Source organism: Pituophis catenifer, unplaced genomic scaffold, assembly GCF_029215685.1.
Source record: "Pituophis catenifer annectens isolate HBS135680 unplaced genomic scaffold, rPitCat1.0.hap2 SCAF_16, whole genome shotgun sequence".
NCBI lineage: Eukaryota > Metazoa > Chordata > Lepidosauria > Squamata > Colubridae > Pituophis > Pituophis catenifer.
The window spans coordinates 4,021,120-4,275,000 of record NW_027256896.1 but is presented as its reverse complement, the minus strand read 5'-3'; the positions used below and the strand labels follow the sequence as shown (position 1 = coordinate 4,275,000).

Sequence of the window (253,881 nt, the reverse complement as noted above, 5' to 3'; positions counted from 1 at the left end):
GCGCTGGGCCAACTCAGCTGTGTAATTGGCCAGGTTCTGGGACTCATGGCGACAGCGCTCAGAGTGGTCACGGTCGGCAAAGGCCTCGTGGTATCGGATGTAGTTGTTTTGGTGCCATTCTTCAGGCAGGAACTTGGCGGTGCGGAAGCCAGCTGTGGCCAAACCGCTCGATGAATCGGGACCGGTGTTCAGAGCCGGCTCGTAAACCTTCATGGGCAGCTCAGAAACAGGGATGCTCTGCGGAGCAGGCTCCTGGGTGAGAAGCACGGCAGGCTGAGACATGGCTCCGGTGGCAGCTTTGCCAGGCCAGGAAATTCCCCGGCTCGCTCAGAGGCCTCGAGGATGCTCGCCTGCCACAAAAGCAGCTCTGATCAGCGTCTTCCCGTTGCTATAGGCAACGCTCCTAGCCAATGAGGGAGCTGATCTCTGCTGTAAGGAAACAGATCAGCCTCTTCGGTTTGGTCTCGTTGCCCGGGAGATGCCTGAAAGCCAATGAACTGCAGAGGGAAGTCACAACACGAGGTGACGTAATCCCTCATCACCCAGAGAGATGGAAGGGACAAAGAGCTGGGAGCAGACACACAAACACACAAACACACACACAAGGCCCTAGGGGGTGTGGCAAGAAACTGGGGCACTAGGGCAACCGAGCTGTGCTTTGTCATGATGATAAAAATAATTGCACAGTGATAAAGTAAATGTAGACACTGACCTGATTGTACTGAAAACTGAAGGATAACAAGGGCATCCTTCAACCACACTGCCATTTAAAGGGAATGTAATGTTATTGAAGTAATAATGCGCGCTCAAGGCCAGAACTGGGGAAAAAAATCATCAGATGATTCAAAGTTCGGATTGTGCAAAAAAAAAAAAAAAGCAGAAGAAACAGTAGATCGTGCAAGGTGATAGTACAGTGGGTTAGTGCACCCTGTTATTAACACAGCTGCCTGCAATTTCTGCTGGTTCGAATCTCTCCAAGGCTCAAGGTTGACTCAGCCTTCCATCCTTTCTAAGGTAGGTGAAATGAGGACCCAGTTTGTGGGGGCAATAAGTTGACTTTGTATAAAATACACAAAAAGTATGAAGGCTATTGCTTAACGCATTGTAAGCCGCCCTGAGTCTCTGGAGAAGGGCGGCATATAAATCAAATTAAAAAAAAAAAAACTGACGATAAACAAAAGGCATCCCACGCCCGTCCACACTGGAACATCTGCAAAAAATCATTGTGTGAAAACTGGGTGGGAACATATACTTGGGGCAGTGGTGGGTTTCAAAATTTTTTACTACCGGTTCTGTGGGTGTGGCTCGGTGGGCGTGGCATGGTATGGCATGGCTTGGTGGTCATGGCAGGGGAAGGATACTGTAAAATCTCCATTCCCACCCCACTCTGGGGGAAGGATACTGCAAAATCTCCATTCCCTCCCCAATCCAGGGGAAGGTTACTGCAAAATCCCCATTTCCTCCCAATCAGCTGGGACTTGGGAGGCAGAGAATAGATGGGGGCAGGGCCAGTCAGAATTTTTGCTACTGGTTCTCCAAACTACTCAAAATTTCCGCTACCGGTTCTCCAGAACTGGTCAGAACCTGCTGAAACCCACCTCTGACTTGGGGGGAAAAAAATAGAAAATGACCAAGTTAAAATACTGTAGGATTTCCAAATTCAAACTGATTAAAAAACGTCTTGGTTCATAATACCTGGAATTTTATTGTGGTTGAAAAGAAGAAAGTGTGGATAATTGAAAGAGCAGTACCAGGGCATAGCAGAATAAAAGACACAGAACTGGAGAGGATCAGAATGTGTCAAGATCTGAAAATGAAAGTTGAAAGATGATGGCCTAAATCATAATTTTAGGGTGATCCCGGTGGTTGCTGGTACACTGACTTAAACATTAAAAACTCTTGGACATAAAGACATTTCCATCTGTCAACTGCGACCATGAGATATGGAGGGAATAACCCAAAGAATTGCAAAAGGCATGGACCCACATATACTATGCCAATAATTATGAACTCCTAGGTCAGGGGTCTGCAACCTTAAAGAGCCATTTGGACCGTTTCCCACAAAAAAGAAAACACCAGGAGCCACAAAACCTGGGTGGGCGTGGCCAACTTGATGTCACTCACTTCCACCAGTCACATGACACCCCCCTAGCCAGGCCTACCCAGCCGGTCATTAGGGTAGAGAACCAGTTGTCAAAAAACACCGGGAACCACAAAATCCTTTTGACATCTCTCTCTCTCCCCTCCCTCCCTCTCTCTCTGTATCTCTCTATGCCTCTCTCTCCCCCTCTCTCTGTATCTCTCTGTCTCTGCCCTGGCCACTTCTCCATCCCCTGCCCACGCCCTTACCTTCTCAGGCCAGGCAAGGAGTGACTGGGAGGGGAGGGCAACGGGCGGGGCCAGCCAGTGGTGGGATCACCTGACAGGGAGCCACAGCAGAGGGTCCAAACAGCCGCATGCAGCTCTGGAGCTGCAGGTGCTGACCCCTGTCCTAGGTTCTTAGGAAGAACTCGGTGCTTATGGAGATCAAGAGCAGCTGAAGAACCGGCAGCTGTGATTTTACATTGTTCTCAACAGATAATATCTTTACTTTTACAGTTTGCCTATTAAGTTTCTAGACAAGCCAGTGTCGTCCAAACAACACCTTCAAACAGCTTTGTCCAAGATGCTCATTGGAAAGCCCTGTGGCAGTTGCAAACATTTAGACATTTCATTTGCTGGCAATTCCCTTAACATCTCCGGTACCTGTAAAATCAAAACAATTATAGGGGAAAAAAATTTCCTTAGCTTCAGCCTAGAAATTTGAATACCTGAGAATAATCTTACTAATAAGCAGATGGTAAAATAAGAAATAGCATTAAATATTATTGAAAGTGGGTCCCAAAGCAGTGGTGAAATCTTCCGCCAATTGCCACTGGTTTGCTGCCCACGCATGCAGTGCATGCCAGACACATGCGCAGTGCACACCAATGTGCGCTTCATGCAGAAAAAGGAGCCGTTTGAACAAAAGTAGAACATTGAGGGGGGGAACAGCTGTCCTGCGCTATTTAGATAGATAAATAGAATATAAATCGCGCCACACAGCTGATCATCAGAAATACTGGTTCGGAACAAGCGGTAGCTTTTTACTACCGGTTCACCTGAAGCGGTAGTTTTTATCACTAACGATTCGCCCGAACCGGAGAGAACCAGTAGCATTTCACACCTGTCCCAAAGGTGCTTTTTTCAAGAGGCAACTGGACTTTTTTGTTTTTATTTGAAGATGTTTCGCTTCTCATCCGAGAAGCTTCTTCAGCTCTGACTGGACGGCGGGGAATAAATCCTTCCATCCTCCATCATTCAGTCAGAGCTGAAGAAGCTTCTTGGATGAGAAGCGAAATGTCTTCAAAAGAAAAAAGTCCAGTTGCCTCTTGAAAAAAAGCACCTTTGGGACAACCATGACCCGGATGACTGAGAATCTCTACAGACTATTATTGAAAGTACGGTAGGTGTTTATTAATTAAATATATATATAAGCCATCTTTAAAAGCTATCTCCCTAAAGTAAGTCACCATAATCAAACTACATACTACAGGTAGTCCTTGACTCACAAGTTTGTTTAGTGACTGTTCAAATTTGCAGCGGCACTGAAAAAAGTGACTTATGACCGTTTTTCACACTTATGACCTTTGCAGTATCCCATTGGTCATGTGATCAAAATTCAGGTGTTTGGCAACTGACTCATATTGTTCTGCCCCAGCTACGTTCTGCCCCAAAGAACACAGCACACACAAAGTTTGTACAAAACTTAATTTACTAAAATAACTCAGTCTTTTTCAAAACAAAGGCTGTTAATAAACTTCCTTAACAGCCTACAAGAAAACAAAGATAATCACAATCTTACTAAGGTTGGCAGAAAGCCCAGAAGCAATTTGCAGAGAATCCAGACGCGGCGGAGAATGAACTAAAGTTGTTCCCTAGAAATTGCTTCAGTTGGCATTCCTCCTTAAATAGGCTAAGGGAGTGGCCAATTAGCCCCAAGTCTTACTCTCAAGGAGACCTCCTCCTGAGGAGCCACTCCTGCCTTTTGGCCACTCTGCGCACCCGTGCATCGAGAAGAGGCTCCTCTTCGTCCTCCTCACTTAAAGGAGCTTCTGGAGGTTCTGAAGGCCCTGGCTGAATCCCTGCCTCTGGCACATCTTCTCCAGAGCCGACTTGGATGCTAGCTGCACAGGCTGCTGGCACACCACACCAGCCTCCTCGCTGTCCGAATCAGCTACAATCCGCAGACCGTTGACAGGCCACAACACATATTTAGGACGGTCACAGTGTCCCGGGGTCATGTGATCCCCTTTTGCAACCTTCCAACAAGCAAAGTCAAAGGGTAAGCCAAATTCACTTAATGACGGTGTTCCTAACTTAACATCTGCAGCGGTTCACTTAACAACTGTGGCAAGAAAGGTCATTAACAGGAGGCAAAAATCACTTAACGTATGTCTCGCTTAGCAATAGAAATTTGGGGCTCCGTTGTGGTTGTAAGTGGAGGACTACCTATATTTCTCTTTGCACTAGAGAAAACCCAAAAGGGAGGAAATGTTGAGAAGCCACACACACACACACACTTTGTAGTAGTATTAATATCCACATAATTTGCAGCTACCTGTAAAATCTCTCCAGAACTCAGGAATGAGAACTTTTTCTAGTTTTGCCAAAAACTTGAAGAGATTGTTTCCATCTACTATTTACTTCAGCTACCAGGGATAGTTTTATGCCTGGTTCTAAAGACTTGTGAATATTTAGGCTGCTGGTTTGAGCTCCGAGCTTGGCAATTTGGTTGCAAACATTTCGTCACCTTTCGAGGAGACATCGTCCGCGTGCTTTGAATTGTGCTCGTCCATTTCAGACTAATTTGCATCTCATAAAAAGGGATTTAAAGGCCCATGTCCTTAAAAATATTTTTAAGTTAAAAAGGTAAAATATATATAGTTACGAATATTGTTACAATATATAGAATAGATAAATGTATTTAAAGGGTAAGGAAGAACAATGTAAATAATTTATGTACTTATGAGTGATACTGGTATTGAAGCGCTGTAAAGATTGAAAATGTGATATAAAATGAAGAAAAACGTCTAATAAAAACATGAAGAAAAAAAATAAAAGGCCTGTGTTCTGACAGACGAGCACAACTCAAAACGCACGGACGAAGTCTCCTCGAATGGTGACGAAACGTTTGCAACCAAATGGACAAGCTCGGAGCTCAAACCAACAGCCTAACTACCTACTACTAGCTTGTGAATATGGCTGTTGTCTGTATTTGTGTATGTGTGTGTATAAAATATACACCATATGCAGGATCTCTCTCCGGAGCAGTGTTTGTCAACCATGGCAACTTTTAAGATATGCGGACTTCAACTCCCCAGAGTTCCCCAGTCAATGTGCCATTCAGGCACCTACCAGTTCCCCCCTTGCTTAGCTTCTAGAGGTCTGTAAGGATGTTACTATCACAATAGCAATAGCACTTAAAAGACTTATATACCGCTTCAGTGCTTCACAGCCCCCTCTAAGCAGTTTACAGAGTCAGCCGATGGCCCCCAACAATCTGGGGTCCTTATTTTACCCACCTCGGAAGGATGGAAGGCTGAGCCAATCTTGAGCCAGTGGGAACTGAACTGCTGGCAGTCAGCAGAATTAGCCCGCAATACTGCATTCTAACCACTGCGCCACCATGGCTCTATCCTAGCAATTGTCATAACAAGCCCATTTGATATGGCTCACATTCCCACTTTCAAGAGCAACCTTTACGTTGCCCAAATTTAGGGTCACTGTGAAACATGTCTGCTCTTTTAAAAAAGCCGAGTTCACATCCGTGCAAGTCCTGGGAACTGCCCAAATGCACTGAAGGTGGACATTTGAGCTCCCATTCCAGAAAGTTAGGTTTCTAGTCCATATTGCCACCTAGCTTATAATGCGATTTACCCAATATGTGAAAACCAGAGCGGTAATATTCAACCTATTTTAAAAATCTTGATCCAGGATGGTTGCTGGATTCTTGGGCTATGCCAACATAGTTCCTAGAAACACCAAGGCTGCCTCCCACAGCAGCTCCTTTTGCTCCATGAACAGTAAAATATATAGGACCCCAAGCCCCAATTCCTCCTTTGGCCCTGCTTGGGTTGGCCAAGGCTTCCGTCGTACAGGTAATCCTCAATTTACGATCACAACTGAGCCAAAAACGTCTGTTGCCGAGACGTTTTGTTAAATGAATTTTGCCCCCTTTTGCAACTTGTGGCTTTTCCATCGACTTTGCTTGTCAGGTTGCAAAAAGGGATCACGTGACACACACACACACACACACCCCGGGACACTGCAACCCATCATGCGTCACATGCCAAGTATCCGAATTTTAATCACATGACCATGGGGGTGGTGGTTTAATAGATGTGTGAAAAACGGTCACTTCTCTCAGTGCCATTGTAACTTTGAACTGTTGTAAATTGAGGATTACCTGTACTCCAGACAAATTTGCAGGCTGCCAAGGTTGAAAAAAACTTAAGATCCATTCCAACTGGATTTTCCCCCCAGGATCAAATTGGCACCACTGAGAATATATCTGCTGAACAAAACTCCGCACTGGCGACAGGAAAGGCATCTGGCCATTAAAACACTCTGCTAGCTCCATTCAGTTGCCCAGACTCCACCCTGCTAGGGATTATGGGGTCGTTAAATGAAGATGGTGATCAGGTTGGCAAGTGATTTGCCATCCAAACGAAGGCTATAATCTCACCAACCCAGGAAAAAAACATAAAATGCCAGCATATAATGTGATCCTCCACCCATTGCAGCTCCCAACCCCTCCCCCCAAATATTACCCCCAGATCTCAAATGACCGTCCCCTCTGACTGGCTCAAACAATAAAGAACGTAAACAAGCAGGCGGTGTCGATTTATTTTATTTAATTTTATTACGGTTTTAAAAAGGTATCTATTTCTCCAGCAGAGCAAAGTCACATTTGAAGATTTGCAGGAATTCCATTTCAAACAAAGGAGGGGAAGGGGGGGGAAAAGAATCAGCTTTGCATTACTTCACTATAGCTCAAGTGTTTTAATATTTAAAATTGAATTTTAGTAATATGCAAGCCAAGCTCAGCTTCAATGCAGGATACACTATATGTAAAATCTGCCCCACATTCATGTTAAGTTTGGTTTACAAGGAAAAACAGAATGAGACGAGTATCACCAGAAGGGCATCCAATCATGTCAGATAATAATAATTAAAAAAGAGCTGAACGGCGACAGACTATTTCTCTACTCCACCTTAAGCACTAGACAGGTCTGTGTTCAAAGAGTAATAGTCTTCCAAAAGTCACCTATCAAGGAGCAACCTCTGGGGCTATTCCATGGCCGAGCTTTAAAGAAATCTGCTTGTGACACAAGCCACTTCTCTAATGAGGGCCCTCATGCAATCGAGATTATGATTATTTTGGCAGGAGAATGAACGTTTTTGACAGCAAATAAGAGTTTGTTTGTTTTTTTATTAAAAAAAAAGCAGTAAAGTAAAAAGTTGAAGCTTTACAAGCACACAGACTATAAAGGGCAGCTGGCTTATCCAAGCCTGGTTTTTTTTTTTTTCCCAAAACAAAAAGATGGCACCCCAAAAAAAGTTTGTTTTTTTAAAATGCTCAAATGATTTTGTTCAGAGGAGCTAGACTGAAAGCAAAGCTTCGAAGCACAGAAGAGTTACTCTAGTCTAATTGGTATAAGAGGAAGGGAGGGGAGGGAATAAATTCCACAGACGGGAGAGCTACAGGCTCCATCGTTCGGTCTCTAACTGGGAAGCAATCTTGATCTCCTCTGTCTAGCATTTTGGGCTGGGCTCGTAACGACTTTGGAGAAACCCCCAGACCAAAGACCCTCAAGCAAAGCTCCACACTCATTCAGGGCACCGATGATTTAAATCAAGGAGTCTGTGCGTTCATCAGTGGCCCAAGTCCTCATTTCCTATTTCTCCATTCCAGGCCAATTTTTTTTCTTTCTGAGAGTATTTATTAGATGGCTCTGCTCACTAGAGTCAAGATTTTCAGTTACAATTTCATTCGAAGTTATGTTTTTTGGCAGAATTTTTTTTTTTAAACATTTTGCAACCAGTCTTTCTTAATCCTGCACCCGCAAAACATTTAAGTGCTTTTAATTCTCCAGAGAGAAATGCTTGTTTAAACCAGCTAAGAACCACGTCACACTGACACCCTGCAGTCTGGATTCTCTCATTAAGTCAAAAAGTCATCCATGAGCTGCACTTCCAACACTGGCAATCTTTCAAAAGAACATCTAAAAGATAACGCAACCTGAGACTTGAGGCTGGAAATTAATTTTAAATTCTCATAGTTTCATGACAGGTCATTTTTAAACTGTTTTAAAGATGCAATTAGCAGTGTGTTTTTTTTTAAACTCCACGAAGTAAATGAGAATACTTCTGCTTCTCCCAGAGAACCTCCATGGCCTTTTAAATTGGGGTACCCTGTACTTCACACTGCTTTTTTTTCCCAAAGGCAAAAACAAGGGTGTGCAATTCAGCAGGTCCCCTTAATGCTGCCTGAATCCCTCCTGAATCAGCCCCCCACACACACACACACCCAATTGCAAGGACTTTTGCTGCTTAGACAGGTCTCCGTGGATCTGACACCACCATTCCCAAATTAAGAGAAATAGGAAGCCTCGGGAAGAGACGAGAGATCCAGGGAAAAACATCTGACTGAAGGGGCATGGAGAGGCTTCTAATCTAAGAACCCTACGGTGTATTTAGCTTCCCAGTCAAGCAACGTTCAAGGGGAATATGGTTCCAAGGCTGTTTTTGAAACACTGCAAACTGCCCTTCTGCAGTCAAGGCAGACTAGAGCTCCCATCATCCTCAGCCAGAAGGCAAGGGACGAAGGGGCTGTAGCCAAACACAGCTGGGGGGGCACCAGAACAGAGAAGACTAACCTACCATTTTCAAACTCCCAGTGTTGTCGGGCGAGAGTTATTACAATCCTTTCCTTTGATAAAAATGCAACAGATCTCTGGAGGACACAGAAAGGAGGGTCTGTGTGCCAAGATGGGAGGGGAGGGGAATTTCGACCCAGGTGGAGCAGTTCAGCCCTTATGTCCTGGCCCTCTCCCTTTTACCTTTCTCAAGGTAGCTCATGGGGTGGGTGTCTCACATACCTGACTCAAAAATGGTGGTTCCCTTTTGCTATACCAACATTACCCTCTGCTGGCGTCAGAAGGCTTGGCCAGCTCAACCCCAACGCTGGGGGCTGGCTTAGCTCTGCAGTCCTGGGCACTAAAGCCACCCAAAACGGGGTCAAGAGGTTCTTCTATCTCGCCCAAATGTCAAAGAAAACGATTGTGCCCGAGACACGGGTGTTCCTGCTTTTTAAAAGCAGCTCAAACCTCACCCCCGCAGCATGATGGGAAGACACAAAGGCCAAACCCCCTTTAAAAGAAATAAATACATTTCCTACCCACCCAGTTTCTCCCCACACACTGAGGAAAGGCTATGATACGTACCTGTATTACCCAAAACCACATGTCCTCCCAGTGACAAAACACATCCCTCTGACGCTCAAAGTACTCTGCTGGCGGACTTAAGCAATCCATTCAAAACCTTCCAGGTGGACATTCCTGGGGCAGATGGAAGAGGAGGGCCTGGGGGCAACTGCTTTAGAGCTCACACACACTACCTCAACAAACAGCCTTCTTGTAATGACTTAAGTCTCTGCCGCATCACCACCAGGGAACCTGTTTACATCACCTCCCGGTTCTCAATTGCTCTGTAAATTTTTTTTTAAAAAATGGACACAAGCCAAAGCTTATAATGTGCGCACTTATTTAAATAGAAAATTATGTGTCTAGTAGGCTTTAAAAGGAAAATATTAATATATTTAAGAATGAACGAATATATATATATATATATATATATATATATATATATATATATATATATATATATATATATATATTCTCTCTCTAAAGGAAGCATGTGGGTCTTACTTGCCAAGTCATGGTGTTGACACTGTTGTCTAAAAGTGGCAATACTGTTGAAGCAAATATTGAAACACGGCAAGAAATAAAGGACAGAAAGCAATCTATAACCAAATAAAATGTCTGATATTTCCTTTCTTCCCTTTTAAGAGTACACGTAAGGTCACTTTTAGCCTTGGAATGGATGTGTGATCTAACCTGCGATGAGCTTGCTAGCTACTACACAACGTTGGAAATCCTCTTGCTAAAGAATCTACTCTGAGGAAAGCCATAGAGGAGGTTTGAGGGGAGTCTAGCCTCCGGATGTATTCTTTTCATTTATGGCAAATATTTTGTGTGACTCGCGAAGAGAGAGCCTCAAGTTTGTTTTCCCAGTGGGCGGATGAGCACCAGTGGGCTTTTTTGAGCAAAGGGGAGGGGGGCGGGGGGGGGAAGGGGAGGGTGAAAACAATTGTTGCCATTTAGATCATACGGTTGCGTTTATGGGTCGGGGAGTCCGTAATGCCATCACCGCACTGGGCTGAGGTACGCTTTCTAGTTCCACCATTGTCCAAGTGGAGTGCCATTTCTTCAGATATGAAAGTGTTCAAGTCAACATCATGGAGTCCGTTTCTCCTTCGACTCCCGTTGGAGCCACTGCTCACGTGGGTGGGGGAGCCCGGGGTGCTCGAGCGGACGCTGATGCTGGCCATTGCGCCACTGAGACCTGCAGGGAGGGAAAAAAGGAAAGAAGGAATTAGGACACTCTGGGAGCCATGGTTATCCAGGAAGCCAGACCGGCACACTAAAGCCGGGGGGGGGGGGAGGGGGGAAGAGGCTGAAAAACGGAAGACGCCCGTTTTCCCTCGACATCTACATTAATGTGAATCCACAAACTGGATTCAAACTGGACAACTTAACCAGTGAATCATTTACAGTTTGGGAGCCTTATAAAAGTTGCAGCTCTTCCTGTTGCAGGGGTCAGCAACCCTTGGCTCCCGAGCCGCCTGTGGCTCTTTCATCCCTCTGCTGCAGCTCCCTGTCAAAATATGTGTCACAACCGCCAATGTGCAACATCCTTCAGCACGTGATTTATTGAGCTTTTCAACCCATCTTTTTTTTTTTCCTGGAGTTCAAAATATTTTTGTTGCGTGCAGAAATAAAAATGTGTTTTCTCTGTAACAGGTCATTGATTTCATAAATGCAACACACGATAGTTTTTTTTATACATAGCATAAAGGTAAAAAACGATATATGCAGTGTTATCTTCATTTTAGGTGACAAAAGGGTTTTGTGGCTCCCGGTGTTTTCTTTTCTGTGGGAAACGGGTCCAAATGACTCTTTCAGTGTTTTAAGGTTGCCGACCCCTGGCCTATTGGGAGGCAACTTGAACACAAATGGCAGGCCTGCATTCCTCAGGAGAGGACACCGGACTTACTCGGAGCTTTTGGGTCCTGCTGAGCAAAAGGTCAATTATAGCAGGGGTCTCGCAAACAAGTGAAACCCCATTTGTGGGATGTAGGCAGCATGCAAAACCATGTGTCCCATCCCCCCTCCAGGCCGCAGAAAAACCTCTCTCCAAGGAACCCGTCCCTGGTGCCCAAAAGGTTGGGGGCCACTGAATTATTAGAATTTAGGCACACAGCTGGAGAGGGTTATGGAAGTGCCCCATAGATTCCCGGGGGATCTGTTCAGAAAGGCCTTCCTCTCGCCCTCAAGCTAACATTCTCTACCTTATTTTTTTTTTTTTTTTGAACCCTGAAATAAATGCTTGGCCTTATTGCCATGCGCTCAAAAATCCCGATTGGGCTTATTATCAGTGGGGGTATCTTATTTTGGGGAAAACAGGGTAGCATAAAGGTACAGGTAGTCCTCAACATACGACCACAACTGAGCACAATATATCTGTTGCTAAGCAACAGTTCTTGAGTGAATTTTGGCCCATTTTAATCACCTTTCTTGGCACAGTTGCTAAGTGGATCACTGCAGTCGTTAAGTTAGTAACACGGACATTCAATGAATCTGGCTTCCCCAGGAGGTTGCAAAAGGGGACCACGAGACTTTGAGACACTGCAACGGTCATAAATATGAACTAGCTGCCAAGCATCTGGAATTTTGGTCACGTGATCATAGGGATGCTGCAAAGGTCATGACTCTGAAAAATGGCCATAAATCACATTTTTCAGTGCCACTGTAACTTTGAACGGTCACTAAATGAACTTTCGTAAGTCGAGGACTACCTGTACTCCAAACTGACAACCACAAAAAGATTAAATCAGGGAAGTCATCCTTGTAAATGCCTTTTTTTTTTCCTTTTTCTGTCTTTCCCATTCAGTAAACAAGTTCTGGGAAAACGGGGAGAGGGGGGGGAGCCAATTTCTCTACCGTGTTTCCCCAAAAATAAGACCCTGTCTTATATTTTTTTTGAACCCTGAAATAAGCGCTTGGCCTTATTTTCGGGGAGATATTATTTTGGGGCGCATGGAACAAGACGGGGCTCTTCTTGCCGTCTGATTTCCAGTTCTGCATTTAAATATTTTCGGGGAGGGCTTATTTTCGGGGGGGGGAGGCATATTTTAGCACATGCACTCAAAAGCCTGATTGGGCTTATTATCAGGAGATGTCATATTTTCGGGAAAACAGAGTACCTTTGGCTACGTAAGATATTGAGAATGGAAGTGTATTTCACTAGCTCTTCAGCTGGGACATTTGCTCAAACGAACAGATCGTAAATGTACATGTGGAAAAGGGGAAGGAGGCAAGTTTTGTCACCCTTCTTAGCAAACTGTCATCCGGTTAACGGTCATCCGGTTAACTATACAATCTGCGATACATTAACAACAGAATTTAACCAGACTTAGGTTCTCTACAGATCAACATCAGCTGTTTTCTACTCCCCCAGAAGTGAAAGGGTTGGCTTCACTGTGGAAATCCCCTTCCCCCAGCCTCCCCCCGCCCCAAATCCCAAAGTTTAGCAAGCTGCATGAATAAAATGCTTCAGAATTCAGAATATCCCTCCACCTCCAACTAAGCTCAACCTCTCCAAGAAATTTGCCAGGTAGCCAGCAGAAGCTCTTTAGACGTCTGATCGCTTGCAAGTAAGTCCCAAAGATGCTTTTTTCCAAAAAGGCAACTGGGCTTAAAAAAAAAAAAAAAAAAGTTTTGCTTCTCATCCAAGAAGCTTCTTCAGTTTTTGAATGAGAAGCAAAACATTTACAAAGAAAAATCCAAGAAAGTCCAGTTGCCTTTTGGGGAGAAAAAAGCACCTTTGGGACAACCATGGCCTGGATGATTGACGATCTCCAGAGACATTTAGATCAGTGGTCACCAACCAGTGGCCCTTGGACCACCAGTGGTCCACGAGAAAGTGTTGGTGGTCCACAGAAAAATTATTTGCATTTTTTATATTGCACTAAATGCTATTTATCTTTTTTAAAAAATTCGTATTAGTGGTCCGTGGGATTTAAAATTATGAATTTAGTGGTCCCTGAGGTCCAAAAGGTTGATGACTCCTGATTTACATCACTTACAACGGCAAACAAAACTAACGCAACCAATCCTCCCAGAGTCCTTTCCAGAAGTCCCAATTCTGCAATGGGAGGCTCCTGGCAGACTCAGGTTCCCTACATCATTTGGAAACCAACTAATAAGAGGGGCAAGTAGCTAGAGAATTCCAGCAAATAGCCCAAATCTGCAATGACAGAGTCAGGAAAATGAAGAAATGCAAGAAATGCCAAAAATAACCAAAAAAAAAAAAAAGGTGGGGGGGGTTTCCCCAATATGTAACGAACAAGAAAAAGTCAAAAGATATGATAGAGTCCACTAATGGGAGAAGATGGCAAGGTGGTGACAGGCAGCAGGGAGAAAGCAGAGCTGCTTAATTTCTTTTTTGCATTTGTCTTCACGCCAATGGGTGGGGGAAAAATAGCTCAATGTATTGAAAGCAGCACAGTGAGAGACAGAGCAGGAATGCAGGTCAAAAAAGCCAAGAAATAGGTAACAAAACACCTTCTCCACTCTAGGAGAGTTTAAATACCACAACCACAAGGATTACATCCCACAGTTCTGAAGGAGATAGCAGATGTGATCTCGGAACCACTGAACAGAATTGTTCAAAGCTCCTGGAACAAAGCTAGAACTGCCAGAAGGCTGAAGAAGTAGTGATGGGGTTCCAATCTACTAAAGAGGGGGGGAAAGTGGATCCAAGAAATACAGACCAATCAGCTTCACATCAATACCTGGGAAAACCCTAGAAATGAACAGGCCAATTGCAAGAAGCTAGCATGGGTTTGTTGAAAAGAGATCACTACAGACAAATCTTAATTGCCTTCTTTGATAAAAGTGACTAAATTAGTGGATCAGGGAAATACTGTAGACGTAATATACTTTGGACTTCAGTAAGGGATTTGAAAATAGACCACAGTCTACTTCTTGGTAAGACAGAACAATGTGAGACAGTGTCGTCACCAGATGGATTTGCAATTGGCTGAGAAATTGCTTAACAGAACTGCATCTACATGGGGGGAAGCATGCAGTGGGGTACCTCAAGGTTCTGTTTTGGGGCAGGTGCTCTTTAATTAAATTATAAATTATATCTACATTTAAATTATATCTAGATCTAGATGAGGGACAGAAGGAGAGCTCATCAATTTTGTAGATGACACCAATTTAGGGGGAACTGCTAACACTTCGGAGAATAGACTCAAGATTTAGAAGGCTCTTCATAGACTTGAGCACTGGGCCCTCTCCAACAAGATGAAGGTCAATGGTGAGTTAAGGTCCTGCACCTAGACGGGAAGAATCAAGTGCACAGGTATAGAATAGGTGGTATCTGGCTCAATAGTAGCTACTGTATTTTTCGGAGTATAAGATGCACCTTCCCCCCCCCCCAAAAAAAGAGGGTGAAAATCTGGGTGCATCTTACACTCCGAACGTAGCCCTGCCCAGCTTCTCAAATGGAGGTTTCAGAGGCTGAAAAAAGCATCAGAAACGAAGCTTCAGAAAAGAAGCCCCCAAACAGCGCTTCAGAGGCTTTTTTTCTGAAGCTCTCTTTCAGAGGCAGGAAAAAAAACTTTTTTCTGAAACAGAGTTTCAGATGTTTCAGAGGCCAAAAAAAAAAAATAAAGGCAAGGCACAGAGCTCACAACTAAGGAACCTGTTGCTAAAATTCCCCTCTGGGAACAGCTGATTGGGGGTATTCCAGGAGGCCAATCCACCCGCCAATCAGCTTTTTTCTTATTTTCCTCCCCAAAAACTAAGGTGTGTCATATACTCCAAAAAATACGGTAACCGTGAGAGGGAGTTTGGTGTCCTAGCGCAGGGGTCCACAACCCCCGAACCACAGCCCTTTGAGAACCAGACCACGCAAGCAGCAAGCAAGCATGTAAAGCTCCATTTGCACAAGCAGAGGGCACGTGTGAGAAACCATCCCCTCTACCCTCCTCCTCAGCCCCCCCCCCGCCAGTTCAGAGCAGGAAAGGCTGGGGACAGCTGTCCTAGTGGACCACCAAGTAAGTATGTGCCAGCAGTGTACTTCAGCTCCCCCACCCCCAAAAAAACCCAATACAATCCTAGGCTGCATGAACAGAGCGATAGCATCAAGATCATGAGACGTGATGGTACCACTTTATACCATACTAGTGAGGCCATATTTGCAACACTGCATCCAGTTCTCGACCCCTTGGTACCCCAAAAAAATGCAGAGGCCCTCAAAAGAGTACAAAGAGCAACTAAGATGATAAGGGGTCTGCAGGATGAATAATACAAGGGCTTGGTTAAAGGAACTTGGTATGTCTCTACTAGAGAAGGCAGAAAAGAATCCGGGATAACGTGACGGCTGTCTTCCAGCATTTGAGGGGCTGCCACAGAGAGGGTTGACTTACTCTTCAAAGCACCTAAGGCAGTGATGGCTAATCTTTTCCGGACCGAGTGCCCAAAGCGTGCGCATACGCGAATGCGCACACATGTGCCCAAACCCCCCAAATGCAATGCACATGCAGCCCCCCATGCATGTGTACATGGCCCCCCTGCACGCGCCATGCCCCCCCCATGGCCCCGCCCCCCGCACATGTGCAGCAGAGACCTGACAACCAGCTGGCTGGTGGGAGGCGCGCTTGCCAGAGGTGCGATTCACTTACCTTTCCTACCGGTTTGCAAATGTGAGCGTGTGCATGCGTGCTCACTGCGCTTGCCCGCACCCCCTCTATGCATGCACAGGGCCTTCTGCGCATGCGCAGTAGTCATGCATTACATCAGGGTGGGTGGACGGAGCCTCCCACAGTCGATACCGGTTCACACGATCCAGAGAGAACTGCCTGAATGCCACCACTGGCGCGCGCATGCGCAGCAAAGCTGAACTAGGGCAACGGCTTGCGTGCCCACAGAGAGGGCACTGTGTGCCACCTGTGGCACGTGTGCCATAGGTTCGCCATCACGGACCTAAGAGTAGGACAAGCAGCAATGGGTGGGACCTCTAAGTAGGAACTAAGGAGAAATCTCCTGCTGCTCTTTTCCCAGAGTTCTGGGTGCTTCATCACTGGAGGTTTTTCAGGAAAGATTACAAGGGCTGGCAAGCCAAAGGGGCTCTTTCAGGCAGCCGATTTTGCTGCCTAAAAGCATCCCATCGCTTCCAAACTCTTTGTGGGCCGAGTCTGGAAGCCTCCGAGTGTCGTGATCTTGCGCAGCAGAGAGGCTGGAAAGGGGAAGCTTGCTAGATCTTCGCAAGGTAAGTGACAGGATGGAGGGGGAAAAGCAATTGTGGGGAGCATGAGGTATTTCAGTGGGTCGGAAAGGCCTGTTCCATCACTAGCCGCCCCCCCTCCCTACTCTGAGATACCTCACGTGCAGTTTAACAACCCACGCATTCGATTAGCAAATGCACGGGCAAAAGCAGGAAGCGATGGTGCTCCGAGTTACACGATTCACTTCTACGAATCCTTGGGTTACAAATGAAATCGGCAGGCTCCATTACATCCCGTAAGACAAGGACTATCTGTAAACGTGTCCTAATCCAGTGTTGGGAATTCTGGGAGTTGAAGTCCACAGGTGTGACAATTGCCAAGGTTCAAAAACAGTGGTCCAGGCAGACCCCACTCGTCTTTTGGACTTGTAAAAATAAGTGAATCCGGGTGTGGTGACTGAATCAGGATGCTTCAGGATTTGACATGTGAAGTCTACATAGCTGCTGTTGGAGAGCTACAGGGAATAAACAAGAGTTTGTGGGCTCTTGACTGGTTAATGCATGTAAGAAGCAAGCACATCAGGTACATTTCTTTGGTCAAAAGTTGTTGGAGACGAAGGCAACCAGCCTTCTGGATTTCCATCCGTGTTTCATGATCAATCAATAGCAGCAGAAGGCCATTCTTGATTCAATATGCTCAGCCATCAAGAGTTCAACTGCACAGTGAAGTTCACACCTTCCTGTGGTTATGAAGGTCATCTCCTTCAGCACTGCTTCCTATTAAAGTTGCAATGGCCTCTGCTACTATAAAGATCCAAGAGTTTAAAAAAAAAAAAAAACGAATTCAGATTCAGAAAATGTGGCTGATTAGAAAGTATTTTGTGTGGATGTCTGTAGTCTACATTTTTCTCCCCTTTTTCCGAAAGTCAGTGCTTTCCCGTATCTATTTGACTCATTGGAGGATACTTTTATTACATTCTGAGGGTTGCTTCTGTTTCACAATTTTACTTTTTGCCTGCTTACTATTCCTAACCGAAACAAAAACACAGTATGCTCCTTAAGGCTCAGGAACACATACTCCATTTTGAGCAACTGAATTATTTTAAATTAAAATCAATGTATAATTAAAATGTCTCCCAAAGGACCTCTTCCCTGTTTCTTCAAAAGATTGAAAACATTGTGCTTTTACACAAATTAAATGCCTTTGCTTTTAACGCTTACTAAGTAATAAATTGCACTTACAAAACAATAAATCTTATTTGTAAAAAATTAGGACATACTTATCAGCAAATATGCATGGAAATGTATTGTTAATTTAAAAAACTTATTTTTTTTCCCAATTGCAAGACGTGCAAGGCAGTTCACTTCCCCACAAATGATTCTCACATTCTTGACACAAGTAAGCCTGCCAAAAACTTCAACCTCCAGAGCCTCCCGTAACACCTCTGGCTACAGAAACGATTTCTAAAGAAAAAAAGATATTCCACTTGCCTGACACAAATTATGTTCATTTGGAGCATCTCACCATCGTTCTATCATTTAAATTTAGCTATTTAATTAACACTTTTTTTTTTCTTCCGATAACCTGGAAGGTCTAAGTTTGAAGCAACCTTGTCAGGTGCCTGGGACTTGGAGCAGCCAGTTCTGCTTTTCCAAAACTCTTCCTATTTTTTTTAGTTTGGCGAACTTAAAAAGAGAGAAATATAACTGAGTGCAATCAGGGATAGGCCACCTCATACCCCAGGATGTTAGAAGTTCAGAAAACAATCACTTTGACGCAGGGTGGATAAAAATCAATGATTTTTTTAAAAAAATCAAAAAAATCAGATTTTTTTAAATTTAAATCGGTTTTTTTTTATTTTTATCGAATTTATTTGAATAAAAAACTTTTGGGGTAAAAATCTATCGTAAGATAGTTTTCTATTTAAGATACATAAATAATTTAGTTTATTCAGCATGAAATGGAGCTTAGTTATGTAGCAGGAGGCTGTATATTCTGCAACACTGGGACTATCAGTGAGTCAACAGTGGGTCAAAGGAGTAGCAGAGATGACAGTTGCTCTTTAAAAATTATGATTTAAATCGAGTTGATTTAAATCAAGCCTTTTTACTAGTGATTTAAATCATGATTTAAATTGTGATTTAAATCAACTCGATTTAAATCAAATCCACTCTGCTTTGAAGAGAACAACACAAGATGAAATCCTAAAATAGACTAGTTTTTAAAACAAAATTATTCTCCATTCACCTTTAAAATTAGGAAATTGTTGCCCTGTCTACTGCGGCTCTTATCCATCCGAAAATATGAAAAGGCCCATTTCTGCCCACCAGAAAGTTGCCAGGCTCTATATTTGCTACCTGAAACCAAGGCATGCTCTCCTCTTCCAAGCCAGGAAGTTCAGGCCCACAAAAACACTAGGCTAAGTCCAAAGAAGTTGCTTTAAGATGGGCGACCACTGAGACTTGGCATCTCTTGCCGACTAAAAACTGTAACACGAGCCATCGAGTTTTTCTACCAGGTCCTTTGGAAAGCCACAAGCAGGCTTCGCTACAGCCCTGGACAGCTCTCGAATCTGGTACTGCGAGGCAAACCAACTCTGCACAAGGAGACCCTGTCGAGCAAGCAGTAATATTCTGCTCCATGGTTCTGTCTCAATCCTTACGAAAGGAAACTTCTGGGCTGCCAAGAGTTGTGGTTGCAAATTCTGTTAATAATGGTTAAGCACTTTGGGAATTTTTCCTTTGATTGGCCATGAATACTATTCAACTTTAGCAATGAGGCACAACATGTATCTACCAGTAAGTACCTTCACTTTCATGAAAAATTTTCCATGTGATGATTCTATTCTATTCTATTCTATTCTATTCTATTCTATTCTATTCCCTATTTCTATTCTATTCCTATTTCTATTCTATGCTACGCTACTTTACAGTTTAGTATAAAAACATGTTGGCATTAAGAACTGGACTTTTTTATTGTGAGAATTCAAAAGCCTTCACTGGCTGAACACTTTAATTGTTGCTATGTTCAGGATGGAGAAAAAGTCTTGATTTATGAAGATACTGGTGAATTTCATTACATTCTCATGAACAGGCTGAAATTCGCACCTAATCTATAAATGTCAAAAGTCATTTGAAAAAACTTCTTACACTGAACTTATACAAACTTCTGACATCTCTCTAGCTGAAGATTTCACAGAGGCTAAAGGGCACCCTAAGCCAGAGGTCTTCAAACTTGGCCGCTTTAAGACTTGTGGACTTCAACTCCCAGAATTCTCCAGCCAGCCAAGTCTTAAAGCGGCCAAGTTTGAAGACCTCTGCCCTAAGCCATTTCAAATTCCAGCTGTGTGCATTTGCCAGGAAAGCATAAAGAGGGTAACATTCCCATCCAAAAATCAAAGCTTAAGAGGTCATGGCTGTACTGAGACTCTCTTGGCAGCACTTGAATCGAAGTGAACTAGTTGCTTCAACCCATGTTAAGATGTTGGCCGTTGAGATGTAACGACCCTCCTTTATTCATTCACTGAAAATCCTGACGCACAAGAGTAACATATTGTTACTTTTAACTCCCTCGCCCCATGACAGGCAAGCAAACTTGTAAAACCTGAAAACGAAGCAATACCAGCCTGCCGTGGGTCACCCCAGCCAGTCACCTACCTAGCAACAGCACTGCCTATCCTGCCTAGCAAGCCAGTCTCGAGCACCGGAGCCAAGCTTCAGCACTTTGACAACTAAGGATGTGGAAACTCAAGCATAGAAGCTGAAGCATAAATCACACCTCTCTTCTCTGTCAGTTTCCCTGGCAAGGAGGGAGCAGAAACCTGAAGAGAACCAGGGTATCGTCAGCCATTTTGATTTACTTCCAAAAGCAAAGCAATATTCAAGCCATTGGGGGCAAAATTGCCATCTTAGCACTCGGAATAGGTTTGCCCACCGAGCTAACGAGAGGAAAACCATCAGGGTTTTTTTTTCCCCCCACATGAGATAGTTTTCTAATCCCAATGAGTTACATGCTTACCCACAGATCTAAACCAATTAAAAAGGTGTCCAATTGCGATTTGAATTACTCCTGCTGCAGCAACATCGGCGCACCGAGCAGGATATGAAACCGGCAGCTGATCGAGCTGCAAACGAAATCTCTACTACAGGCTTGCATGCAGCATGGCACAAGCAGACGCTTAAAAAGCTTCTATTTCATTTCCAGAGATCAGAGACAGAAGATTCTCCCTGACATGCTTCCTCAAGAGTCTTCATCATAATCGCCATAGCCGAGAATTCTGAAATTTACAGTCCCCTAGTATTAGGAGTGCAGGAAAAATTGCACTATACGAAGATTTTTTTCCCCTAAACTTTTATATTTTTTTCCTAACTGCTTATACTTCTATAACCATCAATTCTGCATAATTTTCAAGCAAGGTATTTAAATTCTATATAGAGGTAGCCTTATGACCAGAACTGAGACCAGAATTCCCACTAAGCAAGGCAATGAGTCACGCCCAATTTTACGTTTTTTGCCATGCCCCCCGTTGTTAAGCAGGTCACGTCAGAAGTTAAGTAAATCACTCGGTTGTTAAGCAAATCTGGCTTCCCCCATTGATTAAACAATAAAAGCATCCACAAATGATGCATCCACTCTTTCAAACTGCATCAGGCAGATATCCTCCATCTGGATATCTCTGCCCAACTGGTGCGCTTTGAAAGGCAAATATCCAATCGAATATTTTGGAACAAGTATTTTCAAAGGAAGTACCGTATAAGACGCACCTTCTCCCCCTCCTAAAAGGGGGTGAAAATTTGGGTGTGTCATACACCAAAAGTAGCTCCGCCCACCCACTGGCCCCCACCCTTTGGCCTCTGCCTCCCAGCAGTTTACCTCCTTGCAAGCAAACAGTAAGAAGAAACAGCTCCTTTCAGCTTCAGCACAGCCTAATTAGCACAAGTTGATTGGATCGCCTCCTCCCGACTCTCAGCTGTTTTGCTCTCAGCTGTTTTGCACAGGGTTCTGCTGCTTGCTGCAAAGAGGTAAATTGCTGGGAGCAGATTCTTTGTTTTCCTTGTGCTAATCAAGCTATGCTGAAAATGAAAATGAAATTAAAGCAGGCTGTTTGCTGTTTGCTCCAAGGAGGCAAAATTGCTCAGAGGCGGAGGGAGATTTCTTTTTCTTCTTCTCCTCACCAAAAAAGGTAGGTGCATCTTATACTCCAAAAAATATGGTATCTTGTTTTAGGACAGAGGTGGGGTGCTACAGCCCCTTTATAGGACCTGTGGACTTCAACTCCCAGAATTCCTCTGCCAGCGTGGCTGGTTCATGAAGTCATAAAAGGGCCATAGTTCCTCACCCCTTCCTCTTTGGCAAAAAACCTTCCTCTTTGGCAAAAACCCAAAGAAAAGGGGATTGATACTGAACCTAAAACAGGGGTCTCCAACCTTGGCAACTTTGACTTGTGGACTTCAACTCCCAGAATTCCTCAGCCAGCGAAGCTGGAGTTGAAGTCCACAAGTCTTAAAAGTTGCCAAGATTGGAGACCCCTGACCTAAAGAACCCCAGAAGCTAAACTGTTCCGCCAAACTTTAATAAGCTTTTCAAGGCACTGAAGGATCAGCCCTACAAGGTAGACCAGCTCAAGAAAGCCGCTCCCCCAAATAGTCTCTAGCTGTATTTTAGGCTCTATTAACAAAGCACTGCATTTTACTTCTTCCTCTCTCTCTCCCTCTGAATCTGGGAGAAGCCAGACTGAGCTCCCTTAATGCGATGGCCTTTCCCGGGTCTTAAGCAATGTGTTGGGCCCTCGTTTCCATAGCAGCATCTGAAAACTCCCTTCAAGGCCATCTCCAAGCTTTCTCCTCCTCCAAAACACTCAGGATAATCAATTGCTTCTCATTCTGATTTAACCATGTTCCGTTCTCGCCCTAACCTATTAACGTTGGTAAGAAACATCTGGGTTTTTTCAGAGCATTCGAGGTCACCAGAGGAAGGAACAACCCTGAGTCATCCCTGCAAAGAGGCCCACATCTGCAAGGAGTTGCCAGGCCTGGAAAAGAGAACCATCAGCCCCATCAGTGGTGAAATGTAAAGTTTGTTACTACCGGTTCTGTGGGCGTGGCTTGGTGGGGTTGTGTAAGGTGACAGGGTGGGCGTGGCCAACTTCCCCCCCCTCTTTTAAAATTCTGCTGAAGAGGTTGCAGAAAAAAATGCTTTTAAAAGCCTCTGATGATCAGGCAACTCAGCTGGGATTGTCAGAGGCTTTTAAAAGCATTTTTTTCTACAGCCTCTTCGGCTGAAAAGGTTGCAGAAAAAAATGCTTTTAAAAGCCTCTGATGATCCCAGCTGAGCCCCGCAATCATCAGAGGCTTTTTTTTTTTTTTTTTACTTTTAAAAGCATTTTTTTGGTCGAAGAGGTTGTAGAAAAAAGGCTTTTAAAAGAAAAAAAAAGCCTCTGATGATTGCATGGCTCAGCTGGGCATGGGGGGGGGGGTGTTTGCAGGGATTTTTGCTACCAGTTCTCCAAACCACTGGCCATCGCTACCAGATTGGGCGATCCAGTCCAAACCGGGAGCATTTCACCCTGCATCAGCCCCACCTTGATCACTACCATACCGAGAACCCATTTGATGTTTTACTGTTTGTATCACTGGCCATTAAAAAAAAAAAAAAACATGAGCTATGAAACAAGAGGAAGGTGCTTCTTTCCAATTAAAAAAAAAAAAAAAGATTGGGAAGGGGGAGGGGGGAGGGAGAGGCAGAAACCATGATTACCATGAAGAGCTATGGCTTCCCGGAAGGGCTGCAAGTCCGTCTCGACAGAAGAACTAGTTTCCGTGGATGTCGCTCGGTTAGGGGATACTACAGTCAGTCTTGGGGGAGCTCTAGAGTTTCGTGGAGGAGGAGCTTTTCCACACAGGAAGCTGATTAAGTCTTCTCTGCGAATAGTTCTTCTGCGCTTTTTAACCCAAGCCAAGACATCCTTATTACGACGCTGGTAGCCAATATGGATTCCTACGTCAAAACTCCGCTGATGGGCATCCACACTTTCTGGAAGAAAAGAAATATGCGTTAGGTGTTTGACCAACTATGGGCGGCAGCAGGTTCAGATATAAGTGGCCTTCTAGAACAAGGGTCTCCAACCTTGGCAACTTTTAAGACTGGTGGACTTCAACTCCCAGAATTCTCAGCCAGCAAGCTTTGCTGGCTGAGGAATTCTGGGAGTTGAAGTCCACCAGTCTTAAAAGTTGCCAAGGTTGGAGACCCCTGTTCTATAAGCAAAGCCAAAGAGAACTGGCACCCCTGAAATGCTTTTTGAGCTTCCCCCTGTAGATAGGGTGGATGAATGGAAGATCAATCCAATATTAAAAACTGATTAACAAATTGCAATTATTTCCACACCGTTTTCCCTGCTGGAGGGAAAAATTACACAAATCTGACCCAGCCAGCTGGTTAGTAAGTTCGACAATCATAAATAGAAACGCGATAAATACATTGGGTTAGCCCTACCTAAACTTTAGACTCGACTTGGAGCCAATCTGCTAATATCGGATACCAGCTGGTATTGGTCCGGGTGGTCCTCGACTTACGGCCGCAATTGAGCCCAACATTTCTGTTGTTAAGCGAGATGTTTGTTGAGTGAGTTTTGCCCCATTTTGCGATCTTTCTTGCATCAGTTGTTAAGTGAATCACTGCAGTTGTTAAGTTAGTCACACGGTTAAGTGAACCTGACTTCCCCATGACTTTCCTTGTCAGGTCGCAAAAGGTGATCACGCAATCCCAGGACAGTGCAACCGTCATAAGTATGAACCAGTTGCCAAACGTCTGAAATTTGATCACATGTTCATGGGGATACTGCAAAGGTCGTAACTGTGAAAAATAGCAATAGCAGTAGCACTTAGACTTATATACTGCTTCATAGTGCTTTAACAGCCCTCTCTAAGGTACAGAGTCAGCCTCTTGCCCCCAACAATCTGGGTCCTCATTTTACCCACCTTGGAAAGGATGGAAGGCTGAGTCAACCTTGAGCCTAAGGAAAAATTGTCCTAAGTGACTCTTTACAGTGCCATTGTAACTTTGCATTACTGTACTTGCATTTGAACTCGGGGCTCACTCACTCCTTTCAAAATGACTCCTCCTCTGGATGAAATGGCTTTACCACCTAATCTTTGAAACGAAGGAATTTGGGGCTTAACCTGGTTTCTTCCCACTTGGTACAACAGCTCTCCAACAAAAGCAGGGAAAAGACATATAAAAACAGAAAACTGTTCATGCAATCAAGCAAAACTATTTTTAAAAAAATAGTGCTGCTTAGAGTCAAGCATCTGTTTTTATCCCACTTTTACGCCATGTTTGTAAGTCTTGTTGTAAGGGAAATGACAGGACATCCAGCACGGATTGAGAGTTCCTCGTCTCCACCTAGGTCAAATTCCTCCTCTTAGGCTGTAAAACTCATTTAACAACCGTCTTGCTTACAATGAAAATTTTGGGCTCAATTATGGTCATAGATCAAGGACTACCTAATGCAAGGCTAAAAGAGGTATGTTCTCTATAGTAACCCCTTAATGGACTTTTGCTGATAAGCACTCCAGTGATAAGATTTCAGGATTTGTTTATAAATAAGAGATTGTGTGTGTGTGTGTGTGTGTGTGTGTGTGTGTGTGTGTGTGTGTGTGTGTGTGTAGATCATTTGCTGTATTTTAGGAGGAGGGGATCAGTTACTAAAATGTGTCATATGTGATGAAAAGTTATTTTTATGTATTTTTCTTTTCTGTATTTTTTCTTTTCTATTTTTTTCTACTTTTTTTTCTTTTCTATAGCTTATTTTTTCTTTTCCTTTTTTTTAGTTTGTATCCGTTTATCATTATAGGTTGTAATTTTTACTAATGTTACTATTAAACAAGAAATCATTAATAATTTGGTATCCTAATACTTTCTATTCTCAGAGATAACTTCCATTAACACTCAACCTGTAGTAACAGCTGTTGGGAGAAAGACCAACGCATGTAGAGAAGAGCCTTTTATGTATGTATGTATGTATGTATTTAATTAATTAATTTGCTTTTCAGTCACTTTCAAGAAGCCACTGCTAGAATTATGCAAGACAAAAGGATGCCTGCAAAAAGTTGATGCCTCTCCTGATGCCATCAGCATTTACTGCAGGAAAAACCCAGTAGCTGTAGGGCCGTAATGGCGAACCATCACCCCAGTTCAGCTGCGCCGCCTATGCGCGTGTGCCTCCCGCAGGCCAGCTGGTTGCCGGATCTCTGTCACCCATGAGCAGGGAGCGCACGGGGAGTCGCACGCACATGCGTGGGGGTGTGTGCATGCGAGGGGGCTGTGCGTGCATGAGGGGGGTGGGGCACAGGGCACATGCAGGGGGCGGGGCGCATGTACCCCGCCCACCTCATGCACGCACATGCCCCATATGGGCAGAGGGCATGGCGCATGCGTGGCAACCACACACGCATTGCATTTTGGGGTTTTGGAGGCACTTTGGGCACTCTGTCCGGAAAAGGTTAGCCATGTAGGGTGTCCTTGTGACAGACAAGTAAGAAACTCAGGTACTGTCATAATTTGCCCCCAAATATATACAGCCAAGACATTTCAATGCATGGCAGTAATTGCATCTTATCTGATATTTGCTCGCAACGGCTGGCTTGAAGAGGGACAAAACGTTCAGGCCACAAAGGGCTGGTTTTGTGTGGATCATGTCCAAACTGAAACACACAAGTTCCAAGCATCAGTGGTTTGAGGGTGGGAGAGGAGATCAGTTGATGAGCAGATCTAGGGAAACAAAGTACAGGTAATCCTCGACTTACAACACTTCATTTAGTGACCGTTCAACGTTACAACAGCACTGGAAAAAAGTGACTTATGACTGTTTTTCACACGGCCTTTGTAGCATCCCTATAATGTGATCAAAATTCAGATGCTGGGCAACCGACTTATACTTAGGACCACTGCAGTGTCCCGGGTCATGTGACCCCCTTTTGTGACCTTCTGACAAGCAGTCAATGGGGAAGCCAGATTCACTTAACAACCATCTTACTAATTTATACTAACTGTGGTGATTCCCTTAACAAGGGAGACAAAAAAGGTCATAAAATGGGGTAAATGCCTCATTTAACAACAGACATTTTGGGCTCAATTGTGGTTGTAAGTCGAGGACTACCTGTACTGGAGGGCTCTGGCACACAGACTATGTGGGTAAACCCTGCCCAATGCCCTGCCACACCATTGTAGATTTTATTTGGGCAAAAACTCAGAATATCCACTTTCAATTCTGCTACTAATTTGAACTTACTCACCCAAATAGTTTGAACTTACAGTATATTTCCCACTTTAGCCCCACATCTATTTGCTTTTGTGCAAATGACACACCTTCTGCATTTATTTTTATTTTATGCCATGTAACAAAAATTAATGGTGACCACTTTGAAAATTTTGGGAAAGCAGAACATAACCTTCTCTCCCTCTCTCAGCCCAAGTCACCTCATAAAAATAAGAGGAGAAAGGACTGTTGTGTGCAAAGGAACATTGTGTGTATTTGCCACACAATGGTTATTTATTAAAAAATAATCAAGGTGGGATATAAATAAATAAATGGGCGGCATGGTGGCCCAGTGGTTAAAGATGCTGGGCTTTTCGGCTGGAAAGCTGGCAGCCCAGGTTCGAGACCCAGGTGCCACACGACATCCTCGCCCCAGCTACTGCCAACCTAGCACTTGGAAAGCATGCACATTCGAGTAGATCAGGGGTCAGCAACCCGAGGCTCCGGAGCCGCATGTGGCTTTTTCATCCCTCTACTGCGGCTCCCTGTTGCTGGTCAGCTCCACAATTGATAGGGCTTTCGGTTAGGACAAATATAGAAAAAATGTTCCCGCCCTAGGAGGAGACTCTATGGTGGGGGAACCGGACTTCCGGTCAGCAGAGGAAAAAGGATGCCATGCTAGGTGGAGACTATGATGGGGGAACCAGACTTCCGGTCAGCTCCATAATTGAACAGGGGCTTCCGGTTAGGACCTTTGTGGCTCTCTGAGTGTTTAAGGTTGCCTACCCCTGAAGTAGATAAATAGGTACCACTTTGGTGGGAAGGTAACAGATAACGTCATGCTGGCCATACAACTGGGAAATGTTTTCTGACAGCACCGGCTCAATGGCCTCGAAACGGAGATGAGCACTGCTTGCTAGAGTCAAAAATGGGCCTGGTGGCTCAGCAGACTAAAAGCATTGTGATTAACACCAGCTGTCTGCAATTATTGTAAGTTCGAATCTCACCAGGCTCAAGGTTGACTCAGCCTTCCATCCTTTCTAAGGTAGATAAAATGAGGACCCAGTTTGTGGGGGCAATAAGCTGACTTTGTATAAATATACACAAGTATGAAGGCTATTGCTTAACGCATTGTAAGCCGCCCTGAGTCTCCGGAGAAGGGCGGCATATAAATCAAATTAAAAAAAAAATGACTAGCGAAGTAAAATCCACAGGGAGACTCCTACAAATAAACAAAGAAAGAAAGCAACCTTCAACCTGCCTAGATTTCTCTACTTCCATCCACCAATGGGGCGGCCAAGGACCCAAATCACCTCTTGAGCAGATCTGCTCAAGCTGCCAAAGGACAACAGCAGCATCAGATTTAAAAGAAGGAGTCAAGTAACTCTTCAGTTCTTTGATTTGCAAGAGATTTGGGTTTAGGCAATACGAGTCCTGACATAAAATAAAGAGGGCAATAAAGAGGTAGGTGGAACAGCAGAGGAAAAAATACTTGCCCAACAAATGCAGCCTCACACATTTGCCATACAGTTTGTAAAGATACTTTCTTTTAAAAGCAATCAATCCATGTTTACATCAGCCAGAGTGACAACCTCACAAGGGACCAAATCTCACTCTGGTGCTATTTATCAATTCCACATCTGCAGATAACTGGTAAAACTGGCATCTACTCTGAAAAATTTACAATAGCAGACATTGAGAATGAAAAAGGGGAGAAGCGGGAGACAAAAGCAGAGCACCATTATTACTTTAGTTGCACATACCAGGGTGGATAAAAATCAATGGGTTTTTTTAAAAAAAAAATCAAAAAAACCATATTTTTTTGATGTAAATCGGATTTTTTTTATTTAAATCGGATTTTTTTGATTTTTATCGAATTTATTTGAATAAAAAACTTTTGGGGTAAAAATCTATCGTAAGATAGTTTTCTATGTAAGATACATAAATAATTTAGTTTATTCAGCGTGAAATGGAGCTTAGTTATGTAGCATGAGGCTGTATATTCTGCAACACTGGGACGATCGGTGAGTCAACAGTGGGTCAAAGGAGTAGCAGAGATGACAGTTGCTCTTTAAAAATTATGATTTAAATCGAGCTGATTTAAATCAAGCCTTTTTACTAGTGATTTAAATCATGATTTAAATTGTGATTTAAATCAACTCGATTTAAATCAAATCCACTCTGGCACATACATAGCTAGAGTACTCTCTACTATAAGGACCAAGTGGGTTTTCTAACATGGACTGAGTCTTGAGGGAACAGGTAGGCAGGCGGCCTAGAGGCATTTCCATGCAAGGGACGGAACACCTATGCTGGCGAAGCAACGTGAGAAGCCAAGCCAAGGAGAGAGTGCTGAGAACAAGGCCAAGCTTGCTCAGAATCCAGATGTGGAGCCTATGCCATGAAGAGGCTGAGGGAGTGGCATCACAGCTGCAAAAGTTCTGGATGAGCATAAAGAAATGGCAACAAAGTGAGAGGCGAGCAGGGAATGGATAAGAAGATCCGCTTTATTCTCTTCATTAGATATTTTTCTTTTGTCCAACCTTATTTTTTTACAAATAACTCAAACATGCCAATAAAAGAGAATGTTTGTAGTCCAGGGCTGAAATGAGGGGTCCTTGGTGCTCTCTGAGGTTGCTTGTTTTCTTGCAGATGTTTCATTACTACCCATACTTATGTTACCTAGTAACATAATGGGCTAGCAACAGGGTGGATTTGATTTAAATCGAGTTGATTTAAATCACAATTTAAATCATGATTTAAATCACTAGTAAAAAGGCTTGATTTAAATCAACTCGATTTAAATCATAATTTTTAAAGAGCAACTGTCATCTCTGCTACTCCTTTGACCCATTGTTGACTCACCAATAGTCCCAGTGTTGCAGAATATACAGCCTCCTGCTACATAACTAAGCTCCATTTCATGCTGAATAAACTAAATTATTTATGTATCTTAAATAGAAAACTATCTTACGATAGATTTTTACCCCAAAAGTTTTGTATTAAAATAAATTCGATAAAAATAAAAAAAAATCCGATTTAAATCAAAAAATCTGATTTTTTTGATTTTTTAAAAAAATCATTGATTTTTATCCACCCTGGCTAGCACGCTCAGAGAGCACCAAGGACACCCCTCATGCCAACTACTCCTTCCCCCTCTTTTCCCCACAACAACCTCCCTGTGAGGTGGGTTGAGGTGAGAGGGAGGGACTGGCCCAGAGTTATCCAACCATGTTTCTCATGCCTAAGGAAGGACTAAAATTGATTCTCCTGGTTTCTAGCTGGTGCCTCAACCATTAGACCAAAATTAGTGTTATACAGAGAAGTCCTACTCTGACAACTGAAAGAGGAAGAGAACATAAAAAGCAGCATTTGATTGACAGGCAGAAGTTACTGATGGTCAAGAAATACAAACTAAGAGACTGGACCCTTGGAAAGAGAGAGGATAAGCTCAACCTCAAGAGGTATTAAGCCTGAGATAATATTGAGGCTCCAAAACAGAACTACTAGAAAAAATGAATAAAACGGGCTTAGACAAAATCAAGAGTATATTTAGATGGTAGGCAATGCTGATGGGCATAGTAGTAATTGATGAAACTGTTAAATTGGGACGTCACCCAGAATGGCGAATGGAGCATCAGCTGCAGAGAGCCCTGCTAAGGCGGGGGAGGGAAGGGAGAGAAGAGAGGGGCAAGAAATTACGGAAGGGAAAACAAGTCAGCAGAGGCTGAAGAGTTATGGCATTTGGGGATTTAAATAGGACAGTGCAATCATATGGATTTAAGATGGTAGAAAGGAAAACTGAATAAAGACTTTAGATCGAGCAGTTAACTCAAGGGCAGTTTCAGTGAAGTGAAGGTGATCGAAAATAGAGTCAGAAATTAGACTGCAATGAATTTAGAAGACAGTAGAATTAATTGTTCTTTGTGCTTCGGGAGGAAAAGTGAGATAAATTAATCCCCCTTTAGGTGAGGCAGCTGTTTCTCAAAGAGTATGGGAACTTTAATTCCCGGGTATTTGGCCACATCAAGCTGGCGAGGATAACCATTTATTTCTATTCCTGAATTTGACTATCAAATCCAACCAAGACCCAAGTAATATTTCTATCCAGCTTTATTCATCGGAAACAATCTATTCCACTGCCAAGGGACAACTGCTATTACACATCACATATTTGTGCTGGGCATCAGTATTTTTTTTTTTCCAACGGAAGAGGTGGCTTCTATAGATTGCACGAAGCAATGTTCTGCAGAACCTTGAAAATGTAATCATCAGGTTCAAACTACTCACCAACACTTTGTGCTTAAGAATGCCATCCACACTGCAGCCTCAGCTGATGGGAGACTAAGCTACCTTCCAAAATAGACTCTTGAGAATATGATACCGCATTCCACAACGTTAAGCACAAGTAAAACTTACACTATTACGACAGTCGAATTGTCACATGTTGTTCTGAACTGAAAACAAATCTTTGTTTTCAACAGACATTACTGGGACATTTTGTAAATGAAGACTTCAGGCCAAGACATCCTCCTTTGACTCACCTATGCACAAACTACGTGACAACTCCTGCAGCCAATGCTATGCTTATAAATAGAGCGTTTCTAATAAATGGTCAACTTGCGTAATTTTGCAAGCAATAGAAATTGGTGGGCACAATTAAAAAATGTGTTACCGATCACATTACACTGTTTTGGCTTTGGGGTCCTTAGTGTGCCAAGCCCTACATGTATTCCAAGTTCAAAAATTATGATCTGATACATTATTATGTAATACAGTTGGTCGTACATGTTCCTATTGTGATGAGTGTTATAGTGATATGTCGTTTGTATGGTCCATTGTGGAACTTTTCTCCATGGGTGTTACTCAACTAATTGTAGATCTTAGTGAATCATTCTGGTCCTCGTGGGAGCTAAGCCAGGCTAAGAAAGCAATCTGTTTAATTTAAAAAGCTCCAGGCCAAAACTTCAGTTCCTGAATACTTTTATCCAAGGACAGCATTATTAAGAATTCATAAAGGTTGACAGTTCTCATATGACTCTCATTATGTTACTATATAATGTGTATTGTATATTCACAGTGAGCAGAAACATCTGGCATAAAACACAACCCTGCCATGAAAAAAACACTGGCAGTTAAATTTGACATTGTTCTTACTCTTAATTCATCTTTACAATGATATTTTTCTTTACTCAAGAACATCAGTTCTGATAGCTTTAAAGCAGACTTTTTGCCACAGATGCTGTTGAAGTTCCACTGAAACATAAACTGTCTAAATGAGTCCACAGTAAACCCAGAGATCCAACAAAACCTGTGACAAAACCACTAAGGCCAGATCCCTTGCAAGTAGATCCACCTCATAGCTCATCCAACAAAAACTAAGGTGATTTATAGGTTATAGGAAGGATTCCCCATAGACTGGGGAAACCCAAGTTCTGCTATCCAAGCTTTTGGAGAGAATTTGGAACAGACATCCTTTCAGCTAAACCAGCCCCAAAAAATTATCAGGGGATAAAACTGGAGGGGAAGCACTACATCTGTCTTTCTCAGATACAAGGTGGGATTAAATTTAAGAAGGAGGGTGCCACATGTAACATAGCAATTTCAGCACTGCAAACACAATCAATATTTGATAATCCATATCAGTTCACAGAAACATGGGATCTATCAGTATCAGGACATTCACATGGTGGTAGATGGATTTTCAAAATTAAGTTAAAATTATATATACATATTTAAGTATACAGAAAACAAAAACAGTATAAATCTATAGAAAACGATGTTTGTTCTTGGAGAGGGAGTCAATCTCATCCATGTAAGCTCTTTGGAATATTTATTCTTCCCAAAATATATGTAAAGGTTAGCTCTTTGCAGTTAAAGATGGGAGAGCTTGGGAGTGGAAGCTTTTAAACCTTCTACTGAGTTAATTGCTATTACAGAGTTCTGAGTTTATTGTCTGTACTTCCATACAAGCTGTTTTTTACAACTAAAAAGTCAAAGTGACAGAACTTTTAGCAAAGATGCCTTTTCCTTCTTTGCTAAAAATAGTGCTGCCATATAAACACCTGAACAACATGGTCAGGTAAAACCAAAAGCCCACTGCAAGGGCAACATTCCGGTCCCACAAGGGCCAGCTGGATGCCAACAGGAAGTCAACAGGGAACATGTGCAATTTCTCATACCCACTGATTGCAGCAGCTAGGCTGACATGTCATATTAAGTCATAGACTACATAACTAGTTCTTAAATTGGACAAAAAAATATGATTCATTTCATATAATATGTCAATCTTCAAACAAGCAATTACCACTTAGTTTGACCTATCAATCCATCCAGTAAGCCCTGAATATAAATACACACACACACACTCACACACACACCCTGTTTCCCTGAAAATAAGACATCCCCTGATAATAAACCTAATCCGGCTTTCAAGCGCATGTGCTAAAATAAGCCTCCCCCCGAAAATAAGTGCTCCCCGAAAATATTTAAATGCAGAGCTGGAAATCAGGTAAGACAGCAAGAGGAGCCCCATCTTGTTCCACGTGCCCCAAAATAATAAGACCTCCCGGAAAATAAGGCCAAGTGCTTATTTTGGGGTTCAAAAAAAATATAAAACAGGGTCTTATTTTCGGGGAAACAGCATCTATTTATCTCGCTCTCTCTGACAGACAGATGGACGGAGTAGGGAGAGAAAGAACCCTCCTATCATTAGACTAGATCAGTGTTTCTCAACCTTGGAAGCTTGAAGTCCACCCATCTTCAAGCTTCCAAGGTTGAGAAACACTGGACTAGATTCTTAAGACCAAGAGAAGGAAAAACTAATCTGTACATTTTGGTATCAGGACTGTGTTAGCTATGGAGCAATTTATGTCCCAATGTCTTGCAGAGTGGAATTTTCTAATTTTGGACATGTCATTCCTGCAGTTCTCAGATGTATTATAAATATAGGTAAGGTTGGGATACGCAGAAGACTCTGATTCTCCCCTTTACTTTTCACAAGATTATAAAAGTGCAGAGTCAGGAGACAGTGTCCCTTGTCCTTCTGCAAGACTAGATTACCAGGACATTCTTTCCCAGCTAGTTCCATGCACTGCTTGGATTTCTAGCAAGAGGCACAGGCTGCAGACAACCCATCTGGCTTTGACCCAGCAACTGCCAAGCGATAAACCAACAAAATGGCAGCTGTTGCCAATTAGAGAAAGAGAGCTGACTAATACAATTGGCTGAACTGGCAAATACCTCCCTCGATGACTAAATGGTGGCTGTTTTCAGCACTACATTCCATTTGGCCACTTCAGACGGCATCATCTAATTACATTCATTGCTTCTAAAGTAAGTTATTCGCATGATATAGGAATGGCTAAGTCCAACAAAAATATTGTTACCTTTATTTATTTATTGGGTCACCAAACTTGTTATCAAGGCAACTCAGGCTTTAGCTGAGCCAGCATTTGCCAGTTAGTGTTCGAGTACTTATGAATAACTGGAAGCACTTTAGGATATTTAAGGTCAAGCCAGTAACATATTCTGGAGTCTTCTCTTTTCCTCCATGAGCTGAAAGAAATCTCTGAGCACTCATGGAGTTTTTAGAAGTATGAACCACCCAAGACTATTTAATAGTCCTTTTCCAGATGTTTATAAATTAGTATAGAACTAGAATATTTATAGAGTTGACCGACCGACTGAGTCTTTTCCTAGGCTATCAAAAACATTGTAATAGTTAAAGAGTGGAAAAAAATAATTGAAAGTTAACATAACATCTAAATCCAACATTTCTTTCTCTGCCTCTCTACTCCAGAGTTAGAAATAATTAAGATTTCTACCACTCTCTCTCTCTCCAAGATGAGAAATAACTAGACATGAAGATCTAAACTTATTTAAAAGTCAGTATAAATAGTACAGGGTTATAAAAGTATCGCTAATATCAAACCATGCACAACCAAACAATGAAGACAACCATTTTATTCCCTGGAAAACTACATAATTTTTCCCATGAGAAGCTACATTATGTCAAGCTTACCTAGAAATTGAAGATTCCAAAAATTCACTGAGTTAAGGGACTGATCAACTTTTTTGTAGTACATAATGATACAGAAGACGTATGGCAATGAACCACAGATAATGTGTTTAATACTAGGAGTTTAATAGTAGAATCTGTTCAATTTAAATGTCACTTGAATATCAGTATTCGAGACAAATCATTTAAACAAAAATCACATTAGAAGTCCCAGCTTGAACCTGGCTTATAAACACAGTTCATTCTAAGCTACTTTGTTATTCCTGAAATTAGGATCCTATACTGTTCCTATATCCTGTGCAAACCTCTTGCAAATCCAGGGATCTTAAGGGCAAACAGCAGATAAAGGAACACCCCTTACTCTTTTTTTTGTCCTCGGGATGCATTCCACAAGAAAGCCCCCCCCACACACACACACACACATCCACAAACCACAAACCCCTCCCAAATACATAACCACTTGCCTCCACATACCCTACAATGAACACTCAGCACAGAATTAAAAAAACAGTACCATGGAATAAATGGAGAAAACTATGCAAGTCTGCTATACCATAGGATCTACAGGGTCTCCTATACCATTGGCAACCAGATAATGTCCCTTCCAACTCCATTATCCTATAATACTCTCCTGATGGGATTAGAAGATTGCTCACTCAGAAATGATGCTCTTGTTCCACCACAAAAGTTCTATAGTTTCTCCCAACTCTCAATTTCTATTAACATATTTTATTTATAAAATATTATAAAATATACAAAATACAAAGTAAATAGAATAGCAGTGGGGGGGGGAAGAGAAGTGAGGAAAGAAAAAGAAAAAGCATTGACTTCCGACTCTGTTATAGTAAAGGAAGGCATTCACATCAAATCACAATTTTTTGCTTTTTCATAATAATATGAACAAGCCATTTCTATAAAGATCTATCAGTCTAATCGGTAAAACCCAAAATCAGAGTTTCATTCTTTTCCACATCAAGCACGAAGTTCAGAAGAGGTCTCCAACAACTCTCTGTTTCTAAAGAAGCCTCATAAAAGATTCCTGAGGAACATTTTTTGTGACCATATTCTTTTAGTGTCAGTAGCCCCAGCAGCAGCCTAGCCTTGGGCGAGTGAAGTCACATACAGAACACAGCCTGAAGTTGGCTGGCACCAACTTCAGTGTTGAGCCTTGAGATGAATGAGGAAGGTCCTAAGCATCAAAACAATTCTAACCACTTCCTCCTCTCAGGCCCTGGAGAAGAGCTGGCTTTGCCCCTGACATTCACCCCCCAGAGGCTGTCAAGGAGACACCGAAGGGTCACCTTGCAAGAGCCACTTGACCCCTTCAAGGCAGAGACAAAGAGGAGCCGGATTGCAGTTCCTGTAAAAGCTTATTTCAGGCATTTCCTGAGGCTCCCAAAATCCCCACTGAGCACAGAGAGCTGGGCTTCCCTAGAAAACCAGTGGAACAGTTTGCCTTCTGAAGTTGTGGGGATCCATCACCGCAGGCTTTTGAGAAGAGACTGGACAGCCATTTGTCTGAAATGGTGTAGGGTCTCCTGCTTGAGCATAGGGCTGGACTAGAAGACCTCCAAGGCCCATTATTCTATGTTCTATCTTGTATATTAAAGTCCAAACTCAGTGGAGGAAATACCATCCAGACAATGAACACCTGGGTAGAGGTCTCCTGCTTGAGCAGGGGGCTGGACCAGAAGACCTCCAGGGTCCCTTCTACCTCTGCTACTGTTATTACTTCACATGATCTTGATACTTATTACTTAGTGATCTTGATACTAACCCTGTTATTCTGGAACAGACGAGGGTCCCCTGCTTGAGCATGGGGTTGGACTAGAAGACCTCCAGGGTCCCTTCCAACTGTTACTCTGTTACTACTTCACATGATCTTGATACTGATTACTTATGATCACTTCAAGTGATCTTGATACCAACCCTGTTATTCCGGAATGGTCGAGGGTCCCCTGCTTGAGCAGGGGGCTGGACCAGAAGACCTCCAGGGTCCCTTCTACCTCTGCTACTGTTATTACTTCACATGATCTTGATACTTATTACTTAGTGATCTTGATACTAACCCTGTTATTCTGGAACAGACGAGGGTCCCCTGCTTGAGCAGGGGGTTGGACTAGAAGACCTCCAGGGTCCCTTCTAACTCTTGCTATTCTGGAATGGTGGAGGGGTTGAAGACCTGCAAGGCCCCTTCCAGCTCTATCCTGATCAACTGAAAAAACCCCCAAATGCTTCTCTCTCTGCCCTGCTCCACCAGGCTACCCTACACCAAGGCCCCAGGGTCTCTCGCCTCGGACCTACCCCAAAGCCTATGGAGCTGGGAAAAGCAAAAATGGGTTGCTCTCCAGGCGCTCCTCGCCCTTCTTCCAACCCTGCAAGACCCCAGGGCTTGGCTGAAAGACAGCCCCCTCCCCCGGCGCGGAGGGGCCCCTCCCAGGAGTTCTCAGCCCCCCCTCCTCCTCCTCCCATCCCCCACCCAGAGTCCTCCCCCCCCCGTCCCCGCTCACCTTTGTAGAGGTTGGTGACGGCGGTGGCCGCGTTCTGGAAGGGCACCCAGAGGGAGAGGCCGGGCTGCTGGCACACGCGGTCTGCAAGGGGGGGAAGAGAGCAAAGGGGAGAAAGTGAGCCTCGCCGTGACCGCCTAACCCCCCCCCCTCCTCTTCAAGGCCCGGCCATGTTGCGCTTCGCCATTTTGTTCACCCGCCGCCGCCGCCGGGACGGAAGCGCAGGAAATGGGAGGAGGGCGGGGGGGGGGAAGAAGAGGCCCAAGGAGGACGGAAGCCGCCTGGAAGCATCCAAGTCCGCCCCGGGGGGGGGGATAGGAGGAAAAAAGAGAGCGGTGCGGAATGCTCCATTTTTCCCCCATGGGTGTGGGGTGGGTAGAAGAAAGCGGGGCGCCCCTTCTTTAAAAAAAAGGGGGTGGAAACGACATCTGGGTCTATTGCAGGCGGCGGCGGCCACCCCCCCCCCGTTTAGGGCCCTTCCCACCCCGAGTATTCGACCCCCCAACGGCCATTTTGTTGGTGGGAGGGGCCAAGGGCCCGGGCGAGCCCACCTCCCTCAAGACGGGGGGAGGACGGGACGGGCGAATCCATTTGTGCCACCACCCCCAACGGGGAGCCGCTTTCTTCACCGACTGAGAGGGAAGAAAGAGAAGCGGCGGCGGCGGCGGAGGCGATGATGAGGCCTCCCCGCCATCTTGAGGGCGCCCGGCGGGGGGAACCGGGCCGGGCCTCGACGACCACTCCCAAAGGTTCCCACCCGGGTGAGGGGAAAGACAGACCCCCCCCCTGTGAGGGGGGTCTCCCTCCCGGCGTCGACACGTGTCAGGGCGTCCACACGTGCGGCGGGGCCTCCGCTCACCCTTGTAGAGCTGCGCCACGGCGGTGGCCGAGTTCTGGAAGAGGTGCCAGAGTTTCTGCTGCTTGGGCTCCGGCTGCGGGGTGGCGGCGGCGGCCGCCTCGTCGTCGTCCTGTAGTTCGGGCGGCAGAGGGCCGCCCCCGCCGCCGCCTAGGCCGCCGACGTCGTCCTGCTCGGCCTCGGCCAGGCACTGCCGCTCCCACTGGCTGAACCAGTGCTCGGGCCCGTGCAGCTCCTGGATCTCGGCCTCGCCTTCCTCCTGCGCCGCCTGATCCTCCATCGCTGGCTCGCTCGCCCGACCGACCGGCCGGGCCGCCTTGGCGCGGCTCCGGCTACCTCCGTCCGGCCGCGCCCGGCAGCTGCGGCGACGCCATCAAGAAGAGCCGCTGCCGCCGCCGCATCCCCGGCCGCTGCCGCCGCCCACACTGAGCCCGAGACGCCGCCCCGAGCGCCCCAAAAGGCCTCACCCGAACATGCTAGGGGGAGGGGACAGAAAACGACAACCCCCCCCACCCGCGGTAGAGCCCGCCTCCTTCCCTTCGCCGTCGCCGCTGCCCCAGCGACTCTCCGGCGCCTGCCGCGCGCCCATTGGGCGGCTGACGCGCCCATCAATGTCATAAAGGAGGAGGCGGCGAAGACGAGGTCATCAAGTTTGGTTACGCCGGCAAAATGGAAAGGAGGAAGACAGGGAGGGGGAGGAGGACCCGTCCGCGCAGGCGCGGCCGAGGAGAGGAAGGTATGTGCGCGCGCACGTCAGCCTTGCTGCGCCTCCACGCACGCGCAGTTTCTCCTGCGTGGTTTCTCGGTGCCTAAATTGGCCGCCGGGCGTGGCTCGGCTTCACCCTTGTGGCTTTAAATCAAACGCCGTTTGCAACAGCGGGATAGCGCCAATGCAAAGGTTTGGTGCTTTGTAGCACCGTGCATTGGGCGGCGTACATTCCTCTAGGAAACCATAGTTCAACCATGATGCCTAGATGGAACCATGCAATGTGGAGGGGCAAGCTGAGCTGCAGAAGCGAAAAATCTGAATTTTGGTTCAGTAGTCTGTAAATCCCCCCCACTCCCCCAGCGTGCTTTTTCAACCCAGCCTTGGCATTGCAAACAGTCTGCAGAGATTCTCAATCATCCAGGTCCTGGTTGTCCCGAAGGTGGTTTTTTTTTTTTTTCAGGAGGCAACCGGACTTCCTTTTTTTTTTTCTTTTGAAGACGTTTCGCTTCTCATCCAAGAAGCTTCTTCGGCTCTGACAGGGAGGGATAGTGGGGAAGGGATTTTTATTCTGCAAGGAATAAAAATCCTTCCATTCCCCACTATCCTGTCCAGAGGTGACTTTTAGCTATGCAATTTGGGACGAACACCCTTGGAATGGGGTGGGAGTAGGAATGGATTTCCAGAGGGGGGAAAAAATGCAGACTACAGGAACCATTTGCACCACTCAGGTGACCTTAAGGACACAAGTAAGCCTCCAAATGCTTCAAAGCCCCTCTAAAACAGTGTTTCTCAACCTTGGTAGCTTGAAGATGGGTGGACTTCAACTCCCAGAATCCCCCAGCCAGCAGCGCTGGCTGGGGGTTTCTGGGAGTTGAAGTCCACCCATCTTCAAGCTTCCAAGGTTGAGAAACACTCCTCTAAAAGGATGCAAATGACCAGCTCTCTGCAAGGAGTATAAATCCTTCCATTCCCCACCATCCAGTCAGAACTGAAGAAGCTTGAATGAGAAGTGAAATGTTTTCAAAAGAAAAAACAAAGTCCAGTTGCCTCCTGAAAAAAGCACCATTGGGACAACCAGGACCTGGATGACGGAGAATCTCTGCAGACTTTTAGATTTAGTCTTCTGAGCTTTCAGATTCGTGCTGGAGCCCATCCTCAAGAAACTTCTGTGTGTCTGTCCCAAAGGGGCTTTTTTTCAGGAGGCAACTGGACTTTTCTTGTTTTTTCTTCTGAAGACGTTTCGCTTCTCATCCGAGAAGCTTCTTCAGCTCTGACAGGATACTGAGGAATGGAAGGATTTATATTCCTTGCAGACAGGTGGTCATTTGGGACAACCATTTGGGACAATCCAGGTCACGGGACAACCATGACCTGAGAATCTCTACAGACTTTTAGCTATGCAATTTGGGATGAACACCCTTTGAATGGTGTGGAATGGATTTCCAGAGGGGAAAAAATTGCAAACTACAGGAACCATTTGCACCACTCAGGTGACCCTGAGGACATAAATAAACCTCCAAGTGCTTCAACCACCCTCCAAAAGGATGCAAATGACCAGCTTCTCTGCAAGGAACATAAATCCTTCCATTCCCCACCATCCAGTCAGAGCTGAAGAAGCTTCTCGGATGAGAAGCGAAACGTCTTCAAAAGAAAAAACCAAGGAAGTCCAGTTCTGAAGTCCTGAAATAAACCACATTTGGAAATGTTATTGCAGTTATTGCATTCCTGTTGTGGTGCACCTTGACAAGAGGGAAGGTAAAAGCAAGGATTGCCTGTACAGGTAGTCCTCGACTTACGACCACAACTGAGCCCAAAATTTCTGTTGCTAAGTCAAACATTGGTGAAGCGAGTTTGCCCCATTTTGTGACCTTCCTTGCCACAGTTGTTCAGTGAATCACTGCGGTTGTTAAATTAGTCACAGAAACTAATTTACAACCATTTTTCACACTTATGACCGTTGCAGCATCCCCATGGTCACGTGATTTACATTCGGATGCTTGAGAACTGACTCACGTTTGTGACGGTCGCCGTGTCCCCAGGGTCACGTGACCCCCCTTTTGCGACCTTCTGACAAGCAAAGTCAATGGGGAAGCCAGATTCACTTAACAAATGTGGCAAGGAAAGTCACAAAACGGGGCAAAACTCACTTAAACATATCACTTAGCAACAGAAAGGTGTAGTCGAGGACTACACATATTTTGTTTTATCAGCAAAAATAAAATGCAAAACAATAAACAGAAAAATGTCCATCCAAGACTAACAACAAAGAAGAAAAAAAATATGTACAAAAAGAAGGGAGGGGGAATGACCCAAATGTCAATTAAAAATACAGTATCCACCCTGGCTGGATGCTGAAAATAAAAAAAAAAATAATCATAGATTTTGCTCTGCTTACTTAACAGATCCACAAATAGTTATAAGCTGCCCCATCCTTATTTAATAAAAACTACTATATTGCAGATGGGAAAGTATCTACTAATCTACTAATCAAATCAAATCAACATGTAATCATAATATATATGTGAAAAATAGGGATGGGGGGAAGCAATTACAGTAATCTTCAAATCCCTCTGTTAACCATCTGTTATTGCATTTAACACATAAAAAGTCCATAAATTGTATTTTTCCCTTTAAGATTAAAGAATCTGAAAGAATACAGTGAATTTTGTTAATATAAATGGTGATAGTTCATCAAGTTAATTAAGTGCAAACAGAAATATATATTATTTCCACAGAAAGGAAGATAAAGCAGAAATGATTAAATTGATTGCTTTATTCAAAGAGGAATATATATTTAGTTATGTTTTGGATTTGGATATTACTTCTGGATTTTGTTCTTGTGATGAAAAAAACCCCGAAACTTTAACTTTGGTTTTGCCGATTAGATAGATTTGTTGTTATAGAAATGACTAGTTATATACTAATGTGTAAAAAAGTAAAAAGTTGAGGCTGTAATGTTATCTTCAGTCAATGCTTTCCCCCCACCTTGTACCTGATATTTTCTTTCCCCCTCTCTTTTCCTTTCCTTAATTTCCTATTTTTATTTTTCTCTGTATTTTATACATTGATAAAACAATAAAATCATGAATAAAAACAAACCAAATGGCTTCCAGTCTTTTATAAAGTTGTCCGGTCCATGTTATTCCTGAAACAGAGTGAAACTGGGTACAAACAGTCCTCGACTTACGACCTTAATTGAACCCAACCTTTCTGTTGTTAAGGGAGACATTTGTTAAGCGAGTTGTGTTTTACTATCTTTCTGGCCTCAGTTAAGTGAATCACTGCAGTTGATAAATTAGTAACACGGTTGTGTGAATCTGGCTTCCCCATTGATTTTGCTTGCCAGAAGGTCACAAAATAGCAAGAGTTTTGCTTAGTCTATGCTTTTAGCATTTATACTTTACCACTTAGACTTACATACTGCTTCACAGTGCTTCACAGCCCTCTCTAAGCGGTTTACACAGTCAGCCTCTTGCCCCCAACAATCTGGGTCCTCATTTTACCCACCAAGGATGGAAGGCTGAGTAAACCTTGACCCAGTCAGGATCGAACTCCTGGCAGTGGGCAGCGTTTGCTTGCAAAACTGTATTCTAACCACTGCACCACCAAGAGAGGGAGGGAGGGAGGGAGGATGCCACGATGTAAAAAAAATATATAATGCAAAGAAGAGCAATAAAGAGGATTAGGGGACTGGAGGCTAAAGCATATGAAGAACAGTTGCTGGAACTGGATATGTCTAGTCTGATGAAAAGAAGGACTAGGGGAGACATGATAGAGGTGTTCCAATATCTCAGGGGCTGGCACAAAGAAGAAGGAGCCAAGCTATTCTCCAAAACACCTGAAGGCAGAACAAGAAGCAATGGGTGGAAACTCAACAAGGAGAGAAGCAACTTAGAACTAAGGAGAAATTTCCTGACAGTTAGAACAATTAATCAGTGGAACAACTTGCCTCCAGAAGTTGTGAATGCTCCAACAGTGGAAGTTTTTAAGAAGATGGTGGATAACCATTTGTCTGAAGTGGTGTAGGGTTCCTGCCTAGGCAGGAGGTTGGACTAGAAGACCTCCAAGGTCCCTTCCAACTCTGTTTTCTATTCTAGGAAGGAAGGGCAATAGCAGTCAGTAGACGTAGCCTGCAGTACTGCACTCTTAACTACTGCCCCACCGTGGCTCATAGGGGATTACATGACCTTGGGACACTGCAACGGTCATAAATGTGAATCAGTTGCCAAGCATCTGAATTTTGATCACATGATCCATCTGCTGCAAAAGTTGTAACTCTGAGAAACTTAAGTCACTTTTCAGTGCCATTTTATCTTTGAACGGTCACTAAATGGATTCTTATTAAGTCGGGGACTACCTGTGATTTGAACAGCAGATGCTGGGGAAACGGGGGGGGGGGGGAGCAGTAGAGGGGGAGATGTGAGGAATACTTCCCCATTCCTGGCAGCATTCTCAAGATAATCCTGGCTTAGCTTTTGCCCATCTAACTTAACTGACAGTAGCCTTCTAACACATCATAGGCAATGCCTGTTGGGAAGGGAATGGGACAACTTGCCAGAGTCAGCTGACTGTGGGACAATTTAATAATTCTGTTTAATTACCATATTTTTTGGACTATAAGACACTCCAAACTATAAGATGCACCTAGCTTTTGGGGAGGAAAACAATTACCCATCATTGTTGCTGCCTAATTGCTGCCTCTGTACGCCCCATTTTCAGCCTCTGCACATCCCGTTTTTGACCCATTCCAGGCGGTGGGGATCACTGCCACCACCGCCTATCCCCACCACCTGGAATGAGCCAAAAACTGGACATGCCGAGGCCAAAAATGGGGTGCACGGAGGCGGTGATGGGCGGCGACGGGCGACAGTGATCCCTGCAACCTGGAACAGCTGATAGGCGGTATTCCGGGAGGCCGATCCATCTGCCAATCAGCTGCTTATGCTAAATCAGGCTGTGCTGAAGCTGACCAGGCTGTTTGCTAAAAGGAGGTAAATTGCTGGGAGGCAGAGGCCGAAGGATGGGGGCTGGCGGGTTGGCAGGGCTTCGGCAACATTTGCTATATAAGACGCACACATATTTCCACCCACTTTGGGGGGGGGGAGAGAAGTGCTTCTTATACACCAAAAAAATACTGTCTTTAAAATGAATAAAAATTATTTTCATTTTTGCCATTTACATTTCATTCCGTCCCTCCTTTTGCATTTTCTTTAATGATTATATTCCACTATTTCTTTGATATTGGTGCAACTTTTGTCCCCAGCGAGTTGTCCTCTGGCGAGATGGCCGTGGTGAGCTGGCCGTGGCAAATTGTCATAGACCCGTTGGGAATGGCCGTGGCTAAGCCACCAGGCAGAGAAAAAGGATAGAGTGAACTTGGTTTGATTTGTACTGAAGTGTGAATTTACTTATTTTCATGTTTTTCAAACCACAGTGCAAACTGAAACACATTTACCCTTCAAAATCTGGACCTTTCTCCATTTTTCAAGGCAGCTCTCCAATGGGAAACGGTTACATTCCTGAAGCTTCTACAGTTAAAACATGATACAATGGGAACTAACAAAACCAAATTAGGAAACGTATACATTTAATAAATTATTATAATATTAGCAAAAGTGCTTGCAAAAACAAAACAAACTGCCTGCAATTTTTGCGGTTAATTAGAAGAAATACATATGTAAATTTTAGAACTTTTTTAAAAAAATACAAAGGAGTAGGAAAGTGGGACAAACTAAATTAAAATGGATCAGGAATGAAGTTGAAGTCAACAGAGGTAGTTGTCCTTACCGGGGAGTACAGATAATCCTCAATTTATGAAGTTTGAAGTTACAATGATGGCTCTACTTGGAGGCTGCAGTCCAGGGGCGAAATCTACTTACCTTCCCTACCAGTTCGGAAGTGCATGCGCCTCTTGCATCACATGCACACACAGACCCTCTGCACATGCGGAAACCCTTCTGTGCATGCGCAGAGGGTAGAAAACAAATTAGTTCCTGGTTAAAACCAGGAAGTAACAGCGACCAGGCGGGTGGGCAGAGCCTCGCGCTGCCGTCACTACTGGTTCTCCGAACCAACCGCCGCCATCATTACCAACCGGTAGCATTTCACTCCTGCTGCAGTCCCTTCTTGAACTTCAGGCTCTTGCCGACCGGGCTGCATTTACGACCGTTTTCAGTTCCGTAGTCATGTGACCACGTTTTCCAATCCTTTTGGCTGAACACCAGCATTTACTACCATTTTGTAATGACTTCAGCGTTCACTTTAATGACCATAATGGACACTTGACAATCTCGGTGTCCCCTTAACAACGGCCACAAAAAAAGCCATAAAATCGAGCTGATCACATTACACCATTTTACAACTGTGATGGGCACAGTTCCATTAAGGGCATGTTAAGGACTATTCACAGTCAGCTATATTTTAGTAGCCATCATATAGGCTGTGAAATTGTGGGTTTCACTTACCTTCGCTACCGGTTCAGAACTGTGAGCGCGTGCGCACTTGCTTTGCTTGCACATGGCGCTTCTGCGCATGCGCAGAGTGTCCGTGATGACGGGCGGGCAGGTGGACAGAGCCACCACTGCCGCTACCAGTTTTCGCGAACCGGGGCGAAGTGGTAGAAACCCACCACTGATGTTGTGTCAGAAGCAGATGCTAACCAACGATTAGGAGTGCAAAACAGTCATCCTGGATTCCTAAATCCCCTCTTTATTCACAGGTGCATCAGTTTACCTTGGCCTCACCTGAAAAATGCAGGTCAGGTGATGCCTCAGACTCTCAGCTTTCATTCAGGACCTAACCCGGAATCAATCGGCAGATGACACTAAGCTAGCAGGAATAGCCAACATTCCAGGATCCAAAAAGATCTTGACAGACTTGAACAATGGGTCCTATCCAATAAAATGAAGTTTAATGTGGGAAAAAAGCAAGGTTTTACACTTAGGCAAGAGAAACCAAAGATACAAATACGGATTAGGTGAAACCTGATTCAAAAATAGTAATTGTGAAAAGGACCTTAGAGCTAATACAATACTTGGTTATATCAACAGAGGCATAAAATCAAATTTGCATCAAATATTACTTAATCCCCTTATAAAACCTTAGGAAGACCACACCTGAAATACAGAATCCAATTTTGATTACAAAAAAAGACGTTGAGACTTTGGAAAAAGTGCAAAGAAGAGCAACTAAAATGATCAAAGGCCTGGAGACTAAAGCATACGGAGAACGGCTGCAGGATTTGGGTTTGGCTAGTCTAGAGAAAAGAAGAATCGGGGGTGACATGATAGCAGTATTCCAGTACTTGAGGGGCTGCCATAGAGAGGAGGGGGTCAAGCTCCAAAGCACCAGAGGGCAAGACAAGAAACAATTGTCGGAAACTAACAAAAGAGAGAAACAACCTGGAACTAATGAGAAATTTCCTACCAGTGAGAATTTTAATTTTTTTTTTAATTTAATTTGATTTATATGCCGCCCTTCTCCGGAGACTCAGGGCGGCTTACAGTGCGTTAAACAATAGCCTTCATACTTTTGTATATTTTATACAAAGTCAGCTTATTGCCCCCACAAACTGGATCCTCAATTTACCTACCTTAGAAAGGATGGAAGGCTGAGTCAACCTTGAGCCTGGCAAGATTCGAACTTACTTTAATTGCAGACAGCTGGTGTTAAATTACAGTGCTTTTAGTCTGCAGAGCTATCCAGGCTCTTTTATGATTAACCAGTGAACTTCTTGCCTTCAAATCAGGGGTGAAATCAATGGAGGGATTCAGCCAGTTCGCACCACTTCGGGAGAACCGGTTGTTAACTTTCTGAGCAGTTGGGTGAACTGGTGGTTGGAAGAAATCATTAGGGCAGAGAACCATTTGTTAGATTATTTGAATCCCACCACTGGGTGAAATCCAGTAGGTTCTGGCAGGTTCTGGAGAACCGGTAGCGGAAATTTTGAATACTTTGGAGAACTGGCAAATACCACCTCTGGCTGGCTCCAGAATGGAGATTTTGCAATATTCTTCCCCCAGGAGTAGGGTGGGATTGGAGATTTTGCAATATCCTTCCCCTGCCACACCCACCAAGCCACACCCACAGACACACAACCGGTAGTAAAAAAAATTTAGATTTCACCACTGCTTCAAATGTTGTGGGTGCTTCATCGCCGAAGGCTTTTAAGAAGAGACTGGACAGCCACTTCTATAGGGTCTCCTGCTTGAGGTGGACTACAGGTTGGACTAGATAGAAGACTTCCAAGTTCCCTTCCAGCTCTATTTTGATTGATTGATTGAATCCTCGCTGTTCCAGGAAGTCATAAGAATAACCATCTGGTCTACACAAGCTGTTATGTCCATATAAGGGCATCCGCCCTGATTGGCTGCCAGCCATCGGGCGGGAGATTTGAATCCCTGTCTAGGGGCGGTGCGTCTGCCGGGAGCGAATATAAGGAGAGCTCCGGCAGCGCGCCAGCAGTCTTCTTTTACTTGTTACTATGTAAATAAAGTTTGTTACATGTATCGAGCTGGTCACGTCTTCTGTTCCTGCGCCTGATCTAACACTGGCGACGAAGGACTAGAGAAGAGAACCTGAGAAAGACTCACGGCACGATCGCCCAAAGAGCTGAAGTCACCTCACCACAGCGACTTCCAGAATGGCTACCCCGCAAGCCCCGATGACCGCGCTGAACCCGTTCGACCCATCCCGGGAGAAGTGGAGGTCATACATGGTCCGATTCCGGCAGTTCCTGCGAGGCAATGGATACCAGAACCTCGATGATGAGAGGAAAAGAGCCCTCTTCCTGGCTCATTGCGGATCGGACGTCTTAGAGATGGCGATGGACCTCGTGGCACCTAGGGACATCGAGGAGATGTCCTGGAATGACCTGCAGGACGTCTTACAGGAGCACTATGCACCTACAGGCACCCCCATCGCAAACAGGTTCACCTTCCAGCAAAGAAACCAGCGGGAAGGTGAATCAATCAAAGAATTCGTGGCAGCGCTCCGCCAACTCGCTGCCAACTGTGAGTTCGACAATGTGGACAATGCCATCCGGGACCGCATTGTGTTTGGAATGCGAGATGTGGGGCTGCAGAAGAAATTCCTCAGCAGGAAGAAGATTCCGCTTAAAGACGTCCTCGACGAGGCAACAGCGGCGGAAACGTCCGAACAAGCAGCCGCTGCAATGGTAAAAGCAAGAGGGATCCATAAGATCCACAAGTCGGGCCCAACCTCATCGGACGAGGCAACCACTCAATCCGAGTCTGATGAGGAAATGGCCGTCCACAAGGTGTCCCGCCCTCCCAGGCGGGAAACCCCACCGCATGGCGACCGCGGAGAGCGATGCGGCAGCTGCAGAGGCGACCACCCCAGAGCGACCTGCAGATGGAGGGACGCGACCTGCCGCCGATGCCTGAAGAGGGGCCACATCGCCGAGGCCTGCAGAGCCACAGACCCAGCCCCGGAGCCGCCCAGACCGCGATTCCGGGAAAATCGCAAAGATAACCAGAGGACATCCAAACGGTCCTCAAACCAGTCCCGGCGCGGGGAGGAGGAATATCCCCGAAACAGAACGGTGCACCAGACCACCACCATTGCTCACACAAGCGACGAGGGGACCACCAAGTTCCACGTGACGCTGCTAGCAGAGGGGTCTCCGTGCAAGATGGAGGTAGACTCCGGATCCGCCTTCTCCATCATGGACTGGCAGCACCTACAACAGCTGAAACCGGCATACAAAAGGACCCAGCTGAAAGCCCCGAAAGACAAACTTGTGGACTTTAATGGAAACCCCATCGACATCCTAGGCAGAGCAACCATCCATGTGAAGTACAACGACTTCGATGGAAAGCTGCCCATCACCATCGTGCAGCACAGCCGACCGAACCTGCTGGGCGTGGAGTGGTTCAAGCCTCTAGGACTTTCACTTCAGGGCATCCACGAGATCCGCAGGGACGAACTCGACTCCATCATCGAAGAGTTCAAAGAAGTCTTCGATGGTAAGCTGGGGAAATTTGTGGGGAGGCCAATCTCCTTTAATCTGGACAAGGGAATCACCCCAATCAGGCTCAAGCCCCGCCGAGTTCCATTTGCCCTGCGGCCGAAAGTAGATGAACAGCTGGATAAGCTGATCGCCCAGGGCGTACTGGAACCGATCGATCATGCCTCATGGGAGACCCCCATTGTGACCCCACTGAAGCATGATGGGTCTGTGCGCATCTGTGCTGACTACCGTTGTACCATCAACAAGGCGTTGGCACAGAGCGCATACCCAGTCCCAGTGGTGCAACACCTGCTGCATTCCCTGGGATCTGGATCAATTTTCGCGAAACTGGACCTGGCCCAGGCTTACCAGCAACTGCCAGTGGATGACAAAACGGCGGAGGCTCAGACAATTGTCACGCACAGAGGGGCATTTAAATGTAACCGCCTCCAATTTGGAGTCAGCGCTGCCCCTGGCATATTCCAATCCATGATGGAACGCCTTCTCCAAGGCGTTCCAGGGGTGGTGCCTTACTTCGATGATGTGCTCATCTCCGGTGACTCGAGACCCCAACTCCTTGAAAGGCTCAGGCTTGTCCTGCAGCGATTCAAGGACAAGGGTTTGAGGGTCAGGCGGGACAAGTGCATCATAGGAGTACAGGAAGTCGAGTTCCTGGGCTTCCTCATTGATAGCACAGGCATACACCCCACCAAATCAAAAGTGGAAGCAATCCATGAAGCTCCAAGCCCAAAAAACAAAACGGAGCTTCAGGCTTTCCTTGGGTTGCTCAACTTCTACGCCATTTTCTTAAAACAGAAAGCCACAGTTGCTGAGCCACTCCACCGCCTGCTGGGGAAATCGGCTTCCTGGAAGTGGGGCCAGGAAGAGGAAGCGGCATTCCGGGCCATCAAAGGACTATTGACGTCCAAAAGCGTCCTCATCCAGTACAGCGAGACGCTCCCCATCAGACTGACCTGCGACGCGTCGCCTTACGGGGTGGGGGCAGTCCTCAGCCACGAACTGCCCAATGGCTCGGAAGCCCCAATCGCGTACTTTTCAAAGACTATGTCCGGCGCAGAACGGAACTATAGCCAGCTGGACAAAGAAGCCCTGGCCATCGTGGCTGGAGTGAAGCGCTTCCACGAATACCTCTACGGAAGACGCTTCACCATAGTCACAGACCACAAGCCTCTCCTGGGACTCCTCGCAGGCGACCAACCAACCCCGACCTTCATGTCCCCAAGAATGACGAGATGGGCCATCTTCCTAGCTGGCTACTCCTATAGGCTCGTGCACCAGCCAGGCACAGCCATAGGGAACGCTGACGCCCTCAGCAGATGCCCGTCGAGGAAGCCGGTCGAGGACCCAGCCCCCACGCTCCACCTACTTCACATTGATGACGACGCCAGCTGCCCGGTGTCATCCGCAGATGTGGCCGTCCACACCCAAAAGGACCCCACACTCCGCCAAGTGAAGTCCTGGATCCTCAGAGGGTGGCCAGCGGAAAAGCCAGAGGAAAGGTTCAGCCCGTTCGCAAGGAAACAGGAGGAGCTGTCCACCATCAAAGGCTGCCTGCTATGGGGAGACAGGGTGCTGATTCCAGGCACCCTGCAACGGCGGACGCTAGAAACCTTACACAAGGGGCACCCGGGCATCGTCCGCATGAAGGCCCTGGCACGGAGTTATGTCTGGTGGCCCTCCATGGACAAAGACATTGAACAATGGGTCTCCAGATGTGACCCGTGCCAAGAAGTTCGCCCAGCGCCGCCGCAATCCGAAGTCGCGAAGTGGGAGACCCCCAGCAACCCCTGGTCGAGGATCCACATTGACTTCGCGGGTCCGATGCAAGGGCGACACCTCCTCATCGTGGTAGATGCCTTCTCCAAATGGCTCGAGGTGGTGCCGATGGCATCTACCACAACTGAAGCAACCATCCGAGCCCTGCGCCGCCTGTTTGCCACACACGGCCTACCGGATGTGCTGGTCTCAGACAACGGCCCCCAGCTCACATCCCTGGCCATGGAGTCCTTCCTGGCAGGACTGGGCATCCGCCACGCCCTGTCCGCCCCTTACAGGCCGGCCGGAAACGGACAAGCCGAACGCATGGTCCGGCTGACCAAAGAGGCCCTCACCAAGATGGGCCCGGGGGACTGGCAAGAGCGCATAGACAACTTCCTCCTCACACAGCACATCACGCCACACGCCACCACCCACAAGAGCCCGGCCGAACTGTTGATGGGCAGAAGGTTGAGGTCACCCTTGGACCGGCTGCACCCCCAATACAGCCCGGAAGTGACCGCAACCGCCAGCCGCCCGCTTCGCGCCTTCAGCAAAGGAGATTCAATCTTCGCGCTGAATTTCAGCGGCTCTCCTAAGTGGCTGAAGGGGAAAATTGCCAGCACAACCGGGCCCAAATCCTACATCGTTGAGTTGGAAGATGGACAGTTCACGAGACGCCACATCGACCAACTCCGAAAAAGGTGGGGGGGGGCACATGAAAACCAGCCTGACGAGGGAGGCCTACAACACCCCGACGAGGTAGGCCTCCAACACCCCGGCGAGGTAGGCCTACCACACCCAGACCAGGTAGGCCTACAACACCCCGACGAGGTAGGCCTACAACACCCTGACGAGGTAGGCCTACCACACCCCTGCGAGGCAGAGCAGCACCACCCCGACAAGGTTGGCCCAGCCCACTACCAAATGCTGTCACACCGGCAGCCCAGCGAGGTAGACCGGGGCCAACCGCACGGGGGATGGCACCACCAACCCAGCCAGGTGGGCACCGGGCACGGCAAGGCCAAGGACCACCAACCCAGCCCGCAGGTAGACCGGGACCTGCCCAGAGGAGGAGCAGCGCACCCCACCAGTTACAGCAGCCCATGCCAGCCCAGCAAGGGAGACTGCAGTTCCAGGCGAGTAGACCGGGACCCATCCAAGACGGGCACCCCCAAACCTATGGGCAAGGGTGGCACTCGACTCCCCGGCGAGAGGGACCCCCGCCCATCACAAGAGGCAGCCAGGAAACAACACCCCGACCCGGATGACCCCAGGCACCACCCAACGGTAGACCAGGGACTAGGGGGAAGGGAAAGCCGACAACAACCCGGCCAGGTAGACCTGCACCACCCCGGCAAGGGAGACCTCCGCCGCCCCGCAGAGGTAGTGCCGCAACAACAGCCCGACCAGGTCGACAACCACCGACCAGACAGGGTAGACCAACGCCAGCCCGACCTAGCAGACCAACACCACCCCTGCGAGGTCGGACAACGGTCCAGAGGGCACCAAACAGAACCACCACCCACCCGGCACCAGGCCGAACCGCAACCGAACCGCAGCGCCCGGGAGACCAGGGAGGAGCAAACGATGGACTTACCAAGACTCAGACGCTCTTCCCGGGTCGGAACCGAGCCACCGAGACGAGGAAACAGATCCACAGGCCAGGAAGAAGACCACCAGAACCAGCCACCCAAGGTCTGCGGTCCGGCCGGAGGCGCTGGGGGTGACCCCGCTCACTCGACAGCCGAACCAAGCCCGGTTCCGGAGAGGGAGCCCGGAGACGACAGAGCCCCGTCCATCCAGGTCGGAGACGGAGAACAAGTGAGACTGCGCAGGTCAGCTAGGGTGCCGAGGCGTCCTACGTACCTGCGCGACTACGTGACTTTTGTAAACGAGATTGACAGTTCAGACTAAGGGGGGAGGAGTGTTATGTCCATATAAGGGCATCCGCCCTGATTGGCTGCCAGCCATCGGGCGGGAGATTTGAATCCCTGTCTAGGGGCGGTGCGTCTGCCGGGAGCGAATATAAGGAGAGCTCCGGCAGCGCGCCAGCAGTCTTCTTTTACTTGTTACTATGTAAATAAAGTTTGTTACATGTATCGAGCTGGTCACGTCTTCTGTTCCTGCGCCTGATCTAACACAAGCCATATGCTGGTTCGTTAAATCTCAACACTTGAAGAGGTGCGGAACCTAGGAAGCATCTCGAAAACGCATTTCAACTTACGAGTAGCTCCCTTCTCTTCTGGATCCGTCATAGATTAGGCTTGATAAGCAACTGCTGATTAAGGGTTGGATAGCAATGGCAGCAGTAGAGCAGAGCAGAACAGCAGTTGGAAGGGACCTTGGAGGTCTTTTAGTCCAAACCCTTGCTCAGGCAGGATTTGGACCCTGTACTATTTTAGACAAATGGTTGTCCAATCTCTTCTTTAAAACCTCTAGTGTTGGAGCATTCACAACTTCTGGAGGCAAGCTTTTCCACTGATTAATTGTTCTGACTGTCAGGAAATTCCTCTTCAATTCCAGGTTGCTTCTCTCCTTGATTAGTTTCCATCCGTTGCTTCTTGGCCTGCCCTCAGGTGCTTTGGAGACTATTAAAAACATTAAACATTAATTTATTAATTAATTAATTTATTTATTTATTTATTTATTTATTATTTATTTATTATTTATTTATTATGCAATTTATATGCCGCCCTTCTCCCGAAGGACTCAGGGCGGCTTACAAAGAATAAAATTCAACAATTTAAATTTAAATGTAAATTAAAATCCAGTTAAAATTAATTAAAATTATTACAATGTAAAAGCCCCTAGACAGGTCAGTCCATTTGATGAAAGAGCCACGTCTTCAGTTCGCAGCGGAAGGAGAGGAGGTCGGGGGCTGTCCTAAGCCCGGTGGGCAAACCATTAATAATTAATAAATTAATTAATTAATATTAAAAAATATTTAAAAAGCTAATATAAACACTATTTGTGAGCTGTCTGCAGCCTCTGTTTGTGAGCACAAAAGAATTGTGTGAATTGCAGCTCAATCTCTCTGAGCCCGTCAATTACAAGCCTGCCTCCCTGTTTCCACTTGGACCAATCAGTCTCGCCATGTGACAGATTTTGACATCTGCCTCTTGTGTCTTGCTCTTTTACTGTCCTTCTGTTACATTCACACCACGTTCAATTAAGTCATGAACTATGTCCAGGATGGAAACTTCTTTTAGGCTAGGTCAGCACCCTAAATCTTCAGCCAAGCTTCTTATTACTTCCAGTGCCATCCACAACCAGCATGGAGATAGTGGTGGATGTGTGCTTCTTAGCATTTTCCAATTTTTGAGTTTATTGTGCAAACACCATCAAAATGTCTTGTGTTAGTTTCATCCTAGGAAGAAATTTTTGCCCCAAAAATGGAAACTAGGTCCTAAGGAGGAACATTTTGAGTTGGGGAGCCCAACGCACTCAACGGGAAGGAGTGCCATTAGCAAGGCCTCATATGTCAGTTCTTAAAATTACTATCCTTTGTCCTTGATTTAGTCCTAGAGGAGATCAACCCTGACTGCTCTTTAGAAGGCTGGATCCTGAAGAGGAAACTCAAATACTTTGGCCACCTAATGAGAAAGAAGGACTCCCTGGAGAAGAGCCTAATGCTGGGAACGACTGAGGGTGTTGGGTGAATGAGGACACAGCAAGCTAGGCAGTGAGTGACAACAGCTCTTTATTGTAGGGTGAGAACCCAGCAACTGACCAGGGGAAACAGCTCCCTTTATATACCTTGCAGCTGTGGTGGTCAGCCAATCAGCTGACGGTCAGTTAATTCAAACTGCCCACCCAAAATCTACATACATAACAGAGGGCAAAAGAAGAAGGGGACGGCAGAGAATGAGGTGACTGGATGGAGTCACTGAAGAAGTAGACGTGAGATTAAATGGTCTCCGGGGGATGGTAGAGGACAGGAAGGCCTGGAGGAACGTTGTCCATGGGGGTCGCGATGGGTCGGACATGACTTCGCAACTAACAACAAGAAGTTCTTGATTTTTTCCTATTTTTCTCCCATCCATTGAAAAATATAAGCCCAGCAGAATACATTCCAAAGAATTATACCTGTTTTGCTGTAAAGTTAGAAAATGTAGGAATACAATATAAGGAGTTAGAAGGGACTTTGGAGGTCTTCTAGTCCAACCCCCTGATCTAGCAGGAGACTCCATAGCATTCCAGACAAATAGTGGTCCAGTCTATTTTTGAAAACCTCCATGATAGAGCTCCCACAACTTCTGGAGGCAAGCAGTTTCACTGATTGATTGTTCTGATTGTCAGGAAATTTGTCCTTAACTGTAGGTCTTGTATCTCTCTTTGTTAAGCTTCCATCCATTATGTCTTGTTCTCCTTCATGGGTACATTATCATATAAGGCAATATGATAGTGCCCAAAGCGTACATGTGTGTGCGTGAATGCATGCATGTGAGCGCGAACCCCCAAAATGCAATGCACGCATGGCCTCCACACACGTGCCCTGCCCCCCCATGCATGCATGCACGGCCCCCACGCACGCCCCACGCCCCCCATGCACGCGCAGCAGAGACCCGAAGACCAGCTGGCCGGTGGGAGGCGTGTGCGCATGCGCAGCAGAGCTGAACTAGGGCAACGGCTCGCGTGCCCACAGAGAGGGCGCTCCATGCCATCTGTGGCACGCGTGCCATAGGTTCGCCATCACAGATATAAGGGCTGCAAACCAATAGACAGCACCTTCTGCAAAGAGATACAGAAAAGCCTAAGCTTTTGCTACCATCTCATGGTCATCTGGAGCATTGAATGTGTGACACCAAAATGTTCCTGAACTAGAGTTTTCAACAGCTCCAGCTTGTGTGGACTTCCTCACCTTTGCAATCCCATAGCTGCTCAGGGTCCCATTCCGTGACCTTCCAAGCAAAGGTACATAAACCCTGGTGGCCCAGTTTTCAAAGTTCAGCATTGCAGCCAAACTCTGCCCACGGCCTGGATTTCAATGCTGAGGGCTCAAGGTTGACTCCGCCTCCCATCCTTCTGAGGTTAGTAAAATGAGGACCCAGATTGTTGGGGGCAATAGGCTGACTCTAAACCGCTTAAAGAGGGCTGTAAAGCACTGTGAAGCGGTATATAAGTCCAAGTGCTTTTGCTATTGACTCAATCTTCTATCCTTCTGAGCAGTGGTGAAATCCAAATTTTTTTACTACCGGTTCTGTGGGCATGGTTTGGTGGGCATGGTGTGGCTTGGTGGGCATGGCAGGGGAAAGATACTGCAAAATCTCCATTCCCACCCCACTCTGGGGACAGCCAGAGGTGGTATTTGCCGGTTCTCTGAACTACTCGAAATTTCTGCTACCGGTTCTCCAGAACCTGTCAGAACCTGCTGGATTTCACCCCTGCTTCTGAGGTTGGTAAAATGAGGACCCAAATTGTTGGAGACAATGTGCACCACACTACATCTTTTTTGTAGTGTGATGACCAAAATTGGTTGCAGTATTCCAGGTGTGGCCTTACTAGGGCTTTATAAAGCAGTACTAATACTTCACATGATTTTGATTCTATGCCTCTGTTTATACAACCCAGAATTTTATTAGCTTCTTTGGCTGCTGCCAGACACTGCTGGCTCATATTCAAATGATCATCCACTCCAAGGTCCCTCTCACAGTTACTGTTTTTGAGCCAGGACTCACCAAATCTGTATTTATACTTTTGATTTTTTTTCCTGCCTAAATGTAAAATTTTGCTTTTCACCACATTAAAATTCAAGATTTTTTTGCATCCTGAGCTTGTCTTCTGGGGTGTTGGCTATTCTTGCCAGTTTAGTGTCATCTGCAAATTTGATGTGCTCCCCTTCTATTCCCTCATCTAAGTCATTTATGAAGATATTGAAGAATACTGGGCCTAAGATGGAACCTTGTGGTACCCTACTGCTTACTTCCCTCCATGTTGAGTATGGTTTGTCAGCCAGCTACAATGCAGCTGGTGGTGATGCTATCTATTCCACATTTTTCTAGCTTACCAAGAAGTAAGTTGTGGTCTACTTTGTCACATGCCTTACTGAAATCTAAGTATACTATGTCCACAGCATTTCGCTGATCTACTAATTTAGTCACTTTATCAAAAAATGAAAATATTCTTTGTCAAGATCATGGATACTAGCTGCCATTTAAGAGAAGTAGAATATAGATTTGATGTAATGGGTTTTAGGAATGAGGAATTTATATGAAGTATTGGTTGTTAAAATGACAAAGATTTGGAATGGTGTTTGTTTGGAAATAATTGTTTAGAGTTTTGGGTGATATAGTAGAATGATAAATGTTTAGAATAAATTTGGAACAAAATTGGTTGAGGGAATGTAAGTAATTGTATCTATTTTATACCGGATCAAATCCTTGCTCTAAAAAGACGCATTTTATGTTGTATGTTTAAAAAAAAAATTCAAAAAAAAATGAAATAAGATCAGTTTGGCATGATCTGTTTTTACCAAATCCATGCTGGCTACTAGTTATAATTTTATTTGTTTCTAGTTGTTCGCAGAAATGTTTTTGTATTATCTTTTCCAGGATCCTCCCAGGTATTGATGTTAGACTGATTGGTCTGTAGTTTCCTGGGTCTGTTTTTTTCCCTGTTTCTTGGACATGGGAACCACATCAGCCCTTTTCCAATCCCCAGGTACTTCCCTGGTGCTGCAGGATTTTTGAAAGATGTGGTACAATGGTTCTAAAATAACATCCGCCAGCTTCTTCAGAACTCTGGGGTGTAATCTGATTTATATTCGTCAAGGTCAGATAGGTGTTCTCTTACCATTTTCTTGCTTATTTCAATTTTTAATTCTAGTCTGTCTTTTACAGTAGTTATTTTGGTAAACTGGACTATAGTTTCTTTTTGCATGAAGACTGATGCAAAAAAGAGTTAACCAGCTCTGCTGTCTCCCTGATGCCTGTTACTTCCTTGCCATCTTCTCTCTTTAGTGGACCAACTGTTTCCTTGACTTTTTTCTTGTTATTAATATGTTGAAAGAAACTTTTTTAAAATTATCTTTGACTTTTGTTGCAAGTCTTTCTTGCAATCATTCTGAGCCTTTGCTTTCCTGACTTCATCTTTGCAGGTTCTGGTTATCTGCTGATATTCTGCCTTAGTTATGTACCCCTCTTTCCATTTTTTTGTACTTGTCCTTTTTGTCTTTCAATTTATCAGAGAGATCATTGTGCAGCCATGCTGGTTTCTTCTTGAATTTCTGATTTTTCTTTTTCAGTGGTATTGTGCTGGACTGGGCTTTTATGATTGCATTTTTCAGAGTTTCCCACACTTCTTGAGTTGTTTTCCCCTTTAAGATTTTCCTCCATGGAATCTTTCCTAGGCTCTCTCTGAGTTTGTTAAAATCAGCTCTTTTAAAGTTTAAGACATTGGTTGGATTATTTTCTATTGCTTATGTTTGAGTTATATTGAATTCGAGTATGTTGTGGTCACTTTTGCCCAAGGTTCCAGCAACATCAACTCCCTCTACCACTTTTTCTCTATTAGTAAGAATTAGGTCCAATATAGCTTTACTTTTAGTTCCCTACTCTACCTTTTGGCTGACAAAGTCATCAGCTAGGTTGGTTAGGAATCTGTTTGATCTCCTACTCATTGCAGGGTTGGTCTCCCAGTTGATATCTGATTATGTCACCCACTGAAGCGTATAGAAACCAAAAAGGTGAATACAACACTCTGGGCTAAAATGTATTCAGTACATGATGCAAACTGCACAATTGATCTGGTTCAGTAAACAGTTGTCCAGGAACAAAGGGGGGTGCGGACCTGGCAGATATTACAGAGACCTGGCTGGGCCAAGAGGGGGGGGGTCCCCCTCGTAGAGATGTGCCCACCAGGTTTCCGCGCATTCCATCAGCCAAGGGCCCAGGGCAGGGGTGGGGGGGGTGGCGGTCGTTATAAAGGAAGGTCTTGATCCGAGGGAGGCCACTGTACCTCAGATAGCTGGATGTGAGTCTCTCCTGGTGAAGTGGGGCCATGGGATGCAGGTGGGCCTGCTGATCGCGTACCTGGCTCCCTGCCACGTGACAGCGGCCCTGCCCGAGCGTCTCAACGTTATTGCCGGGGTGGCGGTTGATACCCCCAGACTTTTGGTCATGGGGGATTTCAACCTGCCGTCTACCAGTGAGGCGTCTGGGATGGCTTGGTAGTACAAGGGTTTAAGGCACCCTGTTATTAAGCTGCTTAAGACCAGCTGCCTGCAATTACTGCAGGGTTCGAATCTCGCCAAGGCTCAAGGTTGACTCAGCCTTCCATCCTTTCTAAGGTAGGTGAAATGAGGACCCAGTTTGTGGGGGCAATAAGCTGACTTTGTATAAATATACAAAAGGATGAAGGCTATTGCTGAGCACATTGTAAGCCGCCCTGAGTCTTCGGAGAAGGGCGGCATATAAATCAAATTAAAAAAAATAAAATAAAAAAAATAAAAAAAATAAAAAATGGCTCGGGAGTTTATGGCTTCCATGACAGCCATGGACCTGACACAATTAATTCATGGCCCCACTCACGTGGGAGGACACACTCTGGACCTGGTTTTTATCTCTGGTCAGTGGCTGAGTGGTCTGGATATAGGGGATATAGTTACTGAACCCCTGTCATGGTCGGACCATTCTCTCCTGAGACTGGACCTTTTGACCGCTGCACCCCACTGTAGGGAGGCGGAACCGACCAGGTGGTTCCGCCCCAGGCGCCTGATGGATCCTGATAGGTTCCAGAGGGAGCTTGGGCCAGTTCCTGAAACTCTGGCTCACAACTCGGCTGAAGATCTGGTGGCTGCCTGGGATAGGACGGCCGCCAGTGCTCTGGACCGAGTCGTGCCTTTGCGGCCTCTGACCCGATGCCGAACCTGCCCGGCCCCTTGGTTTTCCGAGGAGCTGAGGGAGATGAAGCACCGGAAAAGACGCCTAGAGAGTGGTTGGAGGGCTAGTCGCTCCGAATCCGACCGAACACTAGTTAGGTCTCATATTAAGACCTATCTAGTGGCGATAAAAGCGGCAAAGCGTAACCACTTTTCTGCTCTTATTGCATCGGCAGATAACCGCCCAGCCGCCTTGTTTAGGGTGACTCACTCCCTCCTACATCAGGGAGCGCGGGAAGACCCCTTGCAAGGGCAGGCTGAGGATTTTGCACAGTATCTGCACGATAAAATCGCTCAGATTCGGGAAGGCTTGGACTCTGACTGGGTAGATCCTGGCGGGGTGACTGAGGCTGGTCTTGAGAATGTTACCTGGGATGAGTTCGACCCTGTGACTCCTGAGGACGTGGACAGGATCCTTGGGAGGTTAAACGCAACCACATGTTTATTGGACCCGTGCCCCTCCTGGCTGGTACTGGCCACCTGGGAGGTAACACGAGGCTGGCTCCAGAGGATTATAAATGCTTCTCTGAGAGAGGGTTTCTTGCCTCCCGCCTTGAAAGAGGCGGTGGTGAGGCCCCTCCTCAAGAAGCCCTCTCTGGACCCGGCCGTTTTGGCAAACTACCGTCCGGTCTCCAACCTTCGCTTTGTTGCGAATGTTGTGGAGAGTATGGTTGCGCGACAGCTCCCACAGTTCCTGGATGAAACCATCTATCTAGATCTGTGCCAGTCCGGCTTCAGGCCTGGGTACAGCACGGAGACGGCATTGGTCGCATTGGTGGATGATCTCTGGAGGGCTCGGGACAGGGGTTGTTCCTCTGTTCTGGTCCTGTTAGACCTCTCAGCGGCTTTTGATACCATCGACCATGGTATCATGCTGCGCCGGCTGGAGGGATTGGGGGTGGGAGGCACCGTGCTGCGGTGGTTCTCCTCCTATCTCTCTGACCGGTCGCAGTCTGTGTTGGCAGGGGGGCAGAGGTCGACCTCGAGGCGCCTTGCTTGCGGGGTGCCGCAAGGGTCGGTCCTCTCGCTGCTCCTGTTCAACATTTATATGAAGCCGCTGGGTGAGATCATCCGTAGTTTTGGGGTGCGATGCCATCTGTACGCTGATGACACTCAGCTGTACATTTCCACCCCAGACCATCCCAATGATGCCCTCGAAGTGATGTCCCAGTGTCTGGAGGCCGTGCGGGTCTGGATGGGGAGGAACAGGCTCAAGCTCAACCCTTCCAAGACTGAGTGGCTGTGGATGCCAGCGTCCCGGTATAGCCAGCTGGTGCCATCACTGGCTATTGGGGGCGAGTCACTGACCCTCACAGAGGGGGCTCGCAACTTGGGCGTCCTCCTGGACACACGGCTGACTTTAGAAGAGCATATGACGGCCGTGGCCAGGGGGGCTTTTTACCAGGTTCGCCTGATACGCCAGTTGCGCCCCTTTCTGGATCAGGACTCCTTGTGCACAGTCACTCATGCCTTGGTTACGTCACGCCTGGACTACTGTAACGCTCTCTACATGGGGCTCCCCCTGAGGAGCACCCGGAGGCTCCAGCTGGTGCAGAATGCGGCCGCGCGGGTGATTATGGGAGCGACGTGGCGCTCCCACGTAACACCTCTCCTGCGCGAGCTGCATTGGCTCCCGGTGGTCTTCCGGGTGCGCTTTAAGGTGTTGGTTCTCATCTTTAAAGCGCTCCATGGCTTAGGGCCAGGGTATTTGCGAGACCGCCTGCTGCTACTGATAACCTCCCACCGGCCAATACGCTCTCACAGAGAGGGCCTCCTCAGGGTCAGGCAATGTCGGCTGGCGGCCCCCAGGGGGCGAGCCTTCTCTGTGGGGGCACCCGCCCTGTGGAATGAGCTGCCTCCTGGAATACGATTGATCCCGGACCTCCGGACTTTCCGTAAAGCCCTGAAGACGTTTTTATTTCATCAAGCCGGCCTAGCCTAAATGGTTTTTAATTGGGATTTTAAATTTTATGGATTTGGGATTTTAAATTGGGTAGCCAGTGATTTAATTCTTTTAATTATCTTAACTTTTGCATTTGTATGTTTTTTTAATTTTGGCTGTTCACCGCCCTGAGTCCCTTCTGGGAGAAGGGCGGTATACAAATTAAATAAATAAATAAATAAATAAATAAATAAATAAATAAATAAATAAATAAATAAATAAATAAATAAATAAATAAAGAGTTTGCATTTGTTCACACCAACCTGAGAATTTCTTTAATCCAAAGAGGAGGGAAAGCAGAATTTTTTTTTTCATATGCAGTACTTGCCACAAGAGGGCACCATTACAAGCTAAAACCAGACAAGATTGCCAATTATCTGTTATACAGGTAGTCCTCGAGTTATGACCACAATTGAGCCCAAAATTTATGTTGCTAAGTGAGACATTTGTTAATTTGCTCCATTTTATGACTTTGCTTACCACATTTGTTAAGTGAATCACTGCAGTTCTTAACTAAGTCACACAGTTGTTAAGTGAATCTGGCTTCTCCATTGACTTTTGCTTGTCAGAAGGTCGCAAAAGGGGATCACGTGACGCTGCAAACGGTCATAAATGTGAGTCAGTAGCCAAGCGTCTGAATTTTGATCACATGTCCATGGGGATGCTGCAACAGTCAAAAGTGTGAAAAACGGTCATAAGTCACTTTTTTCAGTGGCATTGTAACTTTGAATGGTCACTAAACAAACTGTCTAGGATTACCTTAATTTATGTTCAGAGAGCTTGAAAACAATCCTATTTATTGACATTTTATTTGGAGGCGAAATCCCCTTCAGCCTTTCTCATGTTTTATGCAGTGCTTATAAAATTTGTAAGCATAGAACACTGCATTGTCATCCTGAAGCCTCCCAAATTTTTAATCGGCTGCAGTATTTCTGAATCTTAGCAAGTTTAAGATGCGTGGACTTCAACTCCCAGAATTCCACAGCCGGCATGCTCGGTAACTATAATATTTATTTTAAACAGTTTCTTATTTGAAGTCTTTCCTTTTCTATATTCCTATGTTCTAAATCTAAAATTTAAATTGTATTTTTAATGTTCCTGCTGGTGATGATCCTATGATGGTCAAAGACTAATAAAATGTGATTCTTATTAAAGCATTGCTTCTTATTATTTCCTGCAAAATTGAAAGAAAGGAATTAAAGACATGAAGATTTTCAGCACAGCACAGACACCCAAGCCTTTAATCAGGAATCCAGTTAGAACTGGAGAAATTTGTATTTGAATCTTCCATTTAACGCTTGTTAGAATTTGGAATTTGGAAACAGTAAATTTCTCAGCCTATTTTCCCTTGCAGAGATATTACTATATAGTAACATAGGAGAGAGAACATTTATATCTTAGAATAGGCATCTTTTCTTAAAAAAAGAGAGAGAGAGACAATTCCACAATTTATTTATTTAGAATACTTGTACTCCATGGATTCTACATGGAGTCTCAGCAGTTTTCAAGGAGATACCAAAAAACCCCTATGACTCCTCCCAGCCCCCAAAATATCATATTTAAATTTTTCTTCTTCCACTTCAGAAGGGCTATTTTGAAGAGGAAAAGGTCCAGGGAAATATTGTTAAGGGTATTTCCCCACCATTATCCTTCCCACTCTGACAAATTAGCCTTCAATAGACCCCCTAGATATAAGCAATATCTCTGCAGACTAGGCAAAAGAGACAATCAACAAGACAAAAAGGGAACAAGCAGACAAAAACACCTCCCTGCCAGCAATCAGCACTCAGATAAGCAGAGATTAATTCCAAGATTAACATCAGACCAACAATCAAGTCAACAATACCCCAAAAAAGGAACTGCCAGACAAGCCAGCAGTAAACAGCCCAACCAAAGAACCTCATTGAGCCGTGGTGGTGCTGTGCATATGGAGCATATAAAGTGCAATATTGCAGGCTAATTCAGCTGACTGCCAGCAGTTCAATCCTGACCAGTTCAAGGTGGACTCAGCCTTCCATCCTTCCGAAGCCAATAAAACGAGGACCCAGATTGTTGGGAGCAAGAGGCTGACTCTGTAAACCACTTAGAGAGGGCTGTGAAGCGCTATGAAGCAGTATATAAGTCTTAAGTACTACTGCTAATGCCCTTCCTTCCTTCCTTCCTTCCTTCCTTCCTTCCTTCCTTCCTCCCTTCCCTTCCCTTCCCTTCCCTTCCCTTCCTTTCTCTTCCCTTCCCTTCCCTTCCCTTCCCTTCCCTCCCTCCCAGTGATTAGAATGCAGTATTGCAGGCTAATTTTGCCCACTGCCAGCAGTTCAATCCTGACCAGTTCAAGGTGGACTCAGCCTTCCATCCTTCCGAAGCCAATAAAATGAGGATCCAGATCGTTGGGGGTAATAGGCTGACTCTGCAAACCACCTAGAGAAGTCTGTGAAGCGGTATATGAGTCTAAGTGCTATTGCTATTCCATGGAATGGATGGCCACTGCAGAAAAGGCTGTCCTACACCCTACCCAGCATGGCAACTGGGTTGGTAAAACTCTTTGACCAACGTGGTCCACAGCTTGCCCCTTTTGCCAGATTGAGTGAGACAGGCCAGGGAAATGCAGGAGAATTATAAAGGGACAACTGATTTTTGCAAGCAGCATAAAGTTATGTGTATGCGGTATTTATTTTACAACAAGGGCCTCCTATCTGTCAAATATCAAACATAAAGGAAAATTCAGCGCTGGAGAATGATAAAACATTCAGTATATCCAAGTAACACCTGAAAGGTCCAACTCATGTGCCAGACTAAGCAATGATTTGTGAATCAATCACAGTTGGCAGGGCTTAAACCAGGGCATGATTTACACACCTGAATGAATTCACACCTAGAGGCAAGTGTAGGCAGGACATAAAAAGTCACAATGACAGCCAGAAGTGTGCAGTTCAAGCCCTGTCCTTTTGGTACAATAACGCACAGAAAAATAAGTGGAATTTTGATGGCTAAATTGCCTCTGCCCTCTTGCCTTTTTCTCCTTTTGGACACCTCCCACAGGTGTAGAGGTGGGATGGCCTGGAAAAAAAACTGGAAAAATTGGGGACAAAACAAGTTTTTTCCTTTTTTCCCCAAAGCTGTTTTTTTCCCCAGAAAAATTGTGAAAAATAGGAGTGTGGAATATGTTCTTTTCCCATGATAAATAATATATATATGACATGGTGTTGAAACTGTGTAACACGAAGACCTTAATGAGAGATTTCTGAGACTTTTTGTAAAGTCTTAAATTATTGCAAGTTCTCTCAGCTGAAGACGAGCAAATCCTGAAATTCAATTCAAGTTAACACTGTACTTCTCAAGGCAGTTCTTAAACCAGAGAAATATGCATTTCTGCCACTAGGGGGCACTGCAGGGAAAAGGCTCCAATTTAGTTTGCTTATGTACAGTACCTCGGACCTCCGACGGTTGAATAATTGTTGTTATACGAGGAAGAATAAATGGAAAATGATAGTAGTTCAGAAAATGAGATCGAATAAAGTGCATGCATATGTTGTGTCTTCTGTTTCTTTTTCTTTTTTAAAGCACCACTCCATACAAGGTAAACCTTGTATGGAGCTTACATATTGACGTGGAGCTTAACTTTATTTGTTATTGGTGCTAAGGGGCAAATCTGATGATTATTTTTTATGTTGATGGTTTCTTGATATTTTTTTGTTGTTGCTTTTGTGGGAAAGGGGGGTGGTTACCTGTTTTATTGCAAGCAGAATACTTTTACATGCACTGCATTTCACACAATTTGTAAAACTACTCCATGCTGAACTTTTTTTTCCCAATTTTTCCAAAATTTCTATTTTTTCTGGAAAAAATGGGGGGGGGGGGATTTTTTTCACATGGCTTCAAAATTTCCGGAAATTTGACATCTCTACATAGGTGTCCCTCTTCACACAACACACTAGGACAAAAGCATCCGAATCAGTGAAATGTAAAATTTGTTACTACCGGTTCTGTGGGCGTGGCTTGGTGGTGGGGGTAATGTGACTTGAGTGGGCTTTTTTTTTTTTTACTTTTAAAACTTTTTTTCCTACAACCTCTTCAGCAGAAGAGGTTGTAAAAAAATACTTTTAAAAGCCTCTGATGATCCCAGCTGAGTTGCCTGATCGTCAGAGGCTTTTAAAAGCATTTTTTCGGCCGAAGATATTGTAGAAAAAATGCTTTTAAAAATTAAAAAAAAAAAGCCTCTGATGATCGCGCGGCTTAGCTGGGCATGGGGGGGGGCAGGGATTTTTGCTACTGGTTCTCTGAACCACCTGCTGCCATCGCTACCCGATCGGGCGAACTGGTCTGAACTGGGAGCATTTCAGCCCTGATCCAAATCATAATGTTGGACTAACATCTAGGTCCAACATTAGGACAGGGTTCTCCAACTGTGGCAACGTTAAGACTTGGGGACTTCAACTCCCAGAATTCCCCAGACAGCAGAATTCTGGGAGTTGAAGTCCAGCAGTCTTAACGATGCCAAGGCTGGAGAATCCCTGCTTTGGGGTATTCTGTAGAAGTCTCTTTCTTCTAGTTCTGCACTCGTGCCCTTGCCAAGCAGCCCAGCTCCCTCCGTGTGCCAACCTGGTTGCCATGCTGGGCATTCTGTTGACGGAACTTTCTCTTCCTTAGCTGCGCCTCGGCCAATGGGGTGCCAGGCTCAGATCTGCACATTCCATCCCATTTGTGCAGGTTCTCCTTTTGGAACATTGATGCCTCACACCCCCGGGCACCCATGCCAATGTGCTTGGCCTGGCTCGGAGAGACCAACAGCGAGGAACGGAGGAGTTCGTTTCCTGAGAGCCTCGTGCCAGTTATATCCCAGGTATGCCGCCGTCACCAAGCCTCAACCCAAGAGGGGCATCAAAGTTTTTGCTAGGCAGAGAAAAATGTCTCTACTCGTTCTCATTCTGTTGAATGAAAGAGCGTTTTCTTTAGACATTTCTTCTTAAAGAGAGGTTCAGGGACTTCTGCTGGGTACAGTAGGATGTTCTCCCACTGGCTCAGTGGCTAAGACACTGAGCTTGTTGATCAGCAGTTCGGCGGTTCAAATCGCTAGTACAGGTCTCCTGCGTGAGCAGGGGGTTGGACTAGATGACCTCCAAAGTCCCTTCCAACTCTGTTACTTTTACTACTTAAAGGATGGTGGCCAGGAAGACATTTTGAGTGGCCTTGCCTTTGTTGCATAATGTTCTCTGCACCCTCAGTGGCTTCCCACCTTTCCATGCTGGTCCCATGTGACTCCTTCCAGAGTGTTTCTTCAGGTGTGCCATTCCTGGGTTGTCTACACTCAACACCATCCCAGTCAAATGGTTGTCCAGTCTATTTTTTTTTTTTTTTTGAAAACCTTCAGTGATGGAGCGCCCAAAACTCCAGGAGGCAACCCCGTCCATTGATTGATTCTTCTCACTGTAAGGAAATTTCTCCCTACTTCTGTCGGTAGTTGGATCTCTCTTTGATAATCTCCACCTTCTTGTCTTGCCCCCGGGGGCTTTGGAGAAGAAGTCAATCCTCTCCTCTCCATGACAGCCCTTCAGAGTACTGAAAGACTGCCATCGTGTACCCCCTGATCTTTCTTGTTGATAGGGTAGACATACCTACCCTGTTTCCCTGAAAATAAGACCTCCCCTGATAATAAGTCCAATTGGGATTTTGAGTGCATGCGATAAAATAAACCCCCCTGAAAATAAGCCCTCCCCAAAAATATTTAAACACATGCACAGCCGGTCCCCGCCATTTCCTCTGGTTAGGGTTAGGGAGACAGAGCTGGAAATCAGGTAAGACGGCAAGAGGAGCCCCGTCTTGCTCCACGTACCCCAAAATAATAAGACCTCCCTGAAAATAAGGCCAAGAGCTTATTTTGGGGTTCAAAAAAATATAAGACAAGGTCTTATTTTGGGGAAAACATGGAAGCTCCCTCAACCATTCATCATACAATTTAATCTACAGACATCTTATCCTCTTTGTTGCTGTTTTTGCACACTTTCCAGGAACTCACTTTTTTTGTGGTGACCAGAACTGGACACAGCATTCCAAGTGTGGCCTCATTAGTACTTATAAAGTGGTATTATCACTTCTTATGATCTTGATACGATCTGTTGGTGCACTGGCTTTTTTGGCAGCTGCAGCACATTGCTGGCTCATACTTAAGTATTTGTCTGCTAGGACTCCTAGATCCCTTTCACAGGTACTGCTGTTGAGCCAGGTATCACTTGTTCCACACCTGTGCATTTGGCTTTTCCTGCTCAAGTATAGGGCCTTACTTTTTCACCAATTGAATTGGTGAATCCAATTTCATTTTAAATCGTATTTTATTCCTGTTTCATTTTAAATTGTGTTTTATCCAATTCCATTTTGAATCGATTTTATCAGATGTTAGTAATAATTTGTATCTGGAACTCTGCACTTTGATATGGCCCAAGGGCTAATCAATAAGCTTTAAAGTAAACTAAACTAATCGAAACACCACTGAATTACATATTGTTGGATATGGCTCAATGCTCAAGTCTGTCAAGATGTCAAAATAGTATAGGGTCTCCTGCTTGAGCAAGGTTTAGGATCAGAAGACTTCCAAGGTCTATTCTGATTGATTGATTGATTGATTGAACATTGTTCTGGATCTTAAGCCAATTTGCTAAAGCTATTCCCCCCCAAAAAAAATTTGGTGTCATCTGCAAATTTGATCAGTTCCTCTTCTATCCCCTCATCTAAATTATTGATGATGATGATGATGATGAAAGCACTGGGCCGAAGACCAAACTTTGTGGTATCCCACTGCATGCTTCCTTCCATGTAACTATACTGTAGGTCAGTGATGGCGAATCTTTTAGGCACAGAGTGCCCAAACCGGAAGGTGCACGCGCCAGAGTGCCGTAAACCCAATGACCAGCTGGCCAGCACACATGTGCACCTCGGAAAACTGACAACCAGCTGGCTGAGCTGGGGTGATGGTGCGTGTGCCCAGAGAGAGGGCTCTACGTGCCACCTGTGGCACGCGTGCCATAAGGTTCGCTGTAAGTCCATTGAGGACTTACTCATTGAGTGCAGTTGGTCAGCCAACTGCGAATCCTTCTAAGGGTGCCTGCCCACTCCATATCATTCTATCTTACCAAGTAATAGGTTGTGGTCTACTGTGTCAAATCACTCATCCATCTTCTCCCCTTGAGTATTTGGTGGAAATGTGAGTCCAGCTCTGTTCCAAAAAAATTCTGCATAATCAAGAATTTCTTTGCTAGTTTCTTGGAACTTCCTGAGTGATAGCCGGAAAACTATTTGGTGTTTTCTTACCAGGATTACTTTCCTGGTTAACCCTACTTGTTACTTACTGTATATTCCGGAGTTCCATCTCCATTGTGCATCCATTGTAGGCTGTGGCAGGCAACAGCATCAACCAATTCATTTTAAGGCTATGAAAAATCAAAATACTTGTCTGCTTCATTTTAAACTTTATTCAATTGGGGAGGGGGTTTTTGCAGCATATCTGCTTCACAACATCATTTGGCAAAAGAAAACAAAAAAAAAGCTTTATTACAAAACCATGAAGCTCTTACAGCTTATACAAATTTCTTTTTGAAAAGGATGGAATGGCCTCTGCTGGGATGTTAGCTGCTTCTGTAGGGATGGAGCCTCCCTGATCTCAGATAAAAAGGCTGCCTGCCTTCAGGGATGGTTCAAACATTACGCTAAGCCACAGCTGGGCCTTGCACTTAAAACATTGTGGCTTATGTTTTCATGTGGGAACGAGGACACACATTGTGTTCTGATTCACACATTAAAACATGAATCAGGACATGCACAGAATGCTGATGATAGGGATCACGTGTGTGTGCTTCATCATATAAACAAAAATAATAGTAACAATGCTGCAAAGAAAATCTAAATTTGCATGTAAATATTGGAATCACAGAGCTGGCAGGGACCTTCTGGTTCATCCTCCCACCCATGGCAAGAGACCTAATGTCATCCCAGACAAACAGTTGCCCAATCTTTTCTTAAAAACCTCCAGGGATAGATTAACAGAGTTGGGAGGGACCTTGCAGGTCATCGAGTCCAACCCTCTGCCCAAGCAGGAGACCCTACATCTGCCTCTACCTAGGATCGAACTCACAATCTCCTGATTGTGAGGCAAGAGCTCCACCTCTAGGCCATGAAATCCAGCAGGTTCTAACAGGTTCTGGAAAACTGGTAGCGGAAATTTTGAGTAGTTCGGAGAACCGGCCAATACCACCTCTAGCTGGCCCCAGAGTAGGATGGGAATGGAGATTTTGCAATATCCTTCCCCTGCCATGCCCACCAAGCCACGCCCACCAAGCCACACCACGTCCACCAAGCCATGCCTGCAGAACCGGTAGTAAAAATAATTGGATTTCACCACTGGACTAGACATACCTAGATACCGCAATCATTCATTGTATGTTTTAGCATGCAATCTCCTAGTCATCTTTGTTGCTCTTCTCTACAGTTTTTCTAGTATTGTAGAAAAAGTGGTTTATTGTATTATGGTGGACCAAAACTGGACACAGTATTCAAAGTGTGGTCTCATCAGTGCAGTATAAAGTGACATTAACACTTTTTTTTTTTTTTTTAATTTGATTTATATGCCGCCCTTCTCCGGAGACTCAGGGCGGCTTACAATGCGTTAAGCAATAGCCTTCATTCTTTTGTATATTTTATACAAAGTCAGCTTATTGCCCCCACAAACTGGGTCCTCATTTCACCTACCTTAGAAAGGATGGAAGGCTGAGTCAACCTTGAGCCTTGGAGAGATTCGAACCAGCAGAAATTGCAGGCAGCTGTGTTATTAACAGGGTGCACTAAACCCCTGTACTATCAAGGCTCTGTGAACACTTCACTTGATCTTGATGTTATCCCTCTGTCAATGCAGCCTAGGATCACATTAGATCTTTTGGCAGCTGCAACACACTGCTGGCTCACATTTAAGTGGTTTTCCACTAGGATTTCTAGATCCCTTTCACAGTTGCTGCTCTTGAGCCAGATACCACCTATTGTACACCTGTGCATTCTTTTTTTTCCTTGCCCAAGTATAAAACCTCACTCTTCTCATCACTAAATTGTAGGATAGGGCCCAGTGTTCAAGTTTGTCAAGATCCTTTCGAATCTTGCATCTGTATAAGTCTACCCAGTCTTACGACTGTACTCCAGGGCTCAATTATACGGTAGTTGTAATTCAAGGACTGCTTGTACTGTATTCATCATGATAAAGCCAGAACAAGAGGCTCACATTTATAGCATTCACTACTGAAGTAGAAGCCTTTCCTTGCTCTAAATTTAAACCAAGAGATAAATCTAAATGAGTGGAAATGAAGTTAAGTCAGAAATAACCACTAGGAAAGTTTTCTTTCCTAAGTCCAATCATAACTACAGGAATATCCCTGGGGTGAAGTTCCTAGGACAGTGGTCCCCAAACTCTTCAGTTCATCAACCCCTTCATGAAGTTTCAGATTGTTCACTGACTCCAAATATATGTTCTATGAAAATAATGTAATAAACTTTTTAAGTAATAGTACCGTATTTTCCCCAAAATAAGACCCAGTCTGATTTTCTTTTCGGACCCAAAATAAGCACTAGGTCCATCCAGGAGTGAAATGCTCCCGGTTCGGACCAGATCATCCGATCCAGTAGCGATGGAGGCGGATGGTTCAGAGAATCGGTAGCAAAAATCCCTGCCCCCCCCCCATGTCCAGCTGAGCCACGTGATCATCAGAAGCTTTTTTTTTTTACTTTTAAAAACATTTTTTCTACAACCTCTTCGGCCGAAAAAATGCTATTAAAAGTTTTTTAAAAAAGCCTCTGATGATCGCGCGGCTCAGCTGGGATTGTCAGAGCCTTTTAAAAGCATTTTTTCTACAACCTCTTCGGCCGAAGAAGTTGTTGAAAAAATGCTTTTAAAAGTAAAAAAACAAAAAAGTTGGCCACGCCCACCCAGTCATATTAAACCCCCCCCACACCAAGCCACCCCCACAGAACTGGTAGTAACAAATTTTACATTTCACCAATGACCAGGTCTTATTTTCGGGGGACGTTTTACCCGCTTACCTTAGGACTGCTGCAGCCAGGCCTCCCATGCCCTGACACCTGTCACACCACTGCCCAACTTTTTCTGCAGCCGCTGGTGGCCGGTTGCAGCCAGACACCTCATGGCTCATCTCACTGGTGCTGTCGCTGTAGCAGGAGGCTGCGTGGGGCACTGTACCATTGCGCGCAGGAGCAGCGGCACTGGCAAGATGCATCACATGACATCTGGCCGCAAGTGGCCACCAGCGGCTGCAGAAGAAGTCGGGCAGTGGCATGACAGGTGTCGGGGCATGGGAGGCCTGGCTGTAGAGGTCCTGTAAGCGGTTGTGGGGCGCATGGGGCATCACCACCCCACCACCCCAGCTTGATTTTTATACATGCGTCTTGCTGCACCTTGTACAACCAGCCGGTAGGTGGGACTTAACTGGGGCTTATGGGGGGGGTGGGGGGTGGGCTTATATTAGGCGCAGGCATGAAAATCAGGCTAGGGCTTGTTTTCAGGGTAAGTCGTATTTTCAAGGAAACACAATATTATAAATAATAGTTATTAGTAGTAATATAGTAAATAATTTATTAAAATCTGCACATGGACAAAATTTCCATCAACAGTTATAAAAGGATCCTCACATAGGTTATGGCGATATATTACGACATCCTATGTTCTTGAAAATAACATAATGTGCGTGAAGGTCAACCAACTTCCGGCCTTGAGGTCACATTTTAGTGCATGTAATAAAAAAATTATCATAGGCCAGTAAAGAAAGAAAACTTGGTGGGAATATAGAGTTGAAAAAAATAGGTCAAAAATCAACATATTAAAATATTGCGGGAGTTTCAAATGCAGGCTGATAATCTTGGCTCATAAGATACCAGATACAACATTGGTGGGAAAGAAGAATTTGTGGATAATTGATACCAGGTGAAATACAAGACAAAGAATTGAAGGTCACAAAATATTAAGATCTGAAAATTGAAATTGACATAGGATTATGGCATAAGCCAACTCTGGTGGTCCCAGTGGTGTGACGCATTGGGTGCTGTATCAAAAAATCCCGAACAGCACTTTACAAAAGCTGTGCCTTGACAAAATTCCCGTCAGACAATTACAAAAGGCCAAACTGTTGGATTCACCCATTTACTGTGCTGATAGATTATGACATTCTAGGTACGTGATGGCGAACCTATGGCACGCATGCCAGAGGTGGCACGTAGCGCCCACTCTGTGGGCACGTGAGCCGTTGCCCCAGTTCAGCTCCACCACGCATTTACACGTGCCTCCCACTAGCCAGCTGGTCTTTGGGTCTCTGCCGTGCATGCATAGGGGGCAGCCTGCATGCAGTGGGGCCGCACGCACATGCGCAGGGCAGGGTGCATGTGGGCAGTATGCGCACATGCGTGGGGGCAGGGCACATCCAGGGGGACCGTGCATGCATGCAGGGGTGCATGCATGCGTGGGGAGGTGCGTGCATGCATGGGGGCAGGGTTCATGTGAGGGCCACACATGCATGCACAGGGTACAGGACGCATGCACTGGGGCCGCATGCGCATTGCATTTTGGGGGGGCGCGCTTTGGACCCTCGGTCCTGAAAAGGTTAGCCATCACTGTTCTAGGTTCTTGAGAAGAACTGGATGGGTATGAAGGCCAACAGAAGAACTGGCAGCTGTGACTGCAGATTGTTCTGTATGCAGAAATTCCAAACCAGTCCAAACATCTGGATACAAGAAACCATAATTACAATAATCTCCCAGTGACAGTGGTGAAATCTGAGCCGGTTTGTTACTGGTTCGCTGGCCGCATATGTGCGCTGTGCGCCAAATGCACGCTGCGCATACGCACCAAACGTGTGCTGCGCATTTCAAAAGCTATCGGTTCACTTGAACCGGTAGTTTAAAAAAGCTACGATTCGACGATCACTTGTGCCGCACGGTTTAGCTTTGCTAGAAAGCAGGATTTCCCGCTTTCTAGCAAAGCTAAATCGCGTGGCACAGCTGATCCCTCCCCCTCGCTGTTCTACTTATCTTCCCAAGCGTCCTTTTGGCACATACTGCTCATGCCCGAACCGGAAGCATTTCAACCTTGCCCAGTGAGGCCCTACCTTGATGTGATTGTGGGGTTTGTGTGCTCTGAGGAAGATTAGAGCTATGCCTGAGGTTTAGTGGTGGGTTTCAAATTTTTTTACTACCGGTTCTGTGGGTGTAGCTTGGTGGGCGTGGCAGGGAAGCATATTGTAAAATCTCCATTCCCTCCCCCCTCCAGGGGAAGGTTACTGCAAAATCCTCATTTCTTCCGATCAGCTGGGATTTAGGAGGCAGAGAATAGATGGGGGCGGGGCCAGTCAGAATTTTTACTACCGGTTCTCCGAACTACTCAAAATTTCCACTACCGGTTCTTCAGAACTGATCAGTACCTGCTGAACCCACCTCTGCTGAGGTTCAACCGTAGGAGGCAGCTGTCACCAGAAGAGCCAGGCAAAGAATGTCTCTCCCATAAACAATATGGTGGGAAGTAATTTACAGACCAGATTGGTTATCATCCAGACCATCTTTTCATCCAGTTTCTGGACATCTTGGGGCAAATGGGCTGCAGAATTCAGGACTGTTATTATGAATCAAATCCAACGAGAAGAGGATAACTGAAAAGAATGCTTTTATTTCTGGAAAAGAACAACATTCAGAACCAGAAGTAACAGAACAGAGGCTAGCAGATCAATGTCAGTTTATAACACGAAATAAATAAGTAAAGTAAGTAAGTAAGAAATAAAAGCAGAACTGGGAGAATTGCAAAGGTCTACCCAGGACAAAGAGATCAAAGTCTTGCCAGAAGTTTCTCAGAAGGCAGAGGCAAGCCTGGAAGAATCAGAAATAGAAGAAGTCAGCATAGCAATTGACACATTTTTTCCTCCCAAACCAGGGACCTTCCCCTCTGCCTTTTCCTCAGAAACAACAAACTAATTAGAAAAGGAGAATTGAAAGAAAGACTAACTGAACATCTAAAGCAGGGGTGTCAAACTCAAGGCCTGGGGGCCACCTTGGAAACAGCGAAGGACCGGCCCACAGTGCCTCTGCCAGCGAAAACAGAGTTCAGGAGGGCTACATGTGGCCCTCCCGAGCTCCGTTTTCACTAGCAGACGGTTGCAGGAGGCCGTTGCAGCCGAAAACGGACCTCGGGAGGCCATTTTCGCTGGCAGAGTACTCGGGCCACCACAGGTGCCCTCAACATGAGTGACATGGAGCTGGCCACGCCCACCCTGGCCCCGCCCACTCCGGGCCCCTGAGGTCAAACACAACCGTGATGAAGCGGTCCTCAATGAAATCGAGTTTGACACCCGTGAGCTAAAACAACCACACAAGAACTACAGCATGAGGTTGCCTGACGCGAAGCTTGTTCCAAAGAAACAGCTAGCTGAACTATTAAAAGTATGACAATATTTTAATATCAAATATAAGCACCAGCTCACTGTAAGAAACAAGTCAGCTAACGTAGGGCACCGCTGCAGAAATAACTGAATACCTGGGACGCAAAATCAACAAAGAAGGAAAAAAGGGCATATGCTGCACCGCCGAGATAGAAGGTAAGATCAGCATGCTAAGGTTAGACGCAAGCAAGCTAGAACGGGTGAAACAGAAAAAGCTGAAGAACAAAAAGACCAAAGAACACCTGGTCAAGAAATGTCAAGTGGAAACAAGGAAATCAAGGAAGCACCAGAAATAATAAAGCAGCAAATGACAGGTACAGCCAAGATCAGCAGATGCCAAGCTCAAATTGAACACTATGAGCAGAAATGTCCAATTTCAATCTAATCATAAATATTTCTACAAATCCATCAATGGAGAGACTGCAGAGAACCAGTTAATGCTTGACCAAGAAGACACCAGGTGAAGATGAAGTCCATACAGTTGTGGCCAAAATTGTGAAAACCTTTTGGGAAAAGTGTATTTTTGAGGTTTGATGGCTAATAACACCACTTTTTTTGGAGTTTCAAGATAATCCTATTCCACTGCTGGAATGGCCTGGGAATAGCCCAGACCTTAACCCCATTGAAAATCTATGGAGCTGACTAAAGAAACTTATTAGTCAGAAGCGACCCAGCAATAAAACCCAGTTAATAGAAGCCAGCATTCAATCTTGGTTTCACATTATAACAGCTGCAGAACTAAAAGACTTGGTCACTCCATGGGAAGACGTCGTAAGGCCGTAATTAATGCAAAAGGTTACCCAATGAAGAATTAACTGACATGGTGATAATTTTTCTATATCTCGTTTTTCCTATGGTGATCATTTTTGTATATCTCGTTTTTTCTAGATGTTTCACTTTTCTTCTTTATACTATAAAGGTAAAGTTTCCCCTCGCACATATGTGCTAGTCGTTCCCGACTCTAGGGGGCGGTGCTCATCTCCATTTCAAAACCGAACAGCCAGCGCTGTCCGAAGACATGACTCAACGCCAAAGGCGCACGGAGCACTGTTACCTTAGCAAATCCTTCCTAAAACTTATTGCATTACATTCTTGATTAAATTATCTTTCCATTGATATATAATTTTATGGTACTACTCCAAAAAAAATGTGGTTTTATTAGCTAGTTTTAGAAAATACACTTTTCCCAAAAGGTTTCCACAATTTTGGCCACTACTGTAGTTTTTGGTTGAAACATCTCACTGGTTTACACCCACTCACGGCCAAGCAATGTAACAACACAGAGTTGGTCCTCGACTTATAGATGTTCGTTTCAAGCATATAACATCAAGCACATAGAAGTCAAGAAGAAGGTTAGAAGTATATCATGGGAGTGAAGCAGGGGTGAAATCCAGCAGGTTCTGACACGTTCTGGAGAACCGGTAGCGGAAATTTTGAGCAGTTCGTAGAACCGGCAAATACTACCTCTGGCTGGCCCCAGAGTGGGGTGGGAATGGAGATTTTGCAGTATCCTTTCCCTGCCACGCCCACCAAGCCACACTAGGCTCAAAAAGCCACGCCCACAGAACCGGTAGTAAAAAATTTTGGATTTCACCACTGGAATGAAGAAGATACTTGAAATTTAGAAGATATGAGGAAATTCCTAATGGTGAGAGCAATCAATGGAACAGAAGTTGCCTTCGGAAGTTGTGGGAGCTTCATCATCACTGGAGGCTTTCAAGAAGAGACTGGACTGCCATCTGTCAAAAATGGTATAGGGTCTCCTGCTTGGGCAGGGGGTTGGACTAGAAGTCCCTTCCAACTCTTATAATTCTACGTTCTCTGTTGTATATTAAAGTCCAAACTCAGTGGAAAAAATACCATCCAGACAATGAACGCCTGGGTAATTCCAGACATTTGATACACAGCTGGAATATTGGACTGGACTCAATAGAATTAAATGTCCTGGATAGATAGATCAGAAAAATTAGGATAGTGAATCATCCCAAAGGTGCTTGTTTTTTCAAAGGCAACTGTACTTATTTGATTTTTTTTCCTTTGAAAATGTTTTGCTTGTCACCCAAGAAGCTTCTTCGGTTCTAACTAAAGATTGAGATTCTTTGCAGTCATCCTGTTCAATGACTCTGAAAGTCGCTGAGTTCACTTGAGGGAGGGGGGAGTTATCTGTGTCCTCAGGGTCACCTGAGTGGTGCAAATGGGGGTGGAGCCTTCTTGCAACTGCTGAAAGGACTGTGTTGTAGACTGGAGATAGATGATGTCGTATCCCTCCTCCTCTGTTGAGGGGTGGGGCTGCTCAATTTTAATATAGACGGCAGTAGTGGGTTTCAAAACCCATCGATATCGGTTTGCTCGAGGGCACGTGTGCGCTCGCGTGACGCTTCTGCGCATGCACAGAAGCATCCGGGCAGGTGGGTGGAGCCTCCCACCACCGCTAGGGGCGAATCCACCACTGATAGACAGCCCCTTTGACTCCTCTTTCAAACCAGTGGTCCTCTCTGTCTAGACTGGTCTCCAACCAGTGGTGAAATCCAAATTTTTTTACTACCGGTTCTGTGGTCGTCGCTTGGTGGGTGTGGCAGGAGAAGGATACAGCAAAATCTCCATTCCCACCCCACTCTGGGGCCAGCCAGAGGTTGTATTTGCCGGTTCTCCGAACTACTCAAAATTTCCGCTACCGGTTCTCCAGAACCTGTCAGAACCTGCTGGATTTCACCCCTGACTCCAACTTTGGTAACTTTAAGACTTCAAGTCCACAAGTCTTAAAGTTGCCAAGTTTGGAGACCCCTGGTCTAGAATGTGAACCTTGTGAAGGCCTGCCCTAAAAACCTAAACCCCCAAATGAACACAAGTGAACAATGAAAATACAATGAAAATTTGGGAGATAAGGATTTATTTCAACCTAAAAAGTTCTTCACACCACCCCTGGACTCTGCCTCTATTTCCCCAAGGGAGATACACCTCACAGTTTGGGAAACCCTCTCTATGGGTTTCATCCATTAAATAGAGAGGCCATGGTCACATCCTAACACCGTTTGCCTAGTTTTAATTGAGTGCTTTATAAGCTGTGGTTTAGGAATGAGTGTGAGATTTTAAATCCAGAGAGTTCTAGGTTATTGATCACCAGTACAGGGATACAGCAGATGGAAGGAGGACATAGCAGGTTAGGAAGAGCTGCATGCAAAACCCAGTTTAAGCAACTGCAGGAAAGGCAGAACAATCCTCTTTTCTGGAAGTCTCTGGAGATATTTTATTGATCAAGACCTATTTGGTCCCAACTAGCTATTGTACCTCCAAGGCTGTGGAGTGGGTTAAATCCAGGGATGAAATCCAGCAGGTTCTGACAGGTTCTGGAGAACCAGTAGCGAAAATTTTGAGTAGTTCGGAGAACTGGCAAATACCACCTCTGGCTGCCCCCCGAGTGAGGTGGGAATTTGCACTGCCACGCCCACCAAACCACACCACGCCCACCAAGCCATGCCCTCAGAACCGGTAGTAAAAAAAATCTGGATTTCACCACTGGTTAAATCTATAAATATATATCTTGGTTAACAGCAACATCTTGTGCAAACACCGAGTAGACAGTTCAGAAGGAGCCCTACTCCGAGTTTGCAAAGCACAGCTGCCGATGCTTTAGATGTGCATTCGATGTGCAGCTTAGTGGTACAAAAACATGGGCCGATTTTAGGGGGTGTGATGACAGGGTGGTTAAACCTGAAGGATTCCATCCCCATTAGAACATTGGCTGCTAGAATGAATTCAGCGCTTGGGGCTTTTTAAAGAACACAATGCTGAGGAGACATGGCACGATCATGGCCAAATCCCAGGTTTTCTGGGTTTGGTAAAGGGAAGAGGTGAGTTTCAGAATGGGACAACTTACCGCTGCCAACTCACTGCAGACAATTCACCATGGCCAACCTGCCATGGGACACCTTGACGCAGGACAATTCAATAATTCAATTTAATTATTTAAAACAATTTCATTAAAATAACTTAATTTTTGTCATTTCATTTTGTCCCTCCTTTTTTTAAATGATTCTATTCTACCGTTTCTTCGATGTTAGTGCAACTCTTTTTTTTTTTAATTATTATTTTATTTGTTTTAAAAGTAAAACAATGGACATTGCTCAAAGTCTCTGGTTTCTAACATTTACGTAAAACTCAAGTTAATAAGTAATCTATTCCTTGCTCTATATCCTAATTTACATATTTCCTACTTCATTATATATCTAGTATACAGTATTTTACTTCCTGACCAACTATGCATGTATTTAATAAACCAATATTACATTCACAAGTTCAATATACACTAATATATTAATATACATTGATATATACATTTCCAGACATTCATTATCCCTTGTTATTGGCATTTTTCCTCTTATCTAACTAATTATAAAATTTATTCCAGACTTCATAATATGTTGATTCACTTTTGTTTTTGAGTTCTAAAGTAAGTCTATCCATCTCTGCACAGCTGTAAATTTTGTGTATTACTTCTTCTTCTGGGGGTCCACTTCCATTTTTGAGCAAATGCTAGTGCAATATTAAATAGGAGTGTAACTCTTGTCCCACGGCGAATTGTCCCGTGGTGAGTTGGTAGTTGCAAGTTGGCCATGGAGAGTTGTCGTAGACCTGTGATGGAGAACCTATGGCACGCGTGCCAGAGGTGGTACTCAGAGCCCTCTCTGTGGGCACGCATGCCAGCACCATCACGGCTCTTCCGGGCTCTTCCGAGTTCTGTCGCACACATGCGCGCCGGCCAGCTGTTCCATCGCGCATGTGCACCGGCCAGCTGCTCTCTTCTGGCATCAGCTGGCCAGCGTGCATGCACATGATGGAACCCAAAAGAGAGCAGCTATCCGGTGTGCATGTGCGATGGACCAGCTGCTGGTGTGCATGCGTGCAACGGAAACCGGAAGTGCAGCTGGCTGCCATGCACATGCACACCAGCCAGCTGCTCTCTTCCGGGTTCCGGGGTTCCGGCACTCCAGCATGCACATACACAAGCACACTCCAGTTTTGGCACTCGGTGCCGAAAAGGTTAACCATCACCGTCCTAGACCCAGTGAGTTTAGAGGGATTTGTCTTTTTTTAAAACAATCAGAAGTATGAGCAAGGCTCGTCTTGCATTCAGAATAGGGGCAGGGGGCAAGAGAGCCTGAGTTTTCAGCAATTAGGGAGGCAGAGGATTGAAAACGAAGGGGGGCAAACCACAATCAAATCATGATCACTCAGTTAAAGATTACAGCCATTCCTATTGGAGCTGCGGTGGCACAGTGGATAGAATGCAGTATTGCATGCTGACTCTGCCCACTGCCAGGAGTTCGATCCTGACTGGCTCAAGGTTGATTCAGCCTTCCATCCAGGGGTGAAATGCTCTCAGTTCGGACCAGATCACGCAATCCGGTAGCGATCGTGGCGGGTGGTTCGGCAATCCGATAGCGATGGCGGAGTGAAGCTCCGCCCACCCACCTGGGTGTCGTTACGTCCTGGTTTTAACTAAGAAGTAATGTGTTACCTTCTGCGCATGTGCAGAAGGTTTTGCACATGTGCAGAAGGTCTGCATGCACATGTAATGCGTGCATGCGCGTGCACTTCTGAACCGCTAAGGAAGGTAAGTAGATTTCACCCCTGCTTCCATCCTTTCCAAGATGGGAAAAATGAGGACTCAGATTGTTGGGGAGGTGATATGCTGACACTGTAAACCTGCTTAGAGAGTGCTGTAAAAGCACAGTGAAGCGGTATATACAGTGGGGCAAAAAAGTATTTAGTCAGCAACCAATTGTGCAAGTTTTCCCACTTAAAAAGGTGAGAGAGGCCTGTAATTGTCATCATAGGTAGACCTCAACTATGAGAGACAAAATGAGAAAACAAATCCAGACAATCACATTGTCTCATTTGGAAAGAATTTATTTGCAAATTATGGTGGAAAATAAGTATTTGGTCACCTACAAACAAGCAAGATTTCTGGCTCTCAAAGACCTGTAACTTCTTCTTCAAGAGGCTCCTCTGTCCTCCACTCATTACCTGTATTAATGGCACCTGTTTGAACTTGTTATCAGTATAAAAGACACCTGTCCACAACCTCAAACAGTCACACTCCAAACTCCACTATGGTGAAGACCAAAGAGCTGTCGAAGGACACCAGAAACAAAATTGTAGACCTGCATCAGGCTGGGAAGACTGAATCTGCAGTAGGCAAGCAGCTTGGTGTGAAAAAATCAACTGTGGGAGCAATAATTAGAAAATGGAAGACATACAAGACCACTGATAATCTCCCTCGATCTGGGGCTCCACGCAAGATCTCACCCCATGGGGTCAAAATGATCACAAGAACGGTGAGCAAAAATCCCAGAATCACACGGTGGGACCTAGTGAATGACCTGCAGAGAGCTGGGTCCAATGTAACAAAGGCTACCATCAGTAACACACTACACCGCCAGGGACTCAGATCCTGCAGTGCCAGACGTGTCCCCCTGCTTAAGCCAGTACATGTCCGGGCCCATCTGAAGTTTGCTAGAGAGCATTTGGATGATCCAGAAGAGGATTGGGAGAATGTCATATGGTCAGATGAAACCAAAGTAGAACTGTTTGGTAGAAACACAACTCGTCGTGTTTGGAGGAGAGAGAATGCTGAGTTGCATCCAAAGAACACCATACCTACTGTGAAGCATGGGGGTGGCAACATCATGCTTTGGGGCTGTTTCTCTGCAAAGGGAACAGGACGACTGATCTGTGTACAGGAAAGAATGAATGGGGCCATGTATCGTGAGATTTTGAGTGCAAACCTCCTTCCATCAGCAAGGGCATTGAAGATGAAATATGGCTGGGTCTTTCAGCATGACAATGATCCCAAACACACTGCCTGGGCAACGAAGGAGTGGCTTCATAAGAAGCATTTCAAGGTCCTGGAGTGGCCTAGCCAGTCTCCAGATCTCAACCCCATAGAAAACCTTTGGGGGGAGTTGAAAGTCCGTGTTGCCCAGCGACAGCCCCAAAACATCACTGCTCTAGAGGAGATCTGCATGGGGGAATGGGCCAACATACCAGCAACAGTGTGTGCCAACCTTGTGAAGACTTATAGAAAACGTTTGACCTCTGTCATTGCCAACAAAGGATATATAACAAAGTATTGAGATGAACTTTTGATATTGACCAAATACTTATTTTCCACCATAATTTGCAAATAAATTCTTTTCAGATCAGACAATGTGATTGTCTGGATTTGTTTTCTCATTTTGTCTCTCATAGTTGAGGTCTACCTATGATGACAATTACAGGCCTCTCTTATCTTTTTAAGTGGGAGAACTTGCACAATTGGTGGCTGACTAAATACTTTTTTGCCCCACTGTAAGTGCTATTAGCATTGCTATTGGAAGGAATGTGAAATGGAAGAGAGCAGCTTGGTTTTAGCTCAAAGGCATGACTTAGTTTACATTTCTAACCTTTTGCAGGAGAATCCATTCCTGGAGAATAAAGTGATACTTACTCATGTTTGGGAAGCTGATCCACACGGCTCTTTCTGCAGATGACTGGGACTTTACAAGGATACTCTCAAGTAATTATTTCTTTTTTAAAAAACAAAAAATAGCCTGTGAAAAGTAACATGTAAATTATATTAGAAAAAGAAAACTTATTATCTTTTAAATTTCAAGGATATTTCATCAGAATCCTGAGAACTGTGATTTTGTATATAACTAGACTAAGCCCCAACCTATCGAAGTTCATAATGTGGTTTTTGCTTCATGATTTGTGTGCTCGCTCACACCGTGGTTTATTAATCAGGGTTTATGATAAGACCCAGAACACCAGAGCAATGCAAGAAGTTACAAAGAGAAAAACTGATTCCAGAAAATCTACTGGCTTGTGAAATACCAGATTTTTCAGGTTTTGGGGGCGGGGGATTAACTTTATCTCTGGTTCCACCTACACTTATAACAAGCGTTGCAGAATTGACAACTATCTCACTTCGAATAATTGTTTAAGGAACAGGTGTTTAAGCAACAACTTTCAAGATGTGTGGACTTCAACTCCCAGAATTCCCTAGCCAGCATGGCCTAAACATGGCTGGCTGGGGAATTCTGGGAGTTGAAATCCACACGTCTTAAAGTTGTCCAGGTTGAGAAACACTGCTCTAGATAATATAATGGAGAGATGAAGGTTTTGGATTGTGACTAGGAAGACTGTATTTACAGTATTTATTTTTATTTGCTAGATTTATATCCCACCTTTATTCTGTACAACTTAAGGTGGCACGGACCATGTTCTCAACTCTTCGTTTGCCTCACAATAACCATCTTGAGATAGATTGGGCTGAGAGACAAAGCTGCCTTCGATCTCTGAGGGAAACTTTGACTGCATAACCTTCAATGATGAGGCTTTTGGGGGGATTTTGGGATCAATCATCAGCCCAATCAACTTCACAGGATGATTATTTTGGGATCCTATTGAATTGATACACACCCCTCTATCAACAACCGCTGCCCTCTCAGAGAAAAGAAATAAAAACAAGCACTTTAATCCGCAGATTCCCTCTTATATGTTAAATTAAGGCTAACAATACCCCCTCTTGCAGAAACAGAAAACCTCCCCTCAAATATTTGGAAGCTCATCAAGGGAGGCAATTAGAAACTCATCAATGGGGGTTCATTAGAACATAAATAACAAGAGTTGGAAGGGACCTTGGAGGTCATCTAGTCTGATCCCCTTCTCAAGTAGGAGAGTCTAGAGACCATTTCAGACAAATGGTCTGAATCTCTTCTTGAAAGCCTCCAGTGATGAAGCCCCCCACAACTCCTGAAAGGCAACTTGTTCCACTGGTTTATTGCTCTCAGTCAGAAAATTTCTCCTTATTTCCAGGTTGAATCTCTCCTGGATTAGTGTCCATCCATTGTTTCTCATCTTTCTTTTTGGTGCTTTGGATAATCATTTGCCCCCCTCTTCTTTGTGGCAGCCCCTCAAATATTGGAAGACCGTTGTCATGTCACCCCTACTCCTTCTTTTCATTAGACTAGACATACCCAGTTCCTGTAACCATTCATGTTTTAGCCTCCAGCCCTCTAATCATCTTTGTTGCTCTTCTCTGCACTTTTTTTTTCAGATTCTCAACATCTTATTTATATTGTGGTGACCAAAACTGGATAGTGTATTCCAAATGTAGTCCTACTAAGGTTTTATAAAGTGATCCTAATACTTCACGTGATCTTGATTCTATCCTTCTGTTAATGCAGCCTAGGATTGCATTAGCTCTGCCTTCCGATGAATTAATTTAACACCTGCTTTTTAATGGATTCATTTTAATTGGATTTACCTTTGGCTAAAATTTCAGTATAACCATTACTGTGAGATGATCGAGTTAAATCAGTCAGAGCTAACACACTATATAGATACCTGTGCATGTAAACTTGTGTTATTTTTAAATTGTGTTATAATACAGGTAGTTCTCAACTTACAATCATTCATTTAGTGACTTTTCAAAGTTACAACAGCACGGAAAAAGTGACTTATGACCATTTTTCAGACTTACAACCATGGCAGCATCCCTGTGGCCACATGATCAAAATTCAGACCCGTGGCAATTGGTTCATACTTATGACGGTCACCGTGTCCCGGAGTCACATGATCTCCTTTTGTGACCTTCTGACAAGCAAAGTCAACCCAGAAGCCACTTTCACTTAACAATTGTGGTCACCAACTTAACAACTGTAGTGATTTGCTTAATAATTGTAGCAAGAAAAGTCGCAAAATGGGTCAAAACTCACTTAGCAACAGAAATTTTGGGCTCAGTTGTGGCCATAGGTTGAGGACTCCCTGTAAGGCACCAGCTTGATTTATTGAAATGACCAACCAGCTCATACACCATGCTATCCAGTAAACAAATTATCTTGACTGCTTGGCCTTGTTCAGGCATGAAAACCAGCTTGGTGACTTGGCTTGGTGACTTTGGGCCAATCACTAGGAGACAAGGAGTTCTAGTTCTGCTTTAGGCATGAATGACAGTTGGGGGATTTGGGACCAGTCCCTCTCTCTCAGCCTAACCCACTTCACAGGGTTGTTGTTGTTGTTGGGAAAATATGAGGAAGGAAGAGTATTAGATATGTTCACTGCCAGAGTTGATTGTCTTTCTGCAAGTAAATAAAAAGTGGAATAAAAATCTAATAATTTTAACATAGCACGTTGTATAAATGAACCCGATCTGCTAGAGCTACTTTGCTCCTCCCCTCCCACACAATTTTATCAGCACCTTCAAATTACTTATCTTCTTGAATTTCTCCAATTACATATTTTCTTGATTCTTTCCCCCCAAAAAACTCCTCTCCTGGATCCCTGCCTCATTCCCATGGAAAAGCCCAGCAAAGTGCTGCTTTAATGCATCTCCACAATATAAGTTGTGCCAAACACAGCATCTAAGAAAAAGCATGAAGAAATTCTTGATGATCACTGCTTAAAAAAATAATACAAACTCTCTATCTTTATAAGCAGGTAATCGTTTTCTGCTGAGTAATTATTATACAGGCAAATGAAAAAATGTGCCATACAGTATTCTCAGAATAGGTAACCCCGTAGCAGTGAACAATAAATCCAGATTCCCATCTCCACATTCCCAATATTTACATAAGGGGTGCAAAAAATCCGTACCTGCTATAGATGCTAAAGAGGTGGATAAGTCAATGCTTAAATCTACATGGCTGCAGAGGCTGGAAAGGTTTGTTCTCTTATATTTGGGTTACTCAATTGTTTGCAGAGCTCAGCAATATACTGATGAATCATTTGTCAATGTAGATCAGCGAGGGCTGATTATAGTGAAATTTGGTTATTATTCACTGAAACCCTTATCTAGAACGTTTATATATGTACTGTATCCATATGTCCTGTTTTTAAAAAAATGTAATAGTTTTTCTTTCTTTGTAACTGTGCGCTAGTTTTCTTTCTCGTTGTTTCTTGTATTCAAGTAACGAGTAGCCATTTTCCACTAGAAAAAGGGGTATCAGATTTGAGCTACAAAAATTCCAGGTGATCATTAAACAGCAGTGATTAAGTTTTGGGATGTCTAATGGTAGTGCAGATTTTTGCAGCCCAATTCTGAAGAGCCAATTCTTGCTTTTTGAAAATATACCTAACTTTTTTGCTCCTTTGGCCTAAACATAGCTGGCTGGGGAATTCTGAGAGTTGAAATCCAACATCTTATATGGTGGTTGCCAAGGTTGAGAAACAATGTTCAAGAGATCCGTTTCTCCGACAATCTCGCTGGTTACATTCTCAGAACCAGCCCCTCCAAAATATATGGCACACATCTCCAGATTAAGCCAGCTTTATGGGTGTGTTGCGAACAGTCTGTGTGTACTGTATTTGCGTACACACACATGCGAAGCGGTAACAGATTTTAAACTAGATTTGGGTGGGAAAACAATCGAAGAGTAATTGGTGGGGTGCAAAGGACAGTTTAAACCTGATCCAGGATGACTCGACAGGGAAATTAATTTGCTTTCTCTTTGTAACCCAGCAATTTATTTTATGTTGGCACTGTGTTTTGCATTACATAAATTAGTGGAGGAGTTATCACGCCAATGCCCCCCACAAAAACTGCAAGAGGGAATTGAAAGAGGCCCAGTGAACCAATGATAGTGGTACAGGTAGCCTAAGACTTACAAGAATTCATTTAGTGACGGTTCAAAGTTACAACGGCACTGAAAAAGTAATTTATGACCATTTTTCACACTTACAACCATTGCGGCATCCTCATGATCACATGATCAAAATTCAGATACTTTGGCAACTGGCATGCGCTTATGACAGTTGCACTGTCCTGGGGTTATCCTGTTGCGACCTTCTAACAAGCAAAGTCAATGAGGAAGCCGGATTCACTTAACAACCATGTCACTAATTTAACAAGCGCAGTGATTCACTTAGAGAACTGCGTCAAGAAAGGTCGTGAAATGAGGCAAACTCACTTAAGAAATCACTTAGCAACACAAATTTGGGGTTCCATCTTCAAGTCGAGGACTTCCTAAAAATAGTTCTATCCCGAGGACCGACCGAGAACCTAGGAAGGGGGCAGCAGACAGGGGGAGGAAATGAGAGGAACAGGGTCCCTACTCACCCACCCTCCCTTCTCTTCTCCCCCTTCTCCCCACCAAACCCCACACCATCATGCCTGCCATCCTTCTCTGTCCATCTGCGGGGGTCCCACTTGTGGGGGGGGAGCGGGGAGGAGCAAAGGGGGGTGGGCGATCCTCCCCATCGCTCGCCCTGTACCAGCCAGCCCAGTCATTCTTCCCTTTCGTGACAAACTGGGGGGGGGATGTCAGGGTACTCGGGGGGGGGAGAGACCCCCTCCTCCTTTCGCCTTTGCAGGCCCTCCTGGGGGGGAGGGCATAAATCCCCCCTCCGGACACACAGACACCAGAAGCTGCTGTGGGGAGGGGGGGGAAAAAGACCCTCGCGCAGTGGGGGGAGGCAGGGGCGCGCGCGCGCAGTGGGGGGGGGGTTTGCCAGCCCGCCTCGCCCCTGCCTCCCCTCACGGGGGCGCGCACCGCCCTCCCCCCCTCGGCTCCTCCTCCTCCTCCACGACGGCGGCGGCAGCGGCGGCGGTTGCTGTTCCCGGGGCGGCCGCGGCGCTGCTGCTGCTGCTGCTGGTGCTCCTTTCCTGGCTGCTCCCTCCGCGCCTTCTCCGCTCCCCGCTGCCCAGCGAACCCGGCCGGCCGAGAGGCAGGCAGGCAGGCAGGCAAAGCCCGGCAGGCGAGTCCGAGGCTCGGCGGAGGCCCGGGGCCTGTGAGGGCCGTCGGGCCTCTCCTTCTTTGAGTGTCGTGGCGGCGGCGTTGGCGTTGGCGCGGGCCCGGCCCGGCCCGGCTCGGCCGGGGCGCCCATGCGGATGTGACACTCGGCGTCGGCCATTTTGAGAGCGCGAGGAGGAGGAGGAGGAGGCGGAGGAGCCGCGGCCGAGCCAGGCGGGCGCGCAGAGGGCCGCTCTCCCGCCGGAGCCGGCAGCCCTCGCCGGGTGGGCCTCGGCCTCCCTCGGCCTCGCCCGCCGCCATTGGGCGCATCGCCAGCAAATACGTGCGCGTCTCCCTGCCGCCGCCGCCGCCCCTGCCCGCCGAGGAAGGCCGCGAGGAAGCCCCCGCCCCGCCGCTGCCCCCGCCGCCTGAGGGGCCCCCGGCGCCCGCCATGAACCACCACCATCACCCGCCGCCGCCCCCGCAGCAGCAGCCGCCGCCGCCGCCGCCGCCGCAGAAGCCGGGCGAGCAGCAGCTCAGCGAGCCGGAGGACATGGAGATGGAAGGTAGGCAGGCAACCCCCCCCCCTCAAAATACACCCCCGAATCGGGCTCTCGCTGCCAGCCGGGCCCTGCGCGCACCTCCACCTGCGCAGGTGAAGCGGGGCGCATCCCCCTTTCGCACCCCGCATCCCTGGCGCTGCTCCGACCTCCCTCCCTCCCTCCTTCCTTCCCCCGCTAAGCGCTTGATCGCCCTAATCTGGAGCCGCTCCAGCTCTCCAGCATCGCCCGGCCCGCAGTGCTGGGGGCTGCATCCCCCCCCTTGGTTGCGGGGGGGGGGGCTTCCGATCGCCTGGCAGGAGAAGGAGGGGACCCTCCCTGGACCCCCTTCCCAGCTGTGCTGGGTGGGGTCCGCCATTCTCCCCCCTCTTTTGCCCAGTGGCCCGATCCTCCAGAACCCACCCCCTCCCCTTCTTCGGAAGGGGAAGAGCAGCCCCTCCGCAGCAAGGACCCCCCCCCCCCACCCCCACCCCGGGGCTTGTTCCCGCTGCGCCTCCTTTCCCCCCTTCTGGCCCACGTGCGGCTTAGTTGGCGGAGGTGGGGAAGGGTCTCCGGGCACAAGAACAGCGGCCCCCGTGTGTGTGTGTGCGGCATCTGGGAAGACCTTCCCGAGCGACCCCCTTCCGGGGGGAGGCGCCTGCCGTCTCGCGCGAGGCCGAAGTTTAAAAGTTTGGCAGCGCTGGGGGGCGGAGGCTTCCCCGCTTGGCGGGCGGCGGAGGGCCCGGAGGCGTCTTCCTTGCAGGGGGAGTGGGGGTCCTGGCTGGGTGGGGAGTGGGGGGCATCGCCGCCTGCAAAGGGAAATTGGGAGGGGGGGGGTGGAGGAAGCTGCCCCTGCAGGAATGCGCGGCGCTCGGCCACCGCGGAGGCGCCGGCTAGCCAGCCGGCCGCTCGGCGTTTGCTGGGGGGTGTTTTGTTTTAAAAGCCTCCTCCGGCCCCTTCCCATTGTAGCTTGCTTGCACGCAGCCAACCACGCGAGATGCTCGCCATTTTTAATTGGGGCACGGCGGCTGCTGCCGCTGCTGCTGCACGGAGGGGTTATTTACAGAGAGCGCCCCGGCTTTCGGGGCGGGGAAGCAAGCAAGCGGGCGGAAGGAAGCAAGCAAGGCTGGCGCTGCGCTGCTCGCCCGGAGCCAGCAGGCCCCTGTCCCTGCTCAGTCATGCAGACTGGAAGGAGGGGGGGGAGGAGGGAGAGGAGGAGGAAGACTTTCTCCCCTCCCCCCAAAGAAGATGCTGCTCCTGACCTCCCAGACCAGACCTTCCCCCTTCCCCGAAGTTCTTCTGATTTCTTTCGGTGCCGCTTTCCTCTTTACAAATCGATCAGAATAAGAGACCTTGGAGGTCTTCTAGTCCAGCCCCCTGTTCAAGCAGGAGACCCTATGTGCCAATCGGGACAAATGGCAGTCCAGTCCAGTGATGGAGCACCCACCACTTCTGGAGGCAACCGGTTCTCACTGTTAGGTTCCTCCTAGCGAGTGGGATCTTAAAGCGCCCCCATTTATATAGCCCAGTGACAAGGTTGCATGCTTTAGGGGATCAGAAATCAGAAGCATCTTTTTCTAAAAAAAAAAAAAAAAGTAGGTGGTGAGGAATTTTCCGGCCTTAAAATAATAAAGAGTGTTTGGGCTACTTTGGATGCTGTGTGTAAAACACGCTTAATTTTCTGCGCATAGAAACTTAGCTCCACATGAGAAGAAGTAGGATGGATGAGGAAGTGGTCAGTCATGCAGTCCAAAGTCGCACAGTTCAGACATGCGAGATTAAGACTAAAAAGGCAAAGACTAGAATGTTACTTTGTGACAGCTGAGAAAGAGGCGCAAGTTGTGGAGTAAAACTGTGTCCTGACCTGCATGTCATGGGGCACGAACTTTATTGGTTAATCTTGTTTCCTCATTTAAGGCTTGCTTGAACCTTAGTGGGTCATTCTTATTTCCTTCCCATTTATGTAAAACTTAAGGATCACACTCCTTGACGTCCTAGTTATTATTTCAATATTTAAAGAACTGAGTACTACTTGTAAAATGAAATGAATTTAGGTATAATTCTCTCAGCTTGTTTTCCCCCAGCTTAGTTTATGGGTCTTCTATCCAAACTGTTCTCACTTATTATGTTGTCCAGTTAAACAACAGTAACAAAAATATTGTGAGGTACATTAGAGTTTTCCCTGTGTGTGTATGTTTTACTTCAGATGAATTAAAAGTTGTATTTTAAACTTTCTTAGCTGTTAATTCATATTTTTTTGTGTACTCACCATAAGCAGTTTGCTGAATCCAAAGTAACACTTTCTTAGAAGTATATGTATTTTGAGGAGATAACAAATACTTAGAAAGTCAGTTATTTCACCATCCTTGAACTGAAATAATAATAGAAAAGTAAAGTATTCTGAGATTTTGTCCAGGCTTTTCTGATTCTTTATCCCATTGCCAACTAAAACCATCTTCATCTGTTCCTAGCAGGTGATGCTTCTAGGACGTGAAATGAAAGTGGCAGGGACTCCTTACTCTTTGTTTGCATAATCCAGTATTCAGTGGTATACTGCCACTGTCCATGGAGGTTTCTGTATTGAGCTTTAATGACTCTTAATAGCCATGGATAAACCTATTTGCCAGGAATTTACCTAATCCTTTTTCAAAGCTGCCTGAGCTGGTGGATTTCATGCATGGTGATGAATTATTGCTTGTTAATATGTCCCCTGTCTCTTGAGCCAGGCAACAATAAGTTGTATATTTTGAGAAAACTTTTGGCGTATCCGCTGTCTCCATGCTGTTTATTCCTTCCCTTATTTATCCTCTTATTAGTTGCCTTATAAACCAAGAACAAGTTGGAGTTGTCGGATTTATTAACGGGATGATCACACAAATATAAATGGGATGGTTGAGCCCTAGTTAATGGAACTGGGATATATGAAAGTTGTGTTCGTGTTTTGGGTTTACTTTTTTTTTTTAACCATTTTGGGGCAGCAAATCTTTCATACAAGAAAAGAAATGAACAAATTCTTATAGTCCATATAGTAAATAAAAATTGTTTAAACTTATTTAGTAAATACTTTTCCAGCTCTCATTCTGCATAATTACAACTTCAATGGCATGTAGATGATGATGATGATGATGATAGCAATAACAATAGCACTTAGACTTATATACCGCCCCCATAGTACTGTACAGCCTTCTCTAAGCGGTTTACAGAGTCAGCATATCTGGGTCTTCATTTTACCAACCTCGGAAGGATGGAAGGCTGAGTCGAGGATAATGAAGTGGGATGATAACCATTCAGTTGTGTCTGGCTCTTGATGATTCTTTGGGCCGGGTCTCTCCACATCTTCCAGTCTTTCTCTATGCTCAGCTTTGATAGTGTCTAGCCACCGTGTTCTTTGATAGTCTGGTTTCCTTTTGCCGCTCGTCCATGCATAATTGTTTTCGCCAGTGAATTCCCCTGCATGACATGGCCAAAATAAGAGATATGTATTTTCATATCTTGTTCTTTGAAGGAACCCTAATCTGGATTCCTGGTGTGAAAGTAACAGTTCATTTATCCCACATACCATTTGGGTGCTGTTGCACTCAGCTTACTGTCAATTAAAGCCAACCATATACCCCACATTTTTATAAAGAATGATATTGATAGTCCTCGACTTACAACCACAATTGTGCTCAAAAGTTGTTAAGTGAATCATTGCAGTTTATTATGTGAATAACATGGTTGTTAAGTGAATCTGGCTTCCCATTGACTTTTCTTGTCAGAAGGTTGCAAAAAGTGATCATATGACTCCGGGGTATTGCAACCGTCATAAATGTGAGTCAGTTGCTGAGCATCTGAATCTCGATCACGTGGCCATGTGGAATGCTGCAACGGTGGTGTGAAAAAACGATCACAAGTCACTTTTTTCAGTGCTGTTGTAACTGTGATCAGTAAATGAACTGTTATAAGTCGAGGATTACTATACATGCTGCTTGTCCAAAAGGATTCAGGAATTCAGTGGAAGGAACAGATTTAAGCACAGGCAGAATGAGAAAAGTATTGAGTTACTTCAGTTATGTAAACTTTAGGTTAATTACAGTAAGAGATCAAGGGTTGCGGGGTAATTTTGTTTTGCTTTTGCCAAAGGCTTCACATTAAATTTAGATTTGAGGAGGCATTTTAAAGGTAAGAAGCGGATGAGGCAATTCCAGCAATATAGGACGGCAGGAGAAAGAGGGAGAATTGAGGAAGTAGAAAAAGTTTGCATAATTGCAAGTGGAGAAACTGGATAGGCGATAGGATAAGGCCACTGAGGATTGTGAAAGGAAAGAAGGATAAACAGGAAGGGAGTTGAAACAGATGCCTTGTAGTCTGACTGAAGGCAGGTGATGAATACATTTGGTGGAGAATTTTGGATAGAGTGTGAGATTTTTTCTTTTTAACAGTAAATAAGTTGAAAGTTGACCAGGATGTAGAGCTCTTTTTTTAGACTGAAGGAAAGATAGATTTTGCAATGTCAAAGGAGAAATGATGTGATTTGAAAACAGGAGTAGTTAATTCAGTCAGATTTGGGATTATCAGGGAGATAGGTGGGACACTGGAAGCTGTGAGCTGAGCTAGGAAGAGTGTGTGGAAAAAAGGAATGATAGCAGTTCAACAAAGTCTGGAAGACACACACAAAAATACAACTTTACTCACAATCATGATGGAGGGCAGAATATTTGTGTGTGTTGGTCATTAAGCAATGGACGGTAGTTGTAAAGTGAACACTGCACTCGTAAAGCAAGTCAGTATATTGCTATGGGCATTTGTTTTTGTTTTTTTGGGTTTTTTTTTTGTTTTGTTTTGACAAAGGCTGGAAACCAGCAAAAAACACCATAAATCAGGATCTGGTGACTGTGGAATGCTGCAGTTGGCTGTAAAATTGTAAAATCCCCAGTCTCCAAAATGCGATCATGTGATTGTGGGAAGGGGGGGGTATTTTCATCAGAATTCTGGAACAGGATGGTAAGCACCTTTTGGGGAAGGGTCTGTCACAACCTCAATTGGCTACTAAGTGACCAGTCATTAAGCAAGGGCTACTAGTCATAGATGAAAGTTTTTGCTTCAAATGTTGGGAAAAATGAACAGAGAGGCAGGAAGAGAGCAAACCTGAGAGTAAATTACAAGGATGTGTAGCAAAATGCAACTACAAAGCAGGAAAGCAATCACTGTATAGAGATTAAAGAGAAAAACTGCAGTAGGCTGTGCAAAAACACCAGTATTCTGAACTTGGACTTTGTTACAGGGGTACTAATTGTAATTGTATTAGATATAAATAGACATTCTTGTACTGGCATTCTAACCAGCATAATAAATGAAAATGCTGGCATAATTTTCCAGCAGCTACTGCTTGAAGGCTAAGTGGATATTTTCTTTTTCTTGAGTTCTGAGAATGTGACCAATACATTTTTAAAAATATTGGTCAGATGTCTATTCCAGCATTTCCGGAAGGGTGTTTTTCATTTTGCTGCCGACACTCGTGTTAACTTGTACCTTGATTAACTCATGTTAATCAAGGTACAAGTCAAATCCCTGATTGCTTCAATTTTGCCCTTAATTCCTGCTCTTTGAAGTAAACTTCAGTTTAGAAAATCCACTTATGTGCAGTGTAGCTATTTGGTTTTACCACATACATTTCCATTTCTTATACTTTGATTCTTGAAAGATAAATAACTTTGAACATGTAGCAACGGACTGATTTCTAATAAAACTTCAGATATTTTTTTTGTTTCCTTGAGTTGGTCAGAGGTAGGATTTGTCTTCATAAAAACAAAACCATTTAAATAAAAGAGTAAATTTGTTGCTGATATGAGTGGAGCAAAGCAACCCAAATTGCATAAGGTGAAAAAAAAAAGTAGTATTTTTGCATTGCTTGAACAGATCAGAGAGATGTCAGCGAGAAATAGTCTCAATTTTTTCCAGGGACTAAAATGCATGGCAATTTCTCTTGAGATGAAACTATTCACAAGACTAATTTGACTGAAATTCAGCCTTTTGAACACCTCGTAAGGATATCAGAGATACCCCTCCATCATGTAGATCAGGGGTGTCCAACCTTGGCAAGTTGAAGACTTGTAGACTTCCAAAATTGCTGGCTGGGGAATTCTAGGAGCTGACGTCCACAAGTCTTAAACTTGCCAAGGTTGGACAACCTGACACAGATGTTGATCATAGCCTTTTACTCCTGACTATTTGCACCTTGAAAATGGACCAGACAGCACACCACAAGCATTCCATTTGGTTCTTGACAAGCCATGTTATCAACCCAAGACTGAGTTGATTATTAATGTGAAAATATTTGAAAAGGGTTGGGATTTTGTTCCTATTTCTGTTTTTTATTAATTAGTGAATGAGGTACAGTACTTGGTGCAGAAGGGGAAGCTTGCTTTATTAATTTTTCAGGTGTTTGAATCTGACACCGGTCAATAAATTATCCTGTAGAATTATTTTTGCAGGTTCTGAACACGAAGTAAAACCTCAATAGGTTTTAGTTTGTCTCATAGCTCAGCAGATTTAATTGAGATTGTTGAAAGTGTCAATGTAAGGCAGGGGTGTCAAACTCAATGCCGGAGGGCCAGATCTGGCCCGCGGGGTGCTTAGATCTGGCCCATGGGGCCGCCCTGGAACTTGGGGTGCCACAGGTGCCCCCAACACAAATGATGTTGAGCTGGCCACGCCCACCCTGGCCCCCCAAGGTTAAACACAACCCTGATGTAGCCCTCAATGAAAACAAGTTTGACGCCTCTGATATAAGGGCTTTTTTCCCCCTATTTCTACTAAATCTCATTTCCCCTTCATGTTATTGTCCTCCAAATAATAATAATGGACAGTATAACCATTAAGTCAATTGCAAAAGGCAGTTTTACTTGGAATGGCTTAAATCCGTGACAATATCTTTAGTGCCATCAAACAACATCTGCCTGTCCCAGCTCCTTGGGAAAAACTCTGTAGGTGGGTAAAAATGTGAAATCTAATCAAAACATCTGTCTGACTGACCACCTATAATTGTCAATCAGAAAGACAAAAAAGTCTAGATAACGGATGTGATGGTACCTGGAGACAAAAGAAGAGATAAGGAAGAACTGGGGAAAACACAAAGAGCAGCCTATACAAATAGAATGATTGTGCCAAAAGAAAGCAAAGATAGTCTGAATAGTAATAGATGCAATCCCAAAACATCTGGAAAACCACTTGAACACCATCAACATGGATGAAATCTCTACCACTCAATTGCAAAAGGCAGTTTGACTTGGAACAATTCACATCCTACAAGGGTATCTTTTAACACTATCAAACAATAACATTTGCCTATCCCAAGTCTTGGGAAGGTTTCAATTAGTGGGTAAAAATGCCAAATCCTGTCTTAAACATCTGTGTGACGAACCATGATAAATTATTTGAAAGTTAAGAGCCCATAACTTAAGGATTTAATGTGTCTTTTCTATTTTCAGCTGTTTGCTGCTATTTCTGAACTTTTAACAAACTGGTTGATGTTAAGAGTAACTTATAGCATCATTTCGCAAAACAAAGTGTTTGGTTCAGGCATGAATAGGTTTTTTAATAAAAACATTTTTTTAATGTTTTGTGTGTTTGATCTGTGGTGGTATATTTTTTAATAAATGAACTGACTTCTTTCCTATGTTTCAAGATTGGCTTATTATATCATAGGTAACTAGCCATAGTTTGCGCACATATGAGTAGACTAAAATTCATTGAAATCGGAACTGTTGAGTCCTGAAATTGCTTCAGAAGAGCCTCTGAGCCTGAAGCTCAGGATATTTGGTAACCCTTCAAGGATATGAACCCGACCATATTGTAGCTGCAAGTAAGTTTCGTTGGGTGTCGTCATAATGTCTCATTGCTAAACCTTAGCAAACCTTGTCCTCCTTCTCAGGAGAAACCACTCCGGAGGAGAGAGAGGATGGGTGTCTCTGAATCTCTCACTTAGATAAACAGAAAATGGCTGGGCATTTTCATTAATAAGATGCTCTTGCTTGGGCATACGCAACGTTTATTTAGATTTTGTTTGTTTTGTATTAACATTTGTGCAGGTGTATATTTTGATTATTTTATTTATTTATTTTCAGATTTCTATACCGCCCTTCTCCTTTCGGATTCAGGGCGGTGAATAGCCAAAATAAAACATTTGTACACAAAAGTTAAAATAGATTTAAAATAATTAAATAAAGTTTGGCCCATAATTTAAAACAGTTCAATTAAAATCAATATCAAATTTTAAAAACCCACCATAAAATCAGGACAGCCCGGCTAACTGAAAAAAATAGGTTTTAAGGGTCCAACGGTCTGGGATCACTTGTATCTCTGGGGGTAGATTGTTCCAGAGGGTAGGTGCCACCACAGAGGTCTCTCCCCCTGGGGGTTGCCAGCCGACATTGGCCGACGGCACCCTGAGGACGCCCTCTCTGTGGGAGCGAACTGGCCGGTGGGAGGCAATTGGTGGCAGAAGGCGGTCCTGTAAGTACCCGGCCCTAAGCCATGGAGCGCTTTAAAGGTGATCACCAACACCTTGAAGCGCACCCGGAAGTCCATCGGAAGCCAATGCAGCTCGCGCAGGAGAGGAGTCACATGGGAGCGCTCCGTCGCTCCCATAATCCCCCGCGTGGCCACATTTTGCACCAGTTGGAGCCTCCGGGTGCACCCCAAGGGGAGCCCCATGTAGAGAGCGTTACAATAGTCCAGACGAGAAGTGACGAGTGCTTGAGTGACCGTGCGTAGGGAGTCCCGATCCAGAAAGGGGCGCAACTGGCGTATCAGGTGAACCTGATAGAAAGCTCCCCTGGCCACGGCCGTCATATGCTCTTCTAAAGACAGCCGTGCGTCCAGGAGGATGCCCAAGTTGCGGGCCCTTTCCGTAGGGGCCAATGATTCGCCCCCAATAACCAGCGATGGCGCCAACTGGCTATACCGGGACGCCGGCAGTCACAGCCACTCAGTCTTGGAAGGGTTGAGTCGAAGCCTGTTTCTCCCCATCCAGACCCGCACGGCCACCAGGCACTGGGACATCACTTCCAAGGCATCGTTGGGATGGTCTGGGGTGGAGATGTACAACTGAGTATCATCAGCGTACTGATGGAACTCCACCCCAAAACCACAGATGATCTCACCCAGCAGCTTCACATAAATGTTGAACAGGAGGGGCGAGAGGACCGACCCTTGTGGCACCCCACAAACAAGGCGCCTCGGGGTTGACCACTGCTCCCCTGTCAACACAGATTGCGACCGGTCGGAGAGATAGGAGAACCACCGCAAGACGGTGCCCCCCACTCCCAGTCCTTCCAACTGGCGCAACATGATACCATGTTCGATGGTATCAAAAGCCGCTGAGAGATCTAACAGGACCAGGATAGAGGAGTAACCCCTACCCCGAGCCCTCCAGAGATCATCCACCAACGCAACCAATGCTGTTTCCGTGCTGTACCCAGGTCTGAAGCTGGACTGGAGCAGATCTAAATAGCTTCATCCAGGTACCGGGGAAGCTGTCGCGCCACCACACTCTCAACAACCTTCACAATAAAACGAAGGTTGGAAACTGGACGATAGTTAGCCAAAACAGCCGGATCCAGGGAGGGCTTCTTGAGGAGGGTCCTCACAACCGCCTCTTTCAAGGCGGCCGGCAGGACACCCTCACTCAAAGAAGCGTTAATAATCCTCTGGAGCCAGTACCAACCAGAAGGGACACGGGTCCAATAAACATGTGGTCGCGTTCAGCCGTCCCAAGATCCTGTCCACATCCTCGGGAGCCACAGGATCAAACTCCTCCCAGATAACACTCTCAAGGCCTGCCTCAGTCATCTTGTCTGAACTAACCCAGCTATGACCATTGTTTGGTACAAACCTGGAAAACCTTATCATTATTGTGCCCTTTTTCTGGCTTTATCTTCTCTACATTAACTCCGTGCAGAGGAAACAGAATAGCTATTATTTTTCATAACATGTTGTGGACTTGATTAGCCCAATTACGTACTTGTATCTATGTAACCTGTGGAAGATGGAAAGCCAACAGGGTTTTCAGAGTTGTGTATGGCAACAGGCATCTCCTAAGACCAACTGCCAGTTAGTTATAAGGGCATGAGCATGTTGTGTTAAATTCCTTTCCGTTGGGGAACTATTTGAGGGAGGGGAGAGAAGTTGCCTCCATGCGGTTTCTTGGCCCACTAACTATAATCACTTCCCTGACAGAATGGAGAATGTGGATCTTGTGGGGAAATGTGTGTCTGAGGAAATGCTTCATATGAAAGAGTTTGTCCTGGGAAGAAGTGGGGCATTCCTTCAGGAGATGGAAAGCTCCCGGTAATGGGTTGTTTAATCGTTAGAAATTGTTACTTGCAACAGGTGGAGTCGGCCCGGAAATGGCCTGCATAGTGAATGCTGGGGTGGAGACTAGTTATGACTCTTGTTGCCACCGGTGACATGAGGAAATGTGAGGTCCTGCAGTCCTGTTGGTGGCTTGGAGGTTGTTGAGAGCGAGGATCTCCCGTCTCTGGAATGAAAACATCAGGTAGATGAAACTAAGGCTCTTAATGGTGGCGTAAAGGGAAAGGGTTTAAATTATTTGGGGGTGGGGGATTGGATTCATTTGTGGGCCACACAGGACCTGCGTGAAAGGGCATATAAGGACGAAGCAGGAACCTAATGGAATGGGTTCATGTTGATATTGGAGGGAGTTTCTCTCAACAGAAGAGGCAAAATTGTAAGCTTAAAAGACTGAGAATGTCAATTTTCAGCAATATCACTTTATGCTAGCATAAATGCTAAGCCTAAAAGATAGTTTTGGTACTTAGACACGTTATACTGACCCACCAAAAGATTCAGCGAAATATTTAGAAGGTGAATGAAGTCAGAAGACTGCCATAGTGGAAGGGTAATAATGGTTGTCTTCATTTATTGTTCCATATACTGGATAAATGTGTACTGGATAAATAAATAATATGTTTAGATAACTAGAATAACCCATGAAACTGAACAGGGGAGCATGAAATCTAGCACTGATGGCTTTCAAAAGTAGGTGTTACCAAATGTTAAGTGAAAAACTGCCAAGGGAAGCCCAAAACAAAAATGTTGGAAATCCTTTAACCTAATCTTCAAATGAAGGCATTGGGAACATCTTCCGGAACATCTAAAAATGATTGAAGAACATATTTTTGGAGGGTGTCTGAGTTAGATTATCTGCAGACATCTAGAATAAAGTTCTGAATTAAAAAATAATGTGGAACAATCCAATATGGCTTTTTAATGATCTGGATCTGAACCAGAAGCAAAAGATACATGTTAGATGGGAGGAAAAATAATTGAGCCGGTGTGGAAAAATAGGGATGATGGTCACCTCCTTGCTTGAGTGAGTGCTCTCCATCTATGGACTATATAATTATCCTTTTCAAATGACCTCATGTAAGTAGTACTTTATTTGATATTAAAACAATACTGCAGCGTTGTGATATTTTCAGGATATTGGACAAAGATGTAACAATTATTTTGAAGAGTTCTCGAGATGGCTTAGTTGAAATAACTTTCAGGTTATTATCCCAGGAAAATGATGCTGTGTATATAAAGTGCAGAAGAGAAACCAGTTTGACCTGTACTACTTTGAATGTCAAAGCAATGTTTGGAAGTGGCTGTCAAGGTGTGGAGGCAGGAGTCACTTGGCGATGAGCTCCAACTTGCCCCAAATCCTTGGATTGTTATAAATTCATATAGATAATAGTTAGGAAAATGCGGACGAGGACAACAAGGTTGGGAAGCCTCGTAGCTTGTCTGGCAATGCTCAAGACTTGTAGAATGGAACTAAAGGAATTAAAAGCATTGAAAGAATTTCCCAAGGCACATCTCTTCCCTCGCTGAAATTTTACTGATAGTTATATTGAGCATGCCCTCAACTGTGTTTATATTTTGACAAGAACAACAGTGGCAAGTTGTGCATAATGTTAATTTATTAGTTTTACTCTCGTTATCAAGATAGAAATCAGCGAGGTTGCCACTTCATTTGTTTATTTATTCATGGCCCTTCTGATATTTATTTGTTTAGAGACCCATCAACTCTGGATGGCTTACATGGTAAAAGACCAAAAGAAGGGAGGGAAAATCCTGAACATTTGGAAGCGATAAATAAAACAACCTAAAGAAAATAGACAGGCACTTAACTGCTGACGTTCCCCAAACCTGGAGCAAAGCCAAACTTTCAGTGACTTGTGAAAAACTCTCAGATTGGGAACCATGGGATATCTGAGAACAGGGAAGATATGCTTCATGGGTGACGCTGTGCATTTGAGGGGTCGTGGAACACACCCAGTGTCTCATCTTACTGGGAGGGCAGGCAGTATTGAAGATCAGCTGTCCCTCAACTAGCTAGGCCACGGGTGTCAAACTCACTGCGTCATGTTGCTATCATGTGATGTTTCGTGACGTTTCTCCCCACTCACGGAGCTGGGGTGGGTGTGGCCTGTGGATGATGTATCCGGCCAAGAGGCCGCCAGTTTGACACCCCTGAGCTAGGCCATTTACCATGAAGGGCTTTATAGGTGATTACCTGCACTTTGAGATGCACTCAGAAGGCAACTGGTAACCAGCATAAATCATAAAACAACAATGAAACATGGGCATACTATGATATGTAACTGTAAGCCACCCAGAGTTATCCTGTGGTAAGATGGGCAGCCAATAAACTTAAATAAATAAAATAAAATAATAAAAATAAATAAATACATAAATACATAAATAAATAAAATACATACATTTTGTTGTTGTTAGTTGCAAAGTCGTGTCCGACCCATCGCAACCCCATGGACAATGTTCCTCCAGGCCTTCCTGTCTTCTACCATCCTCTGGAGTCCATTTAAGCTCACGCCTACTGCTTCAGTGACTCCATCCAGCCACCTCGTTCTCTGTCCTCCCCTTCTTCTTTTGCCCTCAGTTGTTCCCAGCATTAGGCTCTTCTCCAGGGAGTCCTTCCTCCTCATTAGGTGGCCAAAGTATTTGAGTTTAATCTTCAGGATCTGGCCTTCTAAAGAGCAGTCAGGGTTGATCTCCTCTAGGACCGACCGGTTGGATCGCCTTGCAGTCCAAGGGGCTTGCAGGAGCCTTCTCCAGCTCCAGAGTTCAAAGGCCTCAATTCTTTGGCGCTCAGCCAACTTTCAGTCATACATTGCAACTGGGAAAACCATAGCCTTGACTATGCACACTTTTGTTGGCAGGGTGATATGTCTGCTTTTTAGTATGCTGTCTAGATTTGCCATGGCTTTCCTCCCCAGGAGCAAGCGTCTTTTAATTTCTTGGCTGCACTCCCCATCTGCGGTGATCTTGGAGCCCAGGAAAATAAAATCTTTCACTACCTCCATTTCTTCCCCATCTATTTGCCAGGAATTGAGAGGGCCGGATGCCATGATTTTAGTTTTCTTAATGTTGAGTTTCAAGCCAACTTTTGCGCTCTGCTTCTTCACCCGCATCAAGAGGCTCTTTAGTTCCTCTTCGCTTTCTGCCATTAGAGTGGTATCATCTGCATATCTGAGGTTGTTGATATTTCTCCCGGCAATCTTAATTCCAACTTTTGATTCATCTAGCCCCGCCTTTCTCATGATGTGCTCTGCAAATAAGTTAAATAGGCAGAGTGACAGTATACAGCCTTGCCGGACTCCTTTCCCAATTTTGAGCCAATCAGTGGTTCCATGTACAGTTCTCACTGTCATACTTGGCATACATGCTCGCTGCCAGATTCTGGACCGGCTGTCACTTCTGACTGATCTTCAATAACAGCCTTATGTATAGCATGTTGCACTAGTCCACTCATCAGGTGAACCAAAAATGCCACCTTTTTATAGTCCGAGGGCAACATTTGCATGGGACAAAAACTAAATTTAATTTGGACTTTATTTATACAATTAAATTAGGAGGGGTTTTCCCCCTCCTGTCGTGTGTGATTCCTGAAGACTATCTGGACAAGACGTTGCAGTTTTCTTTGGCAAGATTTTCCAGGAGTGCTTTGTCATTGCCTCCTTCCCAGGGCTGAGAGAGAGTGGCCAAGATCACCCAGCTGGCTTTGTGCCCAAGGCAAGATCAGAACTCATGGTCTCCCTGTTTCTAGCGGGATGCCTTCACCGGTTGAAGCTTGTGCTTGATGTGATTTAGACCTATTTGGTTTCAATGCCCAATCAAACCAGAATTAGCTATAACAAAATTTTGATTTGGTATAATGTGTGAGCTATGCATATTTTCTCAAACATGCATTTTACTGTGTTTGAATAGTGCAATTAATATGCATTGAAATCCTCAAATTCTAACTCGATATGCTTGCATTTATACAGAGGGCACAATCTGTCTTTTTCTTCTACTTTGATTAAAAATGGTCTGTGGGATATATTCTCAAAGGTTTTTAGATTATGCTGGAAGTGGTATGAAAAGGCTCACTTATAAACATTTATTTGCATTAATAGTCATTTACTGTGTTCAGAAAATGTATACATTTCAGAAATAAATCCGAAATATGTTGTTACTAGGTACCGTGTTTCCCCGAAAATAAGACCCTGTCTTATATTCTTTTGAACTCCAAAATAAGTGCTTGGCGTTATTTTCGGGGAGGTCTTATTTTGGGGTGCATGGAGCAAGACAGGGCTCCTCTTGCCGTCTTACCTGAGTTCCAGCTCTGTCTCCTAACCCTAACCAGAGGAAATGGCAGGGACCGGCTGTGCATGCTGTTAAATATTTTCAGGGAGGGCTTATTTTCGGAGGGGGGGCTTATTTTAGCACATGCGCTCAAAAGCCCAATTGGGTTTATTATCAGGGGATGTCTTATTTTAGGGGAAACAGGGTAGCAGGCCACGAAAGCAGGAAAGCTCTGATTTCAAGTCTTGCCTTAGCCATGAAATCCAGCTGCCCTACTTTGGGCCAGCCACTCTCTCTCAAAGGATTGCTTTTTGTGGGGAAAATAGGAAGAGAAAGATATGTTGGATATGTTCGCTGTCTTGAGTTATTTGTAAAATTAATAAAAGGCAGGAAATAAACAAACAAATAAATTTAAATGGGTTAGATTCAGAATCAATTCCCTCTGTATCCAATCATATCTGTATGTCTAAAAGAGCTTTTTAGATACTGGGATAATTTTGAAGGTTAGGCGTGGAGGGTTGAAAGTTTCAGTTTTTACTATATTACAGAGTATTGGTGACATTATTTAATCTATTTAAAACCCCAGAGGTCATAGGCAAGCTTTTAGCTATAGCTACAGAAATGTTTTAGATTTCCATAACCCACCTGTTAGGCTGCTATTGATATTGTCTACAAGGAAGCAGATAATTGTATGGCTAATAAAAAGAAAATACTTTTATAAATCGAAGTGAGGAAGTGTAGACCACAGCATTGCATTTTTGGCTAGATGGCTGGAATTGTAATTGAACAACACACTCTTGCTCACATCTATCTAAACTGCTCATTAGGTAAATTATTTTTATTCTTAGACAACTTCATTGATGAAAAATAAAAGAAGGAACTGAAACTGAAGGTCTGACCTATTTAACTTTCTTATCAAAGACCACAACATTGATAAAGACTGAGGTTTGAGATAAGACCTCTTCACCAACCATCAAGAAACTCAAACAGTGGGAGGCATTGTGTAGGGCTTGGTTAAGTCTGTGCTTTGGGCATAATATATCCAATTCAGTTTGGCCTTGGATGGTGCCCTGATTTAAATAGATTTATTAAAAAAAATAATAAGTGGAGTAAATGGATCTTCCATTCTTGTTTACCTGGAATACTGAACTCCATTTAGAGCTGCATGGGTTTCTTCCTGGAGTAATTAATACCAGCCCGTGTAGCAGGAACAAGCAAACCCAAAACATTGGAGGTAGTTTCGGTTTGCTCTTCCTGCTACGCTGGTTGATACTACTATAAGGGGAAAAAAAACGCACACAGCTCTAAAGGGAGATAGTATTCCAGGTAAACAAGAATGGAAGATCCAGTCACTCCCCTATTTTAAAAAAATGCTCTGGGTCCTGGGAGACACAAGCTGAAATTCTGAATTTCATATATAATATATGAATATAAGCCATTCTATTCCTCCATCATTACTGAAATCTATAGGAAATTCTATCAATTAAAATAATCCAGAGCTAATCTGAAAAGAGTGTACTTTCCTTTATTTATTTATTTATTTATTTATTTATTTATTTATTTATTTATTTATTTATTTATTATTTTATTTTATTATATTATATTTCTATACTGCCTTTCTCCCGTAGGACTCAAGGCGGTGTACAGTCAAGAAAAATATAGACACACAAACATCATAAAATTGCTAATTAAAATTATTACTTAGTTTGGTCAATTAAATAAAACCCAGAATTAGATCACATTTAAAAAATCATTCATATGTTCATATATTTAGCCCCGCCTGTTGGAACATCAGGGTCTTGAGGGCACGGCAGAAAGCACGGAGATCAGGGATATTCCGTATCTCAGGGGGCAGTTCATTCCAAAGGGTTGGAGCCCCCACAGAGAAGGCCCTCCCCCTGGGAGTCGCCAGCTGACATAATTTGACTGACGGTACCCTGAGTAGTCCCTCCCTGTGAGAACGAACTGGTCGGTGGGAGGCTATTGGTGGCAAAAGACGGTCTCGTAGGTACCCAGGTCCTAAGCCATGGAGCGCTTTAAAGGTGATAAATAACACCTTGAATTGGACCCGGAAGACCACCGGGAGCCAGTGCAGCTCGCATAGGAGAGGTGTTACATGGGCATAACGAGGTGCGCCCATAATCACCCGCGCGGCTACATTCTGGACCAGTTAGAGCCTCCGGGTGCTTTTCAAGGGGAGCCCCATGTAGAGAGCACTACAGTAGTCCATACAGGAGGTAACTAGGGCATGAGTGACCGTGCGCAAGGCGTCCCGATCCAGAAAGGGACGCAACTGGCGGATCAGGCGAACCTGATAAAAGGCACCCCTGGCCACGGCCGTCAAATGATGATCTGAAGATAGCCGTGAATCCAGGAGGACACCCAAGTTGCGGGCCCTCTCTGTGGGGAGCAAGATCTCATCCCCTATTGTCAGTGATGGTACCAGCTGACTATACCGAGACGCCGGAAGCCACAGCCACTCGGTCTTGAAGGGGTTGAGTCTGAGCTTGTTTCTCCCCATCCAGATCCGCACGGCCTCCAGGCAACGGGACATCACAGCAAGGGCATCATTGGGGTGGTCTGGGGTGGAGATATATAGCTGTGTGTCATCAGCATACTGATGAACACTCACCCCGAAACCACGGATGATCTCGCCTAGTGGTTTTACATAAATGTTGAACAGAAGGGGTGAGAGGACTGACCCTTGTGGCACCCCACAAATAAGGTGCCTCGAGGTCGACCTCTGCCCCCCTGCCAACACAAACTGCGAACGGTCAGAGAGGAAGGAGGAGAACCACTGAAGCACGGTGCCCCCTATTCCTAACCCCTCCAGCTGGTGCAATAAGATACCATGGTCGATGGTATCAAAAGCCGCTGAGAGATCTAATAGGACCAGGATAGAGGAGCAACCTCTGTCCCGAGCCTTCCAGAGATCATCCACCAACGCGACCAATGCCGTTTCCGTGCTGTATCGTGACCTGAAGCCCGACTGGAACGGATCCAGATAGACAACTTCATCCAGGTATCGGGGTAGTTGTCGCGCCACCCCACTCTCAACAACCTTCGCAACAAAGCGAAGATTGGAGACTGGACGATAATTTGATAATATAGCTGGGTCCAGGGAAGGCTTCTTGAGGAGGGGCTTCACAACCGTCTCTTTCAAGGTGGCGGGAAAGACACCCTCACTCAGAGAAGCATTTATAATCCCCTGGAGCCAGCCTCGTGTAACCTCCCAGGAGGCCAGTACCAACCAGGAGGGACACGGGTCCAATAAACATGTGGCAGCGTTAAGCTTGCCCAGAATCCTGTCCACGTCCTCAGGAGTCACAGAGTCAAACTCTTCCCAGATAACGCTCTCAAGACCTACCCCCGTCTCCTCCCCTGGATCTATCCAATCGGAGTCCAGGCCTTCCCGAATCTGAGCGACTTTTATCATGCAGGAATTGTACAAAATCCTCAGCTCAACCCTTTAAGGGATCCTCCCGTACCCCCACCTGAAGTAGGGAGCGGGTCATCCTAAACAGCGCGGCTGGGGGGTTCTCTGCAGATGCAATAAGAGCGGAGAAGTAGCTAGACTTCGCCGCTCTTATCGCCACTAGGTAGGTCTAAATATAAGATCTCACCTGTGTTCGGTCAGATTCAGATCGGCTTGTCCTCCAATCGCTCTCCAGGCGTCTTTTCTGACGCTTTATCTCTCTCAGCTCCTCGGAAAACCAAGGAGCTAGACGAGATCGGCATCGGGTCAGAGGCCGCAAAGGCACGACGCGGTCCAAGGCCGCAGTAGCCGCCCTGTCCCAGGTGACCACCAGGTCCTCAGTCGAGTCGTGAGCCAGAGTCTCAGGAAATGGCCCAAGCTCCATCGGAACCTTTCGGGGTCCATCAGGCGCCTGGGACGGAACCATTTGGTTGGTTCCGTCTCCCTGCGGTGGGTGGAAGTGACTTGAAAGTCCATGTGAAGGAGAGAATGATTAGACCATGACAAGGGCTTGATGTCTATATCCCCTATTCTTAGATCATTCAGCCACTGATCAGAGACAAAAATCAAGTCTAGAGTGTGATTCCCCAAGTGGGTGGGGCCTTGAACTACCTGGGTCAGGTCCATGGCCGTCATGGAAGCCATGAACTCCCGAGCTGTCTCCGACATCTCACCAGCGGATGGCAGGTTAAAATCCCCCATAACAATAAGTCTGGGGGTTTCCACCGCCACCCCGGTCGAGCAGCTCAGGCAGGACCGCTGTTACGTGGCAGGGAGCCAGGTACGCAATCAGTAGGCCCATCTGAATCCCCCGACCCCACTTCACAAGGAGGGACTCACATCCGGCTATCTGAGGAATAGTGGCCTCCCTCGGGCAAAGACTTTCTCTAATGATTGCTGCCACTCCCCCACCCCTTCCCTGAGTCCTTGGCTGATGGAATGCACGGAAACCTGGCGGGCACATTTCCACAAGGGGAACTCCTCCTTCCTGGCCTAACCAGGTCTCCGTAATCCCTGCCAGGTCAGCACCCCCCTCTGAAATAAGATCATGAATGAGGGGGGCTTTATTTACCACTGACCTGGCATTACATAACATCAGCCGTAGACCCAGGGTCTGAGACTCTGAACAACCCGGGAAACGAGCAGTGCTTTGGGGGTCGGAGTGGGCAATCGCTCGTAAACAACGAGTGCGCACTCCCGAAACATAATATGGCCCCCTGCAGCCATCATATCTGCCCCTCCCACTTACTATACTAATGCCCATCGCTTCATCCCCCTGCATCCTTGTCAGATTTCTGTCCCCATCCTCCCCACCGTGATCATCCGACCCATTACCCCTTTCAGTGGATTTATGGATCCCCCCAGATCCATTCCCACAATCCCTCCCAGAACCCCTTAAAATAGAACTTAAAGATTTATCTAAAAACCCCCAAAGCTGTCGTTTTTTTTGCAGACCACCTCTCGGGGTTCCAAAACCCGTCCTCAAGGGCGGCCCTTGATAACTGAGAGGGCCAGACATGAGAGAGGGGGGAATCTCGCAGTGCAACGAGCTCCGCAGTTGAATACATCAAAGATAGGAGCGAGTTGAAGGAGATGAAGGATCATTTTCTTCTAAGAGTGTTAGAGATGGTTAAGACAGGTAATTTAAAATAAGGGAGGAAATAGATGTTAAAGGAAGACCAGTATGTTACAAATGTCAATACATCGGAATATCATTGCCCTCTCATGACGATGGGAAGTCTTGTGGTTGTAGTAAGTCCATCCAAAGGAGGTGGGTTTTTTTCAACTCCTGAAAGCAGAACTATCAAAATAACAAGTTTCACAAGATAATCTAAGATGCATTATTGATTTTTCTCTTCATCAGATACTATAAAATTATCAGATTGGATAATGTTACAATCAATTAAATTATTACATTTAGGAAGTCTTATCCAGTGTTCAAAATGCATTAGTGTGTCTTCTTTTTTGCCCTTGTTTCTGCACTAGAGAACATAAATGCATTTTACTATTATTAGATTTTAATGAAGAGGGTTTTGTGGTGCTGGGATACCCTAAAATGATAAATGAATGTATATGATCCCTTTATGAGTAACTTTGATGACTTTATTACAGGCAGCCTTTAGCAAGATAGAAATATAAGTTTAAGTCTCGCAGAAGTTCTGAAACAGTGGCTGCCAAGACCAGAGAGGGGCATTGATCCTGGTTTGCCTGTGAAAAGCCTGATCAAAATGAAGGAAGTTGCTCCCTTCCCCCAAAATTGCTCATGACTCCTTGTTGCTTATCACAACCCTCAACTTAAGAGTCTATGCTTTAGACTAAAGAAATATATTTTACTCAAGAACTAGTCCCATTTAATACAATAGGATCTATTATGGAAAAATGTGTAGGAGTATACTGTAAAGCCAGGGGTGTCAAACTGTCGGCCCATGGGCCGGATGCTCCACGTGCAGGCCACGCCTACCTACCCCAGCTCCGCGAAGGGGAAAAACCTTCATGATACGTCATGTGACAGCAACGTGACGCCACGGGTTTGACACCCGTACTGAAAGGTCCTTGATTTGCCTCTATATTGCTAGGGCAGGATTAAAGAGAAGTCAACAACAATGGCAATATATATTTATAAATTATGAAGTATCCCTTCCTCCAATATGTGTTTGGGTAAAGATAGGTCTCAAGTATGAAAAAATTGAAGAATTTTATCTGTGATATCCTCCATTACTTAACCACTGAGCCACCGAGGCTGGGCTTGTCAATTGGAAAACCAGCGGCTCAGGTTTGAGGCCCGAGCACCACATGATAGGGTGAGCTCCCATCCTCGCCTCAGCTCCTGCCAACCTAGCAGTTCGAAACCATGCAGATGTGAGTAGATAAATAGGTACCACTTTGGTAACAGCGCTCTGTGACATCATGGTGGCCACATGACCGCGGAAGTATCTTGGGACTGCGCTGGCTCAGTGGCCTTGAAACAGAGATGAGCACCACTCCCTATACTCAGAAACATCCACAGGGACTCCTGTACCTTTCCCATCCTCCACTGTAATTGCAAGACAGGTACAATTAGTTATTTTGGATTTCTGGAGTTGCATGAAAATATGAGAAGCAATACGTCTTCAAAAGAAAAAACAAAGTCCAGTTGCCTTCTGAAAAAGCACCTTTGGGATAACCATGACCTGGATGACTGAGAATCTATACAGACTAATCTACTTTGTGCAAGTCACTGTGAAAAGTTTGAGCATAGATCTAATCTCTGTCTCTCTCGTCTGAGGTATACCTCAGAGTCACAGAGATGGGCGGCCATAGGAATAAATACCATTTTCTCCTGAGCAATGACGCAAGGCTTCCTCTTGCAGAAGAAGTTAGATTGCGCCTCTTGAATGGCGTGTCATTTGGTGTCCTCAGCCTATGAAATGTTCAGAAGAGGAGGGAGGCGAAGGAGTGTTGGCTTTTACCTGACTGAAAAACAAGGGATTGGAATAACATTTTCTGAACCGTGGTTTTATTGTAATAGCTTGAGACCATAGTGGAAACCATCTCTTCATTTATGGTACATTATTATCATTGTACTTTGTTTCTTAAACTGTCAAGGGTGTTAATCAGTTTTAAAGGGTATGTGACTTATAACCGGCCATTCAACCATTCAAAACTATGATGGACTCAAAAAAAAAATGGTGTCGTTTTATTTCAGAATAAATGGCATCTTATCTGAAGTTGGAGGATGTTGTACTCACTTTTGCCCTAAGCAGATTGTTTCTTGATCAGCGCAGCTCCGCTACTGAATTCCAGAAGAAGGTAGAACCAAATCAGACATTCCACCTCAATTACCCAGTTGCATGGCAGACCACACCACAACCTTCATCAATCTATACCAATATCACTTAAACTTGTATATCGCTTCATAGTGCTTTCCTGCCCTCTCTCAGCGGTTTACAGAGTCAGCAGGTTGCCCCCGACAATCTGGGTCCTCATTTTACCCACCTCGGAAAGAGGGAAGGCTGAGTCAACCTTGAGCTGATCAGGAATGCAGACCAAGTTAGGGTGTTCAAGTGAGATTCTCCCTAAATAGTGTCTCACTGTTTACAAGCCCCAAGAATCTCAATGGCTTACTAGAAACTCCAAGAAAGGACGCATCGATGCATGGAACGATCATGGCAGGAGGCAAGGAATAGCCACAAGGGCATGAAGATGTGCGCTTACAGATTAACAGAGTTGGAAGGTACCTTGAAGGTCATCTAGTCCAACCCCCCCACCCAAGTAGGAGACCCTACTACACCATTTCTGACAAATGGCAGTTCAGTCTGTACTTGAAAGTCTCAAGTGATGAAGCTCCCACAACTTCTGAAGGCAACTTCTGTTCCATTGGTTGATTGCTCTCACGGTCAGAAAATTCCTCCTTATTTCCAAGTTGAATCTCTCCTAGATCAGTTTCCATCCATTATTCCTTGTCTGCCCTTCGAGTGCTTTGGAAAATAGCTTGACCCCCTTCCTCTCTGTGGCAGCCCCTCAAATATTGGAAGACTGCTCTCATGTCTCCCCTGGTCCTTCTCTTCACTAGACTAGCCATGCCAAGTACTTGCAACCGTTCACTGTATGTTTTAGCCTCCAGTCCCCTAATCATCCTGGTTGCTCTTCTCTGCACTCTTTCTAGAGTCTCAACGTCTTTTTTATAGTGGGGTGACCAAAACTGGATGCAGTACTCTAGGTGTGGTCTTACTAAAGCTTTATAGAGTGATATTAGTACCTCACTTGGAAGAGTCTACACCAGGGGCATCAAACTCAATGTCCGTGGGCCAGATCTGGCCCGTGGGGTACTAAGATCTGGCCAGCAGAGCTGCCCTGGAAACCGCAAAGGACCGGCTCGCAGTGCTTCTGCCAGCAAAAACGGAGCTTATGAGGGCTGCGGGCGGCCCTTCCAAGCTCCCTTTTTCCTGGCAGAGGGTTGCAGGAGGCCGTCACAGCTGAAAACAGAGCTCGGGAGCCTGTTTTCGCTGGCAGAATGCTTGGGCCACCACAGGCACCAACACGAGCCACGCCCCATGCCCCCCCCAAGGTCAAACACAACCCTGATGCGGCCCTCAATAAAATTGAGTTTGACACCCCTAGTCTACACCTTTCTGCTCCTATTGACTCAACAAGATGTTATCCAGCAGCTGTATTCAGGGTCGTTTCAGCTTCTCCTTTCTGCGGAAAGAGAAGCTGAAAGACCGCGAAGAGTCCTTTCATTTCAGCTCTTTGCGCTGCTGTGACTGGTTGGCTGTCTTATTTTACGGGCTGCATTGCAAAGGAAGTTTTGGGATTACCATCCTGCACGGTGACCCTCGATTGCTTTTGAGTTTGTGGATGGTGGTGAAGCGGAGAGGTTCCTCTGCAGCATCCGCTCAACTGCTTCCCAACCAGGTCTTGGCTCCACTTGGCTCCTTTGAGCAGCCAGACAATGCGGGTGAGGCGCTGGGCTTCGAAAGGAAATCAATGCGTCATTGAGGGAGGAGGGAACAGTGCCTGCCTCCTTGAAAAAGGAGGCACTGATGTGCAGCTGCTTGAAGGGGCTCTTTCTGGATCCAGCTGGGTTAAATGGCTGTCACCCCGAGCCCAACCTTCCTTTTTAGGGAGTATTTTATAGGAGTGAGTTGGCCGGCTGTTTCATAGAAAGCTGATTGTTTGTGCTGATCATTCGCGGTGGTCAGAGAGGGGGTCCAGATATGGCATTGGTTTCCCTTAGTCCTAGTCAGAACAGAACTGGAAGGGACCTTGGAGGTCTTCTAGTCCAACCCCCTGCTCAAGCAGGAGGACCTATTCCATTCCAGACAAGTGCCTGTCCAGTCTCTTCTTACGAACCTCCAGTGATGATTTCTGAAGACAAGCTGTTCCTCTGGTTAATTGTTTTCATTGTCAGAAAGTGTCTCCTTAATTCTAGGTTGCTTCTCTCCTTGCTTAGTTTCCATCCATTGTTTCTTGTCTTGACTTGAGGTGCTTTGGAAAATAGGTTGACCCCCTGATCTTTGGGGCAGCCCCTCAAATACTGGAATACTGCTATCTGACCTCCCCTAGTCGTCCTTTTCATTAGACTAGACATCTTCAGTTCCTGCAACTGTTCTTCATGTTTTTGTCTCCAGATCTTTAATCATCCTAGTTGCTCTTCTCTGCACTTTTCTCCCCTCTGAAATCATCTTGTACAATAGTGGGTTTCAAATTTTTTTACTACCGGTTCTGTGGCTTGGTGGGCGTGGCATGTCTTGGTGGGCGTGGCAGGGGAAGGATACTGCAAAATCCCCATTTCCTCCCGATCAGCTGGGACTTGGGAGGCAGAGAATAGATGGGGGCGGAGCCAGTCCGAATTTTTACTACCGGTTCTCCAAACTACTCAAAATTTCCGCTGCCGGTTCTCCAGAACTGGTCAGAACCTGCTGAAACCCACCTCTGATCTTGTGGGTTAGCAGGATGGAGGGAAAAAGGAGTTGTTCTGGTCCTTTTAGTTGTCTCAGCACATTTAATGGTATCAGCTGTGATATTCTTCTGTATTATAGACCAGGGTCCGGGTTAGAACCCCCTCTTCAGTGTTTCTGCTGCTTTTTAAGAGGACATTTCCAGTCAATATTAGTTGGGAACTGCTGTTGAATCCCCTGGCCATTCCAGTATCGGGTACCACAGGAGTCATCATTCTCATGTTTTTTACCATCTGATGAAATCATTGAGAAGGGTCATCCATCAGTTAGAAATCAAACAAGCCAGGTGTTCAAATCATCTGCTTCTCTAATGGCCTCTATGCTTTCTTTGGATGCGATAACTCTTATGAGTCAAGGGGTAGGTCCATCACTGCTTCAGTCATTCATTTAGTCTGCACAGATTCTTGACTTTGAATTAATACAGGCTTGGCAGGTTTCAATTTTAGACATTAAAAACATGAGGACTGCAATGTCATGATGGGGGAAAGGGAGGGATCCAGAGTTTGCAATTTTCACATGGGGATAAACAAAGTGCAGAAGATACAGCAAACCTTGTAGCTTTTCTGGGGATTGGAAGGACCAAATGTATTTAGTAACATCTAACAAATATGTTGCTTATATACATACATACATACATACATACATACACACACACACACACACACACACACACACACACACACACACACACACACCCAGAATTCTCTGAAATTAAATTCTTCTAAGCTCTTTCCTTTGACATAATACTATTCCTATTAGGAATTTTTTTAATAGTAAATAACAAATATATAATTGATTGATTTGCACTCATTGCGTTGTTTTTAACATCTTTAAAATGGATAGAACGATGCTCAATGCTTGTAACTGGATAGAGATTGAACCTATTTAGCTGTGGTTTGTTAGACTTGTATTCTAATTTCTTATTATTTACATTATGGAGCTGCAAAGCTCTGATGTGACACTTTCTTGACTATGTTGTGCTAAACTGCAAGTAAAGGCGATGGTTGGGTTTGATCGCTCCCCAGCAGCCGTTTATTAGTAGGCTTACTGTGAAGGTTTGAGGGTTAAATGGTAGCACAGAATAAGAAACTGTATCTAAAAGGACAGAACAAATATGATGCTTTATCAAGAGGCTAGAATAGATTGTCTTGCTTATTTAGCTTCTGGATGTCTGGAAAAACTTGCAAGATGGACCAGCGATCAGAACAAACCAATTTAATGGTAGTAAACTAATTTCTGAGTGAAGCCACTGTGAAGATCCAGGAGTCTGCTAATACAGTCACCCCAATGTCACTTTAAAAATATATATATATATATATTTATTTAAAGAATTTATAATAGAAAAACTCAAGGCAGCTAACAATGCAAAGTCATAAAACAATGCAAAATCAAAGCAGTGTGATGCAGCTGAGGTGCGTAGGAAAATTCTTCCATAATGCATCATCATGCATCTAGACATGGCTCCAGTAACATCCTGGCCCTAAAGCCTGAGGGGGAAAAACAGGCCTTCGGTGCCTTCCAAAAGCTGACAGGGTTGGTGCCATTGAGATCTTAAGCGTGTTCTAAAAGATGGTTGCCATAACAACGAAGGCCCACCTCCGGGGTCCTGTGAGATGATCCTGTTTCACAGGAGGAAGACAGGACAAAACGCCTCCTCTGCCAGATCTGGTAGGAAGAGTGGAAACAACCAGAGACAGGTGGTCTCACAGGAAGCATGGATGTTACTATGCAGGGTCTTACAGACATCACCCAAAATCTGGTATGGCATCCAGAGGTCTACTGGAAGTTAATACAAGGATATAATGCTTCCATATTCTCTTCGAGACAACTCTTAGTTGAGCACATCTCATAGTCCTACTGGGAGATAATGCATGAGTAAATGCAAGTACAGGTGGTCCTTGGTTGAGGACCATTTGTTCAGCGACCAGAATCGGTTCCTGAAGTTCTTGCGGTGGCAGCACCCACACGGCCCTGTGATTGCAGCCTGAGTGCTTGGCAACCGGCCCAGATTTCCAGCTGCGGCAGTGTCCCCCATGGTCATGTGTTCATCATTTGTCACCTTCCGTGCTGATTTCCGCAAGCAAAGTCGGTGGGGAAGTCGGCAGGTAGTCGGAGGTTGTGGTCACATGAGGTCCTTGCTTAACGACCTGCAGTTATTTGTTTAACAGTGGTAACCAGGATCTGCCAGAACTGCTGTCAGTAATTGTAACACTTTCCACCCCATCGCTTAGCAATGGAAATTCGGGTCCCAATTATCATTTTTAAGCAAGAGTCGTCCAGTCCAGGAATGTAGCACCTCCTCCAGAATCAGTAATGGGAAACATCCAGATCCTACACTACAGGTAATCCTCGATTTACAACAGTTCATTTAGTGACTGTTTGAAGTTAGAACTGAAAAAAGCGACTCATAACCATTTTTCACACTTAACGACCATTGCAGCGTCCCCGTCGTCACGTGATCACAATTCAGACCCTTGGCAACTGACAAATAGTGACAAATTGCAGTATCCCGAAGTCACATGACCCGCTTTTGCGACCTCCTGATAAGCCAAGTCAACGGGAAAGCCAGATTCACTTCACAAAATGGGGCAAACCCCCACTTAACAAACTTTTCCCTTAGCCACATAAATTGTGGACTGCAGCGGTGGTCGCCAGGGCCCACCTGTACTTGGTCTTTCTAGGGTTGAGTCATTTTTTCTCCGTTCATCCTTCATCCAAGGACCTCGACAGCGTTGCTGGGAGAAAGCCGGGGCAGATACGTCCAGCCATTACTCAGCGCGCTGCTGATCTTTTCCTCCTCTGCCAACGAATGACCTCACTCAGCAGCTCCGCGTAGATATTAAATAGGAGTGGAGAGAAAGTGGAGTCCTGAGGCAGACTGCAGTGCAGGAGACAGGAGTCCTCTCCTCTACTAACACTAATTGGAACCAGCCTCAGCGGAGAAAGAACCACAGAGAAACCCTGCCCTCTCCCCCCTCCCCCCCCCATTCCTCACCCCCTAAGCCGATCCAGCAACTAATCCATTGCGGTCATTTGTTAGGTTTTAATTTTTTAAAAGCAACGCAACGGGTACGTTTAGAAGGAGAGCCTGATCAGCACCAGATTGAACTCTCCTTCACCTCTCCAGTTCAATCCCGAAGGATTTTCCACTCCAGGTGGAACTCTTCGTGGATTTTGTCATTCGGCCGACTGCTAAAGCAATGGGCAGCTGTGCAGGACGTGCCCAGGTGTCTTTTTGACACCCCCAAACCCCGCCCCCCTTTGTGCAAGTCAGTTTCTGTGCTTCACAACAAACCTCTTGGTAGCAGACACAGACAGGGTGAACCTCACTTCACTTCTTAGAACAGGGATCTCCAACCTTGGCCACTTGAAGACTGGTGGACTTCAACTCCCAGAGTTCCTCAGCCAGCTTTGCTGAAGTCCACCAGCTTTGGACTGGGAGTTGAAGTCCACCAGTCTTCAAGTGGCAAGGTTGGAGACCCCTGTTTTAGAAGGTTCTCGGGGAAACTGTAGGAACAGTTGGTCTCCAGGGATGGCTCTGGAGGTATGTGCTGGCTGAAGAGTAGGTGATAAGCAAACCCTCATCGCATTTGTCAGGCCTTGTGCTGAAAGAGTGAAGGGTGTGTTGTATGCACCACAGTAATGTTCTTTTCCAGTAGAAAGTTCTGGTTGCTGAAGTGGGTGGCTCAGGTTCAGGAAAGGCGATTAGGAGCAGCTGGCTGACTTGTACAGCAAATGCTGCATCTCAGGTAATCCCAGGGAACTGCAAAGCCAGCAGATAAATGCAGTTAGAATATATTTGCACACTCATGCTCGCACTAACGTGCTCCATATACAAATGCTGCTAACTTTGCTGAACTTAATAGAAGTTGTAAATGCAAAGAGCCACTATTTGGTAGATACTTTTGCTCCGAGTTCCCATTGTTTCTGAAACCAAAAACCTTTGAACTGTTTTGAGTTTTGATCCATCCATCCTCAGCCATCCTAAAACATTCTGAAGGCCTGTTTTGTCCAGAACCACAATATAAAGCATCTTTCCTGTTTTGCACATACAAAATATATCATAGCTCTTTTGTGGCAATAGAAATTGTGCATCCAAATGAGTAAATGATTTTGCTGGTGGAAGGGCCAGACTTGTCTTTATTATACTGTTATTTGCATCTTGCACCAAAATCAAATGGCCCACCCTTTATGCCCCAGATAAAAATGTAAAAACAGTTCTGAATTTTTTTGGTACCTCCCTTTGCTAGCTCCTTGAAGCTTACTCAGAGATTTTGTAGGCTAATAAATGTGGGTTCATGAACATGTTCATCTTTATTTTGCTTTTCAATTTCATCAAAATATGGCCAAAGATACAATTTTGGATATACTATATAGCAGTGATGGCGATCTTTTTTTTCCTTGGGTGCCGAAAGCATGCGCACACGCAATTCTACGTGCTTGCATACCCACACCTACAATGCAATGCCCCCTTGCGTGCCCCCCCACTCATGCAAGCACAAATGCTCCCCCCCCCCGCATACGTGCATGACCTCCCGCACCCCCATTTTGGGCCTAGTAGGCCTCCCTAAAGCCTATGGAGGCCAGAAATGGCCTGTTTCCGGACTTCCGGTAGGCCCATTTTTTGCCCTCCCCAGGCTCTTGAGACTTTCCTGGAGCCTGGGGAGGGCGAAAATGGCCTCCCCCGGCCTCCGCGTGAGCCCTGTACTTACCTGATATCCAAAATGGGCTGCGTGAAGACTTCGGGGGGGGCACAAGGTCAGGGCCAGCCAAAAATCAACTAGCCAGCACTCGCATGCGCGGTGGAGCTGACCTAGGGCAACAGCTCGTGTACCTGCAAATATGGCTCTGCGTGCCACAGGTTGGCCATCACAGCTATGTAGGTTTAAATGTAGTGGATGTATGGAATAATCTTGCCTTGTGATACTGAGAAATGGAGAGAGAGGACTCGGAAACTACAGATAGGTTAATTTAATGCCTGTATTGCACAAGAGATTAGAATAAGTGCACGTCTGGGGGAATTTCAAAAACCATCCTGTTGTTCAGGAGTAAGTGTGACTTTGATAAGAACAAATCTTGTCAGACTCACCTTATCTCCTTCATTACAGAATGATTTCTTTGATAGACCAAAGGAATGCTAAGAATGTGGTATATCTTGAATATAGCATTTGAAAAGGTCTCTCCTAATCTCCCTAAAGTTTACGTTAGAGAAATGTTAATGTTAATTGTGATATGTTTGAACCGCATTGAAGGTTGTTCACAAATGGTTTTGCGTCATCCGGTAAGGCTGTTTTGAATGGAGACCAGTGCTGTTCAGCATGAAGTATAGGATATATTGGTTTAACTGCAAGACCAAATCACGCTGCAAATGAAGCTTGAACCAGATCCAGAGACAATTCAGCAGGGAAAACATTTTGTTCACTTTACCTGTGAAGAAAGTATCAAATACAGGTTTCAGATTGTAGAATCTAAGATAGGTAGTAGTGCATGTGATCAGGAACTCCTGGTGGCCCACAGTCTGAATTTAAGCAACCAGCTGAAAATTTCCGTGCAGTCAAACTGCTTTAACAGAAGAACGCAGGGAAATCATAGGCTCTATTGTCCTCTGCCCTGACTAGCTTGTACTTAGAATACTGAGCTTAGTTATGGACAATACAGTTCAAAGGGAATGTGGCAAAACTGGAGTGGGTTCACAGGAGAAAGGCATAATAAGTGTTAACTGGGAGACAAGCCCTCTGTGTAATAGTTAAAAGAGCAGCGAAAAATTGGTGGGAGACAAATATTTTGAAATTGCCATGTGAAAAAGAAGGCATAAACTGTTGTGTGTTGAAAGCGATAGACGGATAAAAGATGGAAACTGATGCAGCCCCCAACCTTATTGGGCATGCCACAAACTGGTGCCAGTCCGGGAGTTGGGAACCCCTGTTTTAGAGCTTAGAAATGTGGAATATAAAACATTTTAAAATAAATCGTGGCAAAAATAAGATGATGAAATTTATCTAAATTTATTTTTATCTAAGGTTAAAGAAATTTTTCCCCCCAAGGTTGTTTATGAAATTGAAATCACATGGAATAAAACATGGTAATGAAATGCGATAATCAAACTTCGATACATGCAGCAAATACCAGCAGTTAAAACTTTTTTTCTCAATAATTAAGACCAGAGCATTAAAACTCCAGGGAAGTTGTGATTAAATTAATAGACTTATAAAAAGGCAAACATTTATACTTGGCACTTTTAAAAACTCTGCTATACCTTTAATCATCTGCATGTTTTTAAATCTATGATTTGCTGACTAAATGAGTCGCGGTGGCGCAGTGGTTAGAATGCAGTACTGCAGGCTACTTCTGCTGACTGCCAGCTGCTTGCAATTTGGCAGTTCAAATCTCACCAGGCTCAAGGTTGACTCAGTCTTCTGAGGTGGGTAAAATGAGGACCCAGATTGTTGGGGGCAAGAGGCTGACTCTGTCAACCGCTTAGAGAGGGCTGTAAAAGCACTGTGAAGCGGTATATAAATCTAAATGCTATTTCTATTTCTATTGCTAACTCAAATTTGATAGTCTCAAATCAAGGATCTCTACATGCTTTCCCTATTTCAGGGTGAGAGGAAAAACCTTGGCTTGTAAAAACTCACCTGGTTGTGATCAGCTTTTTAAAATAGCATCACATTAAACACCTCCCCCCCCCTTTTATTTCAGTTTTCGTTTAATTTCAACTCGCTAAGGAGGAGACAAATGACATGATGTTTAATTGGACTGTTTATTACCTGCCGTTTGTTGCCTTGTTTTGTTCACAGAAGTTATTTTGGGGGTTGTTTTTCTCCATTCTTTCCTGTCCTGTCCATGTGGAAGAAGTTAAGAACCTTCAGAATTGCCTGCGATCATGAGTAATAATTTTGAAGGTGGTGGCTTCTGAATCATCGGCAATGGAATGTAAGGGATGGTTTGCATCTGGTAATGGCACTTTGTAGGTTGCTGAATAGAATATGGGGTTTGGTTGCATAGGAAAGCTGCTTCCTCTGCCTCAGCCATACTGGAGCAACGCCTTTGCCCGACTTTGACCTGTATCCAAAGAATCTGCATTGGCAGGATACGGGCTGGTTGGGGCAGCTCTCCTGCTGCCTCTGGATGAATGCAAAGTAAGGCATGCTTGTGTAATGACGATATAAGGACAGCTTGAAGCCCTTTCTGCGCATAATGTTCAAACAACGCTAATTCATGTTTGCTGCTTGCCTAGGGAGGGAAGTATTTAGAGTTGACTTCAAACCTCTTAATCATATACAACATAGATGAACACTTGGTAACCCATGGAGGATGGCTGTGGGTGCTCCTTCCGGGGAATATTTTAAACATGGATCATTGCTACTGTTTGCCTTGAGCTCCGGACACCTTCTTCACAATCAGTGGCTTTTCTTAAAACTGTGGCTTTTTTATATATATAATTGCACCAATAGAGTAGTTACTACCAGACGTACAACTTTTAATGTGAGTATTTTGTGCAAGTTCATTGAAATTATGATCTACGGAATTTAGCTTTTATAGTCAGTATTTGGCTTCTGCTTGTTTCTGGATAGAAATATCTTTTAATTTTTATTGCACGGTTTTATATATAGCCCATTTTCATTGAAACTCGAGGTGGTCTTCAAAATAAAACAATCTACAATTAACAAAACAAAAACTATCTACAATTAAAATCTGCAAAATGATTGCACAACTAAAAGGCAACCATGCACCATTAGGTCCACATATTTGGTACAACCGCTAGGTTTTCAATGGTTTATAAAAGGCAGGAAGATTGACATGCCCTGTCTGTCTCTCAAGACGTTATGTGTTCCATTGCACGGGGGCAGTTCCAGAGAAGATACGCTAGGACCTCCACTCCCTTGACTTCCTGGGGTCCTCATGTATGTCTCTAGGTCAAGTGGGCCAGCTCTTAAAGAGAGGGAAGGTCCTGTACATATTAGAAGCCAAAGTCTCAGGGCTTCCAATTGGAGCCAAAATAATTCAGCAGCCATTTTTGACGAACAGTGTTCTGTCCATCCAAATATTCTGCACATGTTCTGGTACAGGGATCTCCAATCTTGGCAACTTTAAGACTTGTGGACTTCAATTACCAGAGTTCCTCAGCCAGCTTTGCTTTGCTGGCTGAGGAACTCTGGGAGTTGAAGTCCACAAGTCTTAAAGTTGCCAAGGTTGGAGACCCCTGTTCTGGTACACAGTTTCCCCTAAAATAAGACATCCCCTGATAATAAGCCCAATCAGGCTTTTGAGCACATGCGCTAAAATAAGCCCTCCCCGAAAATATTTAACCGCATGCACAGCCGGTCCCCACCATTTCCTCTGGTTAGGGCAGGGGTCAGCAACCTGCACCTCTGGAGCCGCATGTGGCTCTTTCACCCCTCTGCTGTGGCTACCTGTCATTCAAAACCGCCAATGTGCAACACCCGCCGGCATGTGATATATTGAGCTTTTCAACCCCCGGTAGACCAACCATGGATAAATCCAAGAAAAGGAAAGTTTCAGAAGAAAACAGAACGTTTCATTCAACTACATATGCTAGTTTTGTGGCCGCTCAAGAAATAGTCAGGCACGGGAAGGGTTTTGTGGCTCCCGGTGTTTTCTTTTCTGTGGGAAACGGGTCCAAATGGCTCTTAGAGTGTTTAAGGTTGCAGACCCCTGGGTTAGGGTTAGGGAGACAGAGCTGGAAATCAGGTAAGATGGCAAGAAGAGCCCCGTCTTGCTCCACGCACCCCAAAATAATAAGGCCAAGCACCTATTTCAGGGTTCAAAAAAATATAAGACAGGGTCTTACTTTTGGGGAAATACGGTAGATTCACTTTAAGAGGCCAGCTCTAGCTCTTGCATCAACCCATATCTCCTGTTTTTTTTTGGGGGGGGGGGAGAACAAACCTGCAAAAAAAAAAAAAAATGGAACAGACCTTCCAATAATGTATTTCTGTGGCCCAACCTTTTATGTTAGCAGTTGCTGTCTCACTCTTCTTTGTAGCACAGGACACTTCTGTAGGGAATCTCTCCCTTTATGGGATTAATCCAGGATGTGTGTGCGTGTGATCACGCAGGCAGATCATGGAACAGGCCTCATTTAATTCAGTGGAACTTCTCGCTAAACAGACACGTGTGAGAGGGCTGTGAATATACTGTATCCTCCCGTCTTTGCTCTTCGGATGTGGCCAAGGATACTAAATTACATTATGTTTTCTCCTTAGAGAATAAATATATTGCATAATATATCAAAGCTGGAAAAGCATTGTTTTCCAATGAACATTTGGATGTTTTGATTATTCTTTTTCTGGTTTTTTTTTTTAATTTACTGCAGATAAGAGCTTTTTTTTCCCCTTTCTTTCTTTCTTTCTTTTTTTTTTTGGAAACCTGGTCTTCAGCCATTGGCTGATGCAAAGATTCAGCCACAGCAACTGCCATGGAATTCTGAGTCTCAGCATTCTGCTTTTCCCCCCACAAAAGGATTTTGCATAGCAGCTATCCTGCCTTTCTTTCCCTCAGTATTTAAAAAAAAAAAGACTAGTTACTTTCAGCAGGCTAAGGGAACCGGAAGGTTACCATTGATAAAATCAAACTTAATTTGTAAGATCCGTAACATGTCACAGAATGAGAAAGTGTGAGCCTTTTTTCCCCCTGTGTTCCTCCATAGCTACCAACAGCTCAAGTAACTCTCGTTTCATATTGTCTTGGATTCAAGTTTGGTCGGGTATAATCATTGAAATCCTAGATTTAAGTAAATCAAAACAGAAAGTTACGTTGATTTTTTTTTTAAGCAGGTCTAAGCATGAGTTCAATCTGTAGCTTTGAGTTCTTTGAGGGATTCTTGTATTTTATTTTCAGTTGCAGTTGCTTGCAAACAAATTTGGAATGGTTGTTTTGAAAAATGACAAAATAAACAGCAACAGTATTACTAATAGATATTTTTCCCTGTCATATTGCCCTCCTTTAGATTAGTTATTTGGCTCATTCAGAATTATACAAAAGCTTCTTTTTGTAATAGGAATTATTTCTAGATTTGGTAATTAGGCTGCTACATTTTTCCAATAATTGCATTCTTATACTTGTAACAATCATGTAAATGTATTCAACATAATCTCTGTATTACATGAGAAAGGTGTATTATTTTAGGGTGGGGAGAAATACTAATCAATTGACTTGGATGATGCAAAATTCTCTCTCCCCCCCTTCTTTCCTTTTAATTAACAATGGTTTTCCCTTAGGCCAGCCAACTCCACCCACCCAAAAAAGGTCTTATAGAAAAAAGGGTCTTATAGAACAGTTGTATTACTAAAGTTACTAAGAGCCATTTTCAGGATCATACCAGCTGTTAGGCAGAAATGCCGCCCCGGATAGTGTTGACATAAAATTGCCTGTTGGATTTCCCCCCCACCCCCCATTGTCTTAACTTTTGCAGCTGCTGGCTGTGAACTAAAAGAGAGAATGGGTCAGTCACAAATATATCCCCACAGCACTCTTTACTTTGCTTGTCTTAGCAAATCCGTGTCTTGGAAGGCCCTTTCCTTCCTTCTAGCTGAACAGCCAGTAAAGACTAAAAGAAATGAAGCTCTTCTGCATTGCATTCACCAGCGGGCCAAAACTTATGCTCCTCCCCGCCCCAATTGACAAAGATGTTTATGCTTTTTATATCTCCTCTGAAACTGGTTCTTGCGTAGGAAGAACCTTATCTTGTGTCTGAGAACCACTGGACGGTGCCCGGGTAGGTTAATCACTTCTCTTGCAACTCTCTAGGTGATGTAACTGATCTTCAAGCTGGTTGGACACAATAGATAGATGTTAGGCCACTCTTTACGTTTCTGCACTGGTAGGAAGGACTTCTACCTGCCGCCACTTTTAAATCAACATGAGCCTGCTTGAACTCTATGTCTTCAACCCAGGTGAGATCTTAATATCGGGGCTAAACTTCACTCATGAGTCAGATATTTCTCAGTGTTCACAAAAACATTGGTCAGGTACAGTTTATTTATTTATTTTATTTATTTATTTTCAATTTATATACCGCCCTTCTCCCTGAGGACTCAGGGCGGTGCACAGCCAGAATTAAAAACATGAAATACAAATATTAAAAACAATTAAAATCTATATAAATTTGGCCCAAAATTTAAAAAACCACAAACCAATTAAACATTTAAAATTTTTTAAAAATTTCTTTCTAAGCCAGCCCGGCTTGCTGGAAAAAGTGGGTTTTAAGGGCACGGCGGAAGGCACTGAGGTCTTGGATTCTCCTTATCTCTGGGGGCAGCTGATTCCAGAGGGTAGGTGCCCCCACAGAGAAGGCTCTCCCCCTGGGGGTCACCAGCCTACATTGATTGGCTGATGGCACCCTGAGGAGGCCCTCTGTGGGAGCGCACGGGTCACTGGGAGGTCGTCGGTAGCAGCAGGCGGTCTCGAAGATAGCTAGGCCCTATGCCATGGAGCGCTTTAAAGGTGATAACCAACACCTTGAAGCGCACCCGGAAGACCACCGGGAACCAGTGCAGCTCACGCAGGAGCGGTGTTACATGGGAGCGCCATGCTGCTCCCATCACTACCCGCGCTGCTGCGTTCTGGACCAGCTGGAGCCTCGGGTGCCCCTCAAGGGGAGCCCCATGTAGAGAGCATTACAGTAGTCAAGGCAAGAGGTGACGAGGGCGTGAGTGACTGTGCACAGGGAATCCCGATCAAGAAAGGGCCGCAACTGGCGAATCAGGCGAACCTGATAAAAGGTCCCCCTGGTTACAGCCGTCAGATGTTCCTCCAAGGACAGCTGCATATCCAGGAGGACTCCCAGATTGCGAGCCCTTTCTGTGGGGGCCAAAGACTCGCCCTCAATAGTCAGTGATGGAGTCAACTGACTATATCGGGATGCCGGGAGCCACAGCCACTCAGTCTTGAAAGGGTTGAGCTTGAGCCTGTTCCTCCCCATCCAGATCCGCACAGCCTCCAGGCACTGAGACATCACTTCAAGGGCATCGTTGGGGTGGCCTGGGGTGGAGATGTACAGCTGGGTGTCATCAGCGTACTGATGGTATCTCACCCCGAAGCCACGGATGATCTCGCCCAGCGGCTTCACATAAATGTTGAACAGAAGGGGCGAGAGGACCGATCCCTGCGGCACTCCACAGATGAGAGGCCTCGAGGTCGACCTCTGCCCCCCTGCCAACACAAACTGCGACCGGTCGGAGAGAAAGGAGGAGAACCACTGCAATACGGTGCCTCCCACCCCCAGCTCTTCCAGCCGGTGCAGCATGATACCATGGTCGATGGTATCAAAAGCCGCTGAGAGGTCTAACAGGACCAGAACAGAGGAACAACCCCTGTCCCGAGCCCTCCAGAGATCATCAACCAACGCGACCAATGCCGTTTCCGTGCTGTGCCCAGACCTGAAACCCGACTGGAACGGATCTAGATAAGATGTTTCCTCCAGGAATTGTGGAAACTGTCGCGCGACCACACTCTCAACAACCTTCGCCATAAAGCGGAGGTTGGAGACAGGACGATAGTTGGCCAATATTGCTGGATCCAGGGACGGCTTCTTGAGGAGAGGCCTCACCACCGCCTCTTTCAAGGCGGCGGGGAAGTAACCCTCACTCAACGAAGCGTTGATAACACCCTGGAGCCAGCCTCGTGTAACCTCCCGGGAAGCCAGTACCAACCAGGAGGGACACAGGTCCAGTAAACATGTGGCTGTACTAAGTCTCCCCAAAATCCTGTCCACATCATCGGGAGTCACAGCATCAAACTCCTCCCAGATAACATTCTCAAGACTATTCCTCGTCACCCTGCCCTGATCTACCCAGTCAGAGTCCAAATCCCCCCGAATCTGAGCGATTTTGTCATACAGGTATTGTCCGAAATCCTCCGTCCTGCCTTCCAGGGGATCCTCCCACACTCCCGGATGGAGCAGGGAGCGGATCACCCTAAACAGGGCGGCCGGACGATTCCCTGATGACGCAATAGAGGCGGAAAAGTAATTAAACTTTGCCGTCTTTATCGCCACTAGGTAGGTCTTAATATGCGACCTTACCAGTGTTCGATCAGATATCAGTTGCCTGCAGATACCGTTTCCTTCAGAATCCTTCGCTCTGGAATAGGGTTAACCACAAATGCACCCCATGTGGTGATGGCTGTTTTCTCCTGTGAGCAGCTGGACATGTGGTGCTGGCAACCACATTTTTCAACATTCAGACTGGTTGACTGTGAATACCATAGGTCAGTGATGGCTAACCTTTTTCTCGTCGTGTGCCGGCACCCATAATGCAATGTGGGCCCCGCCGCACCCTCCTCCCCATGCACCGTTTTGGGCCAAGCAGGCCTCCCTGTAGCCTCCTGGGCCCAAAAACGGGCTGGGGGGGTGCGAGCGTCCCCCCGTGCATGCACACGCGCCCCCCTTGCACATGCATCTCTTGCATGTGCCTCGCCCCCCGCATATCCTGAAAATTAGCTGGCCGTCGGGAGGCACACATGCATGGTGCAGCTGTGCTGGGCGACGGCTCATGTGCCTGCAGAGAGGGCTCTGCGTGTCAGCTGTGGCACGCGTGCCATAGGTTCGCCATCACAGCCATCGGCTGTTACTTCCAGTAAATTGATTTAATCTTCTGTTTGAATCACGTCCGTACAGTGTGCCGAGTACTCGGTTGTCACAGAGATTGACCTCATGTGTTTATCAAATCCGTTTTTCAGTAAATAAAGGAAGATTTGTTTTTATTAAAACATCAGTCATTCTCACTGGAAAGCATAATTTTCATTCTTCGACAGCAGCGGCTTTTTATAAACTGAGATTGATCAGGGATGAGTTTTGTTTTTAGCCATATTAGAGACCTGCTTCAGGAGATGTGTGTGTATGTGTGTGTTGATTTTTTTTTTCTGCCAGAAAAATCTGAACTCTTTTTTTTTCTACTGTTACTTCTCTCATAACTACTTTTGTACTTAAAACGGCTATTTTGAGATGTTGCAAATTTATCCGGAGGTGTTAATAAACATGTTTGTGGACGTTTGGCCTTGATGTGGCTATATTTACTACTTATATTAAGCAACTTTATGCAAATTTAATGGGCCTTATTTTTTTAGTGAACCATCTGAAATAAGAAAAACGTGCCTTTTGCACAGGTGCAGATTGCAACAACTAGGTTGTCAGTCTGTGAATAGTCAGGAGATTTTAACTTCTCGATTTATTGCTCTTCTAAGGTTTTCTGAGCTGTGATATTAGTTCATCTTTCCCATCATGACCAACTTAGGTCTCCAAGGGTGGGTCCTACTGTCAAGATTACAACCTCCCAAATCACTGATATTGCATTTTAGATATTGCAGAGATTTCTGTAAATCAATTCTACATAAAAGGCCTTTTCACGTGCCAGATCAAATGTGAAATAAGCACTCTTTTAAAGTTATCTTTGGATCCTATTCCCCTTAGTTTTTGCATCTTTTAACCTTAGTTCTTGAAATCGCTTTCTGATTGTGGAGGTTGTGGAGCTCTGCAGTCATTTTGTTGCTTTCACTTTATGTATTGTTTTATTTTCATTTATTGACTAGTACTGTAGATTAAATGCAGAAGGCATTGCCTTTTTGGATAGTCAGTTTTGGAGTTGTAGTCCAACAAATGTTTATTTAGTTGACTTAACATAAAACTGTAGAGAATAGTTAATGCCTTAAGATTTTTTTAAAAAAGTAATAAACCTGGGAAGTAGGCTAAAATGACAAAATGAATTTAATGGAGGCAATGAAGACTTCTCGCTTAGGTTAGAGGTATAACATTTTGGTGGCTGTCTTTCACTTACATTTTTGAGAACTTGGACTACAGTAACTACGGTTGTGATTTATAGCTGATCTTTTCCCCTTTGATGTTTGGGGTGGGGGAGATTATTATTAACACTTTATTAGGCCTAGTGTGGTATTTCACTAACATCTTGGGGTTTTTTAATCTCAAAGTTAGGAGATTTTGTTCCAGTACTTTTTAGGGCCAGAATAGATTCCAGAGACTATATGCTGCCTTTAGGAAAAAGAAATAACAGTTTTAATTACAGAGCATGAAGTATCTGGCTTGCTAATAATATGGGCCAAAAGAATGTTGAAAAAGCAACTGATGACTATGGCAAAGGGTGCATTAGAATGGTTAGAATGCATTTGAAAGGGAAGGATTCTCCAAAATGAAAAAAAGCCAGCCACAATGCAAGAGAGAGAGAGAGATAAACAAGATAAAGTTATGATTATGTGACGTGGTACTAAGACAGTAAAGAGAGAAAAAGAGAAAGAGAAGAAGAAAATAATCAGTGTAGGCATTTTTAAGAGACCATATTCACTCTGGCAAACAGTGACGTTGGCAGTTTATTTATTTATTATTTATTTATTAATTTAATTTGTATACCGCCCTTCTCCCAGAAGGGACTCAGGGCGGTGAACAGCCAAAATTAAAAAACATACAAATGCAAAAGTTAAGATAATTAAAAGAATTAAATCATTGGCTACCCAAATTTAAAACCCCAAATCCATAAAATTTAAAATCCCAATTAAAAAACCATTTAGGCTAGGCCGGCTTGATGAAATAAAAACGTCTTCAGGGCTTTACGGAAGGTCCGGAGGTCCGGGATCAATCGTATTCCAGGAGGCAGCTCATTCCACAGGGCGGGTGCCCCCACAGAGAAGGCTCGCCCCCTGGGGGCCGCCAGCCGACATTGCCTGACCGACGGCACCCCGAGGAGGCCCTCTCTGTGAGAGCGTATTGGCCGGTGGGAGGTTATCGGTAGCAGCAGGCGGTCTCGCAAATACCCTGGCCCTAAGCCATGGAGCGCTTTAAAGATGAGAACCAACACCTTAAAGCGCACCCGGAAGACCACCGGGAGCCAATGCAGCTCGCGCAGGAGAGGTGTTACGTGGGAGCGCCACGTCGCTCCCATAATCACCCGCGCGGCCGCATTCTGCACCAGCTGGAGCCTCCGGGTGCTCCTCAGGGGGAGCCCCATGTAGAGAGCGTTACAGTAGTCCAGGCGTGACGTAACCAAGGCATGAGTGACTGTGCACAAGGAGTCCCGATCCAGAAAGGGGCGCAACTGGCGTATCAGGCGAGTTCTCTGCTCATTTGTCTTCTCTAATCAGTGTAAGGTGACTTCTCCCCGAATTATTTGGGAGGGGAAAAACATCGCGACTTCCCATGGGAGATGCTCTTTTCACCACATTTTGCATGGAGTTGGGTTCCGGATACGGCATTTTACGAAGGATTGTGACAAACTGGAATGGATTGTAAAGACGACTAATAAGGATGGGCAAAAGACTGGATGGGCAAAATCCACTTGGATTTGGGAATGGGCTATTTTCCATCCCCGAGACGGTTTTGCATGTTCCAGAGCTTGGACTCTGGAATACTCTGTCACCAAATCAGTAAGTTTAGAATATCCCTATCAGAAGCCAAGAGCTGCAAAGGGACAGCAAAGTTGCTGGGTGTGTCTACCCTTGAGAAGACTGAGAAAGGATACCATAAACCTGTAAGTTCCCAGAAGTAATCAGAGCTAATTTCCCTTACAGCTCATCCTCAATTTACAACCATTTCTTTAGTGACTGCTTGAAGTTACAACTTATGACTATTTTTCACACTTACGATGATTGCAGCATTCCCATGATCATGTGATCAAAATTCTGACAGGCAAAGTCAATGGGGAATCCAGATTCACGTAACAATCGTGTTACTAATTTAACGTCTGTAGTGATTCATTTAACAACTGGCAAGAAAGGCCGTAAAATGGGGCAAAAACTCAGTCAACCACTGTCTCGCTTAGCAGTAAAAAACGTGGGGCTCAACTGTGGTTGTAAGACAAGGACTAGCTGTTCTTGAAGGATGTCATGATAAAGTGGCCCTGAGCATATGGAGGAGCTTCAGAAAGCAGCCCCTCACCCAGCTGCTTCAAAGAAAGCATGCACAATCAGCATACTTTTCGCCGTGCCCTCAAAACTTTCCTATTTCATCAAGCTGGGCTGGCGTAACCCTCCCCCCCCTTTAGATATTTTTAATTGTAAATGGATTTTAGTTGGGAGGTTTTAAATTTTGGGCCTAAATTTTGTTTAATTCTTTTAAAATTTAAAATTTTGTTTTGGGATGTTTTTTATTCTAGGCTGTGCACCGCCCTGAGTCCAGTAGGAAAAGGGCAGTATAAAAATTGAATAAAATAAATAAAATAAATAAATAATACTTCCCCAATTATTTAATTAATTATTTCAAGATAATTCTGGCACAAGTTTGTGTAAAATCTGTGAGTTTAATTTTGTTAAAGGAAATGCCTGTGCATATTCCCAATGTATCTTTTGTTTTCAAAATAATAATGGAAAAGTCTACTGATTTGTGTTTTTCGTACTAAAAGGGTTGTTAAATTCCCCTCTTTGAAAGAAGACCTGTTTTCTGTTCAGGGTGGATTTGATTTAAATCAAGTTTATTTAAATCATGATTTAAATCATAATCTAAATCACTTGTAAAAAAGGCTTGATTTAAATCAACTTGATTTAAATCATCATTTTTAAAGCGCAACTGTCATCTTTGCCCCGCAGTGGCTCCTCCTCTGACCAGCTGTTGACTCACCGACAGTCCCAATATTGCAGGATATACAGCCTCATGCTACAGAACTAAGCTCCATTTCATGCTGAATAAACTCAATTATTAATGTATCTTAAATAGAAAACTATCTTTAGATAGATTTTTACTCCAGAAGCATTTTATTAAAATAAATTTTATAAAAATAAAAAAAATCCAATTTAAATTTTTTAAAAAATCTGATTTTTTAAATTTTATTTTTAAAAAAATCATAGATTTTTATCCACCCTGTTTCTGTTGTTTCAGAGAGCAGGTATGAAAAAGTGTTTTTATTTTACAAGATGGTTAACATTGTAAGCTGCCCAGAGTCAGCTTGTGGTGAGATAGGCAGCAAACAAAAATGAAAGAAAGAAAAGAAAGAGAGAAAGAGAAGGAAAGAAGGATTGGTCCAAAGTTAGGAAAATATTCCTTATAAAAAGTATCTTGACAGTGGAAGCAGTATGGGTTACCCAGTGTAGATAACTTCACTGAATGTGTTTGAACGAAGCTAGAAAATCATCTGGCATGGATGCTTTAATTCATTGTCATCATTGATGGTGTTACCTAGTTTGGTAATGAACCATCTGTAAGAAATCCGAGCTCAGAGAGTCCCATGGACCCCACGGTTCAACCCTGAGCTATAAATATTCTCTTCTTTTGAATGCTTTAATTTGGAGTCTTAATTAGACTTGATAGACTGAGTGCCCCCTTCCTACAGTGTGATTATTTGAAATCTGCAGGGCGCCAGGTTGGGAAAGAATTTTTCTGTGTAATCATATTATATGAACAAGTCTTATAATTTCATAAAAGTAAACAGAACCTCTTGTTGGTAAGTTCAGACATATATCCTCGAGGAAATGAGGGATGCCACTGAGCAGGAAAAGGCTTTAATCAGATTTGAACAGACCATGTCCAGCTAAGTCTCTTAGGTAGGCTTCTGTGATATTGTGATGTTTCAATTTATGGTGGCAGTTTGGATATTTAATAGACGTCTGGAAGTAAAAGCTTCTTAAACTCTGTTTCATCATTGCAAATTTTGCTTTGATAAAAATCGTAACGTACCAAGTCACGTCTAAAAAAACAAAGATACCCATCCTGTAGTTTTTAGATCATTTTAACCAATTTGCTTGTCCAATAGTTAATCAAGAAGGTATAACTAGATACAGATCACCAAGTATCCCGTTCATAAGCTGTCTCTTGGCAATTTAGATAGTCATCGACTTACAAAGTTCATTTAGTTCATTTGATCACGTGATCAAGTTCAGATGCTTGACAACTGACTCATATTTATGACGGTTGCATTGTCTCTGGGTCTTGTAATAACATTTTGTGACCTTCTGACAAGCAAAGTTAACAGGGAAGCCAGATTCACAACAACCATATTACTAATTTGTTTGTTTGTTTATTTGTTTATTTATTTATTTATTGGTTCGATTTATATGCCGCCCTTCTCCGGAGACTCGGGGCGGCTTACAATGCGTTAAGCAATAGCCTTCATACTTTTGTATATACTTGCTTAGTAGGGCTTTCGGGGGCCCCTAAGCGGTGTTCTTTTTTATACAAAGTCAGTTTATTGCCCTCACAATCCGGGTCCTTATTTTACCTATCTCGAAAGGATGGAAGGCTGAGTCAACCTTGAGCCTGGTGATGTCAACTTGCAAAGCTTTCAAGTTGCCATGAGCAGGAGGGAGGGAGAACTGAAGTGAATTCCATACATTTTTCTGACCGCAATCAGAAGGAGGGTGTTAGGTTTCACAGCCAGCCAAAGTGGTTAATTGGAAAATGTGATTTATGACATGGCCAGGGGGGAGGGGAGAGACAGGGTCATAGGGGAACATAAATCTACGTGGGATCAGTCCTGACTGCATCCGAGTATTGCCGGAATGTTGCTCCTAATAAATGACTATATTTCCTTTGAAGTTTGGATCATGGCTCATGAATTAATTAGGGCATCTTTCGGAAACTTGACAGTGAGATTTGAACTTGCAGTAATTGCAGGCAGCTGGTGTCACTTAACAGCACTTTAGTCTGCTGTGCCACCAAGGCTCTTGAACAACTACAGTGATTCACTTAACAACTGTGGCAAAAAAAATAAATCGTAAAATAAGCCAAAATTCGCTTAACAAATGTCTCTCTTAGGAATAGAAATTTTGGGGTCAATTGCAATTGTAAGTCAATAAGAGTTGTAGTGAAATCCACATGGTTGGAAATCTTATCCTAAACAAAAGGGCATTCTTTCGTAAGGATAATGAAAAATTAGTTACTGCCTAACAATAAGTTGTGAATTAAAAATGAAAATAAGGCTTTGCGTTTTGGAGATACTACATGAAATAATAAAATTTTATAGCATTAACAAGTAACTTGGAAAACTTTTCAAAGCAGAAAAAAACAGTAGGTCAGTGATGGAAAACAGAATACTAATGATACAGTTCCAGAGGACTGAAGGGCCAAACTATAATTTAGGTACAGCTGGATCTTCTATTTTTCTGGGGAAGGGGGGTGGAATAACTGTTAATCTGGCAATACTAAAATATAAATGGTTTAATTCTTTATGCAGTCTTCTGCTAAATATGACTCTTGTGCTAGTTAGCATGTTTGGCTGTAGGGATAATGAAGGGTTTCTACATTATTACAATTTAGAGGCCTCAACTGTGCCTTGCATTTTCCAATTCATTTTAAATGCCGTAAAATATGTGCTGAGCAAATTTTACAGTTTTCCCATAAGACATAGCATGTTTTCTGAAACCAAGTTTTGTGGGGTGGGGGTGGGGGGGTTGGAATTTTTTTACACTGGGCGCTGTGTTTTTCCCTAAGATCACTGAAGACAGCACCTGTAGTGATATAACTTTGGTGGTAAATACTGTATGATGAAGGCCACCAAAGCTCTGTCCTGGGTGCTGAATACCTTTTGAAGGCCAAGATGTTTGACATGTAATGGGGAGGCGGTGGGGGGGGGGGAGAGCATACTAGTTTTACATTGATTTCCAGATCACACTGTGAGTGAAAAGCAGTGAAAACCTATGATTTGAAAACTTTTAACATTAATAATAATTCTGTCTGGTTTCTGCAAGCATAAGCTGGGGCTGTTGTAGAACAAAATGAGAAGCAACAGGCTGTCATCAAACAGTTGTGACTATGTTTATTATTTTTCTTCTTTGGGATTACATTCCAGAAAAATGAGCTGAAGTATTTTATTAATACAAACAGAGATGTTATTGGTGGATGGTGGGGAAGTGAAAGAGAGAGAGAGATGATAAAGGTAGAAGAGTAATTTGCAGAGCTAGAAGGGCAATATTTTCGAACATTATTTATCTGCTGATAAATTGTTTTGTTCGCCATCTTTTATGTACACGAAGAGACAGTTCAAGTGAACTAGTAAGATGAATATTGATTGTGTGTTACAGTTGTGTGGCTGTTTAATGCATTTTTATCTTTTGAATTTATATGTACATTTTCCCTAGCTGTTGCCCCCTGCCCTGTCCCTCACCCCACTCCCAACATGGTAACATTAGGATGGCCAACCCAACATATCGGGACTTTGCCATATTGACAGAAACAGCTTTATCCATTCCTTCGCTATATTGGTCCATACTGCTGGGCACAGTCCACATTTATCGATGTGTTTCTGTTTTCTTTGCCCTCAAAAGCTGGAGATGCCGATGATCCACCAAGAATTACCCCAAATCCAGTCATCAATGGGAATGTAGCCATGGCTGATGGTCACAATAACACAGAAGAAGACATGGAAGATGGTGAGTTAAACTTGCTCTCAGGTTGGTGGTGATGTGGAAAGCTGGCTTTGTTTTCTTCAGCAAGGACTCCCCGAGGGTTTGCTATGCTAGTTACGGAGACCTATCTAGGGAAGAAAACTTCTGAAACATTTGAAACGAAGCTTGCAGTGGATAAAACCGATAAAGAACGTTTTCTTCCTCTTTCGAAACCCAGAATTATTAAATTAAATTAAATTAATGGTAGATACAGGACAGAGAAAGCAAAATATTTCCCTACATGATGTATAAACGACTTGTAGGATTCATTGCAGTTGGATGAACAATGCAATACAATGAATCCTACATTTTAACCTGTTCTGAATCTCTCACTATTTACCTTCAATGGATGAACCCAGGTTCTAGGATTATATGGGAAAGAAAAAACTGTCTTTCTAAACCCCCCTCTATAGAGAGTATTGTTTTAGACAGTTCTGTCAATGTTTTTCTTATTTTTAATTTAACAAGTCCCAAATATTGCAAACTTTTGTTACCGTTGTGTTCATATAGCCCTTGATTTTTACCATTTTCTACTTCTTTTCCACTTAATGAAAAACATTACACATGTTTTTTTAGACTGAATTTGTTTCTCAATATCCATCATGTGGTTGTGCACATAGATGAGGCAAAACAGAGAACAGGTATTCTACACAGGGAATGGATTTGAAGTTTTCCAAACCAACAATTTTTACTAATAATTTCCTAGGAATCATTGATCCAATAGAATATAATCAGATGTACTGAATGAACTCTTGAATGGTTTACAATTAACTAATAATTGATATTGGCCAATATACAATATTTTATGCAATATTTCATATGCCAACAAGGAGAATTATGAAGTAGAGGTAAGAGCTGTGGTGGCTCAGTGGTTGGAATGCAATATTGCAGGCTAACTCACTGCCCACAGCCAGGAGTTCAATTCTGACCAGCTCAAGGTTGACTCAGCCTTCCATCCTTCTGAGGTAAGTAAAATGAGGCCCTAGATTGTTGGAGGCGATATGCTGAATCTGTAAACTGTTTATAGAGGGCAGTAAAGCACTATGAAACTAGAGAGAGAGAGAGAGAGAGAGAGAGATTGCTAAGTGTTATTTTTATTTTATTGACATAATTTTCATGCTGTTTTTTCAAGAAATCGAGTTTCTCTTTAGTTGTTTGATTTGATAAACTTTAAAGAAATATACAACTTAAAAATAAAATATTTATTTGAAAAAAACAAATTATGAAAAGGAAAATATAGCAGTAGTAGCACATTGTATCTGTATTTGTACAAGTAGTTTATTTTAAAGTACATTTTGTGCCATAGAATGAAAAAAGAACACATTTTATTGTTAAATTATTTGTTACCTTATCATTAGTAAAATACGTATAGCAGTTCAATAGGTATAAAATAAGTGGTATAAAACCAACAAACTAAAGTACATTAAGCAACGCAAATTAAGATTGAGATATTTGTATAAATAACTAAATATTACTGTTTATTGTTGTTATAAGTACCTGCAAGAAGGAGTCTTTTTTGTTCATTAAATAATATAAGAATGACAAGATAATTTTAGATTAACTCCCAGGAGTTTTCAAACAGCTTTCTTTTATAATCCCTCATAAAAAGAAGTATCTCATTAGGATTTGGATTTGGCAAGAAATAAATATAAATATTACTGCTTTTCTCTTTGTCACCTAGAAACCCCCCCCCCTCATTTCGAAAGGCTAAGAACCCACCCACCCCTTTTTTCCATTTCAAAAGGCTAGGGATGTTTAAGGATTACAATAGTAAACACATGCACTTGTGCGCTCCAAAAACTGCCAATTGTTCCGACATGCCATAAAAGGAGTCGCCAGATGGTAAGATACATCTGCCTGACAAAGGATTGCTTTGATGCAGGGGGTCTCCAAAGTTGGGAACATGAAGACTTGCAGACTTCAACTCCCAGAATTCCTCAGCCAGCGGCTGGCTGAAGAATTCTGGGAGTTGAAGTCCACAAGTCTTTATGTTGCTGAGTTTGGAGACCCCCTGTCTGATTGGTAGAAGTTTTGGACAGATGGCTGGACCCCATAGGTTCCCAGTCATCTTTCTGCTCATTTTTTCTGCATGTTATTTGATAATGTTTATAACTTGATCTATTATTTGGACAGGAAGTGATGGGGCTGGGACCTCAGGCACTTGAAGTAGCTTTCTGCTAAAATGAAAGTCTGCGGGAAACTATTTTTGGACTTTTGTCACAGGTTTCCTAAAAACGTAAACCAACCCTCCGGAGCAACAGTCAACCACAAACGATGCACCGAGCAGATTTTAGTGAGAATAGCACCTTTGACTCCCGAAAGGAGAAACCTGGGCAGAAGAAGCAGCTGCATCCTTTCTCGTTAAAATTCACTTCAACTTGGGTTCACATGTCGTATTAACCCAAATCATGTTTTGTTGGATCTGGTGCTTTGTAAATTGTAGTTTATGGTTTAATGTTATGTGTGAGCCTGGCTTGTCCAACAAAGCACAGTTATATCAAAATTTGCTTAGCGTGGGGAATTCTTAGCGTGTGAATTCAAGCTGAGAAATGGAGATGCACTGTGAACTCTTATGTGCCTTCAAGTCAGTCAGTTTTAACTCCTACCAACTGCCCAGACGGGTCCCAAATAGTTTTCTTGGCAACATTTTGAAAGAGGCTCTTTCAAAATGCCCCCACTTTACCACCCTTCTTTCCACAGTTGTTAAGTGAATCACTGTGGTTATTAAGTTAGGAACATGGTGGCTAAGTGAATCTGGCTTCCCCATTGTCAGAAGGTTACAGAAGGGGATCACGTGACCCCAGGGACTCTGCAACCTTCATGGATATGATGAACCAGTTGCCAAGTGTCTGAATTTTGATTATGGGGCATCATCAAAATGGACCATGGGGACTGTTATGCAACGGTCATAAGTGTGAAAAACTTATTGTTGCTTTTCAATTGTAACTAAATGGAACATTGTTAAATCGATTACCTGTACTACAGCAAAGTGGTTTAACATCTTTTGGCAAAATATCTCAATAATAAACTGAATTAGCTGTTAATGCATTTATTGAAGTTTGCTTTATGGTCACGTACTGTATTTCCTTTTTTTAAAAAAGATTTTTTAATTTTTAAACAAACAAACATAAAACCATCATCAATTTGCAAATAGTGTGTCGGTTGGTTACATGTCTTTTGTGCATCGTTCACCAAATTCATAGTTTACAATTTTCAATTTACCTTGAGTCTCATATCATCAATCTATATATTATTTATCCTCATTAATCATTTGTTTAGATATAACTATTTCTTCCCACATTATCATTCAAAGTATTCTAAGATTTAAGTTTAAGTATTAAGTTAAAGTATTCTAAGATTAAAGTTAATTTTTATTTATGACATTCATTTCAACCTTCTGAATCTATCCAATAATCATACATCTATATGTTATATTTCACATCGTTCTTCAATTCTTGTATTGTAGAAATCATTACCATATTTTTTTATCTGATAAAATAAATCCCATATCTTATAGTATTGTTTATCTTCTTGTTCTCTTAATTTCAAATGTCAATTTGCTCATTTCAGCACATTCCATTATTTTCTTAATAACTTCGTCCTGCATTGGTATTTTCTCATTTGGTATTGTATTTCCTAAGGAAGCGCCGCTGAGTTCAAGTGAAAATGACTCAGGATTTACCTAAAAAAATATGAATGACATTTTGGATGTGAAGCTGGCTCATGTCCTCCCACCTTCTAATTTTCTGGAGCTTTTGGTAGCCTTGCCTGACTGAACATAAATCCTGGCAGGAAAGAAGATGGAGCTAGCAGCTGTATTACTGTACAAGTGTATATTATTTTTTAAAAATCATATTTATACTAAAAAGCTTATACTAGAAATTTTCACTGTCCATCAATGGGTTAATTGCTTCAGCCTTGGCAAACAACTGAGTGTAGCTTTAAGAAAAGAACTTCCCCTTTCCCAGCTGCCCCAGCCACACCCCCAATCACATGATACCCCAGTCTTCGCTCAGTTGTTGGCAAACGCTGAAGTGTTTTTTGGGAGCTCCTAGATCCTAAGGTATTTTTCCTCCTTTAAGTTGTACTTTCAGTTTTTTCTCTTTCCTTTCCTAGGGGCGATTAGGCTTTTGGTTTATTTTTGATTACCTTCCTTTTCTACCAGGTTTATTTTCGTCTTTCGTTGCCGGGATCGGCGCTGTGAGAGCCGGCAGCGCTAATCAGCTGGGCGGGGGGGGTGCGGAGCTTCAAGCCGCCCATGCTACCGCCCTATCGCCCGGCGCCTTGCTTTTAAAAGGTTGAGAACCACCACCTCGCAGGGCTCCCGGAGCAAGCCGGCTTCACCTCCCAGGTGAGGGACAGCCTCCGCAGCGCCGGAACACAGCGATCCTGACCAGAGCACTCAAATCACCTGGATTAGGCAGAGAGCAGCCGCGGAAAGCCCGGCTAGCCTTGCCATCAGCCGCTACACTGCAGAAAGGCTTAAAGCGAAGGGCGCACAGCACGGCATCTGGTAGGACCCTCGGGCCACCAGTACAAGACCGCTGCTCATCTTCTGGCACCCCAGCCTCACGCCACGTGGTGCCCGCCATCTTGACGGACCCTCGGGCCGCCATCTTGGTGCAAGAGGCTTCTCCCTGACTGACCTTCCCCTGAGATTAGGGGCCAGCAGTTCCAGTCGTTGGGGTTGCCTTCATTCAGTGATCAGCTGGTGAGACCTCCAGGCTCTCAGCAACGGTTATCAGCATCGCCAGCACTTTACCATCGGGGCAAGCCATGTCTGACTCTTCCTCCTCATCGGAGTTGGAGCTGGAACTGAGCCCGCCTCGCAAGGGGGCCAAATCAGCCAAAAAGAGCAATAGCAAAAGGTCTGAGCATTCCAGCCGAAAGTCCAAGGCAAGCAAGGCGCAGCCCGTCCAGGATAGGGACGCACTAAGACTCCATAATGCGTTGGAAAGACAGTGTGCCAAGGCACAGAGGACATTGGCCACGTCCTTGGCCAAGGAAGCTACTTCCTCCGCACCAGGGGAGCCAGACTCTGCCATCGCAAGCCCGACGGAACTGGCTCAGACTCCAGCAACCCCGGCCCAGGCCCAGTCGGGCCCTCAGCCAAACGGCCCTCCCCCCTCGACCCCGGTCAGGCCTGAGCCCCTCTCGCCACCTGGGGCGGCACTCATCTCACCAGGAACACAGGGGGGGCCCTTGCCAGCCACACAACTGGACTTTCAAGCCATGTTTTCTTCGGCTTTATCCTCGTTCTTGGCTGCAAGCTGGCAGCAGGCGGCGCAACCACCCCACACCCGTTCCCGGGTTAAGGGATACAGCATCAGCCCCAGCCCCAAAGTCAGCCTCATCAAGCACGAGAATCCTCTTCTGATGACTCGGATCAGGCTGATGAGGGCCCGGAGGACGTGCAGTTCTCAGAAGACGAGGGACCGATGCCAGACTCACTGGCCTGTTCTGGCCGGCTCTCTTCAAGTCGCTGCTGCACAAAGCTCGCCGCACGACCAACTTGGGAGTGCCGGGGGAGGTCAGGACATCATCTCCTGCTACAGCGGGGCCCCACGATGCCCTCTTCAAATCCTCTAAACCAGAAAAGGACTGTATACCCTGTCCACAATTGTTCACTGACGTGATCCAGAACTCCTGGGGACAACCAGCCTCCCTGACAACACCCAGTAGCTTGGACAAAAAACTATATTGTTCAGCTCCTGAGCTGGAGGACCTACTAACGCTTCCAACAGTTGACCAGCCAGTCGCGTCTCTATCATCCGCCTCGGTCATCTCCACAGATGCGCTAGATGGCCTTAAGGCAGAGGACAAAAGAACGGAGGGGGCGTTCCGCAAGGCACACCAGGCGGCGGCCTGGGCGATCAGAACTTCTACCGCCACGTCCTTCTTCAGCAGAGCGGCCCTCATCTGGCTCTGCCAGATGCAAGAGAGGCTTCCACCAGAGGACACCAGACTGCAGCAAGACATAAATAAAATAATTGCTGCTACCCAATACGCCTCCAATGCCTCCCTAAACTCGGCAAAGTTCGCATCAAGAACCTTAGCCTCCACCGTCACGGCGAGGAGACTTTTCTGGCTACGCCCCTGGAAGGCAGACCTCAAAGCTAAGTGGAAGCTGGCCGCAGCCCCATACAAGGCACCTGATCTCTTCGGGGAGGCACTTGAACCAGTCCTAGTTGAAGACAAGGACAAAAGAAAAGTACTTCCTTCGTCTCACCGTCGCCAGGAAAGGAGGTACTCACCTTACCCCCTACAACAGCCCTTTCGTACCGGCGCAGGGCCCAAGGGGTCCTTTCCACACTGCTCCAACTACCAAGGCGGCGACCGGGCCCAGGATAGACAACAGTTCCGCGACAGAGGCAGGAACCAGCAGTCCAAACGTCCATTCCGTGGAGCCAGTTCCAAAGCCGCCAGGAGGGGGAAGTGACTCCCAAGCCGGGGGCCCCATTGGCGGAAGACTCCTATTCCAACGTCAATGGGCCTGGTCGACCTCGGACTCGTGGGTAAGGCGCACAGCTTCATCTGGACTATCCATCGAATTTTCAGGTCCGCCACCTCATCGCTTCATGAGATGTCCGATCCCGCAGTCCAGCGAGCTTCAGGGTCTGATGGTCCAGGAACTGACCCATCTCTTGGAGGTCAGAGCCATAGAACCGGTCTCACAGAATCACCAAGGTTCGGGGTTCTATTCCAGCCTCTTCCTGGTACCAAAGAACTCCGGGGGTTGGAGGGGCATCTTCAACCTAAAACGTCTGAACCGGTCAGTTCAATACCGCAAGTTCAAGATGCACTCGGTCAAATCCATCTTGACAGGGGTGAGACAAGGGGACCTACTCCAGTCAGTAGACCTTTGAGAGGCCTACCTGCACGTACCCATCCACCTAGATCACCGCCAGTTCCTGAGGTTCAAGTACGGGGGACGGCACTTCCAATACAGGGCAATGCCCTTCGGTCTCTCGTCAGCATCCCGCACCTTTACCAAGTTGGTAGCAGTAGTAGCAGCCAGATTACAGGCCACCCCTGTACGTGTCCTCTGCTACTTAGACAACATTCTGATCCTCTCGTCGTCACACAACCAAGTGGTCAGAGATTTGGAATCGGTCCTGGAAACGTTCCAAAGCCACGGCTTTACAATCAATTTTGAGAAGAGCCATCTTCAACCGTCCACCCAAATTCTCTACTTGGGGGCAGTGATAGACTCGATCAAGGGACAGGTTTTCTTGTCATCGGACAGAGTCCAGAGCATCCAAGATCTGGTTCAGCAGACACTGACAAGGAAGAAGGTTCCTCTTATTCATCTGTCCTGCCTCCTAGGAAAGATGGTCTCTTGCTTCGGCATCGTACCGTGGGCACGTAGACACTCGAGGGCGCTCCAATGGTTCCTCCTCCCCTTCCAACGTGCGGGGAAATCCAACTCGAAACGCTTAGTCACCGTCACCCCTCAGGTGCGACTATCCCTCAAGTGGTGGATCTCCCCCTCTCTCCTCAAGGGTTGGAGTTTCTGGACCAGGACAGACTGATCCTCACCACCGATGCAAGTCTCCGGGGGTGGGGAGCACACCTCCACAACCAGGTGGCACAAGGCCAGTGGTCCAGAAGCGAACAACGCAACAGCATCAACCTCCTAGAACTCCGGGCGATCAGGCTAGCCCTTCGCCACTTCCAGACCGCGGTTCAAGGTCAGCACATTCTGGTCCTGACGGACAACATTTCGGCCAAGGCGCACGTGAACAAGGAGGGGGGGACAAGGTCCCATCTGCTAATGCTAGAGTCCAAATCCCTGTTCAGTTGGGCGGAGAGGCATCTTCTCTCAATCAGGGCAGACCACATCTCGGGTTCGACCAACGTGACAGCGGACTGGCTCAGTCGAGAAACGATCGACCAGGCGGAATGGCAACTCCATCCCAGCCTCTTCCGGGAACTGGCGTCTTGGTTTGGGTACCCGGAGGTGGACATGTTTGCAACTCCGAGCAACACCCAACTGCCCTGCTTCGTGTCTCATTACCCGACCCCACAGGCGGAAGATCACGACGCCCTTCGCTGCAAGTGGCCAGAAGGCCTGCTGTACGCATTCCCACCGATCCCGCTGATTCCGCGGCTCATACGGAAGCTGATAGCAGAGAAGGCCGACCTGCTCCTTGTGGCTCCAAATTGGCCAAGAAGACCGTGGTTTGCCGACCTCGTGGCCCTAGCAACGGAGAGGCCGTGGGTGATTCCGCCACTCCAGGTAGTGCTATGCCAGGGCGAGGTGACTCACCCAGAACCTCAGTGGCTTCAATTAGCCGTCTGGCACTTGAACGGGTCATCCTAAAGAAAGACAATCTGCCAGATACAGTCGTCCGTACCATACAGGCGGCTAGGCAGCCCTCAACGACCCGCATCTATGAGGCATCCTGGAGGGCCTTCTGTTGCTGGGGCTCCCAGCACCATATGGACCCCACTACAGCAACGATACAAGATATCCTACAGTTCCTTCAGGCGGGTTTAGACAGAGGGCTGGCCCCCGCTACCCTAAAACGCCAGACCGCGGCACTGTCGACGGTTATCTCTTGTGCACCATACCAATCTCTTTCACTCCACCCATGCATTAAAGGTTTCCTACATGGGGCCAGGAACCTACGCCCTCCTACGGTGCACCGGTACCCGTCTTGGGATCTATCCCTGGTACTCCGGGCCCTGACGGGCCCTCCATTCGAGCCATTGGGATCTGTCACCCTCAAGTACCTGACCTTCCAAGGTGACCTTCCTCCTGGCCATCACCTCAGCACGGAGGGTCTCGGAAATCGCAGCACTTTCCATCCGTAAGGACCTTTGCATATTCCGAGATTTGTCGGTGATTCTTCGCCTGGATCCCGCCTTCATACCAAAGGTGAACTCATTGTTTCACAGGGCCCAGGAACTCATCTTACCGGATTTCTGTCCATCGCCTCGGGACCACAGGGAGAAGCGTTGGCACACCCTTGACGTCCGGCGAGCGTTACTACTGTATATACGCAGGACTGCAAGCTTTTGCCGCACCGAAGCCCTCCTGGTGTCGTTCAACCCGGCTTCCATGGGCCAGAAGGTCTCGGCTTCCACGGTCAGCAGATGGATCAAGGCCTGCATTGCGCTAGCGTATGAACTGAACTCCAGACCACTACCTGGCAAGATCCTACCCCACTCTACACGTAGCACAGCTACGTCAGCAGCCTGGGCTACTCAAGCATCCGTAGCAGACATTTGCAGAGCGGCGACCTGGTCTTCGCTGTCCCCGTTCATTCGCCACTACAGGATCGACGCCTTCGACTCAGCCAAGGCGTCCTTTGGCCGCAAGGTACTCCAACAAGTCGTGGTGGATGAAGACACTGCGGGCAGTCAGCCTCCCGCCCATGGGGTTTGAGCTTGGGTATATCCCATTGATGGATAGTGGGAGCAGCGCACAGGAAAATGGACATTGTCTTACCTGAACATCCCTTTTCTGGGCGCTGCGAACACTATCCATACACCCCCGATTCTAGGGCTTCCTGCCTGCTTGTGTTCAAAGGTCTCCTTATTTGGTTTTCCTTGTTGGAAGTTTGGTTGTTAATAAAAGTTATGTTCCCGTTATTCACTAGTCGGTGGTTTGTTTGGCTACACCCTCGCTCAGACTGGGGTATCATGTGATTGGGGGTGTGGCTGGGGCAGCCGGGAAAGGGGAAGTTCTTTTCTTAAAGCCACACTCAGTTGTTTGCCAAGGCTGAAGCAATTAACCCATTGATGGACAGTGTTCGCAGTGCCCAGAAAAGGGACATTCAGGTAAGACAACGTCCAGTTCATGATGACGAAGTAGGATAAAAACCTACAACCGTGATAGCGAACCTATGGCACGTATGCCAGAGGTGGCACGCAGAGCCATCTCTGTGGACACACGCCGTTGTCAGCTGCTTTTCTGGTTTCTGGCACCAGCTGGTCTTCGCGGGCGCCGAAGTGTTGGAAAACAGCCAAAAACCAGACAATTTTCAGGCTGTTTTCTGGGCTATTTTTGGGGCGTTTCCCGGGCTGTTTTTAGGCTGTTTTCAGGCAGTTTTTGGGCCATTCCCCGATCCAAAAACAACCCTGAAAACAGCCCAAAAACAGGTATGCTTGCGCCGGCCAGCTGGTCTTTGGGTTTCCGGTGCTGGTACGCTAACATGCAAACGCATTCTGGTTTGGGCAAGGTTCGCCATCACTGACCTACAAGTTGTAAAGTTGTAATAGAGGTGTATCCTACTTTTCTGTCTGTCTGTCTGTCTGTCTGTCTGTCTGTCTGTCTCTCCCTCCCCTCCCTCCCTCCCTCTGTATATATGTAGTCCTCGACTTATAACAGTTCATTTAGTGACCTTTCAAAATTACAACGACACTAAAAAAGTGATTTATGACTGTTTTTCACACTTACAACCGTCATGGCATCCCCATGGTCGCATGATCAAAATTTGGACACTTGGTAACTGTCTCATATTTATGACGGTTGTGGCGTCCCTAGAGTCACGTGATCTCCTTTTGCGACCTCCTGAGAAGCAAAGTCAACGGGGAAGCAAGATTCACTGTACAACCATGTTACTAACTTGACAGCTCCAGTGAGTTACGTAACAATTGTGGCAAAAAAAGGTTGTAAAATGGGACAAAACTCAGTTAATGCCTGTCTTGCTTAGCAACTGAAATTTGGGCTCAGTTGTGGTCATAAATTGAGGATTACCTGTATTTAGTTATTGGTGGAATTTTATTTTAACTTACTCTGCCATATAATTGTACTGACCAGCTCCCACTGCAAAGGGCAATTCTGGAGATTTTGTTCTGATGCATTAACAATTTGGAGTACAGTTTTCTTGTGGCACAACAGTTTAACAGATTAACAGAGTTGGAAGGGACCTTGTAGGTCATCTAGTCCAACACCCCCCCATCCAAGCAGGAGACCTTGCACCATTTTGACAGATGGCAGTCCAGTCTCTTCTTGAAAGTCTCAAGTGATGAAGCTCCCACAACTTCTGAAGGCAACGTCTGTTCCATGGGTTGATTGCTCTCACTGTCAGAAAATTTATCCTTATTTCTAGGTTGAATCTCTCCTTGTTCAGTTTCCATCCATTATTCCTTGTCTGGCCTTCAGGTACCTTGGAAAAAAGCTTAACCCCCCTCCTCTCTGTGGCAGCCCCTCAAATATTGGAAGATTGCTATCCTGTCTCCGCTGGTCCTTCACTAGACTAGCCAGGCCCAGTTCCTGCAACCATTCTTCGTACGTTTTAGCCTCCAGTCCCCTTATCATCCTGGTTGCTCTTCTCTGCACTCTTTCTAGAGTCTCAACATCTTTTTTATAGTGTGGTGTACATAAAAGAAAAGATACGTTCATCAAGAATCATAAAGTACAACACTTAATGATAGTCATAGGGTACAAATAAGCAATCAGGAAACAATATCAATATAAATTGTAAGGATACAAGCAACAAAATTACAGTCATACAGTCGTAAGTGGAAGGAGATGGGTGGATTTGGATAGTATTTGGATAGTAATGGAAATGCAACAGAAAACCGGTCACCACAGCCTAATTGAAAACTTCACCATAGGGCAGGGGGGTTTCAAACTCAAGGCCCGGGGTCCAGATCCAGCCTGAGGGGTGCTTAGATCTGGCTCCGGGGCTGCCCTGGAAACAGTGAAGGACCGGCCCACAGTGCCTCTGCCAGCAAAAAACTGAGCTTGCGAGGGCTGCCTTCCCAAGCTCTGTTTTTGCTGGCAGATGGTTGCAGGAGGCTGTTGCAGCTGAAAACAGAGCTTAGGAGCCAGTTTTCTCTGGGAATGTGCTTTGGCCACCACAGGTGCCCCCGACACAAGTGATGTCGAGCTGGCCCACCCACCCAGCCCCCTGAGGTCAAACACAACCCTTATGTGGCCCTCAATGAAATCGAGTTTGACACCCCTGCCATAGGACATTGATTGATGAAATGCATAGGCCACCCATCTTACCTCAGGTAGCTCTGGGCAGCTTACAATCATGCTTGAGAACCATTGTGAAACAATTCCTTTTACAATTGTTTTGTGATAGCGATCCTTATTTGAATAAGTATCCATCAGTGGAGTCGAGCCAAGGAGAAGGAAATTTTTTTTCTCTCCCCTACTACATACAGTAGTGGCCAAAATTGTGGAAACCTTTTGGGAAAAGTGTATTTTCTAAAACTAGCTAATAACACCACTTTTCCTTTTTTTGGGAGTACCATAAAATTATATATCAATTTAATCTTAAAATCACAAATGAGGAGGTGATAAGCCGCTTGGGAAATCAAAGGGAAATCATCAAAGCCATTAAAAAGCAAAGGTTAGAATATTTTGGACATGTGATGCGACACCCAGAAAAATACAGCATCCTTCACTTAATCCTCCGAGGAAAGATTGAAGGCAAACGAGGTCCAGGCAGAAGAACATCATGGCTTCAAAACCTAAGGGATCAGTTTGGACAAAACTCAGCAGCACTTTTTCATGTGGCTGTTGACAAAAACATGATCCCCAACACGATCCCCAACATCCGATGATGGATATGGCACAAGAAGAAGACGAAGAAGCTAATAACACCACTTTTTTTTGGAGTAGTACCATAAAATTATATATCAATGGAAAGATAATTTAATCAAGAATGTGATGCAATAACTTTTATGAAGGATTTGCTATTAGAATAGCAGTTACAGTATAAAGAAGAAAAGTGAAACACGTAGAAAAAACGAGATATGCAAAAATTATCACCATGTCAGTTAATCCTTCGTTGGGGAACCTTTAGCATGAATGACGGCTTTACAACCTCTTCCCATGGAGTGAACCAAGTCTTTTGAGTTCTGCAACTGTTATCATGTGAAACCAAGATTGAATGATGGCTTCTATTAACTGGAAGCCATTATTGCTGGGTCGTTTCTGAGTAACAAGTTTCTTTAGTCTGCTCCATAGATTTTCAATGGGGTTAAGGTCTGGGCTATTCCCAGGCCATTCCAGCAGTGGAATAGGATGATCTTGAAACTCCCCTCCAAAAAGTGGTGTTATTAGCCATCAAACCTCAAAAAAACACTTTTCCTAAAAGGTTTCCACAATTTTGGCCACTACTGTATTGTGGGTCTCTTTTTCTGTACAGATAGTCCTTGACTTATATTGGGCATCCCGTGACTGACCTCATTTTATGACATTTTTTGCAATGGTAGTTAAGTGAATCACCATGGTAAATTCCCAGTCATTAAGCCGACTCATTGTCTGCAGTAGACATTTTGTGCCAGGAAACAGAAGCAAACACTGGTGAGTTTTTTGGCAAAAAAACCCAACAACCTTGTAAACCACTGTCACATCGCTGTGAAAATAGGCCAGTTGCTGAGTGCCCAAAATGGGATCATGTGACTGCAGGGGTCTCCAGTCATCAGAACTTTGAATCCCGGTTATAGCAATAGCACCTGAGCGATTTAAAGTGTCAGCCTCTCGCCCCCAACAATCTGGGTCCTCATTTTACCTACCTCGGAAGGATGGGAGGCTGAGTCAACCTTGAGCTGGTCAGTATCAAACTTCTGGCAGTCAGCAGAGTTAGCCTGCAATGCTGCATTTTAACCACTGGGTAGGTAGGTAGATAGGTAGGTAGGAAGGAAGGAAGGAAGGAAGGAAGGAAGGAAGGAAGGAAGGAAGGAAGGGGCCATAGAATAGCATTTAGACTTTATACCGCTTCACAGTGTTTTATAGCCCTCTCTAAGCGGTTTACAAAGTCAGCCTATTGCCCCCAACAATCTGGGTCCTCATTTTACCAACTTCAGAAGGATGGAAGGCTGAGTGAGTCAACCTTCAGCTGGTCAGGATCAAATTGCTGGCAGTCGGCAGAATTAGCCTACAGTACTGCCTTCTAACCACTGCACCACCACAGCTCATTATACATCCTGTACTTTTTAATCGTAACTTTGGATGGTCACAAGCGACAAGTCATAATTCAAAGACTACTGTACCATCAGTGATGTAACTTTTCTCATTGGAGACCCACAGACAAGACTGCAGACTCTCTGAATTATTGTTCCCTTATTTTGCAGACACAAGCTGGCGGTCAGAAGCGACTTTTCAGTTCACGGTTGAGCGTTTCAACCGGCTGAGTGAATCGGTCCTAAGTCCCCCTTGTTTTGTGCGGAATCTGCCCTGGAAGATCATGGTGATGCCACGGCTTTACCCAGACAGGCCACACCAAAAGAGCGTAGGATTCTTCCTTCAGTGCAATGCTGAGTCCGATTCCACGTAAGTCCCGTTACAAATTGATACACAGAACCAGTGATGAAATTCAATTTTTTTTTTACTACCAGTTCTGTGGGTGTGGTGTGGCTTGGTGGGTGTGGCTTGGTGGGCATAGCAGGGGACAGATATTGCAAAATCTCCATTCCTGCCCCACTCGGGGGCCAGCCAGAGGTGGTATTTGTCGGTTCTCCGAACTACTCAAAATTTCCGCTACCAGTTCTCTAGAACCTGCTGGATTTATTATTTATTTATTTATTTATTTATTTATTTATTTATTTATTTATTTATTTATTTATTTATTTATTTATTTATTTATTTATTAAATTTATATGCCGCCCTTCTCCGAAGACTCATTTAAAAATTAAAACATTAAAACCCATTCACACCATTCATGGCCGGATCTCACAAGATCGCAACAGCGAGATCAATGGCCCCAGGCCTGCCAGAAAAGCCAGATCTTCACCGCTTTCCAGAAGGCCAATAGGGTGGGGGTGGTCCGGACCTCAGAAGGTAACTGGTTCCAGAGAGCTGGGGCAGCCACAGAGAAGGCCCTCCCCTGCGGGCCCGCCAGCTGGCATTGTTTAGCTGACGGGACCTGGAGGAGACCAACTCTGTGGGATCTTACCGGTCACTGAGAACTGTGTGGTAGAAGGCGGTCTCAAAGATAACCTGGCCCTGAGCCATGTAGGGCTTTAAAAGTAATAACCAACACCTTGAATTGTGCCCGCAGACTAATAGGGAGCCAGTGCAGCTCGCGGAGAATTGGTGTAATGTGGGTGTAAGTGCACCCACGATAGCTCGCCCCTGCACAGCACCTCTCTTGAATGCAGTGCCTTAATATTAATATTCCGCACGGGGATATGTTGCCTGGTAGGAGATAATGCATCCAGCCTATGGCATCAGCAGGCAGAGGCCGAATGGAAACAGTACTGTAGATGTGCATCTATTCAGAAGACTTACATCGCTGAAGATTCACAGTCATCCAGGTAGAGTTGTCTGGAAGTTGAGTCATGGCAACCGGAGTTCTTTCCTTTTTGGTTTGAAATGTTTTCCTGCTTTATCCAAGTAGATCCAAGAAGAAGCTACTTTGATAAGCCGTGAAACATTTCCAACCAAAAAGAAATCCAGTTGCCATGACTCAAAGTCCAGACACACAGAGGACTTGTTTCAGTGGTGAAATCCAAAAATTTTCCCTACTGGTTCTGTGGGCGTGGCTTGGTGGGGGTGGTCATGTGACTGGGTAAGCGTGGCCAACTTTTTTTTTTATTATTATTTTTTTAAAGCATTTTTTTACTAACGGTTCGGGCGAATAGGTAGTAAAAAAAATGCTTTAAAAGAGTAAAAAAAAGATTCCAATGATAGTGCAGCAAAGCTGATTGTCACACCTGATTGTCGGAATCTTTTTTTTTTTTTTTTTTTTTACTTTTTTAAAGCATTTTTTTACTACCAGTCCGGGCGAACCGGCCTGAGCCAGTAGCATTTCACCCGTGACTTGTTTGTCACTTCTGAAAGTTGGATGTTGGCTACAGTGCTGGTAGCCTTAAAGAACATAATGAGAACAGTGACTTGTTACCAGTCCAGGCCACTGTTTCTCAACCTTGGTAACTTGAAGATGTGTGGATTTCCAACTCCCAGAATTCCCCTGCCAGCTTTCGAGGAGTTTTTGAAAGTTTTTGAGGAGTTATGTTACTGTTTGAAAGGAGTAACCAGTTTCAACCATCTATAGAAGAAACTAAGCAAATGAAATGGAAAATTTATGTAGGAAACAACATTTTAAAAATGTAATAATCAGATTTGTTAAAAGGAGAAGCCTTTCAGGGTATTAATAATGGCTACCACTCCTGGGAGGTTACCTAAGGAAAGTTTTAAATCCAGGAGTGACAAGAAATGAAGAGGCTTGCTGAGTAAAACTTAATTTATGAGTAGTGGCTTTTCTACAACACAGTGTGTCGAAGTGTTATCTCTCTTAATTGTTGCAGGTCATGGTCTTGTCATGCGCAAGCAGTCCTCAAGATAATAAATTACAAGGACGATGAGAAATCTTTCAGTCGCCGCATCAGTCACTTATTCTTTCATAAGGAAAACGATTGGGGTTTTTCCAATTTTATGTCTTGGAGTGTAAGTAACTGCTTGCCACTGTGGGGGGGGGGCAGAGGGGGCATGGCATGTTGGATCGGGTCTAGGGCAATTCGCCGTAGCCAACTTGCCATGGGACAAGAGTTGTAATATCGAAGAAATGGTGGAATAGAATCATTTTAAGAAAACAATGCCAAAGAAGGGACAAAATGAAATGTGAATGACAAAAATTAAAAAATATTTTTTTAAAAAAATATTTTAATTAAATTTAATTAAAATAATTACATTATTTTAAATAGTTAATTTGAATTGTCCCGCCGCTGTTTGTCTGCGGTGAGTTGTCCCATTCCATGTTGGATGGACTAGAACACATCACAACCCAGGTTGAAGTCGAGTTGTGGGTAGCTTGGCCCCTTATCTTCTCTCCCTCCCCTCTTAGCCTAAAGTAATTTTTTCAGAATCTTTTTGTGAGTGCGAAATCTTCATAATCTGAAATCCTTGGAGTCAAATTGCAGGACAACTGAGCGGATCTTATGAGTCTCATTAAGGCAGGGGTCTCCAATCTTGGCGACTTTAAGCCTGGAGGACTTCAACTCCCAGAATTCCCCAGCCAGCAAAGCTGACTGAGGAATTCTGGGAGTTGAAGTCCTCCAGGCTTAAAGTCGCCAAGATTAGAGACCCCTGCATTAAGGTATCCCGAGATGCAGAGCTCAAAAACTAAATTTGTGTTCACTAATAACCTTCCCAGCTCTATAGATCAGGAAGGGGCAAGAAGCAGCTTCAGGTGGTGTAATAGAAGACATGGCTCTGTACCCCACCCCTACCAGTCCCCTTTGCCTCCCAGTTAATTGTGTTTGCAGTTGTTAAGCTGTCAGTGGCTTCTATTGATTTCTAGAAATGGCCATCTGTTGACAGCTTGAGACCGCCCCGAGTCCTTCGGGAGAGGGGCGGTATAAAAATTTAATAAATGAAATGAAATGAGACATCCCTGTATCATTTGAGCTCAGTGGTAAAAATTGATGTATGTTTATATTGATTTGAGCTTCAGATTGAAACATGACCTTTCAAGAATGGTAGAGCCCAAAAGATTATTGCTTCTGGTTTTGATGTTCTTGGTTCAATCCTTTCCCCCTCTCCTTTTCTTTTTTTTGGTAGGAAGTTACTGATCCAGATAAAGGCTACATAGAAGATGACAAAGTCACTTTTGAAGTTTATGTTCAAGCTGATGCTCCTCACGGTGTGGCGTAAGTAGCCGTTGCTCTTTTTTCTTTCTTGGAGGGGGGGAAAGTAGCTTGCTGCACGTTTGCAGGTTTTTTTTTTTTCCTTTTCAGACTTAGGAGCTATTTCTAAGAAACGTTACAATTTCTTTAATTGTGGAATTAAGAGAGGAAAAACTCATATTTTTTCTACCTTAAATCTCTTTCACCAAGTCAAAGACCTACTCCTTCTCACCTTCTCACATGTAATCCTTGCTTTATACATTAGTTAGCAAGTTTTAACAAACAATCCCTACCATGTTTACAATTTTCTTCTAAGGAAGTGATATAAAATGGAAGAAGGAGGGATTATAATTACAGGATCTTCCTTCAAGTGGAGTCATTTTCTTGGAAAGACCTCTAGGTTCTTTTAGGAAACACACACACACACACACACACACACACACACACACACAGTGCAAAAATGCAGAAATCTGCATACCATCTAGACCTGTGATGGCGAACCTATGACATACATGCCGGAAGTGGCACACAGAGCTATCTCCGAGCACGCCAGCCGTCGCCCATTGCTTTTCCGGGTTCCAGTGCGCACATGTGCACCGGCCAGGTGGTCTTCATGTGCATGGGAACGCCGGAAAGCAGAAGAGCAGCTCCCTGGCATGCATGCGTGCGTCAAGAAGCTGAGCTCCTGGTTTCCAGCCGCGCATGCACGCTGGCCAGTTGGTCTTCATGCGCACCAGAACACCAGATGACCGGCGCGCATGCCAAGGAACTGCTTTCTGCTTTCCAGCATTCCCGTGCGTGCGTTCCAGGGAGCTGCTCTTCCAAAAAGGTTCGCCAACACTGATCTAGACCACGGGTGTCAAACTCAATTTCATTGAGGGATGCATCAGGGTTGTGTTTGACCTCGGTGGGGCGGGGGCGTGGCCAGCTCGACATCACTCATGTCGGTGGTGCCTATGGTGGCCCGAGCGCTCTGCCAGCAAAAATGGGCTCCCGGACTCCTTTTTCAGCTGCCACGGCCTCCTGCAACCCTCTGCTAGTGAAAACGGAGCTCGGGGGGGAAACAGAAATTATGGTCGTAAGTCGAGGACTTACTGTATTGTAGAATCGGTATAGCCTTGTTTGCTTATCATAAATTTGAGCGGTATCGTCAATAATTCAGTTTTGGACAAATCATTTCACTGGGGCATAGCTTTTAAGCAGCTTTCATTTTTCAGACAAATGACTTTTTCTTTGGAAATTGCTACATTTTTGTTTTTAATTTCTCTTTGTTATTGTTGCTTTGTTCCAAGTCTTGAAAAGATTTCAGAATTCTGAACATGTGTACAGTTATCCTAATTGCTTCATAACAGATGCGCGATTTGCTGACGGTTAAAATTTTGAACCAGCTGCATTTCAGTGATGAAAACCAAGCTTCTAGCTTGATTTCAGTACGTATGTGTGTGTTTGTGTAAAATGTGTGTATGCCCAATTCTTATATCCCAATTCTTTGAATATTCCAGATGGGACTCCAAGAAGCACACAGGATACGTGGGGCTGAAGAACCAGGGTGCAACCTGCTACATGAACAGTTTGTTACAGACATTATTTTTCACAAACCAACTACGAAAGGTAAATAAATATGTATTCAAAATGGATTGTGGTTAAGATATATATATAGGTGTGTGTGTGTGTGTGTGTGTGTGTATACATATGTACCGTGTTTCCCTGAAAATAAGACCTCCCTGGATAATAAACCCAATTGGGCTTTTGAGCGCATGCGCGAAAATAAGCCCTTCCCGAAAATATTTAAATGCATGCGCAGCCATTTCCTCTGGTTAGGGTTAGGGAGACAGAGCTGGAAATCAGGTAAGACGGCAAGAGAAGCCCCGTCTTGCTTCACACGCCCCAAAATAATAAGGCCTCCCCGAAAATAAGGTCAAGCACTTATTTCAGAGTTCAAAACAATATAAGACAGGGTCTTATATTTTTATGTATGTAAAGGTATGGGTACGTGTGTCTGTCTGTCTATCTATCTATCTATCTATCTATCTATCTATCTATCTATCTATCTATCTTACCTCACACACACACAAACATACACACATACATACATACTTTAGAGAGAGGGTATCAGAATGTCATTTTAAATGTGTGTACACAGAAAAGGTGACAATAAAGGTTATCTTATCTTTAAAGACTTTTTTTTGCTACTGGCCAATATTGGTATATTTTGCATTGGAGAAGAAAACATTAGGACCACTCCCCTGGGTTTATTTCTGTGTTTGAATTTAGTGATGATACTTGCAAGATGCCATATTTGTGGTTACCTCCCCTCGGAATCTTAATTTGCAGCTCCTGTTTGTTTTTTGTGCTGGAGTATTTTATTTCTCTCCCGACCGATAGCGTTCTCTTTATGTAATGGAGACGGCTCTGCTATTAAGAGGAGTGTGATTGTGCACAGTCATCATAGATTTAGTCTTGTGACTCGTGCACACAAGCAAGGCTTTCCAAGCACCATGAAGCAGCGTTAGCAGCAGCAGCAAAGATAGTGGAGATTCAAATAAGCGAAAGAAAGAAAAGGGCAGTGCCATTTTATCCCTGATTGCTGATTATAAAATGGAGCTGCCCCAGTGCCATTGTCATCACAAGCTCCAGCGTTCCCTATTCAGAAAAACAGGGTTAACCGGGCTTGCTGTTTGCATTTTGTTCCATTGTGAATTTTGTTGTTAGATTTTTTGAGTTAGATTTCTTCCTTGAGCAAAATGTTTTTCCTGCTCAGTGTTTTAAGTTTTCATCGGGCTTTACAGAAAGGATAAATGCTGACGGCTGGGAACAGCCATCTTTGATCGTAAAAACCTGTCTGAGGTGTTCTTTTTTTTCCTGTGAGGAACTCCTGAAAGGGATATTTTCTGTCCATCCACCCCTTACAGGGGGCCCTCGACTTACAATTGAGCCCAAAATTTCTGTTGCTAAGTAAGACATATGTTAAGTGAGTTTTGCCCCATTTTACCACCTTTCTTGCCACAGTCGCTAAGTGAATCAGCGCGGTTGATAAGTTAGTAACCCGGTTGTTAAGTAAATCCGGCTTCCCCATTGACTTTGCGTAACAGAAGGTCACAAAAGGGGAGATCACATGACCCCAGGACACTGCAGCTGCCATAAATATGAGACAGTTGCCTGAATTTTTGATCACATGACCGTGGGGTTGCTGCAACTGTCATAAGTGTGAAAAAGGTTATAAGTCACTTTTTTCAGTGCCGTCGTAACTTTGAATGGTCACTAAATGAATGGTTGTAAGTTGAGGGATACCTTTTATTTGGAGATGAGAAGGAACTTTTCCTGTTGTTGATTTTTTTTTTCTATGCCCCTACCCCATCCATGCTCCCATGATTGAATTGACTAAGTTACTGTGAAAAGTGCAGTAAGATCTCCACATTTGAAAGAAAAGAGGTAATGAAGCACCCAAAAAGTGCAGATGAAGGAGGCAGAATTATCAGGGAGCTCAAAGACCCCTCCGTGAGGCAAGGCTAGAAAATTTGAAGGCCTTTATAGGCAGTCCTCAACATATGACCACGATTGAGGCCAAAATTTATGTTGCTAAGTGAGCTTTGTCCCATTTTACGACTTGTCTCGCTACATTCGTTAAACAGACCCCTGCAGTTCTTAAATTAGTAACACGGTTGTTAGGTGAACTTGATTTTCCCATTGACTTGGCTTGTCAGAAGGTCGCAAAAGGGGATCACGTGCAGGGGTGGGCTTTAAAAATTTTAGCAAGGGGTTGTCCGCCCGGTTGCTGGGTGGGCGTGGCCTAGTTGGGCTCCTGCACCATCGCGGGGAGACGCATTTTTGCCCTTCCCGGGCTCTGGAGGCTTTTCTCAAGCCTCCAGGAGGGCAAAAATGGCCTCCCCAGGCTCCAGAGGCCCTCTGGAGACCGGAAACAGGCCCTTTTCCAGCCTTCCCGAACTTCCGGTAGGCCCGTTTTTCGCCCTCCCCGGCCATCCGCATGCGCCCTGCACTTACCTGCATCCAAAATGGGCCGTGTGGGGATTCCTGGGAGGGGTGGAGTGGGATGGGCGGGACCAGCCAGTGGAATATGGGGTTCTCGGAACTGCACAGCTAGAGGTTCTCCTGAACCCCCAACAGCCCACCCCCTGATCACGTGACCCCGGGACGCTGCAGCCGAGGTGATTGAGGCATTTTAAAATCACTTTAGTGTAAAGAAAGTGGGACAGATAGAAAGTCCTTTGGGGCCTTTCCAGACATTAGAACCAAACCCTGACTACGGTGGAAGAATTGGCGTAGATTAAAGAAAGCACAACTTCACACAAAACTCTTTTATCCTATGAGACTCTTCACCTCAAATCGTGGCCATTAGCTTGAATGGCTTTAAAACCTTGTTGGAATAAATTTTACGGAGGATGAGTCTTTGAATGCTTTTGATCTTGAAGACCCCTCTGTGAATGTCTGAGGTGGCAGGAAATGCTGTCATAAACCAATTTCAGAAACTTCGAAGGATTCTTTCAGTCCAAGAGGCTTTGATCCTTCAGAAGCACAGTAAGGAAAAGTGCTTGGATTTTTCATGGCTGCTCCACTCATGCACTTGAGGAAAGCAAGCAAGCTTAAAATATTTTCTCCCACTTGGCTGTCCTATTTCCTTGTGTCCAGTTGCTTTAGTTAATAATAAATAATAATAATTTTATTTCTATACCGCCCTTCTCCCGAAGGACTCAGGGCGGTGTACAGCCTATTTAAAAACACAGAACAAAACAACGATTAAAATTTAAAATCATTAAATAATTAGGCTCCAATTAAAATCCCAAAAATTTAAAATACCCCAATTTAAAATCATTATGTTGAGCAAAGAATATGTTTTTCTTGGATTTTTATGGCCCTAAAAAGTGCCAAACTATCTTATCCTTTTTTCCCCCCAACTTGTCCACGTTTTTTTGTAACCAGAACGCTTCATATTTTGGTTTGTTATCATCTTTCTGATTAATAATGAGCATTCTTCATTGTTTAGGCTTTGTGCCAAAAGAGAGCCCCCTGCACCGATATTTTTGCTTCTCATTTTAAGAGCACTTTATTCTCCATCTCTAGTTCTTTGATCTTAGATAAGAAACCACAAAGTCAACCTCTTGGATACCTCTGCAAAAACTAATTACCTCAGATAGTTCCTTTGGCCTTTTTTTTTTTTTTTATTTGATTTATATGCCGCCCTTCTCCAGAGACTCAGGGCGGCTTACAATGCGTTAAGCAATAGCCTTCATACATTTGTATATTTTATACAAAGTCAGCTTATTGCCCCCATAAATTGGGTCCTCATTTAACCTACCTTAGAAAGGATGGAAGGCTGAGTCAACCTTGAGCCTGGTGAGATTCGAACTTACAGTAATTGCAGACAGCTGGTGTTAATCACAATGCTTTTAGTCTGCAGAGCCACCAGGCCTGTGGTTGGTTGGAACTAGAGTCCAATACTTTGTTCCCCTAGTTCTTCATATGTTTTAGCCTCCAGTCCCCTAATCAACAAAGATGATGAGGGGAATGGAGGCTAAAACATATGAAGAACAGTTGCAGGAAATGGGTATGCCTAGTTTAATGAAAAGAAGGACCAGGGGAGACATGATAGCAGTGCTCCAATATCTCAGGGGCTGCCCCAAAGAAGAGGGAGTCAAGCTATTCTCCAAAGCATCTGAGGGCAGGACAAGAAACAATGGGTGGAAACTAATCAAGGAGAGAAGCAACCTAGAACTAAGGAGAAATTTCCTGACAGTGAGAAGAGTTAATTAGTGGAACAACTGGCCTCCAGAAGTTGTGAATGTTCCAACACTGGAAGTTTTTAAGAAGATGTTGAATAACCATTTGTCTGAAGTGGTGTAGGGCTTCCTGCCTAAGCGGGGTTGGACTAGAAGACCTCCAAGGTCTCTTCCAACTCTGTTATTCTATTCTATTGAAAGTGTCAGATGGCAGACAACAGTTCCTGAGAATTGAGAAAAAAATCAACCTGGAATTCCTGGGACTTTGGGAGAAAAAAAAAGGGAGAGTTTTTTCAAATCAGTAACAAATCAGAAGCCGATGGGCATAATTTTGCTTTTTGCAGTTTCACCTGTTAATCTCCTTAGGGGCCTTGGTTGTTCTCATCACTTCCCAGAACTGTTGATGCCTTCTGGCGGTAGACTTTCACAATCTCTTTCTACCTTACACCGCAGATGTCACAAATGGAATCAGGGCTGTTCAGTACACTGTACAGAGCAAGTGGTCAGTCAGTGAGCTCCATTCATTCTCCAAAGTTGACTCACAGTGTTTGTTGAAACCAGGCCAATAAGATACAATTCTGGCTAATACAAATATCTCCTACTTCTGCAGCAGGTCTAGAAACCCGTTGACTATCAAATTCTTGCAGACAGAAATTTTCCATTTTTATTTTGTGAAGCAGAGTTAGGAGATTGCAAAGCATACTTACCCTACTCATAATACCTTGTATTGCCTTATGTAAGAGGGAAGAAGGACAGCATAATCTATTGCAAACATTATCCTAAATTTTGACCCAATTCAACCTGCTATATAAAGCAAAATGTGAGTGTGATAGGATAAAAGAGCACATTGGCCAATGTGAGAGCAAGTGCTGCCCTGGATTTTAATTCTCCCTCACAGACTTGAAAGGGCATCCCATAGAAATCCCCTCTTCAGCAGACTTCTACAAGCATTTGACCAAGAGCTTCTTGGGGGTGGGGTGGGGGGGAGTGTCTGTGAGTTTGGTATTCAGACTTGTTCTGGAGATTTAGGTAGAAGTTGGATAGCTCCCATTTGAGGCTCCCAATTTGCTTGATAAGGGAGTTAGTGCCAAAACAAGCAGCTCTGCGGAATAGATAGTCAAGGTCTATCAGGTGCCTCGAGCTGCAGGAGCCCTGCCTGAGGCTCAACTGGAATTTGGCACAGCTGTATTTCTTAATGTCCTTCAGATGCATTTGGACTCCTCCATTAGAACTGTGCAGGGCAGCATGGCGGCTCAGGGGTTAAGAGGCTGGGCTTGTCGGCTGGAAAGCCGGCAGCCCCGGTTTGAGACCCGAGCACCACAACATGAAGGAGTGAGCTCCCGTCCTTGCCCCAGCTCCTGGCAGTTCACAAGCATGCAAATACGAGTAGATAAATAGGTACCAATTCTGTGGGAAAGTAACAGCATTCCATGATGTCATGCTGGCCACATGACTGTAGAAATGTCTTCAGACAGGGTTGGCTCAATGGCCTTGAAGCGGAGACGAGCATTGTCCTCTAGAGTCGGCAACGGCTAGCAGAGTAAAATCCGCAGGGACTCTTTTACCTTTTATTACAGCTGTGCAGTTGAGAGAGTTGTGGCCTTAGCGGAAGTGAGCATTCTCATTCTAGCTTAGAAATCTGCACTTCTCTCTAGTTTGGGGGAGAATGACTTTGGGGGGAGGGGGCATCAGATGGCCGGTTTTGTTTAACAGTGGACCTTGGTCCTGTTTGAAATTTGTGAACCCATGTGAGTCCGGATGATCCATCTTTAGAACAACATCCCAGGATGATGGATATGTGAGGGTAAAGACTGGAAATAAGTAAAGCAATATGAAGAGGCTGTCTTATTTAGAAACTCATGTCATGTATCATAAGAGCTGAGTGAAATCTAAGTGCCATTTTCCCAGACTCAAACAGGGTGCTGGTTTGGTGGTAGTTTGGGTCTCAAAGACCAACCTGTTGTCTGATGTAAACAAAGCAGGTTGTTCAGGAGTATTTAACTGAACTGGCCAGCAAATCACCAGCGGGAACCAGACTTTAGATGAAAAAAAACAAAAAAAATGTCTATGGACATTCTCAGTCATCCAGGTCATGGTTGTCCCAAAGGTGCTTCCCCCCCCCCCCCCAAAGGTAGTAACTGGACTTTTGTTTTTCCTTGAAGACGTTTCGCTTCTCACCCAATAAGCTTCTTCAGTTCTGACTCAGAACTGAAGAAGCTTCTTGGATGAGAAGCGAAACGTCTTCAAGGAAAAACAAAGTCCTGTTACTACCTTTTGGGTGGGGGAAGCACCTTTGGGACACGGCATTAAAAATAAAAGGATTGGGACCTCTTTTCAGGGTTTAAACTCAACTGACATGTGCTTTTTAGGCTGTATATATGATGCCTACCGAAGGAGACGACTCTTCAAAAAGTGTTCCTTTAGCGTTGCAGAGAGTCTTCTATGAACTTCAACATAGCGACAAACCAGTAGGAACTAAGAAGCTAACGAAATCTTTTGGGTAAGTGCTGGAGAGGTTTCCAAGAGCTCTTCAACAGCTAAGTGATGAATGGAAGTTTCTGGGACTCTTCATAAGTGGTTTTTCTGATCTCTTTACATTGTGTACCTTTTGTGAGTGCAGCTGCAACAAAATTAAAGCATGTTTAATTGATTAACCCCACAAATCTTAATCTGTGTATTGATTGAACTTGCATACCGGCAGAAACAATGGCTTTAAAAAAAAACTTGCTGGTATAATTAGGAGGCATGTGCTTAATCACAAGAATTAAACCTCTTTTAATCAATTAAACATACGCAGTACTACATAGGTGCAGCTTCTAGCGCACTCTGGCACTGAATAAATGTGGGACCTGATGGAAGTGGGTAAGTTAAGTTAGTTTCATTGCATCTTAAAACAATGCCTACTACAGCAACAAAACTCCTCATTCGAAGTCCTGAGCAGCCTGCTACCAATATCCTGTCATTTGTGAGCATCACCTGAAGGCAGAAAGGAGCAGGCCTGGTTCACAGGGGGAAGAAGTTGGCATTCATTACTTTAAAGCAGGGGTGGGGAACATGGCCCTTTTGTGACTTGTGGACTTCAACTCCCAGAATTCCTGAGCCAGCCATGAACTTGAGTCTTAGGGATATTCTTATAGCCAAGGGATGGTAGCCATCTGTAGCCTTTTTCCCTTGGCTGTGGATGATCTTGCTTGATGGAAGGGATCCCAACACAGACATATGACCTCATGTTGAAGACAGAATGTTTCCTGGAAAAAATCCCTTAACTAGAATTGTTGTCTGATTCTTAAACCAAGCCAGTCTGTAACGCATGCAGTCAGGGGAGATCGTGCCCAGTTGTTTTCTTGCAAGAATATTCGGAAGATTAATACAGATTCTTGTTTGTGGCCCACTGTTTATGTTCCTTCTATTTTACTTAGCATCATAGATCAACCTTTGCCTTTTATTTTTTGTGTTTATTGCAGCACACTTTTGCTAGATAGCTTTCTTCTCCTTTTATTTAACACCCCATTGGGGCAGCTGCCCAGCCTCCTCAGTATAAGGTTAAGCTACCTTTGTGATTTTCTTTCCAACAGAAAGAAAAGTGTGTGTACATGTGGCCAGCAGCCATTCAGAACAGAGCCAAACACAGCCTTTGATGATTCATTAAGAGATTTAACTGAATTCCCGAATGCTTCAAAACTAATCTCATTTTAATATGTCCTTTTTTGTTTGTGCACTGAATCAGATACATTTGATGCTTTTGGGTTGCTTTCAAATGTTACCATTTTATAAGTGGTACTTTTTCTTTTGTTTTATTATTTAATAAAGATGGGAGACTTTAGACAGCTTCATGCAACATGATGTTCAGGAATTATGTCGAGTGGTACGTATTGTTTCTCCTTTATTTTATTTTCACACTGCAGTATTCAGAGATTCCTGTCCTTTTATGCAGCCTCTCCATGAAGAATAATCACATTAAGTGCCTGATTTTATTAATAATGTACTTCATTCCACTTCCGTTGGATGGATGGATGGATTTTAAATTTTGTCCTGGCCCCGTCCATTTTCTTACCGTGGCTTCACCTTCTTTTTAAGGTGCAGGCTCCGGCATGTCACTCAAAAGCAAAAGTGGTCCAAATGCCTGAAAAACAGGCCTTTTGCTGGTTTGTAGAGTTTGGTGGGCCTTAGGCAATCAATCACCCCAGGGCTGGACTCAGATTTGTACAATCATAGCAGATGAAACCATTTCCGCTGATCCCAAGAAGCTGAAGTTAAGATTTGGATGAGAGACCCCTGAAAAATACTAGTTAGACCGGGAAGAGAATGACCCCCCCACCCGCCCCCCGAAAAAAAAAAGCGGTGGCAAACATTTCCATATTGTTACCCAGGGAACTATATGGAAATGGTTATGAGGTCACTTGGAGTGCAGTTCGGCTCAAAGGAAACTTTTCTTTGACAAAGTGGGGAACCTATTTGATGAGTGAAAGATCTGAAGGCCCGTGTAAATTTATTTTCCTGCCGATAATGGCCATCTATGCCTTTCTTAAATTGAAAAGTTGCCATTTTGAAGTCTTCAGAACCTGCAATCAGACTTAAGACAAAAATCAAATAATTACCTGGCTGGGCCTGCATAAGAGATAGCCGAGCACTCCCCCCTCCCTCTCCCTCCCTCTCCCTCTCCCTCTTTCTCTCCCCCTCCCTCCCTCCCCCTCCCTCCTTCTCCCTCCTTCATCTGTCTCTCAATCTCTCTCTCTCTATCTTTCTCTCTCTCCCACTCTCCCTTTCCTTCTCCCTCTCCTGAGTTGTCCGAGACCATAAAATTCTAATGGCTGCTCATTATTAATTCAGGCGTTCTGTTTTTTTTTTTTTCCAGTTGCTTGATAATGTCGAAAACAAAATGAAAGGCACCTGCGTCGAAGGCACCATCCCTAAATTGTTCAGAGGGAAGATGGTGGTATGTATTGGACTGGTGGGGTGGGGGTGGGGGTGGGGAGGACAAATGGTGTCATTGATCCCCTGTCTCGATGTCCCACTGCCTGATTTTTATTTCCAGTCCTATATCCAGTGCAAACACGTAGACTATCGATCTGAACGAATAGAGGATTATTACGATATTCAACTTAGTATAAAAGGAAAGAAAAATAGTAAGTATGTGTGTTGTCTTAAGTAAGAATTCATGTGCCTCAGATAAGTTCCTTCTTTATCAAGAGAAGAGAATATATAGGGTTGAACCGTGGAGTCCTTGATGTTCTCTGAGCTTGGATGTTTGCTTGGAGACATTTCATTACCCTATTAAGTAACATCATCAGTGATAATGATGGTGATGGGGTCAGGATTAAGCTCAGGGCAGAACTGTGGCATCCTTAATGCTCTCTGAGCTTGGTTGTTTCCTTGCAGACGTTTCATTACCTAGCTAGGTGACATCATCAGTGTAGAAGGGAGTGGGGTTTGCTCCCTGTGTGCAAGCAAGCAACCAAGCTCAGAGAGCACCAAGGACTCCTAAATCATTCTTCTAAGAAATTCAGTATTGTTGGAAACTAGCTCCCTAACTTGATTTAGTTCCAAAATACCTTGGTTCAGTTGGGAGGGAGGGCAAAGAGTTGTGCCCACTGAAATATTTCATACCTTTTTAATACGGAGTTTCTACATAAAGCCCTTCTTCCTTGTCTCTTTCAGTCTTTGAGTCTTTCATAGATTATGTTGCAGTGGAGCAGCTGGATGGAGACAATAAGTATGATGCAGGGGAACATGGTTTGCAGGTACGCTGAGCCTTCAGCTGGCTCCGTGGAATTGCGAAAGAGGCCGGAGAAACATAGCTTGCCAAAGAGCATATTTGTTTATTGAAGTGTGTTTGTTTATTAACGGTGCTACCCCAGAAGGACTCTGGGTGACATACAGCAGCATAGCCAACAACCCCAAGAACAAGCATAAGAGTGGAATCCCAAATCGAGAAGCCAAGATAGGTGCCCTCCATCAAAACAGCAAATTTAACTAACTTGCAGAATGTCAGGTCAGGTCATACTTCCAAGGAGAAGAGGGAGGAAGGGAGGGAGCCATCACAGGCAAAGCCACGTGCCTTTTGCCTCCCCCTGAGGCTATCTGCCCACCCCACCAGGTTGGATAGAGTGAGCATGCTCCAGTTTCCCCCTTAAATATTGCCATCCAGCGGGCCCTGGGAAGCACGCCTTTTCCATAGCAGCACTTGCCCCATAGAACACTCCCTACCTTTCTTTCAGACCCCCTTTTAGACTCTGGAAGGCCATAAGGAGCTGAGCTTTCTCCCACCTCACCTCACCCCCCACCCCCACACACAAAAGGGCTGGGGGAGGGGGGGGTGACAGTTCATGGCTGAATGTCTGTGGGCGATTGTCAGTCAATACAGGTCATGGCTGTCTCAAAGGTGCTTTTTCAAAAGGCAACTGAACTATGTTTTTCTCCCTTGGGAAAAAAGCTGTTTTGCTTCTCATCCAAGAAGCTTCATCAGTTGGTTCGATTTTTTTTATTGGTTCGATTATGCCGCCCTTCTCCAGAGACTCAGGGCGGCTTACAATGCGTTAAGCAATAGCCTTCATACTTTTATATATTTATACAAAGTCAGCTTATTGCCCCCACAAACTGGGTCCTCATTTCACCTACCTTAGAAAGGATGGAAGGCTGAGTCAACCTTGAGCCTGGTGAGATTCGAACTTACAGTAATTGCAGACAGCTGGTGTTAATCACAATGCTTCTAGTCTGCTGAGCCACCAGGCCCTTAAGCAAATCTGGCTTCTCCACTGACTTTGCTGGTCAGAAGATCACAAATAGGAGATCACACGACTCCAGGGCACAGCAACGGTCATAAATATGAATCAGTGACCATGGGGATGCTGCAATGGTCATAAGTGTGAAGAACACTTTTTTTCAATGCAGTTGTTAAGTTTGACCAGTCACTAAGTGAACAGTTGAAAGTTGAGGATGACCTGTATTGTGCCAAGCTGGGCCCCACTTCCCCATTCTGGTTGAAAACCGGTTTTTCAGCGGAACGATGTGTAACTCAATTGTTCATTTGTGTGTCTGTCTGTTCAACACACAGGAGGCAGAAAAAGGAGTCAAGTTTCTAACGTTGCCACCGGTGCTGCACCTACAGCTCATGCGTTTCATGTACGATCCCCAGACGGACCAGAACATCAAAATAAACGACAGGTAATATATTTATGAGTGACGCTCAGGATTCTGATGGGGTTGTGTGTTTTTCAATTGCTACTGAGTAGATGAGGATAACAGGGACTCAGTGGCTAAGACGATGAGCTTGTCGATCGAACGGTTGGCAGTTCAGCGGTTCGAATCCCTAGTGCTGTGTAACGGGGTGAGCTCCCGTTCCTTATCCCAGCTTCTGCCAACCTAGCAGTCCGAAAGCATGTAAAAAAATGCAAGTAGAAAAATAGGGACCACCTTTGGTGGGAAGGGAACAGCGTTCCGTGCGCCTTTGGCATTGAGTCATGCCGGCCATATGACCACGGAGACATCTTCGGACAGTGCTGCCTCTTCGGCTTGGAAACAGAGATGAGCACTGCCCCCTAGAGTTGGGAAGGACTAGCACATATGTGCGAGGGGAACCTTTACCTTTACCTTAGATGAGGATAACTGCACCATAGCTACTGGCTGCATGTCAGAGGCATGGCCTCTGGATGCACAGGGAGCAGCAATGCAAAACACCAAAAAGTTCTCTTTCAGCAAATGGAAGACAGACGCTAGCTGGGATCCTGGGATTTTGCGTACGTTATAACAAGCCTCAGATGTCTATGGAGATTCTCAGTCCTCCAGTTCACGCTTGTCCCAAAGGTGCTTTTTCAAGAGGCAACTGGACATTCTGGTTTTTCTTCGAAAACGTTTTGCTTCTCATCCAAGAAGCTTCTTCAGCTCTGATAGTGGGGAATGGAAGGAGTTATACTCCTTGCAGATAGCTAGACATTTGCATTCTTTTAGCAGAGTCGTTAAGGTCACTTGGAGATTTATGTGTGTCATCAGGGTCATCTGAGTGGGGCAAACGGGTGTGGAAAAGAATGCAAATGTCCAGCTGTCTGCAAGGAGTATAGATCCTTCCATTCCCCACCATCCAGTCAGAGCTGAAGAAGCTTCTTGGATGAGAAACAAAATGTCTTCAAAGAAAAACCAGAAAGTCCATTTGCCTCTTGAAAAAGCACCTTTGGGACAATAAGCCTCAGAGTCTTCAGAGCTGTCATATCTTGGGCTCTTTGTACCAAGCAGGAAGCGTCAGGGCGGGGACTGCTGTCCCTCCCCCATCCACTCCCACCCCAGTTTTTAAGAAGAGCTTCCTCACGCTTTCCAAAAATGCTTTTGGTAAGAGACTGTCTCTGTCTTCGCCAAGTAGAGTTGGTAGAACCATGAGCAATTGATTTAAAAAAAACACAAAACCAGAGGTTGGCTGGTGAGTAGAGTCAGCAAAAGCCCATTCCTCTCCGTGTTCTATCCTTTTGGTAAATGATTAGAAATACTCAGCTTCATTTGTAGACTCTTTAGCTTTTGCAACAAGGCTAAAATGGATGAGATGGCTGCAAATGCATTCTAACCTCAGTCTTCATGGAATTAGGAAGATGGGGAAAAAATAAAGCTGAAATTTGTCTGCATTTGGTGGACTGATTTCAGAACCTGCAACAGGAAAACTTTTAGTAATTCTCTCTTGCCTTCTTCCCTATTTTCCTCCTCTTTTACAAGTCCTGGCACTTAACAAAAAATCATAGACAGTACAAAAAATTCTGCAGTAAAGAGATAAAATTTTATGGGACCTATACTTAATAAGAAACTAGCAATGTAACTGATCTCTCAAAGATGATGCACTTATGCGTTGCATAGAACTTGATTACTGCATGCATTTCCAAAACCCGTTTAGCTCTTTTTTTTCCCAATTCAGTTGTAGAGATTGTGTTTTTATATGTATACTGTACACTGAAGACGGCATTTAATTTTGTTGTACGAGCTGCAATGACAATAAAGTAAACTTAAACTTTTTCTATTTTTGTAATAGGTTTGAATTTCCAGATCAGTTGCCTCTGGATGAATTCTTGCAAAAAACTGATCCTAAAGATGCTGCAAATTATATTCTTCACGCAGTGCTCGTACACAGTGGTGACAACCATGGGGGGCATTATGTTGTTTACTTGAACCCAAAAGGGGATGGAAAAGTAAGTCATAGAAAAACCATCAGGTATTCAACTGGAAATCATTTAAATGAAGCACCTGTTGACAATTTTAGCATCAGCAATGATATATCTCTTCCCTCCCCCCCCCCCCGCCCCCCCAATATAATGTCTTGGAAATTGTGGATGGTTAACTAAGATTTTAGAAAAGTTATCAGTCTGTTTTATCAGATGTCTGGCGGGAAAACTGTTTGCATAACTTGAATAATCTATAGTTTCTATTTAAATGCTGCTCCACCAAATATTTTTAATCTGCTAGATATTAAGTTATATTTTTGAGTCTTCGGAGAAAGGCGGCATACAAGTTGAACAAATAAATAAATAAATAAATATTTTTTTAAGAAATAGCCATGGAGTCTTCTTTCTGTATGCTACGTTTAACGTGCAAGAGGGATTTGAAACAATTCCAGTACGAAGGAACAAGCAAAGAGAAACTGGATCAGTTCTGGGACTTTCCTTGGCTGGCACAGTCTAGAACAGTGATGGTTAACCTTTTCAGCACCAAGTGCCAAAACTGGAGCACCCACGCCGGAACCCGGAAGAGAGCAGCTGGCCGGTGCACATGCGCAACTGCCAGCTACTCTTTCGCGTTCCATAGGGTGCATGCGTGCCGGCCAGCTGATCTTCATGCGAAGACCAGCTGCCCGGAGCATATGCACGTGAAGGAACCTGGAAGAGCATCTGGTGACAGCATGCATGCCCACAGAGAGGGTTCTGTGTGCCACCTCTGGCACACGTGCCATAGGTTCGCCATCACGGGTCTCGAATCAGTCTTAGCAACTCAGGGAAGCTCTGGTGTCAAACCTGAAGTTTGTCACTTCTGAGCTACATAGTTTGGTCTGCTTGCATTTTGTAGTGCTTAGATAAAATTAGAGTAATTTTAAGTTTTAAGTTTCTAAAATTTAGAACATGAACGTTTGATTGAATATTTTCTGCCTGTTGCAGTTTTTAAATTCATGGTTTTATTTTCACAGTGGTGTAAATTTGATGATGACGTTGTATCTAGATGTACAAAAGAAGAAGCAATTGAGCATAACTATGGAGGCCATGATGATGACCTATCTGTGCGACACTGTACCAACGCATACATGTTGGTTTATATCAGGGAGTCAAAACTAAGTAGGTGTACCAGTCTTGAAATGTAAAACAGGTCTGAATGTTGTCTTTCTCCATGCTGTATTTAAGAGCCGTCTCACAATTTGCACTTCTGAGACCACACTGTGATGTTCCAAGGAAGGGAAGGCAAATAAGGTTTACAATTAGAAGAAGAGTGTTAATTGTTTCTCTCATTACTTAAAAGTATATATTTTAAGGTGGTATCTGCCAAGTTTCTTGTTGTGAAAAAGGAAGAAACTGAGTATTTAAGAAGCCTGATTTCGCTTTCAAAAAAGGGATTGAAAAAAAAAACCCTGCTAAATAACACATGGTCTCCATCTGGAGGATCATATTGGACATCTTTTCTATAGCAAATCCTACAGTTTGGAATATTTCATAATGCAAGGGTTTGAAATTTAAAATTTGGCCATTGCATTCCATTTTAGAGCAGTTAAAAAAGCTGAAAATCAAAATAACCTGCTTCTAAACAATAAATAAATAAAAGTCTTAAGCTCAAGGATCCAGAATGAACTTATCTGAAGCACTGCTTGTTGTTTTAAATTTATCTCTCTTTCTTCAGATGAAGACATGCACAAATAATGTACGTGGCATACTGAGTACAGAAACATTTCTAAAATCCCACTGAAGAAAATACTGACCTTCAGAGATGCAGTAATTTGTATCCTCTGTTTTAAAAAAGGATGACGTGTGCTTAGCAGACTTCCTGATGTCAGTTTGGGCAGGACTTTGTGGAATTTGCAATCCAGACAGCTGTTAAGAAACCGTGTTGTTAAGAAGCTTAACATTACAAAGGAATGTTGTGTCCCGTAGTGTTTAAAACTGTATAAATAAATAGTCTAAGTGGAAGAGTGACATTTCAAATGCTAAAGTTCTTTCTAGCAGTTCACCAATGCAAATGAGTTCATTGTTTCTGATAGAAAACTGACTCTTGAAGGATTGCTGACAATCCCTCTGTTGCGATACAGTTTACATTATGAGAGAGAGGCTAATAAATTCTGCTGTCTTGTTGAACATACAAAGGTAGTTTAGGCAGGTATCAGGCCCATTGTTCACCTAATTAATTAATCTCTGTGCACCCAACTCACTAATACAGCAAGGCCGGGCAATTTACAATTTTATACAGTGTTAAAATTTAAAAGATTAAAGTTAAGAACCAAGATGATAGACACCCTGGGGTGAGAATCTTCTCTTCCCATCATCCACCCCCAATGTAGCAGGCCATGTCAGGGCCCAGGCCAAGCAACAGAGCCAAGATTTCAGGCTCTTCCAAAAGACCAAGAGTGGGGGGATAGGACTCACTTCTACTGAGAGAATATTTCAGAGGATGGGTGCTGGAACAGAAGAGGTCTCCTGTGTCCCATCAGATGACATGCCTTCTTGGACAGTGCCTGCCACATTCAGAATAACAGAATAAATGAGTTGGAAGGGACCTTGGAGGTCTTCCAGTCCAACCCCCTGCCCAAGCAGAAGACTTCTGGACAAATGTCCAGTCTCTTCTTGAAAACCCCCAGTGTTGAGGAGCACCCACCACTTCTGGAGGGAAGCCCTTCCACTGGTTGATTGTTCTCATTTTCAGGAAATTTCTCCTTAGTTCTTGGTTGCTTCTCTCCTTGATTAGTTTCCATCCATTGCTTCTTGTCTTGCCTTCTGGTGCTTTGGAAAACAGGTTGATCAGCTCTTCCTGTCTTGCTGGATCTGATGGGATGGGTAGATATATTTGGTGAGAGGTAGTCCCTCAAATACCATGGATGGATGGATGGACCAAATGATCATCCTCAAGTCATTGGCTGCTTTGTTCTGCCTTTAAAACTCCCCTAATGCCAATGTTGCATTTCTTGCAGGTGAGGTTTTGCAAGCAGTCACAGATCATGATATTCCTCAGCAGCTGGTGGAACGATTGCAGGAAGAAAAAAGAATAGAGGCCCAAAAGAGAAAGGAGAGGCAAGAAGCCCATCTCTATATGCAAGTACAGGTGAGCTTGGAGAAGGAGCTGCCTTGAGTTTGCTGTGTTGTTTCTGCTCATTTTCCCTTCGTTGGACCTCTTTCTCACTCCTTCCCCCAGCCTATGGCAACTCGACAGCAGACCAGGGATGCTTTGCGAGTTGACATGGGGGTCATTCTAACTTGTCCTACTAACAGAACTGTGAACCAGCCAAGGCTAAAAGTTCATCGCGAACTCTAGTTGAGTTTGTGGCTCAGGGGACTTTCGACATTCCCAGCCCAAATCTATGTGACGTCGGGCAAGTTCTCCCAGTAAGGCTTCAATATAAGCCAAGGAAGTTGATTTGATATACAGTGGTAACTCGGTGCTCATTGTTAATTGGTTCTGGGAGGTGCGATGAGTACCAAACAATTTTTTCCCACAAGGAATAATGTAGTGAGTCACAAGGCAGCCGATACTGACAAGTTCTAGCTCGTGCATTCTGTACCAAACAAATGATGGAAAAAATTTACATGTCAAAATATGTTGACTACCAAATTCAATGAGTTTCAAAGCAAATGAATATCAAGGTACCACTGTACACATAGTCCTCGACTTAACGGTTCATTTAGCAACAGTTCAGAGTTGCAACAGCACTGAAAAAAGTGACTTATGGTTTTTCACACAACCATGGCAACTTCCCTGTAGTCCTACATGATCCAAATTCAGATACTCAGCAACCGGTTCATACTTACAACGGTTGCAGTGTCCCGGGATCATGTGATCCTCTTTTGTGACCTTCTTCCAAGTAAAGTCAATGGGGAATCCAGCAACCATATCACTGCCTTTAACCAGTGCAATGATTTACTTAACAATTATGTCAAGAAAGGTCATAAAATGGGGCTAAATTCACTTAACAAATGTCTCACTTAACCACAGAAATGTTGGGCTCAATTGTGGTCGTAACTCGAGGACTACCAACTCTACCTTTATCCAGGTTGGCGTTCTACAGCTTTTCTTCTCTCCAGCTGGCATATGGAGACCAGCAAATCTAAAGGCAGACTTTATGCGGTTTGATCGCTGTATTCTCTTCCATGGTATCTAGTCAGTTGAATATTTTTCAGCAGTGCTTCCTGTGGTAGAAACAAAGCATCTTGGCTTTATTGTTTTTCTTTATGTTTACAGTATTTCAGAATTTATTTATTGATTACAGTCATAGACCAGGGACCAGAACAAATAAAAACAATAAATATACAATTAAAAATTCTAGAATAAAAGAATTTTATTTTAACAGATAAAAACCTATGATAAAATCCAGTCTGTCAATTGTACATGGCCTAATTATACTAAAATCACAATCTATAAACTGTGTGGCCCATAGTCAGTTTAATACTAAAAGGGAAAGGAAAAAGCAGTGCAAAAGATTTGCCACATTTGTTGTATACAATAGCTAGTGTGGTTTTGACACATGTTTCCGACGAATCCCCAGTGCTGCTGTGCAGAATCTAAGCCATCTGCACTATAATTTCGGACTGTTCATCCTTAAGCAGCCACTGGAGATAAACAGTGTCGGAATGGCTAGGATATCCAGCAATTATTGGAAAGATATTTCCGAATCTCTCTGTAAAAGGAACATCAAAGGAGCGTGTGACCCACAGTCTCCACCCCTCCTGATCCACAGGAACAGTAACGTTTATTTACAGTCATAATTACCCTTAATATATTTTTTTCAACTTCTCAAAGTAGCTCCCCTCCACTTGCATTTGATGCTAAGAGGAACATAGTTCATATAGAACTAAGGTCAACTGGGAGAGTTAAAGCTACTTTGATGTGTTTCAATCAAAACTTGACAGGTCATAGTAAAGTTCCTCTCATTGTAGCTGCTGTAGGAGGAGAACTAAGTTCGCCAACGATGGCCTAATATCAAGAGGAGACAGGAAAGCTCTCATGCCCGCTACTCCGAAAAGGGTTTTAGTTTTAGTAAAGTCGATGTATTCTGCACGAAATGTTTTTGCTGTGCATTAGTTAACCTGATGCAGAATCCTTTTCCTTTGCATTTATGGAGGATGGTGGCCGTTGGACCTTGCCTCTTTCTGCCTGCCTCAGTGAGCCCTCTTGTGTCCAGGTGTTGCAAGTGTCTGCAAAGGGCTGCCCCAATTCATTTGCATCTGCCTTACCCTGCAACAGCCAGGCAGTTTTCAGAGATTACAGGTAGTCCTCGACGTATGACCACAATCGAGGCCAGAATTGGTGTTGCTAAGCGAGACATTCCTTAAGTGAGTTACGCTCCCATTTTACGACCTTTCTTGCCACATTTGTTAAGTGAATCACTGCAGCTGTAAAGTTAGTAAGAAGATTGTTAAGTGAATCTGGCTTCTCCATGAGCTTTGCTTGTCAGAAGGTCGCAAAAGGGATTCACAAGATCCCGGGACGCTGCAATGGTCATAAATAGGAACCAGTTGCCGAGCTTCTGAATTTTGGTCACATGACCAAGGGGATGCTGCAACAATCATAAGTATGAAAAACGGTCGTAAGTCATAACCTGGTTTCAGTCAATTCTGCTGAATGTAACTGAGTTACATGCCTGTTTAATTAAGCCATCATAAACAACCTTTTAAGAACATATTTTTCAAATATAATTGATCAGCACACTATCAGCAGCACATTTCTTGCCCTTAGATATCGACTGTTTTCTTAAAAACTGATACCATGTAATAATATAGTGTGTTGATCAATTCGGGCCTTTTTTTCAGACCTTTTATTGGCCCGTTTTCAAGGCTTTTTTCAGCCTGTTTTTGAGGCTTTTTTCAGCCCGTTTTCAAGGCTTTTTTCAGCCCGGTTTTTCTGAAAAAAATGGGCCGAAAAAAGCCTCGAAAACAGTCTGAAAAAGGCCTCAAAAACGGTCTGAAAAAAGGCCCGAAAACGGGGTGTGCGGAGGCCAAAAAATGGCTGGTGGATTGGCGGGGCTTTGGTAATATTCGGTCTGTAAGACGCACAGACATTTTCACCCCCTTTTGGGAGACAAAAAAAGTGTTTCTTATAGTCCGAAAAATACGGTAGTTGAGAGGATCTAGAAGCCAGAACATGAATGTTCGACTTCTAAGGTGCCCATCCTTGTGGAAATAGGGAAGACTCCCATTGTGATCCACGTAGTTTCGATAACCAAATGCTTGTGTAATTTCAGATAGTAACAGAGGACCAGTTCTGTGGCCATCAAGGCAATGACATGTACGATGAAGAAAAAGTGAAGTACACCGTGTTCAAAGTCTTGAAGAATTCCACACTGACAGAATTTGTTCAAAACCTTTCCCAAACAATGGTGAGCGTCTGCGGGAGCAGGTAGCGGTTGAGTCCCTGACTTTCTTTGCATAGAATAATTTCCTCATTTGGGCATTAAAAACCTGACACTGATCTGGTAATGACTTATCTTTTTCCAGTAAGCATGTTCGTTTGCTTTTTAAAAAATTTCGTAGGGCTTCCCGCAAGATCAGATACGGTTGTGGCCGATGCAAGCTCGAAGCAATGGGACAAAAAGACCGGCCATGTTAGACAGTGAAGCTGATGGCAATAAAACTGTGAGTGCACATCAAGGAGGAAATGTCACTTTCTGAAGTCTTGTCCAATTCCAAATGAGTTAATTTCACCTATTCTACGGCTGACATGACAGCAGTGTCCCAATATCTCAGGGGCTGCCACAAAGAAGAGGGAGTCAAGCTATTCTCCAAAGCACCTGAGGGTAGGACAAGAAGCAATGGGTGGACACTAATCAAGGAGAGAAGCAGCCTAGAACCAAGGAGAAATTTCCTGACAGTTACAACAATTAATCAGTGGAACAACTTGCCTCCAGAAGTTGTGAATGCTCCAACACTGGAAGTTTTAAAGAAGAGACTAGAGAACCATTTGAGGAAACCCTATACCTGAAATGGTATAGGGTTTCGTCCTTGAGCAAGGGGTTGGACTAGAAGATCTCCAAGGCCGCCTTCCAACTCTGTAATTCTATTCTATTCTATTCTATTCTATTCTATTCTATTCTATTCTATTCTATTCTATTCTATTCTATTCTATTCTATTCTATTCTATTCTATTCTATTCTATTCTATTCTATTCTATTCTCCTTCATTTCTACACAGTCGTCTAAGATAGATGCATAACATTTCGCACATGTAAAATTCTGTTGTATTGAAAAGTGCATGACAAAAATTTGCACGATACCCCCTCCCAAAGGAACCGAAATAATATTTTAAATTTGTGTATGCCGTAGATTGAGAGCCAGTATAGCTAAGACATAAATCTTGAAATCAGAGATTGTGAGCTCTAGTGCTGTCTTAGGTGTAAAATTATCTGGGCCTAGGAAGAATGCCAGGATTTAAATACAAATTCAAAACCCAGAGTCCTAGATTAGACTAGCTGATCATGGTTATCCTCCCCCAAGTTATAGCAAAATGTTGAGTCCAGGTTTCTATTAATACAATGGAACATTGAATTATTAAAAATACTTCAAAGCTGCTTTTCTTCACTGAAGCAGACGTAATATTATCTGTTCCTCCTTCTGACTATGTTGCACTTACTGCTTATTTCCCGCTCCTGTATTAATTGCTCACAGATGATTGAGCTCAGCGACAATGAAAACCCATGGACAATATTCCTTGAAACAGTAGATCCAGAAATGGCTGCTACGGGAGCAACGTTACCCAAGTTCGACAAAGACCGTAAGTTCCATGACCTGCAAGTTTCATGCCGAAGGGAGTAAAATCTTCCATTCCATAGAAAAGTCAACATTTTGGATGGTAGGATTTTGAAACTGCTTGCATTGATGAAATGATGGTTTCCTTGTAGTATTGTATGAATTGATTCTTCCCCAACTAGGATGAATCAGGTTATCTGGAAGTCCTCTCATCTAATTAAAAAAAAAGTTGGCCAATCCATTGAAGTTCTGGGAAATCTAAAGCAGCGTTTCTTAACCTTAAGATGCTTTGATTTCAACTCCTAGAATTCCCCAGTCAGCCATGCTGGAAGTCCATACATCCTTAATTTGGCTAGGGAATTCCGGGAATTGAAGTCTGCACATTTTAAAGCTGCCATGGTTGAGAAATACCGGTCAAAAGGAGCCTTGTGGTTAGCCCCCTTTTAACCTCCAGTTCCAGGTTGGCAGCCTCTGAAGCCTTCCCTCCCCCCCAATGTATGCTGAACACCAGTGGAACAGTTTCATGCCCCTTTAAAACAAGGGTTAGAACAGGGGTCCTCAAACTGCAGCTCATTGACACCTTCATGAAGTTTGAAATTATTCATCTCCAAACCATTCAAGCAGCGGTGGGTTTCACATTATGTTACTGCTGGTTCGCCCCACAAACACATGCTTGCTTAGTGCACACGTGCGTCCGGTTTGCACACGCCCCAGCCTTCCATGCGTGCACTTTGCTCGTGCTGTTGTGACCCAGGCCCAAGTAAGTAGTAGGAAAATCAGTCAGTGAAAAAACAAACTAACTTTATTCGAACAGCTGAGAATTACTTCCTTCCCAGCGTCTTTCAACTAAATTAAAGCAAATTCCTCCCAACACAAATTCCTCAGTCCTATCGCAAACCTTGATCCAATTATAGGCAAACTGCCAAAGGCCTTTCTTGGCCTTCAGAAGTCACAGATACAAAAATAAATACAAGACATAGACGAAGAAGAAGACAAAGCTACCAACGTTGTTTTCCAGCAAAGCCCAAACGCCGTTGCTGGTCTGTTTTAAGCCTTATGGGAGGGGCCAGTCATCTCTTGGCCCTACTCCCGAGTCGTCCTCTTTGCTTGAGCTGCTCTTGCCTTCTGGCAGCTCTTATGCATCCACTAGGAACAGGGTCCTCCTGTTCCTCTGCCTCTCTACTGTCAGCCTCTGGAGGCTCTGGAGTCCACACATCACTCCCCGATGGCTCTGGCCCCATCTCTGCCTCTGACGCTGAGCCCTCATCCGGGCCTTCCCCAGCCTCCAGGACTGGCCCATGTTCTTTCTCAGCCTCATCGCTGTCCGACACTGTTGTCAACTCCGCAGGCTGCTGGTGGACCACAACATGTGCGCGTGTTTTCTGCGCATGCACCCAGCCTCAAAAATGTGCCTAAATAGGATGGCATAGAGCCGGAGCCCACCTGCAATTTCCGCTACTGGTTCAGGCAAACTGGTCCAAACCGGCTGAACACCACCTCTGCATTCAAGGCTGCTCTTGCTGGTAACTGGGCAATGCAACCCTGGGTGATACTATCTCACCATGTCGGCTGGGGAATTCTGGGAGTTGTAGTTGCCATTAGGCACGTCACCCACCAGGAGTAGGGGATGGTGCAGAGCTCTATGCAGAGACACTAATTGACCCTAAATGGGTTTTCAACATTTTGATCATCGGCCATTTATCAACCCCTTGGATTGTCCCACTGACCCCTTGGGGAGCCCTGACCTAGATTAATAGTGTGGTGTAAACCCTAAAAACAAGCTTAAACTAGTTTTATTTTCCTTTTAAGATGAGAGGTTGAAGAGAAAAAAGAAGGGGCGTTCTTAAATTGATTCTTTAACTAAATGATAGTACCTATGAACCGGAAACAGTTCAGAAAAAAGGAAAGATATTAAAAATTGGATTTTGATCAGTCAACAGACTAGTCTTGGCTCTGTCTGTCGCATCATGATTTGTTTTTAAAAAATTGTTTTATGATTGAGTAAATTCACTGTACTTTGATTGAAAGTACAATTAAGATTGGCTGTATGGTTGATTTATCAAACACTTGAGAAGGATAAAACCACGATCCGAATAATTAAATACCAAACATTTCTCTTATTATATTTTTACACTACACAAAATATAATCATTTGAGATATATACAAAAAACAACTCGGGCACAAATGGAGATTTTATTCCTCTCTGAAAATCGTCTTTGCTTTTCTTGTAGATGATGTGATGCTCTTCCTGAAAATGTATGATCCAAAGACACGAAGTTTGAATTATTGTGGACATATCTACACACCTATATCCTGCAAAATACGTACGTTTTTGGTGATTTTGTCACTCATAAAGAGCCCCCTAAGAATTGTGTTAAGCCAAAAGAAAAAGAAAATATTCCACCCCACATATTATGCTTTGCATAATAAAATTCTGTAGTTTCAGATCATATATTTGTCTGAACTCGTTAAATATAGGATAGCAAACATTACCTCTAACTGCTGAATCTGTGAGAGAAGCTAATTTTGAGCTATAGTTTTGATTTCTGAGCTAAACCATAATATTAGATAAAGTGATTTCTAGACGCAATATTTTTCCATAGAAGCAGAAGTTGCAGTATGTATATATTTTTTTCTGTTCTGTTCTTCCTCCAAAGGTGACTTGCTGCCAGTTATGTGTGAAAGAGCAGGATTTCCCCAAGAATCTAATCTTATCCTCTATGAGGTTTGGGCCATTTATTTACTTTTCCCTTAAAAGTAGAATTATTCTTTGAGATGTTTATCGGGGGGGGGGGGGAAATAGGCTGAATGTTATGAAATATTGTCAGAATGAATGAATGTCTTTACAGCAAAATAAACTTTTAAGCAATCCAAATATGAACACATTTCTTTAAAATATGTCTTCATTTTTCCAAATAGTTGGATCGAATTGCAAGGTTTTGCAGTTTTTCCACATTATGTTCCAATCAACAATTTAAATTTTTTACAAGGAGAGTTTTTTTTAAAAAAAAAAAACTAATGAAATGCATCTTGTAACAATTCATTTGAAAAATGGGTCATTTTGCGTAGTGAAACTTGGCATAGAGATTAGCGCATTTGAACTTTTAGGGCTGTTGGAAAAATCAGACATAGCAAATTATTTGAGTTTGAAATGGGTTGCTGTGGCCTCAGGAAAGCATTTCAGTACTTCCAGATCCCTGTGGACAAGAGACCATTGAAACTACAACTGACGTCCAGCTATACTGCATTTTCTATAACAGGGGTCTTCAAACTTGGCAGCTTTAAGACTTGTGGACTTCAACTCCCAGAATTCCCCAGCCAGCCATGCTTTAAGTCCACAAATCTTAAAGTGGCCAAGGTTGGAGACCCTTGTTCTATAAGGACACATGGACTCAAGGACACACGCACTTCACCTAAATAAATACCCCGGAAATACTGATTTCTTTTATCTAAAATTGCTGTAATCAGATCAGCACGAAGTAGTTTCTCTGAATGTGGCCAACTTTCGTTACACTGTGTGCAGAATTAGGCTGACTCTTAACTGCCCACTAATCCGCCACTAATAGTAATACATTATTTTGTCTGGTTTTTTTATTTTTATTATTGTTTTTAATGCTTTTATTTGTAATGCTTGTCTATGACCGTAATAAAAATTCCATTGATAGTTCCACATCCTGGAAGTATTCACGGCCCTCTCCACAGACCAGTAAGCTTAGGCAACTGCTTTACCACTTCCTCTGAAATTGAAAGAGCCACTTTCAACTCTGAACAACTATTTTGTATCCAAGACATTTTACACTCCCCTAGAAAAGTTGTCATTTGTGTCTGTTGTGCTAGAACCAAAGTGCTAACACATAACAAGAGCTCTTATCACTACATATACACTGCTTTCCTGTTGTTAAGAATGCTGCCTATGGATAGTAGATTCTCTTCGTTATTGCTTGTGGAATTTTATCTCCAAATTGGCATACAGGACTGGCCTTAGTAACTTACACCTGCAATGTTACACTGTCTGTAGAGTGGGCTACATGGCTAGGTTGCTAATGTGTTGCTTTAAGGCAGGGGTAGGGAATGGTGGCCCCTTTATGACCTGTGGACTTCAATTCCCATGCTGGCTCAGGAATTCTGGGAGTTGAAGTCCAGAAGTCATAAAGGGGCCACAGTTCCCCCACCTCTGCTTTAAGGAAACCGCAATGCCAAGCTAAATTCAGGTTCCTTATATCCTTCCCACAAGGAATTAAGGCCTCCTTGAAGGTGCTGTGCCCAAATTTTATAAGCATCTGGTGCAAACTGAGCTACAGCTGTTCACCCAGGCCAGGGGTCAGCAACCTGCGGCTCCAGAGCCGCATGCGGCTCTTTGGACCCTCTGCTGTGGCTCCCTGTCAGGTGATCCCACCACTGGCTGTCCCTCCCCTCCCAGTCACTCCTCGCCTGGCCTGAGAAGGTAAGGGCGACAGCAGGGGATGGAGAAACGGCCAGGGCAGAGACGGAGAGATACAGAGAGTGGAGGGGAGAGAGAGACATAGAGAGATACAGAGAGGGAGGGAGGGGAGAGAGAGATATGTCAAAAGGATTTTGTGGTTCCCGGTGTTTTTTAACAACTGGTTCTCTACCTTAATGACTGGCTGGGTAGGCGTGGCTGGGGGAGTCATGTGACTGGTGGAAGTGAGTGACATCAAGTTGGCCACGCCCATCCAGGTTTTGTGGCTCCCAGTGATTTCTTTTTTGTGGGAAACTGATCCAAATGGCTCTTTGAGTATTTAAGGTTGCAGACCCCTGACCCAGGCCATCAGTTAATTTTTGGCTATTAATAACTTTTGATCTGGGTTAAGTCTCACTTTTCTTTAGAGGTTGGAAAAATCATAAATAGTTCTATTGCAAATAGTTGCAGCGTGCTGCTAAATGGATCTGCATCAGAGAGGAGTGAAAATTAAAAATATTCTTTTCAGAATGGTGATGGTTGCCATGGAGTCCCAAGAAAACACACATTTTGAGTTTAAGGTGGTACCGACAACTTTGCACCTTAAGTGCTTTGTTAAATTCATACACATGTTTTCCTGAAATCATACAATTATTGTGTGGACTTAGGAAAACATGTAAGCTTAGGAAGATAACAAGACACCAACGAGCAAAGCTTTGGAGCCCCTTTAAAGTATCTCCATCCAGCAACATCAGTGGAAGGGAACGTGTTGAAAAGAGGGAGCCCGGTGCAATTTTAGATGCAGCAGTGAATCAGGAATTGCATTCAATGACTGATTAATAATAATTGGTTGTATTGGTGTTTCTAGAAAATTGAAATATTGGAATTATGGTGGAACATTGAGTTAATATTTAAACTATTAAAATATTAGTGATTCAGCAGAGGTCAACAAATACATTGTATGAAGAAATATTGATGCTTAAATATATTTATGGAGAAAGCGATAAAGAATCATAAAAAGAGAATGGTATTGTTTAAAGACAAAGATGTGAATGTAGAAGAACACCAATAAATGGGGGGGGGGGGGATAAATACAAACTGGGAAAATAATATTATATATATTTACATAAAAGAGTCTATTATAATTACAATTAGCATATTAAGGATAGAAGTTGGAAGACAAGGATTATGTATATTCAGTTGCATTATTATTGTTAGCAGTGTGTAAAAAAATACATTGATCCAGTCAATACACTGTCCACAAAATATGTTGGTTGTTAAAGGTAGAGTGCAAATAAAACATATCCAAAAAAAAAAAAAAGGAATTGCATTCAGTGTTGCTGGATCCAATCTGGGTCGGTCACTGGGACCAGAAGTTTAGTCTTCTGACTTTCAAACTTTTAGGAACTCATCATCGGGAACTTCTTTCTCACCAGAATGTGTGCACAGAAAGAGAAGTTCCCTGAAGATGAGTTCCAGCACGAGTCCGAAAGCTCAGAAGACCAAGACTCTGGTTCTGGTGACTGACCCAGATTGGATCCTGCAACATTATCCTGGGAAAACATAGATTTGCCTTCATTCGGGCAGTCAATATCCTCACATAAATAAAGGCAGTTTTGTGGCACGTGGAAAAACAAATTAAAATTAACAAATTTTAATGTTGCACACAATTCAGATAGTATTGTGATACAGACTTACAACCACTATTGAGATTAGAATTTCTGTTCTGAATTGTGGTGGGTTGTAATAACAATTTTTTTTGTAATAACTTTTACTTCAGTCATAAATTGAGTCACCATAGTTGTTAAGTGAATCCCAAGGTTGTAATAAACATTGCCTCAGTTAGCCTGCATAATTAAATAACTGGCTAAGGCATAATTCTGCCTTAGCTTTTTGCAGGGTTTTCACCCAAAAATGATCTGAAACAAAGATAATTTTTGACAATATTTTCATCAAAAAAAATCATGCCATAACAAATTTGTCAGTGGTGTAAGAGTCTTAGTTGGTTTTTTTAAAAAATACAAATAATACAAACATAGTACATATACATCTAAATACAAAAAAAGAAAGAAAAAAAGGGAAAAAAACAAATATTACAGTGCACACACACACCCCGATCCCATTTTTTCCCCTTATATTTCTATAACAAGATTTACAATATATTTCAATTGTGCCCTTATCCCCTCCAAAACAACATTCTTGAATAGGTTTGTTCCTTTTACCTTTCACCAACACTGATTTTATAAAGTCTTAGTTGGTTCTAATGAAGCAGAATAACAGGTAATCCTCTAAAAATGAATCACACGACCAGTAGCTACTTAGAACTCAAAATAAAAATACTCAAGTCTTCCTTTATCAGATTTATTAAAAGGGAAAGAGGAATTGGGTTACAGAAATCTTGGTAACTTATCTTTGCTTTAGTACCAGTTTTAAGTTTGTTACACCAGAAGATCTTCTGTGCTTATAACACTGCACAAACTCCCATTTCTTTTTCTAGGCTGTGAGCAGCCTATCATAAAATACTATTAAAAGAGAATTGCAGAACCGCAGAGGCTAATCGTTTTTTGTTGTTGTTCTTTCCAAAATAGAAATCGGATAGATCCCTAAGAGCTAATGCCAGGATACATTTTTTAGTGTTCATAGCTCAAAAGTTATCTTCAGGGCATGGCTTAAAGTACATTTTTATCCTTAAGGAATAGTGATTAAACCAGGGGTCTGCAACCTTAAATACTCAAAAGAGCCATTTGGACCTGTTTCCCACAAAAAAGAAATCACCAGGAGCCACAAAACCTGGGTGGGCGTGACCAACTCGATGTCACTCACTTCCACCAGTCACATGAAATCCACCCCCAGCCATGTCTACCCAGCCGGTCATTACGGTATAAAACCAGTTGTTAAAAAACTCCGGGAACCACAAAATCCTTTTGACGTATTTCTCTCTCTCTGCTCCCTCCCTCCCTCTCTCTCCGCCCCCTCTCCCTCTCTCTCTGTATCTCTCTATGTCTCTCTCTCCCCCCCCCCCCCCCCACTCTCTATCTCTCTGTCTCTGCCCTGGCCGTTTCTCCATCCCCCTCTGTCGCCCTTACCTTCTCAGGCCAGGCGAGGAGTGACTGGGAGGGGAGGGCCAGGGGCGGGGCCAGCCAGTGTTGGAATCACCTGACGGAGCGACAGCAGAGGATCCAAAGAGCCGCATGCGGCTCCGGAGCCACAGGTTGCTGACCCCTGGATTAAATGTACTGTACGGATGTAGAATAGTGATGTATGTGTACTATAGTTACCTATACAAATGTATATACAATTTTTATTTAGGATTGCAAATGAACTATTTCTCCTTAATGATGACTTCGGATAACTAATCCCTTAATTTCTTGGTTTTTTTTTTCCCCCCTCAGGAAGTTAAACCGAATTTAACAGAGAGAATTCAAGACTATGATGTTTCCCTCGACAAAGCTCTTGACGAACTCATGGACGGCGACATCATTGTATTTCAAAAGTAGGCTTGCAACCGTTTTTGTGCGAGGGCTCTGAAAATTTCAATCCCAGGTTCTCCCAAGAGAATGTCCCTTGGATGTGTACAACTTCAGCTTCCATAACCCCCAGCAGCCCCAATCAGTATGGGTTCCAACGCATCTGAATTCACCACTAGCTTAAGAGAAAACTGGGTTAAATCGGCGATGAGATATGCAAAACATTTTTCAACTGAAACCTTCTCAGTTCAAAACAACCCTTTTCCAGGCTGGAATGCGGGGGACAGGGTAGGAGGGGGGAAGGACAAGACCCCTCATATCCCATGTGATTTAGAATGTTCCATTGGAGAGAAACAAGGGGTACCAGAAAGAAGCCTTTATACCAGAGTTCTTCAAACTTGGCAGCTTTAGGACTTGTGTACTTCAACTCCCAGAATTCTGGGAGTTGAAGTCCACAAGTCTTAAAGCTGCCAAGTTTGAAGACCTCTGCTTTATACCCTCTTTTGTTTTTGTCGTAGGACAAATGTAGGCTCTGTGTGAGTGCTGCCTCCCATCCAATGTAATTCCTTATAGCAAACCACAGTGGAAACAACAGTTTTAACATCATAGGGCTGGAAGGGACCTTGGAGGTCTTCTAGTCCAACCCCCTACTCAAAGACAGGAGACTTGAGTCAAATGATTGTCCAATCTTTTATTGAAAACCTCCAGCAATGGAGCACCCACAACTCAGGGAGGAAGGCGGTTCCATTGGTTAATTGTTCTCTCTGTCGGGAAATTTCTTAGACACAGATTGGATCTCTCTTTTTAACAATCTAGGCATGATTGTTGTTGTTGCCCCCTGTTTATTCAAAGTTTAATAACATTTAAAAATGATCTCCATTGTCAATCTTTTGTGTCAATTAAGTGATGGAAGGCAGCGAACTACTGCTTTTAATATTGTGACTTCAGTACAAAACCTGAAGGAGTATAATGGATTTGTTTCAAATTCTTACCTATTATGTAGTGAAACACTCAACATTTTTCAAATTTCATTCTAGTGCGATGCAGTTCACATGCATTCTAAGTGAGGTCTTTACTTAAAACCAAATGTTCATCCCATTTTGCTAACAATCTGTTGGAGTTTTAGTTGAGTAATCTACTTCGTTGGCTGGCTACAGTTTGTAATTATTTTTTGTGAAATTCTTTCAAAAGCAGTTCACTCTCATTTTTGTCCTTTTTAGCACGTGTACATTATTTTAGTAGTTCATTGTTAGAAATGAGGGTTAGCACTTGTTCACTTAGACGGAATAATTTCTAAAGGTTGACCAAAAGCTACAGATTTTGATCATCCTTTTAATGTTTCAGCAATTTTTGTGTAATAATTTTTTTTTCTTGCTTACAAGGGATGACCCTGAAAACGACAACAGTGAATTAGCGACAGCAAAAGAATACTTTCGAGATCTCTACTACCGAGTTGACGTCATCTTTTGTGATAAAACGATCCCTAATGATCCTGGTTTTGTTGTCACATTGTCCAACAGAATGAATTATTTTCAGGTATTTACTCCTTTCTCATAATGTGGTATGGAGTACAATCATAATTTTTAATTATGGGAGGGAAGCTGTTCCATTGTTTACCAAAATTCAGCTCACTTTCTCTCCTCCTGCTCCTCCTCCTCCTCCTTCGTCTTCTTCGTCTCCTCCTTCTTCCTTTTTTTTAATCTTCTCAGGTTGCAAAGACAGTGGCTCAAAGGCTTAATACGGATCCTATGCTGTTGCAGTTTTTCAAGTCCCAAGGGTAAGAGATGTTGGGCAAATTTATCATCTGGTTTGTGTTGTAATGTAGATGCTGAAGACTACAAATGCGAGAGAATGACACTTTGCGTATATTCCTGATACCAGAAATCTCCAGGGTAGAATCCTGGATTTGGGGAGGGAAGACCAATTGTGCACAGAGGATAATTTGCAGCGTTTTGCATAGCTGGAAATTTCCTATCAGATTCATTGGATTTTGGTTCACACTGCACATAACTCTGTGTTTTAGATCCTGGTGCAATTGACATTCTGGTTAAACATTCTTTCCAAGTTGGTCATCCTCATCATGGATCAACGTACATACTTTTTAAGGAGCAGGCTTTTTAAAATATGTTTTCCACAAGATGGTAAACCTCTGTAGATTCTGTAAAACCTGTATATAGCAATAGTCCTTTGACTTATATACCGCTTCACAGTGCTTTACTGCCCTCTCTCAGCGGTTTACAAAGTCAGCATCTTGCTCTTCAACTATTTGGGTCCTCATTTTACTGACTTCGGAAAGATGGAAAGCTGACTCAACCTTGAGCCAGTCAGGATCGAACTCCTGGCTGTCGGCAGAGGTAGCCTGCAATCCTGCATTCTAACCACTGCGCAACCACAGCTCCCCCTCTTTATTCTAAGGGCAGGGAAAAATCATAGTGGATATCAAACAGAGTATATAAAATATTAAACACTGATTACAGAAAAAAATCCAGTTAAAATGCTGTGCAGAAAATATTTTAAAGTGAGATTTCTTTCCTTCCCCCCCCTTGTGTCTGTCTGTCTGTCTGTCTGTCTGTCTGTCTGTGTCTGTCTGTCTGCCTGTGTCTCGTTTTTAGTTACAGGGATGGTCCTGGTAACCCTCTTAGGCATAATTATGATGGAACTTTAAGAGATCTCCTGCAATTCTTCAAACCCAGACAACCTAAGAAGCTTTATTATCAGCAGGTAGGGGCTTCTGTTAATTCTGCAAAAAGGAACAATTGGCTTGCTTTTCAGTATGATTAAACTGGTGCCTTTTCCCCCCCCCAATTCTCCATAGCTGAAAATGAAAATCACAGACTTTGAAAACAGGAGAAGTTTTAAGTGCATATGGCTAAACAGCCAATTTAGGGAAGAGGTAAGCCCTTTCATCTGTGGTAGTGTTCAGAATGATCAAATAGCAAGTTTTATTTGGTTTTTAAATTCATTTTACTCACCTATTTGTCTTACACATTACAAAAGGTTTACTCATTCCAAAATTCCAGTAATAGTAAAGTATTTGAGGAACAAATCAGAATTTTTATCTACGGATAGGGATTTGTTCTTGCTACTTAGCTTTTCAGCTCCATACATGAACTAACTGAATAATTGCTCGGTAGCATTCTAATTTCCCAAGGCTCTTTATTCGCACAATGGTGCAATCAATTAACAAGCTGTTTGTTTGTTAGTTAAATGTATATGCTGCTCATCTTATTATCCAAAGCTTTTCCTTTTTGATTCTGCATTTTTTCTTCTGCAAACCCTATTGGAGACATAGAACATTATTTGTATGCAATATAGCCTACTTTTATATTAGTGACTCTTTTGTAGTATCAAAAAACTTGATCGGTTTTAGCATTCATATATAACTCAAGAGCTTGTTCCTTCTAACTTTAGTTTCCTTTTGCATCTTATTAATTATTGGCTTCTGCTTTTCTCTCTCTCTCTTTCTTCCCCTCTCCCCCCTTTAACTTTTTTAGGAAATAACACTATATCCAGATAAACATGGATGTGTGCGAGACTTACTAGATGAATGTAAAAAAGCTGTAGAACTTGCTGAAAGAGGTTCAGGGAAATTAAGGCAAGTGGTTTTTTTTTATTTAATTAAAAGTTGTTGTTTTTTCCCTGCCCCCAGAGATCTACAGAAAGTGGAAAGTATACTTAAACAAATTAGGAAAGCCAAACTTTAATTTGATTACCAATTTGAAATGTTTTTATTCCTTACCTTTACTGGGCTCCGTTTATCAATTGTAAAAATGTATGTTAAGCCAGATTTGAATGCATCTTCTTAAAAGTCATCTAGACTCCTGCACCAAGTAGTTCTGTCAAAAGAAACAGAACTTCCTCAGGAGTTCAGTTGTGAGTTTTCGAATGTTCTTACACCGTCTTTCTCTTGTTAAGGCTGCTAGAAATTGTAAGCTACAAAATCATTGGTGTCCATCAGGAGGATGAATTATTAGAGTGCTTATCGCCAGCAACCAGTCGGACATTTCGAATAGAGGTCAGTGTTGAGACAATGTTCAGACATGACTTATCTGAGCGCCTCCAGGCCCTTGATGGGGCCATGGGTCCAAGCAGCTTTCATGACTGGGTCCCTCCTTTGAATTAAACCACACACAGTGTGCTTTGTTTGATGTTTGGTTTAATGCACAATCCAGGCTATTACGGCTTGTTCAATAAACAATAGCTATTTATTTTATTTGTTTGTCAAACATTTACAACATAGCAGGCATAGGTAAAAACATAAACATAAACAAAGGAAGTAAGTACAGATAAATGGGGACAGTAGGACAGGGACGGTAGGCATGCTGGTGTGCTTATGCACGCCAGTGGTGGGTTGCTACCGGTTCTCCCCAGTTCTTGCGAACCGGTCGTGGAAATTTTGGGTAGTTCGGAGAACCGGTAAATACCACCTCTGCCTGGCCCTGCCCCCAATCTATTCTCTGCCTCCCAAGTCCCAGCTGATTGGCTAGAACGAAAAAATCAGGGCTCACTTGACAAAGAAGAGAAGAAAAAAAAACAAGACACCGTAGCTTTAAATTGAGAAGCCAAGAAGCCTCCCAACTGATCGGCTAGAACCAATCCACTCCTTGTAAACCGCTCGGTAGTGGTAGATTGGCAGTTGAGACCAAGCTGCCTGAAAGCGGTTTCCGATGCTCTCGGTGGTGGCAGAGCGGCAAAAAACTGTTTAAACTCTTGCCGCGGCACTTCAAAGGGCCGCCCTACAGCTGATCAGCGGTAAAAGGCAGTGTGGTGGTAGACCAGTGCGCTCCAAAAACAAATAGGTAGACAGGAACGCTCCAACAACAAATGGGTAGACCAGTATGGCTCTTCAAGCACTTAAAAGCGTGGTAGACTAGTACCTCTGCTAAATCCTAAAGAATTGTTTGGTCAAAAAACTCACAGTGACTCTGAGATAATCGAACAGACAATGGCTGAAAGCCAGATCTGCTAGAGATATTTCTCTCAGGCCGACTGAGTCGAAACGGGGCCTGAGAGGAAGGAACAAGGGGCGTGGTCAAAAAACTATGACTCCCCTTGACGTGAGTGACGCGCCTACCCAGTCACATGACTATCAAGCCACACCCACTGTCACATGACCACCAAGCCACACCCACAAAATAAGCCACGCCCACAGAACTGGTAGTAAAAAAATTTAGAACCCACCCCTGGTCTGCAAGAAAACCACCAAGCTCAGAGAGCACCAAGGGCTGATGAAGTGGCTGAAGGGGCTTTAGCCCTGCTCCCCTTGAGATCCTGTAGCTGCTTCTTAATCTAATGTCGGTGTCTTGGTTACTTCCTTTTTCAGACGTTTGATTTCAGAAGTTCTGATTCTATTAACTGCCCTGCTTTTCAACTATCCTGCTAATGCTGCTGCTGGACAGTCTTCCTAATCAGCATATCGCATTGATCTTTCTTGCTATAGGAAATTCCTTTGGACCAGGTGGAGCTCGATAAGGAGAATGAGATGCTAATTACAGTGGCTCATTTCCAGAAAGAGGTTTTTGGAACATTTGGCACCCCTTTCTTGCTAAGGATACACCAGGTGGGTTCTGTATAGACTGCTGTTGTGTTGAGTCCGTGTTACCGAAAGAGAAATTTGGCTGCACTGGAGACCAAAACTGATGGATGGTCTTCCCAAACCATTGACTATAAGTCTCATAAATTTCACATTATTGTTCACTCCAAGCCACTCATCACAATTTTTGGTCAACATTCTTGGGTGGTAAACTTAATCAGTGTACAAAGCATGGGTGTGCATGAATGTTTATAAATGTGTACACACAATTGTTCTATACAGTACATTCACACAAAACAGGGTTTTAGCATCATCTCAGATGTATGAAATAGACCCAGAACTACAGTTTACTAGCAGAATATATGCCTGATAGACTTTTAACATGCTAGAATTAATGTCATGTATTTCTGGAATTCTGATGCTTTTAGGGTGAACATTTTCGAGAAGTGATGAAGAGGATTCAGACAGTCCTGGACATCCAAGAGAAGGAATTTGAAAAGGTATTAATGTGAAGTAGAATATCTGTTACTCTACAAAGCTTGGTGGGTGTTAGAATTGGCATGAGAGTGAGGTAGAAGAAAAGGGTCTTCCTTCTTTTGATTTACTTCATTAAATCTGTAAGGACCTCACCTTCCCCCTCCACAAAATTCTCGTTTATATTCTTCTGAATAAAACTGCCTAGAATTGCTTTGTAAATGTAAATACTTCAAATAGTCTATGTTTAAAATGTTGGATTTTATATTGGAGATGTAAAATACAATCAGGTTTAATACAAAGGAAAACATGGATAGAGGCCAGAATTGTAATCATAAGTCATTGTCGGCTGGAAAGCCGGCAGCCCAGGTTCGAGACCCCAACGCCACATGATGGGGTGAGCTCCCGTCCTCGCCTCAGCTCCTGCCCATCTAGCAGTTCGAAAGCATGCGAATGCAAGAAGATCAATAGGTACTACATTAGTGGGAAGGTAACAGCGCTCCGTGACATCATGCTGCCACATGACAGCGGAAATGTCTTCGGAAAGCACTGGTTCAATGGCCTTGAAATGGAAATAAGCACCGCCCCCTAAAGTTGGCAACAACTAGCGGAATAAAATCTGCAGGGACTCTTCCTAATGACACTGTGGTCATTAAGCAAATCATTTTTCCCAAAATGGGCATTTTTTGCTGGAAACCGCAGAAAAAAACATTGCAAATCGCAGTCACATAACTGTGGGATGCGGCAAATGGGCATAACGGTGAACCGGTTGCCAAACACCCAAAATGTGATCATGTGGCCACAGAAGGAGTTTCCAAGCTGTCAATAATTTTAAAAATGGGTCATAAGTAGTTTGGGGGCCAGGGGGAGAGGAATCTGTCATTACTTTGAATGGTAGTTAAGGACTACCTGTATTTCTGTTTCTTCTGATCCCCCTTCCCCCCCCCCCAAAAAAAGGATGAAAGCAGATACTTCTAGGGGGCCTTCCAAATGCTTTGCCTCCACCTTTTGGGGGTTGGGAGGACATAGATCGCAACCAGACTGTCAGCTGTAGGATGCTTGAGAGTCTTCACTGCCAGACCAACCTGGGACACTGTGACGGTCATAAATATGATTCAAGTGCCAAACATCTGAATTTTGATCACATAACCATGGGCATGCTGCAACAGTCATGTCAGTCACTTTTTTCAGTGCCGCTGTAGCTTCAAATGGTCACTAAATGAACTGTTGTAAATTGAGGACCACCTGTACTTGCTTAAAGTCACAACCTTGGAGACCCAGGAGGTTTTTTTCCTGCTTTTTCCCCTTTGCCAACTTCTCTCCGGCCCTAGTTCCCACCGAGCCAGTGATTGTGGGAAATATCTTTCTCAAGGTCTATGGTGCTTTTTTAAATTTTTTTATTTTTCCCAAGAGGCAACTGGACTTTCTGTTTTTTTCTTTGAAGACATTTCCCTTCTCATCCAAGAAGCTTCTTCAGCTCTGGAGAAGAGAAGCTAATGGATGAGAAGGACGTTTCGCTTCTCTTGGATGAGAAGCAAAACGTCTTCAAAGAAAAAACAGAAAGTCCAGTTGCCCCTTGGGAGAGGGAAGGGAAGCATCTTTGGGACATCTTTCTAAAGGTTTATTGTTTTGTACTCACCTTGTACTCATGCCCAATTTTTGTTGCAGTCTAGTCACCGAAGTGCGGTAAAGAAATCTTCTGTTGTTGTTGTTTTTTCTCTTTGAAGTTTAAGTTTGCTATTGTAATGATGGGCCGGCACCAGTATCTTAATGAAGACGAATATGAAGTGAACTTGAAAGATTTTGAGCCCCAACCCGGTGAGGGTCCATTTATCTTCATTTGGGGGCTGGGCGGGGCTGGGGTGTGTGTATTGTGTTGTGTGTGTTCTTCAAAGTAAGTGGGAGCTACTTCAGGTTGAAGGTGGGGCGGGTTCTGTGTCACAATTCTTCAGGACTTGTTGGGTGTCACAGCAAAACCTCTAGAACAGGTGTGTCAAACTTGATTTCATTGAGGACTGTATCAGGGTTGTTGTTCTGTCCCCCTTCCCCACACAGGCGAACACCCAACCAGGCACGCCTGCCAAGATTTTATTAAGCAATCAGACTAGAAACCCTTGCAGATAAGAGTTTTGGCAGTAAACTGCGAAATGCTTGCCAAGTCAGTTTTCACTCACAGTAAGCAAGAGAGAGTTTCTCCTCAGTCCAGTTCAGTAGCAAAAAGTAATCCACGAAGCAAGAGTTAGCCAAGGTCCAATCCAAATATGCACAAGCCAGATTTCAGGTAACGCAATGTGACTCTCAGATTTTTAACTTTGACCGTCACAAAGCCTGAAGAGTAATCACACCCACTTTTATTCTTTGTGGGGTGTGGCTCAGTGATTCAGCTCAATCTCTGGCCCTCCCACACCTCTTTCGTTGCTGCGCACGCTTCTCCCTCCAACGCTGCCTGGGATCAAGCCAGGATTCATCATCCTCGCTCCCTATCTGTTGTTCCGATATGCTTTCCTCCTGGCATATCCCAGGCTGTTCCTCTTGGCCTTCGGATGGAACCTGAGGCATTGCCAGAGAGGAGGGTCCTGAAGAGGGAGGCCTTATCAGTTCCTCCCCATCACCTTCTGAGTCCTCTTCCTCTGTTAGGACAGGCTCAGGAGTCGGGGTCACAACAGTTGTATTTGATCTCTGGGGGCTGGGGTGGGCATGGCCAGCTTGACGTCACTCGTGTCGGGGCGCCTGTGGCGGCCCGAGTGCTCTGCCCGAGTGAAAACGGGCTCCCAAGCTCCGTTTCAGCTGCAACGGGCTCCTGCAACCCTCTGCCAGTGAAAATGGAGCTCGGGAGAGCCGCAAGCAGCCCTCCCGAGCTCTGTTTTTGCTGGCAGAAGCACTGCGGCAGAGGTGCAGTATTTAGCAGGTTGGTGGTATTCAGCAGGTTCTGACCAATTGTGGAGAACCGGTAGCAGAATTTTTGAGTAGTTTGGAGAACCGGCAAATACCACCTCTGGCTGGCCCCGCCCCCATCTATTCTCTGCCTCCCAAGTCCCAGCTGATCGGGAAGGAATGGGGATTTTGCAGTAACCTTCCCCTGGAGTGGGGTGGAAATAGAGATTTTGCAGTATCCTTCTGCCACGCCCACCAAGCTATGCCACGCCCATCAAGCCACGCCCACAGAACCGGGAGTGAAAAATTTTGAATCCCACCACTGCACTGCAGGCCGGTCCTTCGCTGTTTCCAGGGCAGCCCTGCGGGCCAGATCTAAGGACCCTGATCCAACCCCCAGGCCTTGAGTTTGACACCCCTGCTCTAGAAACTCACTCATCCTTTCTCTTTCTTCCTCCAGGCAACATGTCTCATCCCAGGCCATGGCTCGGGCTCGATCATTTCAACAAAGCCCCAAAGAGAAGCCGCTACACGTACCTTGAAAAAGCTATTAAAATCCATAACTGACTTACCCTCTCCAGTTTGTTCGAGGCAAAAGGGGCAACGATAAGTGTGTGTGTGCGTGCGTGCGTGTGTGTGTGTGTGTGTGCGTGCGCGCACCTTTTTAACAACTGTAGGACTTTTGGTACACGTGCACTTGAGATCGGGAGTCTCCAGCAAGACAATTTGCTGCTGATTTATTAATTTTATTTTGAGGCTGTTCAGTTTGGCTTCTCTGTATATCTATTATTGACTGCCCTCTATTTTTTTTTTTTTTTTTTTGAGCAAAAAAAAAAATGAAGGTGTTTTATAAAAAAAAAAAATAAAGCTCGGGTGCCAATGAGAGTTTTTATGGGGAACGTAAACCAGGCAAGACGGTCAGCATAAAAGAGAAGGGAAGGGTCGAATAGGACAGTTGACATTGGCAAACTCTTTGTCTGTAGTACCTTTAAGGGCGTAGTCTGTGCGGGCTGCCCTCCCCCTCGCTCCTTTCTCCCTTCCCTCCCCTCCCGATCTTCTCCCCCTACCCCTCCCCCCCCAACGCGTGGTACCTGCCATCACTGCAGCTAGCTGGCACTATGGTTAGGCTCACGTTTGAATTTCTTTCCTTCAGTTATATACTTTAAATGAAATTTTTGTGCATTTGTAAATGCGAAGAGAAACTCACATCATCAATAAATAGCAATCTCTACTTCATTGTGTACACTGTTGGCACTTATTCGGGGGAGAAACGTCTTTTCAATCAGCCTAGGAATTCTCTTTTTATTATTATTATTCTATTATTATTATTATTATTGTTTTAAATAAAAGACTTTTGTGTCAGAGTCCCTCCCCTCCACTACTCCCCACATCGCTTTTTGCCAAGGAAGACTCAAAATCCTCGAAAGAGCCGTGGCATCTTTATATTCCTTTTAGAAACTGCTCAGAAGAAGGAAAGCCTTTGATTATGAATTAATATCCGAGTATGGCGGCTGGCATCTCAGTGGGCTTGCAGAAAAGGGGAGGGGGAAAAAATCACCTGATTTATACTGAATTTTAGCTAATCCGGGTAGATGAGCAAACTCGCTTTTTCGCACTGAGGGCACGTTCACTAGCATTTAGTAAGCTGTTGACTTTGTAAAAAGGGGCAGGGGAGCTTGGGAGGGGGCAAAAAAATGGAATTGTATATTTAACAAAGGAACATGTACAATTTAACACTTGGAGATTTCTCTTTTTGGTGGGGAGGGGGGGCAGGGGGCGTCTGCCAGTGAATTCCTCAGATGTCAATATTCATTGTGTGTAGTTTTATTTCGGTCCCAGCCTCCTTTCCTGTTTTAGTTTGGAGCTAATGGCAACCTTTGTGGAATATCTTACTTTTTTTTCTTCTTTTTGAGTGAGTAAAACTAGAATCTGCCATTTACACTTCCTTCACATTTTTTTTCTCCTTTAATTTCATATTCTTTATCTTCACCCCTTCCTCCGTTCTTATCTCCTCTCCCTTCTCTTTTTCCTTCCCTCCCTTCCCATTTTGTTTTTTGTTTTATTTTGTTTCTGTAGCTACAGTGTGCAATGATTCTTCCTGTATATTGCCTTTTTTGGCTGGAAAAAAAAATGTTGTATGTTGAATAAAAATTTTCTATAAAATTTTACTTCAGTGAGTCGAAGACGACTTCTCCTTACAAGTATAGTTTTGGGAGATGTTATTTAAGATGGAATTTTTGTTTTATTGAAGAGCAAAGGTTTTTGAAATTGGCTTGAATTTTAAAAAGTGAGATGTTGGTATCAATACATAGAGTTGCAATTGCAGCATGAAAGTACATAAATACAGCTAAGACCTACATTGGAATAGGTCTTGATCCCAAGGAGTTTGTGAGAGATTGATATGTTACAATTTTTCCTACAGCAACCAAAATAATAATACTTAATTTCTGTGGGTATGTTCTACTTTACTTCGGGCCAGAGTAATCAATATTTTTCCATAAAGGACACTTCTCCAAGTGTGTATTGATTCCCAGTTAAAAATTGGTCCTAAAAGCTTGACTAGTTATCTTTTTCAGGGACATCACATCCTTTATAGAAAGTTTGAGGGGAAACGTAACTAGTTTACCAAATAAACTGGATTTGCACAACTTAAACCATGATGCTGTGGTAGGTTGGTTTTTTTGCTTCTTGCATTAGTAAACTGTAAGTCATGGTTTATAATTTCTCATGGTCCAATGTGGGCCAATTACTGCTTTTTCAGCAAACCGTGATTAATCCGGGCTTAGTGCAAGACAGGCAGTGGGAGGCTGCCTGAATCTTTCCTGCACACCCCTGAAGATACGGTTGCATCCTGAACATGTTTCTGGGTTTAAGCTTTGTCTGCAGAATAAATAGTCCCTTCCAGTATAATAGAAAAGATGTTAATGGAGTTTGTGACAAGGGAAATTTTTAAAGGAAACGAATCCTTGAAAAATAGCAAAACAGAAGCTATTTAAAATTAGGCCAGCAATATTCCTGGTGAGGGATCGGCCTTCTCCTGAAACTGCTGGACCAGAGGTGGGATTCTACTGGTTCAGACCGGTTCGGGAAAACCTGTAGCTCCGACAATCAGCTGGGAGAGAACCGGTTTACTCCGACGATCAGGTGGGCCTGCCCCTGCGCTTTACTGATCTATATCTTCTCAGCTGATTCGCGCAGCAGACCGGATTGCTGCGCCTCAGCTGTGTTACTCCCCAGCAGTTACACGGAAGGTAAGTTTTCGTAAAACTGCACTAACCGGTTGTTAAACCGGCAGGATCCCACCACTGTGCTGGACTACAGTGTTGTGACCCAGGCCCATGTAGTTAATATTAAATGCAAAACAGTTCCAAAAAACAAAGAGATTTTATTAAAACAGCTGAGAATTAACTCATTCTCAGCGTATTCTAAATGAAATGAAAGCAAAGTCCTTAAAACATCAGTCTTTAGTTTATCTCTGACCTTGGGATAATTAGGCAAACTGCCAAAGGCTTTTTTTGGCAACAGTTCAGGAACAGAAGAAATAACTACAGCCAAACACAAAGCAATTCTCTCAACAGTTGTTTTCCGACGAAGGGCCCAAGAGCCATTGCTGGTCTTTTAAGCCTTATGGGAGGGGCCAATCATCTTTTGGCCCTACTCCTGAGTTGTCCTCTCTGCTTTAGCTGCTCCTGCCTTTTGGCAGCTCTTCTCATATGTGCACCAGGAACAGGCTCCTCCTGTTCCTCTGCCTCTCTACTGTCAGCCTCTGGAGGCTGCACATCACTCCCCAATGGCCCTGGCCCCATCTCTGCCTCTGACGCAGAGCCCTCATCCGGGCCTTCCCCAGCCTCCAGGACTGGCCCATGTTCTTCCTCAGCCTCATCGCTGTCCGACTCCACTGCCAGCTCCGCTGCTGGGGGACCACAACATACAGTTCCCATTAGCCTTATCCCATTGGCCCTTACAAAGCTCAGATTGTAATAGGGCCTTAGAAGGACAGTCGCTTTATAATTAAAAGAAAAAATCAGGAGGAGCATTTTAGAGTTGTGATTTCTCAGCCTTGGCAACTTTAAGAGGTGTGGACTTCAACTCCCACAATTCCCCAGACTGGGGAATTCTGGGAGTTGAAGTCCACACCTCATAGTTGCCCAGATGAAATAAACACTTCGAGTGACAATTTTTTTTTCCAAAGGCTGCAGCTCACAAAAGCTTGCATTTCCTAATAAAGTTTACTTGTGTTAAAAAGATACTACCAGGTGCTCTGATTTTTGGCTACCATAGAGTAAAATGACTCTTCCACTGCAATTATTTGATCATTTCAATTACCAGAAGAATTTGCTGATCACCCTGAGATTTCTCTGTTTCCAATGCCTTGAAATGCTGCAACGTGAATTTTCTGTCTGAAAGAAAGGATTGGTCCTGCTTTGGAGTGACAAGAATCTTACTGCCATTTAGACAATTTGCAACCCTTTCAATATCTTGTAATATTTTTTCCTGATTTTGCCATGCCAAACTATTCTAATGGAACACCAAAGTGATGTAAAAAGTCTGTGTTTTCATTTTGAACAATTTTCTTTTACTTGGATGCTTTAATTTTTTCAAAAGCAAATATGAAGGAAATACTTTACTTTGGCAAGTCGTACTTTTAAGAGTTGGTGTGTGTTTGCAACGGTGAATTAAGATATTCTGTAATCAGGCCAGCTTTTGAGGTTACAAAGCTTGCTTGGTAATCACTGGTCTAAACCTTAAAATGTGTCAACGTGACTACCAAATTAGGCTGTCTGGTTTATAAAGCTACTATTTTTACTCTTATTTTTTGTTTTGCACTGAAAAAGAAACAAAAGGAAACTTAAGTACAGAGAAACTCCAGTTTTTAAGCACCATTACATATTATTGCTCAAGATTTCAAATCTGGTTTGCGCTGTGGTGCTAAGTTTGAAAAATTAAACTTCTGTGCCTTGTGCTATGTAAAGCCCTACTGACAAATTCCAAATTTCTGGATTAAAATTTAAAGCTACAGTTACATGTTTAAATCAGATCAATCTTCACAACATAAGGAAGTTAAAACCAGATGGGCCAATCTCATTTGGGGTGTCCTCTTCTATCTCTATATCTATCCCTTTGAGTCTCATTTGGATAAATATGAAGTTACATCTCTGCCTTGAATTCAGGGCAACTGCATAATTCCCTAATTATTCTTTTGCAGTTACTTAGCCTGAGACTTCTTTTTCTTTTTGGATTTCTTTATTATATTGCCCTCCCACTTCATCTCGTGGAAGGCAGCCTTTTGAATATTTGTGACATTGGCTTAGCAATAGCATTTAGACTTATATACCGCTTTGTTGTTGTTAGTTGCAAAGTCATGTCTGACCCATCGCAACCCCATGGACAATATTCCTCTAGGTTTTCCTGTCTTCTGGAGTCCATTTAAGATCATGCCTACTGCTTCAGTGACTATATACCGCTTACGGCCCTCTAAACGGTTTACCCCCTATTGCCCCCAACAATCTGGGTCCTCATTTTACCAACCTCGGAAAGGATGGAAGGCTGAGTCAACCTTGAGCCTGGTGAGGATTGAACCCCTAGCAGCAGAATTAAGCTGGCTCTTATAAAGTGCTTGTCCATCCTCTTTCACACAGTTACAAAGGCATCCTTCCCCCCACATATTCCTTCCTGGTTCTCCACTTGAATCATGACAGTCCTTTTTCCCTGGCCCCCAACTCCATTAGAAATGTTTCATTCTTTGGATGTCTATCAAGTTGTTTTTTTAGTTGGAGTATTGTATATGTATGGCACCATTTAGTGTGTTGCCCTGCCTTCTACATTCCATCTTCAGCATGTCTAAAAGTGCATAGACGTTTTGCTATGTGGTGGCCCAATCGTCATGCCACCTTCCAGCATAGAACATGGAAGGTTGAATAACAGTTGGAAAAGATCTTGGAGATCTTCTAATCCAACCCCCTGTTCCAGCAGGAGACCTATATCATTCTGGACAAATGGTTGTCTAACCTCTTCTGGGAAACCTCCAGTGAAGGAGGTAATTTCTGGAGTCAAGTTGTTCCACCAATTAATAAGCAATAGCACTTAGATTTATATGCCACTTCACAGTGCTTTTACAGCTCTCTCTAAGCAGTTTACAGAGTCAGCCTATGGCCCCCAACAATCTGGGTCCTCATTTTACCCACCTCGGAAGGATGGAAGGATGAGTCAACCTTGAGTTGCTCAGCTGGCAGTCAGCAGAGCCAGCCTGCAATACTGCATTCTAACCACTGGGAAGGAAGAAAGGAAGGAAAATAGCACTAGCACTTAGACTTATATGCCACTTCACAGTGCTTTTACAGCCCTCTCTAAGCAGTTCACAGAGTCAGCCTCTCGCCCCCAACAATCTGGACCCTCATTTTACCGACTTTGGAAGGATGAAAGGGTGAGTCAACCTTGATTATTTCCTGATAATTCTCACTATCGGGGAATTTCTCCTTAATTCTAGGTTGGATCTAGGTTGATTTTGCCACCCACTACTTCTTGTTCTGGCCTCGGGTGTTTTGGAGAAAAGCTTGACCTAGTCTTCTCTGTGGCAGCCCCTCTACTGAAAGACTGCTATCATATCCATCCCCCCCAATCCTTCTCATTAGAGGTACCTTTTCCCCACAACATCATTGTAGAGTTTCTAGATCGCTTGTCATCATTGTTCTTCTCTGCATTCTGTCTAAAGTCTCAGCATCTTGTTTGTATTGTGAGCAGAACTGGACACCATATTCCAAGTGTGGCCTTACTGTTACATAGCACACAATGGAGGGTGGAGTTGGAAATATCCCTTTCCAGAACCTCATGCTAATTAAAGACTCTTGGCACTTCGGTAACCCCACCCGTGGCATTTCAAACATATCCTGCCACGATGTGGGCGTCAGGTTGAGCTCATATTGACCTATCTGTAGAAAGTGTATCTCCCATGTAAACACTGCAGAGCCGAAGAAGACGGAGTCAGCCCTGCAAGTAGATAGCAGCCTCTTCCAGGGGGCCAGACCTGACCACTCTTTCTTGCAATTCCCATCTCCAAACTGCCACTGATTAACAGATTAACAAGAGTTGGAAGGGACTTTGTAGGTCATCTAGTCCAACCCCCTGCCCAAGCAGGAGACCCTACACTATTTCTGACAGACAGCAGTCCAGTCTCTTCTTGAAAGCTTCCAGTGATGAAGCTCCCACAACTTCCAAGGGCAGCTTCTGTTCCATTGGTTGATTGTTCTCACTGTCAGAAAATTTCTCCTTGTTTCTAGGTTGAATCTCTCCTTGATCAGTTTCTATCCATTGTTCCTTGTCTGGCCTTCGGGTGGTTTGGAAAATAGCTTGACCCCTCTCCTCTGTGGCAGCCCCTCAAATATTGGAAAACTGCTATCCTGTCTCCCCTGGTCCTTCTCTTCACTAGACTAGCCATGCTCGGTTCCTGCAACCGTTCTTCGTATGTTTTAGCCTCCAGTCCTCTCATCATCCTGGTTGCTCTTCTCTGCACTCTTTCTAGAGTTTCAATATCTTTTTTATAGTGTGGTGACCAAAACTGGATGCAATATTCCAGGTGTGGTCTTTCTAAGGCTTTATAGAGTGGTATTAGTTCCTCCCTTGATCTTGATTGTATCCCTCTGTTAATGCAATTTAGGATTGCGTTGGCTTTTTTGGCTGCCACCGCATACCACTGACTCATATTTAACTGGTTGTCCACTAAGCTCCAAGATCCCTCTCACAGTTACTGCTATTAAGCCTGGTTTCACCTGGTCCATATGTGTACTTTTGGTTTTTCTTGCCTAAGAAAATGAGCTGTGGTGGCACGGTCGTGAGAGTGTAGTACTGCAGGCTACTTCTGCTGACTGCCAGCTGCCTGCAATTTGGCAGTTCAAATCTCACCAGTTGGCTCAAGGTTGACTCAGCCTTCCATCCTTCCAAGATGAATAAAATGAGGACCCAAATTGTGGGGGCAATATGCTGACTCTGTAAATCGCTTAGAGAGGGCTGTAAAGCACTTTAAAGTGGCATATAAGTAATTGCTATTGCTAAGAAGAACAGATGCTGCCTAAGAGAAGTCAAATAAAGGACAACATAGCTCACAGCTTCACAATGGGGGAAGAAAATGGCTCAGAAAGGATCCTCCTTAACTTCTCTGGCTATAAATGAGAGGGTGGGAAATGTTTACTTTCAAACTTGCAAGAATCTGTTAATGTATGAGCCTGGATAGCTCAACAGACAGAGCACTGTAATTTAACACCAGCTGTCTGCAATTAAAGTAAGATCGAATCTCGCCAGGCTCAAGGTTGACTCAGCCTTCCATCCTTTCTAAGGTAGGTAAATTGAGGACCCAGTTTGTGGGGGCAATAAGCTGACTTTGTATAAATATACAAAAGGATGAAGGCTATTGCTTAGCGGACTGTAAGCCGCCCTGAGTCTCCGGAGAAGGGCAGCATATAAATCAAAAAATTTTTAAAAATGTAGTCTTAACAGTAAAGCAGAACTAATCTATGTAGTTGTGTTTCCTGTCTGGTCTACCTGGGAAGTATTGTCACCTGTGGACTGCTTGTAGCAAATCAGCAGGAAACATCGCAAACCACAATCGTGATTGCAAGACACTCTGGCATTACAGTTGCAAACCAGTTGGCAAGCACCCAATCTGCAATCACAGGACTGTGGGGTGCTGCAGTGGTGACAACTACTGGGACCCATCATAAGTTCCCCTCATTCATCATCACTGTGACTTTGAAGCATCACTGAACGAATGGACATAAAGTGAGGAGTAGCTGTATTGTATTTTGAACCCCAAGCTGTAGAAGAGCAGGCTGAGGCAGAGGGTGGAGTTAAACATGTCATCAGTTTGGAATCATTGTGCGCTCCCACAAGAGACCTCTAAGTCTCCAGCCCCCCCATGAATTCCATTGACCCTTATCTAGAGCCATGTTAGCTTTGGCTGTTCAGATTCTTGTGTACAGATATCAGTAATAAACTCTTCTGTACTTTGAACTCAATGAATGCTCCTGGTTATTTGTATCTGACACAGTAGCAAAAGCAATAGCATTTAGACTTCTATACCACCCCATAGTGCTTTACAGCACTCTCTGGGTGGTTTACAGTGTTGAAGCATTATTTGCCTATTGCCCCTAACAATCTGGGTCCTCATTTTACCAACCTGAGAAGGATGAAAGGCCGAGTCAACCTTGAGCTCCGTCAGCATCAAACTCCAGGCTGTGGGCAGAGTTTGCCTGCAATACTGCACTTTAACCACATTTAAATCCCATTAATTTAACCACTGTGCCAAGCAGTCCAATTAGTTATGGATGTTCCACTTCTATTAAATTGTAGCCTTCTGAATCTCCCTCTGGCCTACTTTTGGAGTCATGGCTAATCTACCTTTTATTTTAGAAACTACTGAGAAACTCCTTTCTTACCTGATCATCGGAGTTCCTCTGCTTTCTTTCTCAACCTCCTCCCAATCTCTCACAGGGGTCAAGTGAGAACCAGGACTAGTTCTCATGAGAGGATGAGGTTCCCAGCAAACAATTCTGTTAAACTCTAGATCGGCCTTTCCCAATATTGACAACTTTAAGATGTGTGGACATCCAGAATTTTTCAGCTGGCAGGCCAAGAACAAGGACTACAATCCATAGAAACAAAGGACCCTACTACCATACTAGACCGCACTTGAAGGGCAGACTGGGCAGGAGGCCCCAGAGAGAATCCAACACATAGTGGTAGAGTGTAGGATGCAGGAAAAATCAATGTACTCTGAATGGCACAACCAAGTACGTAGTTGAACTGTGTACAGGAACATCTGCACAATGTATGAGCTAGACCAGTGGTGGGCTTCTGGTTCGCCCCGGTTCGGGCAAACCGGTAGCAGCAGCAGGAGGCTCCGCCCACCCGCCCAGACGTCATCATGGATGCAAAGGTAAGTGAAACCCACTACTAGACCCTCCCAAGGTCAGATGGGAGATTTCACAGAAGATCATAACAAATATAGGCCTAAGATCTTGTGGGACTTCTAGATCCAGTTGTACAGGTAGGTACCAGCCAATCAACCAGACATTGTGGTAGTAGACAAGGGCAGAAGACAACGTCGGTGATAAGCCGTAGCAGTGCCAAGTGACAGCAACCTCAGGAAGGAGGAGTAGGAGAAGTGGGAGAAGGACCAGGGCCTGAAGAAGGTACTAGAGAGGATGTGGGAAGTGTGGGCCGAAGCGTTCCCAGGGATGGTAGGAGCACTCAAGAGTTGTTATTCCTAAATAGGAATGTGACTCCAACAGATCCCAGGAAGAACATTGGAGCTCTCTGTCCAAAAGAGTGCAGTTCTAGGAACAGCTAAGATGTTCTGCAGAACCCTCAAATTCCCAAGCTTCTGGTAGAGAACCCAAGATTGAGGAAGGACAGGTCCCCATAGAATAAGATGGGATTTTATACCTCATACTTAACATGCCTTTTAAAATTATTTATTCAATTTATATGGCCACCATCTCTATACACGTGGTTGAATCAGTTGAGTTTGGTAGGGGCAGGAAAACCTTTTCTTCAGCTGCTCCTTGCTTGTACTAAGACATCAATTTACAGCAAGCTTTGATCTATCTTTAGCTCCAGCTCACTGGTGAATTGCTAAACTCAGAACTTTAAAACCGGCTAGAGGACTTTGAAATATAAACTCTGAATTACGTGGCCGTTGACTCAGCATTTCCATCTCTCTTGCCTAACCTTCCCGTACAATAACATTTGTAATCGTTCTTTCAATCTGGACTTCGAGCTTTGACTCACTTGTTTTGATTCATGGGATTGCACGGCCTTTCAAGTTTAGCTCTGAAAAAGATACGTCAAACCAGAGTGGCTTGTAAGTGGCTGATGGCTCACTGTGTACTGCACAGCCAATCCTTTGCGATGTAATTAGTAAATTGTGGTTCAACTCAACTAAACAAAATTAACCAAATGAAAATCATTAAAAATATCCTTTGTGCAATATTTAAAAACAATTTTGGGGGAAATCAAAACAACAAATGGTTACTCCACATATACCAGTTCAAGTGGTGATGTGTTTAAGTCCCTGATTTTACTTAGGTGGAGAAAAGGTCCAGGCCAGGACTCTCTTGGAGGCCATGAGAGCATGATGGCCCATTCAACCAATGAGGGTGATGGCAGAGACTCTGGGTTGCTATCCTTCTACACGCAATGATTTCAAATTCTATGGTGCGTTTGAAAACGAAGATCCTTAAATACATATGAGATCTCACCTGAGTTGAGAAACAAGTTGGGCATGGTCACGTCTTCTTCAAAATCTGGTTCAGAGGACTGTTTATTTAATTATTTTGTCACTAGAGTAGTGTTTCCTAGTCTTGGCAACTTTAAGATGTATGAACTTCAACTTCCAGAATTCCCCAGCCAACTTTTGAGTTCTGTCAATTTTGACTTCCAGAATTTCCTGGCCAATTTTAGGATGTGTGGACTTAGACCCCCAGAATTCCCCAACCAAGTTTTAAGTTGTGCGGACTTCAGCTTCCAGAATTCCCTAGCCAATTTTAAGATATATGGACTTCAAGTCCCAGAATTCCCCAACCAACTTTAAGTAGTGTTGATTTCGACTTCCAGAATTCCCCAGCCAGCATATTGAATTCTGAAATCCATACGTCTTAAGCTGATGAAGTTGAGAAATAGGGACCAAGGACCACCAGCTGCTGATAGTATTCTCCCTCCTCCTTTGCTCTTTTTCTCCCTCCCATCTTCAGCTGCCAGTGTCCGCCATCTTCCTTACCAAAGAAAATACAACAGGAACAACACAAGAACCATTTCTTTAACCAGTGCAACAGAATAGAGCATCATCCAAGGAACAAGTCCTGCTCTCCCATCTAATGAGAAAGCTTTGTCATTACTCTGTCCACATAAAGAATCAAAATTTTAACACTTAATCCCCCCAAACGAGCTGGAACAAACAGTTTTTCCAAATTCTGTATCAAATATAGGGGCAGGCAGGATAGTCTACATGGAGACAGTCCCAAAAAGTCAAGATGGCAACCATCACCATGCAACCAAAGCCCCGCCCTCTTTTTAAATGCATATTAAAATGGGCGGGGCTTTGATGACCTGGCCTTGGACTCCATCTTCACTGTTTGGGGACTCCTTCAGGCCAAGTAATGGAGAGATTTCTCAGAAGTTTCCTTTTATCCAACCAAGTGAAAGTTGGGTCAGGAGGAAAACAAAGAATTTCTCAGTCCAGCATGAAGTAAGAAGCATGTAAAAGTGCTTGGTAGGAGAAAAATGGTGCATTGATGCTTGGTAGGACATAAAATGGTGCATTGTTGACATGGTCCTCAGAGGAGATATGTGGTGACTGAAGCACAGATGGATTTGAGCAGCCTTGAGAAGGAAGCGTACCAAAAGATTCACAAAAGAAAAACCAAAACAAGAGTTAATTCACAAACCTCAAAATACCAGGAAAGTAATACAGAAAATCCTAAAGCAGATCCTTGACCGGCTGCAAGCCACTTCCCTGCTTAGGAGGCTGAAGGAGGCCAATATTGACCGGAGCCCAGCCGGTTTCACCACAGACTAGAGAGCCCATCCTGCATAGTGCAATCCAGTTCCAAATGTGTGAATCCATCCAAGTTGGAAACACCTTTGCTCCCCTTTGATTTCCAAGGAGACAGCTGGGTGGGCTGTTCTTCTAAGCAGCTAGATCCTTTTATACCGGTAGATGTGATATCGGCAACAGGGACAATAATGATCGACGTCCTTACAGCATTTGGACATGAAGGGGATGAGACAGCAGCCCAAGCAGCACCTGAGAGCCACATAAGAAAATAAAAAGACAGACCATGACTTGAAAAGGGTTTTCTTATGGCTTGACGTTATGCCAAGAAATTACATCAAGAAATCCATTTCAAAATTGCATAGACCAACCATTATCCATTCTGGCTCAGGCAATTCCTAATGATCCAGCAATATGAGAGTTGGAAAATACCCCAAAAAATGTCAAACTAATAATACAGAATTATTGGCCATCAACCAACCCCAGCAACTCTAGACCAGGGGTCTCCAAACTTGGCAACTTTCTTGTGAACTTCAACTCCCAGAATTCCTCAGCCGGCCATGTTGACTATGGAATTTTGGGAGTTGAAGTCCACAAGTCTTAAAGTAGCCAAGTTTGGAAGGCCCTGCTCTAGACCTTAGACAGCCTACTGCAGCTCAATGGATCCTCGGATTCCAAGTTTCCAGTCTTTGATTGCAGTCCCAGTCCTAGTTGGAGAAGGCAGTCTGAGATTTTATTGTAAAAATATGTCAAAATATGTCCTCTTGAAGAACTACCCGTTTTGTCAGCTTTATCTCTTATAGGCCAGTAAAGGTTAAGATAGGAACATTTGAAATGAAAATGTTAAGACGTCTACTCCCAGAATTCTGGGTGTTGGAGTCCCCCTATCTTAATGTTGCCAAGGTTGAGGAACACTGCTATAGATAGTAAGCTTCTTACAGCAGGAGTCTTCGTAAGGTTACACAAAAGCAAAAAGTGTTTCTCAACCTCCCAGAATTCCCCAGTCAACTTTAAGACATGTGAACTGAGTGGCTGAGGCGGAGAAACACTGAGCCAGGAGGACTAAAGTGGGGCCAAAGACATCTCCAGGTTCCAGTAGTGTCTGTAATAGGACCAAAACAGCTCCGCCCCCTTAAGTACCTGCATGCAAATATCACGGTGCAGGTTCCAAAGGGGTGGAGCTTGCCTCAAAATGGCGCACTGTTGTTTTTCTATTTGCACTCCTTGTGGGGCCTCATTACCTGCAATGAGGCCCCACAAACTCCCCAAAAGCCAAAAGAAAGCCCCAAGTCTATCCCACTGCACCAGCCTCCACCTGTGGCATCCCTTGGCTCCTCCCAAAGGAACTTCAGGATAACACTCAGCTCCCATAATGTTCCCGTCTCTGGCCTGAGGCCTCCATTTTATCCCTGAAGTCGTTTCTCAAGGCTAGAGGGGATTTAAAAAAAAAATCAAGGAGGCAGCCAGCATGATAGATGTGAAAAAGAGTGGGACTGAGGGTGCATGGGTGTGGATGTCATTTTGAGTTTTTTGGCCCTCCAGCCCTCCAACTCAATGGGGGAGAAAATGTTGGGTCTGAGTTTGTCTACTCTGATCTACTAATGAACTCCATGAATGTGTAGGAGGACAAATTGGGCGGTGGGGCTGGACTAGATGACTTACAAGATCCCTTCCAACTCTGTTAATCTATTAAAAATATAAAGTCACAAAGCATGGACACTCACCCCACCAAACACAGGCAGGTCGAGACGGCATAGGTTAGGCACCCCACACGGAAGACCACCTCGGTGGTGATGATCTGTCGGCAACAGGGGCAGATGGTGGATGCAGGTTTACTGGAGAAGATCCCTGCCACCACAACAGGTGGGGATGAGTCCATGCAGACTATGGGGCAGAGAGTGGGAGAGTCATCAATATACATTTCATTTCTTATATCCAGAGCTTTTAAATGTGGGCAGAAATCTCTTCTTGATAGCCATTTCCCTGCAGTTTGGCAGATCGAATCTCACCAGGCTCAAAGTTGACTCAGCCTTCCATCCTTCCGAGGTGGGTAAAATGAGGAGCCAGATTGTTGGGGGCAAGAGGCTGACTCTGTAAACTGCTTAGAGAGGGCTGTGAAGCCCTGTGAAGCGGTATATAAGTCTAAGCAACTGGAATCGTTAGGCAGGTGAGCAGGCAGCCTTGACTATTCAGCCGGTTTGCAGAACTCCACAAAGTTAACAAACAGTTCTTCTGAACCGATGCAAACTGGTTGAATAACATCACTGCGACCAGCCCATAAATCGAGACAGCTCAGCAAACTCCAGGAGGAATCAAAAACAAGCAAAAAGCTTGTTGAATGAGAATGAGGTTGAAAGCTTCTTTTTTTTTCCTGGGAAAGATGTCTTTGTGAAAAGATCTGGGAAGAAGCTTTTTCTCCATCCCTTTCCCCAACTTTTATCTTAGTCGGCCAATTTAAACCAGGGGTCTCCAACCTCAGCAACTTTACGACTTGTGGACTTCAACTCCCAGAATTCCTCAGCCAGCACATCTATATCTGCCCTTAAATACTTTCATAAAAGGCTTTTGATTAAAAAGAGCAAGTGTGATGCATCACTTCTATTTATGCAAATGCTTCTGGGCCTCCCAGAGACTCTGCCAGCACTCTTCAAATAGAAACACCTTGAAGGAGTTCAGTCTAGGAGTTTCTTGGAACACCAATAAAAGGCTCAACTTTGTCTCATACGTGTCCTTGTAATTAAATGGGTGCCCAGTCATTTGCTACACTCCTATTGCTAACAATTGCATGAGACTCTTCCTGGTCCATGGTCAGGATTCCAATCCTCCCCCTTGGGTCCTCTGCCTTCCAGCTTTAGATCCTTGAGAAAAATCTTCTTAAGAACCTTAAGCAGAAAATTCAGGGAAACATGGATATTTTTTTCTCCCCAGGCATCAGTCTAGTGTGAGAGCTTAGGTGTCCAGAATAAGCCATGATTGCATTTATAAACATAGATGTGAATACTGACAACCCATTTTGTCTATCTACAAATGGCCATAAATGAGGCCTCTTGTATTTCCAGCATTCTGGACTATCCCTCTGCCAATCTGTATCTCTATCTCTGTCCATCCATCCATCCATCCATTCATCCATCCATCCATATCTATCTATCTATCTATCTATCTATCTATCTATCTATCTATCTATCTCACTATCCATCCATCTTCTCTCTCTCTCTCACCCATCCATCCATCCATCCATCCATCTATCTATCCATCTTCTCTCTCTCTCTCTCACCTAACTGCCTCTCTCTATATCTATTATCCATCCATTCATCTATTCATCTTCTCTCTCTCTCGCCTACCTGTCTCTCTATATATCTATTATCGATCTATCTATCTATCGATCTATCTATCTATCGATCTATCTATCTATCATCTATCTATCCATCTGCTCTCTCTCTCTCGCCTACCTGTCTCTCTCTATATCTATTATCCATCCATCTATCTATCTATCTATCTATCTATCTATCTATCTATCTATCTATCTATCCCAAAGCCACTCAGTGTTATCACGGTTCAGTTCAAACCTGTTGTTCCTTATCAGACCCCCACATAAACAGCATCACTTAACTCACCAAGAGTTGAGATCTACAACTAGGTGTCATCAGCATTCTGTTGGCTATTTTGTGCAAAACCTAGCAGAAACCTTAACTCTTGGTGTTTGGGAACAGAGATATCAAAGAATGCTACTTGGACATCTAAGGCATCTTATTCCTCCCCAAGATTACAGGTAGTCCTCAATTTATGACTACCACTGACAAGAAGTTCCATTGCTAAGCAAGGACATTGTTAAGTGTGTCGGACCTGATTTTGCAACCTTTGTCACCATGGTTGTTAAGCAAATAACTGCAGTCCTTAAGCGAATCATGTGATTGCTAAGTGAGTCCAGCTCTCCCCATTGACTTCACTTATTGAAGTCTACTGGAAAAGTTGCAAATCACGACTTTTCGTGAGGTTGAGAAGATGCTGCAACCTCTGTAATTACATGCCAGTTGCCAAGTGCCCAAATTTGGATCACAGGAACATGGGAATGCTGTGGCGGTCATAAGTATGAGGATTGGTCATAAGTCACTTTCTTTAGTGCCATTGTAAGTTTGAATGGTCATTGAATGAATGGTTGTAGGTGGAGGACTGCCTGTATATGAATCAGTCTTCAGCATATAAGTTTCTGGTGCGTACCTGGTCCTAATGTGTCGCAAGGCACCTCTTCACAGCTATACGGAGGTGGAGTTGAAACATCATAGCAGCAAGCATCTGCATTGAGGAGGAAGGAAGGAAGAGAAGCATTGCAGAGGGTCTGAATCAATCCCCAAACCGAACCCTCTTTCTCCTTTGATCCAAACCTCAGCTTTGGAAATGCACTTGGCACATACCTGTGACGCGATAATGCTCAGTCTCCGAAGCATTAGGGGCGTATGGATCTGATGTGTACTGTTTATAGCTTTGTGATTCTGAGCTGTAGGCTTGTGGGGCATACATCTGTGGATTGTAGGACTGTGATGTGTAGGCCTCTGGGGTGTAGGAAGCAGAGTATCCTGGAGCGTAAGGTTCCTGGGGCACGGACAACGTCACCATGGGAACGGAGATTTTCTCCTTCTCCTGGGACATCTTTATTCCAGACATCTGAGAGAGATGGACAGTTCAAAAATATGATAGACAGTGGGGCAGATAAACAAATAAATCTCTTCCTACAAAGGAAAACAAGCAAGTCAGAGGGCAAATGTCTCATTTTCCACGGGTTAGCCATTTCTGGTGTTGGAAGCAATACGAACAACAGGGTTAAGTTTGCATTTTAACTCTCCTGTTCTCACACAGTTTCATTGGAGGTATCTCTAGCAAATTATTAAAGAAGCTAACACACTTAAATTTTGGCCTGAATATAGCTTACTCCACACCAAGCTACAAAGATCAATCCAACTGGATGTTGTAAGATCCTTGTTTGCCAGGCCAGGCCTCATAAAGTCTTTTGCCTTGTTAAACAGAGTTCATATCACTTTATAAATCCTTGGTAAGGCCACACCTGGAATATTGCATCCAGTTTTGGTCACCACATTACAAACAGATGTTGAGACTTGGGGAAATGTTCAGAGAAGAGGAACAAAGATGATTAGAGGGCTGGAGGCTAAAACATATGAAGGTTGGTTTCAGGAACTGGATATGTCTAGTTCAGGTGTCTGCAACCTTAAACACTCAAAGAGCCATTTGGACCCGTTTCCCACAGAAAAGAAAATACAGGGTGCCATATAATCCTTCCCGTGCCTGACTATTTCTTGAGCGGCCACAAAATTAGCATATGTAGTTGAATTAAACCTTCTGTTTTCTTCTGGAACTTTTCCTTTTTTTGGATTTATCCATGGTTGGCCTACCGGGGGTTGAAAAGCTCAATAAATCGCGTGACAGAGAGTGTCACACATTGGCAGTTGTGACACATATTTTGAGTGACTGGGAGCCGCAGCAGAGGGGTGAAAGAGCCACATGTGGCTCCAGAGCTGCAGGTTGCTGACCCCTGGTCTAGTTTAATGAAAAGAAGGACTAGGGTTGACGTGATAGCAGTATTCCAATATTTGAGGGGCTGCCACAAAGAAGACGGGGTCAACTTATTTTCCAAAGCATCAGAAGATAAGACAAGAAACAATGGATGGAAACTCACTAAGGAGAGAAGCAACCTAGAACTAAGGAGAAACTTCCTAACAGGGAGAACAATTAACCAGTGAAAGTGCTTGCCTTCAGATGTTGTGGGTGCTCCATCACTGGAGCTTTTTAAGAAGAGACTGGACAACCAATTGTCTCAAATTGTATAGGGTCTCCTTCTTGAGCAGGGGGCTGGACTAGAAGACTTCCAAAGTCCCTTCCAGCTCTATTCTGATTGATTGAGACCCAACTCAATCTTGCGGCCCTTTCTTGATCGGGATTCCTTGTGCACAGTCACTCACGCCCTCGTCACCTCTCGCCTTGACTACTGCAACGCTCTCTACATGGGGCTCCCCTTGAAGAGCACCCGGAGGCTCCAGCTGGTCCAGAATGCAGCAGTGCGGGTAGTGATGGGAGCAACATGGCGCTCCCATGTAACACCGCTCCTGCGCGAGCTGCACTGGCTTCCGGTGGTCTTCCGGGTGCACTTCAAGGTGTTGGTTATCACCTTTAAAGCGCTCCATGGCATAGGGCCTAGCTATCTCCGAGACCGCCTGCTGCTACCGACGACCTCCCATCGACCCGTGCGCTCCCACAGAGAGGGCCTCCTCAGGGTGCCATCAGCCAAACAATGTAGGCTGGTGGCCCCCAGGGGGAGGGCCTTCTCTGTGGGGGCTCCCACCCTCTGGAATCAGTTGCCCCCGGAGATAAGAAGAATCCATGACCTCAATGCCTTCCGTCGTTCCCTGAAAACCTATCTTTTTCAGCAAGCCGGGTTGGCTTAGAAGAAATTTTTAAATTCTTTTAATTAGTTTGTGATTCTTAACTTTCGGGCCAAAATTTATATATATTTTTAAATGTTTTAATATTTGTATTCTATGTTTTTTATCTTGGCTGTACACCGCCCTGAGTCCTCAGGGAGAAGGGCGGTATATAAATTGGAAATTAAATTAAATTAAATTAAACTCTTGCCTGATGCTGCCACAGACTCTGCCAAATATGATCAGCTATGTTTTCCCTAAATAGAGACCCCAAGCTTCTTTGCACCCTACATTTGTCAAAATCTATCTCAAATAAAACGAGCAATATATTTTCATTTTCACTACTAGCATTTTAAAAGCCCCAAAACATTGGTAGAGTTGAGTGAAGGGAGGAAATTTTGCTTCAGTGTTAGATCAAGCTGTAGACTAGCACTTGGTCCAGCAGCCATGGAGGCCTAGGCAGATATTCAGGTGTGGTGGTGTACAAGGGCCAGAATTCCACAGTGCAAGCCATGGTGGTTGTTTTTTCTGGTGACACTCTATGGAAGAGAAAGTTGGACCTTGAAGATGTAGGAAAGGTGCTTTTTCAGGAGGCAACTGGACTTTCTTGTTTCTTCTTTTGAAGACGTTTCGCTTCTCATCCAAGAAGCGTCTTCAGCTCTGACAGGATGGTGGGGAATGGAAGGATTTATATTCCTTGCAGACAGCTGGTCATTTGCGTCCTTTTAGAGGGTGGTTGAAACTCTTGGAAGCACTTAAAGAAGCTTCTTGGATGAGAAGCGAAACGTGTTCAAAGAAAAAACAAGGAAGTCCAGTTGTCTCCTGAAAAAGCACCTTTGGGGCAACCATGACCTGGGTGACAGAGAATCTCTACAGACTTTTAGGATAAAAAGAATATTGACCCTTTTGGTGTTGGAGAAGACTCCTGAAACCACCATGAAAGAAAACATAGAAGTGAAGCATTAGGCAAATCAACTTAAGAGTTCTTACCTGAGGCACAAATTATTCTACTTTTATGTCATGCAAAGACGCAACTCTCTGGAAAGGTAGCTGGAATGTGGTGGCTCATGAGGTTAGAATGCTGGGCTGAGATAGGCAGGCTTGCGTTTGAGACCTGTTGCCACAGGGATGAGTTCCCATCACATGCTCCAGCTCCAACTAACCCAGGAGTTTGAAAGTGAGCAACTCTGAGCAGATTAATGGATACCATTAATCTTTGCAGGGACAGTAAAGGAGCCCCCAACTGGGCATCCCCTGGGCAACGGTGATGTCATCGATAAATCCTTTCATCACAGAAGTACGAAAAAAAAACCCATGGGGAAAGGTGAAAGGAAAGAGAACAGGATAATCAGCAGCAAGGTGGATGGACTCAGTTAACAATGGCGATGAATACACCATGAAAAAACCTGAAAGAAAAGGTTGGGGATAGATTGTCTTGGAGAAAATCTATTTATGTCTCTCTAGGAGTCAAAAATGACTTGATTGCACATAATCAAATCACCTTCAGGCCACACACATCTCCACGTCAGTGACCAAAACGCATTTGCTACTATTTCCCTTTGTCAGAAATGGATTTTTAAAGACTTGCACAGCTCTGGTAATTAGATTATAAAACGAAGTCCTTTGTATTCTGCGCCACGTAAACGTCTGAATAATAACATAAGTGCAGAGTCATATTTAAATATAATGACGCCCATAATATGTAAATCTGGAGCTTTGTTTCTCTGGCTTATTTACAAAATGTTTTAGTAACGTCTCTGGATACTGCATTAAAATAGAGCAATCTTATTTAATTTATGTGATAATCATTTGTTTGCTCTTTTACATTGATGCTTTTTCTCATTGTCGATGGAATCTTATCGTTCAAATTCCAATTCCAAATGTCCCTGTTCCTGTCCTTCCTAATGAATATTGTGGTTAAAGGAGAGGTAAGGTTTTTCTTTAAATCAAAACATAACTTGGCATCACCCTTTTTCTGAAATTCCCCTTTTAAACTCAGCTACTCTGTTTCTTTCTTTCTTTTTTAATTTCACCTTTTAATGTGGATTCTCATTTGTAGCCAGCCTGACAGTTTCCCTTTGAGTTCTCTGTCTCACTCTCTTCCCCAGCTATTCACCTATTTTACACCTTTGTGATTTTAAACTCCTTGGTTGCCCTCCTTGAGTGCCGTTGAGGTCATCTTCTGAAGTGCTCAACATACAGACAGTAACTGGCCTGGATCCCCAGGAGGGAAGGGAGCCTTCCAGAGGAACAAAAGACAACTCAGTTCGGATAGCTTGTGTGAGAGAAAGAGGGTGAAGACGGACCCTCCCTAACAGTTCCCAGAGTGTATGCTTCGGGTAGGACAGGGGCTCTCAACCTTTTCTATATCCCTCACCCCTAGAATGCTTTGTCTATTTTGGAAGACAGTTTTCCTTCTGATATATTCTCGCACCCCTTAAAAAAATAAATAATCCTATGCATATAATGATACATACACACTATAATTTTGAAACTTCTAAACCCAAGTTTTTGCACACCCTGGAATATCGTCTTGCACCCCCTGGGGGTGCGAGCACCTCTGGTTGGGAATCGCTGGTGTAGGGAGTAGTTTGCTTCAGTTTGGCAAGATTTTAGCCAAAGGCATGGAACAATTTAAAAAATCTGCTCAGAAGAATCACCACATGTCTTTCTTAGTTTTGGGGGCCTGACAGATAAACACAGTACAAAGACCAGAAGAGGAGCCCTAATTTTATATTCCGAACTGAGATACGAGAACCAGAAAATCTTGCAAGTATTCAGGTACCTAATTTGAGCATCTTTTTCCACTTGAAGGTCGTTCACCCATCATCATAAAAATGTGCCCTTAACCAGACCGCAAACTACAGGTCTTATGTTGCAATCTTGCTGTTCAGTTATAATTCTAGAAAAAGTGTTTATAATAAACATCCTGTGATGTTTTGTGCATAATTATAGATAAGGATTTATCTATAAAAGGGGTTGGAGAGAAGCCTTTTCTATTGATGTTGCAGAATTTGACTCAATCAGATGGAACTATTTTTTCCTGTTCTAGTGAAAAAGTACCAATTTAATCCTATTGTTATATCTGTCAGTTTTTGTTTCTTCCCACATTCTCAGTTACTAAGCCAGTGACATCAATGCATTAAACAACTGGCGGAATAAATTACACGATCCTAATTCACAGCAAGAAGGAAGTGAACGGGGCCCTCCATTCAGTAACCTCTCCCCGCTGAACCACAAGGAGTATTTAAAAAGTTCTGACATTTGTCAATTATTCAGCTTTCTAACCAGAGCTGAGAATCTTTCTGAGAAATTCAAAACATTTGGCTGAATGTTGGATTTCTGCTTTTCCTTATTTTTAACCTTTTTTCCAAGTGTTACTTTTAAAACTGGATGTTTTTATGTTCTGGGGGAAGGAAGGAAGGAAGGAAAGAAGGAAGGAAGGAAGGAAGGAAGGAAGGAAGGAAGGAAGGAAGGAAGGAAGGGAGAGGAAGGAAGGAAGGAAGGAAGAGAAAGAAAGAAAGAACAAAAGGAAGGAAGAGAGAAAGAAAGAAAGAAAGAAGGAAGGAAGGAAGGAAGGAAGGAAGGAAGGAAGGAAAGAAGAAAAAAAGAAAGAAAAACAACACTTGTACCCTACACTGAAGCAGCTAAAAATAAGCCCCACCAAGCAAGTACAGGATTTACTTCTGAACAGAATGTGCTAAAAATCTTATTGTGATATGATTTAAAACCTGTGGAGGGGGGGGATTCATTGGTGGCACAGCTAGTCCGTACTGCCAGGGTATCCAAAAGCCTCAAAACAGCAGTTGGAGGGGTTTTCCAAGAACTCCTGGCTTACAGAATATAAGTGTATCAATTAAACCAAGGAGCAATTAAACTTGAATAAGAACTTTGGCTGGCACGCATTCCATCACCTGTTGATGCAGAAGAGAGATGGACCTTTGGGTTGTCTTGGGTTTTCCTTCCTAATTCCTATTTCAGGATGTCAAAGAAATCTCTTACCTTGGTGGACGGGAATTGCGGCAATCCGTCTTCTTCTCACAACTTGTTGATGGCTTCACCCCCGGGTTGAATACTTAAACTAGACTTGAGCATGCTCTGGTCCTCCAGCCGACATGGAACCAAAGAGTGTCAGTTGTAGTGACAGGAAGGAAATACTGGGGTGGCAGGAACGTTTAATTACCCCGCCAAGAGCTCCAGCCTCCTCCAAAGATTTGTGGCAAACATCCTTGGAAGGAATGTGGGACAACGTGTTTGCCGGGACTTGGCTAATTTCTTTTAAGCCGAGTGTTTTGTTTTGACATGGAAATCAAGTGAAGATAATCCGTGTTCATCACCTGAGGCTTCGTGAGGAAGGCTCATCATTTCAGAAGGAAGATGGTTCTTTCTTGGCCCTCTTAATTCAGGGCGGGCACAGGTCCAAGACTTAATAACATCAAGCCTTTGGGAAGAGTTCAGTTTCAGCACTGAGTTTCTCCTTTAGATCTGAAGACATCAAAGCATTTTGGAGCTCTTGAAGTGAGAAAGATGGCTGGGAGTCTTTTTATCTTGCTTGATGGAGCCGTTCTTGAAAGACCCAGCTTCATCTCTCATTATACTTTCACTGGTTTTTATGACTTTGAGAAGGAAGTGACTGATTTTTCAAAATCAGTCTCAAAGCAATATACTATGTGTGTGTACGTACATGAGTGTGAGTGTTATATTCAGTAGCAAAGTTAATAAGCAGAAGCCAATTTTGGGGATCTATTTTGGAACCTAAAATTCTTGGCTTCTCCGTGAATATATACAGTAATTCTCAGCATAACTTTAGTAAAAGATACCAGGCAGAGTTTATTTTTAAACACTGTATGATGGCCAGAAACTCACTTTCTGAGTGGAATAAGCATATACATTCTTCTAGTAAATCAGATTTATTCATTTGATTTAGATATCTACAGTGATCACACATCCATTAATTTAAAGGACAGTCCTTGATTTCAGAAAGCTGCCTTTAGATTTATTTATTTTGCAAAAAATTACTTTTGTCCTTTATTTTGGTCATTTGGCTATTTGATCATTTAACTTTTACCATGCAAATGGTACCACTTAATGCATTGACTTCTTTTTCAAAATAAATTGACATATACTGTTTGATTTTAGATATTTTTTATTAAACTATATGTTTTTGTAAAGTATTTTTTTTGCTCTTGAATTTTCCTTTATCAAGCAAATATCGACATAGACAATGATTATTATTTATCTTTATGAACCACTTTCCGGTTTGCCCTTTATCTTTTCCCAAGAAAGTTTGGTGAATGTATTTATATTTTTAATTTTGATATATTTATATGTTGATTGGGGGCTGCCCAGAGTTGTTGGCTAGAAGATGGGCAACTATATAAATATTTTAAATAAATAAGATAGATAGATAGATAGATAGATAGATAGATAGATAGATAGATAGATAGAGAGGATAGAGAGACAGACAGACAGAAATCACTTTGACAGTGGCAAATTCCTTTGTCACAAATATAAATTAATATTAATCTCACTTGATTGGCTCTCTCAAATTAAAGGTCACTTGGAATGCAAAGCCTCTTGACTGCTTTGGGAGGAACTCTTAGTAAAATATTGAAATTCTCTCTCTCAAGAGAATGGATTGCTATATAGATACTGAACAATTTTGCAGACCTCCTGGAAACACTGGATAAACTGGATTTCACCACGATGAGACTGAAGAAATTATGGTCCGAAGTCTTCTTACTAGGTTGCATATTGTAAAGATTTGATGTTCTAGTCTGAAGTCTCATGAGATTTAAGCAATCTCGATAATAATAATGATTACAATAACACAAAGACCTTGAAATAGAAAGACTGTGGCAAAAGAAAGGGAAGGTAATACCAATAGAGTCCCTTGGGAGTTGGGCGGCATAGAAATGCGACAAAATAAATAAATAAATAAATAATAGTGAAATAATAGCACCTTGGGTGCAATCTCAAAACATCTGGAGCACCACCTGAACACCGTCGGCATTGACAAATTCGCCACCAGTCAATTGCAAAAGGCAGCCTGACTTGGAACAGCTTACATCCTGCGATGACTTGGAACAGCTTACACCTTTATCACACAATCAAGCGACATAATTTTCATTATTTGAATGAACAGCTAAGGATAGTAGGTATGTCTAGCCTGATGAAGAAAAGTATTAGGGGGACACACGAAAGCTGTTTTCCGATACTTGAGGGGCTGTCATAAAGAAGAGGGGATTGACTCATTTTCTAAGGCACCTGGGGGCAGGACAAGAAGTCATGAGTGGAAGCTTGTTAAAGAGAGATCCCATCTAGTATGAAGAAATTTCCTGACAGCGAAAACAATTAATCAACGAAACAGCTTGGGGTTGTGAGCACTCAATCACTGAAGGTTTTCACAAATAGATTGGACAACCATTTGAGTGGGATAATTAAGGCTCCTGCCCAGGGGTGGGTTCTATTTACCTTTACTACCCGTTTGCAACGGGGCCTTCCTGATGATGTCGGGGTTGGTGGGCAGAGCCTCCCGCTGGTTTTACTACTGGTTCTATAGAACTGGTCCGAATCAGGGGCAACCCACCACTGCTCCTGCCTTGAGAACAGGGCTGGACTAGAAGACCTTCAATTCCCTTTTAGCTCTATGATTCTATGTTCAACTCCCAGAGCTTCTAGCCATCATGGCTTGTTGGGGAATTCTGGGAGTTGAAATCCAGGTGTCTTCTCACATTATGGAGCAGGGGTGTCAAACCCACCCGCGTCATCACGGCGGCATCACATGACATATTGCGACTTTCCCCCCCCCTTCGCTAAACCGGGCGTAGGCACCGCGTGACCCATCCGGCCCATGGGCCGCGAGTTTGACAGCTCTGTTGTAGAGGTTGCGTAACACTGGATTAGACAGTTGAATGACTGACATAAGTAGACCGTATCTCTGAGCAGCCTCTCTTTGGTCTGACTCTTGATCACAAGAAAAACATGTGGATGCATCATTCTGCCATCAATCAAGCCTGACACCTAACCCTTTTCTTTTTGTCTGTGTTTAAACAAGCAACTGTCTGGATGGTCCAGGAGTAGAACAGAGTCCTCGTTCTAAAGGACTTTCCTCTCTAAATTCAGCTTTAGAAGTCCTGCGATCTGAAGCACCTTGTTCCTGTCCCTCAAGATGTAGCATCTGGTGGAATGACGCCTGGCTACACAGGGTTCTGTCAATATTATCGTTAAATCAGCTTTGCTTGATAGAAATGAGCGATTTTGGTTAGAATTCTACTTCTTCTTTGGTTCTCCATTTTTTTTTTATTGAAAAGTTTTAAAAAGTTTTACAAACATTTCCCCTTCCCCCTCCCTCCCCCCCCCACTTCCCAGAGCAAAATACAGGGTATAACATTTGACAATCATAAACTAACATAAGCTAATTATCTATAGCCTCCTATCCCCCTCTTGAACTTTTAACTCCCCTTTTACTAAACTAAATTTAAGTACTTTATAAAATCTCTTTGATCATTCATAAGCTATTTGAAATTTTTTAGTCCGATATTTGCCTTGAATATAATCAATCCATCTTCTCCATTCTAACATATATTTCTCATTTGGTTCTCCATTTTTGATGTCTTTTGGTGAAGTGTAAGGAGTAAGAAGAGGCTGAACTGTAATTCTGATGCAGCAAAATCACAACACGGGCAGAAATGATGTGCTGAGATAAATCCCATGAAAGGAAATGAGGTTTATTTTCAATTAATCAGAACAGAGGTGGAAGGACCTTGGAGGTCTTCTAGTCCAACCCCCTTCCCAAGCAGCAAACCCTATCATTTCAGACAAATGGCTGTCCAGTCTCTTCTTAAAAACTTCCAGTGACGGAGCGCCCACGATTTCTGAAGGCAACTTCTGTTCCACTGGTTGATTGTCCTCACTGTTAGGAAGTTTCTCCTCAGTTCCAGGTTGCTTTTCTCCTTGATTAGTTTCCATCCATTGTTTCTTGTCCTGCCCTTGTTGCTTTGGAGAATAGGTTGACCCCCTCTTCTTTCTGGCAGCCCCTCAAATATTGGAAGACTGCTATCATGTCATCCTTAGTCCTTTTTTCCTAGACTAGCCAGTTCTACCCAGTGGTGAAATCCAAATTTTTTTACCACCGGTTCTGTGGGTGTGGTTTGGTGCACGTGGCTTGGTGGACGTGGCAGGGAAAGGATACTACAAAATCTCCATTCCCACCCCACTCCAGGGGAAGGATACTGCAAAATCCCCAATCCTTCCCCACTCCTGGGGGAAGGATACTGCAAAATCTCCATCCCCACCCCACTCTGGGGCCAGCCAGAGGTGGTATTTGCCGGTTCTCTGAACTACTCAAAATTTCCGCTACCGGTTCTCCAGAACCTGTCAGAACCTGCTGGATTTCACCCCTGGTTCTACCTTGACTAATCAGGCTACCTACTTCGTACAAACGTTCATATGTTTTAGTCTCCAGGCCCTTGATGATCTTAGTTGTTCTTCTCTGCACTTTTTCCAAAGTCTCAACATCTTTTTCTGTAAGGTAGTGACCAAAACTGGATGCAGTATTCCAGGTGTGGTCCTACTAACGCTTTACAAAGCGGTACTAATACTTCACATGATTTTGATTCTCCGTTTATTCAACCAAGGATTGTATTAGCTTTTGCAGCTGAGGGTGCTTCTATACTTGGCTTTCAAGCAGTGGTGAAATCCAATTTTTTTTACTACCGGTTCTGTGAGTGTGGCTTGGTGGGGGCGGCTTGGTGGGCATGGCACGGGAAGGACACTGCAAAATCCCCATTCCCTCCCCACTCCTGGGGGAAGGATACTGCAAAATCTACATTCCCTCCCCACTCCAGGGGAAGGATACTGCAAAATCTCCATCCCCACCCCACTCTGGGGGCAGCCAGAGGTGGTATTTGCCAGTTCTCTGAACTACTCAAAATTTCCGCTACCGGTTCTCCAGAACCTGTCAGAACCTGCTGGATTTCACCCCTGGTTCTACCTTGATTAATCAGGCTACCTACTTCGTACAAACGTTCATATGTTTTAGTCTCCAGGCCCTTGATGATCTTAGTTGTTCTTCTCTGCACTTTTTCCAAAGTCTCAACATCTTTTTCTGTAAGGTAGTGACCAAAACTGGATGCAGTATTCCAGGTGTGGTCCTACTAACGCTTTACAAAGCGGTACTAATACTTCACATGATTTTGATTCTCCGTTTATTCAACCAAGGATTGTATTAGCTTTTGCAGCTGAGGGTGCTTCTATACTTGGCTTTCAAGCAGTGGTGAAATCCAATTTTTTTTACTACCGGTTCTGTGAGTGTGGCTTGGTGGGGGCGGCTTGGTGGGCATGGCACGGGAAGGACACTGCAAAATCCCCATTCCCTCCCCACTCCTGGGGGAAGGATACTGCAAAATTCCCATTCCCTCCCCACTCCAGGGGAAAGATACTGCAAAATCCCCATTCCACCCCACTTCAGGGGAAGGATACTGCAAAATCTACATTCCCTCCCCACTTCTGGGGGAAGGAGATTGCAAAATCCCCATTCCCACCCCACTCCAGGGGAAGGATACTGCAAAATCCCCATTCCCTCCCCACTTCAGGGAAAGGCTACTGCAAAATCTCCATTCCCTCCCCACTCCTGGGGGAAGGATATTGCAAAATCTCCATTCCCACCCCACTCTGGGGCCAGCCAGAGGTGGTATTTGCCGGTTCTCCGAACTACTCAAAATTTCCACTACTGGTTCTCCAGAACCTGCTGGATTTCACCCCTGCTTTCAAGGCAGTTCTGCTAACCATTTTGTTTATGGCAGTGCTCTAGGTTTCATCTCTTTCTTTCATGATCTGAAATAGGGGATTCAGGAGTCCAAGTGCTTGGATCTTGGGAGGCAAACCCCACCCCCCTAATGTGCACTCGAGCCGGGATCTTTTCCAGAGGTTCCTAAGAACGCCTGAATTCCTCAGGGATTCATCTGACCTACGATTTATTTATTTATGCAATGAATGATATATTAACAAATACATGATAAAATAGGAGGCAATGAAGGTTTTACAGATTAACAGAGTTGGAAGGGACCTTGTAGGTCATCTAGTCCAACCCCCCGCCCACCCAAGCAGGAGAACCTACACCATTTCTGACAGGTGGGAGTCCAGTCTCTTCTTTTTCTAAAAAAAAAAAGTTTTCTTCGTTTTACCAGTACAGTTTCCATTTTGCAACGTCTCTATACCAGCTTGTATCCACAGGGTTTTTTTTCCTTTATATATACAATTGTATTTACATTATATATTTATCATTCTAGATATTTTTTACATTTTTTGTAACATCTTACCGTGATCTAATATTATATATAATAAGTATTCTTCATCTTTCTTTATAAGGTAAAGGTTTCCCTCGCACATATGTGCTAGTCGTTCCCGACTCTAGGGGGCGGTGTTCATCTCCGTTTCAAACCTGAAGAGCCAGCGCTGTCCGAAGACGTCTCCGTGATCATGTGGCCAGCATGACTCAATGCCAAAGGCGCACGGAACGCTGTTCCCTTCCCACCAAAAGTGGTCCCTATTTTTCTACTTGCATTTTTTACGTGCTTTCGAATTGCTAGGTCAGCAGAAGCTGGGACAAGTAAAGGGAGACCCCATTACGTGGCACTAGGGATTCAAACCGCTGAACTGCCGACCTTTCGATCGACAAGCTCAGCGTCTTAGCCCCTGAGCCACCGCGTCCCTTTCTTTCTTTATACTTATACTTATTTCTAATTTCTATTTCATTAATTTTCTAATCTTTGCATCCACTCTCAAGGCAAGTTAAATAATATTCTGTTTCTTTGTTTTTGATTTCCATTGTCAACTCCAGCCTCTTCTTGAAAGCTTCCAGTGATGAAGGCCTTCTTACGGATGGAAACTGATCAAGGAGACATTCAACCTGGAAATAAGGAGGAATTTTTCTGACAGTGAGAACAATCAACCCATGGAACAGAAGTTGCCATTCGGAAGTTGTGGGAGTTTCATCACTGGAAGCTTTCAAGAAGAGACTGGACTGTCATCTGTCAGAAATGGTATAGGACAGTGTTTCTCAATCTTGGCCACTGGACGATGTGTGGACTTCAACTCCCAGAATTCCCCAGCCAGCAGAGCTGGCTGGGGAATTCTGGAAGTAGAAGTCCACACATCGTCCAGCGGCCCAGATTGAGAAACAGTGGTATAGGGTCTCCTGCTTGGGCAGGGGGTTGGACTAGATGACCTACAAGGTCCCTTCCAACTCTTGTTAATCTGTTAATCAGTGGCACTTTGGAGATGGGAATTGCAAGAAAGAGTGGTCAGGTCTGGCCCCCTGGAAGAGGCTGCTACTTACTCGCAGGGCTGACTCCGTCTTCTTCGGCTCTGCAGTGTTTACATGGGAGATACACTTTCTACAGATAGGTCAATATGAGCTCAACCTGACGCCCACATCGTGGCAGGATATGTTTGAAATGCCACGGGTGGGGTTACCGAAGTGCCAAGAGTCTTTAATTAGCATGAAGTTCTGGAAAGGGATATTTCCAACTCCACCCTCCATTGTGTGCTCCTTTGTTTTTCCGGTAAACATGACTCCGTCCTGACCTCAACAAAGCGTTTCAACCTGAGTGGAGAAGTCACCCTCACATGTCACCTGTCTGATTTCTTCACTGCTTCTTCTGGGGTGATATAAACAAAAAACAAAAAAAAAACCTTGATCGTGCGTTGCCTTGATCGCATTGTTCCTTATTAGTCAGCTCATCACTGAAACATTGCAATTATGTTCTTAGCTACCTGTCATCGTTACAAATCTTTTAACAAAACCATTAAACCGAGGATGGATTGACGAGGAAAAATCAATTTCATGGAAGCCAACTTAAAATGAAAAGACCCCTTTATCACGGGAGTTCTGGTGAATTTATAAGCATTTGGTTGAAATGCGTTTTGATCTTGGGACTCTAGAATTAGAAATCCTACAATATATATTCTGAAATCTTGACTGTCTTCCATCCTTCCGAGGTCTGTAAAATGAGGACCCAGATTGTTGGGGGCAAGAGGCTGACTCTGTAACCCGCTTGGAGTGGGCTGTAAAGCATTGTGAAGCGGTATATAAGTCTAAATGCTATTGCTATGCCCCTTCCTTCCTTCCTTCCTTCCTTCCTTCCTTCCTTCCTTCCTTCCTTCCTTCCTTCCTTCCTTCCTTCCCTCCCTCCTTCCTTCCTTCCACTTGGCACAGTGGCTAGAATGCAGTATTGCAGGCTAATTCTGCCAACTGCCAGCAGTTCGATCCTCACCAACTCAAGGTTGACTCAGCCTTTCATCCTTCCGAGGGGGGTAAAATGAGGATCCAGATTTTTGGGGGTCAATGTGCTGACTGTGTAAACTGCTTACACAGTAAGCTATGTAGTATGGGGCAGAGAGCGGGAGAGTCATCAATGTGCATTTCATCTCTTACATCCAGAGCTTTTAAGCGTGGGCAGAAATCTCTTCTGGATAGCCATTTGCCTACAATTTGGCAGTTCGAATCTCACCAGGCTCAAGGTTGATTCAGCCTTTCATCCTTCCGAGGGGGTAAAATTTATTTATTTATTATTTATTTATTAATTTAATTTGTATACCGCCCTTCTCCCAAAGGGACCCAGGGCGGTGAACAGCCTAAAATTAAAATACATGCAATACAAAAGTTAAGATAATTAAAAGAGATTAAATCAATCAGCCAACCAATTTAAAACCCAAGTCTATAAAATTTAAAAATCCCATTAAAAAACCATTTAGGCTAAGCTGGCTTGCTGGAATAAATAAGTCTTCAGGGCCTTACGGAAGGTCCGGAAGTCCAGGATCAGTCGTATTCCAGGAGGTAGCTCATTCCACAGGGCGGGTGCCCTCACAGAGAAGGCTCTCCCCCTGGGGACTGCCAGCTGACATTGCTTGACCGACAGCACCCTGAGGAGGCCCTCTCTGTGAGAGCATATTGGCCGGTGGGAGGTTATCGGTATCAGCAGGCGGTCTCGTAGGTACCCTGGCCCTAAGCCATGGAGCGCTTTAAAGATGAGAACCAATACCTTAAAGCGCACCCGGAAGACCACCGGGAGCCAGTGCAGCTCACGCAGGAGAGGTATTACATGGGAGCGCCACGTCGCTCCCCTAACCACCCGCATGGCCGCATTCTGGACCAGCTGGAGCCTCCGGGTGCTCCACAGGGGGAGCCCCATGTAGAGAGCGTTGCAGTAGTCCAGGCGAGACGTGACGAGGGCATGGGTGACTGTGCATAAGGAGTCCTGATCCAGAAAGGGGCGCAACTGGCATATCAGGCGAACCTGATAAAAAGCCTCCCTGGCCACGGCCGTCATATGCTCTTCTAAAGACAGCCGTGTGTCCAGGAGGACACCCAAGTTGCGAGCCCCCTCTGTGGGGGTCAATGACTCGCCCCCAATAGCCAGCGATGGCGCCAGCTGGCTATATTGAAATGAGGATCCAGACTGTTGGGGGCAAGAGGCTGACTCTGTAAACCGCTTAGAGAGGGCTCTAAAAGCACAGTTAAGCAGTATATATTAGTCTAAGGGCTATTGCTATTGTAGGATTTCCTATTCCAGCTGGTGTGAGGAATTGTAAAATCTGGAAGGCTATAATCTGGTGGGCTAGTAATTATTCACTTGATAACTAAGCAGTCAATTAATAAAACCCAGGTGATAATGGCCTGCTTTGCTGGTTAAGGGTTTTTTTTTTTTTTAATTTGATTTATATGCCGCCCTTCTCCGAAGACTCAGGGCGGCTTACAATGTGCTCAGCAAGGTTAAGGTTAAGGTTAAGGTTAAGGTTAAGGTTAAGGTTAAGGCCATTTTGAATAGGGATTGTGTTTGTAACAACTTCCTCGACTTATGACCACGATTGAACCCAAAATTTCTGTGGCTAAGCCAGACAGTGACTCTTGCTCCATTTTACAACTTTTCTTGCCACAGATCTTTTTCCCTTAGCAACTGTAATTGATTCACATTAAGAACGGTAGGAAAAAAAAGATTGTAAAATGCGGTGAAACCTGAAACCTGTGTTGCTTAGCAACAGAAAATATGGGCTCAGTTGCGGTCATAAAGCCGAGGACTACCTGTACATATCGACACTAGCCTTAAAGAGTCGGTCCAGACACAATTCTGTCTTTCCTTTTCAAAAGATACAGGTGAGTCAAGTTGGCACAGCAGCGACATCAGTGGATACAACCAACGGGGCTGCCTTCTTCCACAAATGATGGAATTTGTCATCTCTCCAAACAAGGATGAAGAAGGCTGATTAAACAAAAACCCTGACTAAGCAGGGAAGGTCTTCTCTAGAATGAACTGGACCCACCCATTGGGCGGGGTCCACAAACCTGACCTGGGTCCTTCAGGTGGGCAGCAGGGCCTGTGCAGGCAGACTCAGGAGAAGATAAATGCCTCCGGAGAGATGGTGAGTTGCCACCATCATGGCTCTTCTGTCGAAAGAGGCATAGAGGGACAGTCTAGAACTGTGACGGCGAACCTATGGCACGCGTGCCACAGCTGGCATGTAGCGCCCTCTCTGTGGGCACGCAAGCTGTCACCCAGTTTAGCTCCAATGCGCATGTGTGCGTGCGCCTTCTGTTGCCCACTGATTTTTGGGACGCACAGGGGGCGGGGAGCATGCGGGAGATGTGCGTGCATTCATGGGGACGCAGGGACGTGCGCGCATGCACGGGGGGGGGCGGGTGGAGCGCAGTGGGGGGTACAGCGTGTGCAGGGGTGAAATGTAAAATACCAGTTCTGTGGGTGTGGCTTCGTGGTGGGGATAATGTGACTGGGTGGGCGTGGCCAACTTTTTTTTTTAACTTTTCAAAGCATTTTTTCTAATGCTTTGAAAAGCCTCTGGCGATCAGGCAACTCAGCTGGGATCGTCAGAGAGGCTTTTTAAAAAATGCTTTGAAAAGCCTCTCTGCCGATCAGGCAACTCAGCTGGGATCGTCAGAGACTTTTCAAAGCATTTTTTTACCACCTCTTCGGCCAAGAGGTTGCAGAAAAAAAATGCTTTGAAAAGCCTCTGATGAGGCTGAGCCACGCGATCATCAGAGGCTTTTTTTTTTACTTTTAAAAGCATTTTTTTCGTCGGAAGAGGTTGTAGAAAAAATGCTTTTAAAAGTAAAAAAAAAAAGCCTCTGATGATCATGCGACTCAGCTGAGCATGGTGGGAGGGGGGCAGGGATTTTTGCTACCGATTCTCCGAGCCACCCTCCACCATCGCTACCGGATCGGGCGATCCGGTCCGAACTGGGAGCATTTCACCCCTGGGTGTGTGTGTTCCGGAAGTGCGGAAATGGGTCCGTTTCTGGCCTCCGGAGAGCCTCCGAAGCCCAGGGGAGGCCATTTTCTCCCTCCCAGAGGCTCGGGAAAAGCCTCTGGAGCCTGGGGAGGGCGAAAAACGGGCCTCCTGGAAGTTCCGGAAGTCTGGAAATGGGCCCATTTCGGCCTCAGGAGGGCCTCCGAAGCCCGGGGGAGGCTGTTTTCACCCTCTCAGAGGCTTGAGAAAAGATTCTGGAGCCTGGGGAGGGTGAAAATGCCCTCACCCCGTAGTGGTGCAGGTTGCTAAAATTTTTGAATCCCACCCCTCACACGTATACTTGGGGGGGGCAGGGGTTGCGTGGGGGGTCGTGTGCACATGCATGGGGGTGGGGGGTCATGCGCGCATGCATGGGGGGGCACCCATTGCATTATGGGTGCTGGCATGCATGCGTACTGTTGCATGTGCACGCACACGTTTTTGGCACACGAAGAGAAAAAGGTTAGCCATCACTTGTCTAGAACTTCTCCCTTGAATGGATCAACATCTCAATTCAGCAGCTCCCAGCCTTGGCAACTTTTAAGACCTCAGGACTTCAATTCCCAGAATTACCTAACTGATGAAGCTGTCTAGGGAATTCTGGGAGTTGAACGCCACAGGTCTTAAAGGTGCCAAGGCTGGACACCCGTGCCTTAGTTCATTACCGGTGGTCCTCGGTTTATGACCACAATTGATTTATGTCGCTCAGTGAGACATTCATTAAGTACGTTTTGCCCGATTTTATGACCTTTCTTGCCACCATCGCTAAGTGAATCATTGCAGTTGATAAGTTAGTAACAAGGGTGTCGAGTGAATCTGGCTTCCCCATTGATTTTGCTCGTCAAAAAGTTGCAAAAGTTGATCATGTGACCATGGATCACTGCAACCGTCATAAATAGAAGCCAGTTGCCAAGCATCTGAATTTTGATCACAAGGTCATGAGGCTGCTACAAAGGTCGTAAGTGGGGGAAATGGTCAGAAGCAGGGGTGAAAGGCTCCCGGTTCGGACAGGATCGCCCAATCCGGTAGCGATGGAGTGGGTGGTTCAGAGAAGCACTCCCACAGAACCAGTAGTAACGAATTTTAGATTTCACCACTGGTCAGAAGTCACTTTTTTCAGTGCCGTTGTAACTTTGAACTGTCACTAAATGAATTGTTGTAAGTCGAGGACGACCTGTACAAGGGATGACCCTCTGCAACCTTCAGGGTGTGATTTCTTCTCATGCTGAAGTCAATTTAAAGGTGTTGCTTTTTCTTCCTGCCTTTCACCCATTTCAACTAAACCTGGTCTTGATATTGAGCATTTGCTGGGTGTTGAAGTCACTGCAATTTCTGGCCTGAAAATTGATTACATTAACTAATCAATCAATCAATCAATCAATCAATCAATCAATCAGTTAGTTAATTAGCTAAAATGATCAAAGACCTGGAGACTAAAACATATGAAGGACGGTTGCAGGAACTGGGCATAGCTAGTCTAGAGAAAAGAAGGACTAGGGACAGTGGTAGGTTCCTACCGGTTCATTCCGGATCTTGCGAACCGGTAGTAGCAGCAGTGGGAGGCTCCGCCCACCTGCCCGGACATCATCACGGAAGCTCTGTGCATGTGCAGAAGTGCTGCGGGTGAGCAAAGCAAGCACGCACAAGTGCTCCCGTTCCAATCCAGTAGCAAAGGTAAGTGGAACCCACCCCTGACTGGGGATGACAGCATTCCAGTATTTGAGGGGTTGTCACTAAGAAGAGGGGGGTGGGATCAACCTATTTCCCAAAGCACCTGAAGGCAGGACAAGAAACAATGGATGGAAACTGATCAAAGAGAGACGCAACCTGGAGTTAAGGAGAAACTTCCCAACAGTGAGCACAATTAACCAGTGGAACAGAAGTTGCCTCCGGAAATCATGGGCGCTCCATCACTGGAGGTTTTTAAGAAGAGACTGGACAGCCACTTGTCTGCAATGGTATAGATCTCCTGCTTAGCAGGGGGCTGGACTAGAAGACCTCCAAGGTCCCTTCCAGCTCTATTCTGAATTGAATTGATACATTTCAAAGTAGCTCTCACAAGGGCATCCATGCTGTTTGTGCAACTGCAGCAAAAGGACGTGGTTAGAGGGGCTCTGCATCCTCCCAGTGCAAGCATGTTTATTGGGCGACAGATGCCTTTCGGGCAGGGGTGAAATGCTCCCAGTTCGGACCAGATCGCCCAATCCAATAGGAATGGCGGTGGGTGGTTTGGAGAACCAGTAGCAAAAATCCCTGCACGCCCCCCCCCCCATGCCCAGCTGAACTGCACGATCATCAGAGGCTTTTTTAAAAAAAAAAAACTTTTAAAAGCATTTTTTCTACAACCTCTTCCGACGAAAAAATGCTTTTAAAAGTAAAAAAAAAAAAGCTTCTGATGATCGCGCGGCTCATCAGAGGCTTTTCAGAGCATTTTTTTCTGCAACCTCTTGGCCGAAGAGGTGGTAAAAACAATGCTTTGAAAAGTCTCTGACGATCCCAGTTGAGTTGCCTGATCGGCAGAGGCTTTTCAAAGCATTAGAAAAAAGGCTTTGAAAAGTTTTTTGTTTTAAAAAAGTTGGCCACGCCCACCCAGTCACATTACTGCCCCCCCCCCCAAGCTACACCCACGGAACCAGTAGTAACACATTTTACATTTCACCCCTGTTTTCGGGGCTGCCAAAAAGCAAATGTGAACACAGCAAAGCATTTCCCTGAGCCAGTCAGAGATTCACTACGGGTAGTCCTCGACTTACAACAGCTTATTTAGCGACCGTTCAAAGTTACAACGGCACTGGAAAAAGTGACTTATGACCATTTTTCACCCTTACGACCTTTGCAGCATCCCCCTGGTCACGTGATCAAAAATTCAGAGGCTTGGCAACTGGCTCACATTTATGACGGTTGCAGTGTCCTGGGGTCATGCGATCCCCCTTTTGCAACCTTCCGACAAGCAAATTCATTGGGGAAGCCAGATTCGCTTAACAACCGTGTGACTAACTTAAGACCTGTGGTGATTCACTTAACAACTGTAGCAATTGTAACGTGGGGTAAAAATTCACTTAACTATCTCACTTAGCAACAGAAATTTTAGGCTCAATTGTGGTCGTAAATCAAGGACTCCCTGTATATTGTTCGCCAGGCAGAGAAGTCAAGGTATAAATTTTGTTTCTTCTGTCTGCCCAATATGACATCTTCTCTAGCCAAATGTTGCTTAGCAGCTAGGAGAATACTCCCTGAAGTTTAATTTGCAACAACAATAATCCTAATGAACACCCCCAGGCATTTGCAAAAGGCAGCTTTTCTTGAAACAGCTTACATCCTACAATGATACCTTTCATACCATCAAACAACATCAGCCTATCCCAGGTCCTCGGGGAAAACTCGAGAGGTGGATGGAAGGGCCAAAATCCAGTCTAAACATCTGGCTGACTGTAGGATGAACATCACTTGAACATCTTCTACTATCAGTCAATTTACTATCAGTCAATTGCAAAAGGCAGCTTTACTTGGAACAGCTTACATCCTGTAAACAATATCTTTAACACCATCAAGCAGCCACCCCTGCCTATCTCAGAGCCTTGGGAAGGACTCAGTAGGTAAACAAAAATGCAAAATCCATCTGACTATCTGTGTGATGAATCAATTCCAATCACCCCCCCCCCCACTAAATTTGGAGCCCAGGGTTCAGAGGTGAAAATGTGTTTGGGCCAAATTAATTAATATTTAATGCACTTGATGTTACCCTATTTGATATTGAAACGCCTGCAGGAAAATTACTGCTCAGAGACCACTAAGGCTCCCACAATTCAAGCCTGAGCTACAAATTTTCTTCTGTGGGTTTTAACAGATTAACAGAGTTGGAAGGGACCTTGTAGGTCATCTAGTCCAACCCCCCGCCCAAGCAGGAGACCCTACAGCATTTCTGACAAATGACAGTCCAGTCTCTTCTTCAAAGCCTCCAGTGATGAAGCTCCCACAACTTCCGAAGGCAACTTCTGTTCCATGGGTTGATTGTTCTCACTGTCAGAAAATGTCTCCTTATTTCCAGGTTGAATCTCTCCTTGATTAGTTTCCATCCATTATTCCTTGTCTGGCCTTCAGGTGCTTTGGAGAATAGCTTGACCCCCTTCATCCTTGTGGCAGCCCCACAAATACTGGAACACTGCTATCGTGTCTCCCCTTCTCCTTATTTGGGTAGACCAAATTAGGATATTGATAGGAATTTATTTAGTTAATGAAAAGTTCTTCTTCCCTTTATTTTATTTATTTATTTATTTATTTTTCATATTTGTATACCGCCCTACTCCCGAAGGACTCAGGGCGGTGAACAGCCATAATAAATACAAATACATATAGAAGTTAAAAACTATTAAGAAACAGATTAAGTAATTTAGGCCCAAAGATTAAAAAACATCCAAATTTATCTAAAGAGGTTTAAAACCCAATTTAAAAGACAGTTTAAAAGCCAATTAAAAAGGGAGAGTTAGGCCAGACCAGCTTGTTGGAATAGAAATGTTTTCAGGGCACGGCGGAATATGCGTAAGTCTTGGATGTTTCGTAACTCCGGGGGAAGCCCGTTCCAGATGGTAGGTGCCCCCACAGAAAAGGCTCTCCTCCTGGGGGCCGTCAGTCGACATTGTTTGGCCGACGGCACCCTGAGGAGTCCCTCTCTATGGGAGCGAACTGGTCGGTGAGAGGCTATTGGTGGCAGGAGGCGGTCTCGTAAGTACCCTGGTCCTGAGCCATAGAGCGCTCTAAAGATAGTAACCAAAACCTTGAAGCGCACCCGGAAGACCACTGGGAGCCAGTGCAGCTCGCGCAGGAGGGGGGTTACATGAGAGCGCCACATTGCTCCCATTACCACCCGCGCGGCCGCATTCTGGACCCGTTGGAGCCTTCGGGTGCTTCTCAAGGGGAGCCCCATGTAGAGAGCATTACAATAATCCAGGCGTGAGGTGACAAGGGCGTGAGTGACCGTGCGTAACGAGTCCCGATCCAGAAAGGGATGCAACTGGCGAATCAGGCGAACCTGATAAAAAGTGATTCTGTAACCGCTTTTTTTTTTTTTACTTCACTGTTATTTTTTATTTTCTACAATGTGTTTTGGGAGGCAGTTGGGTGAAGTCAGTGGTGGGATTCAAATAATTTAACAACCGGTTCTCTGTCCTAATGATTTCTTCCAACAACCAGTTCACCAAACTGCTCAGAAAGTTAACAACCTGTTCTCCCGAAGTGGTGCGAACTGGCTGAATCCCACCACTGGGTGAAGTGGTTAAAAGCAGTGAATAGTAGAACACAGAAGATAAAACAGTAGGATTATAAAGGACCTTGGAGGTCTTCTAGTCCAGAGGTCTCCAACCTTGGCAACTTTAAGACTTGTGGACTTCAACTCCCAGAATTCCTCAGCCAGCTTTGCTGGCTGAGGAATTCTGGGAGTTGAAGTCCACAAGTCTTAAAGTTGCCAAGGTTGGAGAACCCTGTTCTAGTCCAACGCCCTGCTTAAGCAGAAGACTATATCAATCCGGCCAAATGGCTGTCCAGTGTCTTCTTGAAAACCTCCAGTGATGGAGCACCCACAACTTCTGAAGTTAAGCAGCCAAGAGACGCTGGGTTGTAGGCATAAGGCCAGCTGGGTGACTTGAGGCCAGCCATTCTCTCTCTGCCCCAGGAAGGAGGCAATGCGAAACCACTTCCAAATAAACGTTGCAAAAAAAAAAAAAAAAAAAACCCAACTTCAGGTTACTTGTTCCTGTGGTCACCGGTAGTCAGGATTAACTTAATGAGCCATAATAACAACAGGATGTTTTTGCTGTATTTTTCTATGCGGTATCTGATTGTCAAAGATTATAAATAAAAATATTGCCCTTACTGGGTTGTGACACAGAAATTGAGAGTGCAGATTGGCCGTTGCGCACTAAACCTGTTTGCCACCTCGAACAGACTAGGCTTTTTCGCAGAGCTTACGCCCGTCTTTAGCTGCCACTTAATGAGTTTTTAAAAATAAAAATTACTGGGGTGTGTAGATTGGCTCTAATCTGTTCTGAAGCCTCGATTAATTTCAATCCGATGCAAAGACTGTAACTGAATCAGAGCTGATTCGTTCCAACCTTTCAAGGCAAAAACATCACCAAGACAAATTCCTTGTGTGTCCAATCGCACTTGGCCAATAAAGAATTTTATTCTATTCTATTCTATCAAATCCGGTGGAGTTGATTGTGTTCTCCAAACAGGTTTGAAGCTGTGTGAGGTTTTTCAGAAAGGGTGGATATAAATTTAGCTGATAAATATTCAGTTCCAACACAGTTCAGTTTCTTGCAGTTCAAAGCTAATTTCAGTCGAACAGACCGTCAGGAAATCATACCAGTGGTGGGTTGCCCCCGGTTCACACCGGTTCTATAGAACTGGCAGTAAAACTGGCGGGAGGCTCCGCCCACTGACCATGACATCATCAAAATGCTTCTGCGCATGTTCAGAAAAGTGCACATGCACGCAAGCGAAGCGAGTGTGCGCACGCAGCCCCATTGCGAACCGGTAGTAAAGGTAAGTAGAACCCACCCCTGAATCATACCAACTACAGATAGTCCTCAAGTTACAACGGTTGGAAGAAATATCCATCTGGTTCAGTTTCCAAGCCAGGAGAAAGACACTGGAAACATGGAGGCTGATTGGAAAGATGGTTTAATAATGAACAGAACCACCAGCATTCATGGTTCTGGTGACCACATGGGGTTGAGAGTGAGGGGTTTTTATACTTTCTCTTGGTCTTTGAACTTGAGCTTCCTGTTCCTGTGCAAGAACATGTATTCTATTGGCTGTTGTCAGACTCCCATGGGGCCATGTTTGTCTGAGCTAAGTTTGGTTGAAGTTTGGAGGGTGATGCGATGTCCTTAGGAGATTATGCAATGTAGTGAGTCTCAGCTCTCTCGCCGTCACCCGTAATCGGAAATAAACCACGCTGCGAGTCAATGGGGTTTTGAAGCAGGAAACGGTTTATTCAGCGTCCAAAGGTGGTGCAAATAGTTGCTGAGTTCAGGTGAGGATAATACAAAGTCGGCGTTGGGCGGCGGCACCACTTAATGCTGTTTAAATAATCGCACCCCTTACCGCCCTTCTAGGCTCCTCCTTGCCGGCACGCCCCACTCATAAGTGATAAAGCGTAGCAGCTGTTCCACACCCTACCGCGGCTGCCAGGTGACCGTCCGCCTGCCTCCCTAACACCCCCTCCACCAATCCGTGTTTAGGATACTTAACCCAACCCCCACCCCCATAGCCTCATCGCGTTGATCTCTCATCTGCAAGAGCACTCGTCGTCAACGTGTCGAGTGTGTGTTGAGTGTGGGATCTCGACAGGCGGCTCCCCCTACCAGGGGTCCACCTGCAAAACATAAGAGAGGACGTTAACACGGGGTTATGTCATTGCTATCACAGTATTTCCCGGTTTGTGGGGGTATTTTTTGTGATACCGGTTCAATAACCTCTCGGCCTGCAGGTTTTCAGCCGACACCCATGAGGCATCCTCCAGAGGGTAGCCTTTCCACCTCACTAGGTATTTTAGTTTTCCTCTACTCAGTTTTGAATCAAGGATTTCTATGATTTCGTAATGGGAACCCGCCAACGGTCCTGGGCGGTCTGTAGAGCTGCGCATATTGCCTGCTGGCTTTAATAAACTACTATGAGCTCTGCTGCTAAATGGTAGTGGGTTAATCCTATTATGTCCTGAAGGGCCATGTCTTAATCCCATCACCCTGGAGTTGAAGGTCTTTTGTTTTGTAGCTAAGATGGCCCAGTCTTTCATAATGGGCACCAAATATCTGCTGGGAGCTATTAAGAAAGGTGGGAGCTGCTTTCTGCTTCTAAAAAAACCCCTATGTTTCTCCATTTCTCATTAAAGGAAATATAATATACTGCCTTTTTAAATATTTCTCAAAATATTTCATTCTTCTAGGAGAGGGGTGGGTGATAACTTTCTACACAACCATTCATTTAGTGGCCAAAATTATAACAGCCCTGAGGAAAGTGACTTGGAACCAGTCGTACCAACGACCATCCGCGCATCCCTGTGGTGACAAGATCAAAATTCAGACACTTGGCAATCGGCATGTAGATGGGATAGTTGTAGCATCTGGGGCTCACATGAATATCATTTGCAACCTTCTGACAAGCAAATTCAATGGGAGAAATTGGATTTGATTAACCACCCCAATTATTCACAAGAACTGCAGTGATTCACTTAGCAACAGCACCGTGAAAGGAATTGGGTGCGACTCAAGCCTTGCTTAGCAATGAAAATTGTAGTCATGAATCGAGGATTATTTGTATTGGATTTGATCTTCTTTTAATGATCCCATAATCCTTTGCGGGGTGGAGTCTGGGCAACTGAATGGAGCCGAGTGTTTACTGGCCAGATGCCCTTCCTGTCACCCATGCAGAGCTTTGTTCAGCAGACCTATTCTCATTGTGCCCAGAGAGAGAAATATCTGCCTCTACCTAGGATCGAACTCACAGCCTCCTGATCGTATTGGATTTGATGCTGAGCCATAAACCAGTTCAGAAAGCCTCTCTGTTTGAGAGAGTTGATTGACCTGGCTTTGAACAGCTTCACCCAGGGGTGAAATGCTACCGGTTCATACCAGTTCGGTTGAACCGGTAGTAATAAAAGCTACCAGTTTGGGCGAACCGGCATTTCCGACGATCAGCTGTGCTGCGCAATTTATATCCTGCTTTCTAGTGAATCTAAATCACGCGGCACAGCTGTTTCCCCCCCCCTTGCTGTTCAACTTACCTTCAAAAGGCTCCTTTTTCCACGTGAAGCGTGCGTTTGGCGTGCACCATGCATGACCAGGCAGCGAACCAGTGGCAACCCGCGGAGGATTTCACCACTGGCTTCACCTGAATGAAACTATCATTAATTCTGGGCAAGTTCAGGGCTGAGAGCGGGAGACCTGAAGGGCTGTTCACTCATCTCTCTATGTTCTAAACAGCCTGAATCATCTCAGTCTGCTCTGGCCGTTCCTTGCTGAGTGGTGATGAATCTCAGTTTCTAATATATCAGCCGCCTCTGGGTTATGAATTAGCCCTTAGAACAGGGGTCAGCAACCTGTGGCTCTGGAGCCGCATGTGGCTCTTTCAACCCTCTGCTGCGGCTCCCTGTCATTCAAAATATGCGTCACAACCGCCAATGTGCTGGCATGCCGTTTATTGAGCTTTTCAACCCCCGGTAGGCCAACCATGGATAAATCCAAGAAAAGAAAAGTTTCAGAAGAAAACAGAACGTTGAATTCAACTACATATGCTAGTTTTGTGGCCGCTCAAGAAATAGTCAGGGACGGGAAGGGTTTTGTGGCTCCCAGTGTTTTCTTTTCGGTGGGAAACGGGTCCAAATGGCTCTTTGAGTGTTTAAGGTTGCAGAGCCCTGCCTTAGAACCTAACAAAGTCATACCTGTGATTTGGGTCTTTGCCGTTCCTTTTGGGGGAGGTTCAGGGCCAGGGGTGGTATGCAGCTGGTTCGCCGGAACCAGTAGTGGAAATCGCAGGTGGGCCCGCCCACCTGTCCCCAGTTCTATGCCATCCTATTTAGGCATGTTTTTGAGGCCTGTCAGATGCACAAAAGGCGCATGCACCAGCAAAGCACATGCACAGAAGGCACGCATGCTCATATTTCTGAACCGGTAGGGAAAGTAAGTGAATACTACCCCTGTTCAGGGCAATACAGAGCCAGCCCTTCTTGGTCACTAACTTTGCAGAGAAGCGAGGAAGAAGAACGAGGTCTTTGGAAGGGACAGAAAGAAGGGAGAAGAAATACACTGAATCTCAGTCTGTATCTCAGAAATCTAGCCTTCTCCAATGGGAGATTCCATCCCATGTGGCTTTCAAAGGTCACATATATTTGTCTGAAAACAAATATATTACAAAATATAAAGAACAGAGGAAAAATGGCTCCCCGGTGTAAAACAAGGGTTGGAAGTCCATTACATTGGGACACAGACCAGGAGATACCAAGGGTTCCGATATTTTTTTATATATATAAATAGGGCTCGTTCTTGGAACACAGCAGTTTGTTAAAACTCTTTCCTTACGGCTTCCTTGCTTTTCTTCAATTGTTGTTGTCAGTTGCGAAGTCGTGTCTGACCCATCGTGACCCCATGGACAACGTTCCTCCAGGCCTTCCTGTCCTCTACCATGCTCTGGAGTGCATTTAAGCTCACACCAACTGCTTCAGTGACTCCATCCAGCCACCTCGTTCTCTGTCGTCACCTTCTTCTTTTGCCCTCCATCGTTCCCAGCATTAGGCTCTTCTCCAGTGAGTCCTTCCTTCTCATTAGGTGGCCAAAGGATTTGAGTTTCCTCTTCAGGATCTGGCCTTCTAAAGAGCGGTCAGAGTTGATCTCCTCTAGGACTGACTGGTTGGATCGCCTTGAAGTCCAAGGGGCTCGCAGGAGTCTTCTCCAGCACCAGAGTTTAAAGGCCTCCATTCTTTGGAGCTCAGTCTTTCTTATGGTCCAACTTTCACAGCCGTACATTGCAACTGGGACTCAGTGGTGAAATGTAAAATTTATTACTACCTGTTCTGGGGCATGGCTTGGTGGTGGTGGTAGGTAATGTGACTGGGTGGGCATGGCCAACTTTTTTAAAAAAACTTTTAAAAGCATTTTTTCTACAATGTCTTTGGCCAAAGAGGTTGTAAAAAAAATGCTTTTAAAAGGCTCTGACGATCAGGCAACTCAGCTGGGATCGTCAGAGCCTTTTAAAAGCCTTTTTTCAGCTTTTTTTTTTACTTTTAAGAGGCTTTTTTTTACTTTTAAAAGCATTTTTTTGGCCAAAGAAAAAATGCTTTTAAAAGTAAAAAAAAAAAAAAAAGAAGCCTCTGATGATCGCGCAGCTCAGCTGGGCGAGGGGGGGGGGTCACAGGGATTTTTGCTACCGGTTCTCCAAACCACTCACCGCCATCGCTACCAGATTGGGCAATCCGATCCGAACCGGGAGGCTTTCAACCCTGCCTTGACTATACGCACAATAAGAGTTACTTATCAGGCGCCCTTCTCTTGGATTTATCGAGTGGCTCCGGCCCTGCCTGTTGTGTTGGGTGCATCTTGACACCCAAACTAGTTATGGCCAAATGTCCATATTCATTAACTAATCGGAGCTGTAATCCAACATATTTTGGAAGATCAGGTTGGGGAAAGCTGGTTTTGTTTCTTTTAAACCAGTACAAGGAAACATTTAGTGTTTCACAGAAGCAAACAATAATAGATGGTACTCCTCTAATTCCTCTATATGTAGGCTGCCCAAACCTACGTGCATGCCTCTGTATTTATTAGTAAACTGATTGGCATCTTACTGATAATTTATGGAATCACCTAGACTGCCAGTTGTTAAAAAATGTTTCTAACATTTCTCTTACGCCTTTTTTCTCACACTTCAAAGATAAATGTATTTATCACATTTTTCAATCACCCATCTCCCTCACGGAGGGACTATGGGCGGTGTACAATTAGGTTGTATTTACTTAGAGTAAAACAAGTCCTAACGAGCTCAAGAACTCTTTGACCTATGATTCAGAGCATCCAGAAGACACAACGTTGCCTTCTCCTGGCTGAAATACAGGTATTTACTACAGTTCAGTTAGTGACCATTCAAAGTTACAACAGCACTGGAAAAAGTGACTTATACAGGGGTGGGCAAATATGGCCCCCTCATGACCTGTGGACTTCAACTCCCAGAATTCCTGAGCCAGCTTGGCTCTCTCAGGAATTCTGGGAGTTGAAGTCCACAGGTTGTAAAAGAGCCACATTTGCCCACCCCTGGTCTAGGCCAAGGGTGTCAAACTCAAGGCACAGGTGCCGGATACAGCCCACGGGGTGCTTAGATCTTGTCCGCAGGGCTGCCCTGGAAGCACCGAAGGACTGGCCCGCAGTGCCTCTGCCAGCAAAAAATGAAGCTTGGGAGGGCCACATACAACCCTCTCAAGCTCCGTTTTTGCTGACAAAGGCCATTGCAGCCAAAAACAGGGCTCCTGAAGGCCACGTGCCCCCCCCCACCCCTGAGCTCCATTTTTGCTGGCAGAGCAGGGGTGAAATGCTACCAGTTCACTCCGGTTTGGGAGAATCAGTAGTAAAAAAAAAAGCTACTGGTTTGGGCGAATCGGTAGTTAGCCACCAGTTCGGGCAAACCGGTCGTTTAAAAAGCTACCAATTCCTCCGAACTGGTATTTCCGACAATCAGCTGTGCCTCGGGGTTTAGCTTTGTTAGAAAGCAGGAAATCCTGCTTTCTAGCAAAGCTAAATCGCAAGCCACAGCTGATCCCCCCCCCCACTGCTCTACTTACCTTCCCAAGCCCCCTTTTGGTGTATACTGTGCATGCGCATGCCACACACATTTGGCACACAGTGTGCATGCGTGGCCAGCAAACCAGTTCGGATTTCACCAGTGTGGCAGAGGGTTGCAGGAGATCGTCGCAACCGGAAACAGAGCTCGCGAGGGCCACCCACAGTCCTCCTGAGCTCCATTTTCGCTGGCAGAGGGTTGCAGGAGGCTGTTGCAGCTGAAAACGGATGTCCCTGACACGAGTGACGTCAAGCTGCCCACGCCTCCCCCCTCCCCGAGGTGAAACACAACCCTGATGCGGCCCTCAATGAAATCAAGTTTGACACCTCTGATCTAGGCTGCAGCTCTTCCTCCGGCTCTCAAGGTTCCTCTCACACCCCATCAGAGCAACAGAGGTAAAGCATCAGGGCTCTTCTTGGAATGTGGAGAATTGCTTGAGAGAAATTAGGATGGCAGACATCTGTTCCTGAAGTCATTTGGACACTTACGTTTCTTTTGAGTGAATTAGGGAGGCTAATGACAGAGCACGCAAAGCAAGTACACATCAAAGGGTAGATGAAATCAGCGCTAAGGGCTTTTGCTGTTTGGTTGGGCATGCAAAGCAACAAAGGGTAACACCTAGACAAGCACCTGCAGAAAGGATGAAAAGAGACAGGCAGTTCTTTGTTTGGGGATTAAAAGAACCCTTTAACACAGGACAAGCTAAATCTTTACAGATTACCAGAGTTGGAAGGGAGCTTGAAGGTCATCTTGTCCAACTCCCCCGCCCAAGCAGGAGACCCTGCACCATTTCTGACAGATGGCAGTCCAGTCTCTTCTTGAAAGCTTCCAGGGATGAAGCTCCCACAACTTCCAAAGGCAACTTCTGTTCCATTGGTTGATTGCTCTCACTGTCAGAAAATTTCTCCTTATTTCCAGGTTGAATCTCTCCTTGATCAGTTTCCATCTATGATTTCTTGTCTGGCCTTCGGGTGCTTTGGAGAATAGCTTGACCCCCTCCTCTCTATGGCAGCCCCTCAAATATTGGCACACTGCTATCATGTCTCCCCTGGTCCTTCTCTTCACGAGACTAGCCATGCCCAGTTCCTGCAACCGTTCATCGTATGTTTTAGCCTCCAGTCCCCTAATCATCCTGGTTGCTCTTCTCTGCACTCTTTCTAGAGTCTCAACATCACAATCTGGTTGGCTTCCTTGTGGCTTTGTCTGTTGCGTGAACTCAGTTATCATGATTTGCCAGCATTGTTTTGGGAACCCAGATATCGTTCAACCAAAGGAACACAAAGAAGGAAGCCATAGTTTCAAGCGTTGAATGAATGAAGCTGGCCAACCCTAGAGGGAACGGAGAACTCTGTAGCTTCTTCTGAAGCAAGGAAATGATTTATGGCAAAATTCTGCTTTTTAATCAGTTAGCAAAAGGGAGATGGAGAAATGAATTCCTTCTCTCCCAGCAGTCATAGGAGGAGGGGATGGGCAAGCATTTGAGGGAGAAACTTTAGGCTGTTTTTAAAATTGAATAAATGTTTAATTGGGTCTAATGTTTCCTTTGTATGCTTTGGTCCTCACAAGTCATCCTTTCCCATTTTGATTCTGGAGGCATCTCCAAGGCTTGGGAAGGATCATCGAGAAGACCGTCTTCCCTCTTCCTGTGAGTGGGAAAATCAGCCTGTTGGGGAAGCAAACACCGGCCCTGTTGGGGAAGAGGCAGAGGTGGCTCGGCCAGGTGGCTCCACAGCTTGCCTGATGTTTCTCTGTCACTGCGTTATTTTATTTACCAGCTGAGCTCATTATTTCTGGACTGTCAGACTTTCCATAGCTTGCTAACTTCTTATCAGTAAGCTACGTGTTTCCTTATCCACCCACATTCCTTCACACTCTTTCCTTTGTTCTCATGCCACGGGGGTGTCGACTGCTGGAAAGCAGCCGGCCCGAATTACTTTCAAAATGTAGTAATTAACTTTCTTAGTTAGTGAGGTGTTTTATTTTCTTTATAACAAATAAATGAGTTTTATTAGAGAACTTTTCTTCGCGTTTCTTTTCAGAATATTGCAACAAGGAGGAAGCCTCGATCCATCCTCTAATTAAACCAGGATGATTAGTCCCAGAGCCAAACATGGGATTAATCAATGCCCTGACATTCTCCACCTTGCCATGACTCAGCTGGGAGCTGCAAAGGATCCTGTCCCAATCAGGAATCCTCCGCAGTGAGTTCAGACACCTGGCATGAGTCAGTCTTTGTGCCAGTGGGATGAATCAACCTGGCCCTCTATGACAAGGCAGAATCTATTTCACAAACAGATCCAGATAAGCCAGCAGCAGCCAAGTGGGCCTCCTCCTTGTCCCTTCTAGCCGGGAAGATGACCAGACATCAAGATGGAGGATCAGCAGAAGTCAGACAAGGAGGTTAAGGTGTTGTCCTCAACTTTCTTTGGGACACCCCCTCCCAAATGTTCAGTTGAATTTGTAGCACTGTAAGGGAGGGTTCTACTTATCTTTACTACCGGTTCGCAACAGGATCGCGCGAGAGAGAGCAAATACGCAGATTGACTATGATGACATCCAAGGTGGTGGGTGGAACTGCCTACCGGTTTACTACCGGTTCTTGTGAACCGGTCCGAACCAGGGGCAACCCACCACTGTAGCACTAGTTCATAGAAACAGGCACCCCTACACTGCCCCCCAAGCTTCCAAGCTTCCCTCTTTGTATGTCCAGGCATACTAATTTTCTGAGTTTCAGATGATTTCCAAAATAAACCACACTTGATTTTTAATAAATGTTCCAAGAATAAATGGCAGCTGCTTCTCCTGAATTGAAAGACAGGCTCAATGCACATGGGCTAAGCCATGGTTTGTTGAATAAACTGGAATGACTGGAGGTCTCAGACCTATGCACATTTATCAATAAAATCTTTTTAGTGTGCACCCCAATATGTGTGTGTGTGTTAATCTGTTAATAAATGTTAGATATTTTTGTTGTTGTTAGTTGCGAAGTCGTGTCCGACCCATCACGACCCCATGGACAACGTTCCCCCAGGCCTGTTAGATATTTACAACTGTATTAATAGAATCATAGAGCCTTGAGGGACCTTGGAGATCTTCTAGTCCAGCCCTTTGCCCAAGGATATATTACATGGCATGACATGACATTATAATTTGCACATATTAGATTATGTGCATCATAAAACATGAGGAAAGGATGAGATAAGGAATGAGGTAACTATGAAGACACATTTTAATGTTTTCTTCCTGCTCCCTAATACACACTCCTTGCGCACTCCCTAGGATGCAGCATGTGCCCCATTTTGGAGACCTTTGAGGTCAGCCATAAGCCCCGTGTTACAAGCCATAAAGTGGTGGGTTTCAAATTTTTTTACTACCGGTTCTGTGGGTGTGGCATGGCTTGGTAGGTGTGGCTTGGTGGGCGTGGGAGGGGAAGGATACCGTAAAACCTCCATTCCCACCCCACTCCGGGGACGGATACTGCAAAATCCCCATTTCCTCCCGATCAGCTGGGACTCAGGAGGCAGAGAATAGATGGGGGCGGGGCCAGTCAGAATTTTTACTGCCAGTTCTCCAAACGACTCAAAATTTCCACTACCGGTTCTCCAGAACTGGTCAGAACCTGCTGAAACCCACCTCTGAATCTGCCACATGGCTTAATAGGCTGTAGGATCACAACCAACTAAAATGGGGGCCATGGCTATGGCAAGTCTAGGGTGGAGGGAGAGGGATCAGCTGGGGAAGCATATCATAGCAGAGGCCATGGGTTTATGTTTATAATGTCCCTGCGCCTATTCGGTCATGCCCAATGTGCAGCTAATTCCTCTAAGACAGTGTTTCTCAACCTTGGAAGCTTGAAGATGGGTGGACTTCAAATCCCAGAATCCCCCAGCCAGCAGCACTGGCTGGGGGATTCTGGGAGTTGAAGTCCACCCATCTTCAAGCTTCCAAGGTTGAGAAACACTGCTCTAAGACTTCTATTGTGTTCCAATAAAAAAGGAAGGAATTATTTTAATGGGGAAGATTGAGATCAGGTGACTCACAATCCGGTGATTCCTTCCGGTCTGATACACAACAGGGCTGGTGTCACCAACCCATATCTTTCTCTGTGTGTAGGTGTGCACGCACCTATGTATGTAGACTGTGGGCTTCAAACCTCTTTCTGCCTCCAACTCCCTCTGCTCTTCCTGTTCAACAATTGTCTCTTCTTGGTTTCTGATCTATAAGAAGCCAAAGGCTCCAGAAATCACCTTTAACAGATTAACAGAGTTGGAAGGGACCTTGTAGGACATCTAGTCCAACCCCCGGCCCAAGCAGGAGACCCTACACCATTTCTGGCAGATGGCAGTCCAGGCTTTTCTTGAAAGCTTCCAGTGATGAAGCCCCCACAACTTCTGAAGACAACTTCTGTTCCATGGGTTGATTGTTCTCACTGTCAGAAAATTGCTCTTTATTTCCAGGTTGAACCTCTCCTTGTTCAGTTTCCATCCATGATTCCTTGTCTGGCCTTCAGGTGCTTTGGAAAATAGCTTGACCCCTTCCACCCTGTGGCTGCCCCTCAAATACTGGAAGACTACTCTCATGTCTCCCCTGGTCCTTCTCTTCACTAGACTAGCTATATGCAATTCCTGCAACTGTTCATTGTATGTTTTAGCCTCCAGTCCCCTAATCATCCTGGTTGCTCTTCTCTGCACCTTTTCTAGAGTCTCAACACCTTTTTTATAGTGTGTTAATGTTAGTGCTGGGAAAATTTTGGACACAGTGATTTTGTGATTTCTATTTTGGAGTTGTCCAGAAAAGAGCCTGAGCATATCTCAGCCGGTAGAGATACCTAAGTCACTACGAAGTCCTGGTAGGCTAAATAGGAGGTATAAAGAAGAATTCCCAGAGAAAGCAAGGGCAGGTCACTTCCGTGCTTGTATGAGCTAAGTGTAGTTAATAAAATTGTCTGCTACAATGTCCTACCTGTCAATGACTATTTCAGCTTCAACCGCAATAATACACAAACACACAATAGATACAAATGCAAGGTAAATCGCTCCAAACTCGATTGCAGAAAATATGACTTCAGCAACAGAGCGGTCAAGGCCTGGAATGCATTACCTGACTCTGTGGTTACATCCCCATAAACTGTCTACTGTGGACCTCTCCCCATTCCTAAGAGATCTGTAAGGGGTGTGCATAAGCGCACCAGCGTGCCTACCGTCCCTGTCCTACTGTCGCCATTTATTCGGATCCTTATCCTGTATTCATAATCATGTCTATATTTGTATCTGTTATCTAACACGTGCTTGACAAAATAAATAAATAAGTAAGTAAGTAAAATGAAATGAAATGAAATGAAATGAAATAAAATAAAATAATAAAATAAAATAAAATAATAAAATAAAATAATAAAATAAAATAAAATAAAATAAAATAAAATAAAATAAAAAATAAAATAATAAAATAAAATAAAATAAAATAATAAAATAAAATAAAATAAAATAATAAAATAAAATAAAATAAAATAAAATAAAAAATAAAATAAAATAATAAAATAAAATAAAATAAAATAAAATAAAATAAAATAAAATAAAATAAAATAATAAAATAAAATAAAATAAAATAAAATAAAATAAAATAAAATAAAATAAAATAAAATAAATGCTGTATAGGAGGACAACTGCAGGCACCTGGAGCTGAGCACTGCTCCAGGGAGACCTTAGACCTTATGCAGCATAGCTGGCTGAAGAATTCTGGGAGTTGAAGTCCACAAGTCTTAAAGCTGCCAAATTTGAAGACCTCTGCCTTAGCTACTCTGCTAATATGCAAGGGGGGGGTGCTTCTCTGGAGTTCTTGGTGCTCTCTGAGCTTGCAAGCAAACCATCATGCTCAGACAACACCAAGAACTCCACAGTTCAACCTGGAGCTGCAGATATTCTCTTCTATTGGGACCCTCTTTATTAACCTCTGTTGAACCTTAGCACCGAAGACCATTTATCTTTCCACTCAAAAAGGTGAACGTGTTGGGCTGGGCTGCATTTTGCTGCCATCTACAGATCCTGGAAAATGTCTTCATCTGATTTAAGGAGCGAGCACAAGAGTGTCCAGAAGAGGGCAGAGCTCAGGAGCGGGGGGGGGGGGGGCTGTGAGGGCTTATTCTGCCCTCACCTGGCTGACACTTGACCATTTGTAATTTCTCAGGATTTAATATATGGGTGGGATGCACAGCTACTGTGCAAAGTCTAAAATTAAATCAAAAAATTAAAGAGGAGCCTGAGTGGTGTAGGAGGCTAATGCCTCCTACTAAGGCAGCATTTAACATCCAGCTGCCTGAAATTACTGCGAGTTCAATTCTCACCAGGCTCAAGGTTGACTCAGCCTTCCATCCGTTCTAAAGTGGGTAAAATGAGGACCCAGATTGTGAGGGCAATAAGCTGACTTTGTATAAAATATACAAAAGTATGAAGGCTATTGCTTAACGCACTGTAAGCCGCCCTGAGTCTCCGGAGAAGGGCGGCATATAAAAATAAATAAATAAATAAATAAATAAATAAATAAATAAATAAATGCTGAATATATTTTTCAATCTCTATCTCTATCTATCTATCTATCTATCTATCTCTATCTCTATTATCTATCTATCTATATCTAGCTATTTAGCTATCTATCTCTATCTAGTTATCTAGTATTAGCTATCTCTAGCTATCTCTATCAATCTCTATCTATCTATCTATATCATCTAACTCTATCTCTATCTATCTATCTATCTATCTATCTATCTATCTATCTATCTATCTCATCTATCTCTATCTATCTCTAGCTATTTAGCTATCTCTCTCTCTCTCTCTCTCTCTCTCTCTCTCTCTCTCTCTCTCTCTCTCTCTCTATATATATATATATATATATATATATATATATATATATATATATATATATATATATATGTTTTTTCAGGTTTTCGCGGGTGTTTGTATGTAGGTCTTTGGTTATTCGGGTCTTCTCCCACGTAAAATTGGAAGTGTCTTGGTGACATTTCGACGAAATCTCATTCGTCATCTTCAGGCTGGTGTTCTCGGCTTCGTGCTTCCAGGAGCTGGAGTAGAAGCTGGGAGACCATCAGTTCTAGGGCCGCCTTGCAGTGATGGATTTCAAAATTTTTTACTACCGGTTCTGTGGGTGTGGCTTGGTGGGCGTTGCATGGCTTGGTGGGTGTGGCAGGGGAAGGTTACTGCAAAATCCCCATTCCCACCCCACTCCAGGGGAGGGAAGGATACTGTAAAATCTCCATTCTCCATTGGGGAAGGTTACTGCAAAATCCCCATTTCCTCCCGATTTGGGAGGCAGAGAATAGATGAGGGCCGGGCCAGTCAGAATTTTTACTACCGGTTCTCCGAACTACTCAAAATTTCCACTACCGGTTCTCCAGAACTGGTCAGAACCTACTGAAACCCACCTCTGCCGCCTTGGCTATGAAGCCAAAGGATCATCTTGGCCCGGTCATTTTCTCTTGGGAAGAAAGTATTGGCACGCCTTTCCAAACACTTTGCCAAGAAAACTGTGTTCCTGTAGTCGCCAGGAATCAGGGGTGACCAGATGGACTTTTACCAGCAACAATGCAAGGAAATACCACTGGGAACCCTAAGTAGCCAAGAATGCTGGGCAGTCAGGCCCTTTTGCTGCAGGACGTTGGGTGCAATCTCGCTCCGTTCTTAATCTTCCGTTTGCAGAGGGCCTTTGCCAGACCCATCAGCACAACGGGAACAATTCGAGGATATGGACAAAGAAAGCAGAAACCACACAGCTGTCACCGGGAGCAATGGAAACAAAGCTATCTCCCATTTGTACTGACACCCGGGCTCCCTGGAAGCCAAAAAGTGTATTAGGGGAGGGGAGGGGTGGGTGGGGAGGGGGCGCACAGGAGACACAGGGACACCTGGTGGGTCTTGGGGATCAGTACACAGAGGGCTGGTCCATGAAGTGTGATCAGGAGGGAGAAGGACAAAAAAAATAGAGCCCCACACTTAACAGATTGGAAGGGACCTTGGAGGTCTTCTAGTCCAACCCTCTGCTTGAGCAGGAAACTCTGGCCTAGACCATTCCAGACAAATGGCTGTCCAACTTATTTTTAAACACCTCCAGTGATGGAGCACCCACAACTTCTGAAGGAGAACCATTCCACTGATTAATTTAACAGATTAATAGAGTTGGAAGGGACCTTGTAGGTCATCTAGTCCAGTTCTTCTCACTGTCAGGAAATTGCTCCTTAATTCTAAGTTACTTCTCTCCTTGATTGGTTTCCATCCATTGAGAAGATCCTAGTTTCCTTCAGATGCTTTGGAAAATAGGTTGGGTCCAGGGGTGAAATCCAGCAGGTTCTGACAGGTTCTGGAGAACCGGTAGCAGAAATTTTGAGTAGTTCGGAGAACCGGCAAATGCAACCTCTGGCTGGCCCCAGAGTGGGGTGGGAATGGAGATTTTGCAATATCCTTCCCCCAGGAGGGAAGGGAATGGACATTTTGCAGTGTCCTTCCCCTGGAGTGGGGTGGGAATGGAGATTTTGCAATATCTTTCCCCTGCCACGCCCACCAAGCCATGCCCACAAAACCGGTAGGGAAAACTTTTGGATTTCACCCCTGGTTGGGTCCCCCCTCCCTCGTCTTTGTAGGAGCCCTTCAAATACTGGAAGACTGCTGCCAGGTCTCCCCTAGTCCTTTTCTCTAGACTAGACAAACTCCATTCCTGCTACCGTTCTTCATATGTTTTAGCCTCCGGCCCCCCAAATCCTCTTTGTTGTTCTTTCTGGCTGGGGAAATTTGGGGAGTTCAAGTCCACGAGTCTTAAAGTTGCCAAGGTTGCACACCTTGCTCTAGAGCAGAGGTCTTCAAACTTGGCAGCTTTAAGACTTGTGGACTTCAACTCCCAAGCTCTGCTGGCTGGAGAATTCTGGGAGTTGATGTCCACAAGTCTTAAAGCTGCCAAGTTTGAAGACCTCTGCTCTAGAGCCCTTTGGCACTCATCGACCCCCTCCAACCAGATCTGAAAAAAAAATTGTTTTCTGCTGGTCCTGTCTGTGCAGCTCCTTCACCTGACAGGGCCTGGGAGGTGATGGCCTCTTCCTACCATCGTCCACATTCTGCCAGGGAACCTTTGGGCTGCTTCATCCCTCCTGAGCTTCAGTGGTGAAACTTTTACAGCTGGCCCTGTGGTGGGATGTTTTATGACATGCCAGTGGAGTCTGCGGCATCTCTGGTTAATTTATGTTGGTTTTGTATTCGTTTATTGATTATATACAGGTAGTCCTCAATTTAGGGAGGCAGTGGCTCAGGGGCTAAGACGCTGAGCTCGTCGATTGAAAGGTTGGCAGTCCAGCAGTTTGAGTGCCGCGTGACGGGGTGAGCTCCCGTTCCTTGTCCCAGCTTCTGCCAACCTAGCAGTTCGAAAGCAGGTAAAAAATGCAAGTAGAAAAATAGGGACCGCCTTTGGTGGGAAGGGAACAGCGTTCCGTGCACCTTTGGCGTTGAGTCATGCCGGCCACATGACCACGGAGACGTCTTCGGACAGTGCTGGCTCTTCGGCTTTGAAATGGAGAGGAGCACTGCCCCCTAGAGTCGGGAACAACTAGCACATATGTGTGAAGGGAACCTTTACTTTACCTTAGTCCTCAATTTATGACCACAATTGAACCCAAGATTTATGTTGCTAAGCAACACAGTTATTAAGTGAGTTTTCCCCCATTTTACAACCATTTTGCCATTATGAAGCAAATCATTGCAATTGTTAAGAGAATCATGAAGTTGGTAAGCAAATCTGACTTCCCCCATTGACTTTCCTTGTCGGAAGTTGTCTGGGAAGTGTACAAACAGAGACCCAAGGACAGCGCAACTGTCATAAGTACATGCCAGTTGCCAAGCCTTTGAATTTTGATGACGTGACCATGGGGATGCTGCAAAGTCGTGTGATAAATAGTCGTAAGTCATTTTTTTCAGTGCCATTGCAACTTCAAATGGTCACTAAATGAATGGTTATTAGGCAAGGACTACTAAGTAAATAAATAAATTCTGTCCCTTTCTAATACTTCTAAAAGAACATTCAACTGATTTTATCCCCCGTTTCTGCTTTTATGCAGGTATTTTATCTTCTACCCCTGTGATGGTGACCCTATGGCACATGTGCCAGAGGGGGCACGTCGCCCCCTCTCTGTGGGCACATGAGCTGCCGCCCCAGTTCAGCTCTTCCGCGCATGCGCGCATGCTTCCCACCGGACAGCTGGTCTTTGGGTTTCTGCTGTGCATGTGTGGGGGCCGGGCATGCGTGGGGGGCCTGCCCTGGCATTCACAGAGGTGGGTTGCATATGCACGGGGCGTTGCGGGGTGGTGCATGGGGCTGGGGCCCGCATGCGCATTGCATTTTGGGGGTTCGCGCCCATGCATGTGCATCCATTCACACAAAGGTGCTTCGGGCACTCGGTCTGGAAAAGGTTAGCCATCGCTGTCCTACCCTTTCCCTTCCAGTTTCCAATTTAATAGAAGCCACATCAGTGGTGGGTTGCTCCTGGTTCGGCCCGGTTCGGCCGAGCCAGTAGCGGTGACGCTATTACATCACCGAACCGGTTCTCTTGCTTCAGGAGCTGGGCCCTCCCGCCCGCCCCCCGCGTTATTCTGACCTTATATTTCTTCTTTTTTCGCCCAGCTGAGAGGTGCGGCAGAGCAGATTGCCACACCTCAGCTGGGCAGATTCGTAACGCGCGTGACTGAAGAGGCGATCACGTACGAAGCACGCGCACAAAGAGAACCGGTAGTAAAGCTGGTTAGAACCCACCCCTGAGTCACATTAATTTAACCTGGACTTCTTTTACCCTTTTGCATGGGCATCTGGCACTCTGTCTGGGCTCTTTCTAAGATCACAGGTTTCTTTGTTTTCCCTGGCACACGGCAGACTTGCTTTGGATCAATCCAGGCTTTTTTCCTAGAATTTGCTTCTAAAGATGTCTGGGAGAAGGCCTGCGGACAAACAGGCAGAGATATTCAAAACAACATGTTGGTTTTTTTGTTCTTTCTCTCTGCAAAAAGGAACAGACTGTTGAGCTTCTGGAACTGGCTTGAACTAGCCCCACTGGCTGTTAAGAGCGGGGAGTCAGATGAAAGATTCAGTTGCATCGAAACATTTGCAGAGTAGAACAAAATGCTCTCTAATTCCCTGCACTGCTAATTTTATTCTGATGGATAAATTAAAGAGCACAATGCAGTTGTCTAGTAAACCGCCCCAGTTGCACTTTGCAGGTTCAGTTTGATTTTAAAAAGCAGATGTTTCTTGCCCTTTTAAGGAATACTTCTGAAGAATTAAGTCTTTGTTAATCAAGCTCATGATGGTCCTTCCTTCCTTCCTTCCTTCCTTCCTTTCCTTCCTTCCTTCCCTTCCTTTCTTTCCCTTCCCTCCCTCCTTCTTTCCTTCCTTCCTTTTCCCTTCCTTTCTTCCTTCCTTCCCCTTCCTTCCTTCCTTTTCCCTTCCTTCCTTTCCCTTCCCTCCTTCCTTTCTTCCCCTTCCTTTCTTTCCCTTCCCTTCCTCCTTCTTTCCTTCCTTCCTTTTTCCTTCCTTCCTTCCTTTTCCCTTCCTTCCTTCCCCTTCCCTCCTTCCTTTCTTCCCCTTCCTTCCTTTCCTTCCTTCCCCTTCCTTTCTTTCCTTTCCCTCCCTCCTTCTTTCCTTCCTTCCTTTTCCCTTCCTTTCTTCCTTCCTTCCCCTTCCTTCCTTCCTTTTCCCTTCCTTCCTTCCCCTTTCCTCCTTCCTTTCTTCCCCTTCCTTTCTTTCCCTTCCCTCCCTCCTTCTTTCCTTCCTTCCTTTTCCCTTCCTTTCTTCCTTCCTTCCTTCCCCTTCCTTCCTTCCTTTTCCCTTCCTTCCTTCCCCTTCCCTCCTTCCTTCTTCCCCTCCCCTTCCCTTCCTCCGCTCTCGCTCCCCCTCTCCTCCCAACTGAAGCAGTCCAACAACCAACGTGCTGCTTTTCCATCCATTATGTGGAATTCAGTGATACACTGCCTTTGAACAAGAGGCTCCACTTAGCACAGGGCTACTATTAATCAAGCTTTTCAGTTCATGAATGTCCAGTATCCCCCCATCTCTAAGCGGTTGCCACCACATCTTTCAGTGGGTATGAATTATGAACAACGAAAGAAACCCTAGAGTTTCAACTGACTTTTTGTCAAGTCAGTTTCACAGCAGGAAAGAGAGCGCAAAGGAAAAAACACATTTCTCTCTGCTTTTCCAATACAATGTATACTCTATTTTTAAACAAAATTCCTGAAATGCCATTCCTTGTATAGAAAATACCAGGAGAAAAGGAGCTGGGCTAAACAAAATGGCCTGCGATCCATCAAGGCTGATGTGAGGATGATCATCGGTTAGTTTTTAGCACCAGAAAACACAACTGGTTTAGCTTTCAAGCCTGACTCTTTGTGCTTTCTCCAGCAAATTCAGGATGGTGTTTTAGTATCTCAACAACCCTGTGGAGCAGGGTGGGGATAAACCTTTGAGAGATTCCTGCCTTAATCCAGGACCAATTAGGGTTATGATTTGGGATGATTTGGGCTTGAAGAAGTGCCAAATTTTCTACGAGTTGATTACAATAATAGTTTGTTAACAGAATGTTTTGGAATTTCAGTCTTGTCTTTCTCTGTTTCTGTTAACTATTTTGTTATTAACATAGTTTATAGATGACTGGCTAACAATTTGTACGTAGCTTTAGTAGCTTAACAGTTTAAAATTCTTTTGGCCTGTTTTACAAGGGGTGGGAAACTAACATTGTTGTGTTATATTAAACAGCATTCAACTAGGTAGGATGTAATGTGTTTGTTCTTTTTCTTCTTCTTTTTTTTTAAAGACACATTCTCTTTTTAATGTTTTTTGTTGGGTCTTTTTTTTTTTTACTCTTTTGTCCTTTTTGAATATTTTGGCATTTTGTGCTTTAACCTTCTTCGAATAAATTAAAAATCTAAGTTAAAAAAAGAGAGAGAGAGACCCACTCCGTGGAAAAGGTTATTCAAAAGGGCTGGTGAAAATTTAAGTTCTGTCTGCATCATGAATTCTGCAGAGCAGCTGCAAAAGGATCTGGAAACATTTCTCTCTGGCTTTGTTTGCAAGGCTGACCCTGCTAATCGGGTGACGGCCGAATGTTTTCACCCCTTTGGACTAACAAAGACCACTACGCTTTGCAGACTAAGGTTTATGCAACATGCTGACTTATCAATCATGCTTTAGAAATCAGGATAGCGGGGTTCACACACAATGTTGTATAAACAGAGGCATAGAATCAAGATCACATGAAGTATTAGCGCCGCTTTACAAAACCTTAGTAAGGCCACACCTGGAATAGTGCAACCGATTTTGGTCACCATACTACAAAAAAGAGGTTGAGACTTTGGAAAATGTTCAGAGAAGAGCAACTAAGATTGCTATGTCCTTATAAGGACACCCACCCGGATTGGCTGCCAGCCTCAGGCGGGAAGTTTGAATAGCTGTCTAGGGGCGGTGCGTCTGCCGGAGAGAATATAAGGAGAGCTCCGGCAGTGCACAGCCAGTCTTGTTACTGTTCAATAAAGTTACTAAATGTATCGAGCTGGTCACGTCTTCATTTCCTGCACCTGATCTAACACTGGTGACGAAGGACTAGAGAAGAGAACCTGAGCAAGACTCGTGGCATGATCGCCTAACCGAGCTGAAGTCACTCAACCACGGCATCTCACAGAATGGCAACCCCGCAAGCACCGATCGCTTCGCTGAATCCATTCGACCTGGCAAGAGAGAAATGGAGGTCGTACATGGTCAGGTTCCGGCAATTCCTCCGAGGGAACGGCTACCAGAACCTCGACGATGAACGCAAGAGAGCCCTGTTCCTGGCCCACTGCGGCTCTGACGTCCTGGAGATGGCCATTGACCTCGTGGCGCCCAGAGATATTGAGGAGATGTCCTGGAGTGACCTGCAGGAAGTCCTACAGGAACACTACGCACCCACAGGCACCCCGATCGCAAACAGATTCACTTTCCAGCAGAGGAATCAACGGGAAGGTGAATCCATCAAAGAGTTCGTGGCAGCACTTCGTCAAATCGCTGCCAATTACGAATTTGAGCCGCAAGAGAATTCCGCTCAAGAAAGTCCTCGAAGAAGCCACAGCTGCTGAGACTTCCAAGAAAGCAGCCGCCGCGATGGTGAAGGCCAGAGGGATCCACAAGATCCACAAATCGGGCCCAAACTCCTCAAACGACTCCGCCACGCCATCGGAATCCGATGAGGAAATGGCTGTTCACAAGGTTTCCCGCCCCCCCAGGCGGGAAAACCCCCAACATGGCGACCGGGGGGAATGGTGCGGCAGTTGCAAAGGCGACCACCCCAGAGCAAACTGCAGATGGAGGGACGCGACCTGCCGCCGCTGCCTGAAGAGGGGACACATAGCCGAAGCATGCAGAGCAGCAGATCCAGCCCCAGAACCACCCAGGCCAAGATTCCGCGAAAACCGCAGAGAAACCCAGAGGACATCCAAACGGTCTCAAACCAGTCCAGGCGTGGGGACAATGAATATCCCCACAACAGAGCAGTGCATCAGACCACAATCGCCCACACAAGCGATGACGGTGCCACCAAATTCAACGTGACACTGCTAGCAGAGGGGTCACCATGCACAATGGAAGTAGATTCAGGCTCCATCTACTCCATCATGGACTGGCAACATCTGAAGCGCCTGAAGCCAACCTGTGAAAAGAACCAGCTAAAACCCCTGAGGTCGAGGCTCGTGGATTTCAGCTGAAACCCCATCAGTGTCTTGGGCAGAACCACTCTCCACATCACCTTCAAGGACTTCCAAGGCAAACTTCCCATCACAGTCGTGGAACACAGCCGACCGAACCTGCTAGGAGTGGAGTGGTTTAAGCCGCTAGGGTTATCAATCGGAGGCATCCGTCAAATTCAGAGAGACGAACTCGACAACCTCATCGAAGAGTTCAAGGAAGTCTTCGATGGTAAGGTGGGGAAATTTGTGGGGAAGCCAATCTCTTTTAATCTGGACAAGGGAATCACCCCAATCAAGCTGAAGCCCCGCCGAGTTCCGTTTGCCTTGCGGCCAAAAGTAGACGCTCAGCTAGATAAGCTGATCGCCCAGGGCGTTCTGGAACCGATTGATCATGCTTCATGGGAAACCCCCATTGTGACCCCAATGAAGCATGATGGGTCTGTGCGCATCTGCGCTGACTATAAGTGTACAATCAATAAGGCGTTGCCGCAGAGCGCATACCCAGTCTCAGTGGTGCAACATCTGCTGCATTCTCTGGGGACTGGCTCAATCTTTGCCAAACTGGACCTGGCCCAGGCTTACCAGCAGCTGCCAGTGGACGAAAAGACGGTGGAGGCCCAAATGATAGTCACCCACAGGGGGGCATTCAAATGCAACCGTCTCCAATTTGGAGTCAGCGCTGCCCCCGGAATCTTTCAATCAATGATGGAACGCCTTCTCCAAGGCGTTCCAGGGGTGGTGCCGTACTTTGACGATGTATTAATCTCCAGAGATTCCAAAGCACAACTCCTTGAAAGACTCAGGCTTGTCCTGCAGCGATTCAAGGCCAAGGGCTTGAGAGTCAGGAGAGATAAATGCATCTTAGGAGTCCAGGAAGTAGAGTTCCTGGGTTATCTCATAGATGGCACGGCCATCCACCCCACCAAATCAAAAGTTAAAGCTATCCATGAAGCTCCCAGCCCAAAAAACAAAACGGAGCTTCAGGCATTCCTTGGATTGCTTAACTTCTATGCCATGTTCCTCAAACAGAAAGCCACGATTGCTGAGCCACTCCACCGCCTGCTGGGGAAAGCGGCTTCCTGGAAGTGGGACCAAGAGGAGGAAGCAGAATTCCGGGCCGTCAAAGGACTTTTAACATCCAAAAGCGTCCTCATACAATACAATGAGACGCTACCAATCAAGCTCACCTGCGACGCATCACCATACGGGGTGGGGGCAGTCCTCAGCCATGAACTTCCGAATGGCTCAGAAGCCCCAATAGCATACTTTTCCAAGACGATGTCCAGCGCGGAACGCAATTATAGTCAGCTGGACAAAGAGGCTCTGGCTATCGTCGCAGGAGTAAGACTATTCCACGAGTACGCCTACGGGAGGAGCTTCACCATAGTGACCGACCACAAGCCGC

At 44.5% G+C, this 253,881-nt stretch overlaps 4 protein-coding genes across 5 annotated transcripts in view; 1 reads left to right on the top strand and 3 right to left on the bottom strand.

Moving 5' to 3' along the window:
- Positions 1-343, bottom strand: part of TEKT4 (tektin 4) — a 22,524-nt gene extending 22,181 nt beyond the window's left edge. Inside the window, exon 1 of the mRNA XM_070955066.1 lies at positions 1-343. This exon is cut by the window's left edge and continues 252 nt beyond it. Within this exon, the coding sequence (XP_070811167.1) occupies positions 1-282 (282 nt within the window). The 5' untranslated portion in view covers positions 283-343.
- Positions 344-6,915: 6,572 nt separating this feature from the next.
- On the bottom strand, positions 6,916-38,726 carry HAPSTR1 (HUWE1 associated protein modifying stress responses). Its single transcript, XM_070954914.1, has 4 exons — positions 38,302-38,726; positions 37,446-37,526; positions 23,417-23,692; positions 6,916-10,707 (listed from the first exon to the last, which is right to left on the bottom strand). Exons 1-4 carry the CDS (start codon positions 38,576-38,578, stop codon positions 10,463-10,465), a joined length of 879 nt encoding a protein of 292 aa, XP_070811015.1. The 5' UTR covers positions 38,579-38,726; the 3' UTR covers positions 6,916-10,462.
- Positions 38,727-87,743: 49,017 nt separating this feature from the next.
- USP7 (ubiquitin specific peptidase 7) lies at positions 87,744-193,283 on the top strand. 2 transcript variants are annotated; one of them, XM_070955391.1, is made up of 31 exons: positions 87,744-88,318; positions 134,057-134,161; positions 148,220-148,418; positions 150,395-150,533; positions 151,647-151,735; positions 153,214-153,322; positions 159,816-159,946; positions 161,257-161,311; positions 162,302-162,382; positions 162,482-162,572; positions 163,105-163,187; positions 164,501-164,610; positions 166,454-166,610; positions 167,600-167,744; positions 169,583-169,713; positions 172,847-172,981; positions 173,136-173,237; positions 174,266-174,371; positions 176,579-176,671; positions 177,005-177,072; positions 182,160-182,260; positions 183,617-183,770; positions 183,944-184,011; positions 184,853-184,955; positions 185,050-185,127; positions 185,729-185,829; positions 186,150-186,249; positions 187,675-187,794; positions 188,196-188,267; positions 189,969-190,059; positions 191,576-193,283. In XM_070955391.1, exons 1-31 carry the CDS (start codon positions 88,204-88,206, stop codon positions 191,680-191,682), a joined length of 3,339 nt encoding a protein of 1,112 aa, XP_070811492.1. In that variant the 5' UTR covers positions 87,744-88,203; the 3' UTR covers positions 191,683-193,283. The 2 variants fall into 2 exon arrangements, with proteins under 2 accessions (XP_070811492.1, XP_070811491.1); XM_070955390.1 differs by having other exon boundaries at positions 184,847-184,955.
- A 10,519-nt stretch (positions 193,284-203,802) lies between these two features.
- Positions 203,803-208,321, bottom strand: LOC139325120 (lipopolysaccharide-induced tumor necrosis factor-alpha factor homolog). The gene is made up of 4 exons (XM_070954857.1): positions 208,072-208,321; positions 207,878-207,952; positions 205,384-205,543; positions 203,803-203,911 (listed from the first exon to the last, which is right to left on the bottom strand). Exons 1-4 carry the CDS (start codon positions 208,319-208,321, stop codon positions 203,803-203,805), a joined length of 594 nt encoding a protein of 197 aa, XP_070810958.1.
- Positions 208,322-253,881: the final 45,560 nt, after the last annotated feature.

Excerpts from the sequence above, each read along its gene's own strand:
- HAPSTR1 (XM_070954914.1), bottom strand. The coding sequence starts at position 38,578 with ATGGAGGATCAGGCGGCGCAGGAGGAAGGCGAGGCCGAGATCCAGGAG. Across the intron at positions 37,527-38,301 it reads CGTGGCGCAGCTCTACAAGG|ACCGCGTGTGCCAGCAGCCC; the intron begins GTGAGCGGAGGC and ends CCCCCCTTGCAG. Across the intron at positions 10,708-23,416 it reads GGAAGCCATAGCTCTTCATG|GTCTCAGTGGCGCAATGGCC; the intron begins GTAATCATGGTT and ends CCCTCCCTGCAG.
- USP7 (XM_070955390.1), top strand. The coding sequence starts at position 88,204 with ATGAACCACCACCATCACCCGCCGCCGCCCCCGCAGCAGCAGCCGCCG. Across the intron at positions 159,947-161,256 it reads AAGCTAACGAAATCTTTTGG|ATGGGAGACTTTAGACAGCT; the intron begins GTAAGTGCTGGA and ends TATTTAATAAAG. Across the intron at positions 182,261-183,616 it reads GACATCATTGTATTTCAAAA|GGATGACCCTGAAAACGACA; the intron begins GTAGGCTTGCAA and ends CTTGCTTACAAG.
- LOC139325120 (XM_070954857.1), bottom strand. The coding sequence starts at position 208,321 with ATGTCTGGAATAAAGATGTCCCAGGAGAAGGAGAAAATCTCCGTTCCC. Across the intron at positions 207,953-208,071 it reads TGAGCATTATCGCGTCACAG|ATGCTTGCTGCTATGATGTT; the intron begins GTATGTGCCAAG and ends TCCTCAATGCAG. Across the intron at positions 205,544-207,877 it reads TTGCGACACATTAGGACCAG|TCTGCATGGACTCATCCCCA; the intron begins GTACGCACCAGA and ends TCTGCCCCATAG.